Source organism: Myxocyprinus asiaticus, chromosome 48 (assembly GCF_019703515.2).
Source record: "Myxocyprinus asiaticus isolate MX2 ecotype Aquarium Trade chromosome 48, UBuf_Myxa_2, whole genome shotgun sequence".
Lineage (NCBI taxonomy): Eukaryota > Metazoa > Chordata > Actinopteri > Cypriniformes > Catostomidae > Myxocyprinus > Myxocyprinus asiaticus.
In genome coordinates, this window is record NC_059391.1 from 20,686,734 (window position 1) to 20,911,961 (window position 225,228).

At 37.3% G+C, this 225,228-nt stretch overlaps 10 protein-coding genes across 21 annotated transcripts; 8 read left to right on the forward strand and 2 right to left on the reverse strand.

The window, feature by feature from the left end:
• The first annotated feature begins 14,315 nt into the window (after nt 1-14,315).
• Nucleotides 14,316-15,997, forward strand: LOC127437212 (C-C motif chemokine 4-like). Its single transcript, XM_051691997.1, has 3 exons — nt 14,316-14,574; nt 14,800-14,914; nt 15,431-15,997. Exons 1-3 carry the CDS (start codon nt 14,505-14,507, stop codon nt 15,540-15,542), a joined length of 297 nt encoding a protein of 98 aa, XP_051547957.1. The 5' UTR covers nt 14,316-14,504; the 3' UTR covers nt 15,543-15,997.
• Nucleotides 15,998-22,635: 6,638 nt separating this feature from the next.
• On the reverse strand, nt 22,636-23,527 carry LOC127437209 (monocyte chemotactic protein 1B-like). Its single transcript, XM_051691995.1, has 3 exons — nt 23,276-23,527; nt 22,993-23,116; nt 22,636-22,888 (listed from the first exon to the last, which is right to left on the reverse strand). The coding sequence occupies exons 1-3, from the start codon at nt 23,337-23,339 to the stop codon at nt 22,762-22,764; spliced, it is 315 nt and encodes a 104-aa protein (XP_051547955.1). The 5' UTR covers nt 23,340-23,527; the 3' UTR covers nt 22,636-22,761.
• A 3,835-nt stretch (nt 23,528-27,362) lies between these two features.
• Nucleotides 27,363-28,153, forward strand: LOC127437208 (monocyte chemotactic protein 1B-like). The gene is made up of 3 exons (XM_051691994.1): nt 27,363-27,562; nt 27,734-27,857; nt 27,966-28,153. The coding sequence occupies exons 1-3, from the start codon at nt 27,499-27,501 to the stop codon at nt 28,090-28,092; spliced, it is 315 nt and encodes a 104-aa protein (XP_051547954.1). The 5' UTR covers nt 27,363-27,498; the 3' UTR covers nt 28,093-28,153.
• Nucleotides 28,154-40,331: 12,178 nt separating this feature from the next.
• On the forward strand, nt 40,332-41,224 carry LOC127437211 (C-C motif chemokine 22-like). The gene is made up of 3 exons (XM_051691996.1): nt 40,332-40,528; nt 40,870-40,993; nt 41,104-41,224. The coding sequence occupies exons 1-3, from the start codon at nt 40,465-40,467 to the stop codon at nt 41,213-41,215; spliced, it is 300 nt and encodes a 99-aa protein (XP_051547956.1). The 5' UTR covers nt 40,332-40,464; the 3' UTR covers nt 41,216-41,224.
• Nucleotides 41,225-44,914: 3,690 nt separating this feature from the next.
• Nucleotides 44,915-116,666, forward strand: LOC127437206 (septin-7-like). 6 transcript variants are annotated; one of them, XR_007896548.1, is made up of 13 exons: nt 44,915-45,192; nt 50,378-50,477; nt 71,683-71,789; nt 75,173-75,273; nt 75,690-75,824; nt 79,219-79,336; nt 79,427-79,519; nt 79,844-79,940; nt 88,671-88,722; nt 90,154-90,279; nt 114,024-114,161; nt 114,341-114,486; nt 115,495-116,666. XR_007896548.1 is itself a non-coding variant. In XM_051691986.1 (13 exons), exons 1-13 carry the CDS (start codon nt 45,154-45,156, stop codon nt 115,532-115,534), a joined length of 1,290 nt encoding a protein of 429 aa, XP_051547946.1. In that variant the 5' UTR covers nt 44,915-45,153; the 3' UTR covers nt 115,535-116,658. The 6 variants fall into 6 exon arrangements, 5 of the variants coding, with proteins under 5 accessions (XP_051547946.1, XP_051547950.1, XP_051547949.1 ...); XM_051691986.1 differs by lacking the exons at nt 114,024-114,161; nt 114,341-114,486 and adding exons at nt 90,410-90,545; nt 90,707-90,852 and having other exon boundaries at nt 115,495-116,658; XM_051691985.1 differs by lacking the exons at nt 114,024-114,161; nt 114,341-114,486; nt 115,495-116,666 and adding exons at nt 90,410-90,545; nt 90,707-90,852; nt 91,867-94,307 and having other exon boundaries at nt 44,916-45,192.
• Nucleotides 94,024-119,263, reverse strand: LOC127437213 (C-C motif chemokine 4-like). 3 transcript variants are annotated; one of them, XM_051691999.1, is made up of 3 exons: nt 119,091-119,263; nt 94,428-94,545; nt 94,024-94,307 (listed from the first exon to the last, which is right to left on the reverse strand). In XM_051691999.1, the coding sequence occupies exons 1-3, from the start codon at nt 119,158-119,160 to the stop codon at nt 94,241-94,243; spliced, it is 255 nt and encodes an 84-aa protein (XP_051547959.1). In that variant the 5' UTR covers nt 119,161-119,263; the 3' UTR covers nt 94,024-94,240. The 3 variants fall into 3 exon arrangements, with proteins under 3 accessions (XP_051547959.1, XP_051547963.1, XP_051547958.1); XM_051692003.1 differs by lacking the exon at nt 94,428-94,545 and adding an exon at nt 118,057-118,174; XM_051691998.1 differs by lacking the exons at nt 94,024-94,307; nt 94,428-94,545 and adding exons at nt 117,653-117,936; nt 118,057-118,174 and having other exon boundaries at nt 119,091-119,262.
• A 5,158-nt stretch (nt 119,264-124,421) lies between these two features.
• On the forward strand, nt 124,422-144,397 carry LOC127437205 (SUMO-activating enzyme subunit 2). The gene is made up of 17 exons (XM_051691984.1): nt 124,422-124,608; nt 127,017-127,100; nt 127,188-127,258; nt 127,378-127,442; nt 127,558-127,658; nt 127,804-127,925; nt 128,110-128,177; nt 128,464-128,585; nt 128,746-128,845; nt 128,985-129,136; nt 131,903-131,996; nt 132,364-132,476; nt 134,156-134,311; nt 134,546-134,642; nt 134,753-134,858; nt 134,945-135,084; nt 142,231-144,397. Exons 1-17 carry the CDS (start codon nt 124,468-124,470, stop codon nt 142,425-142,427), a joined length of 1,929 nt encoding a protein of 642 aa, XP_051547944.1. The 5' UTR covers nt 124,422-124,467; the 3' UTR covers nt 142,428-144,397.
• Nucleotides 144,213-155,649, forward strand: LOC127437207 (carbonic anhydrase 5B, mitochondrial-like). 3 transcript variants are annotated; one of them, XM_051691991.1, is made up of 7 exons: nt 144,213-144,703; nt 148,748-148,945; nt 150,118-150,236; nt 150,996-151,091; nt 151,236-151,298; nt 151,568-151,726; nt 153,566-155,649. In XM_051691991.1, exons 1-7 carry the CDS (start codon nt 144,559-144,561, stop codon nt 153,719-153,721), a joined length of 936 nt encoding a protein of 311 aa, XP_051547951.1. In that variant the 5' UTR covers nt 144,213-144,558; the 3' UTR covers nt 153,722-155,649. The 3 variants fall into 3 exon arrangements, with proteins under 3 accessions (XP_051547951.1, XP_051547952.1, XP_051547953.1); XM_051691992.1 differs by lacking the exon at nt 144,213-144,703 and adding an exon at nt 145,768-148,353; XM_051691993.1 differs by lacking the exon at nt 144,213-144,703 and adding an exon at nt 145,769-148,247.
• A 10,790-nt stretch (nt 155,650-166,439) lies between these two features.
• Nucleotides 166,440-189,914, forward strand: LOC127437587 (large neutral amino acids transporter small subunit 1-like). Of its 2 annotated transcripts, XR_007896579.1 has the most exons (11): nt 166,440-167,883; nt 170,609-170,734; nt 179,602-179,707; nt 180,249-180,293; nt 180,426-180,549; nt 181,391-181,494; nt 181,763-181,859; nt 183,106-183,255; nt 184,965-185,142; nt 186,982-189,596; nt 189,629-189,914. XR_007896579.1 is itself a non-coding variant. In XM_051692609.1 (10 exons), the coding sequence occupies exons 1-10, from the start codon at nt 167,298-167,300 to the stop codon at nt 187,035-187,037; spliced, it is 1,572 nt and encodes a 523-aa protein (XP_051548569.1). In that variant the 5' UTR covers nt 166,440-167,297; the 3' UTR covers nt 187,038-189,914. The 2 variants fall into 2 exon arrangements, 1 of the variants encoding a protein (XP_051548569.1); XM_051692609.1 differs by having other exon boundaries at nt 186,982-189,914.
• Nucleotides 189,915-198,842: 8,928 nt separating this feature from the next.
• On the forward strand, nt 198,843-214,498 carry klhdc4 (kelch domain containing 4). 2 transcript variants are annotated; one of them, XM_051692814.1, is made up of 12 exons: nt 198,843-199,032; nt 199,139-199,230; nt 199,307-199,385; nt 202,964-203,062; nt 203,294-203,430; nt 204,751-204,843; nt 205,485-205,647; nt 206,511-206,589; nt 208,477-208,685; nt 209,026-209,443; nt 210,387-210,515; nt 213,915-214,498. In XM_051692814.1, the coding sequence occupies exons 1-12, from the start codon at nt 198,934-198,936 to the stop codon at nt 214,085-214,087; spliced, it is 1,770 nt and encodes a 589-aa protein (XP_051548774.1). In that variant the 5' UTR covers nt 198,843-198,933; the 3' UTR covers nt 214,088-214,498. The 2 variants fall into 2 exon arrangements, with proteins under 2 accessions (XP_051548774.1, XP_051548775.1); XM_051692815.1 differs by lacking the exon at nt 213,915-214,498 and adding an exon at nt 210,829-211,278.
• The last annotated feature ends 10,730 nt before the right edge of the window (nt 214,499-225,228 follow it).

Sequence of the window (225,228 nt, forward strand, 5' to 3'; positions counted from 1 at the left end):
GACCAGGGGCACCTCTCTAACAGACATTTGCAGAGCAGTGGGCTGGGCAACACCCGACACCTTTGCCAGGTTCTACAATCTCTGGGTTGAAGTCCGGGACAGCCGGCCGGGTGTATCGCTTGCGCATAGCGCCTTTCACCTCCCCTGAGCTGAAAACGTGCGCCAATAACTCCCAGTAGTGTTCACAAACTGTGTTCCCTGATTGATTTCCTCCGAGCCCTGTGGCAGACGAGTTTGCGGAGAGACTCGCTGCCGGCTCAGTACACGTGCTAACTAAGCCCTGTACTGGGGTAGGCGTTCCGCATGTGGTTCAGCCAGTTGTGGCGTTTTTGTATAGGGACCCCTAGTGTCACTACATCGACATAACGTCGAGTGAGTGACAGATAGGGAACATCCTGGTTACTTGCGTAACCTCCGTTCCCTGATAGAGGGAACGAGACGTTGTGTCCCTCCTGCCACAACGCTGAACTACCCGCTGAAATAGCCGGGACCTTGTCTCGGCTCCTCAGCATAAAACCTGAATGAGTGGTTGCATACCAGCTCCTTTTATACCCGTATGTCCAGGGAAGTGGTATGCAAATACCACTCGCCAATTTTCATTGGCCTTTTATCAAAGACCAGAGGTGTCTGGGGCTCCCAAGAGTGACCCCTAGTGTCACTACATCGACACATCGTCTCGTTCCCTCCATCAGGGAACGGAGGTTACGCAAGTAACCAGGACGTTCCCATCCAAAGGAAACACTAAACACCATAATGTTGACTTCAAATGAAACACTATTCTCCCAAAATGCAGTGCGTTATTATAATTATTATTTATTTTTTTACTGTAATTTGTTGTGTTATGGCAGAAAATGACCTAGCCTGCATTAATTTTATGATAAAATTCTGAATACAGTAGTTTATTGTAAGAAATTTATGGTAAACCTTGTAAAATCTTGGTAATTTTTTACAGTGCCGATAAGAACAGATGATAATGTAATTATGACAAAAATACAGTAAATAATTAATTTAATGAAGAAAACCTTGTTTCTCCAATTTCACACAATGAAATTGTGAAAGTCGAAAAGCCATCTCTTTGCCCTCTCCAAAATAATGTGTGAGTATTTTACTCTGTGATGCACTACATTGATAAAAATATCAATATCTTTTCAGCCAGAACTAAAAACAGAAATTCCCCAAACTCTCCTCTCTGTTCCTTAGAATTAGGTGAATTTTGCGTTCAATGTGCCATGACTGAAGAATGTAAATTTAAGTTTTTGTGCTGTGAGCCAATGCTTTGGGAAAAAATAAAATAAGATCCCTCTTTGATTTGACACCTGTGCTGGGGATTACATCATTCTCAGTACTTATTTGCATATGCACATATTTGCAAATGTAGACAGATTTGTAGATTAATGTTTCTTTAAAGAAAAAGAATCCCTCATCTTTAAAGACCCCATGATATAATAAACAAAATAAAGTTTTTGGCTCATCTATATGCTAGTGTACTCCTAAATCTTGACAATAGTCACCGTTAACAGATATGCACATTTAAAATGTACTGGGGTTTTTTTCTTACAGGAAAACAGACTAAAAATGTTGATGACTAACACTGCTCTTTTTGCACTCATACATTTTGTCTAATAAAATGCTCTCTAATATGAGACATTAATGTATCTACCCTTAGTCAAGTCATGTTTATATGTATAGCGCTTTTCACAACACACATCATTTTTAAAACAGGTTAACACAAAATTATGCTCTTGAAAATGATGCTGTAATGCCTTAAAGTCCTAATTGTGCAGTTTAGATTAATAACATTATTAACATGAAAATCATGCCTTAAAGATTATTGTCTTAAGGCCCCGAGTGAGCAAGCCAAAGGCAACTGTGGCAAGAAACACAAAACTCCACAAGATGTAGATAATGGAGAAAAATAACCTCAGGGAAAACGAGGATCACAGGGGGGGCCAGTTCCCCTCCGGCATAACAGCCTAAATATAACGGCAATATTAGTTACGGTACCTATCTATAATACAAGTCTTGTTTTATGTGAGTAAACGGAGTTATTTGGCAACGTGTAAAACTAAATGATTTTGTAGGAACTCTAAGATTAATGATTGAGAGGCAGATTCACCAAACAATTGCACCACTTTTGCACGTGGTATTTCAGCGCATATACCTGCGTATTATTCACTAACCACCTGCAATCTGTTTTAGCATGTGTAATATTAGCCAGCTGGTAGATAGCTGTGCAGTGTGTAAACCTCACTCCCCTGGCTTCAAGAGGTGCACTAGCAATTGACACTAGGGGCTGTGGCCTTGAGCCTCCTCATAAGCATGCCCGCCTCCCATGCCGGAGACACTGGTTCAAATTCCGCTTGGTGCGGATCGAGCAGGACCCGTTACAGTGGTGCCATGACCTGGATGGGAGTGAGGTTTAGAGGGGTGAGTGTAACAGTAGCCAGCTGGTAGATAGTTGTGCAGTGTGTAAACCTTACTCCCCCAGCCTCAAGAGGCACACTCGTGATTGACGCTAGGGGCTGTAGCCTTTAGCCTCTTCGTTAGCGCGCCCGCCTCCCATGCAGGAGACACCGGTTAAAATCCTGCTCGGAGCGGGAAGAGCAGGACCGGTTACACAGGCATAAACAGCACTGAAATTGCGCAGCGATTTGAGTATATAAATGAAGTAATTGTCATTCCTTTCTACACAAACACGCCTCATTTCTATGTACATAAGGCTCATAGATTGCGCTTCATTCACAAAAATTGCCTGGTGCAATTTAGATCACGCTATTACAGCCAAAAATTTATTTTATTTAAAAGAGATGTTAGTGAACATTTTCTATCGATCATATCAGTAGTAATTAGCAAACAATCATCAAATGATGGAGAAGAGCGTAATAAGCTGGCATATATCCAGATCTGCGGTGTTGTCAAGCGCACGTTCTGCATGTAAGAGATGATCCAGGTGTCTGGATTAAAGTGATGCTGTACATCACTTCATAGGGTTTGTCAAATACGGAGGTCAACGGCATCCTCCATTATATACCACTCAGAAGAGGACCGCAAGATCAGAATTGCGCATGCAAATTGAGTTCAGCAGTGGTTTTGTGGGCACATTTGCGCAGTTGCTTTTTCTGCATTATTTCATTGGTGAATTGGGTGCTAAACTAATGCATAGAAAGCATGCATAAAAAGCTGCTTTTATCAGCCGCAATTTGTTCTTAGTGAATCTGCCCCTAAGTGTCTTTGAAGTCCATCTTAGATTTACTGCGGAAGTGCACGTAGAGGAAGTGTCATTTTTATTTGGCTGGTAAAGGCTTTAGTTGGCATTAATTTATAGTCTATGTATTCCATTATAAGAGAGAGTGTAGTCCATCCAATGACCAAGATGATGCAGGCAAAGGTCGGTGAGGTGCACCGCACTCCGGCTAGAAGCTTGTGGCAGTTCATTTCGGTAAAGTCCAACCTAAGCCTGAGGTGCAGGCAGTGGACCATGAAGTATACTTTGTTGTGAGGTTGGAGATGGCAACAGTTCATCAGGCGGACCTGACTAAAGCAGCGTAACTAGGAGTTGAGGGATAAATTATGTGTATGGCTGGCTGAGATGAGTCTTTAGTCTAGAATTAAACTAAGAATGTGAGTCCCGAACAATACTAGGAAGTCTATTCCATAGTTTAGGAGACAAATTGGAAAAGGATCTACCTCCTTTTGTGGATTTTGATATTCTAGGTATCATTAACTGGCCGAAATTTTGCGATCGTAGTGAACGTGATGGATTATAGTGTGATAGAACTGTGGAGCTAGACCACTCAAAGCCTTTTAAGTCATAAGCAGAATTAAAAAATGTATTCAAAACTTAACAGCAAGTCAATTTAGTGATGACAAAATTGGGCTGATATGATCATATTTCTTGGCTCTAGTCAACACTCTAGCTGCTGCATTTTGAACCAACTGAAGCTTATTTATTGAACCTGCGGGACATCCTCTATAATCTAGTCTTGAGGTCATAAGCACATAAATTAGTTTTTCGGCATTAGAAATAGATAGCATGTTTTCATAACTTAGCAATATTTCTGAGGTGGAAGAATGCTGTTCTATAAACACTGGAAATGTTATTTTCTAAGGACAGACTGCTATCAGATATAACACCCAAGTTCTTTGCTGTAGAAGACGACGTAACAGTACATCCATCGAGAGACCAATTAAATGTAAATTCTATTTATACTTGCTATTTCTGACTAGCAAGTAGCAAATCATGTTCATGACAGTGGTATAAAGTAAACACTACTGATTTTTTTTTTTTTAAAGGGACTAACTTTTAGTGTATTTAGAAGAAATAATAATAGAAATTAAAGAAATTATGGAAAAAAAGCATTAATGTAAACATTTAAACTATAAACAAAACATACCCCTATTTATTTATGGTACCAAGCACATAAGAATCGCAGAAAGCAAGCAAAATGGCAACCAAGTTACAACACCAGCAGACTCAATACAGGAGTACAGCAACATAATGATGATGAGAACAATTAGAACCAAGAGACCAGATTATCAACAGTTCAACTGCCTTGTCCTGTGATGTGCTGCTTTTCTTGCATTGATTCTCCAATTCCACATAACAAAATTATGAAAATCGAAAAGTTCTCATCTCTTCGCCCACTCCAAAGTTAGGTGTGAGTATTTTACTCTGAAATGCCCTAAAAAGATAAAAAGGTCAAAATCTTTAATCTACAAACATTATCAGAAAAACAAACATACCAAATTAACAGAAATGACCAAAAATTCTCCTCTCTGTCCATCAGAATTACATAAGATGCAGATAAACATTGTGTGCGCCCAAATGCACCTTGGCTGCAGAATATGAGTGGAAATTTTGTAAATGCACGGTAAATGCAACACTTTAGAAACACTTTCAACACTCTCCTGTTTGATGACATTGATTCTCAACACTTATTTCCATGTGTGGATTTTTGCAAATGTAGACAGATATACTAAAGTAATAGATGAATGCATTACTTTAGTATATCTCTTGTATCTTTAATATATTCAAGTATAACATTAGGAACATTACAGTAAGTAGAAATTAGAAAATGATTAAAAAAACAAATATTTAAAATATATAAATCTTCTAACAGTAAAATAAATAATGCCTGGGTTTAGTCTACAGAACACCCAGGGATTACAAACTGGATGAGCAATGGACCCCAAGAGATGACACCCACAGCCTCATGGATACAAGAAAACAGCACCATTACAGACAGCAGCAGCAACGAAAACCAAGGGTCCTGTGCGGAGGCTACCTGGACCGAAACTGAAGCAATGGATTCATACGTTTTTATATTTATATAAAAAACATTAAAACAGTGTATTTAAAGTTTAATTAAATCTACCCTACAGAATAGAAATCATCTTTTTGTATTTTTGTTTTCAAAGAGTATATAACGATTGCAGAGATTACGTAACCATAACATTCAGTTGGTTTGTTTAAAAAATGTTTTTGAAACCTATTCACGATAAAAGCAATATTAATGATAATCAGTGCAGAAATAGTTACAACTGGCATAAATACATTAAAATATACAGGTGCATCTCAATAAATTAGAATGTCGTGGAAAAGTTCATTTATTTCAGTAATTCAACTCAAATTTGTGAAACTTGTGTATTAAATAAATTCAGTGCACACAGACTGAAGTAGTTTAAGTCTTTGGTTCATTTAATTGTGATGATTTTGGCTCACATTTAACAAAAACCCACCAATTCACCATCTCAAAAAATTAGAATACATCATAAGACCAATAAAAAAAACATTTTTAGTGAATTGTTGGCCTTCTGGAAAGTATGTTCATTTCCTGTATATGTACTCAATACTTGGTAGGGGCTCCTTTTGCTTTAATTACTGCCTCAATTCAGCGTGGCATGGAGGTGATCAGTTTGTGGCACTGCTGAGGTGGTATGGAAGCCCAGGTTTCTTTGACAGTGGCCTTCAGCTCATCTGAATTTTTTGGTCTCTTGTTTCTCATTTTCCTCTTGACAATACCCCACAGATTCTCTATGGGGTTCAGGTCTGGTGAGTTTGCTGGTCAGTCAAGCACACCAACACCATGGTCATTTAACCAACTTTTGGTGCTTTTGGCAGTGTGGGCAGGTGCCAAATCCTGCTGGAAAATGAAATCAGCATCTTTAAAAAGCTGGTCAGCAGAAGGAAGCATGAAGTGCTCCAAAATTTCTTGGTAAATGGGTGCAGTGACTTTGGTTTTCAAAAAACACAATGGACCAACACCAGCAGATGACATTGCACCCCAAATCATCACAGACTGTGGAAACTTAACACTGGACTTCAAGCAACTTGGGCTATGAGCTTCTCCACCCTTCCTCCAGACTCTAGGACCTTGGTTTCCAAATGAAATACAAAACTTGCTCTCATCTGAAAAGAGGACTTTGGACCACTGGGCAACAGTCCAGTTCTTCTTCTCCTTAGCCCAGGTAAGACGCCTCTGACGTTGTCTGTGGTTCAGGAGTGGCTTAACAAGAGGAATACGACAACTGTGGCCAAATTCCTTGACATGTCTGTGTGTGGTGGCTCTTGATGCCTTGACCCCAGCCTCAGTCCGTTCCTTGTGAAGTTCACCCAAATTCTTGAATCGATTTTGCTTGACAATCATAAGGCTGCGGTTCTCTCGGTTGGTTGTGCATCTTTTTCTTCCACACCTTTCCCTTCCACTCAACTTTCTGTTAACATGCTTGGATACAGCACTCTGTGAACAGCCAGCTTCTTTGGCAATGAATGTTTGTGGCTTACCCTCCTTGTGAAGGGTGTCAATGATTGTCTTCTGGACAACTGTCAGATCAGCAGATTGTGTAGCCTAGTGAACCAAACTGAGAGACCATTTTGAAGGCTCAGGAAACCTTTGCAGGTGTTTTGAGTTGATTAGCTGATTGGCATGTCACCATATTCTAATTTTTTGAGATAGTGAATTGGTGGGTTTTTGTTAAATGTGAGCCAAAATCATCACAATTAAAAGAACCAAAGACTTAAACTACTTCAGTCTGTGTGCATTTAATTTATTTAATACACGAGTTTCACAATTTGAGTTGAATTACTGAAATAAATGAACTTTTCCACGACATTCTAATTTATTGAGATGCACCTGTATATATTTTTAAAAACAGATAGAAAAAAATAGAATAATTGTATTACAAAAAGGAAAGCCTGTGGTACAAATGCATCCGTCTTATTTTACATATCTAATGTAACATGGCCTGCATTATCCTCCTCTTTATCATAAAAATATTTCAGCTTGTGTAAGTATTGCCTTTTTGTAATCTATAGCAGCCTCCATCATGTACTCCGACATCCACTGACACCAAGCTTCTATCCCCTAACCCTACCCCAAAACCTAACCCTCACAAAAAACTTTCTGCATTTTTACATATTCAAAAAAACATCATTTAGTATGTTTTTTAAGCAATGTTAATTATGGGGACACTAGAAATGTCCTCATAAACCACATTTATAGCATAATATCCTTGTAATTACCAGTTTGTAACTGAAAAAAATCGTCCTTGTAAATCACCCAAACCCGCCCACACACACACCGTACATGCTACCACAGCAAAATAACAATATAAACGAAGACAATGGTTAAAGTAAATCGGTTAAGAATGTCAAACAATGTCTTTAATATCCTAAATATATTTAAATTTCAGTTGAAAAGCGCACTCGCACTCCTCATCTCAAATGCATTTACACACGCTCACACACATGCACCACTTTGTTACTCTAATGTCGAAAAGCAGCGCATCCTCCGTTGCTAGTTCTAAAGTGATGTTTTTGAACTAGCAAAGAAGACTTGGGCTTTATCAAAGCTAAATACACTTGATCAATACAACAGTTTCTATATTATCTGAAATATCTCTGGGGAAACACCCTAGCGCTCCCCTCCCCCTCTCTTAAGCTCTCACACACACATGTGGACACACAAACATCGTATGCATTACGCACACTTTTACTCGCGAGCGAAAAACAGAGCCGTCATATCAGCGCACACCTGCATCTCAGTGGGGTTGAAAACAGTTGTTAAGGTTTACACCGGAGACACTTTATACAAAAATGGCAACACTCGCTGCTGCTGAGAAGTGCATAAACTTACATCTTGGTGATTTTTAAGAGATGTTACTTTGACAAGAGCTGCAACAAAAAAGGTAATCCCAGAAGTGATCTCTTTCAGTTCAGTTCAGTTTCTCTCAAAAAGACACACACACACAAACACACTTCCTTATTACTCCAGTAAGTGCGCCAGTAAAGCAGCACAAGCCTCGCTATCCTCCGTTAATAGTTCTAAAGTGACGTTTTTGAACTAGCAACGAAGGCTTTGACTGCAGAAGAAAGTAGTTCCTCTCACAAAAGCGTTTTAGGAATGAAAACCAGAAAATGTCTTGAGATAAAGCCCTGAATGATGTCTTAAGGTATGGTAACCATGGTATAAGCGGAATAATTAACTCCGGCCCAATGAATTATTGAAAAATAATGCTCACCAGAGGTGTAACCACCTCAGGTGTGCATTATTTTTCAATAATTCACCGGTCTCTGTGACAGCTGTAGACTTTGTAAACACCAAACAAAAATGTGTCCATGAACCGCGGACATTGACACTTTTCACCTGTCAATCGTTTTGCTCGTTCTCTTTTGAAGCAGATCATTGAGGCTATGATTCATAATGTTTTTCAGTTGAGGGCGCTATTGTGCCACTGTTGAATTTGACAGCCACAGGAACAAACAATGCTGCTCTTTTGCTAGGTTTTGGTCTCAAAATTATCTTTGGAGGGCAGAGTTTTTGAATGAGGGGCGTGGCTAATTCAACGCTCAGTCATGTGAAAGCTTTAGAACACTAAAATCGCTTCCAGCAACTTTAAAGCATATTCTGTGTACATGAAATAACACATCAGAGAAGTTTTGCCTTTGCCAGGATACTTAGTATGCGTCTTCATTTCTGTCAAATGCACACAAGAATCAACACAGTCACTGTGCAGTATAAAGGCAAAATATATGCAAGGAACACAAGACCAATCACATTAAGTTTGCAAATAGATGTAAGAAAGGAGACCACTGCCAATTTACCTGTTTCAGTGGTGTCAGTTTTTCCTCTCAGTGGCTATATTTGTGACCATCAGCGGGAGGAAGCAGTGGCGGTGAATGAAAAAAAAAAAAAACCTGTGAAACAATATCAAGGAAAACGTCAAAAATTGCTTTTGATCCATGCCAAGTCCCAGGAAAATTGTATACAGGTCTGAAGTCAGCACAAATATTGCCAGTTTGGACTTTTGTGGACATTTAAATTAAAACTTTTTCCACGATAAAGCTCCATACTAATTGTGAGTACACACGCCTACCGGTACATTATTGTAACATCTCATTTAGAAGTTATTAATGCTTTTTGTTTTGCTTTGTGGTCTGATTTTGTCATCTGTATAAATGTTAGAGCTGCCTATAAGGAATAAACAGTAACTGAGGCATATTAGTGTTTGACTAATATGTTTACATTGTAGTCTGGTGTTGTGAATAAAGTCTGTGGTTCATAATCTTATGATGTGTTGTTTATTGACTACATTAGTATAGACACATTAAATACTGTATAGGACTGTACAGTACATTAACATTATATTGATTTTTATTTATTTCAATGTGTCAATTAGCCTATGACATTAGACAAAAAAAAAAAAAATGTTTCTGAAACTGAGTGCCTATCAAACAAAGATGGCAGCATGCAGTTTGTGTAGGCTCTTGTGGCTGTAAATATGCTCCAGCTGAACAACTGCCATTGCGATTAACAGGAATGCTAATGAATAGCTTGCTCCAGGTAAATTAGAACTCCTTGATTGATCACAACCCCGCTCTTGCCATAGAAATATCACCAAAACAATGTCAGCATGATCATATAATTTTCATAAATGAATTGTTGTGTTAAGAAAATTAGAAAGCACCATTAGCATGACTAATCAAGCTGTCTGTTTGTAGTCTGAAAACCCAGAACAGAATTAGCATTTTTGAGCCATGGGTTCCTTTGGGAATTTCCAATGGGTTTTTAGAATATGGTTTTCAATTTATCAGTAAAAAAAAAAAAATAGCATAAATTAAGTCATTTTTATCTGTATAGCGCCTTTCACAACACACATTGTTTCAAAGCAGCTTTACAGGAAATCATGCTTTAACAGAAAATGAAACTGTAATATCTATAATGTCTTAGATTCAACATTGTGTAGTTTGATAAAATACGATTGTGAATTGTGTTTAAAAATAAGTAATACTGACTGTGGCAAGGAACATAAAACTCCAGGTTAATGTAGAAAAATAACCTTGGGAGAAACCAGGCTCACTGTGGGACCAGTTCCCCTCTGGCTAACATCATGAATATAATGCCAATATTACTTAATTAAATATAGTGCAAGGTAAATTAGGTGTATGCCTGGCTAAATAGATGAGTCTTTAGTCTAGACTTAAACTGAGTGAGTGTGTCTGCATCTCGAACAGTGTTATGGGACTATTCCATAGTTTAGGAGCCAAATATGAAAAGGATCTACCTCCTTTTGTGGATTTTGATATTCTAGGAACTATTAACAGGCCAGAATTTTGCGATCGTAATGAACGTGATGGAATATAGTGTTGCAGAAGGTCACTTAAGTACTGCAGAGCTAGACCATTCAAAGTTTTGTAAGTAGTTAACACAATTTTTAAATTAATACGAAATTTAACAGGTAGCCAATGTAACAACGATAAAATGGGGCTAATATGATCATATTTCTTGGTTCTAGTCAGCACTCTGGCTGCTGCATTTTGAACCAATTGAAGTTTATTTATTGATCTTGCTGGACATCCTCCCAGTAATGCATTACAATAATCTAGTCTTGAGGTCATGAACGCATGAATTAGTTTTTCGGCATCAGCAACAGAGAGCATGTGTCGTAACTTAGAAATATCTCTGAGGTGGAAGAATGCTGTTCTACAAACATTGGTAATTTGATTTTCAAAGGACAGATTGGTATCAAATATAACACCTAAGTTCTTCGCTGTCGAAGACAATGTAACAGTACATCCATCGATAGTCAAATTATATTTTAGTGGCTTGTTTTTAGAGGTTTTTGGTCCTATAATTAGTACCTCTGTTTTTTCAGAATTGAGAAGGAAATTTCTGGCCATCCAATCTTTGATTTCATTGATACACTCTGCTAATTTGGAGAATTGTGAAATTTCGTCAGTTTTTGAAGAAATATAAAGTTGGGTATCGTCGGCTTACACACAATCATACCTCAAACATGACGTTTGAACTCGCTGTGTAAGTTGCTAACAAGTTGCTTGAATAAGGACTACAGTGCGTGTGAGTTACATGTTTGATGAAACGGACAACCGTTGTAGTCCTTATGAAGAAACTTTTAGCAACATTTTTAAAGTAACACAGCAGCTTGAGAATTTGTTGTAGAGCAACATGTGAAAGTCAGGTAATGCAAACCACAGACCTTATTTAACTCATTATTTTATTAAAACATTATTTTATAAAGCTATTGGAGGGAACCCATGGAGAATTAGCTTTCCTTGTTGGCCTGCATATTGATATCATGATTGAACTCAATTATTTCTTCATAAGTTAAACTTTGCTCTGTTAGGAAAATTATTTTTTCTTCTTTTTTTTTAATGCATCTTTTATTATATATTTTATGCTAAGATCAAATATAATTAACATTACTCATTTGATGCAATTAGTAAAATTAGGTGAAATTAAAAACATTATACATTTTCAAATCTGATGTTTAGTATGGGAATGAGTATGATGTTAATCCTAGAGATAAACACAGTTCCTTTAGAAAGGTTCCCTAAAATGATTTCCCTGTGTTACATTAATAATATGTGTCCTTGTAATAAAATTATGGCATACCTTCATTACGTATTCTGATCATAAAAAATCAAAAAAAAAATCAAAAAAAAAAAAAAAAAATCCAAAGGGAATTGTTTGGTTAGAATGACTGATGATGAACTTGAGGAAGTCTTTTTTTAAAAGCAAATGGTTTGTCATGTTGGCCAAAGAGCACCGGAGAATAAAATATTGCTTTGTGAATCATCAGGAATGTACCTAAACTTACCTTACGTGGCTTTGACAAATTTAATTCTACTAGGAAGTATCCTCTAATGGCAGTAAAATATTAACAGGACTTCTACAATGGAAGTGCAATGACTATTTGTGCATTGTGCTCTAGATGTGGCTTTTCAACAAGCCCCATGAAAGAAAAACACAAGGTTACTGAAGAGTGACTTCTGGAATATTGTTTCATGTTGACACACTCAAATGTGTATGAAAATACAGTCAAAGAAAGAAAGTACAATCTAACTCAACAGCATCTCAGTGCATCCATGGGTCAGAGAGACTAAACAATGTGGCTTCTAAACAATCAACTCTTTAGGTTATAGTTTATTTTTTATTCACATACAGAGTGTTCTTTATGGAGATTTATTTGCTTGGTCTTTTCTAACCGAATAGAGGTTTGAATTTCAGGTGAAACTTTCCATGCATGTCTAAATAAGAAATGTCAGCGGTTCACGCTGTTAATGTGGCTTATGTCATTTGTCATGCCATTAGCGTGTTTTGTCAGAAGAGGATGTGATACTTAATCTTTGTTTGGCTCTTCTAAACATGCTGCCAATTTTTCTTTAAATATATTCATAAGTTGTGGGTAGTTGTCACATAGCACTTTTACCTCCTCTAGTTTGTTTTAAATGGTCCTGCAGTGTGTCAAATTAATTTAAAAGCACAAATATTCCATGTAGTCACTATGATGATAAAAGCTACATTCATAATAATTAGCTAAATGCTGTTCAAAGCACTGTAGTATCAGATGGAGTACATCATGCCACACTGCAGGACAATTCAACTTCCCAAAAGTATTTCATGTCAACTAAATAATTGCCAAAGTGAAGTATTATTTTTAAATGCAGCATTACACTGAGATTTACCATAATATTGAATTTTGAATTTAGCCAAAAAGTTTAACTGTGTTCTCAGGACAAGTGTATTCATTCATTCATAAATGCCAGGTCAAGTTATCTAAGTTATCTCTAAAATTGTGATTCAGCGATGACTTCTCATTACGTCAGTGAATCATAATCACATTACTAAATATTTTACTTTTAAGTTACTTTCATAAACCGAAATGTTTTTTTTTCTTCTGCTCAACAAATTCAAAATAATGTCTATATCCTCCTTGTTCATTGTATACGCAAGTCATACACTCAGCACCACACATTTCTCCCTTAAAATGACAATGAAAAACTGGCATAGAAACACAAACAGATCTACATATTAACATAATTCATGTTTTTAATGCTGAAATATAAGTAACCCAAGTAATGTACATAAAAGCAATATACTTAACCGAACGTTAGTCACTGTAATCAAATTGCAAGAATTTAAAATGTAATGGGTTACTGTTTGCCTGCTATTGGGGCATGTTGTCACACAACGTGTGTGAAGTGTGAGAAATTGTGACCATTTTCCCTGTTTTCCCTACTTTTTTTGTCGGGGGGGGAACTGTCTCCCCTTTTCTCCCCAATTTGGAATGCCCAATTCCAAATGCGCTCTAAGTCCTCGTGGTGGCATAGTGACTCATCTCAATCCGGGTGGGGGAGGACGCATCTCAGTTGCCTCCACGTCTGAGACGTCAATCCGCACATCTTATCACGTGGCTTGTTGAGCGTGTTACCGCAGAGACCTAGCACATGTGGAGGCTTCACACTATTCTCCACGGCATCCACACACAACTCACCACGTGCCCCACGAAAGCGAGAACTACATTGTAGCGACCACGAGGACGTTAACCCAACGTGACTCTACCCACCCTAGCAACCGGGCCAATTGGTTGCTTAGGAAGCCTGACTGGAGTCATTCAGCACACCCTGGATTCAAACTTGCAACTCTAGGTGTGGTGTTTCCCCTACTTTTAATAACTTTTTTCAAATTAAATTTTTTTCTTTTATTCTATATTTTATATATATTTTTTACTATTATGGTTTATTTTTTATTATAATAATTAATAATTCCATTATTATCTTTCTATTATAATTATTGTTACACATGAAAAAAATTAATATCTTTCTAGTATAATAGCACATCATGTTTAGTACACTAGTGATTTATTTTAAGGACCTATAACGAAAGAGGAACCGAAAGGTTTGCTAATAGGGCTGTCCCTTTTAAAACGAGACTGCATTGTTTCCCTCGGGGCCTAAGTATGTCTTGTAAAGGTCAAACACACGTGGGAGAACAACAGATAATGCTGGACTTTCTTTTTGTGTGGAAGATTTCATAGCAAAATCCCCTACAACTGAGGGGTCTCCCACACACAGAACACTCCCTATAAAGACTGAGAGCCAGGACAGTAAACCACACAGCAACCAGTCCAGCCTGAGTGCTTCATCTCACCCAACAGACTCTCTATTAATTCATCCAGCTATCCAGTGAAACACAGCAGCAAATATGACTGCCTCTCGCTACATCATTTTCTCCGCAGTTGTGGTGCTTCTGGCCGCAGTTACCCTCAGTGAAGGTAAGATAAATGAGAACTAGAGATATATTTAAAAGTTATGATTAAATATACAAAGCACTTTAACATTAGGCCTATATTGGAAAAGGGGAAATATCTGTGCTTTTTCGCAGTCTTGTTTGTATATTGGCATTTCTGTTGGTTAAAATTGAGTTTACAGGCTTGTATGCACACTTGTAGAGCAAAGCGAAGAGTTCAAGCATTGATTGTGTTTGTTCTGTATTCCAGGTTTGCGTATTGGACCAAAGAGATGCTGTTTTTCCTTTACGGACCGTCCCCTGCCCATCAAATTTGTGGTTGAGTACAGTATGACAAGCCAGCAGTGCCCCAATGAAGCCGTGCTGTAAGTATTTCCCTCTGAATGTCTAAAAACATCTTGTTTTAGTTTTTCAGGAATATTTTACAGATTTAATTGAATAGATCACCCAAAAATGAAAGTATGACTTTCATTCCTCTAAGGAACAAAAAATTACAAAAACAGTCTTCATGCAGATCTTTTCCATACAACAACAGTTCATAGTTACTGTACCTTGGCTGTTAACCTCCAAAAATGACAAAACAACACACTGGAAAGTGAAATGTTTGGTGAATAACGACTTAAATTTCAATCTGTTCCTCACACAAAGCTACTGTGTGACTTCAGATGTCTCGGAATATAGCTCAAAACTTTTGGTGTTTCATTATCATTTTTGGATCTTAACAGACATCGTGAGTATGTATGAACTTGTATGGAAAAGACCTATGTGAACAATTCCTTTAAAGTTACTTGTGTTAATATGTTAATAGTTAATATGCTTGAATTATTTTGACCACAGAGTGAGTTAATGTATTTTTAAAGGTATTGATATTCTCTTTCCAGATTCAGGACAGTTAAAGGGCGTCAGGTGTGTGCCAGACCCACTGAATCATGGGTTCAGGGGCACATCAAGACTATTGACAGCAAGCGCATTGGTGGCCAGGGGACTTTGTAACCATGATGAACTGCGTCCTCTGCTTTTGGAACCTGTTTGAAAGCTCCTAAGTGTGGAGTCTCCAGGGAAGGGCTACTTATCAGAATAAAAAACAAAAAAATTCAATCCCTGCACTCACCGACAATTGCATTGTCACTAAATGATCAGCACACTGAAGCTATGGGTTACTGATCCAGAATGTACCTAAGGGTCTCTTTTCCCCATTGTTTGAATTGTTTACCTTTTTGACTTGTCTGTTATTTGTCTTACTAATGTATTTCTAAAGAGAGTTTTCCTTGCTGATACAGTATTACAGAATATAGACTAAAATAATTATACGATACATAATAGAATATATAGATTCTGACTATTTCTATAAAGGATAAACAACAATGATATGAATAAGTTTGCTGTATGTAACTTTAAAAGTTTTTGCTACAAACTTAACCTCTTCATAATAAAGACTGAATTTATTCAAAAGGAACTTGATTATTTCAATCACTATCTGGGTCTCTACTGGGTTTTCACACTTGGAATTGGTAACCAAAGTTCGTTTTAAAACACAGCTAATGTAATTCTGAATTGTTTTCCATTTTTACAATGCTCATATACTTTAGGACAGTAAGATTTCTTGATTCTACATTAGTAAATTCTTGGTTAATGCTTTTGTTTGTATATTTTCAAGGTTAATAACATTAATAGCACATGTTTTAGAGGAATATTCCTGGGTTCAGTACAAGATCGACAGCATTTGTGGCATAATGTTCAATACCACCTTCAAAAAAAAAAAAAACAAAAACAAAAAAAGAATCGAGGTTACATCGAAGCACTTACAGTACAATGGAAGTGAATGGGGCCAATTTTTGGAGGGTTTAAAGGCAGAAATGTGAAGCTTATCAATTTATAAAGCAATCACATTAATTCTTCTGTTAAAACTTGTACATTATTTGATAAATAAGGACTAGAGATATATTTAAAAGTTACAATTAAATATACAAAGCATTTTAACATTAGGCCTATATTGGAAAAGGGGAAATATCTGTGCTTTTTCGCAGTCTTGTCTGTATATTGGCATTTCTGTTGGTTAAAATTGAGTTTACAGGCTTGTATGCACACTTGTAGAGCAAAGCGAAGAGTTCAAGCATTGATTGTGTTTGTTCTGTATTCCAGGTTTGCGTATTGGACCAAAGAGATGCTGTTTTTCCTTTACGGACCACCCCCTGAGGGACGGTTCGAAATTAATTTTTTGTGGTAATCGACATCATGACACGCATGCTGTTGATTGAACTTAACTTGTATTATTCCTTCAATAACTGTTTGTCCATCTGTTGAAATGTCACTATGTAAACCCATTTGGTTGCCGTAATTATTCAGAATTTTTTTTTTTTAAATACTACCAAAAAGGATTAAAAGCAGTGCTAGAGAGGTGTTGCCTAAACCAGAGTTAATAGTGTCCTTAGCCTGGGGTTAATAAAGATGTAAAGCCAGGCTTAAGTGTAGTGTGAAAAGACAAGTTGGAATGTTTGAGAACTGTTTATGACCTATTTGGTCTGACGTATAGAGAGTGACGTTGTTAATCACGTTTAGGGTTTGTGGTCATGTATAATTACACTGTCGAAATTGAGAAGTTGGCAAAAATATAAGCCAAGTTTAGTTCTCTTTTCTGTCCGCAAAAACAAACGTCATCCAGTTAAAAGTCATTGCTGACACACTCTCACGCCGAACTTTCAGATGTGTATATGTGTATTTATGAAGGTATCTGTTAAATACAGTCTGTTTGCAAATTGAAAGCCATCACAAGGGGGTGAATTTGAAATAAAGAAGCTTAAGTAAGATAAATGTTTATGCAGAGATAGAGTTCATGTGATCTTGGAAGTGAGAAGCACTAGAGGTGTGTCCCAAACTGCACACTTCTGCACTATTCTACATCATTTTATAGTGTAAGTAGTGCAAGTAGCATGTTTACACTGAAAATGCGACAAAAAGAAGTGTACTTTAAGTACCCAGATGATGCATTTTTTCAGCCGTCAAAACGGAGCATGGAACGTTGGACACTTCGTACATTGCAGAAGGGGCGGAGTTACCTGACTGCATTACTGGTCTGACAAAACAGTTGTATGGGATCAAAATCCCGTCAAAAGTATTGTGGTCACAGATCCAAAAATAATAAGCGTGAATCAATATAATTAGCGCAGATCAAAATATAAACATGAATCAAAAATATGTAAACAAATTTAAAATATGCTGCAAAAAAAGAAAGAAAAAAAGAAAAATTAAAGCAAAGTCATCCGAATTGCAAACAAAATAATGTTTTCCTTGTTTATATTACTGTTTTTTGTGCTGTCTGACCATTTTTGGTAGGCTTACGCTGTATTTTTCTTTGCTTTTGTTTCCAAGTTCTGCGCTTGGTTTTCCAAAACTTGTGAGTAGAGTTTCATGTAAATCGGGGGCCGTTTTGCGTCCCTATCGGTCCACTAGTTCTTGATCGACAGCTCCTCCTCTAGCCAATCATTTGAAGAGGGGAGGTGATGTCACTCCAATGCAACTCTGATGGCTGCTGCTCAATATTATATTATTTGTGGTTGATAGATACACTGCTTGTGTCTTTTTTGAGTATTTTCTGCCAGCTCTAGGAAACAATGTGTTGTCCGAATAGGCCATTATCATAGTCCATTAACACATGTATTGAGTCTTTAGTTTAGGCATTATTTAAGACTTGTTTGTAGGTTATTGGCTGCATATCTAAAAAAAAAAACAAGGCTGGGTTGGTGTGGATGTTTGATGCATGTTTTTACTAGCTGTACCAATGTAGTTGCGAGTTCAGAACCCAACTTGATCTGCTTTTCCATGTTGCTGAATGTGCCGTTATGTACTTATCCCACATTGGCATTGTTGGCACGGCTACATGTAGTTTATTTTTCCACAGTACTGCAGCGAAATCAGAAACAAGTGACCAAGCGTCCCCACGTCAATAAATAATGCAATAAAGTTGGCTTGACGTTGGACGTTCTTTATTCACAAATAGTCGCAAATTTAGGGACCGTCTCTAAATATACAGGCAACATTGGAGCATACATATCCAAAACATTTACAAACATTTCCATAACATAAGGTATGGAACTTCAATAACATTTGAAGAAACTGACTTACAGTCATACAACCAACTCCAAAGTGTGCATGTAGGTGTCAGCAATAATGCACATCTTTTAGATTTTTGATATAATAAAAAAAAGTCAAATTATGTGTAAGCATTTCTATACTCATCAGTATTGTAATAGGCCTTGGTGTCACAATTATTATCTTAAGTCAGGAAATACTTGTTTGTATGTTGCTTTGCAGGCTCTTTGTGCCTCACCCAAACAAGAGTAGCCTATTAAATTAATGCAAAGATACATCAACTTTATATACTGTAAACACATCTTTCCTAGAGCTGGCAGAAAATACTCAAAACAGACACAAGCAGCGTATATCTATCAACCACAAATAATGCAGTTATATTCAATTACCTGTGATTGTCCAGGATTTGCCAACTGACGGTTATCCATCTTCATCTACCATCGTACGATTGAGCAGCGGGGTTGCATTGGAGTGACGTCACCTCCCTTCTTCGAATGATTGGTTAGAGGAGGAGCTGTCGATCAAGAACTAGTGGACCAATAGGTATGCAAAACGGCCCCTGATTTACATGAAACCCAAAAAAAGTTTTGGAAAACCAAGCGCAGAACTTGGAAACAAAAGCAAAGAAAAATACAGCGTAAGTGTACAAAAAAATGAAAATATGAGCAAAATTGTCAGAGAGCACAAAAAACAGTAATATAACCAAGGAAAACATTATTTTGTTTGCAATTCTGATGACTTTGCTTTAATTTTTCTGTTGTTTTTTTTTTTTTTTTTTTTTTTTTGCAGCATATTTTAAACGTGTTTATATATTTTTGATTCATGCTTGTTATTTTTTTATCTGCACTAATTATTTTGATCTGGGCTTATTATTTTGATCTGCGCTTTTTACTTATTTTTGCGCTTATTATTTTTTGATTCACACTTGTTATTTTGATTCATGCTTATTATTTTTGGATCCGTGACCGCAATACTTTTGACGGGATTTTGATCCCATACTGTTGTAAATAACGAAGACTGTAGCAACTAGTGAAACTTCTGTGAAGACAGCACCTTGCATATGTAAGTTGAATGTTTTACCATCAACCCAAGCTGTGTGAATATGTACACTGTTTAAGACACAAGTGTTGAACTGAGGCACCACAGATCACCAGTTTTACACTTTTAGGTGAAACAACTTACAAATGGTTAACTCTTGTTGACTCTGGATATTAAGAAAGAATTTTAATTTAAGACAAATGAGTTAGGAGCATATGAACAGCATATTTCCCTTATGTTAGTCAATATTATTGATAATTAACATCCTTAAAATATATTGTATATAGCAGGCTATCCATTAGAGTAAAGTGAAGAAATACAAAAAATAAAGAGAATATACAGTATATCTTTAAAGGTTTAGGCATATATTAACAACTAAACAGAATTCTTTCAATGGGGAAAACAACATCCTGGTACTTCGAGTGCTGTTGAAAATCCTCTACTGCCATCTAGTGATGAAAGTCAGAAAGTCTGAAAGAGCTCAGTGGGAGCCATGGTATAATTTTTATGTTATATAAATGTTGTACACCGTTACACACACTATGAATATTGCCATCTTACAGTAAGTAACAGGGACCTTTAGCAATCATAGGTTTAGTCCTTCAGTCTTGTGATTACTAGTACAGACCACTATCAGCTATACCTTTCAGCATGACATGGTCAAGCAGAAGCAGTGTTCAAAGTGGATGAAAATCTCTAGCAGAACATACAAGCACAATGACACACGTGCTAAGAATAAGAGTACTGACCACATTGGACCACTGCATCATAACAGAAGCTTGGTGTAGAGTCAGAGGGTGGGAAGATTGGCCTAGGGGAGAGTGGGGTAAGATGAGCCCACAGTTGATCCACCACCTGTAACTGGGCAACCGTACACCATTTTTGTCATGTGACCCTAAATTTAGTTTGCATTCTCCATTTTCATCTTGCTGTGGAAGGAAGAACTATGTGGATGTAGTGGTAAGCATGCTTTTTGCCTGTCCATTTTTTATTTTATTTTATTTATTTATTTTGGCATATCAGGTATGATCAGTCTCAAATCAGAAGTAATTTATCTCAGGTTAAAATTTATATCAGATATGTTGATGAACTGGCAGTGTGTAAAAACATGTGAGTGAATTAGCAAAAGTGTAGCTCTGGGTTGCTAGACTAAGCACTTTTCCCAAAATGGTGGCTGTGGGGCAAAATGAACCAGAGCCTTGGGGGTAAGTTCAACCAGTGGTTCATCTTACCCCCTCATGTTTACATGAAGTTAAATTCAAATAGTTGGTGTTTAAATTAGTGTTGCATCCTAACAGTGAATAACTGACATTATATTGGAGTGGTGGTGTAGTGGACTAAAGCACTGAACTGATTAAGTGGAAGGTTGTTGGTTCAATCCCCACAGTCACCACTGTTGTGTCCTTGAGTAAGGCACTTAACTCCAGGTTGCTCCAGGGGGATTGTCCCTGTAATCAGGGCATTGTAAGTCGCTTTGGATAAAAGTGACTTGTAAATGTAAATTTCATGTTTCATGCCACATAATGTAATTGCAGAATAAAAACAGATAGGGGCTCCACACCCCTAGAGGAGTTAAAGAGTGCAGTCACTGAAGTCAAGGGAGGAAAATCCATCAGAAAAGTGTCAAAAGGTAGAGAATGGGAAGACATTAACAGCTGGATACAAAGGAACCTCTGAGGTGAAGAAGATATTTAGGGAAGACATAGTGAAGGAGCTTGCAGACCACATAAAAAAAACTTTCTGACAGGTTCTATGGCCTCACTGCTGTGAACTGGCAAAAAGGAACTGACAACTGGACAGAGAATAGACTGCCATGTCTATTTCTTAATCCTAGAGACTTTGCAAACTATCTACATGTTTCAGAACTTTTTGGCAGGTTAGTCTGAATGTAAAGGACAGGCAAGGCTTAGTGAGTGCAACATAAAAAATGCAGTCCACAAAGTTAAACTGATTGACTCTTTTCAATCTTTTTTTTTTGACTGATTCAACTCTTGTAGGTCAAGGTTGTTTCAGAACTGTAGACAAATTAGTTGTAATATTTATTTCATGAACACCAATAATATCAGCAGAATGGGGGATTTAATTATTAATAATTTTATTTAGAGTTATACTTTAAAATCTGGTTAATACAATAGTTAGTAATAGTTAGTAGGTCTAACTGTTTTCTCAGATGGCTCAACTTACCCTGTCAGCTGGATCAACTTACCCCTAACATGAGGCATATGGACCCCATATTTTGTTGTCTATTTGAGTTAGGGACATTGCTAAGGTTTCAGTTGATGGCACACATCCTGAAATTGTGGTGTATGCATTCGTTTTATTTCTGTCTCTTATTCCCTTGGCCATAGGTCGACTTAAATAAAAAACAGCTCATCTTACCCCACTCTCCCCTACATGTTTATGGTAGTCATGAAGAAACTTTAGACTTTCAACATTTCTAATGCACTCAGTTCATAGATGGCCTTTTCATAAAGCATCATAAAAATACCCACTGTAGATGACATCACATTCAGACAAATGTAGCCCCTGTCTTTGGTGGTTCTCCTTTGCCATTGTTTGATCTTTCATATACAGTGGAAGTATAGGCACTGTTTCCTCACCCAATTTCTTTATTTACCCCTGCATAGACACTATTTACTCCCCTGAAAAGGTCTTGAATGACCGTCCTTAATTTTTATTTATTTATTAATTTTGAGTTTTTAAAACCACTGCTTCAGTATACTGTATTCTGATGTTCTTAACTTTTCCTGGTTTCTATGGCATATGTTTCACCGATTTGTATTGTGATACACTTGCATCTCTATGAGCTTGCTGTAAAGTCTTAGACTGCAACAGACTTAAAAGCTTGGATTTGATGGACTCATGTTAAATACTAACATTTAAAAGCTTAACATTTAAAAAAACATCACTTGATAAGGATATTTTTTTTAATCATTTATATTTTTATTAAAAATGGTCAACCAAATTACATAAATAATTTTATTTAAAAAATATATATATTTTAAGATAATATTACATAGCACAAGGATAGCATAAGCACAGTATAAGATAATTGTGTAATTCAAATAGAAACAGAGGAATAGCTTTAGACTTTGTTGCTTGGAGTTTGTGCTGTTGTCACAGTTTTTCTGTTGTCCACTTTAGCAATATGGTTGCGCACCCAGTCTTTCTGAATGTCTGCGCAGATTTCTTTCCCTGCAGTTGTCTGAAACCTGATGACAAAAACACAAAAAAAAAACAAGACTTAGATCAAGGATTTCAATAGAGGGACCCTCTGACTTTGAAGTTGAAAATGAAATAATTTAAAGATACTCACACAATGCCTTGTTTGGGACAGCTGCTGCTGGTCCTCTTGAATGAGACCACCCGTTTGAGAGGAATCGTTACATTTGTAAATTCTGAACAGCACACTGACTGTGCCGAATCAACTGCAACGGGAGCTGAAAGAATTCAAGATTCACTTAAGATACTCAAGATATCAAGATATTAAAAATATCACCAATAAAAAAATGCAACTTGTGCAACTAGCATTACTGAAACTGAAATGAAATTTTAAAAAAAAGGCAAGATTTTGTTTTAATTTATAAAAGAGTCCTCACCACTTGAAGTCATCTGCATAGAGCAGAACAGCACCAGGAAGATCAGAGACATCAGACTTTTCATTCTTCAAGAATCTCTGTTCACACTGTAAGTTCTGTAGAGCTTCAAGATCTCCAAGCAAGTGATGTGTACTGAATAGCTTCAGATCACCTCCTTATATACAGAGTAGGAGAGACTTTCCTCCAACAGAAATTCATGTAAATATATTTCTGAGTATCAACATACTGTAGAATGTGTGCATTTTAGCTCTTCCTTTTCCTCATCCCTTGTTCTACAGTACTTTCTGTTCTGCTTTTTAGTAGTAAGAATGGAAAAAGGCCTTTCCTTTTAAATTCTTTGAACACATTCTCCAGGAAAACAATTCAATGTTGAGTCTTTATGTTTTCATGTTTCACTCACTGAGCAGTGTGTGAATTGTGTGAATATTTTGAGACATTCCTCCACCACCAGACATTTGTGTAATGCCTTCACACTGCATGTAATGGTACTTCTTACTCTGACTGAACTGCATGTATAATAGTATTTTATTAAAGCACGTCGTTGGTGCTGTTTTGCCCCTGAATTTTCCATTCCATTTTTCTTACAAATGTTTGGACCATGTGTCCTCGATTTTGTAAAAAATGCACCCAATCCATTTTTTTCCATTGATAATACACTTAAAAGTGCTATTATAACTTCTACTTTTGCAAGTCTATCTAACCTAGATGACCTGAATGGACTGAATAATCAGACTACCTAAGATAAACTAAGAGTGCCCATACAGGTATACATACACCGATTCAGACTACTTAAAGAGATAATTTGAGATTGCCCATAGAGATAACCTATACCAGTGTTTCCCAACCAATGTGCCGTGGCACACTAGCGTGTCATGAAAGATTGTCAGGTGTGCCGTGGAAAATGATCAGATTCCACAAAATAAATCAGGGCTCCAGACTGAGACTAATTTTTCAACCATTTTTCCTAACAGTTCGATTAAATTTTACAAGAGGTCGCATTGGTGCGACTACAAAGTTGGCTGACTCTCTGATTGTGCGCTGTCATTTTTTGATCCGTATGAGAAATATCAAATGGCAAATGTTCCAAACGCGAAAGGAAACAGCTTTACCCGGATCAGTCAGCGCTGCTCAATGGACAGATCAGCGCAGAGACGTGCATTTACACGTGGACCGGTCTCGAGCGCTCAGATCATCATAAACAGAGCTGTGAGAAGCACGGGCTGGGTCACGAATTCGGCATTGATTATTTGTTTAAAACCTCTATGAAAGCCCATAATGTGTCAATGATTAAACCAGTTTAAAATGGTATTAAACGGCCCAACATTCTAAACAGCACTGAAAAGGAATAAAGGAGAAATCTGCACAATGAACAGACAGAAACTGTAAGGTTTCAATCCACACATCACAGATATTAAAAAAAAATATTCACCATGACCTTATATCAATATAGTAGTGAGAGAATACAATTTAATTTCAGAATGTGTTTTTCTTATGAAAAATGCCATAATTTGTTCTATGGTTACTGCTAATCATGGTATTACTTATACTTTTGGTTACTATGATCTTATTGCAAATGCCACAGTTAAAACTATGGATACAATGGAACTTTCCTTCTGTGTAAAATCTTTTCTAATGCCCTCTGATTGTAGAAAAAGGCTTTGTTTGTCTTCAGATGACTGTGTTTTAATCATCAAGATCCTGATAAAAAGAAAGAAACTGTGAAAGAAAACAAATTTTCTTTCAGTTGGACTGGTGCGACCAACTCAAGTGCTGGTGCGCCATTTGTAGAATTTAACACCGGTGCTACCACTCTTAAATGTTAGTCTGGAGCCATGTAAATAAATAGATAAATACAAAATTATTTGCTGTGGCATTACAAGAATTAATTTGCAAGAACAATTCTAAAAAATAAGATGCAAATTTGTTGTTTTATTCATTACCCAATTAGCACTCTTGCCACCTGTGATCTCATTACCGTACCTACATGACTTGCATTTTTTTGCATAGCCGAATTTCAAACATTACGAGTAAACATGCAACTAAAATGGACAGAAAACATGGAAGTTCTTGAAAAGGAAAACTATTAACGATGGTTATGTGGGACAGTGGAATAGAGGTGTGCCATGGGATTTGTTTAATTGTAAAAAGTATGCCGTGGCAGAAAAAAGGTTGGGAAACACTGACCTATACATTTATACTGTGAGCAATTGTACATAGCAAAATATGGAATTTTAATTTAATTTAAAGAGGCTATACATTGTTCAGTCTATATATTGTTCTAGTTCACATTCTGGGAACAATTATCAGAGTTTCTGCTTCTGAGAGCACAAAGATTCAACTCCAAAGAGAAGAAAGAGGGAAGCAGCTTTGCTGTGAATAAAGGACAGAACTTGTGACCTTCACGTTTCTAGAGTTTCAAAGTAATATAAATCTGAAAGTGGAGAACAAAAGAGGAGCTTCCTCTGTATCTTGCATAATTTATCTGTGGTTTCAAATCACCACCTCAGCTTATTTAAAACTATGTTTTTATTTAAAACTAACATGTTTCACAGCTTGGTATTGTGGCACATTGTCGAGTCTGTGTACTGAGCTATAATGTCAATATGCAACTAACTGTAATGCCAAAAAGCATGACTGCCAAAAATAATCTGAAAAGAAAAGTTACTGGAAACAGTTTTTATCTTAATATATAGAAAGAGCCCCCATCACTTGAAGTCAGCTGCATAGAGAGATATTCCTCCAACAGGTACAGTATATCTATTAAAAGAATAGTTCACCCAAAATTGCAAGTGAATGGTTGCCAGAACTTTGAAGATCCATGTAAAGGCAGTATAAAAGTTATTCAGACTCTAGTGGTTAAATCCATGTATTCAGAAGCAATATGATACAGTAGGTGTGGGTGAGAAACAGATCAATATCTAAGCTCTTTCTTACTATTAATCTCCACTTTCACATCAACATTCTTATTCTTTATTTTTTTTGGCGATTCACATTCTTCGTGCATATCGCCACCTACTGGCTGGGGCTGGTCAAAGATGAAGATTTATAGTAAAAAATAACTTAAATATTGATCTGTTTCTCATCCACTCTTATATCGCTTCTTAAGGCGTGGATTTAACCACTGGAGTTGTTTGGATAACTTTTATGCTGCCAATATGTGCTTTTTGGAGCTTCAAAGTTCTGGTCACCATTCACTTGCATCGTATGGCCCTACAGAGCAGAGATATTCTTCTAATAATTTTCTTTTGTGTTCTGCAGAAGAAAGTCATATACATCTGGGATGTGGGTGAGTAAATGATGAGAGAAATGTCATTTTTGGGTGAACAAACTCTTTAATATAAATACAATTCTGAGTATCAACATGTCATGGAAGAAGGTAATTTTTAGTTCTTCCTTTTCATAACCAGTCTCTTGCCCACTTCTCCTCCCATGAGAATGAAGAAGATACTTTTTATTTAGATTCACTGAAAACATGCTTCAGGAAAACAACATCTTGTTTCCTCTTTTTGCAGGCCTGTCAAGCTCAGCAGTAAATTAGGCCGATTTGAATATTTCACAGGTACAAATATTCAGAGAAAAGCAAGAATGAAAGCCCAAGTACCCTCAACACACACAGGAAACAGAAGATTATTGGTTTCATTGGGTTCCTTGAGAGGCTCACCATGAGCAAATGTGAATTTTGCTATCAACAGAAATTGGTCCCTTAACTTTGATGTATATTAAAGATGGGGTTACATTATAATATACAAGCAATATTTAATATTATGATAATATTTGATCAATTTGTGGACTTAATTTGACATTTTCTTTAATTTAATGGGACGCAAAATGTCCCGGAATTTGAACATTTGCCCGACGTGTTCACCCATATGACCACTTGCTTATATGCACAAGGAGTTCAAAGAGGAGAAACTGATTAAACTTTTCATTAAATTGATTTCATGGAGAATGTTTTCAATGGATCTAAAAGAAAAGGTCTTGGGGCCATTCTACCAAACACTGAGAAGTAAAAGAGGAAGTAGGATGAGGAAAAGGAAGAGCTAAAATGCACACATTCTACAGTATGTTGATACTCAGAAATACATTTACATGAATTTCTGTTGGAGGAAAGTCTCTCCTACTCTGTATATAAGGAGGTGATCTGAAGCTATTCAGTACACATCACTTGCTTGGAGATCTTGAAGCTCTACAGAACTTACAGTGTGAACAGAGATTCTTGAAGAATGAAAAGTCTGATGTCTCTGATCTTCCTGGTGCTGTTCTGCTCTATGCAGATGACTTCAAGTGGTGAGGACTTTTTTTATGTATTAAGAAACAACCTTACCCTTTTTTATATTATTTACTTAAGTTATGCTTAGTTGCATTTTTGCAAATGTCACATTTGGTGATTAATATGTGATAAACGTTTTTTTATTTGTGATATTTTGAATATCTAAAGTGAATCTTGAATTCTTTCAGCTCCCGTTGCAGTTGATTCGGCACAGTCAGTGTGCTGTTCAGAATTTACAAAAGTAATGATTCCTCTCAAACGGGTGGTCTCATTCAAGTGGACCAGCAGCAGCTGTCACAAACAAGGCATTGTGTGAGTATCTTTAAATTATTTCATTTTCAACTTCAAAGTCAAAGGGTCCCTCTATTGAAATCCTTGATCTAAGTCTTGTTTTTTTTGTGTGTGTTTTTTTGTCATCAGGTTTCAGACAACTGCAGGGAAAGAAATCTGTGCAGACATTCAGACAGACTGGGTGCGCAACCATATTGCTAAAGTGGACAACAGAAAAACTGTGACAACAGCACAAACTCCAAGCACCAAAGTCTAAAGCTATTCCTCTGTTTCTACTTAAATTGTATACATCTTATACTGTGCGTTTGCTATCCTTTTGCTATGTAATATTCTCATGTTAATAAATATTTTGTTAATAAAATTATTTATGGGATTTTTGATTATTTTTTCTTAATGTTCAGTCTTAAGCCTTGCTCAGGCTTGTGCAAAATCTGTTGTGGTCTAAATCATCACAGCTCATTACAAAGATGCAAATGTGTCACAATACAAATCTGTGGAAAACATGCCAGGAAAAGTTAAGTACAGCATAATATGCCAAAGAGCTAATTAATGCAGATCCTCTTTATAATGCTTTAAAGCATTATGACATCACAATATAAGTCATGCAGATCACATTTTGCTATTGCGTGTCGCTGCAATACATGATCACACAGGAAGTCAGCCTTTTGTTTTATGAGTGACTGTTTCTAGTTTTTCTGATAAAATCAGATTATCATTCCCAATTTCCCAGAATGTTGACTGGCATTATCTATAGACTTTACCTAAAACTTTAACTATTTTTCAAAATTGAATTAAAATGGCACATTGATATTTACTTTGGAGAGTTGTATTAATTGATGTGTACTTGTATGGACACTGTCAGATTATTTTAGATTATCTAGTTCATTCAGGTAATCAAATTGAATTGCAGTTATTTCCTAGTGTGTTTTCAGTTTATTGAAAAAAGGGACTGAGTATATTCTAACAACTTTGAAGAGACATGGTCCAAAACGTAATCAAGAAATGTAAGGAAGAGGTGGAGAAAACTTGATAGATTCCCCTGAAAAAACAGGGTGCAAAAAAGCAGCAACATCTTGCATGCAGAAACACCATTGCTGTGTTCAGAATTGCATACTACACATTCTACTCTTCCTACTTCTGCCATATCTATCAATGGTATAAGTAGTATAGTAGTATCACATTTCAAACTCAGCTCATAATACAAACAGTACATTGCAATCAATGCAAAAGTATTATACTTAAAAAAAAAAACATTAACCAATTGCTTTTCACTTTTATTAAGTGATGGGTTTTATCTGATACTAGCATTATTTTTTGTATGGTGATAGAACGACTATCATAACAACAAACAAACAAGCAATACTATTTCAACAGTACATTCAAATCAAGTCATTTTTTATTTGTATAGTGCTTTTCACAACACACATCGTTTCAAAGCAGCTTTACAGGAAATCATGCATTAACAAAAAATAAAACTGTAATATCTATAAAGTCTTAGAGTGATCATTGTGCAGTATGATTAAATATGATTGTAAATTGTGTATAGAAATTAAATAATTAAATAACAATTGTATTTAGAACCCCTGTGAGCAAGCTGAAGGCGACTGTGGCAAGGAACACAAAACTCCATAAGATGTTAGTTAATGGAGAAAAATATCCTCGGGAGAAACCATGCTCACTGTGGGGGCCAGTTCCCCTCTGACTAAACAACATGAATATAATGGAAATATTAGTTATTTGTGTGCAGTGCAAGTCATGGTTTTAAATTTGTAAATTAAGTAAGCGTAAAGGTCCATTGTTTAAAAAAAACCAAAAACATGTATATATATATATATATATATATATAATTTTTTTTTATTTTATTTTTTTACTTTAAGTCCATCCTGGATTAACTGCAGAAGTTCACATTGATGCATTGTTCTTTGTTAGTTGGCTGATGAAGGCTTTTGTTGGCAATTAAATTATAGTCTATGTATTCCATTTTAAGAGTGTAGTCCATCAATAGACAAAGGTGATGCAGGCAGAGATTGAGGTGCAATGCATTTCAACCTGCAGGTCATTTCGGTGAGGTTCGGTGGGGTACATCCTAAATCCAAGGCTCAGGCAGTGGCATATGAAGTATCCCATGTCTTACAGTTGGAGTTGGCATGAGTTCATCCTCTGAAGTCAAAAGACTGAAGTGATGTCTGGCTGGCACCGGCTGTAGTTTGTCGTCATCTTTCAGCTAAAATGTGAAAACTCATACAAAATTCATTTAAAATAACAGCCTATTTTTGACACTTGCGAATAACAATCAGGTATTTGAAAATACCCCAATAAAATGCTACCTTTTATAGTCTATTGTCTTGTACCTGTCATGAAAAAAAAAAAAAAGATTTGGGGATATAGTTGGTTTATAAAAACATATTGGGGTCCAAAAAGTGTTTATAATTAAAAAGTAATTACACGAATGTCTAGAGGAATGTCCCTCACTTTCAGAATATTTGCCTAAGATTCCTCATTTACTGCTGAGTAAGTCAAACTTAACAACCACAGGAAACAGCTCATTGTTTTCCTGGAGAATGTTTTCAGTGAATTAAAAACATGTGGCTGGGCTCGCTTAAAACACTGAGAAGAAGTAAGACAGAAAGTAGAAAAAGGATGAGGAAAAGGAAGAGCTAAAAAAAATCAACACATTCTACAATATGTTGATACTCAGAAATGCATTTATAGCAATATCTGTTGGAGGAATATCTCTCTTATACTGAGTAAGCTATATAACTAAGATACTCAGAAAAATAGATATTCTTTTCATTGATTATTTTAAAAGTATTCATTCAAAAAAAATCACTTCTTGTAAGTCATGAAAGTAACATTTCATTTACTCTAATGTCTGAGATACTGATAGACCAACATACCATCCAGGCTGATTAATTGGCATTACATTTTTTTAATTTAACATATGCCGATAACAATGCCTGCTTGGCCAATTAACAATTGTCTATGGATAATAAACTATTTTGTTTTTAAAATTTTTATACCTGTTTATTTTTTTTATTGCATAGAAAAGTGATAATTTTATGCACACGTCATTTACTGTAATTAAATTGTATTATAAATATTAGCATTATATTGGCCTACTCTTTATATAGAGTGTCAGCATCAGTCATTGAAAAAACTATTGGTCACCCACATAATATATATTCTGCATTATGAATGTGTATTGCATAAATTGCATTTTAAACATCTTTGCAATGAGGAATAAAAGTTTATCCATAAAATAAAACTCCTTGGTATATGTTTAGCAAGGTGGACCTTTGGGGAAAAATTTTGTTTCTCAGCACACACACACACACACACACACACACACACACACCAGTAAATACAATCTACCTATACGAGGAAGTTATGAACAGAATAATGGAAGAGGTGAAACGTTTCCTCTTTTAATGTCTCTTGAATACTTTGAAATGGTTTTTCATGTATTTGTGGTCTCCTTCACTATAAAATGGGGCACAGGCTGTGAATACTCTCATTTCCATTTCAGAGATCATCATCTACGCTCTGACAAGCTTCTCTGTCTCTACTGATCTCTTTGTGTTAGCAGTTACTCTTGAGGAATGAGGAATCTGTTCTCTCTGCTGCTCCTGGTGCTGTTCTGCTATATGCAGCAAATTTCATGTGGTGAGTATGAATTATATGATATTATGTGCTTCAAACAACTCAAAATATTGTGCTATTCTTTGCATTTTTAAGGTAAGTAATTATGTTTATTTTAGATACTACTTTATGCACAATCGTATATACCATTAATATACAGTAAAACAGTACATCTTTAATTCTTTTAACTACAATTTCAAACTTCAACAATATTTGTATATCCAACAGTCTATTACAGTAATATCAGGTTCCATGGACTTTAAGCTATTATGAAAACAACCTTCTGCATATTTTCATTTTAATGATTTTATTTAAATGCTGAATGTTGAATACATCCTGTATACAGCATGGCCAAAAGTCTGAGACCACTAGTAAAAACAAATCTACCTTTGCATTTCTTTTTTTTTTTTTTTTTTTTTTTCTGTTAATTTAATATTTTTCTTTCATTATTATTACAAATTCAAATTTACTTACATTTGATTAGTTACCTAAAATAGCATGGAATCTTAAAATATTTCTACTCATTTTAAATAACAACTTGTTTTACATTTTTCAAAACCAAAAAACGTCCTGTTTAGTTCCGGGTTTAAATTAGATCTTGAAGCCCAGATTTTCAATGTGGTTTCAGACTTTGGCCCCCCTGCATAAATGTATAACGTTTAAAGATGAAAGTACTAAAAAGTTTTCAAAGACAGTAGAAACAGACTTTGCTGAAATAGTAAGTGAATCTTGAATTCCTTCAGCTCCTTTTGCGCTTGATATGGCACAATCAACATGCTGTCTAAAGCTGTGAAATATGAGGATTCCTCTGAACCGGGTGGTGTCTTATTCCCGGACCAGCACATGTCTGCCAGCTGTTGTGTAAGTGTTTACTCAGAAATAATTTCTTTTTCAATCTTCAAACCCAAACAGAATGAGCCCATTTGATAAAATCTTAGACTTAAGTCTTGTTTTTATGCTTTTTGCCCTCAGGTTTCGAACAATTGCAGGAAAGGAGTTCTGTGTAGATCCAGAAAGCAGCTGGGTGAGCAACCATATTGAGAAAGTAGACAACAGGACAACTGCTGCTAGAGCAAAGACTCCAAGCAAGCACCACAGTCTAACAGATTAGAAAATCCATACTCACATATGTTACTTGAATGCCTTGTTAAAACATGACTCTCTTGTTAAGAATATGGCACAGAAATATCACTCAAACATATCGCTGTATTACTTTTCTAAAGAGATTAGGATTTTGAAGAATGTATTTTTTATTTGTCCACTTTTTGTGTTTAAATTATTTGACACTAGTTGCATCAAAATTTGCACCAATTTTCTGTGTATTTATTTAAATGAATGTTGCAATAGAAGTGTATATTCTTTTCATAATAAAAGTAAAGTTCTTAAAGTCTCTTCTGATGTTTCTTTAACACATTTGAGCAGATAATTGATTAATGGGGAATATTTGTTTCCCAGCTCTTTTTAAAGGAATAATTCACTAAAAAACGAAAATTCTCTCATCATTTACTCACCCTCATGCCATCCCAGATGTGTATGACTCTCTTTCTTCACCAGAACACAAACGAAGATTTTTAGAAGAACAGTTCAGCTCTGTTGGTCCTCACAATGCAAGTTAATGGTGACCAGAACTCAAAACGTCCAAAAGGACATAAAGGCAGCATAAAAATGTCCATATGAATCCAGTGGATAAATCTATATCTTCTGAAGCAATATAATAGGTGTGGGGGAAAATGAATATCAATATTTAAGTCCTTTTTTATTGTAAATCTACATTTTCAATTTCACTACCACATTCAACCACCTGCTGTTTGGGGCTGGTCAAAGATTAAGATTGATAGTAAAGAAAGGACCTAAATATCGATCTGTTTCTCACCCTCACCCGTTATATCGCTTCTGAAGATATGGATTAAAACACTGGAGTTGTATGGATTACTTTTATGCTGCCTTTATGTCCTTTTTGGAACTTCTGTGTTCTGGTCACTATTCACTTGTATATACACTGGTGGCCAAAAGTTTGGAATAATGTACAGATTTTGCTGTTTCGGAAGGAAATTGGTACTTTATTTCACCAAAGTGGCATTCAACTGATCACAAAGTATAGTCAGGACATTACTGATGTAAAACACTGCACCATCAATATTTGAAAAAATCAATATTAGAAGTCAATATTAGGTCAAAAAATGGCAAAAAAGAAACAGCTTTCTCAAGAAACTCATCAGTCAATCATTGTTTTGAGGAATGAAGGCTATGCAATGCTTGAAATTGCCCAAAAACTGAAGATTTCATACAAAGGTGTACACAACAGTCTTCAAAGACAAAGGACAACTGGCTCTAACAAGGACAGAAAGAGATGTGGAAGGCCAGATGTACAACTAAACAAGAGGAGAAGTACATCAGAGTCTCTAGTTTGAGAAATAGATGCCTCACATGTCCTAAGCTGACAGCTTCATTGAATTCTACCCGCTCAACACCAGGGTGCAGGCCTTATGGGAAGAACTGCAAAGAAAAATCCACTTTTCAAACAGAAAAACAAAAAGAAAAAGTTAGAGTGGGCAAAGAAACACAGACATTGGACAACAGATAATTGGAAAAGAGTGTTATGGATCTTAACCTCATTGAGATTTTGTGGGATCAGCTAGACTGTAAGGTGCGTGAGAAGCCACATCCACATCTATGGCAAGTGCTACAGGAAGCGTGGGGTGAAATGTATCTGGACAAACTGACAGCTAGAATGCCAAGGATCTGCAAAGCTGTCATTGCTGCACGTGGAGGAGTTTTGATGAGAACTCTTTGAAGTAGTTTAAGTTTACAATTTTTTTTTCAAATTGTAATAGTAATTTTTCACGTTATTTATGTTTTTTTTTTAATTAACATTTTTATTGATTCATAAACATATAACAAAATAAAAAACACAACATATATACACTGAATCAACATTTAACATTTAACACCCACTAATACCCCTTCCCTTCCCCAGTCACCAAACCCACCCTAACCCCAACGAACACCCCTTTGGTCACAAATAGATACACACCCAATAAAACAATAAAAAATAAAAAATAAAAAATAAAAACATAATAATCATATATAATTAAAACTATGCATCTCTCTCCCCAGCCCCTCCCTGAGATTCCCCTAAAAATACCAAGTAATTGTCCCACTTCCTGTCAAACAAATTCTGAACCCCCTTCTGTTTGATATCTCTTCAAAAGCAGCCACCCTCCCCATCTCTGCACACCACTCCGGAAATGAGGGCACCCTATCCGAATTCCATCCCCTTAAAATAATTAGCCTGCCAACCATAATGCTGGTCTGAACCCATTTTTTTATGTGTTTATCCCCAAAATGTATTACCGCCCCATCGCCCAAAATACAGAGTCTGGGGCAGAGTGAAATTTGAGTGCCTAAAATATCACACAAAAACTCTGAACTTTCAACCAAAATCCTGGATCTTAACACACCCCCAAAAAGCATGGGTTTTGTCTCCATCTTCTGATTTGCATCATCAGTGTGTGCCTTTAAGACCAAGCCTATACAATCTATAGGGGGTCCAATAGAATCGATGTAAAATCTTAAATTGCATAAGGCACACCCGGCATTTCTAGATGCAGACTTGACATTTTTTAGAATCCTAGCCCACACTCCCTCCTCCAATACCAAATTGAAATCTTTCTTACATAATCTCTTGAGAGAAGTTGAAGCTCCATCCCCCAGACTCTGAATTAGCAGGGAGTAATACACTGATGCCTCATGAACTTTTCCAAAAGCTGTAATCACCTACTCCCAGAGAATCTGCCGCTTTAGTGGGGTGTGTGCCACTCCCCAAAACAATACAGAGCAGGTGGTGCAGCTGTAAATACCTATAGAACTGAGACCTGGGAATCCCAAAATGTTGAACCAAATTTTCAAAATATCTCAACACTCCACTCTCATTTAGGTCACCGAGTGTATTAACCCCCCTCACAATCCACTCTGACCAGCAGAAAGGGGACTTATTAATACATAATTTAGTATTCAGCCATATGCTTGATGGAACATTTACATAAATGTCTGAATTAAACACTCTGGACACTTTTGTCCATACCGAGTGCAAATGCGAGATAACGGGGTGTAACTTAACTTCCCCAATTAGTTTGATAGAAAGGCTTTGCAATGGCAAAATAGGGGCAAGATCTTCCTGTTCAATACAAAACCAGGGAGGGGCTCTCTCAGGTGGAAGCGACCAGTGAGCCAAATGTCTGAGACTGAATGCATAACTGCCTATCTTTGTCAATCAGTCTATGTAACTTATTAAAATGTAATCTAGGATGCTTACCATTTCAAATGAAGGACTTCACTATGCTATCAAACTGCTTGAAGTAAGAGAGGGGGACATCTACAGGGAGAGATTGTAACAGGTAGTTACATTTTGGAATACATTTAATTTTAATAACATTAACCTTCCCAATTATAGATAAATGTAATGAAGCCCACCTGCCCACATCGCTCGAAAACCTTTTTATTAAGGGGTCAAAATTAACTAACTAAATCAGACAAATTTGCTGGGAATAAAATGCCCTAATACTTAATGCCCTGTTTGGGCCACTGGAAGGCACCTGACTGGAAAGCCATTATTGGGCAGTACGCTGTCAGAGCCAAAGCTTCGGATTTAGACCAGTTGACTCTATATCTCGAGAACTTGGAAAAGGAATTAATAATTCAATGGAGGCAAGGCATAGATCTAATGTGGTCGGAGACGAATAATAAAATATCATCTGCGTAAAGCAAAAGCTTATGTGCCACACCTCCCGCCACCACCCCTGGAAAATCATCTTCCCCTCTTATCGCGGCTGCTAATGGTTCAGTAGTTCCTATGTTAATGTAATCTTATGCTGAAGCAGTAAACGTATTTGGCTTGCTGTCCGTATACTGGAGGTCTCGGTGCTCGAGACTCGACTCGAGACCTGATTACCCCCCCCCGGACTTTACTTATTTAGATAATGAATCTAGAGAATAGGTGGAGATGGGATGTCAGGAAGCAGGTGAGCAGCGGCTCATATACTCCTGCTCATGGGCTGTGATTTGTCAGATTAAAAATTTTAATTAACTCCATTTCCAGGGCAAGACAGAACAATAATGGGGAAAGAAGGCAACCCTGCCGGGTGCCCCTTTCCAGAGTAAAATAATCCAAAATGAATCTATTTGGTTGTACCACGGTGTCTATAAAGTAACTTAATCCATCCAATCAAAGTATTCCTGAACCTGTGTATTTCCAAAATCTTAAAAAGATAATCACATTCTACCTTATCAAATGTCTTTTCGGCATCAAGTGAGATGGCAGGAGTCTGATCATTCGCCACTGACCTCATGATATTGATTAAACGCCTAATGTTATCAGAAGAGCTGCGGCCCCATATAAACCCCACCTCATCTATATGTATAAGAGATGTCATAACTTTACTTTATCGGTTAGCCAGAATTTTTGACAATATCTTTACATCTAGCTGATCAGGGAAGTTTGACTGTAACTCTTACACTCACTTGGATCTTTGTCCTTTTTAAGAATCAGACTGATCCGGGCTTGTGTCATGGTTGGCGGAAGCTTTCCATTCTTTAATAATTCCATATAAACTTCCAACAAAAGTGGAGCCAGTTCTGTAGCATAAGATCTAAAAAATTCAGTGACAAAATCATCTAGCCCCGGAGCCTTGCCTACCTTAATTATCTCGCCGAGCTCCTCCAAGGTTATCTCAGAATCAAGAGAATTTTTTTGCTCAGTCGTCAGTTTAGGGAGTTCTAATGGTTCCACAAAGTTTCTAATATTTTCATCTGTAGACGAAGACGTGGAACTATAGAGACCAATATAGAATTCTTTAAAAGCATTATTAATATCAATGGCTGAGGTAACTATTTCACCACCAGCAGATTTCACTGAGGGAATGGTAGAAAAAGACACTCTCTGCATTATATATCTAGCCAAAAGCTTCCTTGCTTTGTCCCCCAACTCAAAGTATGACTGTCTTGCCCTGAACAGCCAAAACTCCACCTTCCGTGACAAAATAGTATTATATCTGTATTTCAAATGGGTCAATCCTCTGAGGCCATCAGACGACATTCGGCGCTTCAGCTCTGCCTCGGCACTTTTAATATTCACTTCCAACTCCACAAGTTCTCGCTCTTTGGATTTTTGGATGAATGAGGCATACTGTATGATCCGACCCCTGAGAACCACTTTAAGTGCCTGCCAAGCCACACCCACAGAGGATACTGAGGACCAGTTGGTCTCCATATAGATATTGATTTCAGCCTTTAACATTTGTTGGAATTCAGGATATTTCAAAAGGGATACATTAAAGCGCCAACTATATGATTTCTTTTTCTCCATATGTGGCAACACCTCTAAACTCACCAGGGCGTGATCTGAGACTAATATGTTTCCAACTGAGCAGTCAACAACAGATGAAATGAGGGACTTAGATATCCAAAAATATATATATATATTCTAGAATAAATCCTGTGAAGCATCAATGTTGCTCAAGGGGGCTTACACACTTTTGCTTCACTATGATCAAGGACTGAGTCCATCAATATATTAAAGTCTCCTCCCAGTATTATATCATGAGGGATGCCAGCGGCTTGTGACATCCCTTCAAGATCTATAAAAAAGCCCTCAGCGTCAGGTGCGTAAATATTAGCCAAAATCAAACTTTGCCCCTGATTCTCTGCTAAAACAATAATGACTCTTCCTAATTTATCTTTAATCTGTTTGAGACATTTGAATTGTAGATACTTATTTATTAGTGTAATGACTCCCCTGCTCTTACTTGAGCCAGCACTAAAAAAAACATGTCCACCCCATATCTTCCCAAATTTTTCAGCTTCCTGCGGGGATATATGTGTTTCTTGAAGAAACACTATATCATTTTTCTTACATTTAAGAAAAGAAATAACCTTCCTTCTTTTTATGGGGTGCCCCAACCCATTCACTTTCCATGTGGAGAGAGACAATCCACTCATACCTTGAGGTCACCTGCAGCGTTTCGCCACACTGCCCCCTACTAATCAGGAGATAGCAAAAACGGCTATTTTGGCCATATTGTTTGTGTGTGTGTGTGTGTGTGTGTGTGTGTGTGTGTGTGTGTGTGTGTGTTTGTTGTCTTTTTCTCTTTCTCTCCCTCTCTCTTAGTCACTCTCAGGTGTGTGGTAACCAAGTGAGCTGATTGTTGATGGTGCTCACTGGTTTGCAGTGTTTTTCCTCCCTATATAAACTGAGTGTTTCATGGCTGGGTTGTGCTATGGGAGAGGGTTGTTCATGAGCTGTGTCATCTCGTTCAAGGGCTCAGGTGCATATTAATTAATTTTTTTTATTTTATTTTTTCCAGGTTCCTGCTGCTGGAGTAGAGAGTTTGTGGTTGTTGCTGTCTGAATTTCGGCGTTTGCTGTATTTTCATATACAGAACTGTCAATAAATGTGTACTCTCGTCGTCTCCCCTCTCACATCTTTTATTGCATTTTATTTTAAACACCCTTCCACTGATGTAGATGCAATGTTATTTTATTAAAATAAAAAGTTATATATGGGCAAATTAGAATCCAGAAAAGTTACCACTAGATCAATCAGTCACGTTCTTGATTAAATTGCTGATGTATTCACCTACTGACTTACAAAATCTCAAGATTGATAGTGGCAGATGTAGAAATGAAATTACCATATTATGTGAAATATTTATTTTGGGTGCTTTTACTGTGCATTACATAATTAATATTCATGAGTTTTGCAGCATTGCCCCCCACAGTGCAATTTTCTGTACAGCTTAATTTTATTTAGACTTAACTTTGTGTTAATCTTCGCTTTCAAATGGATTATTCCAGCTGTTACAAAGGTGATAGACCTCCAGGACTTTATTAGCAGAATAACATGGGATATGCATGCATTTTCCATCCATGAGTACACTTAAAAAAGGTAATTAATTTTAGTCCAGATTGCCATTTCTAAATGTCAAGATAAGGAACATTTAGTAGACAATGTCTTGGTGCTCTGGAGATATACATTTTGTTACTTAATTTTTATTATGCATTTTTTTTTTCATGTTGGCAAATCAGTAGCAAAATGGTTACTACGGTATGTGGTTCCTGTGGAAATGCAGTTGTATCGCAAATTCATGGACATTTGTAATTTGATATTGAGTCCAATTAATGTACTAGTACTTGTTGCAATGAAGCTTGGTACCTTAATCCATAAGAACTACGCATGGGTGCTTGCTTTGATGCTGCCACCCTCTTGCCACACCATTAAAAGCTTTCTATCCGCCCCTGCACTCAGTAATTATAGACAGCGGTCTATAGACAAGAAAACACCATGGTGAAATATAGAAATGAAAAACAGGAAGCATGTAAGATGCACAGACACATACTTCTACTTCTTCATCCCCATAACATATTTACAGAATAATGAATCACATTATATCTTGACGTTTGCTTTTTATCACTAAATTAGCACATAGTAGGATAACTGAGAAAATTATCAATGCTTTTTTTATATAATAAGTTACAAACACATAGTGTCTTTATAGTTAATGTCTTACATTTGCGAGACCGAAATATATGGAAAGCTATGGACACATTTGCTATCTTGAGAATCGTTAATCTGTAGGAGATCATTTAGATATTAAAAGATGGGTATGTACACAGTATTTACATGAAATGGGGATTTAGATGAAATAGGGTATTTACGTGCAATGCACTGTGCGTCGTATTAGCTGATATGCATGTAACACACATATAGAGCCATGTCTGAAAAAAGAGGAAGATATAGATGTGTCTGTGACAGTGTTGTCTTACTTAGAAGAGACAGGCGTCATTGGTCCAGAGAATTAACAAAAGGGATTTCTCTCAGCAAAATAACTAATTCACCATCTCTATATATTGGAGCACTAACCATAAATTCTGTACAAGCAATTATTTGCACATCAGTTCTGCTCTCTCTGTAGTGGTGTATCATACCTGGACAATGAGAACCGTGTTTTCAGTGCTGTTTCTGATGTTATTCTGTGCTCTGCAACTTATCTCGGCTGGTAAGTGTCTGGTTCTGCCACATTTCCACTGTCCTAAGTCGTAAAGTGCTATGGACGTGTGTAACTAACTTAAAATACATCATTTGGGGTGAAAAAAAAGATTGGGAATGATTTTATTCTTGTTTTAAAAAAGAAAATATTTTTTCTTTTGTGATTTACTATTGACGTGAAGAGTAGCCTACATAAAATTGATTTTATTGATCTGAAGAGTAGGCTACATTATTGTACAGGATTTAAACATGATAATTGCCTCTGTAAACTATGCCATGCCATGCTATTGTTATTTTCATTGATGTGTTTGGTGAATCACACATTTAAATTGTTAACCTTTAATTTTTCAGGTCCTTTTGCAGTTGAGACAGCACAAAGGATCTGCTGCCCAAGAGTAGCCAAGGTCATTATTCCTCTGAGAAAGCTGGAGTCTTATTTCTGGACAAATCGCAGTTGCCCCATCAGACACATTGTGTGAGTATACCCATGTTCAAATGTACATCTATACTGATACTAATACAAACATTATTTAGTATTTACTTGTATCCATGTTGCCGTAATGATTTGTCTCTTATTTGCTGAAGGTTCATAACCAAAGCTAAGAAACGTTTCTGTGTGATCCCTGATAATAACTGGGTCAAGCGGGCCATGAACCACGTTAACAAAATGAAAAGTGCTTCCAAATCACCACAATGAAACTTGAGGGGAGTTGCTGAAATTTCTACATACAATTACATTGTAACTGTATATACATGTACACGAAAGAAATGTAAAAATAGAATGATTACATTATATTTTAACTGTATATATAGAATGATTATATTATATTTTAACTGTATATACATGTACATGAATGCAATGTAAAAATAGAATGATTATATTATATTTTAACTGTATATACATGTACACGAAAGAAATGTAAAAATAGAATGATTACATTATATTTTAACTGTAAATAGAATGATTATATTATATTTTAACTGTATATACATGTACATGAATGCAATGTAAAAATAGAATGATTATATTATATTTTAACTGTACATACATGTACATGAATAAAATGTCAAAACAGAATGATTACATCATATTGTAACTGTACATACATGTACACAAATAAAATGTCAAAACAAAATTATTACATTACAGGTGCTGGTCATATAATTAGAATATCATCAAAAAGTTGATTTATTTCACTAATTCCATTCAAAAAGTGAAACTTGTATATTATATTCATTCATTACACACAGACTGATATATTTCAAATGTTTATTTCTTTTAATTTTGATGATTATAACTGACAACTAAGGAAAATCCCAAATTCAGTATCTCAGAAAATTAGAATATTGTGAAAAGGTTCAATATTGAAGACACCTGGTGCCACACTCTAATCAGCTAATTAACTCAAAACACCTGCAAAGGCCTTTAAATGGTCTCTCAGTCTAGTTCTGTACGCTACACAATCATGGGGAAGACTGCTGACTTGACAGTTGTCCAAAAGACGACCATTGACACGTTGCACAAGGAGGGCAAGACACAAAAGGTCATTGCAAAAGAGGCTGGCTGTTCACAGAGCTCTGTGTCCAAGCACATTAATAGAGAGGCAAAGGGAAGGAAAAGATGTGGTAGAAAAAAGTGTACAAGCAATAGGGATAACCGCACCCTGGAGAGGATTGTGAAACAAAACCCATTCAAAAATGTGGAGGAGAACCACTACGCACAGACGTATGCAAGACATGGGTTTCAGCTGTCGCATTCCTTGTGTCAAGCCACTCTTGAACAACAGACAGCGTCAGAAGCGTCTCGCCTGGGCTAAAGACAAAAAGGACTGGACTGCTGCTGAGTGGTCCAAAGTTATGTTCTCTGATGAAAGTAAATTTTGCATTTCCTTTGGAAATCAGGGTCCCAGAGTCTGGAGGAAGAGAGGAGAGGCACACAATCCACGTTGCTTGAGGTCCAGTGTAAAGTTTCCACAGTCAGTGATGGTTTGGGGTGCCATGTCATCTGCTGGTGTTGGTCCACCGTGTTTTCTGAGGTCCAAGGTCAACGCAGCCGTATACCATGAAGTTTTAGAGCACTTCATGCTTCCTGCTGCTGACCAACTTTATGGAGATGCAGATTTCATTTTCCAACAGGACTTGGCACCTGCACACAGTGCCAAAGCAACCAGTGTCTGGTTTAAAGACCATGGTATCCCTGTTCTTAATTGGCCAGCAAACTCGCCTGACCTTAACCCCATAGAAAATCTATGGGGTATTGTGAAGAGGAAGATGCGATATGCCAGACCCAACAATGCAGAAGAGCTGAAGGCCACTATCAGAGCAACCTGGGCTCTCATAACACCTGAGCAGTGCCACAGACTGATCGACTCCATGCCACGCCACATTGCTACAGTAATTCAGGCAAAAGGAGCCCCAACTAAGTATTGAGTGCTGTACATGCTCATACTTTTCATGTTCATACTTTTCAGTTGGCCAAGATTTCTAAAAATCCTTTCTTTGTATTGGTCTTAAGTAATATTCTAATTTTCTGAGATACTGAATTTGGGATTTTCCTTAGTTGTCAGTTATAATCATCAAAATTAAAAGAAATAAACATTTGAAATATATCAGTCTGTGTGTAATGAATGAATATAATATACAAGTTTCACTTTTTGAATGGAATTAGTGAAATAAATCAACTTTTTGATGATATTCTAATTATATGACCAGCACCTGTATATTGTAACTGAATATACATGTATACGAATAAAATGTAAAAATAAAATTATTACATTATATTGTAACATTTCAGTGTGTTCTATATTTAAAAATATATGTATTGTTATTATATTATGTTAATCTCGTCATCTATATGTCAATAATAAAGGTTATTTATCAAGCGTAAACTTTATTTGAACTGTGTTATTATAGCTAATTTCAATATACTAAAAATTTAGACAAGATGTAGTTATATTTTGATTCTGTGTGTACACTGTCCATTTTTTTTCCTCTCAAATTGATTTTGAAATCTATTTACTATCACAGGGACCAGGATATTTTCCATTAAAACAAAATTCCCATTATAAACATTTAAACCATTATAATATATTTATATATTTTCAATATTTAATGATGAAATAATTATAAATAATATTTAAATAATTAATTGTATTTAAATATTTATGATTAAATAATTATCATATATATATTCAGATATTACAATTATTAACATTATTTCAGCAGGTTTTTATTATTATTGTTGTTATTATTATTATTATTATTATTAGTGTTATTATTATTCCTTTTAAAGGAATAGTTCACCCAAAAATAAAAATTTGCTGATAATTTACTCACCCTAAGCCCATCCAAGATGTTGCTCCTCCTCTAAACAGTCGACAAATAAAGTTCTTCTGAACCCAAACGATTGATTATTTTTAGAAACAAAACAATACTTATATACTTTTTAACTACAAATGTTCACTTCCGTGCATCTCTGTGACGTGCGCTCATGAGAGGTGTATTCGAGCTCAAATAGGTAGGGCTGGGTGAAAAACTCCATCTCCTCTTCTCTTTTAAAATCAAAATCCTCCGACATCGTGTTTGAAATTGTTTTGGACTGTTTTGGTTTGTGAACGTTGCTTGGTCTGTGGTCTGTGCAAGTTTCTCTTGTAAACAATGTCGCGCTTCCTGCCTCCTCCTCCACGTGAAGCGTGACCTTACCGTCATCCCTCTCATGAGCTCAGGTCACAGAGATGTACGGAAGCGAACATTTGTAGTTAAAAAGTATATAAGTATTGTTTTGTTTCTAAAAATAATCAATCGTTTGCGTTCAGAAGAACTTTATTTGTGTGGATTATTTTGATGTACCCTAAATATGTATTTTGGACCATCAAAAAAATGGAGTACATTCATTTGCATTGTTTAAAGGAGGAGGCCTGAAATGAAATCCTATAAATCTTAAATTCTGCTTTGATGAAGAAAAAACTCAGATACATCTTGGATGGCCTGACGGTTTGTAAATTATCACATTTGCATTTATGGGTGAACTGTTCCTTTAAGGGAGTACACGTTACAACTACTGTTTCAATATTCCACTAGAGGGCGTTTGTACATTATTTCAGGAATATTTCGGTTGTCCTGCGTCTATGAAACATTAAAAGTATTTGACCTTTTCTGTCAGAAAATTTGATGCTGATATAAATGGCATAATATTATGCTGTGTTTTTAGTATTTTGTCAGTATCTGTCAAGGCAAATACTGCATCTTTTTCATTCTTTCTCAGTGCTCGTTATTGGCACTACAAATACCACAATCCGTTGTAGAAACCAGTGAGCCAATCGAATGCGTGGGCGGATCTTATTGTATGACATCACGATGAGCGGCCAGTCCTTGACCAATAGGCTTTGAGCTCTCTTGGAGGAGGACAATCGCCTTTCATGCTCGCGACGTAAGATTTTTCACCCGGCCGATGCTCGCGTGCGGGGTTTTGTTCTATTTCATTAATATTAGCTAGGTCAGAATCACTCAGAATCAGTTGCATTGAAATCAAGTCCAGGGTTCATCAACTCTTTTGCACTTGACCGTTTTGGAGTCGACTCATCTTTTTTATGCCTGATCTGTTCGGATTCAGAGTGGGTGTTGTCACAGCACAATATGATCGAGAGACCCGACTCAGCTATTTCCAGCGTTGCAGTGAGTACATTTCATGCATTATACCGCATTTTGTCTGGAAACTGCATCCGAAACATATTTAAAATGGGTTTGCACAACAGGCTTAATGAGTCATGGATTTGCATGTTAGGAGACGCGTTGAACCGATCCCTCGTGTGACTTCCACCTAATTACCTTTCCGTGGTCCCTGACTTGATGCACGTAAAGCTCACTGGTTTTATCTACTATTGATTAACTAAAGTGAGCCTCTGGGTTGAATTGTGTTTAAACGTGCCTTAGTTCATGTAATATATAGCCTTGTACAGTTCAATTAGTTGATAATCCAACATTAAGGCAGATAAGCAGGAATGTGTTTGTAAATGAAATAGCTGGGCAGCTGATAGCTGTTGAAGTAAATGAGAATGACAGGCTCTAAGCATGATGCGCAGCTCTCTTGCAGTGAGGAGTGAGTGGAGATGCATTTCAATGGGGTCGGAGAGAGCACTACAGCCAAAACTGTCATTGAGCATACATCATGGTGCCTATTTGGGATATTTTGGGATTAAAATAGTGCCAATGCACTATTGATTTAGTGGGTCTTCTTGCGAGACACATTACTAAACCTTTGGGAAGTATTTTGGAACACATCCAAAAGAAGTCTTGTTCCTTATCTTGGGTATAGGGTTGCCCCCCTAGATTTTCCTTGTGCCTCCCACCCCAAACCTTCTGGCTCCGCCACTCCCAGTCCAATGAAACGACATCCACTTGCCCACCATCTTAGTACTGGCCCTGATGAATGTCATTGCACTAGAAAACAAAATATCAAACCAAATGGCATTTTATTAGAAGGACAGCACCAGGACCCTTTTCAAGCTCAACTTTTGACAGAAAAGACACCCGTTAGGTTTTATGTGATAAAACTAAATATATACTGTTCAGTATTTTCTGGTTGTCAAACATTAGAGGAACATGTCCACAGTGTGTTGTACTGCACATGAGGTGGCTTTGCTAGGACACCTTGAGGGGGAATGACTTCATACGTCCACTAAAAATGAACTTGAGACCAGTTGGTTAAATGTAATTGCAAAAATGCTTTAGAAAAGTGAAGATAGAGCTGAGAAAAGGTTTAGTACCATTCAATTCCAGATTCTACTTTGATAATTTGTTGTAATTAAGACATATTCATACTTTAATCATATTGTAAGCTGTGCTTAGATTTCCAAATTAGAGCTGCCAATCAATATTTCATGATATGCTGTTTAATTAATCACATATATAACTATTTTCTGAGAAAGGTCCTTGTATAACGATAATTCAATATGTAATGATTAAATAATTATATTTAAAGGAATATTCCGGGTTCAATACAAGTTGAGCTCAATCGACAGAATTTGTGGTATAATGTTACCACAAAAATGTATTTCATCTCATCCCTCCTTTTCTTTAAAAAAAAAAAAAAGAAAAAAGTCGAGGATACAGTGAGGCACTTACTATGGAAGATTGTAAGTGATATGTGATTTTATCACACTGAAATCATGTTTATACACATTGTTTATGTCTTGTGACTATACTTTTGAAACAGTGAGAATTTTAACGTTAAAAAATTGGCCCCATTCACTTCCATGGTAAGTGACTCACTTGAACCCAGATGTTTGACAAATTCAATTGCAATTGAATTTGTCAATCTGTCTGAGATAGATTTATCATAAGAGCTTTACTAAGGACGCATCGATGTACACCTGCGTCAGACGAACACTTTGGAAGTGTCTCACTTTGATTGCATTGTGTCATAAACGCAGCGTTTTTAGGTCGCTGAGTCTAGTTAAACATAGTTTGAAACTTAGAAAAGCACCTCTTGAGATCCCTATATTCGAAGTTGCTCTCTGTTTGAATGCAAGAACATGTTGAACATGTTTTGTTATTTGTACAGCTGCATGTTGCCTATACAACCGGAGTTCAGCTTACTGCCCTCTGCTGAAAACAGGTGGTACTTCAAGCTTGAATCGCTCGGTTTGTTGGAATATTCATTATTACGGAAGGGGGACATGATTAATTGCATACATTTTTGTAACACATCGAATTAACGCATTAAATCGTCAGCTCTAGTCCAAATACTTTTTAGGGCCACTGTATATAGGTCTTGCTGATAAATGTGGGCTATGTCCTCATTGCAGCTGTTAATGTTTAAAGGATGAATGAATTGCAGCACAAGTGTAAAACCTATTCTGAACACCCACACTGTGCTTTTAGTGTTACATTATTCACCTAAACTATTTGAATCCTTCAATCTGTCCTGATCTACAATTTAAAGGGTTCTCTTCCAAGAGGGGTTCAGAAATCAATGATTTCACCCATTTGGTCAGATGTTGTGTTGTTTGTTAGAAGTCGAGCCATAACTTCAATTTTGCTGTTATGTAAGAGCATTTCAAGAGTTGAAGCACAGAAAATGCCCAGAGCGGTTCACAGAGCAGCTATTTATAAACTGCTGTATGAATTACATAGAATAGATTTGGATTAGATGCAGTTGCATTTTGGGCTTTTTGTGTCCACATGCTGTCAGAGGTTTGTATCACAGCCATTCAGAAATCTTGTTCCCATCTGAAACTGGTCCCCCAATGATGGGGAAATGGAGAATCAATCTATCATTGCAGGAGAGGGTCTTTTTAAAGGGATAGATCACCCAAAACTAAATTTTCGGACATCATTTACTCTCATTCGACTTGTCAATCCAACCTATATAATATAAAAAGGAGATGCAAAAGGAGAAGATTGATGACAGAACATATTTTTGTGAACTATCACTTTAAAAACCAACCTAAATCACCTTGTTAACAGTCACTTGTGCTGCACTGCTGTTTGCTAGGGATGTGCTGAACGACTAATTTCACTGACGTTTAAATGGAAATTTTGAAGTCGACTAGTCTAAAAAGAAACCAACCTTCAGAAAACAATCAAAATAAAAATGTGTTTATGCAACCCATTTAAAATACTTAATCTATTCCAAATCCGAAGCTAAATTCCACTGAAAAGGGGCATTTATCTGCGACATGCTCGCCTTGCATTATGAACATTGTACATTAAATATAGAACATGACACACATTCATTGATTCAACGTTAGTGAAAATTTAACAGGCATATTTACTGAAAACAATTAGTGCACGACCAATAGAGAAACCCAGCTTGTTCTAAATGGAATTCACCATGTAAAAGTTACTTAACATATTAAAACAGTCAGGATATTGTTGAAAATAATTAACAGGTAGACTAAGCCAAATCTATGAGAGAGAAAAAAAATGCGCTGAAAAAGTTGTGCATATTTCACGACTTGCAGTCATGCATTAGCCATTGATCTAATATGACAGCTGTTCGGTAAAGAACGTTAACCAATAACAGTTATGATTATTATTTTTTTAAAGTAGCCATAGGATAGAAAAAATAGGCCTTTGATGTAGCCTACAATAAACCTAATGTATTCTAAAGATGACGCCCACACAGAATCAAAGATAGTTTAACCCGTTAAGCAGTCGGCACCTCTTTGAAAATAAACAGTAATTTTCTAGGCTACTTACTCAAAAGCATACATTTTTTGATGAGCAAAATTATCACGTTGACATGGTCCGGTGAAAGACAGGACTTGACTTACCTGAGGCTGCTATCCTGCGCTTGAAAAAGTCTGCAGCGGAAAAATAATGTGCAAGCATGCACAGATGTAAAGAAGACTCAAATGTGAAAACATCCATAGGTACTTTCAAAATTTTGTCTAGCAAGAGGACATTTTCCTGCATGCGCAGGTGAAATTAACCTTTGTATCTGCTCCAGATATCCTCTTTTTTAAATAATATTTGTATTATTAATTCTATTTAAAATATGTAACATTAATATAACAGTAATTTAAGCGCAGCCTCTGTAAAAATATAAAGCCAAACGTAAATGTGTAAAAATGATTATCAGTTTAATGGGTGGGGGGGAATATTAACCGACTAGTATTTCCAGTGTCGACTAGCAGCATCAGAACCCTTTAGTCGACTAGTCTTGCACATCCCTACTGTTTGCGAGTAAGTCTCATGGCATTTGGCCCATCTGTTGGCCATTCATTGAGTCCATAAACAGTGCCCTCCCCCCTCAATGTCTATCTCTCTACATGATCAGCATGGCCCCTAGTAGTCAGATTTCCATTGGCCTAACATGCATGAGAAACTCACTGCAGCCAAAGCAGAACGATCAATTGTTTGCCTTGCCTAGCTTGCGCTTCAGCACTGTGCTTCCGAGAGCATTAGATTTCAAGAGAAAGAAATGGAGGAGTTTGAGAAGGAGAGGAAGAACTTACAGCAGGACAAGGCGCTGGCCGTGATCTGGAGCGAGATCCACTGTCTTCATGATGACATCGAATTCATGATGGATTTGATACGAAATGTAAATGTGCAAAAGGAACACATTACCTCATTTGTGTTTTCCCCTCCAATCTGTCACTCCCCGAGGTCACTTTGTCATGGGACCCCCTGTATCCTCCTTCCCCAAGTCTCTAAGTGTCCAATAGTTTGTGTTTTGTCAACCTGCTAGTTGGCCCGTGGCTATTTTGGTGTGTCGCTTTTGTACATACATGATGCAAATCTATTTATTTATGGGTGTTTGGCATAAGTCCATGGACTTTTTATGACTGACATCAAGATATAAGATTAAAATGTAAATTCATATATTATATTTAAATAAATATAGCCTTTTCCCTTTGATTAAAAGTGTATAAGGTGCTGTGACAGTCATCATTTGTTTTAAAATTTACACTTCTTTTAATGCACTTTTTAAATTATTCTACGATGTGACAAAGTTTTAAACTTCCAAATATTTAATTTAGTCTTTCAATTAATAACCTGCCTTGGAATGCATAATTATAATATAATTAGCTAAATTCCATTTAAAATGGTTTTAGATGGAGTATGGAAAGTTACACCTCAGGACATGTCAAATTCCCAAAAGTATTTCATGTCAACTATCCCTAAAATCATAATTACAAGTTATATTTTGTTGTAGTTTCCCTGCAAGTAGGATTAGTTGTTATACTGTGCTTAGTCACTGTTCACTGTAACTAATGTTAATATTAGCATAGCCTTTAATGTTTATCCTCTGTGAAGTTTTCTTGAGCCTTGTTTAGAGAGGGATAACAGTAATGGAGGAGCCGTTGGGCTCTTTAATCAGTGGAATGTGGAGTAAAGCTGTGTTCTCTTCCAGCAGAGGAATCTGGAGGGTTATGTCGGATTCGCCAACCTTCCCAACCAGGTGTATAGGAAGTCCGTGAAGAGGGGGTTCGAGTTTACGCTCATGGTTGTTGGTAAGTCACAGAACTGCTTCTTGTGCTTACCTGTTTGAGAGGATATGAGCATTATTATTATTATTTTTTATATTTTTTTTGCTTTTGTTTTTAGTGAATTATCTGACCACAAAAAAACCCGATGAATTTAATTTTTACCAAAATATTTTTATATGTGTCAGAACGAAAGAGTCGTAAATGTTTTTTTTTCTTTCTTTTTTTTTTTTCCAATGACTAGGGTTGGGAACCGAGAACCGGTTCCATTCTTTAAAAAATACCAGAATCGTATGATCTTCCTGACTTTCGGTTCAGTTAATGGTTCTCCAGCTGGAACACTGTCCTCAAATACTCTGACAGTGTTTCCAGCTGCGCATCTCTGCTGCAGCACTGCCCTCTACTGATTTCTACAGCGTAAAAACATACAGTTCTACAAGTGTATTTAATTCCCAATTGAACGAGTCTCGAGCTGGCTCTTTTTACAGCACAAAACATATGTGCTTCTGGTACAGTTCGATTCCCGAATAATTATTCAAAGGAGCCGGATCTTTTGAATCAAAAGCGCAAAACATACAGCACTTCCAGTACACAAGTAATCTTATACTGATGTGCAAGTTATGAATGTCCATCTTGAAATTAAATAAGAACTGTTGAAGTCTCAAAAGCCTTAATTACACCATTAGGCTACAAAACACAGTCTAAACTGTCTCTGGAACTGTTACTGTTTATTTAATGATGACCTGTGTCTCTGTTAAGTCAAGCAGTGCAGTTACTGACTGGTTGTTCATATGACAATGTATAATTAAAGATACACAAGTTTTGTTGTAATAAGTGGAATTTTATAAAATAATAAATTAATTAATGAAATATGCCATCACATTCTAACACACCTTTTACAAGAACTGTATTAAATGTATTTCTGAAAGAATTTAAAGAGTTTTCATCAAAAAATCCTCCACGTGCAGCAATGACAGCTTTGCAGATCCTTGGCTGTCAGTTTGTCCAGATACTCGGGTGACATTTCACCCCACACTTCCTGTAACACTTGCCATAGATGTGGCTGTCTTGTTGGGCACTTCTCACACACCTTACAGTCTAGCTGATCCCACAAATGCTCAATGGGGTTAAGATCCATAACACTCTTTTCCAATTATCTGTTGTCCAATGTCTGTGTTTCTTTGCCCACTCTAACCTTTTCTTTTTCTGTTTCAAAAGTGGCTTTTTCTTTGCAATTCTTCCCATAAGTCCTGCACCCCTGAGTCTTCTCTTTACTGTTGTACATGAAACTGGTGTTGAGTGGGTAGAATTCAATGAAGCTGTCAGCTGAGGACATGTGAGGTGTCTATTTCTCAAACTAGAGACTCTGATGTACTTAACCTCTTCAGGGCTCCAGACTGCGACTAAAATGGTCGCAAATGCAACCAAAAATCGTTCACTGCGACTATAATTTAAAACCTAGTCGCCACTGGCGACAGTCGGGTTGTGTGCATTCATATGCGGTTTCATCAGATATCATCTTGTGAGTTATTGAATACATCTATAGAGCGCGCACCATCAGTGTGTCTTGCACTGCTTTTCACACAGTCTGTTGTGGTGATGAGCTCGCTGCACCGCACGCGACAACAAAACCAGCACGAGAGAGTTGTGACCAAATTATTATTTTGAACCGGTTCTTTTTCATGAATCACCTGAAAATAGGGTTTGGGGGTTAGGGTTTGAACTCAGGAGCTTAGGTTCGCAGTTTGAATCATATTCACTTAGTGAATCAGCCATCAATGAGCTCAAAACTGGGAGTGCAGACATTTCAAAATAAGAGTCCCATGTGTATTTCGGGCTTCTTTACAATTAAAAGTCCCTTATCGTGTACCACTTTTTTTTTTTTCTCCTGGTAATTATTGATTGGGATTGGAGTAGCATAATAAACTGCATTTGGGATTTCATTCAATTTGCACTCATGTAGTCTCTGTGACTGACCATCTGGTAACAGTAAAAGACTAAGGCAATATTGTAAAACAATTTCTATACTGATATGTGTGTGTGTGTGTGTATATATATGTATATATATATATATATATATATGAGATCAAGCTTTTGACACTTAGGGCAATTGAGGGACTTGTTCACAACTATTACACAAGGTGAAAACATTCACTGATGCTCAAAAAGACAACAAATTACTATATGCATACTATGTTTTATATACTTAATGTTAGTCATTTTTTTAGTCTGGAGCCCTGCTTTTGTTTAGTTGTATCTGGTCCTTCCACATCTCTTTCTGTGCTTGTTAGAGCCAGTTGTCCTTTGTCTTTGAAGACTGTAGTGTACACCTTTGTATGAAATCTTTGAGTTTCTAGAGAAAGCTGTTTCTTTTTTGCCATTTGTGACCTAATATTGACCTTAAGATATGCCAGTCTATTGCATACTGTGGCAACTCAAAAACAAACACAAAGACAATGTTAAGCTTCATTTAATGAACCAAATAGCTTTCAACTCTGATATAATGGCAAGTGATTTTCTAGTACCAAATTAGCAATTTAGCATGATTACTCAAGGTGTTGGAGTGATGGCTGCTGGAAATGGGGCCTGTCTAGACTTGATCTAAAATGATATTTTTCAAAATGTGATGGTGCTGTTTTTTACATCAGTAATGTCCTGACTATTCTTTGTGATCAGTTGAATGCCACTTTGGTGAATTAATGTACCAATTTCCTTCCAAAACAGCAAAATCTGTACATTATTCCAAACTTTTGGCTGCCAATATATATATATATATATATATATATATATATATATATATATATATATATATATATACATACACACACACACACACACACACACACACACACACACACACAAACAAACACACACACACCGATCAGCCCCAACATTAAAACCAGCTGCCTTATATTGTGCTGGTCCCCCTCCTGCCACCAAAACAACGGCAACCCATATCTCAGAATAGCATTCTGAGATTATATTCTTCTCACCACAATTATACAGAGTGGTTGTCTGAGTTACCGTAGACTTTGTCAGTTCAAACCAGTCTGGTCATTCTCTGTTGACCTCTCTCATCAACAGGCATTTCCATCCGCAGAACTGCCGCTCACTGTATGTTTTTTGTTTTTTGTAAATTCTAGAGACTGGTGTGTGTGAAAATACCAGGAGATCAGCAGTTACAAAAATACTCAAACCAGCCCATCTGGCACGAACAATCATCAATGCGAATATCTAATCAACCAATTGTGTGGCTGCAGTGCATAAAATCATGCAGATATGGGTCAGGAGCTTCAGTTAATGGTCACATCAACCATCAAAATGGGGAAAAAATTTGATCTCAGTGATTTGGACTGTGGCATGATTGATAGCATACTGATATTTGCTTATAATTTTAAAACCATTAAAAAGATACTTCCAGCACTATCACAAATAAATCTCACAATCTGACAAAATCTCATCTGTGTTAGCCAGCTGAATAGCATTTCCTTGGGGACATATTGAATATTACCTTGGTGACATATAAGCTGAGTTTGTGACAATAATGTTAAAACACATTATTAATCGTTGAAGACCAAATGTTGAACAACAAATATAAGGTTGGTTATGTTTTATAGTGACTTACAATTCCGTCAGTTAGCCTGAAACTCTCACACTGGCCATCGAGCCCCCATTAGGCCGCTTTTAGCTACTTAAGATCGATTTTTGTGCATTTTTTTTTCATTAAAAAATGTGTTGGCAGTTCATACAGAAGTAAGCGTTGCATTCTCAATGTTGCCACAAGGGGCACTATAGTGTACATTAGTGTGAAATATCCGCTTCTACAGTGAGTCATGGCAGAGCAACAGTTTGAAGAGACCAAATCCTGGCGGATGGCAGTGGTTCCTCCGGCTCCCGGCAGTGACTCTGGTTAAAGTCAGTATAGTTATAGCAACTGGAAGAGAAACACATACAATTTTATCGCACAAACTTTTAAGGGTAATTCCATCGCCCTCTTCAGTATTGAGGTTTGTTACCGTCACAGTAACACAAGGGGTGCTTCTGAAACGAAAGGCTGCAGCCTAGACCAGTCCTTCTGAGGCTGTAGTCTAGGCTCCTCCTCAGCATTCAGCACTTTGAATGAGACGGTCTACTAAGTCTGCATGGCTATGTCATAAAGGTTTCCGCCTCCGCGGTCACGCCGTAAAAATTTCTAGAATAAGTTATTTGTGAACAACTACTTTGTAGAAATGGAGGAAGCCATCAGGAGAGTGCACATCCATTTGATTTGTTATCTGATTTTTTTTTTTAAATCTGAATTGTGCAAAGGATTATGGGTGATTAAAGACTGCAAAGAGTGCACCTGATGTATCCTCCAAAATGAGCTGAACGAAGGCTGAGAAATGAGGCTGCCTTCCAAGTGTCTTCACAATTGAGCCTTCAATGGTGCTTGATGACTTGGCAGCTGAGATAATCAGCCTACCTTGGCTGCAGCCTTCTGATTGAGAAGCACCGAAGAAAACATGTTATGTATGTTTAACCAGACTGCCGGTTGGTAATGCATTGGTCAAGTGTTCGCATCTGTATATGCATACTTGCGTAAAATTTCTGGCTTTATTGTTGGGACCTGAAATGGTCAGATTCACTTGTTCAAGATTATATCAGTATTTTATTAATCAATACCATTGTCATCATCACTCACACACTCTGTTGTTAGGATGCTGTGACTAAAGCAGTGTTGGAAATATGGATGTCAGTGACATAACTGCTGCTGAGAGCCTCACCATAGTAACCGGGTGTATGTCTGTTAGCACTCGCCAAGTGGTATTGCTTTCTAGCTCTGGTGTGAAATAATCAACCATGTCTTTTCTTCTCTCTTCCTCTATTCATCTTCCAAGCTGTTACTCATTCTATCTCTCTCTTTCTCACTCATTCTCTCCCTCCCTCTCTCTGTTACATTGGCTTGTTGTTTAGTTTTGGGTTTCCTGTTTGGTAATCTGGCCTATTGAGATAGTTGCACGGGTGCCAGAGGAGACTTCGAAGGTATCACCCTGAGATGCTTTTTAAACAGTATTGAAGGAGTTCCCATCTATGTTGGGCACTTATTGGATGCTTTTCTTTATTATTTGGTCCAAGTCATCAATTTCAAAAACTTTTTATTTTTAATTAAATTTTAGTTTTATAATTAATATAAATATATAATATATAATTTATATAAATTAATATGGTGGCACAATTATATTTTTGTCTACAAAACAAATTTCAAACATTTAAGCATACGCCTTCAGATCAAAAGATTTTTAAGCTCATGAGAAACATTTCAGTCAAGTGTTTCAAAACTTTTGACCGTTAGTGTAAAAGGCATTGAATAGAAATCTATTTTAAAATAATAGCTTTTAAGAAGCTTTTATTTTGACACGTCACCTGTAGCTGCCACGTTTGTAGATTTGTATAATGGCTTGTAGCAATTACAAATGTTTGGATTGGTGTGAATGCTTGAACATGCAGTACTTTTCTTTCACAATGCATATGAACTGCTCTAAAAGTGCTAAAAACACGTGCCCATGAGCTCTGCAAATGCACATCACCACTTTATTCTGTGCACATAGACCATGTTTGTTTGTTTTTAATCGTAGCCTTTTGCAGTTTTAGAATCACATATGACCATATGTCCATTTTGGTAAAATTTTGATTAATTGTGCAGCCCTGAAAGATCATGAAATTAGTCTACTGATGTGCTCTTTTTGAAACTTTATGGCCAAATAAAAAGTGCATTGAAATCATCGCAATATTCACAATATTGCTTAATTATATATTGTCAGCAAAATCGGTTGCACTTTATTTTACAGTTGTGTACTTTCAGTATGCTTACAGTATACTTACCCAAGAAAGTACTGATTAATATTAGGTAACTGCATGTACTTAATATGGGTTAGGGTTGGTGTTAGGTTTAGGGTTAGTACCTAGTAATTACTGTAATTATATAGTAAGTAAATGTAGAACAGTACTGTAAAATAAAGTGCTACCGCAAAATCATTGTGATTATATCATCAGTTAAAGCTGCAGAGATTTGATGAGCTCTACCTGTACTGTATATCAAATAACCTATGTTGCATTATGACCTGAAATTGTTCATGATATATTTATTTAGCTAAAGCTAAGTTTTGCTGAATAATATCACTAAGTGGTATCAATATGTATCCCAAAAATGGCACCTACTGGACCCATTGAAGCTCCGCTATAAAGATCTAACTTTCTTTTATTGGGTTTTGCATTCACAGACTTTCTTTCTTACACCACATAAGCATATGCAAGTATACTCTTTAGATTGGGGTGAAAGTGTGTTGTAGCTGAATTACAGTATCTGTGTAAAATGAGTGTAATACTCTTGGAAGCAGCTGGGTTTTGTGTCCACTTAAAACTGATTTCAGGCAAGTCCAATGGCCTGTTAGGGGACTGAACTGAAAACTTTCATCTGTGTTCTCCTGACACTCATCTTGACAGACACCACAGGGCTTTGGCTCTGGCCTCCTTTTTTCCCTCCAAAATTTTAGGGAGGAAAAAATCTGTTTCCTGTCTTTTATTTCTCTGTCCCCCCCCCCCACCCCCTATCTCTTCTCTCCTCTCCATCGTTTTTTTTTTTTCTTCTTCTCCACAAGCATTTCCTTGCTTGAGCTTTCCCTCTCAAAGCAGCTGGCGAAATGTTTCTTGAAGGGAAAAAAATGTCAGAAAATGAGAAGAGTTTCAGAACTTTATTATTGAAATTGTACTTCAATGTAAGGATAGGTTGCAGTGGTTTTCCCGTGCTAAAATGCTCACTGAACTGAAGTAAATAAATGAAATCTGAAAGTTTGCTGTCAAAAGATGATGACAGTTGTAGTCTCTTTCAACAGCTGCCATAATTAATTTTTTTCATCTTGGTCCTGCTGTGTTGGAGAATTCACACCTGTACAGCAACAAATATAATTTTTTGTATAATTATTTAACACATATTTTCATTGATTGCAGTGTTTGCAATCCGTAACACAAACAACACTGACAGCTGTATTTGGACAAAACTTAAGCGATGGAGTTTTTACGTGTTTTTCCCATCGGTAGCCAAATTCCGACATGATGTTGAATTCCACATCAATACTTTTAAGACAAAAATTAAAAAGATGAAAACAACATGACAGCAATTGACGATGATAACAACATGACAACAATTGACGTTTGGTGTGGTGTGCTAGCACTGTTAGCACTAGCCACTTTTCTTGTAGGGTGCATCTCAATCAGTTCCCTAGTTCAGTAGTCAGGGCACTGATCGGTGAGTCTGACATTTTTAGGGCCGTCTCATTCGCAAAATCGTTCCAGTGCACTGAAACGTTCGCTCCCTAAAAAATCCCACAGTGCACCGTTAAAACCATGGAGCATCATTGCTCATTATGTTCCCTTATCGGAAACGTTGTCACGTCTTCTGAAGTCTCTCAAGTTATCAGATGACGAGCACAAGTTTAAAACTATGAAGTCCAAGCCTTATTTTTTTTCTTTGAAGGAGATGTTGTTTGTATTGTCTTTCATTCATAATTACCATGAAAGTGAAGCAATCTTTTAAATATTTGAGTTGTTAAAAGGTTTAAAATACACTCCAATATGTTGCTCTTTATTTATGCCATTTATCTATTATAATAACACTGTACATTGAATATCTTCAACAAAAATGAACGATAGTGTGATTTATACAGCGACGGTGCCAATTAATAACAGATGCGCTTGAATACGCGAGCACGTTATAATGTCCCAGTGTTCAGTGGATCTGTACCCTTACCAGTGCCCGAATTCATGTTCACGATATACTGATTCATGACATAGGGAGCTGATTGAGACACAGGGTCACTCTATGTAAGCATGGTGTTGGTCAGTTTAAAAAGTCCTGGCTTAAATACGGACACACAAAGAGAGGGGATTTAATTCTCTGGATTATGAAGCCAAAGCTTCCTCTCTCTGGCTCGCCAACAGGTCGTCTGACAACTAATGAAGCTAAGCCTGTCAGATTCTCTTAGCCGACACCCATGCTAATACAACCACACAAACAAACACTGGCATATCACTTGGTCTTTAAACACTCCTTAAAAGTCCTACTCAAATTAAATGCGGGATATGGAAACTGTGTGCTGAAATCTTCAGCATGAAAGGAAAGGAGATGTCAGACTTTTTCTCAGTTCTCTATAGCTATCATTGTACAAACTAGAGCCGTGGTTCCCAACCCTGTTCCTGGAGGCCCCTCAACACTACACATTTAGGATATCACACTAATCAAACACACCTGATTCAACTCATCAACTTGTTAGTGGAGACTCCAAGACCTCAATTTGGTGTGTCAGATAAGGGAGATACACAAAATTTGCAGTGCTAGGGGGCCTCCAGGAACAGGGTTGGGAACCACTGAACTAGGGTAATACCATTATGGAGGGATCTTCGCTAACTCTACTCGAACCGTTGATGTGTTCTGTTTAGTTTAGACAGACATGTTTGGAATTTTTAACCAAACTAGCTTGCTAAGTTTCAAAATAAACACTTGGAAGGCCCTTATAGAATCCATATACATGTAGATTCTATATAATTAGAGAATCCATACTTTTATACACCGATCAGCCACAGCATTAAAACCACCTGCCTAATATTGTGTAGTTCCCCCTCACTGCTCACTGGATGTTTTTTTGTTTTTGGCACCATTCTGAGTAAACTCTAGAGACTGTTGTGCGTGAAAATCCCAGGAGATCAGCAGTTACAGAAATACTCAAACCAGCCCGTCTGACACCAACAATCATGCCACGGTCGAAATCACTGAGATCACATTTTTTCCCCATTCTGATGGTTGATGTGAACATTAACTGAAGCTCCTGACCCATGTCTGCATGATTTTATACACTGTAGCCACACGATTGGCTGATTAGATAATCACATGGATGATTGTTGGTGCCAGACGGGCAGTTTTGGTGGCACGAGGGGGACCTACACAATATTAGGCAGGTGGTTTTAATGTTATGGCTGTTCATTGTATGTAGATAAGTGAATTTAACTTTTAAATGTATTATTTATACATCATGGTTGTATTTGTTGTACTGAATTTAATTTATGCTGATTTTAAATTTTATTTTATTGTTTTTTTTTAAGGATAAAAAATATAAATAATTTAATTATCTAATTAGTATTATTTAATTATTAATTTATTATTTAATTTATTTGTCAATTATTTTCCCTACTGTCCTAAAATAGGCTTCATTTTCTTTTATGCAGAATATTTCTTATTTTTTCTTTTGAAAATGTCTACAACTTGCGCTTGTTGTAAAGGTCAACAGCGGCTGTCGAATGGACTTTCCTCATTGTAAGTGAAGTGTTGGAGTGAGCTACGTAACCACAGGTTTCAATTATAAAACGAGTGTTGCAAATGACTCTTCAGGTCATTTAAAGCAATCAGCAATTTCCTGTCCAGTTTAGAACATGAAACTAAAAAAAAAAATTTTTACCAGCTGGAGCTGAAAAATGGCATGCTAACTATTATTATGGTAAGCTTGTCTTACAGGGTCACTTGAAAGTGGCCATTTGGCCAACATACAGAATTAAATTTGTGACATCTGCTAACAGTGAGAATAATTCAGATTCTACGGAGATAGAACATGTCTTTAGTAGGGATGCACCGATCCGTTACCTGGATCGGTATCTGCTCTGATACTGACATTTTTAAACGGATCGTGTATCGGTCCGACGAGACCGATCCAAATCCAATACTGTGTGTTAGTCATGTTCGTTACTGTCAAGCTCAAAAAATGACATAAAAGAACCATTAAAATGCAATTAAAGTAGTTCATATGTCTCGTGCATTTTATTCAAAGCCACTTGAAGACGTGCAATAGCACTGTGAATCATAAAAGGCTGTATTTTATAAGTAAATATATAAAATGCACACGCAGCTCCAGCGCTTTATTGAATGGTGCTGCTCTGTTTGCACACACACTCGTGGCTATTTTTAGCCTTCACGCGGTGCGCAACACTTTAGCGCTACTCATGAACAACATCTCAGATGTAGATGCTTAATAGTTCAGTTCACTTATAATATGAATTTAGAATGGCACTGGAGGTGCTTTTCTTTTTTTTACCAGAATTTGAATAAGAAGCTAATTAAACTACTGTGAACTTTCCTACAAACAGACACGTACAGGACTTTCTGGAGAGTTCAGAATGTCAAAGTAAAGCGTGAGGGTTTAAAAGTTAAAGGTGTCACGGAGAGACTCACGGAGGCAGAGATATGAACTCAGTAGCAGGGTTTATTGAACAGATTATTGAAACAGTGATGTAAATATCATGTAAATCCAGATGAGCAGAGTGGTAAACAGCAGGTGAGTAATATCCAGACAGGGTATAGACACGATGAACTGATAACTCACAATAGTCTTATGATACTTGCAGGCAATAATGAAGACACAGGTATGTTTGTCATAGTAGAGAGGTGTGGAGTCTCAGAGATACTATCGATGAGAACAGACAAAGAGTGTGTGTGAAAGCGGGGTATATATGCAGTCCTTGATTAGCCACTAATGATATGCAGGTGCGTGTAATCAGAACCAGGGATGTGATTTTTCCGTATAAATACGGATTTCCGTATTTTCTGACCTCGGTGGGATGACCCGTGTAAATTGCGTAAATCCGATTGCGTGCGTCGTCGTCATCCAACCCGCCAGCTGGATCCGTGGTGCTTTCAACGTTCTGCGTCGTGCTTGTTGAGAATGCGCAGAATGACTGCTTCATTCGGGACATAATTCAGGTAAGTCATCTTTATCTTAATGAATCCAAAGAGTCCGTGAAAAATAGACACCAAACATAGTAGATGGATTGTTACTCATAAAAACATGTAGTGTCATTTTTATTAACAGTAATTTTCACTTCGGTGTGAAACTGCAAAGGACATGACAGTATAAGTTACAAAATGCTGTAAAACCTTAACATTTTGGAATTCTTGCTTGTCTATGTGATATCCATTAAAGCAACATTATAGACTATGAATAGACTGAAATCACGAAATTCCACGATTTAATGGCTTACAACAGTACAAATGCTTGACTTACTCCTCGTTTCTAAGTCACGCTGGAACAAAGGGTCTACTTAAATGTACTAAAACTGCAAAATGCTGCATTTTTAAATACTATTATTACATGCGGATTAATGCCGACAGCACTGCACGAGTTAGAGGCGCCATCTAGCGGCTGTGTTTGGAGCTCTCCTGAGCCCACAGTGTTACGTTTTTACGCGTGCAAATTATTGCTGAAATTAAGTGAAGTGAAAGTAGTGAAGGAATGCCATTTGCTAATCATATTTAACATCAGCATAAGACAGCTTTGCACAAGGTATCAACCTATTTGATTAAACATTGTTAGTTGACTATTAAACTGCTGAAAAAAAAATGTAACTGATAAAACTAAAACTGCCAATCAGAACTGATTAATTACAGTGGTTCGTGTTTTGTGTGGCCAAATGTGAAATATTTATTTCAGGAAAATAGTTGCTTATAGGATTTAGCCTCCTTCCTGATGTTGACTTATGACTTATAATTGATTTAACATTTTATTATTAACATTAGAGACTATTTGTTGTGTTGTATTTGTCATTTTACTGTCAGATAAATGAATCAACCTAAATCGTTTTAAATGGAATTGGTTGCAGGAGAGTGTCCAGGTTGAAGGGTGCACACTTTCACTGAATTGTTTCAGTAAAATCAGTGAACCAGGCAAGGCAATTTGCAACATATGTAACCAACCTATTAATTATGGAGCAAATGGTAAGACTGCATTACGGAAACATATGGAGCATCCAAAACATAAAAAAATGGAGAATCCAATAGCAAAACATGCGCATTGAGATAGCACCCACAGATAATGCTATTGTTGCGGCTCCTCACAGCGAACGTCCAAGGTCAATTCCTCCTGGGGTTGGGGTTGCGGCCTGTCTTCTTTTTTGTCCTTGGCTGATCACATGCCTGAGAACTCAGGGGAGAGTGAGTGCTGTGAAGGCAGTGAGGAAGAAAGAGAGAGAGAGACCGGTGGATCCATGACAAAAGGTGCACGATTTAGATATAATAATAATAATAATAATAATAATATTATTATTATTATTATTATTATCATTTGTTTACAAATTATAATAATATTTAAGTTGAATGGGTTCCAAAAAAGAACTTTGTGAATGAAAAGTGGACTGATGTCTTACAACAAAATTGAACAAAAAAGAGATCTGAATCCTTTAAAGTCCAGATACAAGTTGAGAAAATATTGCAAAAAAAAAAAAAAAATCGGCTTCTTTTCTACTGATGACTTATACTGGAATTTTGCTGCTACATTATCCAGTATACTAGTTATCAATAAAGTTTTTCTTAATAAGCTATACATTTATATTGAAATAATGTGTAGTTAGAGGTTTGTGTTTCTACACACATTAAAGAGTACACCTAATTAGTGCCACACAATAATGTAAAGATATTCTAAACTGATCATGCAAAAAAACAACACTGGTATCGGATTGGTGTCGGCCGATACTGAGATTTCCGATTTTGGAATCGGATCGGAAGAGAAAAAGTGGTATCGGTGCATCCCTAGTCTTTAGATGAACTGTTCCATTACCAATACAGATGAAGCATTTCTTACAGGTGTTATAAGCTGGATATTATTTGCAGCATGCATGATGTGACCATAAGATCACGTATAATTTTACATATTCTTCGGCTACTTGATATAAAACAAGAGTATTTGATGCACATCATAGAAACACAGTCCTTAGGGCAGAAGACACAATGCAACCATCCCCAGCTGTGCATGTCTCTCACAGTACCGTAGGGGAATCTTGCTTCCACTGTATGTCTGTGTTGATTGTCAGTGTCCATGTGCTATTTCACATGTGCTGATACTGTCAGGTTGTCTTGGGATTCATCACTTCTTTGAATCTGTTTCCTGTCCAGTCATTGTCTTTATTGTCCTTTTGGCTTACTGATGACAGTATTTTCTATCCCTATTATTTTGTATGTAGGACAGATCTATATTTTCTACTAGAATGTGTTTTTTTTCTGTGTGTGTCCCTCTGAGAGTATTTGTGTGTATATGTGTGACATGGAGTTGCTGATTGTTATCTCAGGCTGTTCAGAAATTTACTCTGACCTTCATTGTAGCCCCAATGCAGAACAATGGATCTTACAGTGCATCCGGAAAGTATTCACAGCGCTTCACTTTTTCCACATTTTGTTATGTTACAGCCTTATTCCAAAATGGATTAAATTCATTACTTTCCTCAAAATTCTACAAACAATACCCCATAATGACAACGTGAAAGAAGTTTGTTTGAAATTTTTGCAAATTTATTAAAAATAAAAAACGAAATTTATTAAATTTATTTAAAAACAAATCACATGTACGCAAGTATTCACAGCCTTTGCTCAATACTTTGTTGAAGCACCTTTGGCACCAATTACAGCCTCAAGTCTTTTTGAGTATGATGCTACAAGCTTGGCACACATATTTTTGGGCAGTTTCTCCCATTCTTCTTTGCAGGACCTCTCAAGCTCCATTAGGTTGGATGGGGCGCATCGGTGCACAGCCATTTTCAGATCTCTCCAGAGATGTTCAATCAGGTTCAAGTCTGGGCTCTGGTTGGGCCACTCAAGGACATTCACAGAGTTGTCCCGTAGCCACTCCTTTGTTATCTTGGCTGTGTGCTTAGGGTCGTTGTCCTGTTGGAAGATGAACCTTCGCCCCAGTCTGAGGTCCAGAGTGCTCTGGAGCAGGTTTTCATCAAGGATGTCTCTGTACATTGCTGCATTCATCTTTCCCTTGATCCTGACTAGTCTCCCAGTTCCTACCACTGAAAAACATCCCTACAGCATGATGCTGCCACCACCATGCTTCACTGTAGGGATGGTATTGGCCAGGTGATGAGCGGTGCCTGGTTTCCTCCAGACATGATGCTTGCCATTCAGGCCAAAGAGTTCAATCTTTGTTTCATCAGACCAGAGAATTTTGTTCCTCATGGTCTGAGAGACCTTCAGGTGCCTTTTGGCAAACTCCAGACGGGCTGTCATGTGCCTTTTACTCAGGAGTGGCTTCCGTCTGGCCACTCTACCATACATTCCTGATTGGTGGAGTGCTGCAGAGATCGTTGTTCTTCTGGAAGGTTCTCTTCTCTCCACAGAGAAACGCTGGAGCTCTGTCAGAGTGACCATCGGGTTCTTGGTCACCTCCCTGACTAAGGCCCTTCTCCCCCGAACACTCAGTTTGGCCAGGCGGCCAGCTCTAGGAAGAGTCCTGGTGGTTCCAAACTTCTTCCATTTATGGATGATGGAGGCCACTGTGTTCATTAGGACCTTCAATGCTGCAGAAATTTTTCTGTACCCTTCCCCAGATCTGTGCTTCGATACAATCCTGTCTCGGAGGTCTACAGAAATTCCTTGGACTTCATGGCTTGGTTTGAGCTCTGACATACACTGTTAACAGTGGGACCTTATATAGACAGGTGTGTGCCTTTCCAAATCATGTCCAATCAACTGAATTTACCACAGGTGGACTCCAATCAAGTTGTCCAATCATCTCAAGGATGATCAGTGGAAACAGGATGCACCTGAGCTCAATTTTGAGTGTCATAGCAAAGGCTGTGAATACTTATGTACATGTGTTTTTTTTTTTTTTTTTTTTTCCATTTGTTTGTTTTTTTTAATACATTTGCAAAGATTTCAAACAAACTTCTTTCACGTTGTTATTATGGGGTATTGTTTGTAGAATTTTGAGGAAAGTAATGAATTTAATCCATTTTGGAATAAGGCTGTAACATAACAAAATGTGGAAAAAGTGAAGCGCTGTGAATACTTTCCGGATGCACTGTACATCTACAGGAGCCCATCTCCATTAAAGGGTTAAACAGTTTAGCAAAGGCAGTTGAGCCTCTTCTATGAGGGGAAAGAGAGGAAGAGAAGTGGATAAATGGAGGGTTACCAGGATATCTGAGTTCAGTAACTGCCCTTGGGTAACTTTTTGGCCCAAAGCTTGATGACAGGACGAGGTGAAGAGATGAAAGTCTAAAAGACTAGCGGCCATTTGTATCCTATCTATCTAACGATCGTTCTTTTGTTTGTTTGTTTGTTTGTTTGTTTGTTTGTTCTTTCTATCTATCTATTGATCGATCGTTCGATCTATCATTCTATATGTATATTGATCATTCTATTGATTATTCTATCTTAATGTTCCATTCATACACCCAGTAGAATATTCTGTTTATTTCTTCTTCTTTAGCTCAAAAGCCAATCATTTAAGACGCAAACCTTAGAGACTACACGATTAAGATTGTGTTCCCTTTATGGCTTGAGAACCACAATGCTGTTTTCATGCATAATCATTAACCTTATTGACTTAAGGACTATAAAGAGAGCCTCTGAACACATTTGTTCTACTTTCTCAAGCTAAAACACTAACTACTAAACTGGGTCAGGAAGGGACACTTGCATGCCCCTTTTGTTCTGAAATGTCTGCTCCCCGAGTGACCTGTCTGGGTCTAGTTCAGTGTACAGCCAGTGGAAATGTCAACGTGGTCTCATAAGCCACTTTTCCACCATCAGTTCGAACAGTTCTCATCGCAAAACCGTACCGTTCCATGCCGATCCGGGCCAGTTGGCACAGTTACAGTTTCTTTTTCCACTGTGGTGCTGTGATATCAGGAGTATGTACTTCACTGATCCGTCTGTTGGAGATGGTGTGAGATTTAAACATTGGAGCGAGTGCAGCGTGCTTTGGAGGATGATCGCCTATTCCAGATTTTATGACTGCTTTTTCCTGGTTTTACTCTCCTAACGAACATCAAAGACACAGACCATGTTGGAAAAAGGCGAGAGGTTTGCTGAGGGCTTGTGTTTGCCACCGGACACAAACATGCAGAAAGGTAAAAGTTCCCAGACTAACAGACTAAAAAGGATATTTATTGACAAAATATCATATAAGTATTATATTAAAATAGTTTATGAGAATACATTGATGTATTCTGAGTTTAAATGAGCTAGTAATCAACTTCCCTGACAAAAAAGGCATGTAGAAAAATAAATATAGGTTACAATACTAGTAAAACTGTCCTAATAAAATCACGAAGATACAGAAAACGAGTCGCCACGTACTAAAGTCATTGAACCAGCATGGTTGAGTACAGTTAGCTAACCGTGTAGAGAATTCTGGGCCGAGAACGGTTTATAATCGTGCCGTGCCGAACCAGACTCAAGTGGAAATGCTACTGTAACCATTCCGTATGGGGCTCAGAACCATTCGGCCCGATGGTGGAAAAGTGAAAACTTGAGAGAAATGAACACTAGAGGCACTTCAACAACTGTGTTTTTATTTACTTTTACTCAAAACATGACTTAAATGGCTGATTATGACTTTATAAATACATATTTTCCTTTAATACTCACAACCTGCTATTTGATGATATCGACACACTTTTACTAAAACAAATTTTTTGAAAAACAATACATTTTAACTCTTTTATTACAGACTCATCTACATATATTTGTGCTCAAAAGTTTGCATACCCTGGCAGAAATTGTGAAATTTTGGCATTGATTTTGAAAATAGGACTGATCATGCAAAAAAAAAAAAAAAAACGGTCTTTTATTTAAGGATAGTGATCATCTGAAGCCATTTATTATCACATAGTAGTTTGGCTCATAGTTCAAAGTAAAGTAAAATAGGCTTTAAATCATAATGGTAACAGAAATCACCCAGATGGCCCTGATCAAAAGTTTACATACCCTTGAATGTTTGGCCTTGTTATAGACACACAAGGTGACGCACACAGGTTTAAATGGCAATTTAAGGTTAATTTCCCACACCTGTGGCTTTTTAAATTGCAATTAGTGTCTGTGTATAAATAGTCAATGAGTTTGTTAGCTCTCACATGGATGCACTGAGCAGGCTAGATACTGAGCCATGGGGAGCAGAAAAGAACTGTCAAAAGACCTGCGTAACAAGGTAATGGAACTTTATAAAGATGGAAAAGGATATAAAAAGATATCCAAAGCCTTGAAAATGCCAGTCAGTACTGTTCAATCACTTATTAAGAAGTGGAAAATCTGGGTATCTCTTGATACCAAGCCAAGGTCAGGTAGACCAAGAAAGATTTCAGCCACAACTGCCAGAAGAATTGTTTGGGATACAAAGAAAAACCCACAAGTAACCTCCTAAGAGAAATACAGGCTGCTCTGGAAAAAGATGGTGTGGTTGTTTCAAGGAGCATGATCAGTCATATTTTCAAAATCAATGCCAAAATTTCACAATTTCTGCCAGGCTATGCAAACTTTTGAGCACAACTGTATATACACTTATTCCAACACAGATAGCTTGCGCGGTAGCTCACCTGATAGGGCATTGGACTTAGAGTCGGAGGACCGTGGTCCAAGTCCAGCCATGAACTCAAGCTGACATGTGACGTAACAGAGTCATAGAAGCATCACGAAATGAGGTGGTTGCTTCTGCATTTTAAAACACTAATTATTAGATTTAGGCATTGATAAGGTAAGGATGTCTTTTTTTAACTTCTCATATATATTTAAAAACACTAATGGTTAAGTTTAGATGTTGATTTGGTAAGGATGTCTTTTTTAAACATCTCATTTATATTTTAAAACACTATTGGTTAGGTTCAGGCATAAGATTTAGGTTAGGGAGGGTTTTTTTTTTTTTTAAAACATTATCTAAGATTCACCTTAAAACCCTTTTTGGCGCCCCCAGCTGAAATGTCATGTTCGCGTAAATTTCATGAGACCAGGTTGGGAAATATAGGATCTGTTTTTCAGCCCTCTCTGATTGTACCAGTCTATTAGCACTGCTATAGACATTTCTCTCTGTCTAATGGTGTCCTGGTGTCTCTGTTTGTCTCTACTAGAGAGGCACATATGTTCTATCCCTTTTGACTGGACCAAAGAGACAAAAAGGTGGATAACAATGAGAAAGGGTACCAAAGCAACTGGATATGAGTTCACTCCATTCATCCATGGGCCTGATGAGGGTCATCCAACTGTGAACTCGATCTGGATCCATGCTGTGTGACTAAAGCATCTCATCTTCAGAGATCATGCGGCCCAATATTTAATTAAAAGAGGGGATGAGGCTAATTGGGTCTGGATTTGCCCTCGGGGGGTGAGGGAAAGAGAGGGAGAAATAGGGCGATAGAGAATCGGCAAGCTGCAAGCACTTGCTAATCTACTCATTCTCGCCCATTCAAGCCGTGACATCAGGAATTCATAAACACATCCTGCTGTGTGTGTTATAGCACATATCAGAATGGTTGGGCTAGCTTGCAAAACTGGTGGCCGATGGGTGATGTAACGGAGATATAAGTAATACAGTTTAAGGATAGGAAATAAAATTTATGTAAATAAACACTTACACAATATTTACTTTATTGTACTAGATAGATACTATAGATTTACCATTCACAAATAATCCTTAAAAGCAGATTTAGGAATTTAGGAACTGACACTAGATGTGATGACCATTTCTGTTAATCGGTCTGTCAGGCAGCGGTTATTGGCTGATGCCGATAATCTCCAAATGGCCAAATAGTGGCTAATTAATTGACTTGGCCTTGCCAGTATATCACTAGTCCATTGCCGTTGTCATTAAAATGTAGCTTGTAACATTGTTTCATCACAGTAACTCGTGGCAATTAAGGGAATTTTAAAATGGAATAGAAAACACGAAATTTCTTGGGCTTTGTCAACACAGAGATAGGGCGCCAAGTTCCTGAATGTAAACAAAAAAAGGAAAAATTCTTGTCTTATAAATTTGCTGCATTTGCAAAACAGAGATGAGAAGTGAGATGATATGTTGCCCATTGTGTTTGTTGTTTGTGTACAAGGCTTCCATTAAAATGTCTGTGTATGTGCAGACAGAACAAACAACTCTCTCTCTTTTTCTGTCTCTCCTCCCCCTTTTCCCTCTTTCGCTGATCGCCTGAGTCTCAAACCACAGACATCCTACCGTCTTCTCCCCCTATCTTACACAAACACACACACACACATACTCACAGACACATAGGTGCTCTCACAATCCAGTCACTCTGTCATGTTTAGGTAAGTCCTTTTTGCCTGAGGTGAGGAGGAGTAAATTTACTTAGCAGATGGATGAAGGGTGGGTTTGGTGTCTGTGTGTTATCTCTGGCATGGAACAGAGAACTTTAAAACGTGTTTTTGTGTGTGCACACAAATTGTGAACTGTCTTGGCTCCTTAGGACACACTGGAAACTGCACTTACTTTGCAAAAAAGGAAATATACAGTACAGGGAGAGGAAGAGGGTAAAAAGAAGGGTAAATGTCAAGGTTAGAGGTGATGATTTGGCACTGATAGTCATGTCTGGACATCACCTTGCAGGAATAAAGACATTGTTTCTTTTGACCACCCATATTAACCTTTTCATGAGTAGGGTCTAAATTCCCCTGCAGTGTCCCCTGGAGTGAGTTATTTTTGCATGTGACACTCTACAGCCAGAGGGGGGCAGAGTGTAGATGAGTGTTTTTTTATTTTAATTTTGGGTTTCTTGTCATAAAAAAATAAATAAATAAAACAAAATACTGTATATAATATAGTAAATATGTGAACAAATGGGTTATGTTTGCTGAACTGTTTGTTTTATTTATTTTGTTTTTCTAGCTGTAAAAAAACAAATGAACAAATAATATCAGCAGTCCGGTTTGCCTATATGCACTGTTTGACTTCTCAGACATTTTGTGTGTGTGTGTGTGTGTGTGTGTGTGTGTGTGTGTGTGTGTGTGTGTGTGTGTGTGTGTGTGTGTGTGTGTGTGTGTGTGTGTGTGTGTGTGACAAGCGCTAATGTAAACAGACTTGGCTGCGTGCATCGGATAATCACGCTCGATTTGTATGTTTTCACTTTGAGTATATGAGTTTTAAACTGTTGTCATGGTGCTTTTGTGATAGTTTGACTGTCTGTTTCAGAAAACAAATGTATTATATGCCTGAAAATATCTGTTTAAGTTGCTGTTTGTGTGAATGAAAACCACATTTGCACCTAATAAGTAGACGTGGCTGCATGCATGGGAAGATCGCATTTAGATATGGTGGCTGTGCATATACAAGCTGTGAACTATTATCGTGGTACTTTGGTGACAATTAGGCTGTTTGTTACATAAAATAAACATATAATGTGCTTGAAAAGACTCTTTGAGTAGCTGTTTATTTGACAAATGACAACCGCTACTAATGTAAACAAATGGCAGCACACAGCATACAGTATGTGTGACAAAATTGTCTGATCCTATCCTGATGAATGAAGTTAAGGAAAGACAATTAGTCCACATTATATTCTGCAGAATTATTTGTTCCACTTGGAAATCTTTCACATTACAAAAGCTTAATCTGTTGTTTTTAAGTGTGTTGTCCATATTACTTTTAGAAACACAATTCAGCCATGTGTCTGGCAAATTCAGGCCTGTTCGCTTTTCACAGTGACTTGCTCTCCCATGCAGGGCCTGTTGTGGTAAATGAGGAAGGCATGATTTGGAAGTAGAAAAGCAGAGGATTGTCTGTGGGGAGATTGTTTATTGAGTGAAGGAGCTTTCAACACCCCCACTTGAAGCCTTGGATCAAGCTTGTGTCAAAAATTTGGAGTGAAACTGTTGTGAGAATGTGTATTTGAGTGGGTGAGAGTGTTGTAAACTTCAGTGATATTTTGGTGGTCTGCCCTGCCAGATGAGCCCAAGTGCTCCCTTCCCCCATCTCAGATATGTTCAAAATGAAAAGACACAGCTTTGTGCTGATCAGTTAAGTGAAAGGAAAAGGAGTCAAGATGACTGCAGGAAATACAGGAACAAATGTTTTATTTCTTTAAAATAAAGGGCTTTCTTACACGCTTTCTCTCTTTGTCTTCTCTGTCTTTTCGCAATATTTTCCCAGTGTGCCCATGAAGCTGCCATTTTTTTTTTTTTTTATTGATTTTCCTCTATAAGAAATAATAAAAACCTTGGCCAGGGTCCCACATGTGCCATTGGTTGGCTCAAAAACAAAAAATAATTGTGTGTTCGTTTCTCTGCGGGTGTGTGGATGTAAGAAAGCTTGTGAGAATCTGTGAAGAATTTCACATTCATCACCACAATCATTCAACTCATTTGGTCTCTTGTATGTGGCCATTTATGTTGCCACTGGTTTTCTCTGGTATCTTAACATTTCTTGTCCTGTTCTAGGTGAATCTGGACTGGGCAAATCCACACTTATCAATTCCCTATTTCTGACTGACCTGTACTCCAAAGACTATCCCGGCCCATCTCAGAGGATTAAGAAGACTGTTCAGGTATGTTACCTTTTCCTGACCTTTAACTCCTGAAACTGATCTCTTGGCCTTAACTTTATCTACAACTGTCTCTCTATTAGTCTCGTTCCCTCTTTCCTCCTTGACCCTTGACCCTTTATCTCCAGCCATCCTCCTCTGTCTCTTTGTAATGTTGTTTCAAATGCCTTGCAGTCAGATGACATAGAAGCCTTTTGGAGCCTTTGATTGCTTCCATCATGGCTTCTACGTGGTCTGATTTTGTATTCTTAACTTAAACCAGGGTTGGGCAACCTTTTTGAACAAGTGTCAATGTGCAAGATCAAAATGCAGTACCGCTGTGATCTTGAGTGGGACTGCGCTGCCTAACTGACCCGTTCACTGGTGTAGCCTTCTGGACAGTGCAGAATAGAGGATGGGTCTTGAACAACCCACTGTCATACAGTGGGAACCAGTTTGTGGTTTGTCCAAAGTGGTCTTGTCGAAACTGGTCTGCATGACCAGTGATAATGTGCTCTGCATATTAGTTAGTCACGCAAGAAGCAGATCGTGTCTGTGCTCTCCATTTTTTTGCACAGATAGTTGATCCATACTGTGTAGATCAATTGAGTTGCACAGTTGTGTCACACTTTTGAAGTGTCAGCTCACTATAAAAGACAAGCTGCATGATTACGAGGAAGGAACCTTGGTCTTATCTCACGCATGCCTAAAGTGGCTTTTTACCTCTGCAAAAAGATTGCAGAACTGATCTCAGTTCAGCTGTAAAGGCCAAGTCCACCAACAGCTGAATGCATTCAGGACTTAACTGGAGTGCGAGCAACAATCAGGCTTAAGCAATCATAAAAAGATTGCTGTTGGCTGAGGCTCCCAGACTCAACTAAGGAAAGTGACAGAGTGGAGATTTGATCTTATATATATATATATATATATATATATATATATATATATATATATATATATATATATATATATATATATATTGATAAATGGATGTTGAAGCTGGAAGATCAGATATGTAGGGGGGACAGTCTGCAAAGCCTTTTGGTATGATGGATTGACTCAATTGGAGTGTTTTTTAAAGAGGATGGGAGGGGCAATGTGAAGAGGTCTATATTCTTCCAGAGGCCAGTAGGGATCAGTAGGAGGTCAAGAATGTTCCCACGAAACTCTGCACCCGGCAATGACTTTCCCATCACTCAAGAGCAGGGAAGTGTTCTGGGACAACCCAGCCTTTGCTTCTGTTTCAATGGAGCCACTTTCAGTCCTGTTGTACATGGAGAATGAATTTAATAAACAGCCAAGCACTGGACCTTTGCTGCACTCAAGTTCATGATTGAGGTTCAGATCCTAGTGGTTTTCGATCCTTGAAGAGTTTGGATGACATGAACATAGGGCCTTTTTAAAGAAAGTCTGTCAACTCTGGTCATCTTAGTAACACCCTAGGCAGCTATTTCCAGTTATGCAAGTATGGCTTTCCAATCTAATGTTTCTATAACATGTCAAGGCAGCAATTAAACCTGAATGGTATTGTAAATGAACATTTTAGAGTAAAGACTGACTGTACTGGCTTGCGTATGTCTGGGAAATCCATGAAACCATACGATGTCCCATTTGTAATTTTATTATTCTAAAGGATACTCCAGAACACTCCCTTTGCACAGCAGTCTAAGGAAATACCTTTTTTTCTACATCTGCCATGTTGTGCATTGTGATTTTCAACAAGTGGCCTGTGTCCTCCTTGTACTATCTCTTATCGCTTGAATCATAGTATGTTGGGCACTTTGGACCAGGTTTTGGATTGCACCTGATTGGTCTCTTTGTTTGGTTTTGTTTAGGGTTATTTGCTTTTCTCAACATTATGTAGAAACCTACCAAATACAACCTCCACATCATCTTGCAGGTTGGATCCAATGGCTGTGAAATCTATCACCCAACATCTAAGCAAATCTCTTCTGGTTTGTAGAGATGATGCAAAACCATGCAGTATTGCTGACTGCCACTGGAATTCAATGAAAGGTTCATCCAAGGCTGAATTTTTCAAGATTTCGTCCCTTCACTTTCCATTGATTTACTTGTAACCTTTCACATAAGAGATCTCTTCAACATCTTAAAGCTTTTCATGTCCGCACATTCCTCTTGAGTCCCTTTTAACCTTCTGCTGTTTTCCCTGGTGGCAGCATGCCATTGCACTTTGTCTTGAGCCATTCCACCATGAATGCCCATGTTATAAATTTGCCATCCTGGCCAAAGGCCATGTTTTGATGTGTGGCTGTCTAGTTCTCTGTGGTCAGTTTAGGCAAGACATGGAGTCAGTGGCAAGAGTATTTATATTCCAAAACAATCTGCTGTGTTTTTCATAGTGGCCACACGAGGGCAACTCGGGTTGCGTCGAATGAAAGGCTTGACATTTTTGTGGCTTTGCGTTTGTACATCTTCGTTTATTTCTTTTTTTATGTTGGTGCAAACTGAAGTGGCCCGATGTGCCTCATAAACATCATAAGCGTGAGAGGAAGAATTTTTTGATGGTTCACTCCTTTTTTGTTTTTCAGTTGTTTTGTCTTTCTCACTGTTTCTTCCCCTTTTGCTCTCCCTTCTCACATCTTTTCCTCCCTCACTCACATTCAAAATGTACTAAAAACCGTTGTCAGAGAGGTTTTGGTTGATTTTGTTAATGGGGAAGTGTGTATGTGTGTTTCTGCATGTGTTAAGGATAATGAGAGTGTAGTTTTAGAAAAAGAGGGTCAGCCAAAAATAACCAGGCCTGTGAGAATAAACCATTTTTAGTGAAAGAAGCTGAAATAACTTCACGAGATGATGAAGCTGAATTATAAGAAAAGTAGAGATGACTACCTCTATTTCTGATCTCTGAGAAATGGGTTACTGGCCTACCCTAGAATGGAACTAACACACATGGTTATGTCTGTGTAGTAACTTTTGCAATGCGGAAACTCCTACGAGACTGCATTTGCTGCTACCAAGGTGTAAGGTTAGGGGGTTGGTTGGGGGTAGGGTTAGGGTTAATCTCACAAGAATTTCGCAGCATAAGTGTTGCCATCTAGAATGTCACACAGACATTCCTTTTTGTTATATGGATCTTTCAAAAGTCCTTCTTTTCATAAGATGTGACCTATAAATACAAGGTCTTTAGCAATATTTATGCTCTAGAATCATCTACGACATTTGCATATGCATCTTTAATCTGATGCGAAAGGTAAGAACTCATATACAAACAAATATAAATATTATCCAAACACAAACTCCCATTCTGCACACAGAATTGGTTGTGGTTTGATTCGTGAGCATTCAGGTAGTACCTCTTTTAATAGCGTGAATCTGGTAACAAGTGGCAATGATGGCATCTCGGGGTAAGTCACATATACTTCAAAAAATTGTGGTCCTGGTTTTAGGTGGAACAGTCCAAAGTACTGATAAAGGAGGGGGGTGTTCAGCTCACGCTCACCATCGTAGACACACCAGGCTTTGGAGATGCGGTGGATAACAGCAACTGGTAAGTGAACTCTTATCCTAACTTAATATGTGGAGACAACATTAAGTAAGCCATTCAAGGGTTGCGTTCACCGAAAGATGTAGACATTTGCTCTATTTGAACCAATGGAGTGTGGGGCAGGATTATATGTTTTTCTGACCAATGGCTGATTGGAGGATAGTTTAGAAAAACTTTTTGAGAACAGTTCTTATTTTTGCTTGTCCATTCGGTGTCAACAATGGCGTAGAAATCTCACACACTACCTTAAAATATATTTTGGGGACTTTTCAGATTTTTGGTGATCTTCTCCAGTGACGTAATCTTTTTATATTAGACAATTTATTTGACACAAACATTTCATTTGTTACCATAAACGGATTGGTTTTGATTTATTTGGAGGATTTCCTCTTTCATCTTACCTCTTCCTTGTTTTTCAGTTGGCAGCCCGTCATCAACTACATCGACAGTAAGTTTGAAGATTTCCTGAATGCAGAATCCCGTGTAAACAGAAGGCAAATGCCAGACAACAGAGTTCACTGCTGCTTGTACTTCATTGCCCCCTCTGGCCATGGGTAGGAACTGCACCCTCCAGGCACGAAGCTTGGCATGAATCAACCAGCTTAAAATAAAGACGTCCCATACACACACACACACACACACACACACACACACACACATCCTGATTTCCAAATTTTGCTTTTGGTCAGCAGTGAGATGATGATGGAATTTTGTACATGAATACTGTACGACAGTGGCAAAATGAAGGCATTAGAACATGCAACTGTGAACTTATTTAAATGTATTAACAGGGTGAACGGGAGACAGAGTGAGAGAATACCAGCACAGATGGAGATGCATACTACACACACCCAGATCAAAAAATCTTACATAATGCCCACTAAACTCAGCAGGCTTGACGTATGATGGGCGTTGACTCACTCTGTTTTTGAAATAATTAGCAAATCAGACCCATCAAGAAAATTTCCAAATGTGGCTAAAACTGTGGGCATATTTTTAGCAATGAAACAGGTGATAGTATGAGAGTTTTTAATTTTTTTTTTTTTTTAAACAACATTATGAATTATGATTTTTCATCTAGAATAAAACAATATAATTTTTTTACTAAATTAATTTGTTACAATAGCAACACAATGTTCAGGTGCAATAAACAATAAACATCATCACACAATAAAAGAAAAACATGTAGAAAAAATATCATTAGAATTAAAATAAAATAACCATAAAACAAAAATATGCACAAGGACCAGTTAAAACTGTTCACTGATAGAAGTGGTAATAATCTCAGTATGAAGCATTGTAAGAGCTGTTATGCATTATTTGTTGTTGGGAATGTCTATTACAGTGTCATTGTTTACATCATTGAAACATAAAATGACATTTAGAGACTATGCATATTCATTTTGTGTTCTGTTGAGTGTAGATTTGAATGTAGTCATCTATATTTGTGATGTAACATGCCATTAACACTTGAAAAAATCAATTAATTCTATAAGGCTTTACAGTTTATAGAGAATCTGTACACTGCTCTGCATAGAAAGCAAGGCACTGTTTACTTATACATTTACATCTGGAATAATCTGACCCTTTTACCCTGACCCTTTGTGTTCAAACAGCCAGGCATATTTTCTTGCATGCCCTTTTTGGGACGCCACCAAGAAGCAAAATCCATATCTCGGTGAACTTTGTGTTGCCTCTTGAGTCTTGACATTCCTCAAATGTATAAACAGCCCCTCAGCTGGCCCCGGCCCCCCAAAGCCACACAAACATACACACAAATCCAACTCAGTGTAAAGAACAGTCTCTTTGTCTGGATTCCCAAATGAAAATGACAGAGACACATAGTGAACAAGTCTTCATTCCCTGCATGACATAATTCCACTAGTTTGGAGGGACACGATGAGAAAACATTCAGTGTTCTGCGCTGACACAGCCTCTCTGCTCTTGTCTGTTTATTCATGCCTGCTTCTGGGACTTGTTTCAGTTCTGTTGCATCACTTCAAAGGACAGAGCTCATTTTTGTATTTGGTTTATGTGTAAGCTTTTCCGGCTTATCCAGTATTTTGTTTAACCTTTTTTGGTTGTTGTTATTATTCATTATGGTCATGTAACTGATCTGGAAAAAGTGTATTTTTAACATTTTATATTGTTTTCATTATACCATATGCAGTAATTATAGTCGTTCCCTACCTTTACTTGTAAGGCTTTTGCTGGACTATTACATTTTTATATACATTTTTATTTTAAATGTTAAATTCATTCATTAGTTTTCAATTTGGGATAAAAAAACAAAAGTTTAGGTTATTTTTAAAAACATTTTTACCTGTAATTTTGAATCGAACTAAATTAGTAATACTTTATTTTCAGTGTCTATAGCTGCTTTTCCACCATCGGGCCGAACAGATCTGAGCATGGTATGGAACGGCTAAAGTAGCATTTCCACTTGAGCACAGTTCAGCACGATTGTAAACCGTTCTCTGTCCAGAATTCTCTACACGGTTAGCTAACTGTACTCAACCGTGCTGGTTGAATGGCTTTAGTAAGTGGTGACTCATTTAGTGTATCTTCGTGATTTTATTATGATGTTTTAACTATTACTGTAGCCTGCATTTATTTTTCTATATGCCTTTTTCATCAGGGAAGTAGATTACTAGCTTATATACTATAATACTTTTTTTATAATATTTTGTCAGTTAATAACCTTTTTAGCTATAGTCTGGAAACATTTACCTTTCTCCAGTTCATGTCACCGGATCAGCACAGACCGGTACGGTTTTGCAACGAGAACTGTTCGGCCCGATGGTGGAAAAGTGGCTTATGTTACACATTATATACTATACTGTACTGTAGTGTTCTGTACTATACTCCTCTATACTAATCTGCACTATACAGTTCTTTTCAATATTATGCCATATTATACTATGCTGTACTATTCTATAGTATAGAATTGTACAGTATAGCATAGAGAAGTATATTATATTATAGAATAGAATCTATACATTAAGATACTGTACTATAGGGGGACCTGGGTAGCTCAGCGAGTATTGACTCTGACTACCACCCCTGGAGTCGCGAGTTCGAATCCAGGGTGTGCTGAGTGACTCCAGCCAGGTCTCCTAAGCAACCAAATTGGCCCAGGTTGCTAGGGAGGGTAGAGTCACATGGGGTAACCTCCTCATGGTCGCAATTAGTGGTTCTCGCTCTCAATGGGGGTGCGTGGATCGCGGAGAATAGCATGAGCCTCCACGTGCGGAGTCTCCGTGGTGTCATGCACAGTGAGCCACGTGGTAAGATTCGTGGATTGACGGTCTCAGAAGCGGAGGCAACTGAGACTTGTCCTCCGCCACCCGGATTGAGGTGAGTAACCGCACCACCACGGGGACCTACTAAGTAGTGGGAATTGGGCATTCCAAATTGGAAGAAAAGGGGATAATAAAAAAAAAAAAAAAAGATACTGTACTATACTATTTTATGCGGTACTGTACTATATTTACTATACTAAACGGAAATGTAGTAAATAGAGGGGCTAAAGGTAAATGCTAGGCACTTTGCACATAATATGGTATGCCCTTAAATGGCTTTTTGCAATATACAAATATAACTGCAATATAATAAAAATATTAAGGATACCTTTTCAATCATTCACAAACCATTTCTTTTAAATTCATCTTTTAACTAGAAGATATAACCCCTGAAATTACAGTACCTATTCAACAAAAATAATTATCCCACTATGCGTGTTGAGTAATTGTGAACGGGTGTTTCACGGTATAGCTGTCACTATATTGTGTAATAATACTTGTGACTGACTTGTCTGTATAAATACACAGTTAACATGATCACTGAACTGCAAAGTGCTACCAGAAATCTCCCTATTAAAAATACAAAAATGCACTTGTATTTTGAACAACTAAAGTTGGTTAGTAAAGAGACGTTCCATCTTTTCAGACTGAAGCCTCTGGATATCGAGTTCATGAAGCGTCTACACGACAAAGTCAACGTCATCCCCCTCATCGCCAAAGCAGACACGCTCACACCAGAGGAGTGCCAACTTTTCAAGAAGCAGGTGTGTGTGTGTGTGTGCGGATGTGTGACTTTAGATTTCACAAGTGATGTTTCTCAGTTCTCCCTAAGCATACTGTTCTCTCATCACTAGATTATGAAGGAGATCCAGGAGCACAAAATCAAGATCTATGAGTTTCCAGACACAGAAGACGATGAGGACAGCAAACTTATTCACAAAATAAAGGTGCAGACACATGACAGCTAAAAGGGATAGTTCACCCGAAAATGAAAATGGTTATCATTCCCTCACCTTTTACTCTACCAACTATGTTCATTTGTTTTCGTTATTAAGGTCTGTAATTTACAGAATAAATTTTTTTTCTAGATTATTTTGAGGTTTTCATTATTGATTGTATGCAAGCTGCTACAGAACTAATTTAGTTGTTTGGTCCTGCAGTGACTCTAAAGTTCAGTGAGAACCTTCGTCAGAACTCCTGCATCCGTTCATTTTCTCTCTGTGTGTGGTCGATACAGGCTTTCTGTAATTAACTGTGGTTTGTATCAACAGGAGAAGATGCCTCTGGCTGTGGTCGGTAGCAACGTGGTGATCGAAGTTAACGGCAGGAAGGTCAGAGGGCGCCAATACCCCTGGGGCGTGGCAGAAGGTACGTGCTGAATTACCATGACACATCTGAGTTTGTTGTGAGGTCTGAAACATTTTTAGTGTATAGTTCACCTAAGAAATTGAAATCCAATCTATACTCACCCTCACAGACCCCTATGATTTTCTGTTGCGGAACTCAAACAGAGAAATTTTTAAGTTTTGTTTTCCATGCAGTTACAATAAATAGGGATTGAAGCTTTCAGGCTTCAGAAAGGAAGTAAAAGCATCATAAAAGTCATCCTTAAGACTCTTAAGACTGTCAAATTCAAATAAAAAATGTGAACATTTGTTGTATTTTTGCTTAAAATTAAAACATTCAAATGCTGAAATGAGACATCGTCGATTTAAAAATTAGATGTCTTGTACATTATTCCCTTACCTGAAATAATGGCTTTGAAATGTTTGAAATTCATCGAATATAATTATAACGTAATTTCTCAGCTGTGGTGACAGCCCTAAAAGACATGTATGCTATATTCCAAGTTTTCTGAAGCCATTTCATAGCTTTGTGTGAGGAAAAAGATCCAAATTTACATCGTTATTCACTGATAAACTTCCCGCCCAGTGAGCTGTTAACCGCTGTGACCTCAAGAACCGAATCAGTCCTATTCGTGGGTGAAACATTCAGACCAACCAATTTAGTAATTTTGCATCCTTTTTGAAGCTTAAAAGCTTCAGTCCCTGTTCATTGCAACTGTATGGAAAACACTCATCAAAATTTCACCATTTATGCTCCCTAGAAGAAATTCATGTTGGTTTGGAACAACATAAGGGTGAGTAAATGATGACAGAATTTTTATTTTTGGCTGAATTAGCCCTATAAAAGGAATGGAGCTCTTTTGATGCAAATGGACTGAATGCTGGTTTCAAGAGGATTGTGATGCGGGCTTGCTGGAAAATCTCCCTCCCAGGTCGAATGTTCCACTGGAGGGATTCTGGAAAAGGGAGGGGGATGAAGTGTATCCTCAACTTTAGTTTCACCAGATTCAGAACATCATTAAGTCCTTGTGAGAGAACGAGACAGTCACCCCCTATTATCATCACAAACCACAAATGACTTGTTGTGGTTGTGTTATTTTTTCCCCATATTTCTTTCTTTCTTTACGAAGCTCCTCCCTGAGAGTTTTTTTTTTTTTTTTTTTTTTTTTTTTTGAATTGTTGTTCTGTGGTGAGTGAGTGTGTCTTGTTATTTTCCCTCGGTTGTTTACGTGTCATTCTTTCTTTTCTCTTTTTTTTCTTTCTGTCTGCTCTTTACCATGACTGACAGAGGGCGTTATTGGTAAACAAAACCATTTTTTCATTTGTACACTCTTCTTCGTTAAGGCCTCTCCCTCCCTCTTCCTCTTCCACCTTCTGTGCTGAATCTGTGCTGATTGTCAAATTCGTGCTCTATAAATAGTCGTGCAGCAACCTAAGCTGCAGTCCCATAGAAAATAGCAACACTGCTCTCTAACATGTTTATAGGTTCGTAATTACCCCTTATAGGACTGGGCGATATAGTAAAAAAAAAAAAATTGTCAGCCATTTGTCAGTAATCAAAAATATTTGGACAGCTTTGGACACTTAAAATGCATCACACTTAAAGTGGTCATGACATGAGGAATCAAATTTTCCTTGATATGTTGACAAATAAGAGGTCATTGTTCTTTAAAAAACTTTTTAAAAACTTTACTCGCTCAGCGAGTCACGCTGACTACCACCCCTGGAGTTGCGAGTTTGAATCCAGGGTGTGCTGAGTGACTCTAGCCAGGTCTCCTAAGCAGCCAAATTGGCCCGGTTGCTAGGGAGGGTAGAGACACATGGGGTAACCTCCTCGTGGTCGTTATAATGTGTGATTCTCGCTCTCGGTGGGGTGCGTGGTGAGTTGTGCGTGGATGCCGCGGAGAATAGGGTGAAGCCTCCACACGCGCTATGTCTCCGCGGTAACGCGCTCAACGAGCCACGTGATAAGATGCGTGGATTGACGGTCTCAGACGCGGAGGCAACTGAGATTCGTCCTCCGCCACCTGGATTGAGGCGAGTCACTACGCCACTACAAGGACACGTGTTGCATTGGGAATTGGGCATTCCAAATTGGGGAGAAAAGGGGAGAAATAAAAAGGCTTCCTCTCCAGTCCAAAAAGAGCATTTATTGTTTCCACAAAAACTACTCGTTTTGAAATTGGCTACATTGTGACGTCACAGTGCAGTGTCAAATGCATAGTCCCCGCATCCACAACTCATCTCGGCCGGTGAGTTGACAGAGAGAGAAAGTGGCTGGGATACTGCAACACTGAAATTGGTACTATTGTAGTTTGCTTTTAACCAGCAGAAAGAGTAAAGTTAGCTCCCCAGACGTTGTTGTGTTCCTGTTTTTAGAAAAACTGCATTCTGAGAACCAAGGATTCAGGCTTTGCAAAGAAATTGTACTGAAATATGTGGCAGTGGCATCAATAGCAGTAGCAAAATTGTATTGTCAGCCGTTTTTATCTCAAAATAAACCATGGTATTTAGCAGAGATGGGCCCCTTCTGTTAAAATGAATAGGAGAAATTGGAATGCCCAATCAAGGAGCTCTAAGACACCAATGGTCAACGCATGTAGAAAGGAAGTCCCACCTTATTGGTAAAAGAGCCAATCACCTTTAAAATGCAGACATTGCCTGTAAGTGAACTCGGGAACGCACATGCACATTAGCTAAGCCGGAAAACATTTTTTTTTTAGCATATTATAAGGTAAAGAAGCACAATTTTGGATTTAAAATTGTGGATTTAAAATGTGTTCTTTGATCGTAATCTTGACCAGCCGTTTTTGAGATTTCAGTCTTTCCCCATTCAAGTAGATAGGAGCTGCACTAACATGAATGGAAATAACCTCACAAAAGCATTCCAAAAATGGCCCAACAGTAAACTGACTTGCATGAAAGACTGGAAATACATAATTCCTCACAAAATATTGATTTGATATTAAATTATTTAAATATGGCAGAAGAACACGGAGTGCAGCGAAAAACAATGGTGAAGTATATGGCAGTAAGGCTGCCTGCTTTCTTGTCATAGCCATGATGTCCTGCATTTTGGCTGAAATTAACACATCGGAATGCCCATTTTCTCATATTTAAGCGGCAAATTAATCAAGGGAGACCCCTGGTTGACCGGAGAATCATTCGATGGTGATTGCCCAGCCGGAGAACATCGCTTTTCGTAGAACTTCTCTTGACAAGAAGTAAAATATGGTTAAACCCTAGTTTTACACATTGTATTTTTCTTAATGAACACAAGAAATAATTATATTTTCTCTCTCTCTCTCTCTCTCTCTCTCTCTCTCTCTCTCTCTCTCTCTCTCTCTCTCTCTCTCTATATATATATATATATATATATATATATATATATATATATATATATATATATATATATATATATATAGATCAGCCAGAAGATCGGCAATTACAGAATTACTCAAACCAGCCCATCTGTGCCAGTGCCAGACGGGCTGGTTTGAGTAGTTCTGTAACTGCTGATCTCCTGGGATTTTTATGCACAACAGTCTCTAGAGTGTAAAGAGAATGGTGTGAAAAGCAAAAAACATCCAGCAAGAGACAGTTCTGTGGATGAAAATGGCTTTGTGACAAGGAGGAGGGTGGGGCCGGGCCGTGACTATGCACGCCCGGCCCCCGATCGGGCTAATCTGCTGAGGAGAGGGATAAGTGCAACGAGATGCGGCAGTTCGGGAGAGAGAGAGCTACAGGCAGCTGCCCTGTATGTGTTTATGTTTGTGTGTCTTTGAGTTTAAGTTTATTGAAAATATTACTTTGCTTCGTCTGGTTCCCGCCGCCTCCTATCCATTGAACCCTGTTACAGGCTTTCTTAATGACAGAGGTCAGAGGAGAATGGCCAGACTGTTCAAAGCTGAAAGGAAGGTGACAGTAACCTTAATAACCACACGTTACAACAGTGCTATGCAGAAAAGCCTTTCTGAACGTACAACACATCGAACGTTGAGGCGGATGGGCTACAGCAGCAGAAGACCCCTCTGGGTACCACTACTGTCAGCTAAGAACAGGAAACTGAGGCTGCTTTGGGCACAGGCTCACCAAACCTTGATGGTAGACGATTGGATAAACATCGCCTGGTCTTACGAATCTTGATTTCTGCTGCGACATGCAGATGGTAGTCCCACAGCGGCCTCAGTTTTCTGTTCTTGGCTGACTGAAGTGGAACCTGATGTGGTCTTCTACTGTTGTAGCAACATCTGCCTCAATGTTCGACGTGTTGTGCATTCTGAGATGCTATTCTGCTCACTACAGTTGTATAGAGGGGTTATCTGAGTTACCATAGCCTTTCTGTCAGCTTGAAGCAGTCAAATTTTTTGCCCCTTTCTGATGGTTGATGTGAACATTAAATGAAGCTCCAGACCCATATCTGCATGATTTTATGCACTGCACTGCTGCCACACGATTGGCTGATTAGATAATCGCATGAATAAGTAGATGTACAGGTGTACCTCATAAAATGGTCGGTGAGTGTATGTATATATACAGGTGCATCTCAATAAATTAGAATGTCGTGGAAAAGTTCATTTATTTCAGTAATTCAACTCAAATTGTGAAACTCGTGTATTAAATAAATTCAATGCACACAGACTGAAGTAGTTTAAGTCTTTGGTTCTTTTAATTGTGATGATTTTGGCTCACATTTAACAAAAACCCACCAATTCACTATCTCAAAAAATTAGAATACATCATAAGACCAATAAAAAAAACATTTTTAGTGAATTGTTGGCCTTCTGGAAAGTATGTTCATTTAATGTATATGTACTCAATACTTGGTAGGGGCTCCTTTTGCTTTAATTACTGCCTCAATTCGGCGTGGCATGGAGGTGATCAGTTTGTGGCACTGCTGAGGTGGTATGTAAGCCCAGGTTTCTTTGACAGTGGCCTTCAGCTCATCTGCATTTTTTGGTCTCTTGTTTCTCATTTTCCTCTTGACAATACCCCATAGATTCTCTATGGGGTTCAGGTCTGGTGAGTTTGCTGGCCAGTCAAGCACACCAACACCATGGTCATTCAACCAACTTTTGGTGCTTTTGGCAGTGTGGGCAGGTGCCAAATCCTGCTGGAAAATGAAATCAGCATCTTTAAAAAGCTGGTCAGCAGAAGGAAGCATGAAGTGCTCCAAAATTTCTTGGTAAACGGGTGCAGTGACTTTGGTTTTCAAAAAACACAATGGACCAACACCAGCAGATGACATTGCACCCCAAATCATCACAGACTGTGGAAACTTAACACTGGACTTCAAGCAACTTGGGCTATGAGCTTCTCCACCCTTCCTCCAGACTCTAGGACCTTGGTTTCCAAATGAAATACAAAACTTGCTCTCATCTGAAAAGAGGACTTTGGACCACTGGGCAACAGTCCAGTTCTTCTTCTCCTTAGCCCAGGTAAGACGCCTCTGACGTTGTCTGTGGTTCAGGAGTGGCTTAACAAGAGGAATACGACAACTGTAGCCAAATTCCTTGACATGTCTGTGTGTGGTGGCTCTTGATGCCTTGACCCCAGCCTCAGTCCATTCCTTGTGAAGTTCACCCAAATTCTTGAATCGATTTTGCTTGACAATCATAAGGCTGCGGTTCTCTCGGTTGGTTGTGCATCTTTCTTCCACACTTTTCCTTCCACTCAACTTTCTGTTAACATGCTTGGATACAGCACTCTGTGAACAGCCAGCTTCTTTGGCAATGAATGTTTGTGGCTTACCCTCCTTGTGAAGGGTGTCAATGATTATCTTCTGGACAACTGTCAGATCAGCAGTCTTCCCCATGATTGTGTAGCCTAGTGAACCAAACTGAGAGACCATTTTGAAGGCTCAGGAAACCTTTGCAGGTGTTTTGAGTTGATTAGCTGATTGGCATGTCACCATATTCTAATTTTTTGAGATAGTGAATTGGTGGGTTTTTGTTAAATGTGAGCCAAAATCATCACAATTAAAAAAACCAAAGACTTAAACTACTTCAGTCTGTGTGCATTGAATTTATTTAATACACGAGTTTCACAATTTGAGTTGAATTACTGAAATAAATGAACTTTTCCATGACATTCTAATTTATTGAGATGCACCTGTACATATGGAAATTATGATTATTTCTTGTATAATATATATATGGAAATGAAAAGGTACAGTCAGCAGGTCTTAAAAATACCCTGGCAGGGTGACCAGGACTATGTAAACATTGTTTCCTTGATCAGGTATCACCCTGAAGGGGTTTATTTTATGATAATTAACAGCTGACTGGACACTATCCCACTTATTATGCAGCTGCATACCAAATAAATAAATAATTGGACATGAAAATTGATTTGCTTTGAAATTATGTTATTATATGAGAAGAAATAAATCACATCTCTAGAAAAAGCTGAATTCCTCCTCCAGTTTGCAGTTGAATTCTGTCGGTTTTATTTTGCCTAATTAAAAGTCTCCCTGCTCATTATCAAGCTTATTACAAGACTACTTGCCAAATAAAGAAAGAAATGGGTATGAAACATTGATTTGAGTTTAAATTATTTTCTTAATGTAGAGATCACAGATTTAAAGGAGAAGTAGAAAAGATTGCAGACAGATTTACGTGAACACATGAGCGAAGACGCGTTTTGAACCGATACACTGAAATGAACAGTTTGAAAAGGAAAGATGCAGTTAAAATATCTCCTAATGGTGTCATAAAACAAGGAGAGGGTGCAAAACTAGCCAACTTGCACTGTCTTGGAAAAATAACTGGCAAAATTAAAAGCGGCTTAAAATATCCATGACATTGCTTAATTTTATATCACTATAAACTCATCATATATATATATAAAAATTCAAAATATCGCCCAGCCCTACCCTTATGTTAAACAAAACCTTGCATCCACAAATGCATGCCTCCCATTGCTTATGTCCAACCCCCATTTTGGATGTAAATACATTGAGGGGGACTAAATGTATCTTGAGTCAAGGGTTAAAATTTGTTTTCTTTACATTCATTCATTTTTGGTTACAGAAGTTGACATTGTTAGTCATAAGCATTTGCCTCGGAGCTCTGATGCAGGGTTGACTGAGTGCTAATGTTTCCATCCTAACCTCTGAACAACACTATTCTAACCATCAAACTAAAGTGACCCAGTATCTGGGACATCAGTTGGAGGCACCATCCATACCTGTCAGCATCAGGGGTTTTATGTTGTCCCATTCAAAAAAAATACATTCTTAGAAAAATTACAATCCCATGATTCCTTTGGCAATAAGGCTTCGCCCCCCTGCCCCTCCTCCCAGCTCCATTTGGCTGGTCTCTCTCTGCTTGTCATGGCTGTCATGTAACCCTTCCTCCAACATACCATTTTTAGATTTAGTAGCCCATGAATCACAGGTTTTGTGGGGGTTCCGACAGAAGAGACTTTTGGCTTCTTAGTCCCGCCCCTCCAACTGCTCTCTCACAGGTAGGTGTTTGTAGCAGATGATTGACACATGGGGTGGTCAATCAGCATGAGTTCTGCACATAGGTAAGGTGCTCACTTTGTAACAGTCCAGGTTAGACTTACAGGATAATAAGTGACTACAAACTTCCATCCTTTAACCATCTGTAAGAAAGCAGTGTCTCTGGTCCTTTTCCAGAATCCCGTGTGATTGACAGTTGTTTGATCATGCTTATGATCATGTGATCACGCATATGATCACATAACAGTGGTTTGAACTGCTAACCTGCTTTTTATTTTCATGACAGACTGTTTAACCTTTTTTCATCTGCAATTTTATCTAATTTTGTCATTTAAAAAAATATATATTTAAACTGCCAGCCAACTGATCTGTGTGCTTGGTTTTTCATTTGTTCAGCATATGTTTATTTGATTGTTGCCTGTTTAATTGTGTTGTCAACAACCTAAATGTCTGCTTTTCAGTGTATAGTTTGTCATTGTGTTATGTTGTTTTTATGTGTTTTAAAAATGTATTTTGTGGGGCCTGGGTAGCTCAGTGGTAAAAGACGCTGGCTACCACCCTGGAGTTCACTAGTTCGAATCCCAGGGCGTGCTGAGTGACTCGAGCCAGGTCTCCTAAGCAACCAAATTGGCCCAGTTGCTAGGGAGGGTAGTCACATGGTGTAACCTCCTCGTGGTCACTATAATGTGGTTCGTCCTCGGTGGGGCGCTTGGTACGTTGAGCGTGGTTGCTATGTCTCCGTGGCAACACGCTCAACAAGCCACATGATGAGATGCGCGGGTTGACGGTCTCAGACGCGTAGGCAACTGAGATTCGTCCTCCGCCACCCGGACCGAGGCGAATCACTACGTGACCACGAGGACTTAAAAGCGCTTTGGGAATTGGGCATTCCAAATTGCGGTGAAAAAGGGAAGAAAAACAATTTTTATTTTGTTTTTTAAGATAGAATTCCAGTCCCATATTAAGTGTCGTAACTTCATAATCATAACCGTGTACCTGCACAAAAATAACAGTTTCGTAGTCAGTTTTGATTGTTACACTTAACAATTTGACAGCACTACATGTTATGATCCCTGAGATGGATATACAATTTGTAATATAAAAAAAAAAAAAAAATAATTTAATAAGTATATATGTTTTTATTAAAAAAAATAAAATAAAAAAAAGTTACAAATTTAACTGAAATTTCACAAATTAAAATTGAAAAAGTACATTTTAGTAAATAAGGTCATTCAGATGGTGTTTTTGGTAATGGGCTAAAAGCTTTGTTATCTTTTCCTGTTTCAGTGGAGAATGGTGAACACTGTGACTTCACAGTCCTGAGGAATATGCTCATCAGGTAAGAAACAGCTCATATAATTTGTTAGATTACTAGATTAATTAGATAAACTGCTGGAACATTCTACCTTAAAAATTGCAACCTGTTTCAGCAATTCTGACTGCTCATGTCTTTTAAATCCTGATATTTTTAATTAGATTAGAGAATGAAGAGGAATGCTTCACATTGTTACAACATTGTTACATTTCTTGTTACAACTTCAGGCACTTTTAGCACTGTTAACTTCTAGAAAGTAGTCTCGTTAAAACATTCACACTCTCGTTAATTTTTTTCATTTGTCTGCTAACAATGTCCAGCAGCGTATTTACAAAGCCATTTGAAAGCCATGAAATTTCCCTCCACAGTGTTATTTCTGCCACATCTCAAATGCTGTATTGTTTAATTGAATTCTGTAGTGGAAATCATGTTTTACATATTTGGTGTATAAAATAGCTGACTCTTGTCTGCTAAGGCTAATTTTAATTCTGGATACACAATTTTATGATAATTTCACATTATTTTGGCAAAAGAGCAGCTTGATTTGGAAATGACACCCAATAAAAATATTCTGGTTAAGTGTTACAGTATTTACCTTGATTTTCTTCAAACATCACTTGTTTTATATTTCTTATTATCTAAAGCATGCTCTTCACTGAAGCTTTCTCGACTTGGTTAGCAAGTACACTAACTAAAAAAAAAGAAGGTGTGGCAGAAATGACGCCACAACTGTTTGACATGTTGTACTTCTTAAAAAATGTATAAAGTATTTTCACACAATAAATCTTGAAACGTTGATTTTTACCCCTTGTGTATAATATCGCAGTTTTAAACATGTAAAAATTTGCATTTTGTATAATGGATTTTCATAGATTAATATTGAATGTCTGGGACAAGGCTAAAACAAAAACATATATACATCAAAATTATCAAAAAATAAATAAAAATTAAAGGCCTGGTAAGAAATTTACAAGACTAGTCAAGTTTTAATGTGACCTTTTATATAACAAAAATAAAAAAGTTGAAATCTGTTTGTTCTAATAACTATCAACGGTAACACTTTACAATATGGTTCCATTTGTTAACATTAGTTAACATAAACTAACTATGAACAATACTTTTACAGCATTTATTAATCTTGGTTAATGTTAATTTCAACATATAATAATACATTTTTAAAATACAAAAAAGTTGTATATGATAACATCAGTTAATGCACTATGAACTAACATGAACTAACAATGAAGAACTGTGTTTTTATTAACAAAGATTCATAAATGCTGTCAAAAATATATACTGTAAATTGTTTGTTCATGATACTTAATGGATTAACTATTAATGGAACCTTATAGTGAAATGTTACCAAATCAACCCCTGTGACATGAAATTGCCCAGTGTTGAAGAAATGCCATTAAATGAAACTTTCCCTGTGTCATCAATCTGTTGCTGTTCCAGGACTCACATGCAGGATCTGAAGGACGTGACTAATAACGTTCACTATGAAAACTACCGCAGCAAGAAACTTGCAGCCGTCACCTGCAACGGGGTCGATGCCACCAAGAACAAGGGCCAGCTGACAAAGTACAAAAGCTTTTCTTTTCTTTTTTTTAGTTAAATGTCAATAACTTAGCATTATGGTGCCTCCAGTGGGTTGCATCAGAGTTATGTATGTGTTTCCTGACTGTTATTTGTTGTGATGTCACTATTGTAGGAGTCCACTGGCTCAGATGGAGGAGGAGAGGAGGGAGCATGTGATGAAGATGAAGAAGATGGAGACTGAGATGGAGCAGGTCTTTGAAATGAAGGTCAAAGAGAAGAAGCAAAAACTGAAGGACTCTGAAGCAGAGGTGTGTGTGTGTGTGTGTGTGTGTGTGTGTGTTCACTTTGATGCAGTGCATCTGAATTAAGTATTGTATTGCTTATCCTTTGATTGCCATTCATTCACTCACTATTTTTGTAGTACTGTATGATGCTAAACTGAGTTTGTCCTTGTTCTTCCTTGATGCAGTTGGAGCGACGTCATGAACAGATGAAGAAGAATCTAGAAGCCCAGTATAAAGAGCTAGATGAGAAGAGACGCCAGTTTGAAGAGGAAAAAGCCAACTGGGAGACCCAGCAACGCATCCTGGAGCAGCAGAAACTGGATGCGTCAAAGTGAGTCTCTCTCTCTGTTCCTCAGTGTTCTGTTTCCTCTCTTTTTTTGATGAGCCTTTCTCTCTCTACATTATTCGGTCCTTCAGACATTTATTTTTTAATAAATAGGGAACTGCACTCTTATAGAAGCAGATTCAAACTGAATGGATGTCACAAACTATACATTGTGGTTTGGTGATTCACACGAAGACTGTCTTAGCTCTAGTGCTAGTCATCAGGGTCCAAAACTTTGAAGCTCCAAAAAGCACATAAAGGCAGCATAAAAGTTATCCATACAACTCCAGTGGTTAAATCCATATCTTCAGAAGTGATGTTGTATGTATGGGTGAGAAACAAATCAATAATCAAGTCCTTTTTTTTTTTTTTTTTTAACTATAAACTCTCCTCCCTGCCCAGTAGGTGGCAATATGTTCAAAGAATGTGAATCGCCAAAAACAAAAGAACAACTCTTGGGAGAGAAGAGTGCTTAGGAAGGCTTTGGAAAGTGGAGATTTATAGTAAAAAAGGACTTAAATATTGATCTGTTTCTCACCCAAACCTATCATATTGCATCTAAAGACATGGATTTAACCACTTTAATGCTGCCTTTATGTGCTTTTTTGAGCTTCAAAGTTCTGGTCAACATTCACTTGCATTGGATGGACCAACAGACCTGAGATATTCCTAAAAATCATTGTTTGTGTTCAGTAGAAGTAAGAAAGTCATACACATCAGGGATGGCATGAGGGTGAGTAAATGATGCGAGAATTTTCATTTTTGGGTGAACTATTCCATTAATGACTATAAATAGTCTTGTTTTTCTTTATGCAAAATAAAATGTCTTATTTGTTTCTTTTGATTTTGGGGTAAAATAGGATCAGTGCATTTTCTTGACAGGTTTCTTGAGAATCACCCAGTTTCTGTCGCTCCTACATGCACTTAAAATGTATTTGTCTGCTGAAAACTGACGTTTTGAGTTCATATGAGTAATCACATTATTCACCAATGATTTTCTTCTTTTTTTATGTTTTTCAGGACAATGGAAAAGAACAAGAAAAAAGGAAAAATCTTTTAAAGAAGCCAAGACACTCTGTTCCTTTTATTAACACCAGAAACTCCTTTTTGCATCAGAGACGCTCACATGTTCTATGACCTCGCGAGAAACAAATGCACACACATTATGGCACACGCTTTAAACATTCCATTGCAACATTCCAAACACATAAAGCATGCGTAATGTATAACTTTTTGTACACTCCATTAGTTTCCGCTGCCTCGCTTCATAAACCTTGGTTTGTCGAAGACCACACAAAACTGTAGTGCCCTCCTCTGGTTTGACTGCAGTATTGACTGTAGTGTGAATACAGAGCCCATGTTCTTAAGCTGCTGATTACGAGGAGGGTATTTACAAAGTTTCCTTTGAGCTTTAGATGGGGTTAATTCCAAGAAAGTTTGACAGATCGAGTTTTCTGTTGCTTGTTCTGAGGTTTGTTGCACACGTACATTTTCAACTCTGTTGACCACATTCACACACACACACACACACACCTCAATCTTTTAAGAGGGTCACATGTAAGTTTTGTAAAAGTGTGAGAGAAGTTGAATGTATGGATGATTTATGGTCTGTGATACTGTATGCTTGAGAAGGATTCTAGAAGTTTCTGAGGGTGTCTGAGTGTGTGTGCTATAATGTTATGTGTTTTGTGGGGGTCATAGACATTGAAGATCCGTTTTAACATTATTGCACAGCTAAATTATAATTTTTTCCCCATGTTTTTAAACCCATTTGCTGGCTGTGTACATAGATAATTGTGTCCCTACCATAGGTGGTGTTATACAAAATGGCATAGGTGTCAACATTAATAACAATAATCTTTTTATATATATATATATATATATGGATGGTTATAAAATAATTTCAATAATATTGTGGAATGTTCTTATACAAGTTGCTGGAACATTCTGCCTTAAAAAATTGCAGCCTGTTTCGGCAATTCTGTCTGCTCATGTTTTTGTTTTGTTTTTTTATTCCTGGTGTGTTTGTTTTTATTATTATTATTATTATTATTGTGAAGAGATTGTCAAAAATGTCCATTTCCAAGCTGATCTGAAACCAGTTTTGGTTTGTTTCATATAATGGTTGGGACTTAGACTTCTACCAGTATAGCAGGTTGTAGATCAGAGGGATATTTCACCCAAAAATTTCACCCAAACTCACTCTTATGTTGTTCCAAACCTGTTTGACTTTCTTCCGTGGAACAAAAAATGAAATTTTGGGTTGAATGACAGCCTCATTCACTTTTCATAGCATCCTTTTTCCATACAGTGGAAGTCAACAGATTTGCAACAGCATGAGGTTGAGTACATGATGAAAGAGTTTTTATTTTTGGGTGAAGTATTCCTTTAACTTAAATGAGTTTTGTAATCTACACCGATATTATTTTAGAGATGTTATTTTTTCCACATCTACCCAGACATCAAGACAGCCTGAACTTGGACCCTTTTTAATAAACTCACTCTATATTCCATACATGTTCATGAGAATCTAAGTCTCTTTGTTTTCGTAGGATAGTTAGATTGATAGAATGCAGGCTTTGGGTCTATTATATGCCAAACAGTGAAGTCAAGTTTGCGATTTGATGCCAAGCAAGCGTCACATTCTCACTAGCTTGCATCTATTAGCAACGGACCAGCCAGTGCACAAAACACTCAACCTACCCATTGCAAACGGCAGCCAAGAGTCTTTCTATGCCTCATACTACATTTATTTTGCAAGTTTGTCATTATGCAAGTTAAAACACTCAGTTCTTCCTGTTGTAGATTGCTAAGCCACACAGATGCTCTGAACTCTTTGTATAATTTGAGATTTTTAGTTTGAAACCGTATTCAGAGAGGGAACAGAAAGAATCCATACATTTTTTTTTAACCACTCTACGCCTCTTTTTAACAGTAGACTTGAACATGGCTCTCTAGATGTTTTTATTTTTTTTTTATTTTTTTTTTTTTATTATTATTATTTGTATATGTATACGGTTTTCAATTTTCAGTTGTTTTTTCTTTATGATATCGATGTCTGTTATTCTTTCAGCCTAACTGTTCATTATTAAACATGAGATGTTATGCTAAATCCAAAGTCATGTGGTCTTTCCCTTTCAGTATTTATGCTAAGATGCACACATTCAAGACACCGCATAATTTCCATGCATTTTAATAATCATTAGCATTCTCTTACAATTCAGCACAGATTTAGTACAAAAGGAAAGTTTTAAAACTTAAAAGATTGTGTTTAACAATGTATTGCAATGTTTTTGTGAAAACTATCAAAAATACATTTCATAAGAATGAACAGCTGTATTAAGCGTTGAATGGCATGATTCAGGTGTTGCATTTTCAATGGCAGGAGCTCTCACTAAATTATCTTCTTTAGCCAAGGCGCATCTGGTTGCACACAAAATTCACCCCTCTGTGTTGAAACCCTGAGGAAAAAAGTTCACATTTGAAATTTTAATTACAAGGCTGACATAGACACAATACAGTTACATTTTTATGTTATTTAAGACCTTATATTTAAATGAATTTTAAAGTTAAATACTCACAGAAAAGCTTTGATGGGGCAATCACTGCTTGTCTGCACAGCACTCACAATTCTGTTGCGTGGAATTGGGAAGTCGATGAAGTTGAAACAGCATTTTTCAAGGATTGCTGGTTCTTGAGCTGTTGGTGAGATAAAACGGTATATTACTCTGAACACAGTTCTGAAATTAAGCATCTTCCAAATGCCAAAACACGACAACAAAGTTATCAATACACTATATACATTAATCTAGGTAGCACTTTACAATAAGGTTGCATTTGTTAATGCATTTGGTATCATGAACAAACAATGAAAAATATATTTTTACAGCATTTATTGATCTTTGTTAATGTTATAATAAAAATACAATTGTTAGTTCAAAGTGCATTAATGTTGACAAATGCAACTTATGATTTTAAGAATGTATTATTATATGTTGAAATTAATATTAACCAAGATTAATAATTCTGTAAAAGTATTGTTCGTTGTTGGTTCATGTTATCTAACGTTGTTAACTAATGTTAACAAATGGATCCTTATTTTGAAGTGTTACCGTAACCTCTTTGTGCAGCAAAGCATATTGCCTCAATTTGGACTGAATCCTTTCAAGACTGTTTTAATTGTTCCATGACCTGTAAACCTCAATAAATATGTCTTGATTTATTAGCTCACCCTTCAAAATAAAGGCTCTATGCCAGTAAACCACAATTAACATGGCTTTGATTGATCATCTGTAAAATCAAGATCTGTTTTTTTGGTTATATTAGGCTCTTGAGTCAGTTACATGGTTCTTTGGAGATAAAGCTCTTGATGTGGCATTACAGGCTCTGAAGATTGGCATATTAATTTTGGGGCTCTTTAAAGCACTCTTAAATATGTTTTCTAAAGAATTTGATCATAAAAAGTTCTTTGTGCAATTCATTGGTTCTAATTTTAGCCTTTATATGTAAGTGTGTAATAATACTTTGATCATCTCTAGGTGCAATAGATTACACTGTCCTATATTTAAATCAATAATTAAGGCAAGAGAAAAGCTACACTAGCAGTGAACTTACGCTGAGCCTCAGAAGTCCAGGCCATCAGCAGGACCAGCCCAAGGACCAGACACACACAAGTTGTCCTCATGGTTTTTAAAGATGATTTGCAGCTTTTGATGTTGAGTTGTTGCTGCCTACCCTTTATAAATGCTTTGTAGTATGTTCAGCTAGAGGAAGATAGAAACAAGATTTGAGGTTTGATAAGGACTTATATTTTTTCAACCCCCCAACCCCATCTTCAAAGCCCACACATATCATCACATCTTGTTCTTTGCAAAGAGATCTTTAGAAGATAAAATACAGGTGTCAAGAGACTTGCAACTCATGGTGAGCATCCTCTGACGTTGCAGTTTTTGCTGATGCCCATTAAAAAGAAGTGATTTGCACTTTTTATTCTATTTTACTTAAAAGTAATTTGAACCTTTTTTTTTTTTTTACTTAAGAAATGGCTTTATTTCTCTTTTCTCACAGCAGTTTTCCGGACCTTCATGACCAAAGCACAGAAACCCTCTGACTAATCTTTATTCCATGTGGTAAATTCCTGTTTTAACTTTCCCACCAGTGTTGGAATTTGCATAAGTAAAAAAAGAGTACATGCCTACTGACATTAGTACATACAGTATATACAAATATAAAACTAGAATGGTAAAGTGTTGTAGCTTTGTCATAACTTTGTAATTACTTCAATCACTAATAATTCATAACTATAAAAATAACTATTAATGTAGGCCTGCATTCAAAATGAATATGGGTCACATGTATCAAAGTGTCATGGTCCTTTCAAAAATACGAATATGTGTAATGTTTGTTAATGATGTTAAAAAGGTTATTCATATAATAATAATAATAATATATTAACAATTATATTTGGTGTATTTATTAAGATGGCTATCCATATTGCTTATGTAACGGTGTTGCCCGGGCGGTCTATTTACTGTGTGTGGCTCACTGTATAATGGAGATACAAAAATGGAAATACGGGTTTCGTGGCACAGATAATGAATCAGTCCTATATGAAACACAAGATAATACACGGAGGAATTACGATCAAGCCTTGTGAAACAAAGTCAGAATAACTCGATATAAAATAACAATCGACGCCAAACACGTCAACAGATCCCTAACATGTTCATTACACGATCGATTCACAATAGAGCAGTTATTTATGTGTTTTAAGTACTTTTAACTGATAATTCCTCAGACCACTCAAAATGCGTCACTTACCCACAGTATGTCTCTTTAGCTCTGCTGTGGGAGTTCCCTATTCAACTCGTCAAATACCATCATTCACCAAATGGATGTCGCTGTCTCCATTTATGCAGTAATTTAACATATTTACACACTGTTACATACACCCTCCCTTAAATTATGCTAAATCGGGGAAGCGCTAGAACAACAGAAAAGCTTGAGAACATGTAAAACTAGGAAAATTAAGAAGAAGAAAAAAAAAGTGACAGTGTGAATGCCCTTGATACATTTTAGTGTAAATATAAATTACAAAATTCCTCCATAGGAAGTATGGACCAGTACCAAAATCCAAACTGAGCATAGACTAAAGAGATGCCCTAGACACCTCTCTTAACATACACAATTCAAAAGTCAGGCTTCTTTAAAAGGCAAAATCTCAACTCACAATGTCAAAATACTAATTCTGTATTTTTACCCAATAAGAAGGCGTTTCACCACATAAAGAGAAATCACAGATGGTGATGAATCATGTACAGTCTGGTTATTCATCTCACAGATCAATCTATGTGGAGGTTTAACGGTTCTACCAGCCCTAGTTCTGACTGTGTCTGTTTGAAAGCATTCTGGTTGATTGCAAATTACTGGGTCAACTGTATCCGGAACTGGATTATTGGTTACAAGAGAGCATGGTAAATCTGTCATAATCAATGGGTGCTGTGAGGAGCTCCGCTCAAACTCATCACCGGGAGGTATTTCTTCATTCACCGATAAACGTGGAATGTCACTTCTCTGTTCAGTGGATACAGAGCTGTTAGAGGAATCAGAGTCTGCATTCAAATTGGAACTCTGCACATCCAAAGAACACCAAGCTCCAGACAAAGCAACTGAGTCACTACCACTATCGGGGCAGTTATACTGATCAGACTGCATAACCCAGTGAATTGTTCTTGTGTCACTCATGGAATGATCAGGCAAATCAGCAGCAGAATCACTTGCATGAGATTCAGATGGCATGTCGACTTCATTAACTTTGTGCAGAAAGTTAACAGGAAGTAGGAGATTTCTGTGCACAGTCTTATCTCTGCCTGTTTCTGTGTCTCGTATCCGATAGACATTAATGGGTGGTTTCACTGACATCACTTCGTAGAGATTGGATTCCCATTTGTCTGCAATTTCCCTTTTGCCACGCTCACCACGGTTCGCCAAACGCACTCTTTCACCAACAGTCAGGGGTGATCCTTTCACTCTCCAATTGTAGATCTTTGCATGCCGAGCTTGCTCACTTGAACTGTGCTTCTGTGCAAGTTTTGCAGCTTCGCCAAGATCACACCTGACCTTGGATATGAAATTTGAATAGTTTACAACAGCATCATCTTTGAGAACATGCTGTAACATCACATCAATTGGAAGGCGTAGAACTCTCCCAAACATCAAAAAGAATGGAGCAAATCCTGTGGTCTCGTGAACAGTACAGTTATAACAGAAGGCCAACGTCTGCAAAGACTGTGGCCACCTGGCTTTACACTTAGGAAGCAAGGCTCTTATCATGTTCCCTAAGGCTCTATTGAAGCGTTCTGTGATCCCGTTTCCCATCGGGTGGTAAGGGGTGATATGCGATTTCCTGACACCCGCCATGTCCAGCAACTCTTTCATTAGTTTGCTTTCAAAATTTGGGCCTTGATCCGAATGCACCCGCTTAGGGAATCCGTAAACACAGAAAAGTCCATTCCATAAGCGATGGGCAACCTGCTTTGCAGTCTGGTTCTTACAGGGAAAGGCATAAGCCATTTTAGTGAAGTGGTCTGTTGCTACGAGAACATTCATACTCCTGTTATCGCCCTGCTCTGCAGTCCAGAAATCAATGCAAATGAGTTCCATCGGCTCTGTAGTGTGTATGTTCTCAAGAGGAGCACGATCTTTTGGTTCAAGAGTCTTGCCAATGATACAGCGCTGGCAGTTCTTCACATAATTCACGATGTCTCGTTCCATGCCTGTCCAAAAGAACCTGTGTCTGGCTAATGAAAGTGTTCTGGAATGCCCCTGATGACCCGCTGCATCATGCAGACCATGACGCACTTGCTGTTTCAAAGCATCTGGGACAATGAATTGGTGCAACCTTTTGTTCATGTGACTGTCTCTCTTAACTTTGAAAAGCATGCCTTCTTTGATGGTAAGTTTTTACCAATGCTTAAGCAGCTTTAGGACAGTACGAGGCTCACTGGCACGTTCACGCTTGTCAGGGCATCAGTGTCTTTTAACGTAAAAGAGTGCCCTATTCACAGTGGTATCCTGTTCTTGCATGGCTAAAAGTGTACTCACATTGAGGGCATTAGTATGGTCCTCTTTGAAGATGTGCGGAATGATCTCTATGCCCATCATTTGTCCTACACCACCTGAACAATGTGCATCCAGTACTTCAGCTACATCTTGTGAACTTAAAGCACCTTCTGTTGCCTGACATTTATCATCAACTCCAGCTGCTCTGGACGAATCATCAGCAGGGCTCATTACCTGGCAGTTGGTGGTGTATCTGAAAGAATCTTGGACAACGTGTCTATGACTCCATCAACCTGACTGAGCAAAGACTGGTAAGGTTCTGTTACGAGTCAGTGGCTTACACAGGATTTCACGAAAGGTTCCCTGCTCAATGCAACTGCGACTATGTTCTTAGAACCAAGTACGTATTTCAGGTCGAAGCTGAAGGAGGCTAGTCTAGCAACCCAGCGTTGCTCGCAAGCGTTGAGTCCTGGCTTGGTGAGTATTTCAGTAAGGGAATTATTATCCGTCCAAGCAGTAAAATGGCGCCCTCTCAACCAGTAATGGAACTTGTCGCATAACGACCATTTAAGTGCGAGAAATTCCAGTCTATGAGCCAGGTAGTTCATCTGGGAACGTGACAGTGTGTTACTGGCGAATGCCACTGGCCTTGTCATTGTGCTACATTTGGGAAAGAACAGCCCCCAATCCATCAACTGAAGCATCTACAGCCAGTATGAAGTCTTGAATGAAGTCTGGGTGTGCTAGCGTTACGCTTGTGAGGAAGTCCTCCTTCAAAGTGTCAAACGCCATCTGGCACTCATCAGTCCAGTCTGATGTTGAGTGTTTGACACACACAACTTTTGATTTGGGCTTCTTTCTTCTGCCTTTGGAGCCCTTTATGTCTGTTTCAAGTCCATCAAGTCTACTGCTTGAACATCTGTGATGGCCTTTATTTTATCAGGGTCTGTCTGAACACTGGCCTCACATATGACATGGCCAAGAAATTTGACTGATTTTCTCAGGAAATGGCATATTTTAGGAGAAAGCTTGAGATTATGGGCCTTGAGTCTTGAGAACACCATCTCTAGCCTTTCGAGCGCAACCTGCTCATTGGGAGCAAAGACCATAAGGTCATCAAGAAGTTTTCATCACCAAAGACTGACATCATCATACGCTTGAATGTTTCTGGGCTATTTGAGAGGCCCTGCGGCATCCTGTTATATTCATGCAGTCCAAATGGTGACGAAAAAGCAGTATATTTCTTGTCTTCCTCGTGTAACAGAACATTATAGAAGCCTGAGGTAAGGTCCATAGTTGAGAAGAAGGTGTTCCCCCCAAGGGCAGCAAGGGTGTCTGACTGGTGTGGCAGAGGATGGGCATCTTTCACAGTTCTAGCATTTAACCATCGAAAATCGGTACAGATTCTCAGATCACCATTCTTTTTCCACACCAGGACAAGAGGGGAAGCGTACTCACTGTTCGATTTTCTGATGATGCCCTTCTCTTCCATCTCATCTAGCGCTACTCTCAGCTTTTCATAATGGCTTGGAGGTACACGACGGTAGGGGAGACAAAAGGGTTTGTCGTCAACCAGGTGAATCCGATGTACAAAATCTTTAGCTTCGCCACAGTCCATCTTGTTTCTTGAGAATATGGACTGATATTTCTCAATGATATTCAGTAATTTGTTCTTCTATTCCGAAGACACTTCGCATGCTTTCAGATCCTGGTCTCTCAATCCCAGGTCCTCCAAGATTTTCTCCATCTTATCCTCAGATCTCTGACAACTATCCTTTTGCTGATAGTGTTGGACTTTGGACCTAATATGGCCACTCTCTGGAAGATCTTCCACGACAATTCATGGAGAAACGTCTGCGATTTTTGTATTTGTTTTTAGTGTCAACATGTTGTTTGTGGGATTGATTACTTTCACAGGTACCCAATCATCACCCCATAGAGGTGTAATAACTCAGCCTACCATGATATGTTTAATGCCACATTTGGACTGGGTAGGTTCCACAAGCACTGTACTACCCACATACATTGCAGTGTTCACAGGAAGTTTGCCCCAGATAAGGTGTTCACTCTGAGGATGAAGTGTCACACAGTGCTTGAGCTTAACAGTACAAACTTTTCCAGGAACGTGGTCACCTCTCCATCTCTGTGTATTGGACAGCAAGGACATGAACTCTAAAGTCTAGTTCTCTCCATCACCGCTGGGTAATAAGATCAATTTCCAGTAGTCATTGGTATTCTTCAAGAGAGTCAGCAGGCATCTGATGGCATTATTGCCCAAGATCATCTCATCTGTCTGGCCTGGAACGATCAGCACAGGAATTATCATTTTGCATCCATAAACATAGACTGTCAGATCGTACATTGCTTTTGGTGTGACTTGGTGACCACCACATCCAATAATCACAACATCACCGGCAGGGCACTTTATCAACATTGGAGCACTGGCCAACAAACTAGCTTCAGCTGCCTCACTGAGAGTGCAGGCCATTGAGCCACTGTCGAGTAATGCCTTGAAAGAGGGGCCATTCTCTACAGATATGGTGGTATAAAATAAAGAATCAGCTCTAGGAACTCATTGTATGCCTTGAAAGACAGCGGTTTTATTAGGCAAGACAGTGGGTTTGTACTGCTTATATACAGACTCATAATCTTGTGTGTCATAGATGGGAGGGTTGTCAGTCTGGTCTGTACTAACCTCCCTTACACACAGACCTGTTAGTTTTCCTGACTGGATTGAGGTGAGTGGTTTCTCCACCTAGGGCAGAAACGTCTGGAGTGACCTGTCGACTGACACTGGAAACAAAGTCAGTGTTCACGACAATGTGTTAAGGCAGAGTGAGCAGCATCATTGCAGATAGCACAAGGCAGAGCATCGAGAGTTTGTTATTAGGCTGGCATTTCGGATGAGGCTGAGGTCTGTTAGCATAAGTCAGCAGGACTTTTTCTAGCATGTCAGTTACTTTTTCAAGAGCAGAGTAATCTGCACTTTTCTGTTGTTGTTCACACACCATGGGAGCGGGCACCGGAACTGTATTAATATCAATCTTGTTGACAGACACTCTTTCACTTTGGTTGCGGTGTACTGTGTTGGTAGCTTTGAAACTCAAATCAGATTGATAGTCATTAGGTACAGCCTGCACTTCATGTGCTGACCACATGTCAATTGGTCTGGATCTGAAAGTCAGGGCTAGGTCTTTATTTGGGCAATGTCTGATAAACATGCAAACTATTTCTACGCTGGGCTTGTCAAGTGTTTTACCTTGCTCTTGCAAGCATTCAGAAGCAACATCTGCTGCTCTGTTGAGTCTCAGCCAGTAGTCATATGGATTCTTATCTGAAGAGGCAAGGTAGTGTAAAAATCAGCAAGACAGACAGGTGAGTAATGATTACAACTGAAATGTTTGCGCAGCAGGCTGTAGACAGAGTTTGGACTGTGGTGGTGGAATCACTGTTCCTGAACCAGAATTTGACTCATCTTTTGCTTTACCTCACAGGTGTACAAGGATTTCATCCTCATGTTCTTCAACATTCATGTCTGCCTTTTTAACAAATGGTCTCATCAGATCTTCCCATTCCTCAATTTCAATCATGTCAGAACCATCCCCTCTAATTGAAAGTGTCTCCTTGACTATTCTGTGTTGGACTACTTGGTTTCGTGACAAATTTACTATGTTCAAAGGGCTATCAGCTTTGTAATCATAAGGGAATTGTCTATTTGACGTATCAGTGTCCAAACTATAAGGACTAAAATGAGACATAATGCTGTCTGCCAACTGCTGACCGATCTGATGAACAATTGAGCTCATTTGCCCTAGTATATCAGGCATATCATATTCAGCATTTGGGGTTGACGTGCTGGCCACTCTAGACATATGATTGACATTTGACTACATGTCTGCTGTATCAGGCACTCTTAAAGGACATACCTCTCTTGCAATGCCAGGTCTGCTATCGTTACGCTAGCATTGGGGCTATTCATTCAGAAAGGAATTGGAAACCTAAAACCCCTCTGCCTACTGAATCAGGAGTGGAATAATTAGGTAAATATCTTGTGCTGTCACTCATTATGGGCAAAGCAATGTGCAACAGGCATAAGCACGTATATAAACATAAACCCAATGTCAATGATCAGAGCAAAAATTTCCATAAATGGAAAAGGATAAAGCCGATGAATCCTTTAAATTTGAATGGCTGTGGATTGATGACGAGCTGTTCAACCGATGACGGATTCTTCACGACCCTTATGTAGCAGCACGGCAATCTCTATCAACTTGCTTGAAGACACGGCCCATGGCAACACGGCGGCATCACAACTTCACAGCACCAATGTGACGGTCTTTCCCGGGTGGTCTATTTACTGTGTGTGTGGCTCACTGTATAATGGAGATACAAAAATGGAAATAAGGGTTTTGTGGCACAGATAATGAATCAGTCTCATTAGCTCTACTCTGTTTTAAACTCTGATCCTTCATTACAAGATCGATTCACAATAGAGCAGTTATTTATGTGTTTTAAGTACTTTTAACTGATAATTCCCCAGACCACTCAAAATGTGCCACTTACCCACAGCATTTTTTTTATTATTATTTATGCCAAACGACTTACATGACAAAACATAGGAGTTATAGTCTACCAGAAAAATTGACAACAGCAGACTCTTACTCAAAAATTTGCATTTGTGTATAAAAAAAATTTAGCAAGTATAATAAAAAGATTAACAATTTACTGGATACGAGAATTTGTGTTGTATTAAAGAATATGTTTATACATATTTTGACATTTTTTCTTTTCTTTTCTGAGAGATAGGTACATAGCTTGTTCCAAAAAGATTTAACACAAAGACATTCACTAAAAAGATGAACAATTGTCTCTTCTATGTCACAGAAAGTGCATATTTTCCTCAATATTTTGAATATACTTATTGAGTGTGCTGTTACAAGGGTAGCATCTATGTAATATTTTAAACGTGACTTCTTTTATCTTGTTTCTTAATAGATATTTGTGGGGAAGAGACCAGACCAAATTCCAATTAACACTGTATAGCGTCATCCATCGAAAAGATAGCAAATTCACTGGTGTTAAAATCTCAGTGTTAAGGCATTTCAGAGTAAAGTGTTTAGTTTTAGTGTTAGATCTAGTGAAATGAACACCATTGTGTAAAATCACAGAGTTACAGGTATCCAACACCTGCCAGTGTTGTCAACATCCGGGCAATTGGGCAGTGCTGTGGCTGAGGAATTTTCCAGATGCCATTTTTTCCCTCGCTTCACCGAGAGGATGAGAAGTTGCAACTGGTGAGTAAATGTACTTAAAACTTTGCGTTTTATAGATATTTTACATCAAGATGTGCTTATATCTGCATGTTAACTTAAATATTTCAGATACAGTGACAAATTTATGTTTAAAAGGGATTATTCGTAGTCATTCGCTAGCTAGAAGGCGCCTGTGTTGCACTGATCTGAAGCTTTCCCTTGACCACTATGCATTACTTCCGGTTATAAAAGTGCATATTAAAGAGATCTTTAATGTCTGTGGGTGTATTAAAAAGCTGTTATTTGCATTTTATTTTTTTAATTTATTTTTTTCAGTCGTTGAATCGCTAATTATGGTGTATGTCCGGGCACGGCATGTCAACGTTTTATCCGGGGGGTGCCTGAAGAGCATCAGTTACACCCAGTTTGCACTGCATTTCTGTCTCATTTTAGAAAACTTTGCAAGCAGCCATACGTCCCTAGACTCAGGACAACAGTGCTATTTATTATTAAATATTGCCAACAGTCCCGAATATGAGATTATATAAAATGAATCTAGTACGTTTTTCTGTTAAAATAACTCCACTGACAAACCCCAAATTATTAAAGAATAAATACAATTTACTATTTAATTATTTGTACTTTATAGTGATGAAAGAGAAGGAATGATTTTATAGTGTATTTTTTATAACCATTTATAACACAAATCTTTGTTTCGACTTTGAGTGTAAAAGAGCGTAATGAGTTAATCTCAGCCTGTTGTGTGATTCCTGGAGTCTTCAGACTCCAGCACACCACTGCTTTTGTCTCCTCATGTAGTGGGCCGAGCTCAAGCTCTGGGTCATGAGCAGCAGTGACTGTGAAATATCAAAGCTACCCATGAATGTGAAGAGATGATGAACAGTTGCAAAGTTCTTAAGCCAAAGATATAAGTGTGTCCTCTCTACTATTAGTGTACTTAGTAATGTTCTGAGCTAAAGTTATCATATTTAAAAAATGATTTAATGGCTCTGACACAATATGGTTTTAATCTGTTCAGCTAATTAAACAGATTCTAATGACAACCTGGTGAGACAACGGTGCTCGATGAATATAAGGAAGGTGGGACACTGACAGACTGAACTAAAAGGCAGATTGTTAACATCCTTGCAGCACTTATGGTTGAAACTGAGGGGTAAGCGTAAGTTCAAGAGCTATAGTACATCTAGATGTATTTATCCAAACATCCAGGTCTCTATAGTTTTGTTAATCAAAAAGTATTTGGACTATAGTGTAAAATTGTTTACCTGTTCAGACAAAAAAAATGTTATCTGAAGATTAGGTAACCAGTTGTCTCTTCAACCAAGCACTAACAAATGAACAATTTCAGTTTTTACACTAACTGTGCAACTGGTCACATCCCCCTTGTCTTAATCTTTCATGTGGGTTTGCATTGTCTCTGTTATCATTAAAGTCATGCATATTTCATAGTTCCAGTGTTGGCCCCAGTGAGACTCTGCAAATGTAAATTTTTGAGGCACAGATGTTCATAAGGTAAAAAAACTAATTTGATTGATGTTATCACATTTTAGCAATGCCTGCCAAATCACTATACATGAGCAGATTAGATAGCAAATACATTTGTAAAGGTCCATCAACGAACTAGTTCTATCTTTTTTGTTTTGCAGGAGAATCCCTCGTCGACTTACCAAAGAGAAATATGCATTGGGTAGTAGCACTGTAAGGATCCACTTTCCAAGAGAGGATATGCAAGCTATTTATTTGTCATATGTGTAAGATGATGTAGATGGATAATCCTGTTATCTTATTAATGTTTCTTAAATAGTCATTTTATTTAAAAACATGGCATACATTTTTTAAGAGCAAGTAATGCATTAGAATCCATTTAAAGGTGAATTGCAGTAAAGTGTTTTTATTTTTCTGATTATACAGATATTTCAGGAATTAAGCCTCCTATTTGCACCAGAAACAGCCGCCAAACTGTTTGAAAAGTGTCTGACTCTCTATCAAAAAAAGATAATCAGAGAAGCAGAGACCCTGACTTCCTGATGAGAGCTTGAACATTTACTGAAATCTGCAAGGAACCAATACACGGAATCCTTGAATGAGCATCCAGGTACAGTGTTAATGGCCAAATTTATATTTATAGTTTAGTAAGTTGAATCTCAATACTGAATATTTAACATGTTACTTTTTAAAAACATAAAAAAAATAATGGATTATAACCTGGAAGTAGGGCATTTCAATCAAGAAAAGTAATTTTGTCTGAAAATGCATATTGATGGCAAACTCTCTTGCTTCTGACGGAATGGGACTATGACACATCTTTCCTGATACTTTGCACATTCTGCCACCTCAGCCTGTCAGAAAGAAAAGATCGGTGCAGCTCAGACCATGGGTCATCTAGTTTTTTTTCACAAGGTGATTACAATACTTTTGAAATGTGAAACATAGCACAAAATTATGTAATTAAAATTTCGTAAGAGGGTATAACTCATTGTTTGGTATTTTGCTTTTTCCTTAGTCTTGCAGGAGCCAAGAGGAACACACTGAGAACCAGGATCAGCAGACATACCTACTAGCTTCAGGGACCAGCAAGCAGGCAACTAACAGTTTTTATGTTGTGATGGACAAGAAACTGTTGAATATCATACTGATCTTGTTGTTTGCCCTGATTCGTTGATGAGATGCCAGTGTTTGGTAAGATTGTTTGCGTAATTCTGAGAAAGAAGTATTTTTTATTGTTTCACAAATGGAGACTACATATGTAGAGCACTTTTCATGATTAAGAGCAAGAGCTCAACTTTTCAGTTATTATGCCTGGTCAGCTGTGGTACGTGTGTGCGCCCGTGCGTGCATGCGTGCGTGCGTCTTTGTTTTGCAGTTTATGTTTGAGTTCAGTTTATTAAAGTTTTACGATGACTGTTCAGCTGGTTCCCGCCTCCTCATTGCCCCATCTTAAGAACCTTGTTACATAGGGGTTTTGAGTGCCCTGTAAAAATTGTGAAGTGTGCAGAGGAAACAATTTTTTTTTTTTTTTTTTTTGTATTATGGGGTGGTTTGTGGGTTGGGGGTAAGGATGAGGGTGGAGGGCAAATTTAAACTCTTACATGGAATACCTACCATACTGTAGTTTATAGTTAACACGTGGTGTAGATTTTAAACTTAATATTTAACATGAACTGCTATCATTCAGTGTTACTTTAACTGTGTTTCAGTATTAAATTAGTAGCTCTATTAACTCCAATTTAGTATCACTAATTTCACAGTTTTAAAATGTACACTCTGAGAAAAGTACATATTTAACACTTTCAAAAGTGTGATTTTAACTCAAATAGAGGGAGTCATATATACATTTTTGGAGTGTTAATATTAACTCAAATTGAGTTAAATGTACACTTGTTTTTTTGCTGTGTGGAATAGATTTTCTGTTGATATGATTGCGAACAAAGTGGTTATTGAATTTGTCATCAGTAATAAGAATTCTTCTATTGAAATAGAAGTGTTATTCAGAGAAATAGGATTATAGGTTTGCTCTCCTTTCAAAATAATTTTTATACCATTAGGAATAGCGTTGGCTACAATATTATACTCTTTTAATGACGCCCCAAAATCAAATTTTCTGGAGAATTCTGAAAAGGAATAAAACTGACCATTGTCATCTATCAACTGATTAACAATATAGATATTATTTAAATACCATCTCTCAAAAAATTTATTTATTTCTGTAAATAATATTTGGATTATTCCAAATAAAACAACGGTGAGGTGAAACATTTTTTGTAAATCAGTAACCATGACAGTAAGGCCTCTTGGAAATCCTGAAATCTTGCTAATTTAATGGGTTGTTTACCAATTGAGAAAGGGGCACTGTAACAAAAATTCAATACCTCCAATTAAAAAATAAATAAAAAATTAGGAAATATGTTCCATATAGAGTTTGTCTTTTTAATGAATCTTTTTAACCAATTTACTTTTAAAACATGGTTGAATAGGGTAAAGTCATCAACTCCAAGACCTCCATCATTAATATTATTTCTTAGAACCTCCTTTTTGATTTAATAATATTTTTCCATATGAAATTATACAATAATTGATCTAATAAGGAACATGATGACTTGGGACAATCCATTACAGAAAAGAGATAAGAAACGCTTGCTAGACTCTGCCTTTGATAATAAAACTCGACCAGCGAGAGACAAATCTCTTGCCAGCCAAGAATCGAACTTCTTTTTAATCACATCTTTAATGGGAATTAAATTCATTTCTGTAAGATTTGAATTTAAAGATACTTTACACACAAATAATTACATCTTTAAGCTGAATTCCACAAATTGTTGTTTTATCTATATTTTTTAAAGACAATATTTCACATTTTGAAATGTTGAGAGAAAGGCCAGATATCTGAGAAAAATCAGTACTAGTCTCCAATGTATTAGGAACTTCCGATTGATTTTAAGAAAATTGTGGTGTCATCTGCAAATTGGGAAATTTTTATTTCTTTATCTTGAATTCGAATACCCTTAATCACGTTATTCTGATTGACCATTAAATTCCAAATCTGAGTAACCAGCAGGAAAAGAAAGGGGGAAATGGGACATCCCTGTCTTATACCTCTGTGAATAAGAAATGTTGGTGTTGTTCCAGATATAAGTTTAACACAACTGTTTCCTATTACATACAGAGTTTTCACTGCATTGATAAAATAATTATTAAAAGCAAAGAAGCATAATACACTAAAGATGAAATTATGAATTAACAGTATCGAAGGCTTTTTGGAAGTCTAAGAGCATAAGAGCAGGATCTAAAACCAAATCACGATAATCAGTCAAATCAAGAACTAACCTTACATTGTTGGATATGTGACGACCCTTCATAAACACTGACTGGCACTCATCAATCAATCAAATCACTTACCCACAGCATGTCTCATCAGCTCTGCTGTGGGAGTTCCCTATTCCAATCGTCAAATACCATCATTCACCGTGTAGATGGCGCTGTCCCCATTTATGCAGTAATTTAACATATTAACATATTTTCACACAGTTACACATGCATGAATCTTTGAAACATGCTTTACATGTAATGACATTTAAGATTGTAGAAACCTCTATTGGCCTGCAGAAACAAGATGATGCATCTCAGTAAAACTTTTCTGTAGCCTATAACAAAACAATGTGTGAAACTTGTTAACTGCATCCTAGTGTTGAATACACATTAACACTCAAATACAAAAGTAGTGTCTTAAACACTTTTGGCCTGTGGTTTGTTGAACAATGTGACATATAAACCTCTCTGTCAGCTGATGTGAAGCAAAGGGTATATACAGTAAACTGTATCTAATGACAGTGTATCTATTGTGTATCTAATGACATGACGCTTATTATTCGTCCAGATATATTAATTTATTAAAAACCACATTTTATCAGCAAAATGTCCAAGATCATAAAGAAAATCCTAATTAAAAAGAAAGCCATTCACCTTTATATGACATGACAAAAAATAAATAAACGTAATATATATGAATCATAAGATTTGTAAATATATATATATATAAATAAATGTTTTACCTTGAAAAATATATGTATTAACTGTTTGGAATATAGTGATTAAGGTGTGTACACTGACACGCTTTCTGTGTGTAAGAAAATCTGTTCTTTCTGTTTACCTGATGCTTCTACACTGTAAGAAGTTGCTTTTTACTCAGCAATTGACAAATAGCAAGTTTCTGTTTATATTATATTATTAATATATTTATATTTTATTTAATGTTTAGTGAAAGGAGTGTTAAATTGGTACTTAATACATTTAAAATGAATGATTAGATTTTCATCAAACTAAAGTGCATGTGGAACAGGATACTGTCTTCCATGAATGAAGTTCTACCTGGCGAGACCTGTTGCAAATAATTCAGGCTCTGGCTCAGACCGCTCTTTTAACTTTTAGGAGTATAATTAGTAAATTGCCTATTAGCTACTTTCTTTGGCTGATTGGCCATGTAATCAGGAATGTAAGTATGTAATCCATAAAAATGTAACTGTCATCATAGATGATGCGCATTATAACATTTAATGTAATCCAGTCACAAGTACTATATTTTTGTAATCTGATTATGCAATCCACATTACGATTACATGTAATCAGTTACTACCCAGCACTGGATGTAAGTACCTAAACATACGATATGTGGCGGCTAAGGATGTGCAGGGACGTGCACAGACATTTTGGGGGGCAGGGGCTCAAGTGGAATAAAAAGGCACTTCTCATAATTATTTATTTAAAAAAATGTTTTTAAACAAAACGTTAAATATATTAACACGACTGTCTTCCTTACCAATTTATTTTAATTCCCTCACTCTCACGCAATTGTTTCATACTCAACAGATTTCTACAAAATAATCAGTTCACACAGAGACCATGGTCTTCTTTAGTATTCACTAGGTTTATCAAAAGAGCAGGCAACAGCAAAGGAAACTATGCCACAGTGTGCATGTTTTCTATGCTACTAGTTTCAAGTATATATTTAGAATAAATGACTGCACCAAGGAAAGGGACATAGTTTCACTAATAATTTGTTTATTTTGCACAAGGCAATAAATTGTTTTAATTCTTTGGTGTTATTGGACCACTGTATCATGTAAAGATCTATCAGCATACAACAAACTAATAGAATGGAAAGTTATTAGACGAGGAGCCTACGATCAAAATTATGAAGTTACTGTTTAAAGCAAGACACTTTTTTTCATGTAGTGGTCAATTTTGAGATTTTGGTCTATTTTGCTATCATGTCTTCTTTTACTCTAATGGAAAGAAAACTTCCAAAATACACATTTGGATGGTGTTTGTTTTAAGCCTACTACCCTCCGTCTGTTTGCATCTGTAGATTTCTTCTAAATTAGCCAAAACAAGCTAATCTACATATTAAAACATAACATTTCAGGGGAAAAGACTCTTGATGTAAGTCATTAACTGGGGAAGTTCTGTGGTGATATGCTTTAGTTATTTTGTTTATCCTATTCACCTGCTGTGCCTTTTCAAATGTATGCAAATTAGTGCATTTTAATTAGTTAACGCCTAATTTGCTAATTTGCAAAAACACAACTGGGATAGGATCTGTGAGGGGCTGCTGCCTGCCTGTGTGTCTGATGTGTGCTGCACTGCTGCGCGGAGACGCGGAGGTAGGGAGGGCATCGGAACTCGACAAAGTCTCATCTCCCGACCTGATATTTTGATTTTTTATTCAATAAATATATTTGTTTGACAGGGAAGCTGTGCGCAAACATGAATATATATATATATATATATATATATATATATATATATATATATATATATATATATATATATATATATATATTCATTTATTAAAAAAAGCACCCCAGAAAAAATGGCACTTTCTCTCGAGGAAGAAAAAGGGCAGGTGCTCAAGCCCCCTTTGTTGTCTATGTGTGCACGTGCCTGCTCTAGAGGCCATCTTACGCAAGTAACAAATCCTAGTTTTGTTTGAATGTTTCTGTGTCTTGTCTCTCTGTAGCTAACAACAATAAAAAAAAAATTTTTTTTTTGGCTGATTTTGGGATAAAAGGTTGTGTTTTGCTCTCTCTCGCACACCAGTCAGCTCCAGTCAGTTCAGTCAGCTCCACACCCGCTGCTGTAAACTCACGCGCTCACACACACTCGCAGATACACGCACCGGAGTATTCCTGGATCCGTCTAACATTATTTGGTTGAGGAGGACGACAAATCTTTGAGGTAAGTAACGTTAATTAACATTAAATGTATCCACTGCATTTATACACTACTCCACACACAATTTATCATTATCAGTGTACAAGAGCAAACAGATAATATTACTGCCGAAGTTAGAATCATGATTAGGGTGACCATACGTCCTATTTTCCCTGACATGTCCTCTTTTTCGGACTTTAAAAAAGCATAAGGCCGGGATTTCTAAATTTGCGAAAATGTCTGGGATTCGGCTTTAGTTGCATTATGATGTGCATCTGGTCTAATACTTCATTGTGTGCGTGCGCATTTTTGCATTGCTTTAACCCCTCTTTGTAAGTCCCGCCTTCTCGCACACCAATTGGTCGATTATAAGAGGCTTGCAGCAACTATTGGCCAAATTCCTGCCTGTCAATCTCTCCGCGAACGCGCGAAGCGCTGTTGTGTTCGACATCAAACAGTTTGACAGCAGCAGCAGATGACAGCTGAGTGGAAACAAAATCCAACTCTGAGGGTCAGAGGTCCACCTCCCATAGTCTCACAAAATCCTGTGGGAAACGATGCTCAGAAATTAAACTTTTTTACTATCGGTACTTTTCTTGAGTTTCAAAGTCTTGTCTTGCATTCATTGTAGTGAGGAGTTAGAAGAGGATGTCGAGTTTGAAGTGGTGGGTGACGCCCCAGAAAAGGCACCAGCTCCAAGTGCCCCAGAGGAGGGGAAAAACATTACCAACGGTAACAAAGATTCAGCCCAGCCTTCTACCTCATCTAAAGGTAAGGTCATCACAGGTAGCCGGCAAACTTTAGACAAAACCTTACTGTTAAAGCTTAAGTTTTCTTTTCTGTGGCCCTAACAACATCCAGTGGATTTGCAAAAATGAATGTTTCCAAACTGACGTAAACTTGCTTTTAAGCCAAAGTTATGTCCAATTTGTGAATGAATTGAGTCGGTTCTTATCACTGAATCAGTCAGACTATTTTCAGTGAAAAAGATTGGCAAATTGTTCTGAATTTGAATGAAAATCCTTATTTAGTAACTAACAATGACTGGGAAATTATGAAAATTGGTAAAAAAGTATGGGAACCCTGTATGTAGATGTCTCTGCATATTAATGCGATATTCCGGGTCCAATGCAAGTACAATAAAATGTTTGGCTTCAACGAAAAAAGATTAATGTTTTGGAATGGCCCAGCCAGAGCCCAGACCTGAATTCTATAGAAAATCAGTGGGGGCACCTGAAAAGGGCCATACACAGGAGATGCTCTCGCAATTTGTCAGATCTGGTACGTTTTTGCAAAGAAGAGTGGGAAAATATTCCCAAGTCAAGATGTGCCAAGCTAATAGACACTTATCCAAACAGACTGAGTGCTGTAATAAAATCAAAGGGTGCTTCAACTAAGTATTAATTCAGGGATGTGCACACTTATGCAGTTAGGTTATTCTAAGTTTATTTAAAAAAAAAATTCTCTGAAGTGTGTCACTTTGGTTTTCAGTGGCATTGCATAGGTTGTAATTTTTACATTAAAGGTGAAAAAATTCTGATATGATTTACCTTTTTTAATTTTTTACATCACAAAAACCTGCTGTTTTAACAGGGGTGTGTAGACTTTTTATATCCACTGTATATGATAACATCAGTTAATGCACTATGAACTAACATGAACTAACAATGAAGAACTGTGTTTTTATTAACAAAGATTCATAACTGCTATAAAAAATATATACTGTAAATTGTTTGTTCATGATACTTAATGGATTAACTATTAATGGAACCTTATAGTGAAATGTTACCAAATCAACCCCTGTGACATGAAATTGCCCAGTGTTGAAGAAATGCCATTAAATGAAACTTTCCCTGTGTCATCAATCTGTTGCTGTTCCAGGACTCACATGCAGGATCTGAAGGACGTGACTAATAACGTTCACTATGAAAACTACCGCAGCAAGAAACTTGCAGCCGTCACCTGCTACGGGGTCGATGCCACCAAGAACAAGGGCCAGCTGACAAAGTACAAAAGCTTTTCTTTTCTTTTTTTAGTTAAATGTCAATAACTTAGCATTATTGTGCCTCCAGTGGGTTGCATCAGAGTTATGTATGTGTTTCCTGACTGTTATTTGTTGTGATGTCACTATTGTAGGAGTCCACTGGCTCAGATGGAGGAGGAGAGGAGGGAGCATGTGATGAAGATGAAGAAGATGGAGACTGAGATGGAGCAGGTCTTTGAAATGAAGGTCAAAGAGAAGAAACAAAAACTGAAGGACTCTGAAGCAGAGATGTGTGTGTGTGTGTGTGTGTGTGTGTGTGTGTGTTTTTGTGTGTGTGTGTTCATTTTGATGCAGTGCATCTGAATTAAGCATTGTATCTCTTATTCTTTGATTGCCATTCATTCACTCACTATTTTTGTAGTACTGTATGATGCTTAACTGAGTTTGTCCTTGTTCTTCCTTGATGCAGTTGGAGCGATGTCATGAATAGATGAAGAAGAATCTAGAAGCCCAGTATAAAGAGCTAGATGAGAAGAGACACCAGTTTGAAGAGGAAAAAGCCAACTGGGAGACCCAGCAACGCATCCTGGAGCAGCAGAAACTGGATGCCTCAAAGTGAGTCTCTCTCTCTGTTCCTCAGTGTTCTGCTTCCTCTCTTTTTTGATGAGCCTTTCTCTCTCTACATTATTCGGTCCTTCAGACATTTATTTTTTAATAAATAGGGAACTGCACTCTTATAGAAGCAGATTCAAACTGAATGGATGTCACAAACTATACATTGTGGTTTGGTAATTCACACGAAGACTATCTTAGCTCTAGTGCTGGGTCCAAAACTTTGAAGGGTCCAAAAAGCACATAAAGGCAGCATAAAAGTTATCCATACAACTCCAGTGGTTAAATCCATATCTTCAGAAGTGATGTTGTATGTGTGGGTGAGAAACAAATCAAAAATCAAGTCCTTTTTTTTTTTTTTTTTTTACTATAAACTCTCCTCCCTGCCCAGTAGGTGGCAATATGTTCAAAGAATGTGAATCGCCAAAAACAAAAGAACAACTCTTGGGAGAGAAGAGTGCTTAGGAAGGCTTTGGAAAGTGGAGATTTATAGTAAAAAAGGACTTAAATATTGATCTGTTTCTCACCCAAACCTATCATATTGCATCTAAAGACATGGATTTAACCACTTTAATGCTGCCTTTATGTGCTTTTTTGAGCTTCAAAGTTCTGGTCAACATTCACTTGCATTGGATGGACCAACAGAGCTGAGATATTCCTAAAAATCATTGTTTGTGTTCAGTAGAAGTAAGAAAGTCATACACATCAGGGATGGCATGAGGGTGAGTAAATGATGCGAGAATTTTCATTTTTGGGTGAACTATTCCATTAATGACTCTATAAATAGTCTTGTTTTTCTTTATGCAAAATAAAATGTCTTATTTGTTTCTTTTGATTTTGGAGTAAAATAGGATCAGTGCATTTTCTTGACAGGTTTCTTGAGAATCACCCAGTTTCTGTCGCTCCTACATGCACTTAAAATGTATTTTTCTGCTGAAAACTGACGTTTTGAGTTCATATGAGTAATCACATTATTCACCAATGATTTTCTTCTTTTTTTATGTTTTTCAGGACAATGGAAAAGAACAAGAAAAAAGGAAAAATCTTTTAAAGAAGCCAAGACACTCTGTTCCTTTTATTAACACCAGAAACTCCTTTTTGCATCAGAGACGCTCACATGTTCTATGACCTCGCGAGAAACAAATGCACACACATTATGGCACACATTTACTGCGCTTTAAACATTCCATTGCAACATTCCAAACACATAAAGCATGCGTAATGTATAACTTTTTGTACACTCCATTAGTTTCCGCTGCCTCGCTTCATAAACCTTGGTTTGTCGAAGACCACAAAAAACTGTAGTGCCCTCCTCTGGTTTGACTGCAGTATTGTCTGTAGTGTGAATACAGAGCCCATGTTCTTAAGCTGCTGATTACGAGGAGGGTATTTACAAAGTTTCCTTTGAGCTTTAGGTGGGGTTAATTCCAAGAAAGTTTGACAGATCGAGTTTTCCGTTGCTTGTTCTGAGGTTTGTTGCACACGTACATTTTCAACTCTGTTGACCACATTCACACACACACACACCTCAATCTTTTAAGAGGGTCACACGTAAGTTTTGTAAAAGTGTGAGAGAAGTTGAATGTATGGATGATTTATGGTCTGTGATACTGTATGCTTGAGAAGGATTCTAGAAGTTTCTGAGGGTGTCTGAGTGTGTGTGCTATAATGTTATGTGTTTTGTGGGGGTCATAGACATTGAAGATCCGTTTTAACATTATTGCACAGCTAAATTATGATAATTTTTCCCCCATGTTTTTAAACCCATTTGCTGGCTGTGTACATAGATAATTGTGTCCCTACCATAGGTGGTGTTATACAAAATGGCATAGGTGTCAACATTAATAACAATAATCTTTTTATATATATATATATATATATGGATGGTTATAAAATAATTTCAATAATATTGTGGAATGTTCTTATACAAGTTGCTGGAACATTCTGCCTTAAAAAATTGCAGCCTGTTTCGGCAATTCTGTCTGCTCATGTTTTTATTGTTTTTTTATTCCTGGTGTGTTTTTATTATTATTATTATTGTGAAGAGATTGTCAAAAATGTCCATTTCCAAGCTGATCTGAAACCAGTTTTGGTTTGTTTCATATAATGGTTGGGACTTAGACTTCTACCAGTATAGCAGGTTGTAGATCAGAGGGATATTTCACCCAAAAATTAAAATGTTGTCATCGTTTACTCACTCTTATGTTGTTCCAAACCTGTTTGACTTTCTTCTGTGGAACAAAAAATGAAATTTTGGGTTGAATGACAGCCTCATTCACTTTTCATAGCATCCTTTTTCCATACAGTGGAAGTCAACAGATTTGCAACAGCATGAGGTTGAGTACATGATGAAAGAGTTTTTATTTTTGGGTGAAGTATTCCTTTAACTTAAATGAGTTTTGTAATCTACACCGATATTATTTTAGAGATGTTATTTTTTCCACATCTACCCAGACATCAAGACAGCCTGAACTTGGACCCTTTTTAATAAACTCACTCTATATTCCATACATGTTCATGAGAATCTAAGTCTCTTTGTTTTCGTAGGATAGTTAGATTGATAGAATGCAGGCTTTGGGTCTATTATATGCCAAACAGTGAAGTCAAGTTTGCGATTTGATGCCAAGCAAAAAGTCACATTCTCACTAGCTTGCATCTATTAGCAACGGACCAGCCAGTGCACAAAACACTCAACCTACCCATTGCAAACGGCAGCCAAGAGTCTTTCTATGCCTCATACTACATTTATTTTGCAGGTTTGTCATTATGCAAGTTAAAACACTCAGTTCTTCCTGTTGTAGATTGCTAAGCCACACAGATGCTCTGAACTCTTTGTATAATTTGAGATTTTTAGTTTGAAACCGTATTCAGAGAGGGAACAGAAAGAATCCATACTTTTTTTTTAACCACTCTACGCCTCTTTTTAACAGTAGACTTGAACATGGCTCTCTAGATGTTTTTTTTTTTTATTTTATTTTTTTTTATTATTATTATTTGTATGTGTATACGGTTTTCAATTTTCAGTTGTTTTTTCTTTATGATATTGATGTCTGTTATTCTTTCAGCCTAACTGTTCATTATTAAACATGAGATGTTATGCTAAATCCAAAGTCATGTGGTCTTTCCCTTTCAGTATTTATGCTAAGATGCACACATTCAAGACACCGCATAATTTCCATGCATTTTAATAATCATTAGCATTCTCTTACAATTCAGCACAGATTTAGTACAAAAGGAAAGTTTTAAAACTTAAAAGATTGTGTTTAACAATGTATTGCAATGTTTTTGTGAAAACTATCAAAAATACATTTCATAAGAATGAACAGCTGTATTAAGCGTTGAATGGCATGATTCAGGTGTTGCATTTTCAATGGCAGGAGCTCTCACTAAATTATCTTCTTTAGCCAAGGCGCATCTGGTTGCACACAAAATTCACCCCTCTGTGTTGAAACCCTGAGGAAAAAAGTTCACATTTGAAATTTTAATTACAAGGCTGACATAGACACAATACAGTTACATTTTTATGTTATTTAAGACCTTATATTTAAATGAATTTTAAAGTTAAATACTCACAGAAAAGCTTTGATGGGGCAATCACTGCTTGTCTGCACAGCACTCACAATTCTGTTGCGTGGAATTGGGAAGTCGATGAAGTTGAAACAGCATTTTTCAGGGATTGCTGGCGCTTGAGCTGTTGGTGAGATAAAACGGTATATTACTCTGAACACAGTTCTGAAATTAAGCATCTTCCAAATGCCAAAACACGACAACAAAGTTATCAATACACTATATACATTAATCTAGGTAGCACTTTACAATAAGGTTGCATTTGTTAATGCATTTGGTATCATGAACAAACAATGAAAAATATATTTTTACAGCATTTATTGATCTTTGTTAATGTTATAATAAAAATACAATTGTTAGTTCAAAGTGCATTAATGTTGACAAATGCAACTTATGATTTTAAGAATGTATTATTATATGTTGAAATTAATATTAACCAAGATTAATAAATGCTGTAAAAGTATTGTTCGTTGTTGGTTCATGTTATCTAACATTGTTAACTAATGTTAACAAATGGATCCTTATTTTGAAGTGTTACCGTAACCTCTTTGTGCAGCAAAGCATATTGCCTCAATTTGGACTGAATCCTTTCAAGACTGTTTTAATTGTTCCATGACCTGTAAACCTCAATAAATATGTCTTGATTTATTAGCTCACCCTTCAAAATAAAGGCTCTATGCCAGTAAACCACAATTAACATGGCTTTGATTGATCATCTGTAAAATCAAGATCTGTTTTTTTGGTTATATTAGGCTCTTGAGTCAGTTACATGGTTCTTTGGAGATAAAGGTCTTGATGTGGCATTACAGGCTCTGAAGATTGGCATATTAATTTTGGGGCTCTTTAAAGCACTCTTAAATATGTTTTCTAAAGAATTTGATCATAAAAAGTTCTTTGTGCAATTCATTGGTTCTAATTTTAGCCTTTATATGTAAGTGTGTAATAATACTTTGATCATCTCTAGGTGCAATAGATTACACTGTCCTATATTTAAATCAATAATTAAGGCAAGAGAAAAGCTACACTAACAGTGAACTTACGCTGAGCCTCAGAAGTCCAGGCCATCAGCAGGACCAGCCCAAGGACCAGACACACACAAGTTGTCCTCATGGTTTTTAAAGATGATTTGCAGCTTTTGATGTTGAGTTGTTGCTGCCTACCCTTTATAAATGCTTTGTAGTATGTTCAGCTAGAGGAAGATAGAAACAAGATCTGAGGTTTGATAAGGACTTATATTTTTTCAACCCCCCAACCCCATCTTCAAAGCCCACACATATCATCACATCTTGTTCTTTGCAAAGAGATCGTTAGAAGATAAAATGCAGGTGTCAAGAGACTTGCAACTCATGGTGAGCATCCTCTGACGTTGCAGTTTTTGCTGATGCCCATTAAAAATAAGTGATTTGCACTTTTTATTCTATTTTACTTCATAGTACTTTTAACATCTTTTTTTTTTTTTTTTTTTACTTCAGAAATTACTATTTCTCTTTTCTCACAGTTTTCTGGGCCTTCATGACCAAAGCACAGAAACCCTCTGACTAATCTTTATTCCATGTGGTAAATTCCTGTTTTAACTTTCCCACCAGTGTTGGAATTTGCATAAATAAAAAAGAGTACATGCCTACTGACATTAGTACATACAGTATATACAAATATAAAACTAGAATGGTAAAGTGTTGTAGCTTTGTCATAACTTTGTAATAGCTTAAATCACTAATAATTAATTACTATAAAAATAACTATTAATGTAGGCCTGCATTCAAAATGAATATGGGTCACATGTATCAAAGTGTCATGGATTTTTCAAACATGAATATGTGTAATGTTTGTTTATTATGTAAAAAAGGCTATTCATATAATAATAATAATAATAATAATAATAATAATATATTAATAATTAGATTTAGTGTATTTATTAAGATGGCTATCCATATTACTTACATACGTAAAAACCCACATTTTACCAAGATCCAACTCGAGACTTGAATTGTTATCATGGTGTTTTGCTAGCTTTTTTTTGTTTGTGAAAATAGCCTTCTGCATTCTTTATCGATGTGGCAGATCTGCTTTCTGTATGTCGTTGGTCTTCCGATTTGGTGAGCTGATTGCATTACTAAGACACTGAATAGCATTTTTTAGTGTTCAGGTCCATACTTTTGTAATAAACTAAATTAAAAACTAAAAGTATTCATATGATTCTGTGTGCAATATATGCAAAACAATATATAAAAAAGTATTGGTCTATTTTTAATAGTGCATGCATGAATCTTTGAAACATGCTTTACATGTAATGACATTTAAGATTGTAGAAACCTCTATTGGCTTGCAGAAACAAGATGATGCATCTCAGTAAAACTTTTCTGTAGCCTATAACAAAACAATGTGTGAAACTTGTTAACTGCATCCTAGTGTTGAATACACATTAACACTCAAATACAAAAGTAGTGTCTTAAACACTTTTGGCCTGTGGTTTGTTGAACAATGTGACATATAAACCTCTCTGTCATCTGATGTGAAGCAAAGGGTATATACAGTAAACTGTATCTAATGACAGTGTATCATTGTGTATCTAATGACATGATGCTTATTTTTTGTCCAGATATATTAATTTATTAAAAAACCACATTTTATCAGCAAAATCGTCCAAGATCATAAAGAAAATCCTAATTAAAAAGAAAAACATTCACCTTTATATGACATGACAAAAAATAAATAAACGTAATATATATGAATCATGAGATTTGTAAATATATATATATATAAATAAATGTTTTACCTTGAAAAATATATGTATTAACTGTTTGGAAAATAGTGATTAAGGTGTGTACACTGACACGCTTTCTGTGTGTAAGAAAATCTGTTCTTTCTGTTTACCTGATGCTTGTACCGGTCATTAAATCAAAACCTTGTTTGAAAATGATATAAAAGTTTTTTATTTTTTTATTTCTAAGAACATGGCACATGCAATTTAAACTGTACTTTAAATAGATTTTTCCCTTTATTGTGGACAATCCTATTTGTTATTGACCCATATGCGTATACTGTATATAGTCATACAGGTATCTAGCTCTCAGCAATACTTGCGATTGTAAGCTGACAAAAATTCTAAGGACTTGAATAAATATACAAATTATTTTTATTTGTCTAGCTTAATTTTTAATTTTTTTTTATATTCAAAAGGAATTTTGTAACAGACGAATAAATTACAGTATAGCATGAATCAGTAAATTCAGCAGTATAACAAAGCCCCCTTGAAACCTCCAACAGTATTTTTATTTCTTTTGTAGTAGTAAGGCACATGTTATACGAAACCTTGACTTGCTTGGAAGTGTAAAGTGTGACTCATATAGCCTTTACTCAATTTAATTTGATATGCAATATTCAAATCAGAACCTTATTAATCACAGAGGCATGTGTTTAGAGATTTGACTCACTCTAGCCTTCTAGGTTTTTTCAACACCAAGAAATGTACTCAATGCATGTAACTTTTAGGCCTAGTCTCCTAAAATCTATATATTTGGTTCAAATCATACAAACACTACAGGCCCTTCACTTCATTAGAACACACACTCTCGCAAGCGCACACACACAAACATGAAGGGCGTCTTTATTCTGAGAATCCTATCCTGCTGAAATTCACACCAATACTTGACATTTTGCTTGTGTTAGCTTTTTATTGCAAGACAATACTATTTCTCATGTTTGCATTTCCTTCAAGTGCACACACACACAAACAGTGACTCTATCTGGAGAACCAAACCTGCATGCCAAAATAAATAAATAAAATAACAATAAAAGTGTGGAAAAATACAAACAAGTAAATAAATGCAAAAATTATATTAATAAATACAAAACTAACAGGCCATAACCACAATAGACATTATTGCAATCCATTATGCACCGCTGTTTAATTGTCATTAAGTTATTGCAAGGATTACATAATTGTTTAAAAAAGTACATTTTTTAACATGCTCAGTGGTCTAACACTGCCCGATACACAATATGTTAGATTACAGTTTTAGGTAATCTTATATAATTTGATTACTTTTGGATTACCTAAATGCATAGTTTGATGAAAATCTAATCATTAATTTTAAATGTATTAAGTACCAATTAACACTCCTTTCACTAAACATTAAATATAATATAATATAATATAAACAGAAACTTGCTATTTGTCAATTGCTGAGTAAAAAGCAACTTCATACAGTGAGGCACACAACGGAAGTGCATGTGGAACAGGACCGCACTGTCTTCCATGAATGAAGTTCTACCTGGCGAGACCTGTTGCAAATAATTCAGGCTCTGGCTCAGACCGCTCTTTTAACTTTTAGGAGTATAATTAGTAAATTGCCTATTAGCTACTTTCTTTGGCTGATTGGTCATGTAATCAGGAATGTAAGTATGTAATCCATAAAAATGTAACTGTCATCATAGATGATGCGCATTATAACATTTAATGTAATCCAGTCACAAGTACTATATTTTTGTAATCTGATTATGCAATCCACATTACGATTACATGTAATCAGTTACTACCCAGCACTGGATGTAAGTACCTAAACATACGATATTTGCCCACTGTTGTACAGACCAACAGAAATTTCAAAGGATGCAAACTACTTACTTTTTGGCAAAATTAGCCATTTTGAATTGAAAATATATCATGTATAGTACGTGGTTCGTAATGTCATTTGTAATTGAGAAAGAGACTGTGGGCATAGGCTGACTGTAGATGTGTCTTCTGAACGAATGTAAATGTGGTCAAACTAAATGAATGTGTTCATCTGGCCAGCTTTTGAAGTTATCACTTGATAGTGTCTCAGAAAATGATCCATGAAACTAACAGTAGGAGTTATTACACTCAGATTTGAATTTTAACCAGGGCAAGTACAACGTTTTCGCGGGGGGTGGCTAGGCATGTGGGTGTTCGCCCCTGAGCATTTTGCTGTCTGTCCGATGGTGGGGGGTTGTGCTGGAATGGAAAGTCCCCCCTGCGCTTTTCACCTCCCCCCTAATGTGGAGACCCTAGGCAATTGCCTTCTCTGCCCAATGCTAGTGCCAGCCCTGACTAAAACATAGTAAGACCTGTGGCTTTGACTCCACTGTGTTTTCAGGTTGTCAAGTACAGTGTCATATATGTTTTATAAAAATATTATTTGAAAATGATTTACAAAAAATCAAGTTTTTCAAACAATTTCTTTATGACTTTAAGTAATTCTGATGTTTGGACAGCAATCTCCTAAGTATCTTCTTTCAAAAGATCCAGGGCTCATGAACTGCAACCATTACATTTTTGGTATGTCCTTATCAGGTCTGTGCTCAAAAAGAGAGCCACCAGTTAAAGGAATAGTCACCTAAAAATGGAAAAATCTGTCATTTACTATCAATTCTGCACAATGTTATTTCAAACCACAACTTTTTTATATGATTTATTGTCAGGGTTAAGAGGGTTACTTTTTAAATGTATTCCACAACAGATTACAGAATACATGCTGTAAAATGACATTTCTAACGTATTCTGTTAGATTACTCAAGGTCAGTAAATACTTTGGATTACTTCTTCAGCAGTGGTAGATATTTTCACTTGTTTTGACTATAAAAACTCTGCCAGTACAGTAAGACAAAATACACATGAGTTATAACATAGAACATGACCACTCACATGAGATAAAGACTCCAGTCATATCAGTAACCTTATAAAAGCTGTTTTATTCTACATATAAAGGGTCCCCTCATGGGGGCTGCCATGTTAGGATCACATGACCAGCTGAATACTACTTGCTCAGTCTCAGTAACTGCCCTGCTATTGGACACTGTCACTCATGGATTAAATTAATCATGGCTAACTGTGAATTGTAAAATTCAACGGGAGCATTCAGGTGCTGGATAGAAACTTACGGGAGCGGGATAGAAAAACCAGTCCTGTGCAGACCTCAATTCCACACCACTAGGTGTCAGTGTAAGGTCAAGATGACGTATTAAGAAAATTACTGAGCTCGCCTTTAATCATCTTTGTTTAATGTACTGTGGGAACGTCAAAAGAACAGTGTATATTTTAAAACCAAAAAGTATTACATCTTAGGCCTTTATCACATTTAAAACCTTTATTCCAAACCCAAAAATGTAATTTATTTGTTTATTTGGATATTTATGCATGAATGTGTTGATTTATTTAATAAATACATTTAAAATGTATTTAATTATTTATTTGCTTATTTATTAGTAAGTTGGTCCTCCATTACGCTACAGTCTCTAAAACTCGCTTGAGTTCAGCCGCACCATCAGAGCGCGCCAGTTAAAACCTCCACCGAGTTTAGGCGCGCGCTGAACCCTCTGCGCCTGCGCACTGGCCGCACGCGTCTCTTTCCTCCCCGCAGCCCCGCAGAATCAAACTGCTGCTCGTCCGAGCCGACAATGGCACAACTGGTGGGACCTCTTCGCAAAGAGCTCGCCGACTCTCTCTCCTCCTGTCGGGTGTTGGTGGTCGGGGCGGGAGGCATAGGCTGCGAGCTGCTGAAAAATCTGGTCCTCACCGGTTTCAAGAATATTGAAGTGGTAAGTCGGATAAAGGCGGACTCGCTTTGTGCTGGATGGGTTACGTAGGCCCCATTGTCACTCGACCCCCGTCTATAAGCACCAACAATGTAATAGAGACAAAATAAAAACGATGGTCACGCGCCTTATATAATGGTATATTTACAGGGAGTTTTTTTTAATGCTGTGTTGCTGCTGGTGCAAACTTTGATATAAAGAACAGTTCATTTGTGCTTTTTTTTCGCGCCATGTTCTGTGGCGTTCAGTGGTCCTCCTTACAGATGTTGAACATGGTAACAATAGTTTCTGTCGGAGTTTCATGGTTGCTGAATTTACCGTTTGTGCAAAAGAACTCCTAACTTCATAATGGACACCACTGTATTGAAAAATAAATGTCTGAAATTTGATTAAAGGGTTCAAGAAGGTAGCATACCAATCGGTTATGATTTTACAGTAGTAACAATGATAAAAAAGTAGAAGTAACTATGGCAACTGGTTATCATGGTAACAATTTGTATGGATTTTTACCAGCTCGCTGAAACAACATGAAAGTCAGCCTTTATTAAAATAAAAGCCTTTATGTAATAGCGCATATATATATATATATATATATATATATATATATATATATATATATATATATACACACACACATACACTGGCGGCCAAAAGTTTGGAATAATGAACAGATTTTGCTCTTATGTAAAGAAATTGGTACTTTTATTCACCAAAGTGATCAACTGATCACAATGTATAGTCAGGACATTAATAAAGTGAAAAATTACTTTTACAGTTTTTTTTAAAAAAATTCAGAACTTCTTAAACTACTTCAAAGAGTTCTCATCAAAAAATCCTCCATGTGCAGCAATGACAGCTTTACAGATCCTTGGCATTCTAGCTGTCAGTTTGTCCAGATACTCAGGTGACATTTCACCCCACACTTCCTGTAGCACTTGCCATAGATGTGGCTGTCTTGTCGGGCACTTCTCACGCACCTTACAGTCTAGCTGATCCCACAAATGCTCAATGGGGTTAAGATCCATAACACTCTTTTCCAATTATCTGTTGTCCAATGTCTGTGATTCTTTGCCCACTTTAACCTTTTCTTTTTGTTTTTCTGTTTCAAAAGTGGCTTTTTCTTTGCAATTCTTCCCATAAGGCCTGCACCCCTGAGTCTTCTCTTTACTGTTGTACATGAAACTGGTGTTGAGCGGGTAGAATTCAATGAAGCTGTCAGCTGAGGACATGTGAGGCATCTATTTCTCAAACTAGAGTCTCTGATGTACTTATCCTCTTGTTTAGTTGTACATCTTGCCTTCCACATCTCTTTCTGTCCTTGTTAGAGCCAGTTGTCCTTTGTCTTTGAAGACTGTTGTGTACACCTTTGTATGAAATCTTAAGGGTTTTTTTGGGCAATTTCAAGCAATGTATATCCTTCATTCCTCAAAACAATGATTGACTGATGAGTTTCTAGAGAAAGCTGTTTCTTTTATTTTGCCATTTTTGACCTAATATTGACCTTAAGACATGCCAGTCTATTGCATACTGTGGCAACTCAAAAACAAACACAAAGACAATGTTAAGCTTCATTTAACGAAACAAATAGCTTTCAACTGTGTTTGATATAATGGCAAGTTATTTTCTAGTACCAAATTAGCAATTTAGCATGATTACTCAAGGATAAGATGTTGGAGTGATGGCTGCTGGAAATGGGGCCTGTCTAGATTTGATCAAAAATGACTTTTTGTAAATAGTGATGGTGCTGTTTTTTACATCAGTAGTGTCCTGACTATACTTTGTGATCAGTTGAATGCCACTTTGGTGAATTAAACCACACATTTTCTTCCGAAACAGCAAAATCTGGACATTATTCCAAACTTTTGGCCACCAGTGTATATGTGTGAGTGTGTATGTATGTGTATGTATGTGTATGTATGTGTGTGTGTGTGTGTGTGTGTGTGTGTGTGTGTGTGTGTGTGTGTGTGTGTGTGTGTGTGTAATTTTTTTTTCTATTGAAAAAAAAAAAGGCAAGTAATGCATTTGAACTACACATATGCATGTTTCAAGGCTGGCCATGCAACCAGTTTGTATGATATTGTGATTAGACAGTATATGCAAGTGATCATGACTTGATTCCAGGGTTTTTGGCTGTTATACTTAGGAATAAGTCTTATTGTCGGGGAGTGAAGTCAAACAAACATGCACGTTGAATGATACGCTGGTATACTGTTGTTATGCACCAACCATTTGCGGGTTTGTACTTTACCTCCCGAAAGGTGTCTTTAGAAGAGATAAGAAGATATGATTGATCTAAATATTTACATCTCTTAATTTGTGTATGGTGGTTTCATGGTGACATCTGGGTTTTCTCTTTTTAGATGAGTACCAACTCATAGAATTTCTTTGCTATTGACTTTTCTTGTTTACAGATTGACTTGGACACCATTGATGTCAGCAACCTCAACAGACAGTTCCTGTTTCAGAAGAAACATGTTGGAAAGTCCAAAGCTCAGGTAATTGGCACAACTGACTCCAAGCCATGTGTAAAAGAATTACAGGCATGTGTCAGATTTGTCTGTAATGATTTGTCTGCATTTCAGGTCGCCAAAGAGAGTGTGCTTAGGTTTTGCCCTTCTGCGAATATCACTGCCTATCATGACAGCATCATGAAGTGAGTGTAATCGCTTAATTTGGGGTTCTCACGTTCGTGGAAAACCTGAAAAATGAGGGAATTTGAGGGAAAAGTTATGTAGAGTTATTTATTCATGAAAATATTTATGTCTGTTATAGCCCAGATTACAACGTAGAATTCTTCCGGAATTTCCAACTTGTTATGAATGCTTTGGACAACAGAGGTACGACAGACTTCTGCAAATATGAATGCGAGCACTACCTTTGTTCCAACTGGATTAAAATCCAAAGTGGTAAAAAAAAAGTGTTCTGCACTGATTGTCAATTCTGTTCATGCAGCGGCCAGAAATCACGTCAACAGGATGTGTTTGGCTGCAGACATTCCCCTCATTGAGAGTGGCACGGCGGGTTATCTGGGACAGGTTACTGTTATCAAGAAGGCAAGACACATCTGTTACAACAACAGTCACTTTGTGGACAAATATTGTTCTCTTCAAGGTTTAGAATGAAATAGCATCTTTTCAATGTTTTTGAAAGGTGTTTGTATATTACAGCATTCACGTTTTGCAAATTTCCAATCCGCAGGGTCAGACAGAATGCTACGAGTGCCAGCCGAAGCCCACACAGAAAACCTTCCCAGGGTGCACCATTCGCAACACGCCCTCTGAACCCATTCACTGCATCGTGTGGGCCAAATACCTCTTCAAGTAAGTTTTCTGGAATAACATCTGTCCCGTCACAGCACGGTGACAAAATGAATATTGTTCCTAATTAAATGAACCCTTTTTATATGAAGACTTGGAAAGTATTGGCTTTTTGATTCTTGAGTTATTCTAATTATTGGAAGTAATTGGCATAACCGTAACATGTCTTTATAACTTGCCTTTACAGTCAGCTATTTGGCGAGGAGGATGCGGATCAGGAGGTTTCACCTGACACAGCTGACCCTGAGGCTGCCTGTGAGTAGCAGCACATTGACATCAGCTCTTCTGCAGTTTATAATTTACCTCCTCAATGATCCACAGAAGTTTTCGTGGTACTTTCTGCTTAAATAAACGAAGTATAAATGTAGGGTTTGGCTCATCAATGAAACTAGCTTTTAAATATGGTCAGACACTTTATAATTGTTCTGTTTATAAAGTTCTGTTCATACTGAAAGTGTACTTAATGTTCAGCATTTGTGGTTTAGTGTTAGTGCCTTTTTTCCTGGAAAGCTGATGTTTGTGTGATGTTTGATGATAACAGGGAACCCTGCAGAAGCAGCAGCCAAAGCTACAGCCTCTGACCAGGATGGAGACATCAAACGAGTGTCCACTAAAGGGTGGGCTCGCTCCACAGGCTACGATCCCGTCAAACTCTTCAATAAGGTGAGAGTGGGTGTTAAAATCCCACCATTGCCTTCAAATGATCACAACTACAGACTTTTTGTTTTCACTTTTTTTTATTGAACTTTGGTACTGTTTTCAAGGGCCAGGTTGTAGAAGTGGTCTAAATTGATTTTGTTCTAATTTCTGTGGTGTGTTTCAGCTTTTTAAAGATGACATCATGTATTTGTTGACCATGGATAAGTTGTGGAAAAAGAGGAAAGCCCCAGTACCTCTAGACTGGACAGAAATCCAGCAGCATGGTGAGTTATCATCAAGTATATGAACATGAGCTCTTTTGCACACAAGTGAATGGTCTTATATGACCATATATAGAATAGTAATTATAATCATAACAATGGCCATAAGTGTTAATAAAGCTGTATTGTGTGTGTGTGATAGCATGTTCTCAGGAGGAGGCCTGCGGCACAGGTCTGAAGGACCAGCAGGTGTTAGGTGTTCAGGGTTACGCTCAACTCTTCCAAAGGAGTGTAGAAACCCTCCGATCTCAGCTGACAGAGAAGGGTGACGATGCAGAGCTAGTTTGGGACAAGGTAAGTGAAGCAATGTAAAATGTACAATATACTTAGAATGTTTTACTTTATTTTCAAATTCGTGTATTCAGTTTTAAAAATTAGGATGCACAATAAATCAGCGACTATAATGATATCTCCCAGTGTGTCAGCATCAGTTTGAATTGGCCGATATTGGACAAGGATAACATTAGGCCTGTCACGATAATTACATTATCAACTTATCGTATGATATATGGACATGACCTCGATCATTTTTGCTGAGCTCGATATTGCCCATTGTGTTTATATGCGTGTTTGTTTACATAAGAATGAATGTCACCAACATTGTAGCCAGTCGCACTGCTTCTGTCCTCTCGTCTGCTCTCTGTGTCGGAGGCAGGGCTCATGCAGCTATTCCACACACACAGAGCGGACAGTGACAGGTGAAGATTACGTGTTACTCGAGGCTAATAGGTGTTTTTCCCGTCAACTGCATAATTCCAGCCTGAAAGTTCGGAAGTATACATGGACTTGGTTTCAAAGCCACATTCCACAGCTCTGGTGTGGGAATATTTTGGCTTTAAGCCGAAAGATGAGAGCCCATTGACGTCAGCCAACAGGTCTCGACATTATCGCTTAAACAAGTGGAAATTTTGAAAGGGCAAGTTTAAGAGAATTTTACTTGCAAGACCGGACAATTAGCCTGATTAAAATCTCAATAACCAATGTTGGCTCAATATTGCAGGGATTGAGCACAATTTTAATCATTTGCGTTGCCCTCTCACCCTCTCGCCTTCACTCGTGCAGCTTTCAACAGCTTGTGATCATGTTCAGTGGGGATGCGCTTACCTACTGAACTTTAGATTTTACATATATAAACGAGTATAAACCTGTTAATTGGACATGCGAATGGTGTTATACCGCATCTCTATATGGCGAGTGATGTGATAAAAAGGTTGTTCCTGTTTATAATCAACAAAGCTGTCTTCATCGCAAGCGTGCAACGTTGGAGAAATCAAATTTTGTCTCGTCACGTTGTGGCGCTCCCTCATAATACAGCAGGAAAGGTAGAAATAGCAAAACGCTTTGTGTAATAATACCATCTGTAGAGTGAAGACAAACGCTTAAAACAGACTTATGCACCCGTTACATCTCTCATCTTTCTAGAGCTCCATCTAATGTATGTATCCGAGGTATTTTCTCTGCCATTTGAATCAGTCAATTTTAATAAGTATATAGCAATATACATGATAATAATATTAACACTATATCATTAATAAATTACACACAATGAAAACATTATCTTTACACCTGTTTTGAATATATAACAACTGATTTAGCAGCAAGGTTCTCTCGGGATTTTATCTGTTAACATTTTCAATGCATTTTGTCAATATTAAACAACCATTTTTAATGCAACTGGTAAGAATTGAATTGGACTCAAAGAGAAGATTTACCCAAAAATGAAAATTAGGTAACACTTTACAAAAATGTTCCATTTGTTAACATTAGTTAACTACATCAGTTAACAATAAACACCACTTTTATATAATTTATTAATCTTGGTTAATGTTAATTCCAACATACAGTATATTAATACATATTCATACATAAAATAAAAAGTTGTATATGTTAGAATTAGTTCATGCACTATGAACTAACATTAACTAAGATTGATAAATGCTGTAAAATATTGTTCATTGTTAGCACATGATAGCTAATGCATTATCTAATGTTAATGAAACTTATTGTAAAGTTTTACAAAAAATTCTGTCATCATTACTCACCTTCATGTTGTTCCAAACCCGTCTGACTTTCTATCATCCGTGGAACTCAAAATTTTTAGACGTTAGGGAGAATGTTAGTTTATGGGCGTGAACAGTGACTGTGACTAACATTCTGCCAAAAATCTAATTTTGTGTTCCTCAGAAGAGTGAAATTCATACAGGCTTGAGGGTTAGTAATGATTTACCATCTTCCTGCAATGTGTTCTTAATGGTTCTTAGGTGTAAATTATGACGATGGAGGCTTTTTTTCTTACATCTTTTTGTTTATGTCTCCGAACAAGTAACTTTTTTTATTCGGACAAGTGAATGATCAATTTACTTGTCCGAAGGACAAGCACATGACAATGCTTAATGTCGAGCCCGGGCCCGTATGTCGACTTTGTTTAAAAACAGTGGTAATGAAAATTGTCAATACAACTAACCTAAAAGCTTATCTAAAACATAACCATCCTATCCAGTTTTCCGAGCTGGGAACAAAAACCGTAGTTGGAGATGGAGAGGGGCCTTCCCGACTTAATTTATTATATTTTTTTTTTTGACATTCCAATTTCAGTGTCTGAAAGTGTCTCTTTGAAAGGGTGTACTTGCATTATTATGCTATTATATTATCATTATGTCCGTGGCATAAAATGCTCTTAAAATGACAATAAGATCGTTTATCGGAATTATTTCTGGGACAGTATATCGTCCACCAAAAGTAATTATTGTGACAGGCCTAGATAACATGAGGGCTTAGTTTTCCACATTCAAACAGTATGCTTGAGATAATAAATAGGAAAGTTCTAGATATTGGTATAGAACAACAGACAATAGAATAGTTTTATTATGTCGGCCATGGATAAAAATAATTATTGTCTGTCTTTTCGGACAAAATGTCTTTAGCGTTATATCCCTATTTTAGCATTTTGATTTCTGATATGCATGTGCATGAATCTCTTAAAAAATTAAAATAAAAACCCTTAATCTTACAGTCAGATGTTTAGTGTAAAACCCACTTTATTTGTGCCAATGTTTTCAGGACGACCCTCCAGCGATGGACTTTGTTACAGCGGCCGCAAACTTGCGCATGAACGTCTTCAGTATGAACATGAAAAGCTGCTTTGATGTCAAATGTAAGCGTTTGGAAAGTTGTGTTGTCAGTGCACTTAGCATGATTACAAATATTTAACTATTACTTTTTATTGCATATTTAAAAGCAAGATTTTTAGCAGAGGAGAGTTAATGTTGCACTGTTTATCAAACAGAAAAATTCAAGAAAATATAAAATCCCACTTTGGCCTAAAAAGTTGTTTTACTCCTAAACTCACTAAGAACATGTAGGAAAAAAGTGCTTCAGATAAATGCTGCTTCATTTTATTATCATAAAACTATGAGTTCTAGATCCTTTTTCTGGGAAATTCATTAATTCAGACTTTTATTTTTCAATAATGTTGGTATTGAATTGAATGTGGCTTAAAACCTTTGTTTCTTTTCATCTAGCCATGGCTGGGAACATCATTCCAGCAATAGCCACCACTAATGCCGTCATTGCCGGTCTTATTGTTCTTGAGGCGCTGAAAATTCTCAACTCAGACTTCGAGCAATGTCGTACGGTGAGCTTGCGGTGATGCTTCTACAGATTATGATCAAAACTGTGACAAGCGTGAACCAGATAGCATCATGTCCTGTGCATCTTGCTACACTTATTCACCTGTGGCTTAAAGGTGCTATATGTAAGATTGACAACAAGTGTTTGAAATGGGTACTGCAGTCCATATTCAAGATATTGGAGAGTTGTCTGCCCCGCCCCAGACTCTAAGCTCATGCTGGTTGCCAGAATTAGGACACAGGAATGAACGAAACTGAAAATGTTTTACTATTTAACGACATCAAATTGGATTTGTGCAAATGTAGGCCACGAGTAATACAAAATGTATTTAAATTGCATTACATCAACTTCCTTTGTTTCAGCTACATACTTGTGTATTGATATTAGGATATACACTTCACAAAGGGGGTTGAAAACAAATATCGATTCAGATACTGACTGGTCTGAAAGTGTTCCACTTGATAGACATCCAATACTGGACAGTGCCGGGGGCATCAAGTGAGGCTTCTTCAAGTCCCTCTTGCTAAGGGTGGAGGTGCTCGTAACTAAAAAAATATGCCATAATCAACCTATGTACACAGAAAATTGTACATCATTGAACTAAAACATCTACCTAGTACTCAAACGCTAGCGACATTTCACCACATTCATTGATTCAGTCACAAAATACAATAAACTCTTCTAAAACGGATGTAAGGTTTACATTAGATAAAAACTGTAGAAAGTAGCTAGGGATGGGCATGAGTAATGTTACTCGATTTGGACGTCAGTATTCATTAAACCTATAGAGTTTTCGCATTCGTAAATTGAGTCAATTTTGAGTCAAGCTTGTGGTTTCTGTCGTATTTTTCTGTCATGCTGGTTGTTGCCGATGTAGTAAACAGCCGTGGCCCGTCCACTCCACCGCATTAGTCGGAATCACTTCACCGGCTGTGTCTCGCTGCCTTGAAACCAGGCTGCACATTAATCACCGAGTATGAATGCAAGTACTCAAATGTTGAATTTACTCAAAATGTCCATCCCTACTAGTAGCCGAGATGAATTAGCTAATTTTAGGTGACGCTTAATGCTTACCTGTTAAGCTCCAACTCAGCATCCATTTTAAAGGATTTCTGGGCTTTAAGCTGTCTCCATCTTCCAAAGTCATCTCCAATATTTATCCTTGTTTTACTACGCCTCTGGTCATGGTGGTTTTTAGACGGATGACGAGGCTTTTTAGGTCGGGTGAATCTGTTATCTCTGATCCAGTTCGTTTGCTGGCTTCCATGGCTGCAGCACGCAGTGTTGTTTGCCTGCAAACTTGTTCAAATCTGGCAACCCGGCAGTGTCAAATACTGTTGGTGTGAGGGCAGTGGGCGGGATCACACAGGCCAAAACATAAACAGAAATTCTGGCTGGAATGCAAACTTCAAAGTAGAATATACTGGCTGTAGCACTGTTAACGGAGAAGCCAGCATTTCAATTTAGCATGTTTCCTAATTCTCTAATGACATATTATGGTCATTTTATGATTTAGTACAGTAAAAATATTACATATAGCACCTTTAAGATGGCACTATCTCAGCAATTGTTTCATCTGAGAATTGACTTTGGGAAAATGTTGTCAAGCAGAATAACTTTACTTGGTAATTTCTTTATCAGAAAAACTTCGGTTATGTGATCACTTCATGTTTTTGTCTCTAGATCTTCCTGAACAAGCAACCCAACCCCAGGAAAAAGCTTCTGGTACCGTGTGCACTGGACCCTCCCAATTCAAACTGTTACGTGTGTGCCAGCAAACCTGAGGTCACAGTCAAACTGAACGTGCACAAGACCGTTGTACAAGCCCTTCAGGACAAGGTAGCGACAGTCCTTGGAATCCACTACAAGTGTCTGTTTTCACATTTGAGGCCTACAAAAAAAAAAAAAGTTAAATTCTGGATATTGCATGACAAGAAGTCTTGGTTTTCAATATAATGAAGCAGTTTGCTATACTTAATGTTGACTGTCATTTTCAGTGTTTTTGTACTAGTTTGTTAAATTGTCAGGATTAGTAGACTCCCTCATCTCATATCTGTGGTGTTGCATTATCAGATTTTGAAGGAGAAATTTGGCATGGTGGCACCAGATGTGCAAATTGAGGATGGCAAAGGAACAATTCTCATTTCCTCAGAGGAGGGAGAGACTGAAGGTGTGATTTAAATTCTATGTGCAGTTTACAACTCTGACTCTAGAGCACATCTTACACAAGTAACAAATCCTAGCTTTGTTTTAATGTTTCTGTGTCTTGTCTCTCTGTAGCTAACAATAACAAATTTCTGGCTGATTTTGGGATTCGGAACGGGAGCCGTCTTCAAGCAGATGACTTCCTTCAGGATTACACGCTTTTGGTCAATGTACTTCACAGGTGAGTGTATGTCCATGAAGCTAGGAATTGTAACTTTTTTACTACCGGCACTTGAGTTTCAAAGTCTTGTCTTGCATTCATTGTAGTGAGGAGTTAGAAAAGGATGTCGAGTTTGAAGTGGTGGGTGACGCCCCAGAAAAGGCACCAGCTCCAAGTGCCCCAGAGGAGGGGAAAAACATTACCAATGGTAACAAAGATTCAGCCCAGCCTTCTACCTCATCTAAAGGTAAGGTCATCACAAGTAGCCGGCGAACTTTAGACAAAACCTTACTGTTAAAGCTTAAGTTTTCTTTTCTGTGGCCCTAACAACATCCAGTGGATTTGCAAAAATGAACGTTTCCAAACTGACGTAAACTTGCTTGTTAGCCAAAGTTATGTCCAATTTATGAATGAATCTTGTCAGTTCTTATCAATGAATCAGTCAGACAGTTCTCAGTTAAAAAGATTGGCAAATTGTTCTGAATTTGAATGAAAATCCTTATTTAGTAACTAACAATAGCCTAGTTTCCATCCACTTTTCACGCTGTTTGTTATCGACACAGTGAAAATGCGTTAAAAAAAACTGCGACATTTGCCGTCTTCTGCCTGTTTCCATTCAAACGGCCTTTTATCTATAAAAATGGTGTGCGTGATGACGTCATGCCTAAAAAACACTTTGTTGCATACGTTTTGGTTTATTGCAAAGAAATCTGCCCTTAAGCCGTTTCCATACAGAAATGTGTGTTTATCGCTAATTGTGTACCTTTTGCCTCCCAGATGTCCCTAATGTTTTTCCTCTTAAGTTTTGGTAAAATGGGGAGAGTATTGAGACAATTCATTGAAATTAGCCAGCGTACTGTCATTTTAATTTCACAAATAAATCCAATCAAAAGGGAGCAGTTGCCCTTCTGGTAGGACTGTAATATTGGTCCTGATGTTGTGCCTATCGCAGGTTGCCACCGGTTCTGGCCCTGTTCAAGCTGGCAACCTGCACCAAGTAGTGGGGGAATCTTTCAGTCTTAGTGTAATGATCATACATCGATGTGTATATGCTGTGCGCACAGCTATTAAAGAAAAATTTATGCGGTGTAATATCAGGGTTTACATATATAATACATTCCTGATATTCAATAGGCTATTTTGAACAATCATCTAATCTAAAGCATTGCCATCACAACTGCATTATGTCCCGCATATTTGTCCAGCAACTTTTAATGACCAACTGAACTTGATTGTCATCTAAAATTAATTTTAGCATCATAATGCAATTTACATTTTCTGAAGAAGCTCAGCAAATATGATCCGAGGTAAAGCTGGTTAGATTTAAAATATTTAAAAGTAGTGCCCGGCCGATATATCGGTCGGCCGATATTAGCCTTTCACCGATATATCGGTATCGGCGTATATTTTACCGATATGCGCTGATATGAAAACTATTTTTCAGAACATATAATGCAGAAAACAATGCTTTAGAATTGGTGTCATGGCGTAGTTTGTCCAGCAGAGCGCGCTCCGACTCCATTGTTTACAGAGCTGACTCTGCGCTGACGGTGGCTCTGCAGACAGGGTGGAGTTAAACGGTGTGGATTTTAGTGGTCTCTTTTCCTTAAATTGCTAACTAGTTTGTGAAATACATACTGGAAAGTTAATAAAAAATGACCCCATCGTTTTATATAACTAATATAACGTTAACCCTGTCCCTGACAACCATGTCATTCATGTTTATCACATCTGTTTGCGTTAGCCAGCTATAGTTTGTCAGTGCAGTCAGTAATGTAGCAGATTGAAAGGTAAACATCAGAGCATCTTTTTGCAGCTCAGCAGACAACGGTACGGTGGCGGATTGTGTGTGGTGAGTGTTGATTTCACGCTTTGCTGTTACCTAATTGGTGAGACGCAATGCTGGAAAGTAAATAAAGTCCATCTTTTACTCTCCGTGGCAACGAGCTTACAGCTAACTAGCTAACCAAATAGCTACTTTCATTGTTGTCAGCGTGTAAACATGTATTCACTAGGGATGTGCGCTACGGCTATTTGACTGTCGTTTAAACTGAAGTTTTGTAACCGACTAGTCTAAAGAGAAACCAACCTTCAAAAAAAGTGTGTTTATGCAACCCATTTAAAATACTTAACCTATTCCAAATCCAATGCTAAATTCCACTGAAAAGGGGCATTTATCTGCGACGTGCTCGCCTTGAATTATGATCATTGTACATTAAATATAGAACATGACAAGCATTCACTGAATCAACATTAGCGAAAATTTTATAGACATTTATTGAAAACAATTGAATGAATAGTTCAGGATCAATAGAACAACCATTAAAAGCCTGTTATAAACGGAAATCACCAAATAAAAGTTACTTAACATATTAAAACAGTCAGGACATTGTTGAAAATAATTAACAGGTAGACTGCGCTGAAAAGTTGCGTGTATTTCACAACGTGCAGTCGTGTATTAACCATTGATCTAATATGACAGCTGTTCGGTATAGAACGTTAACCAATAACAGTTACGATGTAAAAAAAGTTACGATGTTCTAGGCCATAGGATAGAAAAAATAGGCCTGTGATGTAGTCTACAATAAACCTAATGTATTCTAAACATGACGTGAACACAGAATAAAAGCTAATTTATCCCGTTATGCAGTCGGCACCTTGTTGAAAAATAGCCTTCTTAATCAGCAGATTAAAAAAATGGCATACCTAGTCTAAAACAGTTATTTTCTAAGCTACTTACTCAAAAGCATACATTTTTTGATGAGTAAAATTAACACGTCGACATGGTCGGGACTTGACTCACCTGAGGCGTTTATCCTGCGCTTGAAAAAGCCTGCTCAGCGGAAAAATAACGTACAAGCATGCACAGATGTAAAGAAGACTCAAATGTGAAAATATTCATAGGGACTTTAAAACATTTGGAAAGCCGATTCCCGCACCACCGAAGTGATTTCATTACTACTTTGCTGAGTTTGCTTGTCTAGCGAGAGGACATTTTCCTGCGTGCATCGCGAGAGAGAGAGGGAAGAAGCACGCGCAGCCTGAGGTGAAATTAAACTCTGTATCTGCTCCAGATATCCTCTTTTTTAAATAATATTTGTATTAATTCTATTCAAAATATGTAACATTAATATGACAGTAATTTAAGCACAGCCTCTGTAAAAATATAAAGCCAAACGTAAATGTGTAAAAATGATTATCAGTTTAATGGGGGGAAATATTAACCAACTAGTAATTCCAGTGTCAACTGGCAGCATCAGAACCATTTAGTTGACTAGTCTCGCACATCCCTAGTATTCACCAAACTGTTTTGTTCAGGATTCACAGTTTGGTACCCCCTTCAACCGAACAATTCCAGTCGTTGCATTTACAAAATGTAATATTTAAAAGTATGATTTTCCAGACATTAAAATAGGATGCGTAATACAAGTAGATTTAATAAATAGTATATTCGCCCTGTGTAAATAATAATATATAGGAACTGTATCTAAAATAAATGAGGGGTGATAAATACTAATACAACAGGCTGGAAAAATAGACATTTATTCATTTTAATATCATATATATTATATTTTTAATGTGTTAAAACTTGACACCAGGCGAAACACCCTAAAAACGGCACCGTTAGATCGGTTTCATGCTGAAGAGCCGCTTAAAAGTCCATTTTTTTTTTCTTCTCTCTCGTAAATGTAAATGAGTGTAAATGCCGACACCATCCAGGGTTCCCGCAGATCCTTAAAAATTCTTAAATTAAGTTTTCCAAAATTTAAGGTCATAAAAAGTCTTAAATATCTTAAATGATACAACAAAAGTCTTAATTTTTATTTAAAGAGGTCTTAAATTTGGGGGCAGAAAGACAGGAATCGTGAGATGACCTAATGTGATTATCAAAATTCAAAAGAATATGATTTAATTAAATAAATGCACGCGCTGCATCCTTCAAAGTGAAAACGCAGCACTGTATTTTCTCCAAGCACGCGGGGGCTTGTGAGTGTTTTCCGCTGTTGCAGAGCAGTTCGCAGTCATTAGGCTATATTGAAAATGTATGATAAGCTATCACTAAAGATCAACTGTTGATGAAATATGACAATGTTTAGTTTTAATTGTTTATATTGTAATAAGTTGTAGAATACTGTAGGAGTGCACAATTGATATCCTTTATTTGTTTGAATGAGCAGCTGGAAGCAGTGAAGTGCAAACATTTCAAAATAGAGTTTCTGGTGTATTTCAAAGTTAAAGTGCCTTTAAAAGTGCCCCCACATAAATTGCATCTGTTATTTAATTAAATTGGACTCTTGTAGCCTCTGTCTAGCCCTCCCCATCACAGAACATTTAATAATAGGCTACCAATTTAAAAAAAACTATTGGCAGACTAACTGGCTTTCTTTCAACACATTATCGGATCGGCACAATCCAATATGGTCTACCTCTAATTTGTATTTATTTATATAATGGTACATCAACCGATTTTAATGTGATGGTCTGCACTTATATAGTGTCTTTTTTAACCTTAGCGATTCTCCAAAGCGTTTTACACAGTGTCTCATTCACCCATTCACACACCAATGACAGCAGAGCTGCCATGCAAGGCGCTAGCCTGCCATTGGTAGCAACTTGGGGTTCAGTGTCTTGCCCAAGGACACTTCGGCATGTGGAGACATGTGGGCCGGGAATCGAACCCTGCGATTAGTGGACAACCTGCTCTACTACCTGAGCCACAGCCGATATATATGTGGAAAACATTATGTCTTGAATATTTTAAACTTGCAAATAGCCTACCCTGTTTTACTGATATGCAATGTTAAGGCTGTGTTGAATGTGTGCCCCTGCCTGTTTAAGTAAGAGTCTGTGATACATGATTTATTTTGTGATTGTTTTGGAATGGGGATGCTGTATTAATTGTATTTGTTCAGGTCTTTAAAAAGGTATTAAAAGTCTTACATTTGATTTTAAAAACTCTGCAGCAACCCTGCCATCATATATGTCGAAAGGACTGATGCCTGTCAACCAAAACATGAGCTCATTGATGTCATTAAATGACATAAAAATGACTTTTTTATTCCATCAGTTACTCCTGATCGGAGGCTGCCGTATATATTTAGTTTATACGTAGGGTTACATCCTACATAAATGTAATGGTGCAATGCTCAAATATTTAGTATTGCGTAAATTGTGACTTAGTGCCCATTTATGCCACAACTAAGCTAAACTGTAATGTACGTATAGCTGGTGCAACCGGCCCCTGATGTTTATTTAGCTATTTATTTTATTTTTATTATTTATTTAAATGGTCAGCATTTGACTGATACTAAACAGTACTGTTGTTTATTTAGTTATTTATTTTATTTTATTTTTATTCTTTATTTTAATGGTCAGCATTTGACTGATACTAAACAGTACTGATGTTTATTTAGTTGTTTTATTTTATTTTTATTTATTCTTTATTTAAATGGTCAGCAATTGACTGATACTAAACAGTACTGATGTTTATTTAGCTGTTTATTGTATTTTTGTTCTTTTCTCAGTGTTCATTTCTAGAATTTGTTGACAATGTATAATAATAATAATGTCAAATATTCTTTGATAAAAATATTTAAGAAAATAGCCTTCTGAGTACCTTTGCATAATCATATCGGTGCAAAATCGGTGAACAATCCACATAGAAAACGTCTGTTTTCATTCCAGCTCAAAAATTAGCTAAAATTACCATATCGGTAATCAGTGAATTTTCCCTCTCTAAAATCGTTATCGGTCTCAAAAATCCCATATCAGTCAGGCTCTATTTAAAAGTTTTAAAATGTTCAAAAGCTAGTTTTCTGAAAGTGAACTCAGCATTGGCAAATAGTTCTGACAGTTTATGGTCTTGGAAAAAAAAGTGTAGAACATTCTGAGAATGTCATTCAGCTGACTTTTATCATCTACAGAACAGGGCAAGGCTAATTTAAGTTTGCGTTAAGAAAGGGCAATTATATAGGCCTAACAATATTATTTTTTTCGTTTGGTAATGAATTATTTTATTTAATGCTTTATTCATTTGGTAGGCTAATTTTATTTAATATAATACAGGGAATTTTGCTGGAATTTTTTCAAAAGTAAGCAAAACAACAATTTTATAGAACTGGGCTAAATGTTAGTGTTCCAAAAAAACACACTGATGCATTTCTCCTAGTATTGTGTATTTATTTTTTCATTTAAAACATCTTTGTTCACAGAAATATGTTTTTGTATTGTGGGATAATTCCATGACTGCTGTCTATTATTTTGAATGGTGTGGAAAAGCAACTTTAATAAATAAACGGATGGCTACCGCAATTAAATTAATCACAAACAGTGGCCATTAATTTGTTCTCCGTGCACTTGACGATGTGCATGATATGGAAGTGTCATGTTTGCAGTATCGGATCTGTGCTATGCTGCTAAGATAAATCCATAATCACGTACAATAAATTGCTTTTCAAGGATGTATACCATCGTAATGATTAACACAGGCTAACGATTGGGGTAAATTCTGCCATGTGATGCTACATTTTTGCGTTAATGTCAATTTTCTCATCAAAAAGTGTTTCCAAACCAGTTTTTCGTGATTTTTGAAATATCGACATAGTTTATGTGCTAGAGTTAAATGGAAAAATATTATGTCGACACGTGAAACACGTGACTGGGAAATTATGAAAATGAATTGGTAAAAAAAAGTATGGGAACCCTGCATATAGATGTCTCTGCATGTTAAAGGAATATTCTGGGTTCAATACAAGTTAAGGTCAATTGACAACATTTGTGGCATAATGTTGATTACCACAAAAAATAAGTTCAACTTGCCCCTCCTTTAAAAAAGCATAAATCTGGGTTACAGAAGTGAATGGGGCTAATATGTAAACATTACGTTTCAAAAGTATAGCCACAAGATGTAAACAATATGCGTGTTAACATGATTTTAAGTGTTATAGCTTGCTAACCTTATCTGTGTGAATTTATTTCCAATTTGACAGCTTTATAGCAATAACATTACCTGGTAAAAAAAAAAAAAAGCCCAACAAATCCTGTAATTCCACAAAAACAACAATTGAAACTACTTTAAAACTCAAATAATACACAGGTTTTAACAGAATAACATAAGTGCTTAAACTCACCGTTCTCTTCAATTGTAATCATGATTTCTGGCTTTTTTTTTTTAAAGGAGGGATGAAGTAAATTTATTTTTGTGGTAATCCATTATACTGCAAATGCTGTTTTTGAGCTTAACTTGTACTGAACCCAGTATATTCCTTTAAGCTGGGATAGGAAAAAGTATTCTAACATCTGAAAAAGGTATATGATTCAGCTTTAAGGAACTATACAAAACAGTCATCCCTTGTTGGCATTGTAATTGATGCATTTTCTCTTATGTTAACAGCAGCTGCAGAGGACGATGATGTCCTTATTGTAGACTCTGATGAAGAACCATCCTCAAGCACCATGGAGGCTTCCCCAAAGGCAAGTAACCGCAAGAGGAAGCACCATGACACTGAAACAGACGATGCTGCGTCTAAGCGCAAACGCCCTGACCAACAGCCAGCTGATGATGATGATGATATCATCGCTCTAGACTAGCACGATGATACGAATTTCGCCCATCTCCAATAGAGGATTTTCCTCCATTGTATTTTCATATGGTTTCTCTTACCAAACATGTAAATATATCTGTACAAAATGGTTCAAGCTCATTGGATGTCATCTTTTCTTTCTGTCCTTTTGATTTTTTGGGAACAGAAAATGGCTCAAATATGAACTTCACTTGGGTGGGATTTTTTTTTTTCAGAAGGATAAAATGCTTTTCAACTTTGTTTTATTTTTTTATTTTTTTCAATGCGTGTCTCCTCTGATTTTAATGTGTCTAAGAAAAGCTGATGAACATTGCTCAGTATTTCAGTGCATTTGATCATCTTTGAAAACCATATTTATTGCAGTTTGTTTTTGCTGCCAACCTTCAGAATATTTGAAATCACCAAATCCTTTCACGGTGTCACTGTATAACTCGTGGACTTGTATACCATCTTGCATTGCTTTAGCACCACAATGAAAAACAATTGTGACTTTTTTCTTTTTTTTACAAAAATACACTTGGAACAAGTTTGTACCCTTGTTTTTCAATTTATTATTTGTATTTACTTTTTCAGTCCAAGCACAGTAGAAAAGAAGACCGTGCCTCATTTTCTGACTAAAGTAAGCAGCTGAATGTAACTCTTGTTTACTCGAAAGCTGCCCAAATATGTGTCTATGGAAGGGTACAATGTCCTAATTGCTCGTTGTTTACTTTGGAATGCTTATATATGACGTCAGAACATTCTGTTTTTCTCTTATTGCTCACGTAGATGTCAGAGTCCATCGGTCACCCATACCTAGTTGGCACGTGGAGTGAAATTTTGGTTCATTACCTGCACATTTTGCTGGTGATGGCCAACAGTTTTTTTTTTTTTTTTTTTTTTGGTTCTGGACCGTTTACACCAAACGCGTTTTTGCGTCCATCTGGGCTGTTTTTCTATGTAAACATGCATTTAACTGACGTCTTTGACCGTTGCACCGCTTCCCGCCCTCCCCCCGTTTCGTGCAATATCAGCAAATTTGTGTGCGTGTGACAAATGTAAAAACTTTTGTTACTTTTAAATGAAGCATAAATATAAATGTATAGGTAATGTGGCTTAACAATGTGTAGTTCACACTAATTAATATTCAAATAATGATGGTCACAGTAATTAATTTGTTCGGTTAGCGGTGGGTTCGACACTGCAAAAAAAAAAAAAATCACCGCTTCAGAACAGTCCTTTACAAATAATAATAATACTTTGGGAACTATAGTTCCCACAAAAATATATTCACCACAGTTATTGACGTTGAAATCTGTAAAACAGTAAAAGCTTTCAGAATCTTTTTATTTATATCATAAACCCTTCAGAGTAGCGCCTTATTTGATTTTTGGCGGGAATGAAAGCGAGCCTGAGGAATAAACGTAGTCTCTTTAACTCGTGATCCTTCAGTTGACGAAACTTTGTTTAAAAAAAAAAAAAAAGCGAAGTACCTTACATTTCTGTAATTAGTAGATGGCAGCAATGGAGCTGTTTTTACACCAGTCTGTGCCTACATGAACGCAGAGTGTTCCTCTTTAATATGTAGTTTCGCTCACAATATCCGTTATCCATTTCTCCATGTACGACTTAAACCCCAAACACGCATTTATCGACGCTTGTTATAATTCCCATCTCCTCATGTCCCTCCTCTGCATATAATTAACGCCCCTCAGTGGATGAAGCTGATTGGACTGAGGCTGGACACCCGACCCCAACTGGACACAGTGGAGTGGACTGGACTTTTAATTCTCCATTTTATTTCCCTTTCAGTAGGATATTTAAACCTGTCTGTCCACAGACGGCTCATTTCACTTTCGAGCTGCTGTCTCGGGTCAAAACAAAAGCTACTCGGGTTTCGTAAGATCGAGACAATTGGAAACATCTAGTTGCCTTTCGTCGTTTAGTGGGTGTTGTTAACCAGTACTTTTTTGCCTTCATCCACCAATCAGGACGCAAGAGCGAGTTGAGTATTGTTGGCACAAAAGAGCACGCCAAAGGACTTTATTTCACATAGCGTGCCACGGATGAATTGTAAGCTTTGATCGTACTAGGTTTTTGGTTGTATATAAGTTATTTACAAAGCGTGCTAAACCGAAACATCACGCGCTGTAGGGATCATGGTGACACTGACAGCGATCTTAGCACCTCTCGGTCGGCAGATTTTTGGCAGACATTTGGTGAGACACATTAGGTGTCAGCGCTGGATACCTGCTCGGAGATGCAACCTGTCTGCCTGCTCCAGCAAATATGCTCTGACACAAGGTTTGTACATTTATGCTTTAACCGGAATGTTTTAAAGCTATTTGATTATGAGTAAAAACCACTGTCCAACCTTGCTTGGGACGGTGGTCCTTGTAGTAGTGCACCATGTTCCACAGTATTATTTCGTAATTTCATTTATGACTGTTGGTGATTATGCAGTCGCATTGTGGATGTTTTGTTTAGCAGTGGAAACGCTTTCCTGCATCGCTTCGTTACACTTCCGGGTATTGCGTAAGCAGGAATGTTTACATAAAATAATTGGAAATGATAATTGCATGTTTCGTGCCAGGACACCATTAGTAATCCATTATTTATCATTCAATAGATTGGTATCGTTGGGTGTATCGGTTTTGCATTATGTAATAACACCTTCATTTCATGGTGGGCGTGTTTTATATGTTTCGCATGTCTCCTTGTTTTCTACATGCCCCGCCCAGGACAGATTAGTGTCATGTTTACGATTCTACGGAACATTTCATTGAAACCCTGCATATTAAAGGAATATTCCGTGTTCAATACAAATTAAACTCAGTCGACACCATGTGTGGCATAATGTTTATTACCACTAAAATAATTTCGACTCGTCCCTCCTTTTCTTAAAAAAAATCGCAGAAGTCGAGGTTACAGTGAGGCACTTACAATGGAAGTGAATGGGGCCAATTTTAGGAGGGTTTAAAGGCAGAAATCTGAATCTTATAATTTTATAAAAGCACTTACATTCAGGTTTGGGGAGTAATGGAATACATGTAACGGGATTACGTATTTAAAATGCAAAATATAAGTAACTGTAATCCACTACAGTAACAATTTAAATCATTGGTAATTAGAATACAGTTACATTCAAAAAGTATTTTGATTACTGAAGAGATTACTTTGCATTTTATTGTCATTTGTTTCATTTAATATTTAGTCCTTTCAGATGGAAAACATTTATACATATAAATGATGCGATCCAAAGTGCATTTGAACAGCGGTGAAACACTTTCTTATGATGTGTTACATTCATACGAGCAGACAGAGAAGTAAGTTCGAGTAAGTTTGGAGCAGAAGAAACAGAAATAAACCTTGTGTAAATTGTCAGCTTTACACTAAGCTAAAATGCTATTTCTAGCTATTTTACATGCACATGTTACCAGGCACGATCATATTTTTTTTATCAAGAAAATTCATGTTGGATCATAATTTCTTTTTTAGTAGTAAGACCTTTGATATTAGGGCAAACATCGTATATTTGATAATAATTTTTGTATTGTTTTCCTGTAAAAATATCTAAAAATCCTTCAAACAAGATCAGTTTGATTAATCTTCTTTTAGAAACAACATTGCATAAGATATTTAGGTTTTTCAGAGAATGTATTTTTAACATGTATATTTTGTCTTACTGTACTGGCAGAGTTTTTACAGTCAAAACAAGTGAAAAAAACTACCAGTGCTGAAGAAGTAATCCAGATTATTTAGAATACGTTACTGACCTTGAGTAATCAAACGGAATACGTTACAAATGACATTTTACAGCATGTGTTCTGTAATCTGTAGTGGAATACATTTCAAAAGTAACCCTCCCAACCCTGTGTACAGAAACTGTTTTGCTAAAACCCGTGTATTATTTGAGCTGTAAAATTGTTTAAATTGAAATGTTTATGTTTGTTTTAGGGTTTAAGGCATTACGTTGTCATGGCAACTAAATTGTAAAAACAAATCATGTAAGCATCATGTCTTGTAGCTATATGTGACAAGGAGGAGGGCGTGGCTGGGCCGTGATGGTGCACAGCCGGCGCTGAATCAGCTGATCAGTGGGAGAGCGAGATAAAGGGGAGCCGGAGGCACCAGTTTGAGAGAGAGAGACATGCGGCCGCGTGCGTGTGTGTGGGCAGGTTTAAGTGGTTTATGAGGACTTTTTTTAGGTTACAAACTGGTAATTACAAGGGTATTATGCTATAAATGTGGTTTATGAGGATATTTCTAGTGTCCCCATAATTCAAATTGCTTAAACATACTAAACTATGTTTGTTTTTTGAAAATGCAGAAAGTTTTTTGTGAGGGTTAGGTTTAGGGGTAGGATTAGGGTTAGGGGATAGAATCTATAGTTCATACAGTATAAAAATCATTATGTCTATGGAGAGTCCTCAAATGATAGCTGCACCAACGTGTGTGTGTGTGTGTGTGTGTGTGTGTGTGTTTGTGTGTGTTTTTAAGCTCATTTATATCATCAAACCTTATGTTTACTGTTGAATCGGTTCCTGCCTCCTCCTTGCCCGTCCTTTTAACTATTACACTGTACTTCAAAACAGTGAGTATTTGAATGTTTACGGATTGGCCCCATTCACATATATGTATGTGCCTCACTGTAATTTCATATTGGACAGACTGTATGTGTTCTTAAGTTTCTTAAAAAAAAAAAACATGTTCTTTCTTTAAGTCTTTAAAGCAAGTCTTATACGTTTATTTTTTAAGTGTACACGTAAGTGTGAGCATGTAATCTGTCGATAGTTCTTGATAAGACTACTGGTAACTGATATGAACACCAAGGATAAAATATGTTTTTCTGGAAAAAATAGTATAATACATACTATAACACTTTTGTGAAACAATGTAATGTCCTTCTCAAATATAATACAATATAAAATATTCTTGTTGCTGTTGTGCACGCTTGTGCTTATAATTTTTCCATGCAATCAGTAGCTGTTTATAACTTTAATTTCTACTGTGTGGACCTTGTCTTATCTAAGACCAGATTGTTATATCTGCAGATAAAGCAAGTCATTTGGAATTTTATTTGTTTATACACTTTGAAAAGGCACACAACATCTCGCAAAGAAAAGAAAACGATCAAATTTAGAATAAGGACAGGTTACTCGCTGTAGCACTGACAAACTCGGCCCAATTGAATGTTTTGCTGAATGTGGTTTGACAGCTTAATTTATTGGTAAAGAAAATAACATAGTAAACATCCCAAAACCATTTCATTGCAAGCATTCATTTTAATCATACATTTATTTAAAAACTAGCCTTAAATGCATATTGACATTTTTATAGGAGGGTTATTGTTAGAACCCATGTTGTGTTTGCTGTCCACAAAATGGCACAGTTTTAATCTCCTAGTGCTGCACCACATAAATAGCACACAGGAATTATAGTAAAGGCTCTTGTGTAGTATTTTAATCTCATGAAAGGCCTTTTGGTCACATTTTCAATGGCAGCTTACATTTAACTCTGGTTAAATTCCTTTTGTAGACCCAAAAGTATGTGACTATAATCTTAACTTGAATATTGTGTCAGAAGAGCTTCATTGGCAAACCTTCATGCAGTATGAAAGAACTCTTATGTTTTCTCAGTGATATAAAGGTTGCAAGGGCATGCCCATTCATAAATGCTGTTTGTCTTCCTGTACAGTTCAGTCAGCTCTTGCCCTGACATTCCTAATGTCAGTTTCTTTTCTATGAGTCATTGAGTCTCATGAGGAAGCTTAGTTTTTTTCCTTGACTACTTTTTTCCTTGACTACCAAGAAAAACAGCTCACTGGTAGAGTTGCTCTTTTTCTCAGGTTTGGCTTGCTTTATTTTCGCATTGTTCCTATTGAGAGTTTAAGCTTTTAATTGTAAAACAAATGTGTAACGTGATGCATGAGGCTGCGCTGTGCGCCATAAAATGTAAGTACACTATGTATCTATCTAACTGTCTATCTGTCTATCTATCTATCTATCCTGATAAGGCGTGTATTTTTTTCTTGCTGTTTTGTTGCAAATATATCACAGCGTTTTCTCTTAGTTTCTTAATCACAGTGGTTTCAGTCTGTCTGTTGTAACTGATGTAGGCTGTGTCTCAACCTAGTGAGTTGCCTTCCTAGACAGCAATTCTTGGCATCACGTTTTTATTTTTCATATGCACGTATTTTCTGCATTTTTAGCCATCCTAATAGCATGATAACTATCGGAAGTATAGTTGGCTATGATGCCGACAGTTGCTGTAGATAGCCAACTCACTAGGAGAGAAACAGTCCCAGTTTTACTGACTCCTTGTCCTGGCCGTTTTTTCTCGCTCCAGTGCATCCGATGTGGCAGGAGCCGCTCGCCGTTCCCGGTGGAGACCGACAATCGCCCATTGACATTGTAATGCGCAAAAGCGTCTTTGACCCACAACTCAAACCCCTAAAAGTGCAATATGACCCGAGGACCTGCCAGCAGATATGGAACAATGGCTACTCTTTTCTCGTCGAATACGACGACACAGCCGACAAATCCAGTAAGTTACCTGTTCTTGTCTTGAATAAGATGACTAGACATTAAAAAAAAAAATTACCATGGTAACCATACTTTCCACTAAAATGTAATTGCTATTGCAGTTATTGCTACTATAATAAAAAAATTGGCAACTTAGTAACTAGTATGCTGTTTATGGAAACAATGGTTACTATGGTTAAAATCTGTAAGGGAGAATAGTAAATGGATTATGTTAAAGAGACAGTTCACCCAAAAATAAGAATTTTGTCATCATTTACTCACCCATATACTCATGCCATCCTAGATGTGTATGACTTTCTTTCTTCTACACAACAGAAACAAAGATTTTTAGAAGAATATCTCAGCTCTGTTGGTCCTAAACAATGCAAGTGAATGGTGGCCAGAACTTTGAAGCTCCAAAAAGCACATAAAGTCATCAAAAAAGTAATCCACACAATTTTGTAAAAACACAGTGGATTAATCCATGTCTTTTGAAGTAATATGATAGTTGTAGGTGAGAAACAGATCAATATTTAAGTCCTACTATAAATTCTTCTCCCTAAATGTGAAAGTGAAAGTGGAGATTTATTGTAAAAAAAAAAAAAAAAAAAAAGGACTTAAAAATGTATCTGTTTCTCACCTACACCTATCATATCGCTTAAGAAGACATTAATTCAACCAGTCGTATGAATTACTTTTATGCTGCCTTTATGTGCTTTTTGGAGCTTCAAAGTTTTGGTCATCATTCAGCTGAATTTTATGGACCTACTGAGCTGAAATATTCTTCTAAAAATCTTCATTTGTGTTCTGCAGAAGAAAGAAATATGTAAATATGACATGCATAAAAAAATGTAAGTCATACACACATCTGGGATGGCAGGAGGGTGAACATTTCCTTTAACTTTTATGTTTTTGTTTTTTTTAGTAATTACTTGGGGATGTGATGGATCAGGCCTGCAAAGTGTTAAACATTTGACTGTTTCTTAGTTTTCGAAGCAATGACAAAGTAGTAATCTGGTCTAACTTGGTTTGTTCTGTTGCCATGAGTAACATAAAACTTGTAAACATTTTTTGGTTTGTTTTTGGAATAACTGATAAATGTCAGCAAAACTTGCAAATGAAAGAAGAAACAGTCTGTTCTGTGTTGTGAAAACCGTAACATGATAACTGTGAACTGATATGAATCTCTTTTAGCTCTAAAGGGAGGACCGCTGGAGGATCAGTTCAGACTGTGTCAGTTTCATTTTCATTGGGGGGAGAACAACGCCTGGGGCTCAGAGCACTCGATAGATCGCCGCCTTTACCCTGCTGAGGTACCCTTACCCCATTCTCAAGGAATTAAATGCATTTGTTGGATTTATTTGAGAATAAAGAATGCAAAATGAAAGCCACATTTTCAGGAGTCTCTGGCCTTACTTGAGCCTGAATGTCATTTTTTACAAAAAGGAAATTGTCCTCTGATGTGACACAGACAGGCGGTGACTTTACAGTTAGGAACAACCCTCTATTTTTATTGCGTAATGTAAAAGGTCATCTCGGTGATCATGTGGTACAAACCCAGAACAAGCACTATTCTCATTTAACCCATCTCACCCGTTACAGATCTTAGGAGGGGTGTGTGTGAGTGAGACACTTAGCTGTGCCAAAATGCCAAGATTGTCTTTGCTACCGGTGGTGAGAATGTGACCTTGTTATGGCTCTCAGCACTCCTTGAGTGGGATTGATTTGTGTGCATTTGTGTGATAGAGAGACAGAGAGAGAGAGAGAGAGAGAGCATTAAGGCCCCGATTTCAGTCCTGTAAATGTATCCTCCATTGTGCATAGTGCCTCTCTTTGGTTTAATCTAATCATACTAGATTGAATAGAGTTCTTTCTATTTGTATGGATGTTGTTGTTTCAAGTTATTTTAGTTTGGGAAAAGTATGTCAAAAAACACTCAACCCAGTTACATGGTTGTGCAACAGGGTGGAAGATTGTGGTAACCTTAATCAAATAATAGGCATTACAGGAAAAGAGCCTAGTGTTAGCATTGACATCACCATGGGTATGTATCGGGTTCTTTTTCTTCACAGCTCCATATTGTTCACTGGAACTCTGAAAAGTACAGTTTATTTGAAGAAGCTGTAATGGAGGACAATGGATTGGCTGTTATTGGAGTTTTTCTGAAGGTACTGACTGTCTCTTCAGACTACTACATATTTTAGCTGATTGATTAATAATTACACTTATGCAATTTAATGCTCCGTTCTTGTTGTTCTGTAATCTTAGTTTCCATTACAATCGATTGTTTTGTTTTTTTGTCCTTTTCACAGGTTGGAAAGAGGCACGAAGGTCTGCAGAAATTGGTGGATGCCTTGCCTGCTGTCCGACACAAGGTAAGGACAACAAAACAATGCATTATGTAAATGGTGTTTTGCACCAGTGCACATTGACCCTTGACTTTTCAAAGATTTGTGAGTTTTATATTGAGACCTCAGAGCATAATGTTTTGGAAACAGAGGGATGACAGATAATCTTGTTGCAAGAATCATCAGATATTTGGTACATTGTAAGCATAACACATTTGAAAGCATTTTTAGTTTTAAATTACTCTTAAAAGTTAACAGTTTTACATTATGTAATATCTTCGTTCTTTTCCATCCAGGACAGTGTGGTAGAGTTCACCAAGTTTGACCCTGCATGTCTTCTCCCGGAGAACATTGATGACTATTGGACATACGCAGGCTCTCTGACTACTCCTCCTCTTACTGAGGCAGTGACATGGATCGTAATGAAACAGCACATTGAAGTCAGTCACGATCAGGTAGGAAGCTAATATGTTTGGGGATGTAAGACAGGAAATTAAGGGGAAATGTTTCCCCCTTAGCAAATGTAGAGAAAAGGAAATTAATTTTGCTGGCTTTATATATTCTTGGAGATTCTGATTCTAATAAGATACTCTAGAAAAAAACTCACATTTTTATGTAAATCGTTAACATGATATTTCAAGCAGTGACATGAATTTCTTTAAAACTATTTTAACAACATATTTCAGTTCTTGCATAATTATCATGCATGCGGTTTTTATGACCTCAAATTAATGGAGCGCAACTGTCTTTGTTCTGGAAGTATTTTTGCCATTTATATTTTCCATAGGGGTTTCACAATTTTTTTAATAAAAGAGTTACCAAACTATCCAGCTCCAAGGTGAATCACAAAATTACAGAGTTTTGATTATCGGACAAAAAGGCAAAAGGTACAAGACTGAGACTGTGTACATGGGGGAATGAACTACAATGCCATGAAACATAGCGAATGTCGTACTTTAAATAAAAATGATGGAAAATTATATAACTAATGATTCAGAGTTGTTGAAATGAAGATTTTTAGAAGAATTTCTCAGCTCTTTTAGTCCAATAAATTAATCCATATGACTCCAGTGGTTAAATCAGTGTCTTCAGAATCGATATGAAAGGTGTAGGTGAGAAACTGATCAATATTTAAGTCCTTTTTTTTTTTTTTTTTACTACAAATTCTCCTCCCTGCTCATTCAATCTCCACTTTAACTTTCACATTCTTCTTCTTGTGTTTTTGGTGATTCACATTCTTCATGCATACACCCCCTACTGGGCAGGGAGGAGAATTTCTAGCAAAAAAGGACTTAAATATTGATCTGTTTCTCACCCACACCTATCATATCACTTCTAAAGATATGGATTAAAACACTGGAGTCGTACGGATTACTTCTGTGATGCCTTTATGTGCTTTTTGGAGCGTCAAAATTTTGGCACCCATTCACTTGCATTGCATTGACCTACAGGGCTGAAATATTCTTTTAAAAATCTTCATTTGTGTTCTGCAGAAGAAAGAAAGTCATGCACATCAGGGATGGTATGAGGGTGTGTAAATGTTGAGAGAATTTGTATTTTTGGGTGAACTATCCCTTTAACAACCTCAGAGCTCACGGTAGGTTTGTTTTTAAAGGTTTATAAGGTTACAATTCCCCTATGGAAAAAAATTAATGGCATTTTTGCTTCCGGAACCACAATTGTATTCTATTGAGATACTACATGGAATATTTGTACTTTAAGTGAACTGCAATAAAGCTAAAAGGTCATTACAAATGGATAATTTAAACACTTAAAAGAAATGGCTTCCAGTTACAGCTCTTAAAATATACACTTTCCCTTACATTCATATACATTTTTTATTAAAACCTCAATGAAGAATATTAAAAAAGTTACAGTTATGTCCATGTTATATATCAACAAATAAATAATGGTGAAATGTAAATTGCAGAAGCAAAATTAATTTGTGCATTTAAGCAACGTTTCTTCCAGCGTTTACTTTTGTTAAGCAAGCCATAAATGTTGTCTTTGAAACCCCTTTCACACTGGCTGTTGTGACTCTCCTGGGAGACTGTTTGCCATTCAAACTTTATGTTCTTCTGCTACATGGTAACCTTGGAAATGGAATGGAAAAGCTAATCTTGCTGCCTGTTGACATCTGTTTTCTGTTTCACTGTCCACTCACTTAGTTTTTTTCAACATATGCAATACTTTCCTGCTATAGATTGCTCCCAATGTAAATACTAATTTTTTAATGTGACACATGCACAGCCCCTATTTTTCTCTTACATTATTTTCTTCTCTCTTTGTCTCAGTTGGCAGTGTTTCGAAGCTTGCTGTTCACATCGGCAGAGGAGCAGGCGCAGAGAAGTATGGTCAACAACTTCCGCGTCCAGCAGGCTTTAAAGGGACGGACAGTCCGTTCCTCCTTTACCCCCTTCCTACAAGACTCTCCACAAATCGAGCAGTAATCGACAATCCTCTGATTTAAACCATATCGTGACCATTAAAGGAAGCACAGACTCTGCAGTCACCGTTTCCAAGAGATTGCTGATAACAATACGGTCTTGAACTGGATTTTCAAATGGTCAGAGTGCACAATTCATTAAGCAGCCAGACGTTTATTTGTAGATTGGAGAGATTTGGTTGAAAGGGATAAGCAAAGATATATGTAGTGTAGTTACTAAAAGGACTTGTTAATGCTCTAATTCCATGAATTCCTAAGTATCTAAAGTGTTATTTGTTAGTTCATGGAATACTTTTTCATGTTGGTGTATTTGGTGCATTTTGGTATATACCGTATACAGTGCTAGAATTCAGTACTCAAGGAGTAGTCATTTAAAAATGTAACACACAATTTCCTCCCTCAATGCATTGACAAGAGGTGTCCACGTTTGAAACAAACAGTCCCCTCTTGTGGATGACTGAGAAAATACACATGCCTTGTTTTGGGGTACCAGCCCTGACACATGTCTGTTTACTTTTTATATATATAAAAAAATTAATACAATTGTTTAGTGGCACACTTACCTTGTTTACTGCCTGAGGGAATTTCTTTTACGCATGAAACTGCACAATGCCTTATGACTGTTTTTATATGTTAAATGACCTTTAACTGAGTATATTTTCAGATGAGCCAGTCTATATCTAGAGACTAGAGAAATAAAATTAAGATTTATTAGAATACATTTGAATATTGCAGTATAATTAAGACAAGAAATATAGCCTTCATGAAAGGTGCACTGGAAATGTAAAAATCTGAGGTGAAGAGGAGTTGATTAATGCACGTGATCGTTTAATGATAAAGCATTATTGTATTTGGTATGTACCTCAGATTTGTACAGAATAGGTCATCGTCATCCATAGTGCCTTTACCCTTGTACATGATCACTGATTAAGTCTCCATTACTCTCAAGTAATCCAAAATCTGATCAATTACACTAGTTGTTGGCCACATTTGCCTTTGGGCAAAATATACAGAATATGCCCTCAATAGCCTGCAAATTGAAGTTGTTGTACAGCTATATTGTTATTGGTTTAGCTGTTTTTTTTTTTTTTTAAAGTGTTTTAAGTATTACTGATTTTGTAGCAGAGATTTATTTGGCAGCACCAGGATGTGTCTTTCCACTCTAATTTAGAGAGCGACCTCCATTTTTGTGCATGTGTTGTCCATTTCTCCATTTTCTCCACTAGAGGCATCGGAGGTACATGAGACCAGGCACAATGTAGCTAAACTAAAGTAAGACCAACTGACTGTTATAATTGTAGATAATTATAATAATCTTGGTGCTTTCATTGCATTCCGTTTTCCTTTTCTGAAACATGCTGGAAAGGGCATTAAGAATGAAAAATTAGACACTAATATTGTTTAAAACCTCAAGGACTTCTTGTGTTGATTCAATTATTATTTGAGTGCAAGTGAGTTGTGGGATTTATATTTTGGGCAGTTGGAAATTAGTAGATTTTATTTTTTTTCTTTCTTTGCAAAGAGACGCTTTTTTCTTTGTGATGGCTGAATAACAATGTTCTTCTACAAACTGTCCCTAAAGTGGCCTCCTATCTGAATGGGCTACCTGGATCTCCCTGTTGGGTTGATGGTTGAAATTTATGAACTAGATTGGAAAGCTGGATTTGCAATGTCCAAACACTGGGTTGCAGGGAGGCTGGGATCCTTTCCCTCCACCTGCCCAAGTCTTCAGCTCTCTTCTCCTAGTAAAAAAAAGTAGTGAACATTCTTTCACATGAGGAGGCCCTGGAACAATGTTCAAACAGAGTTGAATAGCATGTGAAGACACCTTTTGTTGTTTGGATTTGAATTATGTACACTGTAACCTCTCATTCATGCTGTCTGAAATGGTGTGTATTAACATATATATGAAATAAAACAATATTAAGTCAAGTTGTCTATTTGTGAAAAGATGGAATGTGTGCTAGTCACATACAGGAATAATGCATTTTGTGCACTTGTATGAAATGACTGAATTTGAATTAGATCAGTGTAAAAGTAATACAAGTTTCTATTTATTCTTTTTCCATTCCATTTCCCCCTCCCAATCCCTAACAAATATCCCTGTGGTCAGACTTGAGTATATACACACACACACACACACACACACACAAAATGTTTATATATATATATATATATATATATATATATATAAACAATAGTAGTAATAATCACACACATTTAAAACTACACTTCTCTCTCCACTGCCCCTCCCCGAGAGCCTTCCAAAACGGCCAAATAGTTGGCCCTTTTTTTCTTAAATAAATCTAAGTTGCCTAGCCTTCTACATGACATTTCCTCGAATGGCGCTACCCTCCCATCTCTGTTCACCACTCTTGAAATGAGGGCCCTCCAGCTGACTTCCATACCCTAAGAATAACCTGTCTGCTGATCATAACACTGGCTAGGACCCAATTTTTTATGCATTTATCCCCTATATTAATGACCGCCCCATCACCTAAAATACAGAGTCTTGGCAAAATGAAATTTGAGTGCCTAGTATGTCATACAAAAATCTCTTGGATCTTAACACGTCACAAAAAAACATGGGTTGTGACCCCATCTTCTGACTGGCATCGCCAGCAGGTGGGTGTGTCTTTAAGACCAAGCCTATACAATCTAGAGGGGGTCCAATAGAATCAATGTAAAATCTTAAATTGCATAAGGTGCACCCTTGCATCTCTAGATGTAGACTTGACGTTTTTTAGAATCCTAGCCCACACTCCCTCCTCCAATACCAAGTTTAAATCTATCTCCCATAATCTCTTGAGAGAAGTTGAAGCTCCATCCCCCAGACTCTGAATTAGCAGGGAGTAATACACTGATGCCTCATGACCTTTTCCAAAAGCAGTAATCACCACTCCCAGAGTATCTGCCGCTCTAGGGGGGTGTATGCTACTCCCAAAGATAGTACAGAGCAGGTAGCGCAGCTGTAAATACCTGAAGAATTGAGACCTGTGAATCCCAAAATGTTGAACCATATTTTCAAAGGATCTCAACACTCAACTCTCATATATGTCACCGAGCGTATTAACCTCCCTCACAATCCACTCTGTTCAGCCATATGCTCGAAGCAACATTTAAATGTTGTCCATACCGTGTGCAAATGCAAGACAACGGGGTGTAATTTAACTTCTCCAGTTAGTTCAATAGAAAGGCTTTGCAATGGCAAAATAGGGGCAAGATCTTCCTGTTCAATACAAAACCAGGGAGGGGCTCTCTCAGGTGGAAGCGACCAATGAGCCAAATGTCTGAGACCGAATGCATAATAATAAAACAAAATCTTTGTTTTTGCCTTTTTCAGGCATTCTATGCAACTTACTAAAATGTAATCTGGGACATTTATTATTCCAAATGAAGGACTTTGCTTTGCTATCAAATTGCTTGAAATTTGAGAGGGGGACATCTATAGGGAGAGATTGTAGCAGGTAGTTGAATTTTGGAATACAGTTCATTTTAATAACATTAACCTTCCCAATCATAGATAACTGTAATGAAACCCACCTGCCCACATCGCTCAAAAACCTTTTTATTAAAGGGTCAAAATAAAATCTAACTAAATCACACAAATTTGCTGGGAATAAAATACCCAAATACTTAATGCCCTGTTTGGGCCACTGGAAGGCACCCGGCTGAAAAGCCGTTACCAGGCAGTATGCTGTCAGAGCCAAAGCTTTGGATTAACTCTGTATCCTGAGAATTTAGAAAAGGAATGAATAATTCTGATCTAGATCTAGTGGGGTTGAAGACGAATAATAAAATATCATCTGCGTAAAGCAAAAGCTTATGTGCCACACCTCCCACCATCACCCCTGGAAAATCATCCTCCTTTCTTATTGCGGCTGCTAATGGTTCCAGGGCAAGACAGAACAATAATGGGGAAAGAGGGCAACCCTGCCGGGTGCCCCATCCAGAGTAAAATAATCTGAAATTAATCCATTTGTTTGCACCGCTGCTACAGGGTGTCTATAAAGCAACTTAATCCAACCAATAAAAGTATTCCCAAACTCATACATTTCCAAAATTTTAAAAAGATAATCCCATTCTACCATATCAAACACCTTTTTGGCATCAAGTGGGATGGCAGCGACTGGAGTCTGATCATTTGCCACTGACCACATAATACTGATGAAATGCCTAATGTTATCAGAAGAGCTACGGCCCCGAATAAAGCCCACCTGATCTATATGTATAAGAGATGTCATAACTTTATTTAATCGGTTAGCCAAAATTTTGGACAATATTTTAATGTCTAACTGGATCAGGGAAATTGGACGGTAAGTCTTATACTCACTTGGATCTTTGTCCTTTTAAGAATCAGACTGATCCGGGCTTGTGTCATATTTGGCGGAAGCTTTCCATTCTTTAATGATTCCGTATAAACTACTAGCAAAAGTGGAGCCAGTTCTGTAGCATAAGATGTCTGGCCCTGGAGTCTTGCCTGTAGGCAAGGCCTTAATTACCTCACCAAGCTCCTACATGTATCTATTTATTCATAAACCATGTAATTGAAATTAAACTTGCAGTGATAGAATAGTAATACCACATCCTTACTATTAGTATACTTCAAGTATACTTCATATTCTTTGCACCTACATATCAATTTGAAGGTTCTGGATTAAAAATGCTGACTGGCATTATGGTACCTTTGACAGGTACCTTTTCTATGACAGTTAACAAAGGTGCTGTAAGTACTCACTTTATAATGGGTGCTGTTAATTGTTCTTCTCTGAAGAGTGAAGACAGTTCCAAGCAATAAATCAGAAGCTGTGGAGCACAAGTTACAAAACAGATGGGACTAGACAGCACGTTTAAAGACAAAAAAAAAAAAAAAAAAAGAGAGAGAAGGCAGCCAGGATGTGGGTGTTTGGAATGGCTAGGGAAACTGTACTGAGTTTTGTCTCAAACTTGGTTCAAAAAAGCTTCCATTCAATGTTTGTTGTTCTTGGCTGCACGAGTTACAAAAATGGGATGAGACACTGGGTTTTGCGTATCAAAAACACACCATGGTTTCCCATCATTGTGTGAGAGAGTTTGGGAACTTGCTCTTTGAGCTCTACAGAAAAAACAAACCATAAAGGTGAACTGATTGAAGAGCAGCATCAAGACTGTGATGAAGAGAGATCCGAGGCCTTCTGCAGCTGTGAAGTTTCTTGAGGGATGGTGGGCACTGGTCTCTGCTAAGTTCCCTTTTCTTATTGATTATTAGGCATCATTAATTGAATAGAAATCACAGATGAAAGCGGCAGATTTGTGGTTCCTTCCTTTTCTATGGTTTTGTTCTCCAGCATTTTTGCAAGTTATTTTTAGGCAAAAAGTAAACTATTCAGTCCTATTGCCTTTCGATAAACAGGAACCTATAGTTTGAAGGTGTTTCTCAGAACTCCGGTCCAGCTGTTTTCCTCTACTTCAAACAAAGATTTTTTGAGAGTTCATTGATTAACTTCTGGTTATGATGAGAGGATTTTTGGGTTTGCCCTAATAATGAGAACTTAATTCGATATTTGTGGAATGACAAAAACACCGCTCTTACACTAATCTTAATGTAACTTTTAATACATTTGAGAGACAAAATGTTGGATACATTATTGTATACACAAAACTTATACAACATTCAAATAACAATAACATTAAGTATCAATGGAAGGTTGTGTGCCAATTTAAAACCACTTGATAAAGGAAGAAAGAGGAAAGATAATTAGTTTCAGTGCCTTTCCATCTCCCCTATTAACCTCTCTAAATCAGATTTACAAATTTGTCTAAAACTTTACATTGAATATTGGCCAGATCCTCAGACTTCTTAGATCATCTCACTGATTGGCCACTCCAATTTTCTATGGACAGAGGAGAGCTGATTGTTTTCTACTGTTATGATAAAGCCCTTATGGCACCAAGGAACTGAATCACCCACACCCTCTCTCCTGTTGAGAAAGAAAGCTGAACTCTCACATCTAAGGGCACAACACAGCAGCATCCACATAATTTATCAAATAAAAAGTCGCCTGCTGTCTCATTCATCTTTAAGCTGAGAAAACACACACCAGATGCAATTTAATTCTTGTTATGGGGAGGCTAACTTAAAAAATGTGTAAATGAGAGGACACATGGGGAGAGAGCACAGGTGCCAGTATCAAAAGTTAGGCAGCTTACAATTTATTTGTAATAACATTATTTGAAATATGCCTTAATGGGAATCCTTTAGGTTCAATGCAACCCTAGGTCATGAAGATTATAAGTATTTATGCAACACTCTTCTCCCCTGCAGATAATACTCCCCAGGTCTTCTGAGAATGATACCTTGTAGGCATGTCCCATGTTAGTCTGTCTCTATGAAACACAAAAGCTTGCAGATGAAATCTAGTTGTTTTGCTTAATTTGAAAACCAATATCTTCAAAGACTGCTAGGGGTATTTGGCATGACTTTTTTAACCCCTTTACATGAAAACAGGAAATTAGTTGGGATGACTTTGTTGGCTTTTCATATGTATCTTTAGACATTATGAACACATGGGTTTCAGATTTTAAACAAGAGATTCTGCAAAAGCCCTTTGAAGAATTGTCAAGAGCTTGGTCAGTGCACACTAAAAAATCCAACTAAACATTTTGGAAGAGCAAAAATATCTAAGTTGAATCAGCATTTTTGGGTGAGTGTAGCTAAGAAGACATGTTATATTATGTTTGCAGAAATGTATTACAATAACATTGAATGAAGTGTCATATTCAAATCCAGTCAATGTACACCCAGTCTGATGTTGACTGGACTAAAACACCTAAATCCAGCCAACAGATCCAACAGGCCTAAGGACAATGTCAGTATCGCGATACAGACACCACACACATACATATGATAAAATGTCTTTTGGACAAGTGTATAATTTATTTTCAGAATTTATTTAAGACATTTAATGAAATAACTCACTCTGTAATAACTGATTAAATAATATTTTTTGTTTAAATGAGCGACTGGCCATGCCTGCTCACATATTGGGAGTGGAGGGAGAAATAGTTCCCATCCTACACAACTAAGCAGGATAACCTATATTTTCTATATCTTAACATTCTAGTTAATTTAATTATTTTTAGTTATGGATACATAATAATTGTTTTTAAATCATGTACTATTATGTGATGATCCATACGCGGAAGGAAACCTCGGAATCAACATCAGTAGTCTGTCATTTTTTTCAAGATCAGTCCTCCCATCTCCACTCTGCTGATAATGAGTTTGACTTTCCTGCCCAGTTTTCCCTTAAAGGTGAAGAGTGGTCTATGATAAAATGGCACTCGTTTAGCCTAATATAACCCTTGTGCGACAATAAAAAAAGTTACTCAGAGGTCCTTAGAGGACAAAAATGTCCACGTCAAAAAATTGCCATAATAATATTATTTATTAATATTATTTTCCATTTTCAATGAGTACATTTTTTTAACCAAAATCAGTCCTGATCATAACTACCAAATATTCATAAATTTTCAGGATTTTAACCCTTTAAATGCCAGTTTGTTTACATAATGCCACTGTTGTTTTTTACACACACACACACACACATACGCAAACATTTCTCAATACACACATACAAAACACACTCTGACATCCATACCAACACACCCACACAATTTTAGCTGCATCATTTATTCAACTGGCCTGCAGTGCTCTATAATACAGCAAACAGAAAATAGGAAAAAAGCATGTATTTGCTCCATAGGCTAAACATGAGAAAAATGGCACCATCTGGTAGAAAAATTTTGAAAGCCAGGGCTCCGGAATGAAAGCATAATATCATATAATTCATGATTTTATGCTTTAAGGGCACTTGGATCAAATATTGCAGTTTTAATGGGTTTCAATGGGGAAATTTTTTGTCCTGAAGGTCCTGCATGTAACAATTTTGTGTACACAGTGTATTATGGATATATTATAGGAACTGAGGTTGAAATATCAATATTCCCCCAAAAATACACACCTTTGGCAAAATGTATGCCTTTGGCATTAACACAGCCAAAATGATGTAAAAAATGAAAAAGACAAAAATGTCCCGAATGTCGCACAAGGGTTAAACCAGCCATGTGCTAATAATAACAGTTAACCTTGTACTGAACACAGAATCTTATTGCTGATGATAAAATGTTAAGGGCATGTGAGGTATCATTTTAGGAAACACACTGACTATGTGGGGTAATCTGAAAGTGAGGTGTATTGCCTATTATATAGGAATATTCAAGTAAGAATAACTTGGCAACTATAACGTTTTTAGGATCACGGTTTTGCTACGGTTCTGTATTTGTTATGTTCAGAAAAAAAAAAATATTACTGCCAAATCCAAAGAATAATCTATTTGGTAAACACTTCAACAGGTTTGCCCTTGAATAACAATTATTGTTTTACAACAGTAACCATAGTTTAACCATGGCATTTGTAGAAAAATCATAGTAACCACAATACTGTCATGGTTACAATATATAGTAAAATCATGGTTACTATATAGAAACTATGGTATTACTGTTATAAAACCATGGTTAATTGTAACAAAACCATGATTTCTGTTCGGAAAACCATGGCGACAGCAGTCATGGTTACTACAATATTACTGAGGTAAAACCATGGTTAATTTTCATCAGGGTGCTTAACTAAAAAAACATTTTTTTCAAATTACTAAATCACAATTTTAACTTAATATCTGCACTAATATGCCACATGCATCAACATAAATTGCACTTCAAACTCATCTCAACTTATATTCAATATTCGGAAGCTGTACATCACTATAAAAGGAATAACCTTGCTATTAAAATGCATACGAGAAGGGATGTTGTGATAATGCTGCTCGAGTATTTTAATCATAAATGTAAATCCCACATGAACACCCCAAGCGCTTTAGTTATTGTTTCATGTCTGTTCGAATTAGCACTGGAAGGGAATGTGTGCTGTTTCGGCTAACCTGCGGCTCTTTCCCGGTGTAAAAGATTAATCATGTATCAATTTATTAATATAACGGCATCTTAATTCCATTAATCAAAGTGCATTTTTGATGCTCGCGACAGATTACAGCCACGTGAGGAAACGGGAAGAACTTGGGTGTGTATATTAAATAAACCCTCATGCACATTATTGACATATATTACCAGTAAACCGCACTCGTGTCGAGCGATGTCTGCAAACAGTGCCTGTTTTGTAAACATCTTTTGACCATCGCTGTTGTAATTGACTGCAAAAAGAAAATGTTCCCAGAAAAAGAAAAGCAGGGAACTTCTCTATCAGCGCCTCGTTTTCTCCACTTGCCATTTTCAATTACACACGACGCTTGCAGAACAGTAATGACATCAAGTTGACCCACGTGAAACACAGGCAGAGCTATCCATCTACAGATCCATTCAGGTGCATTAGCGGAGGTTGTAACTGTGCCTGTCTGTTTAACGCTTTGTTTTCTTGACCAAAACTTGTGCTCCAGATGCGTCATTAAACTTGAGGTGAATCGACTGTGGTTCCAATGCTTCCGGAACCGTGGGTGGCGAATCGTACGGCTAGTATTTAGTAAACTCACTTTATGGTTGTGTTTACAGTACTATATCCTTTACTTATAACCTCTTATCTCATTTTGTTTTGAATGTCTATGTTGAATTTAAAAGAATTACTGGAATTGATCTGCTCTCGACATTCCACAGTCCTAGAGGTCAATGCCAAAGGTCTGATCAGGATGTATTACTCCGAAAGAGGTGATGCTGAAGATGAGTTGAAAGCCCTATTAATACGCCTAGATGAACAGGTAATTTGGCAGACTTTAAGTTGCTAGCATTCTTGCACTGTGTTACACAATTATTTCTGTTATTAATTTTAATCTATGCTTGTTGTATGCAGACCACAGACATGGCCATGCATCGAAGGTCAGCAGCACTCTGAGATCTTCAGTTTTATATTCGGGAATACGTACCAATTGTTAAGAACTTGGAGGTAAATCAACTTTATATATATATATATATCTTTTATTATTTTTTAACATTTCTGTGTTTCAAATCAGACAGGCAGACCAGAAGAATGCATGTTGGTTTCACTGAGACTGCAGGAGATCTGTGTGAATTCCTGGGTGCAGTGGTAGACGTGCCTTTAGTGCTGGAGGAAGAAGTTGTCATGAACAGCCTTCCAAACTTTCCGACTGTCTTTGAAGTGCTCTTTGGCCTGCTTTGCTTTCTCTATATTGAGTATCCTAAACAGTGGAAGTAACTTTTTGAGGCTGTGCATGAAGTCTTTCTGGGTTTTGACAGTAAAAAATGTTCAGCTTGAATTCAGTCACTGAGAACCTGACTGTTGCTGGCATATACAGATACTTGGCTCCTCCACATACAGTAGCTGATCTTGTATAGAGGCCAAATTCAAGTGTCATGATGTCAAGTACTGTCATCTGCTTGATGTTTATCTGCTTGTATTTCTTTCTTTTGTATTTATTTATTTATTTTTGTTACACAGTTGTTGAAGTTATTAATGAATACAATGATTCAGCTTTTTTACCTTATACTTAATGTCCATGAGTGTGGTAGAAATTCTATGTTAGCTATGTTTCCATCCAAGTTGCAAATTTAATTTATGCGAAAAATCGTAATACCGCAAAAACAATTTGCAAACAAAGCCGTGTTTTCATCCTGTGTGTTTAAAAGAATAAAATCATCACTTCCAGATAAACTGTAGCCATTGTAACACTTTTAGAAATAAAATACTCGTGGTTTAGTGCACACAGACAAAACACTGTAAAGAAATTTGTCTCATGTCTGAGAGCACTAAGTGTGTGCGTTCCTCCATCCTTATGTCTTTACCGTGCAGATCTATAAGGTATTTTTCAAAAGTGTCAATAAACCTGCTCTTTGGTACAGTTCAAGTTTGTTTTCGGATTTATTTGCTCTTCAAACTCTGTGCAGGCTTTGGATTTTAAGGACACCATTATTTCAGCATGACCAGAGCAACATTTCAGATGCAATGATTAGTCTGCTGGTTAGTCCTGTTATGAACAAATGACTCCGTCACGTGGCTTTTTTAATGCGCATCTTGCATTCCTAATAAATTTAATAGTTTATATGGGAAAAGTGTTTCCATCATAGTTTATGAACATTTCTTCTTATCGAATGCAAGACGTATCCCCAAGCGAGTGTATGGGTTTATGTGCATTTTGGAGATGTTATTCGCATCTTGGTGTTTCCATTCAGCATTTTGTATGCACTGTCCTAAAATGCACATAAAAATAAGTGGATGGAAACCCAGCTATAGAGAGTTATTGACACCCACTATTTGTACAAGTTTGCTGGAAATATTTTTCAACATGTTTGATGTAAATCAACTTAATTAACAAGTTATTACCAGTGTTAAGGGCTGGGGTTTATCTCTTTTCAATTTAGTTCAATTTAAAATTTTGTTAACTAAAATGTGTTGTTATATTGCAGTTAATGTTGATCAGCTGTAAGGAATTAAATGTGTGCCATTTGTTAATGTGCATATGTTAATGGCATATTGTTCCTAATACAGACCTAGGAAAACCATGGTTTTCATTTGTATGCTTTAAAGTTCATTTAATTCTTAGTTGCCTCAATGTAAAATAGTTAAGTATCTAGTTCCACAGCTATTTCTAGTTGAGATGTCAGAATAATGCATTCTAGTTCAATGAATATATACAGTATATGACATATGGAGTGAACACAATTTTTAATTGAAAGAATCTTTGTGCTAGTTTTCTAAATGTTGCACTAACAGTATGATTGAACAGTCTTATGGCAGTGGGGTAGAAGCTGTTCCTGTATCTTGATGTGCGTGTGCTGATGCACCTGATCCGCTTCCCAGAGGGGAGAAAGGAGAAAAATTGTCGTGCAGGGTGACTAGAGTCCTTCATGATGCTTTCAGATTTCCTGAGACAGCGTTAAAAGTGGATTTCCTGGATTGCGGAGAGACGTGTGCCTATTATTCTTTGAGCTGTTTTCACCACCCTTTGCAGAGCAGCCTTGTCCTGTGACGAGCAGCAGCTGTACCTGGATGTAATGCCTCCGGTTAGAATGGATTCAACAGTGCACCAGTAGAAACTGGTCATTACTGCTGTGGACATCCAAAGTTTTCCTCAGATGTCTGAGGAAGTGAAGACGTTGGTGAGCTTTTTTGATGGCAGTCTTTACATGCTCAGTCCACTTGAGGGTAGAAGTGTGTGTGACCCCAAGAAATTTAAAACTGCTCACCCCCTCAACAGCATCATCTCCTATGTAGATGATTCTGGAAGTCAATAACCAGCTGCTTTGTTTTGCTGGAATTGAGAGCAAGCTTGTTACTCTGGCACCACTCCCAGCAGCCTCACCTCCTCCCTGTAGGCATTGTTTGTGATCAAGCCTACTACGGTGGTGTCATCAGCAAACTTTAAGATGGAATTGGGGCTGTATCTGGCTACAGTCATGGGTGAACAGGGCAGTGGCGGACTGGCCATTGGGAGAAGAGGGCAGCAATATGCAGAACATCCCCCCCCCCCCCCCGCCCTTTTGGGCCAGTTTCTATGTAAAATCCCGGGACGAATTTTCTTCCCAGTCCGTACAGTAGTGGGCTTAGCACGCTTCCCTGTGGTGTGCCAGTGTTGAGGATCAGAGAGAAGGTGTTTTTACCCATTCGCTCATGCTGGGGTCTGCCAGTGAGAAAATCCAGTATCCAGTTGCATAAAGTGGGTCCGAGTCCTAGATTAAGCAGTTTTGATGGAAAAAACATATTTGTGTTAATCGATGATTAGTTACATTTAAGAAGGCTATTTGACATAAAAGGATAACACCTTATATTTTTGATTTGGTAAAAAAAAAAAAAAAGCTTTGTAACAGGTACAAAATGCTGCTGAAAATCGAATCCAGGGGGCAAATTTTGCCCCTTAAAGGAAAAGTTCATTTCTGAATCTGCAACAGGCCCCAATTTAGCAGTTCACTTGCTACGTATTAATTTTTCTATTTATAATAATCAACACAACTAAAACTAAAGTAAACTTTAAGGCGAAAGTAAAAGATTGATCTTGACATTTTTAGAATAGATATCAGGATCGTTCAAACGAAGATTACAATTAATTGGAAAATCACTATTTTCACCCTGCCCTATTAAAATGTTTAGTGTATTGTAGATAAAAAATTAACATTAACCAAGAATAAAATGCTGTAAAAGTATTGTTCATTTTTAGTTCATTACGTTAACGTATATAACCTTATCGAAAAGAATGATACCAAACTCATTTGACTTGCTAAACCTGCTGGAACACCACATGGTTAATGGAGACTCTAGAGGGCGTTATATACACCATAAACACTGGATCGGATAGAATGACGCGCTCAGAAAGAGGAAAGAGGCAGGCCGAAAGATGCTTTTATGAGTCTCTACACATTGACATACTTCATTAACCACGTTTCATTGAGTCAGTGCGGACTCCACGGTACCGCCGTGAAACAACCGAGCCCTGTCTCTAAGAGCTGACGTGCTCTACAAAGGGTCATCTTCACAAACAGTACAGCAAAACAAAGCGTTTTGCTTTGTTGGACAAGAGGTAGCAATGTCAGGGTTGAAGAAACGGAGTTCAAATGCGTCCGCGGACCGGGATGAAGACGACAAGCAGGTGATGGAGAAGATGCTCTCCAGCAGAGGTGGAAATGGCAACATGAGCCGACCAGGAGACGGCACACCCGGAAGCCCAAACGCAGACATCAGTCCTGCGGTTGGAGAAGAGACAGTCGTGCTGAAAAGAACTATTACTCTAGTAAACGGCGTGGCCATCATTGTAGGCACCATTATCGGCTCTGGCATCTTCGTAACCCCAACCGGAGTGGTGAAGGAAGCCGGTTCGGTCGGGCTGTCGCTGGTCGTGTGGGCTGTATGCGGCGTCTTCTCCACTATAGGCGCCCTGTGTTACGCCGAACTGGGGACCACCATCACCAAGTCGGGGGGTGACTATGCCTACATCCTTGAGGTTTATGGTTCCCTACCTGCGTTTCTGAAGCTGTGGATCGAACTTCTCATCATCAGGCCGTCGTCGCAGTATATAGTCGCATATGTTTTCGCTACCTACCTCCTCAAGCCCATCTTTCCCGACTGCCCGGTCCCTGAAACAGGAGCTAAACTGGTCGCCTGCCTCTGCATCCGTAAGTATAACCTGTTACCTACCTCGTTTGATCACACACACCAAAAAATCGTTTTAACATCTGTATATCATAAATAAGTAGTGTTAATGAGGGTTTAAATGAGTTCTCAACGTAAATCTCAGTTTCGACGGTTGGAGTTTCACTCAACTGTCATTCCACGTGCCCGTCGCGCGCCTCATCCTTCCAGCGCGTTTTTAATCTCCCCACATACTCACTGTAAACAAACGTATCTCTCAATTTGTCCATATTGAACTATAAACGACTTAGGCCACATTTGTGAAAGAAAATGTGTTGGTACATACATAAACGCAGTGTTTCGATATACAGAAACACTGTGTGTTGGTAGGTTCCGGGTGTGAGTATGTTGAAAAGGTGCTGTAAAATTTCATCATCTCGCGCGGATGATGTAGGGAGGAAGTGGCATGCGCTGTACAGAACCTCGGCTGGCTTTATGCAAATCACTTTGTTGCTATTTAATTTACACCTCTCTAATCATAACAAATGTTGGATGACGTTGTTTTTATTATAATATGAACAGTACTGATATTTTAAAAAGATGCAAATCTAGTAAATAAATAAGATAAAAAAAGATAGAAAATAAAGAAAAAAAATATGTTTAATAAATTTAATATTCCCATGCAAACAACAGGAGCTATATAAACTATAATTATCAACAACAAATGATCAGGCTACTAATTCAGTTTTTTATAGTTAATTGTATTCCATAAATTGTATCCTGCTGTGAAAGAAAGGACCATTATGGGTTGGGTTGATGAACGCAACTCTGCAATCAGATCTTTGACATGTATGCTCATGTTAATATGTTAAGGCCGAGTGTGATTTACCATGGCTACCATTCGAGCAATGCGTCCCTCCTGCAGGTTTAAACCAGTCAGGATTATCAGAATTAACTCAAGCTCTAATTACCAATGGGCCAACAAATTCTCTCTTAGTTTCCTCGTTCTTTTTCCACTCCATCTCTTTCTTGAGCTTTCAGGTTTAGAGCAGATGAATGCTTGATTGGGGTACAGGAATGTATTCTTTGTTATTGTGGGTGAGTGAATTAATTGTACTGACTAACTGCTGTAATCTCGCCCTGTTGCTTGTCCAGTCCTTACATAAGAACCAACATGATGAGACAGAGGGAGGTAAAGAAGACTTTGAATGTAAGCTTTAGCTGAGTATCAACAGGTTATGGATGCTACACACTTCATGCAAAAACTTGACGTGTAGGCTATACATGCTGGATGTAACCGAACTATAATCGCATTATCTAGGTCTGTTAGTTTGATTTAGCATAAACCAGACTGGTACAATTTCAGTCGGACCATCAACACAGTTACATGACATTTTAAAAAGACAAATTATTGCTTTAGTCTGACTGAAATCGAACTTTTAAAGTGCGTGTAAACACACGCAATGAGAGTTTAACCCAGTTGCTCAGTTTTATGGTCAAGTTCCTTGAGTTGAACTTCGTAGACTGGATTTTGGGCTGTTGGCATAGTAGCTGACTATTGTTCCCTTGACCCATTTTCTCATGTGTATTGAGGTAATAATTGAAAAATGGGCCTTCAGGATTGGTTTGTTGCATTAGTGTAAGCTGCGTATCCATGGGAGAGGCCCCCTGAGTGGTACCATGTTCTTGCTGTAGGGGAATTCAGGGAGAAACCTCTGTCTGATGATGCCTACTTTATTAAGAATGCTAACTTTAATGCCAGACAAAGTAATACAGCTGTGTGTTTGTGAATGTTCTTGCATGAGGGTACCCAGGTCTTACTGTCCTACCTGATACAGACCCCCTTTTGTATGTTATGGCCATACAAAGAATACCAGGCTCTGCCTCTCAGTTAAGTGTCCTGACTGATTTACAGCTAATGCTACTTTGAATTGTTTGTTGGTTAATCATTTTTAATAGGGAGCTTGGAGGCAGGGAATGGAGGCTGAAGTGGTATGAAATCAGGAGTTTTATTCCCTCAAGAATCTGTTATTTGGTCTACAAACTTTTACACATTTCACACAAGGTATTACAGTCACCTAAAACAGATTGCAATTAGTTTCTTTATAATAAGTATTGAATGAGTTGCCATTTTATATTCATATAATTAATATACATTTATCATGGGATAAAAGGTAGATTTTTATGTTAGTGCAGAAGGTCATGTTATGCTTTGTAATTAAGCCAATCAATCCTATTTGAAAATGTGTCACATAGTAGTCCAGTCAATAGACTTTCTCTTAATAGCACTGAAGTAGAATTAAGCAAACAAAACAGCACAGTAGGTGAAAAAGTAGGGTACATTCAAATTAGTAATATGATTCAGCCAAAACTCTATATCTCTATTTATACAGATAGTTTATCATATTTAGAGTCACTGAAATTTACAAGTGGTGCTGCTGACAATCTCAAAGCTTTTTGGCCTTTTCCCAAAGTTTGTTTGGTGTCTTTTAGTCCATTCAACTGATGTTTAGAGTACAAATTTGACAGCTAAACCATTTCCTTTGTATAGTAGAATGATAGAACATGCTGCCACATGTACCCAAAATGTAAACAGCACTTTGAGGATGAGGCCTTCTGAATTGAAGTGTGGCTGACAAATTCTACCGTAATTAGTTTACCAAGTATTTAGGTTAACTTCTTCTGAGCCTCTATTGTGAAAGACTAAAAATAACAAATTATTTTTCTATCTCTCTCACTCTCTCCCTCTTTCTTAATTTCTCTCCATAGTGTTGCTGACTGCTGTCAACTGCTACAGCGTGAAGGCTGCCACGAGGGTCCAAGATGCCTTTGCTGCTGCTAAGCTACTGGCCCTGGGCCTCATCATCATTATTGGCTTTGTGGAGATCGGCAAAGGTGGGTAACACATAAACACATTTCCTACATGTATGACAACAATCAGTCACTTATCTAAACAAGAGAAGAGCTTAAAATAATTTTCCAGGCTCAATATGGATATGCCCCTTTCACTTTTATTGTAAGTTCATTACTATAATCAAAGAAATGGAATCACTGTGCTCTACCAGTTTAGGGTGCATAGATTCACAAAAAAGTTTTAAAATGACACGCTGAAGAAGGCTGTGAGGCCGAAACGTCTGTGTTCTCCTGTACTGTGAGATATGAATAAAATGTAAGAATCTGAGAAAAAGGAATGCGGATCATCTTGTTTTTGAGACTGGTAAAAAGTTCATTACTATAACCTCTTTGCTTGTTTTTCCATCTGATTTTTGCAGATGGAAAGAGTGCATGTTTTTAATGTTCAGACTGAGGTTTTTTTTTTTTTTTTTTTTCTGATATTAATACATTTGCATTGGCTCCAGTAGGCTACAGTTATGACATACCATTTCGACAAGCAGGCTAAACAGTTTTTATTACAGTTATCTGCGATTGACAGTGGAATATACAAGAGCTTGCTTATACCCTACTAATTGTACCGACTAACTGCTGTAATCTCGCCCTGTTGCTTGTCTAGTCCTTGCATAAGAACCAACATGATGAGACACAGGGAGGTAAAGAAGACTTTGAATGTAAGCTTTAGCTGAGTATCAACAGGTTATGGATGCTACACACTTCATGCAAAAACTTGACGTGTAGGCTATACATGCTGGATGTAACCGAACTATAATCGCATTATCTAGGTCTGTTAGTTTGATTTAGCATAAACCAGACTGGAATATACAAGAGCTTGCTTATACCCTAGCAGGTTTGTCTAGACCTTGAATTTTTAAATCAGAGAATGTTTTTCTACTCTACACTAATCTTGATTTTTTTAACTTATCCATGCAACATTAATAATTGATTTTCAGGGGCATTTTTTTACATTTATGATGGCATTTTTACTTAACATCTAAAAATTATACTGTCATTCTTTTATACAGATACTTAAGTTTAAATAATTCATTAACATAAGTTCTCAGTCTGAATAATTAGACTGAGAGTATATTTCCTCCTACCTATATAAATAAATCAACATCAAATTATATTTTACGTGGTAATGTTTATAACTTGGTTTAGAATAGAATATTAAAAACTCATAAGTTATAAAAAAAAGAGACTGTGACATTTTTTACCACCATATTTTGAATTTCAGTGGCATTTTTGCCCTGAGCCTCCCTTAATTTCTGACCTAGTGTGCCTTCGATGTTATCTTATGAGATCTACCTCACAGACAAAGCATAAAATAATAACCCTCATGTTGGTCCAAACACGGATTAATTTCTTTCTTCTGTGGAACACAAAAAGAGATTTTTTTTATGAATCTCAGAGCTGCTCTTTTCCATACAATATAAGTATATAGTGACCAGGGACTTTAAAGCTCCAAAAAAGACAAAAAGCACCATAAAATTATCACAAAAGTAGTTTATACAACTTGTGTGCTTTTTTAAAGTCTTCTGAATCTGAACAAAAGTGTGATAAACACACCAATGTTTCGAGATTCACTGATAATCTTTCCCTTTGTTGTATCTTTCAAATCTCACCCACGCTTGAACATATTCAAACTTGGTTCTTGAAGATGCCTTGCGCCAAGTTTGGCATCAGTAATGTCTCATAACCGAGCACCAAGTTTTAATTTGGAATGTTGCGCACAATAATTTTGGGTTAACTGACCCTTAAAAAAAAATATTCTAAACATTTCTAAAGGTCTGTTCGGAAAAAGAGGATTTTTAAGTCAGAAATGTAGATTAGCAAAGCTGTACACATTTCTTGCATGTCTATGTCATTGTCTGATCCATAAACAAAGGTGTGAAGCTGGTACTACTGACTCTATAATGTATGTGAGTCAGCCAGGCAGAATGAAAAGTAGGCAGGACAAGTTACATGATTACTAGATCACTAGTTCCCCTTTTCATCTTTTCATCTCCTCAACACCCACTCCTTCCAATCTTAGTGCCCACAGCTGTGGACATGTAGTGACAGACAGCGTGTAAATGAAAACCTCACCCAAATTAAGCCAAGTCTGCCAAATTCTGTCCTTGCCTTTACTTGGGTGTGTCTTTTTTTTTTTTATCTTTTTTTTTTTGTTTTGTTTTTTAGTAGTCTATTCTGTGAACTGGTTCTTTAGTTTTGTTGCTAAAGCTGCCACATGCACAATTTAACAATAATTCAGCACTGCCCACCTCTTTCTCTTTCGCTCAATTTCTCAGGATGGGACATACTGTAGCTCTGTTCCAAAACCAAGTGAGTTGCCTACCTAGACAGCATTCTAAGGCATCATAGGCACGATTGTGTACGAAAGATGTTCCAGAATGTAGGCAGCAACATTAGGCTGCCTTCTAAGGCCACGTCCACGTTAAACTGTTTTCAGTTTCCTAACGTCATTGTTTTCCAAAGTATGCGCTTTGGAGGATCTCACATTGGTTGCGTCGCGTTTTTAGGCGCTGCGTCAAGTTAAACATAGATCGATACTTAGAAAAAGATGTCTTAAGATTCGGAATTGCGCTCCATCCAACTGTGTTTGAATGCAAGAACACGTTCTCATCTTGTGCTATTCCTAGCAAGCCTGAGTGTAGTTTTTTGTCTGTACAGCTTTGCGTTGCCTATACAGCTGGAGTTTTGCTTACTGCCTCCTTCTGAAAATAGATGGGACTTCAAGCTTAAATTGTTTAGATTATAGGAATATTCATTATTACAGTCCGGGGACATGATTAATTGTGTACACTTTTTAATGCCTTGATTTTTTGTAATTATTTGCACTGAGTTAACGCAGACAACACTAATAAAAATGTTAAATTTAATAGAAAATGTAGAATTTTACCCAATATTTGTGTGTGCTGTGTGTTTTTTTGTTCATTTGAGTATCACATTAGCTTAGCAACATGCTAACATCAATCATTATTGTAATAAATTGTGATCTGATTCTCTCAGGAGCTTCACATGACAAGCACTATTTGTACCTTTTGTTTTAAATCAGTAACTTGTTACTTTTTCCATCAGATGTTTCATTTCAGTTCGGATGTTGTGATTCCTGCCCATGTAGACAGTAGACAACAACACAGCTCACTAGCTTTTTGCACAGAGCCTCGGCATATTTGTGTGTGAGGTTGATAACTAAACACCAAAATAATTGTGCATACAGTGACTTATCTGGTGGATATTCCAGAATACGATGCCTGTGAATTTGAACCAAAGAAATCAGACAATCTCAGATATGTGAATGGCTAAAATAACAATCACCCCATTTATTTTACTTCTGAAGCCTTGCTGTGAAAGAGCTGTTTAATTCACAGCGTCATCCTCTCTGACATTTCCTCTTTCTTTCTTCGCACATAATTCTTCTGTTCGACTACTTAATAGAGGCTACCACTAACACTTCTCTAAATCCAGGAAAGGTTTTGGAGTGTATTCAGTGTTTATGTTTGTTCTGAGAGAGGCAGCTGTCCTTAATTCTGTTACATTATTATACCTGACCAATTCAGCCATTGCTTAAATATAACAAGACACCCCAGTGGTTTGTCCACCATCTGTAACACCCTCTGGCACTGCAGCTCGGCCCACAGAAAGGAAGTGAGCCCAGCATTTTAGAGCCACTCCTCACTCCTTTTTTTATTGTTTATTATACAAGAATAGCAAAAAAGTCCTTAAAAATCTGACATCAAATTTTAATGACAGAGGTCCAACAATATGCAAAAATAATTAGCATATTGTAGGCTAAATAAGAAAATGTTTACATTTAAATTTACATTTATTCATTTGGTAGACGCTTTTATCCAAAGCGACTTATAAAAGAGGAAAACATAAACTAATCATCTTAGGAGACAGTGGTATGAAAAAGTGCTGTATTACAATGTATCACTAGCATCATAATAATATTCAAAACAGAATAAAGTGCAACAGGAATTTTTTTTATTTTAAATTTTTTTCTTCAATGACTGGTTAAGTGCTCATGGAAAAGATGTGTTTTTAGTCGTTTTTTGACAGAGAGTGAGTCAGCTTCACGGATGGAGTTGGGAAGTTCGTTCCACCAACGTGGTACGATGAAGCTGAAAGTCCGGGAAAGTGTTTTGGTGACTCTTTGTGTTGGTACAACAAGGCGACGTTCCTTAGCCGACCGCGGGCTTCTAGTGGGCGCGTAGCTCTACATAAATGATTTTAGGTATGCTGGAGCAGACCCAGTGACTGTTCTGTATGCCAGCATCAGAGCCTTGAATTTGATACGTGCATCAACCGGTAGCCAGTGAAGAGAGACAAGGAGTGGTGTAACATGTGCTCTCTTTGGTTCATTAAAGACCAGACGTGCTGCTGCATTCTGGATCATTTGCAGGGGTCTAATTGCACATGCAGGGAGGCCTGCAATGAGAGCGTTACAGTAGTCCAGTCTAGTTATGACAAGTGACTGGACAAGCAAATGTTAAATGTTGTAAATGCATAAACAAAAACAGAAAAACCCCTATTTTAGACTGGGCAAAATATTGTATTAGCCATATGTCCTAACTAAGCATAGTAAATGAAGTTGCATTTTATTACTTGCATTTTGCATTGGTTTTTCCCTGTTGACAGCAACCCTGTCAAGACAGACCTATGACCTGTTTTTGGGTCGTGACCAGGGCCGCTGATAAGGGGGGACAACTGGACCTTTTATCCTGGGCCCGAGCTTGAGGGGGTAGGGGGGAGGGGTCCCACAGAAAGTTTTTTCCATATTGTAGAGCGCATTTAAACGCGTTCAGCAGGAGACGTGGATATAATCACGGAGACAGCGCACCGGGGCAGCGTACGTCAAGAAATGTCCCACACTGTCTCGTCGGTTACCTAACTTGAGAGGGGCCCACTGAATACATTTTGTACCGGGCCCAAGAATTTCTGACTGTAGCTCTGGTTGTGACCCACAGTTGAGAACCATTGTGTTAGAGTTTTGTGAGTTTGTTTTAATGCCCTCTTCAGATTGAATCTATGCAATGTAAGCTGAGATCTGCTGTCTAAGCGTTTCTCTTAGACAGAGATCAAGCTCCTCTGAGCTGTTGTATTCCTCTCAAGCTCAGGTCTGAGCTTGTAATACTCAGTTTATACAATGAGTTTAAACAGGCTTTCACTCTTGCCCTATGCCTGACTGCCTCAGTCCGACAGTCACACACATACACACCCCTTGCCTGGCACTCACTCTCATGTCATGTGACCAGGCAGCATTGGCCTCCAACGATCACACTGCTCTGTCACATGAGTTTGTCTGGGGCTCCAGTTATTCCTACACACCAGACATGTTCACAAATCCCTCTCAAGTCTTGCTAGACCAAGTTTAATTCAAGTCTCAAGTCTTTTTCCATCCTGGTCTCATGACAAGTCATAATAATAGTGCGGGATGGCAAAATCGTACTCATACAAAAACATAAAACTTTTACTCCCATCGAGAAAAATAAGGACACCAACGATCAAGGTTATTACAATTTGTGCTAAATTTAACCCCTGACCCTCACCTAATCCTACCCATAAAGTGTAACTCCTTACCCAAACCCTAAACCTAACCATGGTTTAATCGAAAAATAACTTTTGTGTACCACAGAAGAAAGAAAACTTTGGGGTTTGGAATGAGATGAGGCAGGCGTATAACAAGTTATTGATACACATCAGTCATATGTATTGCATAAATACATATGGAATTTGCAACCAAATTTGTTCACAGGCGTTTTCCTTCTTGGTTCTTCGTTACCCTGTTGGATAAGGAGGCTAGCTAAAATTGAATGCCTGCATTGTATCGAAATTCTGTTTGTTGATTGGTTGGTCTCTATGGGAATAAAAGTTGTACCTTTTCTTACAAGCCAAGTTGTGCATTATTTTACGATTTCGCCATCTTGTACAAATTATTACAAGTTATAATGAGACTATGTTGCTTTTGACACAAGTCCCAGTCAAGCCTAAATGTCTTTTGGTCTCAAACCCCTGTCTCAGAACAATTAATTTCACATATTCTTAAAAACTGATTATTTCTAATGATTTCCTTGTTCATCAAATCAAACTTGACCAAAAGAATTATATCTGGTTTGTCGGGGATGTGATCTAGTGGTTTGTACATATCCTCTGAAATGTTACCTAGTGGCACTAATGCAGATGACACGACAGTTCGAATTTGGGAATCCCTTCCCCTGAATTTTCCTTATCATTTTCTGTCAGCTCTCAACTGTTCTCTAAATAAAAATTGCAAAAGGCCAAAATTAAAAGATATCAGGTTTCACTTTAATCAAAAGACAGTTTCGTTTTTTCATTCATTCTATGTTGGGGGCATGATTTAATATGGGGTGGAAAACAGTTCCGCTTTACCATGGTGACCCATTTATTTTCTATAGGTAAAACAACAGATTTTTTAACATTTAAAATAAACGTTGTATGCTTATCGTGTGCTAAACTTTCTGGTTGATTAAAGCCTTTAAATCTTGAATATCAGTTGATGCCATTGTGTTGAAGCACTGCTCTGGAACATTGGAGAAACTGACCTCACATTCTCAAATGAAACAAAGAAAGAAACAATGCACGAGACTCCCTTATATTGAGAAACTCTTGGAAAATATTTTAAGATATGTTGCATCACAGATCACTTTTTTTGCAACACTTCTATTCATCCCTCTATTTCGTCAAACCTGAAACAGATATGGTGTGTTGTTAAACGAGTTTCCTTCTGACCACTGCACACCTGCACTTGTTAAAGCCCAGTTCACATGGTCACCGATTTTGTCGCTTGATTCGACAGGAGAATCAACAGTGACACGAGTGAAAGTGACCATTGGCGACAGGATGTGGGCGTGTCAAGAGATGCGACAAAGTTGAGAAAAGTTTAACTTTATGCAAATGCAGAGCGATATCACGCCGGAACAGCCAATGAGAAAAGACAGTGGAGCTCACGTCATCTGTCTCCTGTGAGATAATGGAGAAGAGTGCAGGAATGATGGAGGATTTGTTGTTGTCATCGATTTCACTGTTCTATATCATGTTTCTGTAACCACTTACATGGATATAGAAATCAGTAATGCGTAGAAAACCATGGCAGAAATTATCAGCAATCTGAGTGAGTTTGATTGATACATTGACAGATCAATCTTTGTGTTGATATAATGCATTAAGTATTGCTGCAGTTTATAACACTTTCCCATCCAGAATGCTCATTTTTAGTGGCAAATAAACTGATTTCTTATCAAATTGGACAATGTACCAGAAATTGTTGATCTTGTTCATGACAGGATGCATTGAGCACAGCTGTAGTTTATATAAAGCAATCTCCCCTGCAGTTTGTTCATTATTAGTGGCAAAACAAATTATTCCTTGTTGAATAAGAATGATATATTTGTTTTACTGGCAATCTAGCTCAACTGTGATCTAGCTCAACTAGCTCAATCTAGCTTAACTATGGCCAGTTGTGCAGCCAACCAATAACGTTAGTGCGACAGCAGAAGGAACGCCCACTAGCGACAATAATTACAGAGAATAGCAACATCTATAGACAATGAAAATGGGGCTTAGTTGCTAAACAACGATGCTACTAGTTGCACTGCTGGCATAACCTGTTAAAAGGGTGGATTTTCATGTCCATAAATTGGACCCATATGGCCTCTTCTGTGAGGGACGCCCCCCTTGCTCTACGACCTGGATGTACGTCAAGGCTTGATCTTCCCCAGCTTTCTCACGGGAGTGACAAAGAGTGGGCCCCAGCATGAAAAAACACCAAGTTCATCTGTTGATTCAGTGGGAAATTCACTAGCTTTGTGTGTTTAAAGGATTAGTTTACACAAAAATGAAAATTCTGTAATTTTTTTTACTCACCCTCATGTAATTCCGAACTCCAACACTTTGTGAACACTTAATGAAAAATTCACTAATTTCGCTAATTTTTTGTGACTAAGGCTTTCAAGCTACAAAAATAATGCGAAAGCACCATAAAATTGTTCCATACGACTTGTGCACTAAAGAAGTTCCCGGGTTCGAGTCCCAGCTCAACTGGGCTCAAACCGTGTTTGCGTGGGCTTCCTCCGGGTGCTCCGGTTTTCCCCACAGTCCAAAAAGACATGCAGGTTAAGTTAATTGGAGACCCTAAATTGCCCACAGGTGTGAGTGAGAGTGTGAATGTGTATGTCTGTGTGTGTTGCCCTGTGATGGATTGGCCACCTGTCCAGGGTGTTTTCCAGCCTTAGGCCCGAGACAGCTGGGATAATCTCCAGCACTACCCACGACCCTGCATAGGATAAGCGGCTATAGAAGATGGATGGATGGACTTGTGCACTATATTCCGTGTCTTTTGGAGGCATTGCTTTGTGTAAGGAACAGACTGAAATTTAAGTCACAATTTACTGGGAATCTTGACATGTGCTCTAGTATAGCTTTGTAAAAGTGGTGGTAGTGGTGGGCTAAAGGACATAACTGGTAATCAGAAGGTTGCTGGTTCAATCCCCACAGCCACCACCATTGTGTCCTTGAGCAAGGCACTTAACTCCAGATTGCTCTGGGGGGACTGTCCCCCAAAGACGCTTTGGATAAAAGCATCTGCCAAATGCACAAATGTATTGTTCTTTTGAGTCACATCTTTTTAATGAATCGATTGATCTAATTCACAAAATCAGTCTGAATGATTCATTTACTTAATTGTAATTTTGTTTTTCATACTAAGCTAAAATATGACTTCAAAAGACTTGTGTTATAGTGCATGAGTCATATGGACCAATTTTATGATTCTTTAATGGTATTTTTGTGTGCTTTTGAATGTAAAGTAAATGATGACCGGTTTCACACCGTTTGTTATGTCACAGGTGATACTACTGATCTCCTGCCTGCCAATTCATTCAAAGGAAGCAATACAGACTTTGGGAACATCGGATTGGCTCTTTATAGTGGGCTGTTTGCCTATGGGGGATGGTAAGACAACAGAACTAGAATGACATTTGGAATTAGAACTAGGATTAAATCAGAAAGAATTAGATTTTGATGTTTAACAGGGTAAATCACAGGTATAGTGTTACATATAATTAATTAATATAATTAACTTAATATAGTTGAAGCCAATGGGATGTGTGCAAAGGTTACTTAGAAATGTAATAGGATTAAAAACTAGTTTTATTTCTACTTTCATTTCTCTTATATTATTAGTTTATTTTCTCATTTCGTGAAAAAAAACATTCTTCAGGAATGTTAAGAGATAAGGAAGAGTAAGGCCATGTTCACATTAACACTTTTTGATTAATAAAGCAATAATTTTTGCAACATTTACGGCTCTCACCGAAAACGCTCCCTAATATGGCATTCTTTGGAAATAATGACAGAAATGAAAATGTATTAGTGTGGACATGACCTACGACTTAAGTTTGAATTTTATTTTAATTTGTAAGAACAGGATATGTTTGATTTGTTTTGCTAATTCATTTTCTCACTTTTTTTTTTCTTTTTTTTTTTTTACCAGGAATTATTTGAATTTTGTCACAGAGGAGATGATCGAACCATACAAGTAGGTCAAACAAATGCTCAAAAAAACCTTAAGATGTGTTTTGTAAATGAAAAGCATTGTGAAGTTCTTGAGAGTGGTGGTTTTTGGAAGAATGGATTGTAAAATGTTTTCATATGTGCTGGTGTGCTGCAGAAATCTGCCTCGGGCCATCATCATCTCTCTCCCCATCGTCACTATTGTCTATGTGCTGACCAACCTGGCCTACTTCACCACCCTCTCTCCACAGGACATGCTTACATCTGAGGCTGTTGCTGTGGTAAGTGTCACCATATACTGTAGATATCAGTATCAATTAAATCAGGAAGACTTGCAGACTTGAGTGAAATTTAAGATGACATTTATTTGATGAATATAAAACAGAAATGTAAGTCTCTCTTTGGCGTAAGCCCCATCTGGCGGTCCGAAGAAATTGTACTCGGAACCGTCATATCCTGCCTGAGATAGGAGGCAGGGGCGAGGAGCCTACCCCCCTGCAGGACGGGACTCGACTGGTGGTGGTGGGGTGGTGGAGGTTGCCGCGTTAGCACACTGAAACAGCAATATGATAGATTGTGAGCAGACTTATAAAGCATTGGCTTACATGTGATTGGCTAGGAGTTACCTAGCTAATGGTGCGATGATGTACAGCTGCTAGTCTTCCCGTTAGAACTACGCTGCGCTTACATTACTGAATAAGTACTGAATACTTATTTGGAATTCTACAGTTTAAATTCATGTGGATCTCATGAGCTTCTCTGTTGCATATTTCATCCCAAAATCAACAGAAAAAAAAAAAAAGAAATATAAAGAAACATAATGAAAATGAAGTCTATTCTTAGGAGCATTAAGATTTAATTTGTATTGTTATATGAATTTATTTTTATTGATATTTAAAATATTACATTTAAAGTTATATTCAAAATATTTACTTTTATTTATATTTAAAATATTAAAGTAATTATATGTAATGCTAGTATTTGTACCGAATTTAATTTGATTTAAAATAGCTAATTCCTTCATAAGGTTCACCCATTCGCTTCCTATTTTTTCTATTCTAATTTTACTTGCTGTTCTTATTCCTTTTTGTTATCATTTGATAAATAAATTGTGTTTTCCAGGACTTTGGAAACTACCACCTGGGGCCAATGGCTTGGATAATCCCAGTGTTTGTGGGGTTGTCCTGCTTTGGCTCTGTGAATGGCTCCCTGTTTACCTCATCCAGGTAACACACACACACACAAACTCACACACACTTGTTATAAATATCCTGTATGAAAGAGGTCGCATAAATCAGATCACTTTCCTTCATTAAAGCCATGTATTTGATTAATCTGTTTTGTTAGTGTTGTTTTGCAATCACCCTGCAGCTTTTTCCACAGCAAATGATCATTAGGTTATCATCAAGATAAGTTTATAATGCTCACTCTTTCTGATAACCATCCTAATGGCCAAAACTGATCTGTCTTTCTGTGTGTGCTCTTTCCCTTCAGGCTGTTCTTTGTGGGTTCCAGAGAAGGTCATCTTCCCAGTTTGTTGTCGATGATCCACCCTGACCTTCTGACCCCTCTGCCTTCTCTTATATTTACTGTAGGTGTCTGAGAGCGACCACAACACAGATACTATCGTTTCAAAAATCTAGGGAGGCGCCTTGCTGTCTACTGTCTACACCAGCACTCAAATAGCACTCCTCATATGTAGCACACAGGAGACTCAACTCACAACTGATTTCAGTAAAGTTGGATGTAAGCATGTTGCAAACTAATGACGTAGTACTCTAAGAAGAATATATAAGCAAACACATACAGTATTTGGGGTAAAATCAGCATTCCCATGGTCATGGAAAACCCAGTGAATTTAAAAATGGTGTTTTCCAGGCCTGGAAAAGTAATGGAAATAAATCAGAATAGAGGTAGACAGATATATCGGTTTTACAGATTAATCGGTCCCGATAGTGTTTTTTGGAACAATCAGTTATCGGTATAAATCTCTGCTGATAGTTGCTGATGGTTTTTCCAGCGTGGCCAGCACTGGAGAAGTCTACAGTATAACAACGGCCTCTAGAAGTCAAATAAAAACAATCATTGACACCTCGTGGGGATTTGCTCTGTCTAAATATTTAATGATTGACAGTATTCATCCATATTTTAATCCTCGCTTTAATGTGTATTTTGTTATTTTGATTAAATAATCAAGTGTTCTAAATTGAAGCGAAGCCATGCAAAGAAAAATGCAACTATATGGAAATGTGCCCCGTCAGCACATACACAAAACCCTATTTATGGTGAGTATAGGCTGTAAAAGCTTAATTTAGTTCATATGTAGTGCAGAGCATTTTAATGGGGTAAAAAAAAAACTTCCTGGTGTGTTTCGTGCTTGTTTATAATTATAAGTTGTGTGTTATGCATCAAATCTTCATTTTTTTCTAGTTATTATTGGAATTTGGTTTCACAATAAACTGCATCTGGGATTGTATTCATTTTGGACACTTGTAGCTTCTATGTCTGTGGCTGTCATTGTAAGAAAAGAATACGTTTTTATTTTTATTTTTTTATAATCGATTTTAAAAACTATCGGCCGATTAATCGGTTATCTGCCTTTTCCACCGCATTTGTTATCGGTATTGGCAAAATCCACTATCGGTCGACCTCCAAATAAAAACTCATGGAAATTGTTTTTGTTCATTTTCTAGATTTTATGACCTTTGAAGTAAAATGTACAGAAACATTGGACCTATATATATGTATGAACAACTAGGTAATAATGTTGCTGAATTCTGAATTTTTACATTCTGAAATGAAATATTGAGTAGCCTTTGCTTTCCTTTCTTTCACAGTGCATCATGACACTCCTCTACGCATTCTCCAATGACATATTCTCAGTCATCAATTTCTTCAGCTTCTTTAATTGGCTCTGCATCGCCATGGCGATTCTCGGCATGATGTGGTTACGCTATAAGAAACCTGAGCTGGAACGGCCAATTAAGGTGAGCTGGGGTGCGGAGCTAGTTAGAAGCAATCAAATGACTTTTGATTGGCTGACCATCTGCCAATCAATTGAGATGGATTGTCGAGGGTGAACAAGGTCATCACAGCCTGAAACCGGGCATAGCCAACAACACAAGGGTAACACAGACCCTTTTGTAAGCCCTGCCACCCCTCTATCTCTTTCATTCACATTCTATCTCTGGTTTCTTCCTCTGGACTCAGTGGCCTGAGCTCATCTACCAAATGCAGAGGCTTGTTTATCAAAGCATGTTTGGAGGCACTGGAGTGAAAGAGGCCATTTGCTTAACACTCATAATCTTCCTCTCTCTATCTCGTTCTCATTGCTGATCTCATTAGGGACAGTTCATTGTCTGATTAATTCACTGTACTACCCACAAGGTTGGAATTCTGTGTCCTTCTCTGTCCTTAGACACTTTGATGGATTCCGTGATTGAATACTCTTAATCATTTTTAATTTGGAGAAATCACTTTTTTATAATATTTTCTAAGAAAATAATTGATTAATTTCACAGTAATTGCAATTCCTCAATACGTTATATTCTGTATATTCCACAATATTCAGGGCTGCTGAAAGTCTTGATGTTTTCTTGATGAACTTTTTTAATTAAATGTGTTTTACATGTACTGTATGTATATCAATGTCAATCAACTATAACATTTATTTAAATGTAAATACAAAATAAAGATGATTATACAGTTTGATGAAAATACAAACTAGGCTAAATATAATAATTTTATGTAAAATATTCAAAACTATAAATGTAAATAGTATTTTAATACTAAAATATCACTGCTAATGTGAACCTAGTACAATCCTTTCAAAAAACATAAACATTTAAATCCTAATTATATCTTAATACATTAATGTTGCGTGTTGCCAGTATCACAAAATGTTTTGTATCCCAACTTTTCTTATTAATTTTTTTTTTTTATCAAAAAAAGAAAAGCTGATCTTTTTAACATCTCTTAAAAATTAATAATAGCATAAAAGCCCTCTCCAATGATTGAGAGTCAGTGGGTTACAAGCCACATTGCATTCCCTAGAAGTTGCATATTAGGGCATTAACAGTCCATGAAGAAAGTGTTAAGCCATCTGTCAACAAGCTAAACCATCAGTGGCCCATTCTACAAAATCTTAACTAATTCAGCAGATCACATCATTCCTGCTGTGGAAGTTTGTGATGAAGTTTTTAGAAGTAAAAAAGCTGGAAGAGAAGGTTATAAAAAGATTTGCAAAGCTTTGATTATCCCCCCCCCCCCAGAAAACTGGAGCTCTTTCATAAGTCCATTGTATAAAAATGGAGAAAACACAACACAACCAAAACATCAAAGAGCAGGATGTCCAAAATGAGTTTAATAAGGACAATGAACGAGACGTGACCAATAGGCCAGCTACAACACTGAGCTGAAAGCTTATGTAATGTATATTTTTAATTTTGCAGAAATGATTGTCTTGATTAAACACATTTTCATTCATAAATGTTCAAAAGAAAATATTTTGGTGTGCTAAATCTTGTAACATTAACAAAATATGGAAAACGTAAAACTTTCTGAAGGCATTGTAAAAAGATAGACACAGACTGACTATTGACCCAACAATTTAAGAGATAGCAGTTTAATTGACTTAAATAGTCAGTAACTTATTAGTTTAGGTATTGACTTCTGATCACCTCTCTCTGTCTGCTAGGTGAATATCCTGCTGCCCATTTCATTTGTATTGGCCTGCTTGTTCCTCATCGTGGTTTCTATCTGGAAAACCCCTGTTGAGTGTGCCATTGGATTTGGAATCATTGCCACGGGAGTTCCTGTGTACTTCTTTGGTGTTTGGTGGCAGACCAAGCCAAAATGGCTGTTGCAGATAATTTGTGAGTGTCTCTGATCTTGTGTATTTTTACGGTATTGTGAAAAAACGACAGTTATTAGCCATTTAAATTGACAAAAAGACATTCTTGAAAATTTGAAATGCTCTGTAGGTATTGACGGCTAACCAGTTATCTTTAAACATAATTTCTAACTTGACTTTAAGGAGAAGCCTCTTACAATCTCATCTCTTTTATTAAGGATATATGGACTCTAAGCGCAGCCATACAATAGGAAAACTGATAAATACACAACAAATAAATAAGAGGTATATAATAAGTGAAGCTCCAATACAGGGCACAACACCGCTTATTAAAGCGCAGAATGCTTTAATAGAAGATTATTGTGGATGCGCAACATGAAGTTCACTGCATCCAACAGTATTTTTTCTTCTACAACATTTCATTAAAGCAATCCGATGTCTATCGGACACCCCACCATAAAGAATCATCAAAAGACTCCATAAAAATACCAACACACTCACACGGATAAATCGTACAGATTCGGTTGGCTAAATCGTATGAAGTCATTCGAGTTGGGTTGAAAACACTGTCCTTTAATCTGTCCACTACACCTCACAAAAAACCCTGTGGACTATGCATAATAACTGGAACATTGCTTACAGCAGGCGATTTAAAGTACGATAATGGCTAAAATTGAAAAATGTATGACTAAAATTAAGCTTTTATAGTCTATATATTGTTGAATGTGGTGAATTTATACACAAGCAATGCTTTAATGAGGATGATTTAAGATGAAACTTTTCAAAGTTTACCACGCAAATAGTAAGCTGTAAGCACGCTTAAACATTACAAAAAGTTGTATCTCTCAATTAATCCCTTAAAAAGCACTACAGTTAAAAAATATTAAACTCACTAGTTGGTTGTTGGACGACTTGTGGAACATCCTGTCCCATTTGTAGGATGTGAAGTCATATATATATATATATATGATATTTTTGCCATGTGTAAACATTTCACAGTTTTTAACCATAGATTCTAAATTCTTACAGTTTCATTAACATTTTTAATCACGGTTAATAGTGAAACCGTTTAATTGCAACATTCCTAATAGCAACATGTATAACACAAAGAAAGCTTATGCAAGTAAGATGTGGTATCTTCACCGGAAAAGTTAATCCGACAATTGACCCTTCGCTAAGCCCCGCTTTAAAAGTGCTTCTGACCAATCCTGTGTTAGCAACTGTTGCCCTGACACGCATTTGCTATTTTCCAATGAGAGCCTATGGAAGTAATGTGTGTTTGAGTACTTTTAAGTGGGATTTTATCAAAATAATCCAAAAAATGTAAAGAACGTTGTTGCCGGGTCATTTGTAATAGTGACATGGGTTACTCAGAAATAATATACGCAGTATTTTTCTTTCTTTTTAAAAAATAAATCTTAAAATAAATCTGGAGAAGAGCATGCTATGGATTAAACTGTGTTAGCCCTCATTCCCAAAAGAACATAACATCTGCAACAACACCTACATTTGCTCCAAGGTAAATTAAAGCTAATAACTGTACTTTTATTTATGTGTTGATTCAAGTCATAGTAAAAGCAATAGTAAATAGAGTTCACAGCATCAAAATGAGCATGTTATGAGACGTTATAAGCAGTTCTGTTCACTTACGCTAATGTTATTAGATGTGTAATATTTAGCCAAAAAAACGCATTGTTCACGGCAATCTCCCATTCATTCCAACGGGGAGTTCTGCAGAGCTTGTCAGAGCGAGCGACCGTAACCAAGGAGGGCGGAGCTTAGAAAAGGGTCAATTTTACGCCTATTTGTCAGGTTTCAATGTATAAAAGCGGATGTTAACTCATTGTTTCTCTCTGTCCAGTTTCCGCCACGGCGATGTGCCAGAAGATAATGGAAGTGGTACCTCAGGAGTCCTAAAGACCAAATGCCCCCTCCATGCACAAACTCAAATCTCCTCCCATCCACCCTTACTGTATTCCTCAACTGCCTCACCTCTTTATGTGTGAGCCAGACGAAAGTCTTATCCTGCTGATGATGATGGCAAAATCTGTATTAACCATGACATATGAGACCAGACAAAACATAAGCGTCAAGACCTAAGAGGTCATCGATTTGGGATATCGATTTTGTCAGTCTATCCCTCAACCAAATCTATTATACTGTAAACATTTATATTTTGAGTAATACAGTATGTTTTCAATCAGGATTTTCAGATTCTATTTTATTTTATATATTTTTGGACCATTTAAGATATATGTGTCATATAACCACTGCAGCATCGTTATTGAAGTCTGCAAGTGGTATTCTTGGTCATCCCTTTATTTAGGGTCTCGTTTTGCCCTGCTTTCAAATGTGCATATGTTGGTGTGATTGTTAGCTTCGTGTATTTTGCTTTCAGCTTTTGTTTTTCGAAATGTATGCGAGGAAGAGCGCATACCAAGCTGAAAGCATCTTGCTCTTTGGAGGCGCCATTGTCTCAACACTGTTGACGGCTAAAATTACGATCTTCTCTTGAAAGAAATGTGAACAAATTCTCAACTTGGATCATGACATAATTTCATCAACGAACTCACACCGTTTACCATTGGCTCTTCTACAGCAGATATGACCGGTTTGCTGTGCCTTTTCTGTCTGTGTAGAAATGCATTTTTTTTACAATCTTGTTGATACGACTTTATATTTCAACAGATTTATTTTTGATAGGTTATTGCAGCTTTTTTACACCGTTAGCAAGAATTCCAAGGAATTTCTCTCTTTTTTTGTCATGGCCATCTGATTGGTTTCATAAAATTCATTCTTTTTCCTCTTCTTAATGTTATTATTATTACTACTGTTATTATAGTGAAAGGCAAAGGCATACAGTATTCAGAAGTTCATCAGAATACCAATCAAGTCCATTAGCAAAAGCCTTGCTGCATTATCTTACCTCAGAAAACTTTTGTTACACTCCTAGACCTGATTTTATATTTTGTATGCCTAACTATGATTTTAAGGAGCGATTGGACACTGTTGTTTTTCAATACAAATATACATATAGATAAATATACATGAAGTACTTAGCACTGGATTCTGGGACACTATCCGACAATGAATTTTCTCAGATTTTATTTCATTCCCTCATTTTTACAATTTGTTTTATTTTTTTTTTATACAAAGCACAGTCAGTTGCTTGCACGTTATGGACCTTTTCAAGAAAAATGTCCTTGTGTATTAATAAAGATACTTGTTATTTCTGAAATAAATGGCTGTAGAGTTGCGGCATTGGTTTACTTTTTAAAACAGTTTGTTGCTGCATATGGCATGCCGGTTACACCAGGAAGTTACAGCATGTTTATAATGCACCTTCACAGGTATGGTTTAATTTACCCTAACAAAAGTTTGAGGTTTTCGTGCTTTGTCAGTTTGCGGACTGAAAAAAAAAAAAAAAAAAAAATGGAACATTTTGCTGTAAAATACATTTGTGTGCATGACTGTGTTTTGGATTTGGATGGCTGCACTTGCGAGATGAATGCAGTATTTTTGAGTTAATGTAGTTTTGCTCAGTGGTTGAATGGATGTTTGTTCCTGTACCGAATCAAAATCTATGTGAGAGAAAATTTGTAATTTTCTGTTTTTGTTTTTGACGGGGAAGTCTGGGTGTTACGGGGATGTTTGAGGTTAAGAAGATGTGGCGATGAAGGCGATGTTCCGTTTAAGACAAAACGGAAGTCGTGGGACACAAGGAAGAATAAATAACATCACTCTTTGTTTATTTTGATTATGATTACAGAAACAATTTCAAGGTTTCTGATTGGAAGGAATCAAAAAGACCTTTGCTTTTCTTTATTGCTCTTATGTTTTTAGTGGGTGTTTAGATAATGAAGCTTGTATTATTTAGAGAACTACAGCAGTATGACTAACACTCCAACCAACAAAGACCATCTTATCTAATTGAAATAGTTATATAGAAATGTACTTATAAGTATTTATTTATTTCTAGGGTCAGACAGTTAGTACTATAATTAATTAAAATAAATAAATAAATAAAATGGTTACTGATATTTTTCTTTACTCTCCTTAATGTTTTTATTTTTGTATATTTTTTCATGTTTGTTTGTTTTTTGTTTTCCCTGAATTATTATTATTTTTTTTAACTGTAAATGTATTTTGTATGTGATGGCTTGGCTTAGTTTCCGTTGATGCCCATTAATAGTTAATCAAATTAACTGCAGATGAGTCTGTCCTGCACTGACTTTGACCGTGTGTGAAACCAGATGACATCACAGTGACTGCTAGACAATTATCACTAAAATCATTTTGATATTTTTATTTCTGGGAAAACTGATGCATGATACTTGATCACCACAACTCTGGCATTTCAAAGGTTATTTTTGGATTTACTTTTAATAAAAAGGAAAAAAAAGATTATTCCTTAAATATACAGTATGATTGATTCTTTTGTGTAAATGTATGATGTGATATTTACATTTAGTAAAAGTAAAACAAAAATATGTTCACATTTCTTTCAGCATTCCATCTGTTTATACACTCCAGTACAGCAACGTTAAAATCTTTGTACTAGAACAGTTTCACAACATTCTCTGTTACTCGCACATAGTATTGGCAAGCATACAATCCCCTCTGCTGAGGGCAGTCTCAGAAGAAACCTTTCATGTGTGATCACTAGATGCTATGTTCACTGAACAACACTCATTGTAGTAACTGGATTCTAAATGGTTGTATCCTGTTTTCAACAGTCTGTCCCATCTCTGTGGTGTACAGTGTTTTTAGTAATAAAATAAATCAAAGAAGAGAGCTTACCTTGTATCTATCTATCTATCTATCTATCTATCTATCACCTGTGTCTATCTATATCTATCTATTTATTGTCGCTCTGTCCGTCTATTCACCATCCTTCCATCCATTTAATCTAAAGTTGGGCATATACAGTATATGAATAATGTTTAAGGTTGAATACTGCCTTGGCACATGGCTGATAATAAGTTAGTAATAATGTAAAGTCAGCCAGTCATTATTGCAAATAAATAAATATAGGCTATATTATCCTGCTTATTAGGCTACATGGCTACTTAACCATAAATAGACATGAATCATTGATTTAAGTTAAAATATTTTATGTGAGAAGAATCAATTGACATAGACAACAGTCAGTTATACAGTTATATAGCGGTTTCCCAGGCATTCAAAGCGCTTTACATAGTATTGTGGGAATCTCCTCAACCACCATCAGTATGCAGCATTCACCTGAATGAGGCAGCCATAGTGCATCAGAACTCCCACCACACAGCAGCTATTGGTAGAGAGTAGAGTGATGTAGCCAATTCATATATGTAGGGGACTATTAGGAGGCCATGATGAATATAAGGACTACATATTTGACAGTATGGCAATAAATAAAACCAAATGGACCTCAGATAGGCTGAGCATAGATGGCAGGTTTAAACTGAGTAATAATGCTGATATTGCATGAGATCTTGACCTGTGACTGGTTGTCTACAATAGACAATTCCCTGAAGTAGGGAAGTTGATTCCTTGTAGTAGATTCCTGTTGCTCGTGACTCTTGAAAAGTGGGCTCATGATCTGGGCTCGTGCGAGTCTGCCTCATGAGATGCTGATCCAAAAACATTTTTCTCCTTAGGGTAGCCATAATAGCTCTGTACTCTCACATCAGCTGCTGTGGCCTAAGGACAGCACTTGCATCATGTGACCTGCAAGGAAAAGATTAGCCAACCTCACCTGACTTCCTCGTAGTTGTTTTAAAGATTTAAAAACAGTAGTTTCTTCACATTTGGTTAAACAGCAGACTGATTCAGTGATACAGCATGAATGTCAAAACTAATCATTCAAGACCAAGTCTTAAAGGGATAGTTCACCCAAAAATACTACAGGGACAAGATTGAAGGACAGTTCAACACCGACTCTAGAAGCATGTGGCAGGGAATTAATATCATCACGGACTTCAAAGGGAATAAAAACTCCGTCGTGAACACCGCTGCCTCTCTCCCCGGATGAGCTTAATACTTTTTATGCTCGTTTCATGGGAAATAACACCACCCTCGCGGAGAGAGCTCTCGAGGCTGAAGCTACAGAGGTTAGTTCACTCTTTGTCTCTGTATCGGAGGCAAATTGATCCTTCCGACTGGTGAATATCCGTAAAGCCGCGGGTCCAGGCGGCAATCAAACCTAGGCCGCGTCATCAGAGCGTGCGCGAACTAACTGGCTGGTGTTTTGACAGACATTTTCAACCTTTCCCTCTCCTCGTCTGTGGTCCCCACATGCTTTAAAACGTCCACCACTGTGCCTGTACCAAAGCAATCCAAAATCACATGCTTAAATGACTGGCGTCCTGTTGCTCTGACCCCCATCATCAGCAAATGCTTTGAGAGGCTAATCAGAGATTACATCTGCTCTGTGCTGCCTGCCTCACTGGACTCACTGCAGTTTGCTTACCACAACAACCGCTCCACTGATGATGCCATTGCATCTACACTACACACTGCTCTCTCCCACCTGGAAAAAAGGAACACATATGTGAGAATGCTGTTTGTAGACTACAGCTCAGCATTCAACACCATAGTGCCCTCCAAGCTTGATGTGAAACTCCGGGCTCTGGGTTTAAACAGCTCGCTGTGCAGCTGGATCCTGGACTTCTTGTCAAGCAGATGCCAGGTGGTTAGATTGGGCAGCAACATCTCCTCATCACTGACCCTCAACACTGGAGCCCTGCAGGGCTGTGTTCTCAGCCCACTACTGTATTCCCTGTACGCAGATGACTGTGTGGCAACACATAGCTCCAATGCCATTATTAATTTTGCTGATGATACGATGGTGGTAGGTCTGATCACTGACAATGATGAAACAGCCTAGAGAGAGGAGGTACACACTCTGACACGCTGGTGTCAGGAGCACAACATCTCCCTCAATGTCAATAAGACCAAGGAGCTTGTGGTGGACTTCAGGAGAAAAGACAGAGAACATACCCCATCACCATCGATGGAGCATCAGTGGAGAGAGTCTGCAGCTTCAAGTTCCTCGGTGTCCACATCACAGAGGAACTCACATGGTCTGTCCACACTGAAGCCATTGTGAAGAAGGCTCACCAGCACCTCTTCTTCCTGAGACGGCTGAGGAAGTTTGGAATGAACCACCACATCCTCACACGGTTCTACACCAGCACTGTAGAGAGCATCCTGACTGGCTGCATCTCCGCCTGGTATGGCAACAGCATTGCCCTCAACTGCAAAGCCCTGCAAAGGGTGGTGCGAACTGCCAGACACATCATCGGAGGTGAGCTTCCCTCCCTCCAGGACATATATACCAGGCGGTGTGTGAAAATAGCTCGGAGGATCATCAGAGACACCAGTCACCCGAGCCATGGGCTGCTCTCACTGCTACCATCAGGCAGGCGGTATCGCAGCATCAGGACCCATACCAGCTGACTTCATGACAGCTTCTTCCCCCAAGAGACTTTTGGACTCTTGATCTCTCACGATCAATATACATCAGCACTGCAATTTATTACTCTTATATCTCACACCGGACTGTCATAAATGATATTCTCTCTTAACAACACACCAGCAACTGACTATATACCGACAGCCTGGATGTCAATACAGCACAATACAAACTACTGTATATTTTATATATACTATTTGTATTGTATACTGTGTATTCTATATTGTGTGTATGTGTATTCTGTATTGTGTGTATTGTATACTGTACATTGTATATTAGATATGTAAATTGTGTTGTGTAAATCTGATGTTTATTGTAAATTGGTATATGTCTCATCACTGTCATGACTGCTATGTTGCTCGGAACTGCACCCAAGACTTTCACCCACTATTGCACTTGTGTATATGGTTGAGTGACAATAAAGGGATTTGATTTTGATTTGATTGAAATGAAAATTCTCTCATCATTTTCTCACCCTCATGCCATCCAGGGTGTGTGTGTGACTTTCTTTCTTCTTCAGAACACATATACACATCTTCAGAAGCTATATACTAGGTGTAGGTGAGAAACAGATGAATATTTAAGTCCTTTTTTACAATAAATCTCCACTTTTACATTCTAGTGTGGTTGTGACTTTCACTTTTACATTCAGCCACCTACTGGTTGGGGCTGGTCAAAGGTAGAGATTTACAGTAAAAAAAAGTTCTTTAATATTTATCTGTTTCTCACCCACACCTATCATATCGCTTCTAAAGACATGGACTTATCCACTGGAGTCTTATGGATTACTTTTATGCTACCTTTATGTCATTTTGGACCTTCTGAGTTCTGTTCACCATTCACTTGCATTGTGAGGACCAGCAGAGCTAAAATATTCTTCTAATAATATTTGTTTGTATTCTGCAGAAAAAAGGAAGTCATACACAACACACAATATATACAGTATACATATATAATTTGTCTCCAGCCCCCAGTGAGCAAGCCATAGGCCTTAATGTAATGCCAATATTAGTTATATATGTGTAATTCAAGACATGGTTTTATTAAGTAAATTGAGTAGATTTTGGTGACCTATGTTTAAACTAAAGGATTTTTTATGAACTGTAAGAGTAATAAGTGTAAAAGTCTTTGAAGTCCATTGACTGAGAAAGTGCACATAGATGCATAGTCCTTTGTTATTTGGCTGATGAAGGCTTTAGTAGGCAATTAATTTATTGTCTATGTATTCCATTTTAAGAGAGAGTGTAGTCCATCCTATGACCAAGAATATACAGGCAGAGGTCAATGATATGCATCGCAGTCCAGCTGGAAGCATGTGGCAGTTCATTTCCGGTGAAGACCATCCTAAGTCCAAGGCTCAGGCAGTGGCCTGTGAAGTATCCCATGTTTTACGGTTGGAGTAGGCAGCAATTTATGCTCTGTGAAGTCCAACGCAGTAGACTGAAGTGATGTCTGGTTGGCACAGCATGCAATTAGTAGCAGAGGCAGACTTAGCAATAGGCAAAGGTCGGCAACCACCTGGGGCCCCCTAAAAATACAAATGACTGATTTATAATTATTATTACTAATGCTAATTCAAAATAAATATATACGTATACACTAGAATTTTACACATTGCCGTTACAACACAGATATGATATCGGTTTATTTTCAGCACCGTCAGTTCAAGCACAAATAAAAGAGGTCCATCACAAATAAAATAAAAAATCTTCTGCCAAAATATTGAGGGTCATAGATTTAATGAGAGCCAATATTACATGCATCTGAAAAATGGAGAAAAGATAGGCAGGTCATGGCTAATTTATGCACAATTGTGTTGTGTGTTTTTGCTGCCGCATATTTGGGCATTCTGAAAATACAACATTAAGTGCAGATGGCTACTATATCTGGACAAATTTATCAGCCCACTTAAAAAAGCATGAATGGTCAACCGAGCACATTACAAACATGGATCACTGGCACAACCTGTTAGAAAGACTTATAAAAGACAAATAAAGCTATTGAAGTAAACCACTGGAAAGGGGATCTGAAAAGATTAATTGCAATTAGAAGCTTTTTGTCAGAACGCATCCTGGTCTTCTGCGGCCACTCAGACAAGTTGTTTGAACATGGAAATGGAAATTTCTTAGGGCAAGTTGAATTAATGGCCCAGTCTGACTCAGTGATGCAAAAACATCTGAGGAGGATTAAAGCAGAAGAGAGAAGTGACACCTACCTCAGCAAGAATATTCAAAATGAAATAATTTGCCTATTGGCAAAGAGTGTAACCGATGCCATCACACAGAGAGCAAAGAGAGCCAAATATTACTCTGTGATAATGGATTGCACACCAGATGTGAGTCACCAGTAACAGCTCTCAGTGGTGCTGAGAGTTGTTGATTGTAAAACTTCAAAATGCATCTCCATCTATGAGCACTTTGTTGGCTTTCTTAATGACACAACAGGAAAAGGATTGTTTGAATCCCTTTTAGGTCACCTGGATACTCTTGGTTTGGATATTTCCAACTGTCGTGGTCAATCATATGACAATGGTAGTAATATGCTTGGTAAGAAGCAAGGTGTTCAAAAGAGAGTACTGGAACTGAACTATAAGGCATTGTGTATGCCCTGTGGAAGTCATACACTTAACCTTGTTGTCAATGATGCAGCCAAGTCATCTGTGACATCCATCAATTTTTTTCAATAATATTTCTGTTTGCTATATTGCCTTATTTATATGTTTATATTCCCTTATTATTGATGACCGTAGACTAAAATAGCTTACTGATAAAATGGTATTGCAGCTTATTGACATTGTGCATCCATTTGTGTGTTTTGTGTGTGTGTTTTGCCAAGAGAACAAGCTCAGTTGCTTTAGTCTCTTGGCAACAGGGAAACCTAATATCTAAATCTAATCCAATATCCCTCCGTTTCAAAGATCAAATCATTTGTTGCCGCTATGTTCAATACTTCCAACAGAAGCAATTTCCGATCTCATCTCGTTTCTTTATATCACAGGCATCTCTGTGGTCACAATTCTCATACATAAACCTTTTCTTCAGCTGATATCAGGAGGTAGTGGAGGGTCCGTTTTCTGAGGTAATGCAGTCTCATACGCACACAAGTGCAACAGAACCCCCTATTCTCCTTGAGACATCATGCTGCCATTTACATTACAGCAAACACTTAGGTGCAGTGTCATGTGTGTTTCCATAAGCTAAGACCACAGAACTTTATGAGCAGTGCAGATGGCCCTTTATTTAAGGTGGAATATCATGGATATATATATAATCAAAGCAATTCAATGTTTACATATGCAGAAAAAAAAAAATAATACAAAAAAAAAAAAAATAAATATATATATATATATATATATATATATATATATATATATATATATATATATATATATATATTTTATTTTTTTAATTTATTTATTTTTTTTTATTTTATTTTTTTTTTCTACATATGTAAACATTGAATTGCTTGAAGGGACTCAAATCCAGGAAAAATAGGGATGTAGAATTGCTTTTGGTATATAAAAAAAAAAACTTAACTCACAATATAATTGAACTTCGGGGAAAGAATGAGATGCTACAGACATGTTGATCCTATCCTCTGTGCACTAAACACAACAAATTATCCTGAAAAATCCATCCAGCTCCCATGAGGCTCTACCGTGTCCTTCTGCTTCACTTGTCCTGGAAAGAACAGGGACCAAACAGAAAAAACAGGAGGCTGGGTTTGGAAGAGGCGGAGAAACAGAGGCCAAAGGGTCAGAGGTGAGACACATGACTTGAAGTCTGGAGGCAGAGAGGCACACAAACACACATAGAATTATAAAAATCTCTCTGAAGGTCACAAAATACCACCTTCACAATAGTGGTCAGGTGACTGCGAGATCTGAGCAGTCATGTGTTTGGCTGTGCATTCAAAAGGAAAACAGACTTTTATTTGTCCTTTATATGAGAAAGATTCAAGCTGCGTTTTTGCGCCACTTGCATCACCAAATGGAAGTGCAATAATAACTAGATAGGTAAAGTTTGTCAAGACAAACTTGCTTTAAAAAGCCTGGCCTAAAAGCTAGCTATGTAGGTAGATAGATAGATGGATGGACGGATGGACGGACAGACAGATAGATAGACAGATGGACGGATGGATGGAAAGAAAGAAAGATATAATTTTTTGACAGCTGGTATTTTGAACATTAGAACATTGAACATTAGTCTATGAGAGTTTTCTGATTTTTCTATTGTCTGCTGTGCAAAAACTGTAATTCCGACCAGTTAGAAAACATAAAGCGCACTAAGTCAGAACAGTCTGAAGGTCTGTGCCAAGTTTGGTGCATGTAGCTTGAATGCTCTAGGAGGGGGTACAACTGGTAATTTTGGTGTTGTTTTTTGGAAAAACCCTAAACCATATCTGTAGAATAACAGTATGTTACATACATACAGTACATACAGTAACTGTACTCAAACAGGTTTCCCAAATATTCTCCCTGTCTATAATTGGTAGACCAGAAAGATGTGTCAGGCAAGTCCGCATGCTCAAACAAAAAGAGTAATGATTTGATGGCAACACAGGTTTTAAAGTTATCTCTGTACTAATCTGGGGTAGGAGAAAAATACTTAAACACTGAAAAAATTACACACATCAAGTCAAGTCATTTTTATTTGTATAGCTCTTTTCACAACACACATCATTTCAAAGCAGCTTTACAGAAAATCATGCTTTAACAGAAAATGAAACTGCAGTATCTATAAAGTCTTAGAGTCAGCACTGTGTAATTGTAAATTGTGTATAAAAATAAATAAGTAAATAATAATTGTATTTAGAACCCCAGTAAGCAAGCCGAAGGTGACTGTGGCAAGGAACACATCACCTTTCAAGAGGGACAATACTGCTCCAAAACTGATTACAAACATTACCAAATGTACTATTTCACACGTATGAACTCATTTTGGAAAAATATATCAAGTATCTTGGTTTGTTTTTGAAAGTATGTTTTCAAGGTCTCATTTTTCACCTGGACTTTTCTTTGTAAGGCCTACTGTTTCCAAGGTGTGTAAAAAAATACTGCATGACACTTTACACAGTCGCTCTCGATGACACACACAGAGAGGGCTGACAAATGAAAATGAGTGCCCATCCGATAAGGATACTGCCTCTACTACTAGGTGTTGACAGTGCAATAGGATATTTCTCACAGATTTAGAGCAATTTAATTTCCTCCGGTTTCACAAGTGACATGTAAAACTGGCACCTGTGCACTGTGTCCTTTAGATAGAGTGATGCCAAGCACATTATACTGCATGGCATTCAAAATTGTGTCATAACAAGGAGTTGTGTACAAAGCAAATTTTGCACTAGCAGCATGGGACATGCATGTTGATTAGTGTCACAGTTATGAGGAGGGTGTCAGAGCTTCATGTGGGTCACGGCTCATGGGAGTGTTCCCATGGTAAACGAATGTAAACCTTATCAGTTCACCCTGTTAACACATTCCACATTGATCAGGGGAATGTAAAGATTTAATACATGATTTGACATTTATATGACTTTTTCTGGCTCTGAGATCTGGATACTAGAGTATAATTGTTTATATTTTTATGTGCCTATTTTATCTGTATATAATTAATAATCTATGCATGCTTATTTTATAATTTACTTATTTATAGCTTACGTTTTTATTGATCAGGTATTGATATATATATATATATATATATATATATATATATATATATATATATATATATATATATATATATATAATAAAAAACTCGAGGATTTTCCATTCGGAAACTGTTGACCCCTGGGGGTCCATAAAGGTACTGCATGGGGTCCATGGAGAAGATTTGTAAAATGTAGAATTTTCTAACTTTTTGAATGAACATTAACTAATGTTCTGATGAGCATTGTATCACTTAATTAGTGTTAGATTATGTTTTCATGAAAGATATCAGAATGCGCTAGTGAGAAATCTAGCTGTTTTATTCTGGGTTGTGTCCCTGGGTCTCTGTTCTAGGTGGGAAAGTTCAAGAGAAAAGCGAATTTTGTGCAATTTTAAATGAAATTAACCTGCATTTCATGCATTAACGTTGCGATTTCCTGATTATATGTGCTTAGTTCAATATTTTAATATTTGTGGTTTTATATAAACCAAAATTCTATCAACAACTCATTATTACTCGTACTACTACTACTACTAATTTTTTTTTTTTATTGCAGTACACAGCCATTCATCCACTTCAGCAGGTGGCGCTGTAGAGCATGAATGCTAAAAACGACCCACCGAGAAGCACGTTGTTCATTTAAATCTCCATGCGCTTGTAAATTCTCAAGCTTTGAGGTAAAAGTACGCTGTTTAAAACAACCAAGATGGGTAAAAAGGGCAAAAAAGAAAAGAAAGTTAAAGGAGCGGAGAAAACCGCCGCCAAAATGGAGAAGAAAGTGTCAAAAAGATCAAAAAGAGAAGAGGTGAGTAACTTCACAGGTCAAACAGACCTCAAAGAAAACAACATAAACACCGCAAAGCAAGTAAATGAGACTAATTTTGTTGTTATTTTGTATCTTATTGAAACAGGAGGATTTAGAGGCTTTAATCGCAGAATTTCAGTCTCTGGACGCCAAGAAGACGCAGGTGTTCGAGACAGCATGCGCCCCTCCGTCGCCCAGGTGCGCGTTCATGTTGTGGACAGATGTTAATCAAGTGACCCTGACATTTGATTGACAGCTCATTCTGTCTCCGCAGGCTAAACGCGTCTCTGTGCACGCATCCCGAAAAAGACGAGCTGATTTTGTTTGGAGGGGAATTCTTCAATGGGAAGAAGGTAGCTGCTTTATGGCACATATCTGCAAAGTTGTCTTTCAGTTAGTCAAGAAGACAAAGTGTTATAAGTCTGTTAAAAACTGAGGTATTAGCAAAGAATCAAAGGTGATCTCTCTTTCAAAACTTTAAATGAATGTAAAAGTAGCCATGGTTTCTGGGTAAAATGCATAGTTACTAAAGTTATCGTCCATAACAAGAAATATTGTTAACATGTTTGTGGTACCATATTAAAGAGGTCGTGACATGAGGAATACAATTTTCCTTGATCTTTTGACATATAAGAGGTCAGTGTACTATGAAAACAAACTGTAAGATTCAAAACTCAAAACTTCCCCCTCACTGCAAAAAAGAGCATTTGTTTGAAACCAAGCTGCCTGTGAACAGTTCAAAGGAATGAGGAAGCGGGAGATCGCAATTCCACTCAGGAATGACAGTTGTTTTATTAAATAAACAAAAAACTAATTCGCTTAACAGTGCAACGATGCAGCTTTTAATTCAAACTCAATAGGTGCATGGCATCAGCTAACACACGAACACCTTCTCAGCTGGGCTCTCTTTCCCAACTGCTGCTGTCTCCTCTCCTTGAAATCACCAATCACTCCTCACCGAAACACAAGACAGGTGTTAAGCACAGGCAGTAACACATTTCCACTCATCTCCCCTGCTTCACTCTCCACAGCACGGTGCTCAGCCACGCCCTCGGCTCCACATACCCCCACCGCCCGACTCAAGCCGGGGCATCGTCCAGTCTGCCACCGACTCTCCCGTTTTTTTTCTCAGGACATGTAAGTCAAGGGAATCTGCCAGTATCCCTTTGTTAAATCCAGTGTTGAATAAAAATGAGCTGCACACAACCGATCGAGTATTTAGTCAATGCGGGGCATTGGGTATGCACCAAATTTTGACACCGCATTCACTTTTCTATAATCCTAACAAAACTGGACCGAGCCATCACTTTTAGGGACCAAGAATACCGGACTCGCCCAGTCACTGTGGGATTCTTCTATTACCCCCATGTCAAGTATAGCCTTCAATTCCTCCCGCACTACTTTTTTTTTTTTGTGTTCGGGTAAATGGTAGGGATGATTGCATACCAATACCCCTGGGAATGTTTCGATATGGTGCTGAAATGAGATTCGTATGCCCGGGAAGAGGCGAGAACACAATCGGAGAATTCTCCTTGCCACCTGGTGCTTCCCGCAGCACCAACACACCGGCCCAGACTTTCCCCCCCGTACCTGTGGCTACGGATTCTCCAACCTTGCGGAGATGGAAAAGGGAAGGAGACACGGGGTACCAGAACCCCCCGTGTCCATGGAGCGGGATGTGGGTTAATAAACCCCCATCTCTGGGGAGCAGGGACAGGAACGGGGCGAGGTTGGGGAAGAGACAGCAGGAAAAGAGAGAGAGAGACCGTCTCCCGGATACGCTGTCAAGTGGTCCTCAGCCAGGCGGACTGCATCCTCCGGCGATGTTGGGTGGTGGCACCGGACCCAGTCCGTGGTCCTTTTGGGCAGCCGATCGGTGAACTGCTCCAGCATCACCAAGTTGACGATTCCCCCAGCGTCACGGTCCTCCGCTAGCAACCACCTCCGGCAGGCATCCCGGAGCTGCTGAGCGAATGCGAATGGGTGGTGGAATTTCCTGTAGTTGTTGTTGAGCCTAGAGCTGTGCCTCCCCCTACAAAAGCAGCAGCAGGCGGACCGCCCACTGCGTCTGGGGTCAGCCTGACCCTGCAGCGACCTTCTCGAACAGCGCAATGGTGCAGCTTTTAATTCAAACTCCAGATAGGTGCATGGCATCAGCCAACACACGAACAGCTTCTCAGCTGGGCTCTCATTCCCGACTGCCGCTGTCTCCTCTTCTTAAAAGCCCCAATCACTCCTCATTGAAACACAAGACAGGTTTTAAACACAGGTGGCAATCATTTTCCACTCATGTCCCCTGCTTCACTCTCCACAGAATGGCGCTCGGCCACGCCCTTGCCTCCACACTGCCAAAATGACTCGTTCTCTACTTCCTCTACATTGTGATGTCACACTGTGGAAGACATTTGCATCTGACGCCTCCACAACGACACATCAATGACTACTTTACCTTATCACCTCTATAGCCCTGCCCAGTAGTGGTGAGCAGTGAGATGAAAAGGAGAGAGCAGGCCAGTCAAGAGCAGAGAGCCAATCATAACAGTGGGTGTTTACTGTTAAGCCTTAAAGGAGAAACAGCACCAAAACAGAGTGTTTCTGACAGAGGGTCAGAATAAGGGTGGAAAATGATTATGATTTACAGATTTGTTTATTGTTGTTGTCCGATGAAAAACATGTATCTCCACTTTTAGCAATTTTAACTTTTTATCATAGACAGAATGTGCCGAATGACCTCTTCCTACTGTTTGAATTGTGCATCGAAATGACCAATGAAAAGATGTTTAATCCGGCTATCTGTTTAACAGGTATCTCCATTGGCCTTGAGAAGTGTCCATCAAACCGCGTATGTCCCGCCCTTACGTTTTGAAGAGTGTCAGCTAATTTATCTCAGCTGTCCGGCTGAAATGTTGTGAAGAGAGTGTCTACATTGCGCTGGCTCTGTGATTTCACTGACAACCAAAGCCATTCATGCACGCACAATGGATGGTGGTTGTTGGTGTAGAAAACTAACTAAATTGTGCCCAAGACAAAAAATTATGTGGGGTGGCCAAGCTGCAGTCCATGTTTGACCCCTTAGCTCCGCCCCTACTGTCCACTCAACAACCGGACAAGAAACCCTAGCCATAAAACTGATTTTGATCTTAAATATTAACTGAAAGCTCAGATTATGTCCAAAAAGAAATTCTTTAGCAATCGATAACCTGCCAACTAAGTTCTGGGAACACGAACAGTTAGACTCGAGTCTGTAACTGAACATGCGCCATTGGAACCCATGATAATGTGAATGTGTGTATGTGTATTTTCACATTCGCTAACAAAAGTCAAATTAAAATAAAAAACAGTTCACTAACAGATGTGTAATGATAGAATTCTATTTATGGTGCTAAAGGTGACTAATGTCATTTTTGATCATTTTGTAAGATTGTTTATGAGAAAAATAGTTTTTCCACGCTCTTAATGTATTTTTTGGAGATATGTGCTTTTCATCAGACAGCGACGATATTATATGTGAACCTCAAGGAACATTTAAATAAATTAAAAAAAAGGCATGTCATGACCCCTTTAAGATCACCATAGATTTTGGACCTACACCATGGTAGGACCGTTGTATTCTTTGGGGAACCTTGGAGTACCATGCAAATACCATTGTAATTGAATATGATAAGTCTTCAGTATCATATTATGAATCACAGTACCACCACATCACTTTTCCATTTTTTAAGGGTGGTAACATTAACTTTCATTAATTTTATTATAATACCAAAACACAATTAGATGCAGTAAAAGATGCAGTTATTAAATATGTCAATACATACTATTTTTGTACTGCTGTATAGAAGTGTCATATCAAATCAAATAAAAGCAAACACAAACAACATGCTTCCCAAACATCATTGACTTTAATCTCAGTTAAATGTTTCCATTCTTCCAGACATTTCTGTACAATGAGCTGTACTTCTACAACATTAAAAAGAACACCTGGGTGAAGGCAGATGTCCCAAACCCTCCTCCAAGGCGTTGTGCTCAACAGGTGCATCCTTTGCTTTCTTCAAACATCGTAATCATAATTTCGGTCATCATATATCATATATACACTTGTTGAAGTGAATTTGTAGTTATATCTGTGTGTGTTGCCAATACCAGATGGTCAGGCTAACTGTGATACAGTATTAGATTTAACCACCAGGGGGCAGACTGTCATTACATCATATCTAACGTATCAAATCTTTTTCGAATTGCTCTTTCTATCATCTCCTTGTAGGCGGTGGTGGTTCCCCAGGGTGGAGGACAGATATGGGTGTTTGGTGGGGAATTTGCCTCCCCTGACGGTGAGCAGTTCTATCACTACAAAGATCTGTGGGTGTTTCACCTGGGAACACGCACTTGGGAACAAATCAAGTGAGTTGTTTTGTTTTTGAAAACTCACTGAGGACTGAGCAATATTTTGTGATGTATTCCAAATGAAAGAAAAGACAAGCTTATATCATGACCAGACACTCGGTGACATCAGGTGGCAAAATATCAATACAAATTAGATCATAAATACAATTGTAAATAATTACATAATAATAATAATAATAATAATCAAAAAATAAACCATGACCTATAGATAGTTAAATCTCATAATTTTTAGTTTCATAAGACGGCTATAACTTTGATCATCAGGGACATAATTTGATGTTCCACTGTGTTTTAAGAGCTTGGACATAAATTTTATTACCACTTGCTGGTGGAATTTCCAAACTCCAATTGCAGGAACTGAGTTTGGACTTTGTGTTGAAAACTGACCTGCTTTTGAAATGTCTTAGCGCAATTACATATTTCTCAGGAAAATAGCAAATTGAGCTTTGTGCCACTTCATTATACTGTGTACTGTGTATATGTGTGTGTGTGTGTGTGTGTGTGTGTGTGTGTGTGTGTGTATATCCATATATATATATATATATATATATATATATATATATATCCATATATATATTCATATATATCCATATATATATATTCATATATATGTATATATATATGGATATACTTCTAATTTAAACCCCAATTTTCTTATTCTTCTTCGTAGGTACAGTACTTTTTTTGTATTTTTATTCTCATCCCATATTTTTCTATTTAATTTGATGCAAACCTCTGGAAGAATGTTTTTTTTTTTTTTTTTTACCTGTAAAATGAAAATTGAGAACTTGATAGTACATGGATATGGTAATCATTGGATATCAAAGTATATATCAAAGTACCCTGGCCAGAATGATTGTTTTAAATGGTACTTCGTAAATGTCACAGGAGTTTTTGTGCACGATTCATAAGTGCACATTATTCTAAAGAAAAAAGTGTTTGTTTTTGTAGTCTTCCATCAAATTTTAATAATTTATTTGCCTTGGAAATCAAATTATGAACTGGTAGATAAAATCAAGTCCCACCCTACCTTTACACTTTTGCTGAATATTCTGTTTCACAAAGAAAGAAAGAAGTTTTGACAAGACACAGTTTCATGTTGTCTTTAAATCTTGCACTCTAGTGCAGGTTTTTCATGATTGGACCACAACCTCTCTTCTTGTAAACCGTATTCATCAGGATGAATCGAAAGTCTAATCGTCTTTGCTCTTCATGGAATGTCAGCGGGGACTGTAAGACCTGTGGCCACTGTTAGAGGTCTAAGCTAACAGGATTGACTTTTGGCACGTCAGAAATATGTCAGTTTTGTCCTCACAGAGCTCCTGGTGCTCCGTCTGGCAGGAGTGGACATCGCATGGTCCAGAGCAAGAGACAGCTGCTTGTGTTTGGAGGCTTTCATGAAAGCACCAGGTACTGACAGGGGTACTTCCAGAAAACATAAAATTGTCACTATTACAATCGGTACTGAGGGGAAAAAATGCTTTGTTTGTTCTCCCAAGCTGAAATAGACCTACACTCCTGGGTACAGATCAAAACACAAACAATCAAAACATAAGAAAATAAGATGTATAAGAATATTAAAGGGATATTTCACCCAAAAATGAAAATTCTGTCATGATGTATTCACTCTCTCTCATGTTGTTCCAAGACATACAGTTTGTTTCTTCAGTGGAACACAAAAGGAGCTGTCAGACCGTAAATTAGGTTCAGTCACCATTCACTTTCATTGCACCTTTGTCTGTACTACACAGTACTTCTTTTGTGTTTCACTGAAGAAAGTAAGTAATATAGGTTTGGAACAACATGAGGGTGAGTAAATGATGACAATTTTTATTTTTGGGTGAACTATCCTTTTAATACAGTCTGATTGTCTGTCGGTCGTTTATTGTTTTTACATGGTCCAATTTAACCACTCAACATGTAAAATGTTCAAATAATATATTTATTAGACAAGACTGTTTCAAACTATTAAAAGGAATTGCAATATTCCTAATGATTACAATCAGCATAATGTATGTAATATATGATAATGTATGTTTGCCACTCTGCAGGGATTATATCTATTACAATGATGTCCACGCTTTTAATCTGGACACATTTACCTGGAGTCGTCTCCAGCCATCGGGGACGGGCCCCTGTCCCCGCTCAGCCTGTCAGATGACCCCCACCCCCGACGGCAACGGAGTCATCATCTACGGCGGATACTCCAAATCTGTACGTGTTTGGCTTTTAACTATATTTCAGTTCTTTCTATGAAATGTAGCACGATTTCACTTTAGACTTAATCTATGAACAATTAAGAGGATTTAGACAACTTTACAGAGCAAATAACACACATTTTATATTAAATGATTCCTTTAATAATGTTTTTTTTATTTTTTATTAAAAGCTTTGCATTTCTTATTTCAAACCCTTTGTTACGTCAGCCCTATAGACATCCATTGTGAAGGCATTACTCTGCATGTTTTTACAAACTGCAAAAATTGAAATTACTTTCTGTAGCAATCAACATCATGCAGGCTTAAATTCTGTTTGATGCAGGATATTCCTTTGATAATAAGCTGATGTTCAGGGGAATTTGCAAAGGTTGGTAATCCTCTGCAAAATGAAGCAATAAGCCACAAGAGGCTGTTATAACAAAACAAGGTATTACCAAGCAGCTTGGCGCTTAATTATAGAGTACAATTAATATGCGGTCACAAGTGTGTATATATAATATTTCAGCCATAACTATCTGTTTTATATCAGTAACAAAATATGTACAACCTCAGCATTTTAGTTAGACCATGCAGTACATTTAGCTCATCTTAAAATGGCTATATTGAATATCTTCCCTCTGGATATCAACATTTGTTTTTATAGGTAATAGTATAATTTAGAATTAGTATAATTATGACCAACACACATCCATTGTTAGGTAAGCAATGTTACATTTAGTCAGACTGTGTATGTGATAATGGTAACTGCAACTGTCTTAAACGGTATGCAAGGTATTGTGTCATTTCCAGGAGCCTGTCCTTGTGTAAACCCATGAGAGTAAACAGTTGTAGGCGGTAATGGCTGCTTTTCTCTTCCAGAGAGCAAAGAAGGATGTGGATAAAGGAACCATCCATTCTGACATGTTCCTGCTGAGGAGGGAGGGCAAAGAGGACCAAGGTACCGTCATTAGAGCCTCCGCGGTGATCGTTTGTTTAACGCTGGCTCATACTCTCTGTCTCTAGCTCAGTGCAAAAACCTAGTGAGCTGCCCACAACATTTGAAAGGGACAGTTCACCCAAAATTACAATCCTATAATCTTTTATTCACCCTTTTATTCATGCCGTTCCAAACCTGTATGACTTTCTATCTTCTTTGGGACACAAACAGAGATGTTTGGCAGAATTTTAGCCTCAGTCACCATTCACTTTCATTGTATAGAAAAAAGATTAAACGAAAAAATATGCTGCCGGGTTAGGGCAGCCCCCTAACCAGGGGCATCGAAACAATTTTGAAGAGTGGCTAAGATTGGCTCATAAATATTCATTAGGTGATTTAACGTTTGCCAAGTAGTCCTTACTAGGGCTGGTGATATATCAAATATTCATTATATAATCATGATGATTTTGCTGATGATATAAAATTAAGCAATATTGTGATGATTTTAATGTGCTTTTTATATGGGCATCAATAGACTAATTTCACAATTTTTCACATTCATAATGGATGTATGGTCATATGTGATTCTATAACTGCAAAAGGCTACAATTAAAGACAGATAAACATGGTCTGTGTGCGCTTTATAATCAGGTGACACGCTGTTCTGCGCAGGGCTCAGTGGCTTGTGTTTTTAGCACTTTTAGAGCAGTTCACATGCTTTGTGAAAGTAAAGTAGTCCATGTTCAAGCATTCACACAATTCCAAACATTAGTAACCGCTACAACTAATTATACAAATCTATTGCAGCACAGAAAAAACAGAAAAGGATGACAAAGATGACAGCGTTTCACCAGATGCAGAACATTATAAACTTATCACACACTGACGCTGCATTTTCAGTGTCAAAATAAAAGCCCAAGGTGAAGGTGAGGTAAATAAAACAGAAAATATATTACTTGTAAATAAAACAAATCTAATCCACAAAACAATAATGATGATTCAGTATTGTATTATAATAAATTAAGATTGACTGGGTCCCATAATAATAATTTAGTATTTTGCAATGTTCAATCTAGTTTTTGCACACGTTGTTCATTCACAAAAAATGTTCTTAGTAAAAATATATGAAGATAAACAATGATTTTTATTAAGCTACTTTGAATCATTGTAAATAAAATATTAAAACAAATATAAACATGCATATCAATGAAAATGTCTGAATTTTATTCTTCCGCATGTTCATTTAGTGAAAACATGCTTTCATTATTTTTAAATTTTTTATTCAATGCCTTTAAAATATTGAGTCTACTTGGCTACAATGGCTGTTTGGATGAAATGATGGTTCCTCTAATTAACAAATAAATTATCACTTTTGTGCCATTTCAGAGCAACTAAGTAATTATCAAGATATATGTATATAGAATATCAAGATATATATTTTTTGTAGCCATATCGCCCAGCCCTAGTCCTTACTGAAAAGCAGGTAAGTAGGTGCTAGCCATTGTAAGATTACTACTTACCACTTGCACATTTGTTCTGTCAACTGACAAAGCGACTGGTTTGCAGAGGCTTCTTCTTGATTTTAAAGTCTTAGTTGTACAGAAGAAAGTCATATGTGTTTATGAGGATAAGTTAATAATGACAGAGTTGTCGTTGGTGAACTATATCTCTTTAAAATGCTGCCTTTGTGGGCAGCTCACTAGGTTTTGTACAGAAATCTTTCTCTCTTTCTGTCCTTCCTGTATGTCTCTCCTTTATCTCTCCCCTCTGACTCTCTTTTTCTGTTTTGGACATTCTCTTTTCTCTGCCCTTTTTTTTTCATTCTTTTTATGTCCAGAAACAGATTAGGCTGCTTGACAGCTCATAATTTTTGGATGACTAACTGATGCCCATTGTCCTGTCCTGCAGAGAAGTGGACGTGGACTCGAGTGAACCCCTCAGGAGTGAAGCCCCCTCCTCGCTCCGGTTTCTCTCTGGCGGTGGGGCCCGGGGGCCGAGCGCTCCTCTTTGGTGGCGTCTGTGATGAGGAGGAAGAGGAATCTCTGGAAGGAGACTTCTTTAATGACCTTTACTTTTTTGATATCAATAAAAACCGCTGGTTTCCCGCCCAGCTTAAGGTTGGCATGAGATTTTACTTTGAAATTAACGTTAATAGTGCACTTTACACCTTTAGGATTATTTGCAATGGACTTGTTACAGCTTTGTTCTCAGGATCTTAAAGGGGCCATATCATATATTTTACATTCATACTTTTTAAGAGCTGTGGCCTAGTAGTTAGGCTATGAGTACAGATTTGGCTTGCGACATCTCCCATCTTCCATTTTCCCCATCATTTCCTGCCCTTTCTCTCATTGTCCCTACAAATTAAAGTGTCAGAAAGTCCCAAAAAATAAATTTAAAGCTAACCTTTTTTTTTTTTAAGACTAACAAGCTGTGTAAATTGTTTTTCCTTGGCAGGGCAACAAGTCAGACAAAAAAAAGAGTCGTCGAGGGAAGAAGACAGGAGATCAGGGAGAACAGACAAACCAAACAGAGGAAGAGAAAGCAAAAGCCAAGGGCCCCACAGAGATTATTAAAGAGATTGTTGCAGAAGATGGAACGGTTATGACCATCAAGGAGGTGATTCCATCCGCACAGGAAGCGGAGGAGAGTGAAGAGGAGGACGAAGAAAATGAAGAGGAGGAGGCGGCCGCAATGGCTCCCTTGGTGGAGCCCTGTCCTCGCTCCAGTGCCATGGCAACAGTGAAGCACGGCAAGTTGTATTTGTACGGAGGAATGTTTGAGGTGGGAGATCGTCAGTTCACCCTCAGTGATCTCTACAGTCTGGACCTACATAAGATGGACCAATGGGAGGTTCTAGTGGAAATGGACCCCAGTAAGTAAAGATAATGTTTCTCTTGGCTAGAGCAGAGCATCAAAAGAAAACACTACAGGCATTTAAAGGAATAGTTCACCCAAAAATGAAAATTCTCTCATTTACTCACCCTCATGCCATCCCAGATGTGTATGACTTTCTTTCTTCAGCAAAACACAAATGAAGATTTTTAGAAGAATATCTCAGCTCTGTAGGTCCATACAATGCAAGTGGATGGTGATCAACACTTTAAAGATCCAAAAAGCACAGACAATCATCGTAAAGTAATCCATATGACTCCAGTGGTTAAATTAATGTCTTCTAAAGCGATACGATCACTTTGGGTGAGAAACGGATCAATATTTAAGTCCTTTTCACTATAATTGTTTAATTCCGGTCACCTGCACAACTATGTCACACAAGAGGCTGTGTGTACTCGGTCCTCTCACGAACGCGCATTGGAGAGCAACCGGAAGTAAACAGTGGGATGGCATGAAGGTGAGAAAATTATGAGAGAATTTTCATTTTTGTGAGCTATTCCTTTAACAAGACACAGATCTAAACTAGTTCTATATTAAACAATCTAATCCAGGGCAAAGGCCTATTCATACTTAGTCTGATTTATTTGCCCATGAAAAACATGCACAACAATATTTTAAAATGAAATGACAATAGATTCATTTTAGAGTACAAAATCTCATACTATGATGTGATCTGACTTTTTTTTTTTTTTTTTTTTTTTTGGATTAGGCCTAATTTATCTAAAACAATTTAAATAATCGGCAAACAATTTAAGTATGTGATTCAAGTCTTGGTATATGAAGGAATCTTATGCCGATTTACATGAGGAAAAATACAAAATGCCAATAATTCTGTTTTTAAGAGGCTCTTTGTTTTAAATGCTGGTTTTACCAGTTGCTGTTTGTCTGAAAGTTGAATTTACAATAAATCACTGTTGTTACAGAGACACAGGAGTGGCTAGAAGAATCAGAATCAGAGGACGAAGACGAGGGAGAGGAGGCAAAGGGGGGAGATAACGAGGAGGAGGGTGAGGAAGAGGAGGAATCTGAGGAGGAGAGTGAAGATGAAGAAGGTAAAAATTCCTGCACTGTCCACCTATTTTTATTCATACAGATTCACAAAAACAAAAAGTATTTAAACAGTGAGTTTGTTTTAATACTTTCAAATTTAAGCTGTTTTAATTTTCATTTGTCAAGATTTTCACATTTTAACTTTAATATTATTTTTTAAAATCTTTCAGTATTTTCACATTTTATATATATTTAACTGTTTCACACCTGCTTTCACATTCCAAAACATTCCGAACACTTTAACAAAGCCCACCCATCCAGCAGATCACTTCTTTTACATAATTCTTTACTCTCCATACCTGTGCCACTTTAAAGGTTGATGATGATCTGGTTCAGGTCCATGATGATAGACATGGCAGATGACAAAGATTTAGTTGCCAAGACTCAGGTCAACATTCACTGATTCTCTTTGACAGTCAGAGCTGTGTGTTTTGCTTTGGGGTCCTTCTCGCTTAAATTCATTATTGTTAGATGCCTGTTTTGCTTGTCAGTTGTAATAATGTCACTGATTGTTACAGTAGCTTGTGGCTGCCTCATGATCTACCAGCATGCTAAACAAAAAGACTTTGCTTTCCCGTGTATTGACTCAACCCCAAGCTCTGACAATGTGGTGTTTTTTGTTAGATCTGTTCAAAATATGTCTAAAGCTGTGGTTCTCAACTGGTTTTGCTTCAGCACCCAGATTTTATATTGGACATCAGATGGTGACCCAACACAGTACCAAAACTGTTTTATTGTAATAAATGTTTTTTCTTAATATACCTACTATGCTAAGCAGTATTCATTTTTCCATGTCATTTAAAATATTTGATTAATTTCTTCTTTTAAGGGAAGAAAAGATGCTTTTTTTACATTTATTTTAACCCTTTCATATGTCACACATATGTGTTTCTGCAACAGCCAGTTACGTCACAAGCTGCCAGATTCAAATCCGCTTTCGTGCCGACACAGTCTACGCTGGTCAAACGTCTGTAGTTATTTGCTCAAACAGTTACTCATACAGTCTTTTGAAGCACAGGATATGTTTATGCACATACATCCAACTCATCACCAAAGTACCATGATAAAAAGTTTACAGCTCATATACGCACAGTCAATACATCAAACGCAATCTTACTCCGATGCGTGCTGCCATTGTTTACATAAGTAGCGGTTGTCATTCATCACACAGCTACTCAGAGTCTTTTCAAGCACGTAATACATTTATTTTATGTAACAAACAGCCATATTGTCACCAAAGTACCACAATAACAGTTCACATCTTGTTTACGCACAGCCATCACATCTAAATGCGATCTTCCCATGCACACGGCCACGTCTGCTTATTAGGTGCAGATGTGGATTTTATTTGCAAAAACAGCAACTCAAACAGTTTTTTCAGGCATATAATACGTTTGTTTTCTGAAACAAACAGCCAAATTATCACAGAAGCACCACGATAACAGTCTAAAACTCGTATACTCACAGTGAACATATGCTGAGCGCGATTATCGCGCAGTCACGTCTGTTTATATTAGTGCTTGTCTCACACCCACACACACACGTTTTTTTCATTATATAAGTGAGGACATCTCATGGACTTCCACTGATTTCATAGCAGGCTAAAAATATATTCTATTCCCTAACCCTACCTTTAAACCTAACCCTCGCAGAAACCTGTGCATATATGTAGATTTAAAGCTAAACATGACTTGGCTGATTTATGGGCCTGTTTACAAGTGAGGACCACCTAAAATGTCCTAAATAATTGGTTTTCTACCAGTTTCACTATGCTAGTGAGGATATTTTAAAAAATGTGGCACTCACAAGTATAGCCAAACCTGTACACACACACACACACACACACACACACAAAATGTCTGAGATGTCAAACAGTGCATATTCAAACCAGACTTCTGATTTAAATTTTTTATAACTACACTGGTGGCCAAAAGTTTGGAATAATGTAAGATTCTGCTCTTATGGAAAGAAATTGGTACTTTTATTCACCAAACTGGCATTCAACTGATCACAATGTATAGTCATGACATTAATAACATGAAACTTCTTAAACTACTTCAAATAGTTCTCATCAAAAAATCCTCCACGTGTAGCAATTACAGCTTTGCAGATCTTTGGCATTCTAGCTGTCAGTTTGTGCAGATACTCAGGTGACATTTGACCCCACACTTCCTGTAGCACTTGCCATAGATGTGGCTGTCTTGTCAGGAACTTCTCTCGCACCTTACAGTCTAGCTGATCCCACAAAAACTCAATGAGGTTAAGATCCATAACACTCTTTTCCAATTATCTGTTGTCCAGTGTCTGTGTTTCTTTGCCCACTCTAACATTTTCTTTTTGTTTTTCTGTTTCAAAAGTGTCTTTTTCTTTGCAATTCTTCCCATAAGTCCTGCACCCCTGAGTCTTCTCTTTACTGTTGCACATGAAACTGGTGTTGAGCGGGTAGAATTCAATGAAGCTGTCAGCTGAGGACATGTGAGGTGTCTATTTCTCAAACTAGAGGCTCTGATGTACTTATCCTCTTGTTTAGTTGTACATCTGGTCTTCCACATCTCTTTCTGTCCTTGTTAGAGCCAGTTGTCCTTTGTCTTTGAAGACTGTAGTGTACACCTTTGTATAAAATCTTCAGTTTTTTGGCAATTTCAAGCATTGTATAGCCTTCATTCCTCAAAACAATGATTGACTGACGAGTTTCTAGAGAAAGCTGTTTCTTTTTTTGCCATTTCTGACCTAATATTGACCTTAAGACACGCCAGTCTATTGCATACTGTGGCAACTCAAAAACAAACACAAAGACAATGTTAAGCTTCATTTAACGAACTAAATAGCTTTCAACTGTGTTTGATATAATGGCAAGTGATTTTCTAGTACCAAACTAGCAATTTAACTTGATTACTCTAGGATAAGGTGTTGGAGTGATGGCTGCTGGAAATGGGGCCTGTCTAGATTTGATAAATCATTTTTTCAAATAGTGATGGTGCTGTTTTTTACATCAGTAATGTCCTGACTATACTTTGTGATCAGTTGAATGCCACTTTGGTGAATTAAAGTACCAATTTCCTTCCGAAACAGAAAAATCTGTACATTATTCCAAACTTTTGGCCACCAGTGTATATATAAACAAAATAAATGAAATAAATACAGCACAGCAGACATAGCCCATATGTTCACATGTTTACTGCAGTATTCCATTTTTTTTAAATGACAAGAAATAAAAAATTAAAATAAAATAAATATTAGTCTACACTCTACCTGCTGTGCAGTGTCATGTGCGGAATAACTCACTCTAGGGGGCACTGCAGAGGAATTTGGACCCTACTCATGAAAAGGTTAAAGGATTATTGTGGAAGCAGAAACAATTATTTGGACAGCTATTATCTTTTTATCTATTTATCTATCAGATGTGGACCATCCCCCAACAAAACCTGGAGAAATGCTGGCAGATTATCAAACTAGGACTGAGAAGTACTGGCTGAGTCTGGCCCGAGCCAACATGGGCCCTGACGCTAAAGAGAAGAAAGTACAAAAGGTCGGCCACGCCATGGCCAAGGTGTTCTTTGAGGATCAGACTTGAGATTATGTGTGCGTGTGTATGTGTATGCGGGGTGGACCCTGAAGATGTGTGAGGTTGTGTTCATAATTATGTGTGTATGCAGAGATAATGACAGAGTTTGTGTGTGAGAATGAAAACTGACGCATGTTATCATATGTGTCTGTGTCTTTGTGTGCATCTGAGAGTGTACAAGAGAAATAATGGATGTGTGTTTGAGTTTTAAAAGTAGTGAAAGCATGTTCCTCAGACTTCAGTGAAGTCCCTCAAAATGTACTTTTTCCTCACCTCCTCTGCCTTACTCTTTTCTCGCCATTTTGTCCATGTGATTTTTGTATAAAATCTCACTCAATGAAATTGTGTTCACATAAATTCATTATATAATAAGACAAATGATTGGAACCTAAGCATTTAAAATTAAAATGAAAAATTCTGTGTTCTAGTTTTTTTTTTTATCTTATAAGAGAATGGAACGCAGGAATGACATTGAGGCTGTGAGGGATAGAAATACAGTCTCTTCGTTGAACTGTACTGCAGTTAAAAGTGTTTTGGGATCGTTTTGCTGACAAAACATTAAAGGGATAGTTCATCCAAAAATGAAACTTCTCTCATTATTTACTCACCCTCATGATATCCCAGGTGTGTATGACTTTCTTTCTTCACCAGAACACATTTGAAGAAAAATATCATAGCTCAGTAAGTCCTTAAAATGCAAGTGAATGGAGATTTCTCTTGAAGCTCCAAAAATCACAGACAGACAGCATAAACGTCATAGATACAAAAAAGATCAATATTTAAGTACTTTTAACTATAATACAATATGGAGGTAAGCTTCACGAGCGGGTGGAGTCCAAGCGGTCTCTCGTGTGATGTATTCGCATTGCCATGATACTGATGTAATCTCACGTTCTCCGCTCGGTTGAGACATCCAGGATAAGCACACAAATGTACCATTGTGAGTAAAAACAGATAAATACAGATTTAAACCAAAACCAACCAAGCTACTGTTCAGCATTCCTCCTCACTTGTAAACAGCACAGGTCTTCCAGCTGTGATGCACGTATGTCAATTCTCGCGTGTTTCAAATGCCAATGCGATTATGTCAGGCGCGTACCGCTGCTGACCGGAAGCATGATTTAGAGTTTAAAAAAAAGTACTTGAATATTTAGATTTTTCGCACCAAAAGTGATCGTGTCCCTTTAGAAGACATTAATTTAACAGCTGATGTCTTATGGATGACATTTATGCTACTCGGAGACCACTTTTGTTCACAACATATGTTTATTTAAAAATAAATAAATACATGTGGGGGTTATACGGCAGGGCTCTTCTATCTTCAGAGGCCAGATTATCCAGATGATTACTCAGTGGGGGCCAAACATTTTTCCATATTTTACATGAAAAACAAAACATTGTTAATAATGTGTGTTTGGTTTATATTAAAATAGGCAGGGGTATTTAATTAATATTTTTTAAGTCCTGGACATAAATTCCAAGATCTGGCTAAAGGACTAAATTGGCCTAACATCCTCAAATAACCAATAGGTTTTGATTAACTTTGAAAATAAAAATGTACAATGTAGGGTTATTGTTAATGAAAACAGAGGAATAACGTCTGTATCTTTGACAATGTTAACCCACATGAGAAAACAATGGCAATCCAGCGTAGAACTGTGTGAACTTTTTGATAAAATAATGAAAAAATTCACTGCCTGTTCCTTTTTCTCTATTATCCTACCATTTTCTATTATTAGCTTTTTTCTTGTCCTGCACATATGGTGAATTTGTGTAGGAGACATATTTGGGCAGATAATCATTGGTAAGCAGAAAACAAACTGATTTAATGATGTTTAGGATTGTGAACTCGAACACATCTGATTATAGAACCGAACACAATCAGGATGGTTTAATGACATTTCATGTTATCACTTTTAATGAGTAGATGAGAGACACCTGTTTAACACTTGAAGAATGGAGGATAAAAGCAAAGTTTGTGCGTTTTCTTTAAAGCTCCGGTTTTCATCATTTATCTTTTGTTGAAAAAAAAGTTGTGCATATGAGCTGACATCACTTCTGTAACAGCTGTGAAGTATTTTTTAAGTCTGTAGTTTTGACTGCACCTGCTAGCTAATTAATTTGCATAAATACATTTTGATTGAATAAGACTCGATCAAATGTGCTCACCTAAAAGCTGCTGGTTCATGTTTTTTATTTTTTTTCCCCTTTTCTCCCCAATTTGGAATGCCCAATACCCAATGCGCTCTTAAGTCCTCGTGGTGGCATAGTGACTCGCCTCAATCCGGGTGGTGGAGGACGAATCTCAGTTGCCTCCGTGTCTGAGACCGTCAATCCGCGCATCTTATCACGTGGCTTGTTCAGTGCGTTACCGCAGAGACAAAGTGCGTCTGGCGGCTTCACGCTATTCTCCATGGCATCCACGCGCAACTCACCACGCACCCCACCGAGAGCCAGAACCACATTATAGCGACCACGAGGAGGTTAACCAACGTGACTCTACCCACCCTAGCAACCGGGCCAATTTGGCTGCTTAGGAGACCTGGCTGGAGTCACTCAGCACGCCCTGGATTCGAACTTGCGACTCCAGGGGTGGTAGTCAGCGTCTTTACACGCTGAGCTACCCAGGCCCCCTGCTGGTTCATGTTTAAAAGAGCAGTATAACTGAATCTTAATCACACACGCTCCGCTGATGCTGTTGCACATGCCGCTGAGTGTTGTTAAACTCACCACTGAGTTTTGCGCAGAGAGCGCTCGGATGTTGAGACTGTGACGCAATTTTATCAAAATCTGGCTGAGGGCCAGATAAATTGGTGGTTCGCATTAAATTATTACGGTATTAACATTAAATAAATAAATGACATTGCACTGGGAGACTTAGTAAATAATGAGAGAATTTTCATTTTTGGGTGAACTATCCCTTTAAAAAATTATCTTCCTAAGAACATTCAGTAGACAAACTCCAGACAACATGAGTTGTTCGTTTGTGCTCGATTCGTTGTTCGTTTGTGCTCGATTTGTGCCATTAAAAGAAACATCATAACGTTTTCCCTTCTTTGTATTTAACAAAATAGCTTTTGGGAGCCGTGAAATTGCGCAGGCTAAACCCCATGTCAATCACTCTCACCCGTCTTCATCATTTGTGCTCGCTTCTGGTTTGTGCCGTGTTCGGTATCATTGAAGCATAAACTTTTAGGCAAAGATTTAATCTTTCACCACATCAAACTCAAACAGATCTCTCTTTCTCTATCAGGAAATATCAGATTTGGTCTGATATTTAAACCAGGGATGCAAACTACTCACCTTTCAGCTAAAGTCACTTTTTCTGAAGCTAGTTTGACCAAATTGTTTTTATTAAAATCAATTTAAGTGGGTACTTTAAGCTTAAAAAAAATAAATAATATAAAAAATTTAAAAACTTGAAGCTCAGATATTCTAGATTTATCTACAGCAATAGCAAAACATAGCAAGATACGATACAAATCAAATTAAAAAAACAGTAAAAGTTAGAAAATAAAATTAATATCAAGAATATATAAATATAAAATAAATATAGCCTTTACTACCAGTCTAAAGGACAAGTTTGTTTCTCATAATCTTAAAACCTTTTTATCTAAAGGCTTATGGTCAAATGATTGGGATTATTTCTGTACTCAAAAATAAATTGTGCCTAATTATAGATGTCTATACAAACCTTTTATTTTATATTATTTTTTAAATAAAAGTAGCCAACAAGTGTCCAGAATATGAAATCATTCAATACTGTTTATAAAGCATCCCAGGATGCACCTGAAGTTGATTGAGAAAATGAAACGTGTGCGGAGCTGGAATAGACAAAAGGCTACGTTGAAGAAGTTCAAATATAAGATGTTTCTGATTTAATTTGTTTTGGTCTCTGCATAATTTCCATACTTTTGTGTTACTTAGTTTTGATGACTTTATACTCTAAATTCTAAAATGTGCGGTAACAAATAATAAAGAATAGGCAAGTGTGATCAAACTTTTCTAAAGATTTCCAGCCTTACACTGAGGGGCCGTTCACATTGAGCAAGTTTTTGTCCTTCCGTGCTGTTTTATAATTGATTTCAATGTAAATGTGCGCTAGATAGATGTCTTTGATGGCTTGTTCGTGTTTTTAGACGGCATGTCAAGTTAAAAAGAACCTAAACTGTTAAACGTCTTGAGTCGAGACACATATGTTTTGCGCTTTTGTGGCATTGCATGTAATTTTAGTGCAACAACAAACGCATTACAGCATGTGAACGGCACCTAACATGCGCTGAAATTTCAAATAAATATTTTGAATATTAGCTACCATATTGGCCTGTGCAATTACACAAACACCGTCAACGCAAGTCGCGCCAGCTTCTAGCAAAATTAAAACGAATAAAAGCAAATTCAGAGCTGAATACTGTGGCTGTTTATTTGCGTAAAAAATTGAATAATTAGCCTATATAAACATTATGTACAGCTTTGTTCAGCAATGTCACATAAAGCCTTTAAACAAATCATAATTTGCAGCACAAATACAAACAATTTGTATATTTTTTTTATTATTATTATTATTATTTTTTTGCATTTAGTGTTTTGATGGGGTGAAAAATAAAATCTTTGCCCAAAAATTTATGCTTCAACAAAACCAAATAAGGCACAAACCAGAAGCGAGCACAAACGATGGAGACAGGTGAGAGTGATTGACACGGGGCTTAGCCTGCGCAATTTCACGTCTCCCAAAATCTATTTTGTTAAATACAAAGAAGGGAAAACGTTATGATGTTTCTTTTAACGTCACAAACCGGTACAAATCGAGCACAAACGAACCAGTTTGGAGCGATTTGGACCACATGGGGTGGAAAGTGACGTCACACAGCCAAAAAAATTATGTCTAATATCTCAAACACCTAACCAGCACAAACGCAGCACAAATGAATGGTATAGATTTGGTAATGATTATATGGGTTGCCGACTTCACAGAGTTGCAAAACCTCGTGCCTTTCGAAACTTCTATACAAAGACCTGCATAAACTGTCATTCAGGGGCCGTTTACACGACAACGATGTACTAAAAACGGAAAAGTTTTTCCTTCGTTTTTGAAACGTTTCGCGTACAGATGACAACGTTGTCAAAACGATCCCCGTTCACATGGATCCGCGAAAACGACTAAAAACGTTGTATTATGCATGCCAGGCCAGTAGTTGGCGATGTCACTTTGTAAAGAAACACTACGTGCCTGCGCACATAAGCATTCTTCCACAGAGTAGTGAATACAAACGATGAAGATGGCGATCGCTGGTAGTAGTAGTGATGCAGTAAATCTACACTTTGCTGGAGAAGCGTCAATAAACTCAAAATCTTGAGCAGCACAAACACAGTCCTGAAGTCCGCCATTGTAGTTTTGAATGTCTCGCGCGCATGCCTATAGACTGAACACGTAATACGCGTGCGCATGATGTCATCGTTTTCACAAATTCGCGTTTTTGTATGTTTACACGGAGACGATAATGGCATCGTTTTCAAAAACGTGCACTTTGAAACCTGTTTTCAAAAGTTTGCGTTTTCAGGCCCCAAAACGGCATTGTCGTGTAAACGAACAGCCAAAACGCATAACGTTTTCAGTTTTTAGTTGAAAATGTTGTCGTGTAAATGGCCCCTCAGACTCAACATCTCCCCCTACAAGCTGAGGTCAGTACTACCGTGATTATAGTTCTACTGTGTCACGTCATTCACTGCATCCTAAATTTATGTGACATAAAAATGTGAGAGATATTATACTGGATATAAACATAGATTGTAAAAGAGAGGAACAACTTTGAGAAGTTTCCGCAAGAGTTTAAGCTAAACAAAGCTAAAAGCAGATGGCTTTATCCAAGAAGCAATCTCGGTTTCCAAATAAAAAGCGCTTTCCATATTGACCTATTTTTTTGTTGGCTGTGAAGAATGAGGGATGTAGAAAGAGAAGCTAATGAATAATAAATGGCGGATAGAGAGATGGGATGGGGTTACGATTATACAGCCAACTGTCTTCCCTCTTTGTCTCCATCTCGGCATCTTTTTTTAAGTCTGTGTTTCTCTATAAAAAGACAGAGTTTATAAATAACTAAAAAGTCACCATTTTTACAGCACAGCTCTGACGTTCTGGAGCACATGAAACTGCTGTCGTTAGAGATACGTCAGAGGAGTGTGTGTGAGAGTGTAAGACAGCAAGAGAGGGACAAAGAAGGACAGAATTGCAAGTTAAGATGTTTGTAGGTCGTGTTAGTTGATTAATTCAATTTATTTGCCTAGTGGCTCTAATTATGACCTCATTAGTCAGCTGAACCATTCAGAAAAAGAGCTTGATAATAGAGAATGATTCAGAATTGAAGCTTGATTAATTCCATTGCTTGTGGACACTTTTCCTCACAACATTATTTAATTTGTTTGGACACAGTTTGTAAAGGCTTCTAAGTGGAGGAATTTAGTGATCTTTTTCTGACCAAAAATTAAGTTTCAAAAAGCATCCATAAGGTTGGATTTCACAAAACCTGTCAAGAACATGTCCAGGTCATCTGGATTCTTTCTTTTGATTTTGGGGCAAAATAAGAATTTATAATTTGCTTAAAATTAACCATTAAGATTTTTGCACTGTAATATTATTTTCACATCATTTAAACTTATTTTACCAACATGATCACACGGGAAATCAACATGCTGCTTCAAATGTTTATGTACCCTGAAATCTACCCCCTGAAATCAACTATTTTGCATCAGGTCAATCATGTTCACCTTTCCTTGTGGTGCTGCTGATAACGTGTTGAGCGAACAACTTTCGAGACCAGGAAGTAATAATCACGTTCATTCTGAGACAAGGGTTCTAGTCCCATGGAAACCAGGAAGTAATAATGTTCATTCCGAGAGACAGGTTCTGGTTCCATGAAAATCAGGAAGTAATCACTTCTGAGACGGGGGTTCTGGTCCCATGGAAATCAAGAGGTAATCACATTCATTCCTATACATTGGTTGTATTCCTGTGGACACCAGGAAGTAATGGCTTCTGACGCACAAGTTATGGTCCCATGAAAACCAGGAAGTAATCGCTGCAGAGACAGAGGTTCTGGGTAGGGTTGCACCAGCTGTGCGTAAGGTCTCGTGTAAGTTGGGACGTAAAGTTCACACCAAGGGCTTAGTAACTACTAGTTAGTTTGTAACTAAGTCAGTGCTTTATTTGGTTGCACCACCTGTTCTTAAGACAAGACTTAACTAGTAGGTCGTAAGCTCTCTGTAAAGTAATGCGTAGTCGCATAATATGACATTTACCTGTATTGATCTAATAAACAGCCTTCAGATTTGTACACAGAAGTGTTAAAAAGCCGTGCATTTCAGTTTGATCTTGTTACGGTTGATGTTCAAACCTTGTTTGTTCACGTAACTGTCAGCTGTAATAAATTATATCCCCATTAAAATACGATATGTAATAAAAGTACATTTGATAAATAGTATATTTGCCCTGTGTAAATAATAATAAATAGGAACTGTATCTAAAATAAATAAGGGGTGATGAATAAATACTAATACAACAAGCTGGAAAAATAGACATTTATTCATTTTAATATCTTAAATATTTCGTATGTTGAAACTTGACAGCGGGCAGCGCACCCTGAAAACTGCACCGTTAGATCGGTTTCATGCTGAAGAGCCGCTTAAAAGTGTTTTTCTCTCTCTTGTAAATGTCAACATCATACTGTGTGTCGAAATTATTGATGCCTGTCATGCAAAACATGAGCTCATTAATGTCATAAAATGAGTCTGCTTTTTTATTCCAACCGTTACTCCTGGTCTGAGTCTTCCGTAAATGCTTAGTTTATACGTAGGGTTACATCCTACCTAAGTTTAATGGTGCAAAGCTCAAATATTTAGTAGTGCGTAAATTGTGACTTCCGTGCCCATTTAAGCCACAACTAGGCTAAGTTGTAACGGGTTCTGATCTCATGGAAACCAGGAAGTAATTGTTCCGAGACAAAGGTTCTGGTCCCATGAAAACCAGGAAGTAATCATGTTCACATCAACAATGGTGAGCGACATTCGGAGGTTGCATTTTCGCTCTAAAATGTAATGTTTTACTCGACTGACGGTTAGGTTTAGAGTTGGGGTTTGCTTTGGAAGTAGTGTTAATAAAATCTACATTACTGTTGACCACATTACATCCTTTACAACTAAAAATAAAACCAGCTTTTGGTGTGACTCTGTGGACACCTGGAAAAGGGTCAGCAACAGCTTCCAGCTTTGGCCACGAAGGGTAGTTCCTTGATTTCAGCAGCATAATTATCAACCTTCTGTCACTGAAATCATAGAGTGATCAGTCTGATTTTACCTCCAGATTCTCATTATAGTTATGTTAAAAAAATGTGTTTTACAAAATAAATAAATGATTAAAAAAAAAGATCTTATTTAAATTGTGAAGTCTTTATAAATCATGGTAGTTGATGTAGTTGTTATGCTGATTTAAACTGGATAATCCTTGTATGACCATAAGTTTTTACTGTGTTACAGTAATGAGAATCTTATGAGAATAACCATGCAGAATAATTGTAATAAATGCTTTTTTTTTTTTTTTTTTAAACTCAAAAGTAAACTATATATATAACATTATGGTAATGAGAGCTGAAGGTGAATTGTTTTATCGTCATTAGAATTGTCACAATGCCAAAAATCTTAATGGTCCTAAAATAGGCTTCATTGTCATTTTATGAAATGCAGTGTATTTGTTCTCTTCGTTTTGAGGTGAAATGTGACCTGTACATTTTTCAATAAGATTCACCCTTATGTAAGAGAGAATGCATCATCTTTTTCTCTTTTTTTTTTTTTTTTTTTTATATTCTCTCCTTACCAATAGATTTAAAGAAATCACACGTAATCCTCTTCTAGTGCTGGGACAAGGCTAAACTCTACACAGTGATTCTGTTACAGTAATCTCAGCTAAAATTGGCTTAACTTCCTAGCACACGTTCACCCAACAGACAGGCACCCAGTCTGACACACAATTACAGTGGAGGAGAGACAGAAGCGGTCATGCAAAATGCCACCAATGCCTTGCGGGGTCAAAGGAAGTGCACTGGTGTAATATCATTAGTCATTCCAGTATCCCACAGGTTTAACTGGCCTGTACTTGCTCCCTCACTGATAGTGAAATTACTGCGTGTAGGGTCAGGGTGCATGTGTTATGTTCACTAAATTGTTTAAAACGATAATTCACCCAAAAATGAAAATTCTGTCATCATTTCTCACCTTCATGTAGTTCCAAACCTGATTTTCTCCTGTGGAACACAAAAGGAGATGTTGGGCAGAATGACAGTCTCGAGTCACCATCTACTTTGATTGTATGGGAAAAAGATGCAATAAAAGTGAATGGTGACTGAGGCTAACATTCTGCCTAACATCTCCTTTTGTGTTTCACAGAAGAAAGTCACACGCTTTTGAACTACATGAGTAAATGATGACAGAAATGTCATTTTTGGGTGAGTTTATAACACATGTGATCCAGTTTTTTTGTTCTCATTGACTGCTAGTTATTTCCTCTTTCACACGGTGTGCTTTAAGATTGAGAGATTTTGCGCAGGTGCCTCTGTGGACAGGAGCAAACCATCTGAAGTCAGTTATAGGGGTGGCATTTTTTACACTTATTTGTAAGCATCCCACCTCATGCTTCACTGTTTTGAGAATACGAGTGATGACATGAGGGGTTAGGTTCTGCAAGAGAGTACAAAGGTGAAAGTGAGAGAAAGAAATACAACAGGGACACAAGAGACACTTTGAAGATAAAACAAATTAGCCTTGTGCCCCTGCTGACTATATTTCATGTTTTCAATGCATTTCAATTTTCTTTTCGATGCAATCCATCAAGTAGGTTTATTTAAACTTTTGCTAGCCTTTGAGGACATCCTGACAAAAATATGCATAAAAGCAGTTTATTTTTTAAGATAATCCTCATACACATTGTGTTCTGTGGGACAGGCCACATCCCCAGTTATTGGTCACGCCTCACACATGATGGAATAGAATCCCATATGAAGGTTGCTATGGCAATAACACACCCTCTCCAAAGAAATCTGAATATAGAACCTGTAAGTACAACCTTTAACTTTATTTCTGTAATTTGTACTGATAATTTTGCCTGAAACTGTCCTGTAGCTCACCTAAAATGCACTTCTTCCCATTAAGTGCTTTTGAAGAATTGTTTTTTTTTTTTTTTTTTTAAGAACTGAAATTTATAGTGGAGTCCAAAAGTCTGAGACCACTTTGAAAATCACTGAAACCTTTAAAAAGTTTTAAAGGGATAGTTCACCCAAAAATAAACATTTTCTCATTATTTATTCACCCTCATGCCATCTCAGATGTGTATTACTTTCTTCTGCAGAACACAAATTGTGATTTTCAGAAGATTATTTCAGCTCTGTAGGTCAATACAATGCAAGTGAATGGGTGCCAAAATTTTGATGCTCCAAAAAGCAAATAAAGGTATCATAAAAGTAATCCATACGACTCCAGAGTTTTAATCCACATTTTCTGAAGCAATATGATAGGTGTGGTTGAGAAACAGACCAATATTTAAGTCATTTTTTGCTTGAAATACTTCTCCCTGCCCAGTAGGGGATGTATGCATGAAGAATGTGAATCACCATAAACACAAGAAGAAGAATGTGAAAGTGATCTGTTTCTCACCCGCACGAATCATATCACTTATGAAGATATTGATTTAACCACTGGAGTCTTATGGATTACCTTTATGCAGATTTATGCATTATATGGACCAAAACAACTGAGAAATTCTTCTAAAAACCTTCATTTGTGTTCAGCAGATGAAAGAAAGTCATACACATCTGAGATGGCATAAGGGTGAGTAAATGATAAGAGAGTTTTCATTTTTGGGTGAACTATCCCTTTAAGTTGTAAATAAGAAAAGTTATGATGTAAAGTCAAGAAGCAACATTAAAGGTTCTGCACTATTTCCAGGTCACTCGACAAATGTAAGCAAATTTGTGACACTGACCATGTTAATCTGACTTTTGTACAAAGGAGTTTTCTTGCATCCATTGAAGCACACTAGATGCTCTTGAACATTCTCAGATCATACTGAGATAACGTGGATCATCAGGTTTTGCACAAAATACTGG

Coding starts and splice junctions, on each gene's coding strand:
- LOC127437212 (XM_051691997.1), top strand. CDS start 14,505: ATGACTGCCTCTCGCTACATCATTTTCTCCGCAGTTGTGGTGCTTCTG. Junction 14,575..14,799: donor CGCAGTTACCCTCAGTGAAG/GTAAGATAAATG, acceptor TCTGTATTCCAG/GTTTGCGTATTGGACCAAAG. Junction 14,915..15,430: donor TGCCCCAATGAAGCCGTGCT/GTAAGTATTTCC, acceptor TTCTCTTTCCAG/ATTCAGGACAGTTAAAGGGC.
- LOC127437209 (XM_051691995.1), bottom strand. CDS start 23,339: ATGAAAAGTCTGATGTCTCTGATCTTCCTGGTGCTGTTCTGCTCTATG. Junction 23,117..23,275: donor TATGCAGATGACTTCAAGTG/GTGAGGACTCTT, acceptor GAATTCTTTCAG/CTCCCGTTGCAGTTGATTCG. Junction 22,889..22,992: donor TGTCCCAAACAAGGCATTGT/GTGAGTATCTTT, acceptor TTTTGTCATCAG/GTTTCAGACAACTGCAGGGA.
- LOC127437208 (XM_051691994.1), top strand. CDS start 27,499: ATGAAAAGTCTGATGTCTCTGATCTTCCTGGTGCTGTTCTGCTCTATG. Junction 27,563..27,733: donor TATGCAGATGACTTCAAGTG/GTGAGGACTTTT, acceptor GAATTCTTTCAG/CTCCCGTTGCAGTTGATTCG. Junction 27,858..27,965: donor TGTCACAAACAAGGCATTGT/GTGAGTATCTTT, acceptor TTTTGTCATCAG/GTTTCAGACAACTGCAGGGA.
- LOC127437211 (XM_051691996.1), top strand. CDS start 40,465: ATGAGAACCGTGTTTTCAGTGCTGTTTCTGATGTTATTCTGTGCTCTG. Junction 40,529..40,869: donor TCTGCAACTTATCTCGGCTG/GTAAGTGTCTGG, acceptor TTAATTTTTCAG/GTCCTTTTGCAGTTGAGACA. Junction 40,994..41,103: donor TGCCCCATCAGACACATTGT/GTGAGTATACCC, acceptor TATTTGCTGAAG/GTTCATAACCAAAGCTAAGA.
- LOC127437206 (XM_051691986.1), top strand. CDS start 45,154: ATGATCGAGAGACCCGACTCAGCTATTTCCAGCGTTGCA. Junction 79,337..79,426: donor GCCAACTTTTCAAGAAGCAG/GTGTGTGTGTGT, acceptor TCTCATCACTAG/ATTATGAAGGAGATCCAGGA. Junction 79,520..79,843: donor AACTTATTCACAAAATAAAG/GTGCAGACACAT, acceptor TTGTATCAACAG/GAGAAGATGCCTCTGGCTGT.
- LOC127437213 (XM_051691999.1), bottom strand. CDS start 119,160: ATGAGGACAACTTGTGTGTGTCTGGTCCTTGGGCTGGTCCTGCTGATG. Junction 94,546..119,090: donor CTGGACTTCTGAGGCTCAGC/GTAAGTTCACTG, acceptor TCTCACCAACAG/CTCAAGAACCAGCAATCCTT. Junction 94,308..94,427: donor TGCCCCATCAAAGCTTTTCT/GTGAGTATTTAA, acceptor TTTTTTCCTCAG/GGTTTCAACACAGAGGGGTG.
- LOC127437205 (XM_051691984.1), top strand. CDS start 124,468: ATGGCACAACTGGTGGGACCTCTTCGCAAAGAGCTCGCCGACTCTCTC. Junction 128,178..128,463: donor AGCTGACCCTGAGGCTGCCT/GTGAGTAGCAGC, acceptor TGATGATAACAG/GGAACCCTGCAGAAGCAGCA. Junction 135,085..142,230: donor GCCTTCTACCTCATCTAAAG/GTAAGGTCATCA, acceptor TTATGTTAACAG/CAGCTGCAGAGGACGATGAT.
- LOC127437207 (XM_051691991.1), top strand. CDS start 144,559: ATGGTGACACTGACAGCGATCTTAGCACCTCTCGGTCGGCAGATTTTT. Junction 148,946..150,117: donor CGACACAGCCGACAAATCCA/GTAAGTTACCTG, acceptor AATCTCTTTTAG/CTCTAAAGGGAGGACCGCTG. Junction 151,299..151,567: donor TGCCTGCTGTCCGACACAAG/GTAAGGACAACA, acceptor TTTTCCATCCAG/GACAGTGTGGTAGAGTTCAC.
- LOC127437587 (XM_051692609.1), top strand. CDS start 167,298: ATGTCAGGGTTGAAGAAACGGAGTTCAAATGCGTCCGCGGACCGGGAT. Junction 167,884..170,608: donor GGTCGCCTGCCTCTGCATCC/GTAAGTATAACC, acceptor TTCTCTCCATAG/TGTTGCTGACTGCTGTCAAC. Junction 181,860..183,105: donor TGCCTTCTCTTATATTTACT/GTAGGTGTCTGA, acceptor TTTCTTTCACAG/TGCATCATGACACTCCTCTA.
- klhdc4 (XM_051692814.1), top strand. CDS start 198,934: ATGGGTAAAAAGGGCAAAAAAGAAAAGAAAGTTAAAGGAGCGGAGAAA. Junction 204,844..205,484: donor GGCTTTCATGAAAGCACCAG/GTACTGACAGGG, acceptor GCCACTCTGCAG/GGATTATATCTATTACAATG. Junction 209,444..210,386: donor TCTAGTGGAAATGGACCCCA/GTAAGTAAAGAT, acceptor CTGTTGTTACAG/AGACACAGGAGTGGCTAGAA.